Here is a 288358-nt window from a genome sequence, read left to right on the forward strand (position 1 = left end):
ATCTGGAGATATTGATAGTCAGAATCAGCAGAGGTATTCAGTGAGATGGCTCTTGTATGTGGTAGACAGATGACAGCTAAATTCGAGACATGGGGGGAGTGTAATGGATGTGTTGGCTGGATGGGGGGCTGTGCGGGACTCTGACTGCAGTGGGAGCCCAGAGGGAACTCAGCTTGTTGTCCCTGCTGCATGTGTCCCCACTGATAGTCATTGCACTGCTGGAACGTTGCCTACAGCCACCACCAGTAAACAACACATAAAGAGCTATGTTGACGTATGCCAGCTGGGTACTATAATCACCACCACTACAATTATGAAGGGTACACTTAGTTCAGTACATCTTGCAAACCAACCAGTAAATGTAGTCCATAGCGTATTATATGGTTCTGTTTTGTTTTGAACGTTAATAGGTTGAATAAGATGACCATAACAGCGCTCCTGCTGCCCAGAGTGCATACCCATATATATATTTTCATATATGTAGTTTTAAGTCCGACACTAGAGACAGAATATGTTATGCTCAGAGTGCCATTTTCATTTTTCATCTTTTGATCCGAGGGCACGGGGAGGACATAGCCCTCCTCCCGAGGTCCTTGCTAGACACTTCCCCAATTAGGAAAACGCCACCATCCAGGTATTCTGGTGGGCGTTAAAGTAATCTTCAGCTAAATAGCAGTTAACCACTCGTTGGATCGGGCGGAGTGGGAGATTTCGTCTCCACGACACTCCTTACAACCTTAGAGTGGTCTTGGCCCTATTCTGAACCTCTCTCCTTACTAGTTTACCACTTCTCTTTCCCCTGCTTTCCCCCCCTTTCCCTTTCTTCCCCTCTATATTTGTACTATATTCTCGCGAACATGGGGGTTCTCAAGATTGTCACCCTCAATACAAAGGGGCTTAATGTCCCAGAAAAACGGAGAATGCTTCTAAACGACATGAGACGCATGAAGGCTGATATAGTATTAATTCAAGAGACGCATTTCAGAGAAAACAAATTCCCAATATTAAAAAACAGGTACTACCCGACAGTATATCACTCCACCCATGTAGAAGCTAAATCCAGAGGAGTATCCATTCAGATATCCGCATCAGTACCATGGACGCTAGTAGACAAAAAGACAGACCCGGCGGGCAGGTTCCTTTTCCTGAAAGGCCTGATAGGTGGCGCCAAAGTGACCATCGCAAATTTTTACGTCCCTAATGTACACCAAGATACATTCATGAAAAAACACTTAAAAATACTACAGAATTTTTCTGAGGGCCAATTGATCGTAGGAGGGGATATCAATATTCCCTTGATACCGGCAGAAGACACATCGTCAGGCACATCCTCTATCACACGTGGCACTCGTAAGGAGATGCTTTCGGCCCTTCATGCAGCACAGCTGTTAGATACCTGGCGCCTGTTTCACCCTGGGGAACGAGATTACACCTTTTTCTCTCGCCCACACCAGGTATATTCACGTATTGATCTCTTTCTAGTGCCACACAACCAACTTCGAGCGGTTAAAGACACGGCCATTGGATCCATTACATGGTCTGACCACGCTCCAGTTACCATGCAATATGACCTTACTGACTTTTTCAAAGGACAAAGAAAACCATGGAGACTAAATGAAAGTCTTCTCCAAGACCCAGACATAGTAGCAGACATCACGAAAGAAATCTCACACTACTTCCACACCAACACTTTAGAAGACGGAGATGGTGGACTGATATGGGAAGCACACAAAGCGGTGATCCGTGGAGTGCTTATCAAGCATGGGGCAAGACTTAAAAAACAAAAGACAGCACAATTATCAACACTATTTGACAAACTCCATAAACTAGAGTATGCCCACAAAATGACACCGTCCAGACCCCTAGGTAGCGAATTAGACACGATACGTATGCAAATAACAGACCTGCTCCAGTACAAGGCTAAGGCGGCTCTTCAGATTTCCCGCAAAAAGATTTACGAATCTGGTAACAAGTGTGGAAGACTACTGGCCCAATCTCTAAAATCGCAGAACATGGCATCATACATCCCACACATTAACTCTCCCACGGGACAAAGAGCTGACTTACCTGAACAAATCACACAAGAATTTAGGTCGTATTACGAAAATCTATACAATCTAAACATGACACAACCTTCCCCAGAGAATATTGCAGAATATATAGCAGACTCCAAAATGCCCTCTTTAGCGACTGAGACGCGAGACCTACTAGACGAACCCATAACATTAACAGACATACAAATGGCAATAAAAAATACCAAGCAAGGAAAAGCCCCAGGCCCTGACGGTTTTACAATCCAATACTACAAGACGCTACTCCCAGCATTAGGACAACACTTGACCAACCTCTTCAACGACCTAGGTAAAGGGAGATTACTACATAACAACACGTTACAAGCCCAAATAACAGTAATTCATAAAGAAGATAAAGACCCCACCCAGTGCGGCAGCTACCGTCCAATTTCCTTACTGAATACGGACCTTAAACTATTCACAAAAATTTTGGCCACGAGATTACAACAACATATACCCAACTTGATTCACCTAGATCAAGTAGGCTTCGTTCCTACCAGAAAGGCGAGGGACAATAACTCTAAAGTCCTAAACTTACTCTACAACGCCACAATGACAGACACACCGATGGTCTTGCTCAGTACAGATGCCGAAAAGGCATTCGATCGGGTAAACTGGTCGTTTATGCTCACAACGCTAAGACACATTGGCCTAGGGGACACTATGCTAAATTGGATCTCGGCAATCTATACCGCACCGACTGCTAGAGTAAGGGTTAACGGCGTAATGTCAGACTCCTTCCAAATCTCGAATGAACTCAGCAAGGGTGCCCGCTTTCACCCCTCCTTTTTGCATTATCACTGGAACCATTCCTCTGCCACATCAGATTGAACCCGGACATTTCCGGTATTACCATAGCCAATACTCAGTATAAGATATCTGCATATGCAGACGACTTGATGTTCTCATTAACAAACCCGGTTATCTCTCTTCCAAACCTACTAAAAGAATTTTCCATATACGGGTCCCTGGCCTTCCTGAAAATTAACCTGGCTAAATCAGAAGCTATGGGGGTAGGTATTCCTCCATCGCTACTCACATCTCTCAAAGCCAGTTTTAAACTAAAATGGACAGACCAAGCTCTAAAATATCTGGGTACGTACATCCCCCAAACAGTGTCGAAACTATACGAATTTAATTTTCCGCCACTACTGACAAATATAAAAACACTGCTAAATACATGGCAATCGGGCCTACATTCCTGGTTGGGGCGCTGTAACATCCTGAAGATGTCCATATTACCAAAAATACTATATCTAATGCAGGCCATCCCAATACGTATGCCCACCGGATTTTTTAAACAAATACAAACAATATTTACTGACTTTGTCTGGGCTAAGAAATGACCCAGGCTGCCAAATAAGTTACTTGTCCTCCCCAAGTCATATGGGGGTTGGCACTACCCGATATACGCGCATATCACCAAGCGCTACACTTGGGAAGACTCATAGACTGGCGTAGACATAAAGAGACCAAATTATGGACCCAACTAGAGCAATCCCTCACCACAATTCCGCTGGGAGGTACTCCATGGTGTTATCAAAGCCTTCCAATTGAACTTAAACGACATCCTCTGATAGGCAACACTGCCCGAATCTGTGCTAAACTAATTTCTAATCCAAACATCTCATCTCGAAACTCGCCCCTCTATCCAATTATAGGACACCCTCTATTCACGCCAGGATTACAGGATAGAGTTTTCCAGAAATTGGGAGAAACAGGTATACATATGGCCTCCCATTTTAGTTCGGGAGGACGCTGGAGAACATACGAGGAGCTCTCTGACCCACTGGGGAGGTTCCGTCTAGACTTTATGCGAACACTCCAACTAGGCCACTTCCTACATTCCATCCCACCCCCCACAGACGTTGACCAAGGACTTACGACTCTAGAAGAACTTTGTACTGACACGGGCACCTTACCACATACACTCTCACTGATGTATAGTCTTCTGAATACACCCCCTACGGACTACATACCCCCGGGTTTAACCAAATGGGGAGAGGAGCTAGAATGCAGTTTCAACCACATGCAGAGACAACGCATATTACGTTTCACACACAAGTCGTCCATCTGTGCTAAAACCCAGGAAACAAATTATAAAATACTCCCCAGGTGGTACAGGACCCCGGTACAACTACATAAAATATTTCCTACTACGTCTGAGGTGTGCTGGCGTTGTCAAAAAGATAAAGGAACCCTGTTACACATATTTTGGTCATGTCCCAAGCTCTCCCGCTTTTGGAGGGTAATACACGAGACGATACAACTGTTCACCGACAAGACAATTACAAAAGACCCTGCATTCTTTCTACTGCACGCCACTGAAACTCCAGATAAGGTATACAAACGATCGGTCATACGACATCTGTTAGATGCAGCCAGAGCCTGCATACCCCTATGCTGGAAATCCACCACACCACCGTCCATTGACATGTGGCTGGGGAAGGTGGAAGACATAAGACAAATGGAAGACCTTATCCACACGGCACAACATAGGGAAGAAGCATTCTCTAAAACATGGCAATTATGGTCGATGTTTATATACTCAGCGGCAGGCCAATCTTTGAGAGGAGCAGCCGTCACCCGTTGAGGGTGCAGTTGTACATGCTGAGACACCAGGTTCCTACGAGCAGAATCATAGATCTCTAGGAACACAGACTGTTTGACCCTACATGTTCGCGAGATTCCCCCCTCCTCCCCTCCCCCCCCAGTCCCTCCATTCCTTCCCCTCTTTCTCCTCTGTGCTATACTATCTTATCTTTCTTTCCACTCAGTTTTCAACACCCCCTAATTCCTTCTACTTTAATAAATAAAGAAAATAGAGGACCGGCACAATGGGAGTTAGTACTAAAAGACGATATATAGTTACTAAGAATATACAGTATGACACGCTACAGTCCTATATGCATTAATGTATTGTTATGGAAATAACAAGTTAGTTGTTGATCTATTAATAAGAAATATGCAAGAATGTGTATCACGATACTGTACCTGACGTGTTATCTGATGCATGTATTTCTATGTACCTGTTGACCCATGGGGGTCGTGTTCTCCACATAAATAAACAATTTAACAAGAAGCATTTTTTGGAAAGCATAAAAATGCATTCAGGACGAATGTTTAGAGGCATTTGAAACACCAAATGCCTGTAACAGCTTGTAATTGCGTGTAAACGTGGTAACTTGCCCTCTAGCCATATTTCGTTTACAGGCGTTTTTAATTTTAACTATTTGGAAAATAAAACGCTTCTAAACTCAAACATGGCTAAACACGGCATGTAAAACGGACGTTTTTAAACGTCGGTTACTATCTGTCAAGTTAAATCATTCAGGAGAGGTTGTAAGACGTGTTGTAAGATGAATTTGTGAGAATAATAATAATTAAAGGATAAAAAATAACACAATAAAATAAAAAAAAATATATACAGTCATTTCAAATTAGGCTATGTGGTGGCTTAAAGGGGTTGTAAATGTTCATTTTTTTTTAAATAAAAATAACAAACGTGTTATATTTACCTGTTCTGTGCAAGGGTTTTGCACAGAGCAGCCAGCCTTGATTCTCCTCTTCTGGGGTGCCCCGCCGGGGCTCCTGGCTCCGCCCCTTCATCAGTCGGCCCCACGAAGAGCTGCTTTCCATGGAAACACCTGTGCGGGCGTGCTCCCAAGTCCCACTGCTGCGTCCATTACCACATACAGTGAGACTCGGCCCGCCCCCCGCTCCTGTGTCACTGGATTTGATTGACAGCAGCAGGAGCCAATGGAAGACAATGTTTCCACAATACTGAACTATGCAGTCATGTGGACCAGCAAGTATGAGCAGGAACACTGTAAATCATTCACAGCCTGCTTTGTGACTTTGCTGGCAGCAAGGAAAGATGCAGTACAGGGCACACCACTGGTGCTCTTTCAGCCACCCTGCATCCTTGTAGCTGGTGATGATGGTTCCAGAGCTGTCCCTTTAATCTACTCCTCCTCCTGAGTTCCCTCCTTTGCTGAGTCTTCCTGTGATCCATCAGTCCTTTTTAAACATTTGAGAGGCTCTGCAAAGGCAAAAAAATGCCACACAGATGCCACACAGTGTGCAGCTGGTATGTCAAGGGGACAGACACCACACTGGGGCAGACAGCATTTGATAAAGACATGTTTGAAGGTCATCGTTTCATAGTAGGTAAGGTTGAATAAAGACAATAGTCCATCCAGTTCAGTCTGTGTAGGTGTATGTGTCTCAATGTTGATAATCATTTCCAATATCCCTGTATGTTGTTTTCACTAAGATGCATGTCCAAGAGTATTTTAAAAATATCAATACTCCCCTCTGACACCACCAATTGTGGTTCCTTATCGCCCTGACAGTGAAAAACCTCCTACACAGCTTAAGGTTAAACTGCTTCTCCTCCAATCTCATTGTGTGGCCCTCTTATACTCCCTGAGCCTTAAAAGTTTTCTTCCTATGCTGGGATCATCACTGAAGTATTCGTATACCACTGTTATATCTCCACTCAAGCGTCTCTTCTCCAGGGAGAATAGATTTAGATGCTTGTAGTCATTCCTTGTAATTGAGGTCCTCCGGTCCGTTTATTAATTTAGTTGCCCTTCTCTGGACTCAAGCTCCAGCACATCCTTCCTTAGGACTTGTGACCATAACTGGATGGAATACTCTAGATGTGGCCAAACCAGAGTTTTATAAAGTGGCAGGATCACTTTACATTCTTCAACGTTAACCGCTTGCCGACCAGCCGCTGTCATTTTACTGCAGCAGGTCGGCACGATCCCGCGAACCGTCGTAGCTATATGGGATAGCAGGCATGTGCATGCGCCCGCTGCACAGCGGAGGTGCCGATGCTCGTGGCCGATGGTCATCATGACCGCCGGCCACGAGCAATGACGAGCACGAGAGACAGAACAGGGATGAGTGTGTGTAAACACACACTTCCCTGTTCTGTTCTGAGAGGAGTGACAGATTGTGTGTTCCTCTTAGCTAGGAACCACAATCCATCACTTCCTCTAGTCAGTCCCCTCCCCCTTCAGTTAGAAACACATTCTAGGGAACACAGTTAACCCCTTGATCGCCCCCTAGTGTTAACCCCTTCCCTGCCAGTGATATTTTTACAGTAATCAGTGCATTTTTATAGCACTGATCACTGTATAAATGCCAATGGTCCCAAAAATGTGTCAAAAGCGTCCGATGTGTCTGCCATAATGTCGCTGTCCCAGTAAAAATCGCAGATCGCTGCCATTACTAGTAAAAAAAAAAAATAATAAAAATGCTATAAATCTATCCCCTATTTTGTAGACGCTATAACTTTTGCGCAAACCAATCAATATATGCTTATTGCAAATTTTTTTTCCAAAGATATGTAGAAGAATATATATCGGCCTAAACTGAGGAAAAATGTGCTTTTTTAACCACTTCAATACAGGGCATTTATACACCCTTCCTTCCCAGACCAATTTTTAGCTTTCAGCGATCTCACACTTTGAATGCCAATTACTCAATCTTGCAACACTGTACCCAAACAAAATTTGTATCATTTTTTTAATACAAATAGAGCTTTCTTTTGGTGGTATTTATTCACCACTGGAATTTTTATTTTTTGCGATATAAGTGAAAAAAGAGCGAAAATTTTGAAAAAAAAAACACTTTTTTTTTAGTTTCTATGATAAAATTTAGCAAATAAGTCATTTTTGTTCATAAATTTGGGCCAAAATTTTTACTGCTACATCTCTTTGGTAAAAATAATCCAAATTAGTGGATATTATTTGGTGTCTGTGAAAGTTATAGAGTCTACAAGCTATGGTGCAAATCATTGAAAATTGATCACACCTAATTACACCTGATGCACGGACGGCCTTTCGCATTTCTTGAGGCTCTGAAATGTCAGGAAAGTACAAATACCCCCCAAATGACCCCTTTTTGAAAAGTAGACAGTCAAAAGTATTTAGTAAGAGGCATGGTGAGTTTTTTTAAGTAATTTTTCTCACAATTCTTGGGAAAATGAAGATTTTTTTTTCACAAAATTGTCATAATAACAAGTTATTTCTCACACACAACATATGCATACTTCCAATTACACCCCAAAATACATTCTGCTACTCCTCCCGAGTATGGCAATACCACATGTGTGGGAATTTTACACAGCCTGGCCACACATTTCCTAACAACCTATTACATTTGTGAAGGCCCTGGAGCACCAGGACAGTGGAATTAACCACAAAATGACCCCATTTTGGAAAGCAAACACCCCAACGTCTATTCTATGAGGCATAATGAGTCTTTTAAATGGTTAATTTTTTTCCACAAGTCTTCAGAAAATGTGGAAAGAAAATTAAAACATATTTTTTTTTTACACAAAGTTGTCAATTTATAAGATATTTCTAACACATAGCATGTAAATTACAAAAATTAAACCCCAAAACACATTCTGCTACTCCTCCTGAGTAAGACGATACCACATGTGTGAGACTTTTACACAGCCTGGCCACATACAGAGGCCCAACATTGAACTAGTACCTTCAGGCATTCTAGGAGCATAAATTACACATCTCATTTAATTCCTACCTATCACAATTTTGAATTTTCTTGAGCACCAGGACAGTGGAATTAACCGCAAAATTACCCCATTTTGGAAAGCAAACACTCCAACGTATATTCTATGAGGCATGGGCTGCAGATAGGTACTCGGGTACTCTGATGGGCTGCAGATAGGTACTCGGTTACTGTGATGGGCTGCAGATAAGTACTCGGGTACTCTGATGGGCTGGAGATAGGTACTCGGTTACTCTGATGGGCTGGTGACAAGTACTCGGGTACACCGATGGGCTGGTGACAGGTACTCAGGTACTCTGATGGCATGGTGACAGGTACCCGGGTATTCTGATGGCCTGGTGACAGGTACTCGGGTATTCTGATGGGCTACAGATAGGTACTCTGGTACTCTGATGGGCTGGTGACTGGTACTCGGGTAATCTGATGGGCTGTGACTGGTACTCAGTGACTCAGATGGGCTGTGACAGGTACTCAGATGGACTGTGACAGGTACTCAGATGAACTGTGACAGATACTCAGGCTGTGACAGGTGTTCAGGTACTTATGCACTCAGGTGAACTGTGACAGGTACTCGGGTACTCAGATGAACTGTGACAGGTACTCAGGTACTCGGGTACTCAAATGAACTGTGACAGGTACTCATATGGACTGTGACAGGTTCTCGGGTACTCAGATGAACTGTGACAGGTACTCAGGTACTCGGGTATTCAGATGGGCTGTGACAGGTACTCGAGTACTCAGATGGACTGTGACAGGTACTCAGGTACTCGGGTACTCAGATGAATTGTGACAGGTACTCAGATGGACTGTGACAGGTACTCAGGTACTCGGGTATTCGGATGAATTGTGACAGGCATGCTGGTACTCAGATGGACTGTGACAGGTACTCAGGTATTCGGGTACTCAGATGGGCTGTGACAGGTACTCAGGTACTCAGGTACTCGGGTACTCAGATGGACTGTGAAAAGTACTCAGGTACTCAGATGGGTTGTGACAGGTACTCAGGTACTCGGATACTCAGATGGACTGTGACAGGTACTCAGTTATTCTGGCACTCAGATGGACTGTGACAGGCACTTATGTACTCGGGTACGCAGATGGACTGTGACAGGTACTCAGGTACTCGGGTACTCAGATGGGCTGTGACAGGTACTCAGGTACTCGGATACTCAGATGGACTGTGACAGGTACTCAGGTACTTGGGCACTCAGATGGACTGTGACAGGTACTCAGGTACTCGGGTACTCAGATGGACTGTGACAGGTACTTGGGTACTTTGATGGCTGGTGACAGGTACTTTGATGGGTGATGACAAGTACTTTGATAGGTGATGACAGGTACTTTGATGGACTGTGACAGGTACTTTGATGGCTGATGACAAGTACTTTGATGGCTGGTGATGTAAGGTTCTCAACCTATTCCGCAGTCATTAGTAGTATTGCTTTGGTGACATAATTCCCTCAGGCGAATGGTACCAGTTATAATGGAATAAATGGATAGCAAGGTGTTTGTGTAACACCGTTTAATAAACAACATATTTAAAACAAAGCAACAATTGTTCTGCTTACATTTTAAGGGACTGTCAAGGGTCTCTAAGAAATAATATCAGGTAATTTGCATATAGTGCAAGACATTCCCGTATAGTACCTACTTGAATGGCCCCCAACCGTTGTGAAGATCTGAGTGCAATTGCAAGAGGCTCCATTGTTAAATCAAACAGGATGGGGGAGAGGGGACACCCCTGTCTAGTGCCTCTGCCAATGGTAAAAAATAAGGAGACAGAGAGGCTGTCAGGTACCTTTTCCAAGGCCAAGATGCTGACAGAGGCTTCCCTTGCGGCTAAGATCAGTATACCCCTTGAGGTGGTACAGGAGATAGAGGGCTCAAAGAAGCACGGGTTGCCAGCAGGTTGGAGAAGGCTTGAGCTGAGGATCACTTGGAGACTTGTTTATGAAGACAACAAGAAGTATCCCAGACACTCAGTAAAAGCCCGGATGAGGGTAGAACACAGGAGAGCAAATTGGAGGCTGTGGTGTAGTCAGCCAATGATCAGTCACAGGTAAGTGATAAGCAAAGTCCGTGAGCCAATCTGGGGATCAAACACTGGTAATCAGTCTGGTGCAAGTATAGCAAAGTCCGTGAGCCAAGCCAGGGGTCAAACACTGGTAATCAGGCAGGTGCAAGTTTAGCAAAGTCCGTGAGCCAAGCCGGGGGTCAAACACTAGAGACCTGAGCAGGTCAGGAGGCAAGCCAAGGTCACAACAGGAATCACTTGGCAGTATAACACAGGTTCAGGAACAGGGAAGAGCTGAAGACAGTGTATTTCCCTGGCATAAAGCCCATCTGATCAATGTTAACCAACGAGGGGCTAACCCTGGCCAGATGAGTCGCCAATACTTTAGTTAGAATTTTAAGGTCCATATGTAATAAAGCTATGGGACAATAGGAGGAACACATTGTGGGGTCCTTTACCAGGCTTTGGGGGAAGAATCATGTACTCCTCAAGTATGGAAGCTGGAAAATTCTGGTGTTCTAAGCAATAAGCCAGAAGCGTACTGATCCTGGGGGCCACCTGCTGCATATGTTTTATGAAATTCCGCTGGTAAGCCATCTGGTCCCTGAGCCTTATGTGGAGGGAAAGCAAATATGGCTGCTTCTATCTCCAATGGCGTAATCCGAGCAGCTAGGGAATCCCTGTCGGCGTCCATTAAGACCGGGATAGACAGACTCCCCAGCAACTCAACCAGAGCAGAGGGGTTATATTGAGGGATGGGTGCAAAAAGGGAAGAGTAATAAGTTATGAATTCAGTCAATATACTGGGAGTGTCTGTAACTAAGTCACCCCGTGTCCATCTAATAGCAGATATGCTCACTGGAAGCTTTTGGTCTGCCCCCCAGCATGGCAAGGAGCTTACCATTTTTATTGCCTTGAGCAAATAGAGACTCTGCCTTGTGCCCAGCTTCAGTGTGTGCCAGGCCATGGAAGTGCAAGAAAAGAAGACGCCGCTCCTCCAGTAGCGACGTGTAAGTAACCTCAGAAGGAGAATCAGCGTGTTCCTCCATGCACTTACATTCTCTGTCCTGTAAAGCAACAATCTCAGCATTATGCTCTTTTCTTGCCTTTTAATTGCCAATATACATTCTCCCCTGTCCACTGCCTTGAATGTATTCCATACCACCAGCAGCTCAGCTGAATCTGCATTAACTGCCCGATATGACTCAATATACTTTTGAATATGTGAGGACACCTGTTTCTCTTGCAAACAACCCGGAGATAGCCTCCATCCACCACTTTTGGCTCCAACTGACAAAGCCAGGGTAAGGGATAATGGTTGTGATCAGATAGACCCCCAGCCAAGTAATCCATCCCTTGCAGAAATGGCATCACAGAGACATTACCAAAGGCTAGATCTATCCTGGCGATGAGTGGTAGAAATATGGGAATAACTTTGAATAACAGAATATATTTGAATGCGAGCACAATTACTGTTTACAGCACAGTGAAGGGTCATAAAGACTGTTATTGTACAGTGAAAGAAAGACCAAAGAAACAATAAAAACATCACCATCACCAAAATCACCAAAGAAACAATACCTGTGTATATAAATAGGTATATAAATAAATACAGGCAGCTGCTGTTCATTACAATTGAGTGAAATGTGAAAAATGCACATAAAATGCAGACAGCGATTGCCCTAATTAAAGGTATCAAAAGTAAATAACCGTGACTACGCGAATAAGTATAACAAATAAATGTACATTTGCAAGAAATAGAGTACCAAGTATGTGGATGAATAATGAATATTATAAATAATACAAACATGAATCAAATAGTAAACCAATAAATATCTTTGCTTACTAAAGTGTGAAAGTGAAGAGTGAAAACTGTAAATATATAAGAGTAAATAATAATGTTAATTAAATAACCACTATTGAATTAGTGAAATATTAATAAATTAGTGAATAGTAATAAAGTCCAATATTTATGAAAGGCATAGGTCACAAAAGTCCAAAGACAAATTCCTATAACATCTGGTAGATAAGCTCCACATATGGATCATATAACGCATAGGGTATAGAATTCCACTTACCAGACGGTGTTGATCCTCCTTGCCTACAGCAGGAAGGATCATGCAGGACTGTGGGGTCTGCTCGACCACCTTGGGTTCTTTTAACAGGTCCTTCGGAATCCTCCACCCCAGGACAAGACGTGGCTCCAGACGGGATAACCAGCGGTGCAGGAAAAAAGGAATAAAAAGAGGATGATCTCCTCATCATGTAATACCGTAGTGCAACGTAACACGCAACACGTTATGCTATGTCGTGCTCTGGTGGAATGCACGCTGACTCTGCTGTGGGTCTCGCGGCTTACATCTCCTCCAGGCTGTGCCTTTGCAGTTGCTTGCAATAGGAGGACACTTTGTTTCAACTTATTTTTGGCACTGTTTTAGCCTTTGTATTTTATCAATAAATGTCCCTACAGTATTACGTGATGAGGAAATCATCCTCTTTTTATTCCTTTTTTCCTGTACCGCTGGTTATCCCATCTGGAGCCACGTTCTGTCCCGAGGTGGAGGACTCCGAAAGACCCGTTTAAAGAACCCAAGGTGGTCAGGCAGACCCCACAAGCCTGCATGATCCTTCCTGCTGTAGGGTAGGAGGATCAACACCATCTGGTGAGTGGACATCTATAACCTATCCGTTATATGATCCGGACGTTATAGAAATTTGTCTTTGGACTTTTGTGACCTATGCCTTTCATAAATATTGGAGTTTATTACTATTCACTAATTTATGAATTCACTAATTTAATAGTGGTTATTTATTTAACATTATTATTCACTCTTATATATTTACAGTTCTCACTCTTTACTTTCATGCTTTAGTAAGCAAGGATCTTTATTGGTTTACTATTTGATTCATGAATTTATTATTCATCCACATCCATGGTAATTACTCTAATTCTTGCAATTCACATTTATTTGTTATACTTATTCACGTAGTCACAGTTATTTACTTTTGATACCTTTAATTAGGGCAAGGGCTGTCTGCTCATTTATTTTATGTGCATTTTTCACACAGCATCTAATATGCCAGAAATTTTATAATCAATTTCACATTTACTGGACTTATTGACACTTAAGCACGTACTTTTTTTAAATAGTGTTTTGAACATTAATTTGTGTTAAGAATATATGATCTTTATATTTTACATTTCACTTTGCTTATAATATTATTACGCATGTGGGTATGAAGTATGTACAATTTGTGTATCAATTATTGTATAAAAATATTTTTGGGGGCACTTAGCAAAGTAAAATTGCAAAGTTAGCAAAGTTGTTTTTTGCCAATAACAGCACTTGACTTTACCATATACAAACATCCTTTGTGAATCACACTTAAAGGGGCAGCAGTTATTTACAGAACTACTATAGGCTGGTGCCTTCCTTATATAAAATTTCAAATTAAACCTCATTTGTCCAGTAGTTGCCCACCCCATTATTTTATTCAGGCCTTCCAGGAAAATTTCTATATCCTAATGTGAAATTATTGCCCTGCTTATTTTTGTGTAATTTGCAAAAACTGAGATTGAGCTATTTATACTAACCTCTTTATAACTTATGAATACTGTAACAAGCCCCTGCTCGCTCGGTTCCACTCTCTCGACACTCCTCTGTGGCTATTGAATCAGATTGCAACATCTGATGGTTCGGTCATCCGATGCTCCGGGAATTGAACTACAGCTATGTGCCATTCAAATCCAGTTGTGATAGCTCAAAACAAACACCGGGCAGGCTGTATGTAAGTTCAACCAGGAATCTCTTTTATTGAAAGGAATACAGGCTCTTTTATACAGTAAAAGAGGAGCTGCATACCTCCTGCTCATATTACTCTGAACATACACCTGTGACCAGAAACCTAATTAACATGGGCTAATTAACTAATCCCTTTAGACAGCCTAGATGACTCAGTCATGACCTTTAGGCCAGACTGGCTGTCTTGTAGCTCAGAAAATACAATCAACATTATCACAAATCAACACAGAACTCTTCTTCACACAATAGCAGAGTTAATTAACACAAACAACAATGGGGATCTAATGACTCTTTGATCCCATACTAGACTTATTTACAATAAACACATTCTAGCAGGCAACAGACAGACAGGTGGCTGGAATTGACATCAGCATCTCCTAACAGTATTTGTCCCAGCATTATGAATCAGCCACTATTTCTAATATGGCAAATCCAGGGTCCCCAGAGTCTGTGTCTCTTGGGGGGATATGGACCTGAATCCAAAGTAACACCACCTCAAGGGTCCTCAGGCATACAGCTTACGAAGAGCACCGTTCCCCCAAATGCCAGGGCCCACGATCGACCGGCAAGAGGCTAGCATTCAGTCCCCTCCAAAAGTCTCTCTCCCGGCTAGGTCTGTCACAAATACATTAAACAGAATTGGTCCCAAGACAGAGCCTTGGAGTACCACACTTACCACTCCAGACCAGTATGGGTACATATTATTTATTATCACCACCCTTTGGGCACGCCCTAGTAAGCAGTTTTCTATCCAAGAAAAAAACTCTATGGTCCATGCCTACAGACTTCAGTTTGTAGATTAAGCGTTTATGGGTAACTGTATCGAATGCTTTTGCAAAATCCAGATACACAACATCCACAGGCCTTCCCCTATCTAGATGACAGCTCACTTCCTCGTAAAATGTTAATAGATTGATCTGGCAGGATAAACCCATGCAGATTACTCCTAATGATACTGTTTTGATCAGAAAATTCTGAGATATAGTCTCTTATCATCCCCTCCAATAGTTTACATACTATTGATGTTAGTCTGACTGGCTTGTAGTTTCCAGGTATATGTCTCTGCCCTTTTTTGCATATTGGTATCACACAGGCTTTTCCCCAATCAGCTGTCAATATGCTGTCCATAAATATTAGAAATAATAGTCTGGCTATAACCTGACTGAGAGTATGTGCCCGGAATTTTTTTTTTTCAGAACTTCATTAAGGTAAGTTCAGTGAATGCAATCAAACACCTTCTCTGTGTCTAGTGCCAGAAGCAGAGTGGGTGATTTGGAGATCTTAGTATAATGGATAACATTGATAACCCTTCTTGTGGCATCTGAAGTCTGTCTGTGTCACATACCTACTACTAGATGAGCCCAATATGCAGAGGAAGGTCTCTCTTATGCCTCTGACTTGAGACCCCTGATAGAGCAGACAGGGGGTGCGGGAGTGCAGAGTAGCACGAGTGCCTGGCAGGATTACCAGCTGAGAAGCAGGTCTGGAGTTCCAGATGGCACTGTGGGAGAGAGGCAGCAGGATAGAAACAGTAGACTTGGCTGGAGACTGCAACAGGTTCGTGTCAGGGTGCCACACACTGGGATGAGGAGGCAGGCAGGCAGAGATGAGTTTCCAAGGGACTGGAACACAGGAAGGTCAGGTAATCCAGCTCATAAACAGACAGGTACTACTGGAACAGATGCAGAGGCAGGAGCGGAGTCACTGAACAAGCCAGGACAGTAACAACCGGGCAATGGAGGAACCAGAGGAGAAGGCAGATGCAAGGTCAAAGTCAAGACGGGGTCAGATGCAGGCGGATAGCAAGGGTAGTCAAAGGCAAGCTGGATAAACACAGGAACTGATGCAGAGTAGCAAGTATCACACAGGGAACGCTGTAGATCAGACAGCAAAGCTTCAGTGTGTAAGCCGAGTTTAAATAGCCCACCTGGCACCCGCAATCGCACACCAGCTTGCACAGAACTTTTGTTTCTGGCAAAACCTTCCAGACAGTCTGCCTTTGGTGAAGCCGGATTGATCCAGGTGTATCAAGGTAGGTAACATAACCACAAGTCTAAATGCTATAAGCATCGAGTATAACTTTAGATCGATATTCAGTAGTGAAAAGGGCCTAAAGTTTTGAGGGGTGTCAGGGTTTTTGACTGGTTTTAATAATGTAATAATTAGGGATGAGCACGATGTTCGAGTCGAACACTATATATATATATATATATATATATATATATATATATCCGTCCCCACTATATATATATATATATATATATATATATATATATATATATATATATATATATATATATATCACTATATATATATATATCACTATATATATATATATATATATATATATATATATATATATATAGTGGGGACGGAAAGTATTCAGACCCCCTTCAATTTTTCACTCTTTGTTATATTTCAGCCATTTGCTAAAATCATTTAAATTCATTTTTTTCCTCATTAATGTACACACAGCACCCCATATTGACAGAAAAACACAGAATTGTTGACATTTTTGCAGATTTATTAAAAAAGAAAAACCCTGCTCCAGGAGGATGCCCAGCATTTTGAAGGCTCCGATGATGGTACCCAGCTAGAGGAAGGCAGAAACATGAGCCCAGAGAGAGGGGATGCCCAAGAAGGACAGCAGCCAGTCATGTTACCCCAGCTGCAGCATACTGCCAGCTTTGCTCCAGTGATGAGGAGGGAGGGGATGATGAGGTCACTGACTCCACATGGGTGCCTGATAGGAGAGAGGAGGAGGAGGAGGCACAACACCAACGAGGCAGGATGCCCTCCAGGGGCCAGTTTAAGGGCAGCACACCAACTGCATCACACCGCAGAGCTCCGCATGTGCAGGGCGCTGCTGTCTCTGCACGTTATTCCAAAAGTTCTTTGGTGTGGGCCTTTTTTGAGATGAGTGCATCAGATCCCACCGCTGCTATTTGCAACATATGTCTCAAGCGTATCTTGCGTGGCCAAAACATCTCCCACTTGGGCACCACATGCTTGACCAGACATATGTTGACTTGCCATGCATTGGCAAGCGTACCTAAAATACCCACACTAAAGAACAAAGAGGACCTCTCCTTGCTCCTCATCAGCTGGGATCTCCAACCACACTATACCTTCAGTCCTCTCTGAGACCTGCACTGAGAGGAATGAAGGTGTAGAATTAGGTGTGTCACAGCCAAGTACTTGGGGGCAATCTGCTATCGGTACACTGATGTCAGATTGTACCAGGCAAATTTCCCTGCCCCAGCTGCTGCACCGCTGAAAGAAGTTCGCTCCCAGCCATCCACATGCCCAGCGGCTGAATGCTAGCTTGGCTAAATTGCTAGCACTTCAACTGCTGCTTTTTCAGTTTGTAGACTCTGCCCCCTTCCGTGAGTTTGTGGAATGTGCGGTTCCTCAGTGGCAGGTTCCCAAACGCCACTTTTTCTCACGGAAGGCGATTTAGGCTCTCTACCGGCTGACTCATGGTCCAGCAAGCATGTACAGAGACGTTACCTATCTTTCACCGTGCACTGGGTGACTCTTCTGGCAGCTGGGAAGTATGCAGGACAGGGTGCAGTAGTGTTGGAGGTTGTTCTGCCACCACGCCTCCAAAATACTACTAGTGGTGATTCTGCCACACCTCTCTCCTCCACCCCCTCCTCTTCTTCTTCCTCCATGGCCTCTTCCTGTGCTGATTTGTCTTCAGAACCGTAGGCGTTCAAGGGGCTATGCAAGCACGCAGGCGAGAAGATGCCATGCGGTGCTTGAGCTGGTGTGCTTGGGGGACAGGAGCCACACTGGGGCAGATATTCTGTCAGCTCTACAGGGGCAGGTTCAGAGGTGGTTGATGCCACGCCAGCTTAAGGCAGGTATGGTGGTTTGCGACAATGGCACCAACCTCCTCTCCGCCCTCTGACAGGGACAACTGACCCATGTGCCCTGTTTGGCTCACATCCTTAACTTGGTGGTGCAGCGGTTCTTGGACAGGTACCCAGGCTTACAGGATGTCCTGAGGCAGGCCAGGAAAGTCAGTGTGCATTTCTGCAGGTCATATAATGCCAATGCTCGGCTGGCTGACCTCCAAATGAAGTTTAACCTGCCCAAGAACCAGCTAATCTGTGACATGCCCACCAGGTGGAACTCAACGTTGGCCATGCTGCAGCAGCTGCACATGCAGCAGAGGGCCATCAATGAGTACCTGTGCGACTATGGCACCAGGACAGGGTCAGGGGAGCTTGGTTTTTTTCCCCACGCCAGTGGGCCATGATCAGGAATGCATGCACTGTCCTGTCACCATTTGAGGAGGCCATGAGGATGGTGAGCAGTGACAGTGCATGCATCAGTGACACTGTCCCCCTTGTCCACCTGTTGGAGCACACGCTGCATGGAATAATGGACAGGGCACTTGAGGCAGAACAGAGGGAGGAAGAGGAGGACTTCCTTAGCTCTCAAGGCCCCCTTTATCCAGACAGTGTTCCTGCGTGCCCACTGATCACACAGGAAGAGGACCAGGAGGAGGAGGAGGAAGAGGAGGATTGTGTCAGCATGGAGGTGGAGCCTGGCACTCAGCATCAGCAGCAGTCTTTAAGGGATCATTTACAGTCCCAAGAAGCCCATGGACTTGTACGTGGCTGGGAGGAGGTGACTGCGGATCATGTCCTCCTTAGTGACCCAGCGGACTCCAGACCGAATGCCTCAGCAAACCTACGCTGCATGGCCTCCCTTATCCTGCAAAGCCTGCGGAAGGATCCTCGTATTCATGGTATCAAGGAGAGGGATCAATACTGGCTGGCAACCCTCCTTGATCCATGTTACAAAGGTAAAGTTGCAGACCTTATCTTGCCGTCGCAGAGGGAGCAGAGGATGAAACATCTTTGAGAGGCCTTGCAGAAAGGTCTGTGCAACGCATTCCCAGAGACTGGAAGGTTACAAACTCCTGTTCCTGGACAACGTGTTGCTGAGGTTTCGGTCAGTCAAAGAAGGAGTGGTAGAGAAGGTGGCCATCTGACCGATGCGTGTTTTACATGGTGCAGGAATACCTAGGGGCAAGATCTGACTTGGACACCTTTCTCACCAAAAATCCTCTGGGTTACTGGGTCTTGAGCATGGATCACTGGCCAGAGCTTGCACAGTATGCAATTGAGCTACTGGCCTGTCCTGCATCCAGCATTCTTTCGGAATGCATATTCAGTGCTGCTGGAGGTTTGTAACTGATTACACCGACTCGGTCGATCGACTGACCTTCATAAAAATGAATCAGTCTTGGATCACCACCAGCTACCAAGCACCTGATGCTGATGTAACCGAATAATTTTTTTTGAAATGTCAGATCCCTTCAAGACTGCCTATGCTGATGCTGAGTGACTATTCTGTTATGCTGAGTGACTATCCTCTTCCTCCTCAATGATCATGCTGATTGCTTGTAAGAATATTTTTGGTTCTGGGCACTGCTACCAGTGGCTAAGGCCCAATTTTTCAGCCCCTGTTTAACAGGGGCGTGTAATTACAATTTTTGATGCAATATTTTGCAAGGAGGGTTCGTTGCTGCACTCAACTAGAGTATTTGTGAGGGGTTGCAGTGTTGTGGCACCAGCACCAGTGCCTAAGGCCCAATTTTTCAGCCCCTGTTTAACAGGGGCGTGTAATTACAATTTTTGATGCAATACTTTGCAGCAGGGCTTGTTCCTGCACTCCAACTAGAGTATCTGTGAGGGGTTGCAGTGTTGTGGCACCAGCACCAGTGCCTAAGGCCTAATTTTTCAGCCCCTGTTTAACAGGGGCGTGTAATTACAATTTTTGATGCAATACTTTGCAGCAGGGTTTATTCCTGCGCTCCAAATAGAGTATCTGTGAGGGGTTGCAGTGTTGTGGCACCAGCACCAGTGCCTAAGGCCTAATTTTTCAGCCCCAGTTCAACAGGTGCATGTAATTATAATTCTTGATCTAATATTTCACAGCAGGGCCCATTCCAGCTCCCACCAAGAATAACTGTGAGGACTTACAGTGTTGTGGCAACACCACCACCAAAGGCCCAATTTTTCTGCCCCTGTTCAACAGGTGCATGTAATTACAATTCTTGATCTAATATTTCACAGCAGGGCCCATTTCTGAGCCCACCAAGAGTAACTGTGAGGGCTTACAGTTTTATGGCGACACCAACACCTAAGGGCCCAATTTCTGTAAAGTATATAGGGCAGGTCCCTACTTTCAAACATCCAACTTACAAATGACTTCTACTTGCAAACGGAAGGAGACAACAGGAAGTGAAATGAAATCTACCCCTAGGAAGGGAAATTCTCTCCTGTAAGAGTTAATATGGGAAAAACGTGTCTCCTCTTCACTGATGCTTTATCACCAATCCTTGTTTCACTAAAAACCCCAAATTGTCAAAAAACATTTGTCATTGGGACAGAAAGTGAGGTGAAATCTTCAGAAGAGGTGCACAGACAGCAAAACAAATGTCACAGGGGTGATAACCCTTCCCTATGTTTTCCAAAAAGCTTAAAAATAGATTTTTTGGCTGGAGCTACACTTTAAAAATGTACCAGTTCAAAATTACAAACAGATTCTACTTAACAACAAACCTACAGTCCCTGTCTTGTTTGCACCGCCTGTATACTGCTGTTCAGAGGGCCTGGGGCCCCACGCCTTTCCTTTTTTCAATTTGGGTGCGGGGTTCCCCTTAATATCCATACAAGACTCAAAGGGCCTGGTAATGGACTGGGGGGAGTACTCATGCCGTTTGTTTCACTGATTTTCATCCATAATACCGGGACCGGACATTACATTAAAGCCGTAAGCAGTTTTAAATGACTTATTACTTTAAAAATGTCATTTTGTACAGGGACTGTTCTAAGCACGGGAAACACACGTCACTTTACAGGCATACTATAGACACCCCCCAGGTACGATATTTAAAGGAATATTTCACTTTTTTTCACTTTAAGCATCATTAAAATCACTGCTCCCGAAAAAACGGCCATTTTTAAAACTTTTTTTTTGCATTGATAAATGTCCCCTGGGGCAGAACCCGGGTCCCCAAACCCCCCCTATCCCTTTTTAGGACAATACCATGCAAATTAGCCTTTAAAATTAGCACTTTTGATTTCGAATTTTCGAGTCCCATAGACTTCAATGGGGTTCTAACTTTTGTGCAAATTTTCGGTCTGTTCACAGGTTCTGGTGCGAACCGAACTGGGGGGTGTTCGGCTCATCCCTACTTAGGACCATGTGGTATTTCAGTTTTCCTTTTTTAATAAGTCTGCAAAAAAGGCAACAATTCTGTGTTTTTCTGTCAATATGGGGTGCTGTGTGTACATTAATGAGGAAAAAAAATGAACTTAAATGATTTTAGCAAATGGCTGCAATATAACAAAGAGTGAAAAATTTAAAGGGGTCTGAATACTTTCCATCCCCACTATATATATATATATCTATATATATATATCTATATATATAGATATATATATATAGATATATATATATATATATATATAGTATATAGTATATATACTGTATTTTTACACACACAAAAGTAAAAAAAATAGGCATCAAAAAACACTTGTTTGTGTTTATTATTTACAGCAGATAATGTGATAATAAACTAAAGTGCTAGACAAAATGACAAAATGAAAAAAAATGCAAAAAAATAATAAAAATCTGTATATAAAGAAAAAAACATTTTTTTCAAACAAACTTTGCTTAAGAATATTGATGAGCAAAATTAGCAGTAAAATGGTAATTTACATTAGGGGTGAAATCAATTTAGCCCAAATCATCTCAAAATCATCATCAAGGGCGGGTTCCCACTGGTGCGATGCAGGAACTTTGCGATTCCAGTGGCGGTTCACGCATCGCATGTCTCCCAGTGGCAGTTCACACTGCCCTATGCGAACTGCTGTGAGTGTCAATTAAAAGGTAATGATATTCTCAAAATCGTTTGCATATGGCAGTGCGAACTGTAAATTCAGACAGGAATCGGATTGCATGGGTGTGAATATAATCACACCCACATGATACTGATCATGATATGATTTTTAAGAGGGCACAGTTACCTGGTGCTATTCAGCAAGCTAATGACTGCATGGTACAACATACAGGCATACCCCACTTTTAAGTACACAATGGGGTTTATTTACTAAAGCTGGAAACTGCAAAATCAGGCTCACTTCTGCATAGAAACCAATGAGCTTCTAAGCCCAGTTTGTTCAATTAAGCTTTGGTAATAAAACATGGAAGCTCATTGGTTTCTATGCAGAAGTGAGCCTGATTTTGCACTTTATAGCTTTAGTAAATAAACCCCATTTTGTACTGAAAAGTGGGGTATGCCTGTAATATGGACAATATCAGTCCAATCTGGCAAAATTTATCAGAGGTGCCCATTGTTACAGATGGTGGCCTGTTGTTACTGTCACAAAAAATGGTTCAGGTGCATAAGTCTGTCAATCCCTCTTCGCGTATAGTGGCGGAGTCATCATTTAAGGTCCCTATGCCGTGTGATATTTCACCTTTGGGCTTTCTTTTAGCCGATTCTGTTAAAGAAAAAATTTGGAGTGGTGAATTTATTGAGTTACTGTCATTATTGCCTGCTTCCAAAGAATTTTTAGCTAAATCTGATGAGAAGACAGAGGACCGCTCTGAGGAGGATAGGCGGAGGGCAGTTCCCAGAACTTTTCAGAATTGGCTGCAAGCTTTCTGCATTTATGCAGCTGTTCTGGGGGAACGTTTTCCTGAAAAATGTTCAGGCTTATTTCAGCATGTAGATATAATTGCTGAGGCTTTTCGCCATTTTGGTGCTACAGCATGGTTCACTTATGATGAAAATTTTCGACAAAAATTAGTGATTCACCCAGCCTTACAATGGGGCTGCAAGGATGTGGGCTTATGGTTGAACTTCATGCTACCGCAGAAACCGCAATTCACATCTAGAGCTGTGGCAAAGGTTTTTATTTCGCCTTTAATGAAGGGCAGTGTAAATTCTTCTCAAACTGCAGGTACAGGCATGAGTGTTCTTACTGCAATGGGACCCATCATGCTAGCAGGTGTTTTTGTAAGTCAGCAGCAACTTCCCTCCCATCTTTACCCCGGGATACAGATGGAAAAGGTCAGTGAGTTTGCCATAAATGCAACCATGGTTAGATCGCTACCCAGACTGCACTATGGTTCGGCTACTAATTGATGGTTTCAAGGAAGGTTTCTTGGTTCCCTCCTTTTCTGGGACAGGATGCGTTTTGGTTAAGAATTTATGTTCCGCTAGGATCCATCGTGAAATTGTAAAGGTTAAGATAGCTAAGGCAGTCAATGAAGGTCGAGTAGCTGGCCCCTTTTGCCACCCGCCATTTGCGAATTTACGACTCTCCCCTTTGGGCATTGTTCCCAAGAAGGAGCATGGTAGTTTCAGGCTCATCCACCATTTGTCCTATCCAACGGATGCTTCGCTTAATGATGACGTTTCAGACATAATAGCTCCTGTTTCATACTCCTCTTTTGATGAAGCACTCAGGCTTTTGAGACGTTTTGGGCAGGGAGCGTTGTTGGCGAAAGCAGACATCAAATATGCTTTTTGCCTGCTACCCGTGCATCCACAAGGCTTTAATTCCCTGGGTTTCCAGTTTCAGGACCAATTTTATTTTGACAAATGTATGCCCTCGGTTTCTCTTTATCGTGTTTTTATTTTGAAGCTTTCTCTACATTATTACATTGGTTCTTGTTGGAATGCTCCCCTGTGGGAGGTTTCCTGCATTATTTAGATGATTTCTTGTTTATAGGTCCGGTGGGCTCTCATTCATGTCTTGATTCACTGAACACATTTTTTCAGATTTGTGATTGCTTTGAAATCCCCATTGCCCATGAGAAGACAGTTTTTCCATCGCCCATTATTGAGTTTTTGGGGATTACTATTGACTCTTCCTTGATGGAGTTTAGATTGCCTAAGGAAAAATTGCACCGTATGAGATTGATGATTTCATTATTTCTATCTAAACGCAAGGTTTTGCTAAAAGAGGCACAATCCTTATTGGGTCTTTTTGCATTTGCAGCCAGAATCATCTCAGTAGCCAGGATTTTTTCTTGGCGTTTTGCTTTAGCTAAAAAAGGTTTGAAGAACCCATATTCTCATGTTTGCATCTCTGCAAGTGTAAAAGAAGACTTGAAAATTTGGGATTTTTTTCTTTGTAATTTCAATGGGTCCACTGTCTGGCAACAATCTTTTACGGATGATTTTCAGCTGAAATTCTTTACGGATGCTGCGGACTCTTCAGGTTTCGGTGCCTTTTTGGATGGCCATTGGTGTGCTTCTGAATGGCACTCCAGTTGGCTGCATCAGGATATTTTGCATAACATAGTCCTCCTTAAATTTTTTCTGGTGATAGTCTCAATTGTAATATGGAAAGAGCAGTTTATGAACCGTAGGGTCATAGTGCATACTGATAATAAAGGCATACTCTTTGCTATCAATATGCTATCATCCAGATCGGAGTTAGTCATTAAGCTTTTAAGTTTTTTAGTTTTGCACTGCATGTGTTTCAATATTTGGTTGAAAGCACGTCACATATCTGGTTTAGATAATGACATAGCTGACACTTTATCTCGTTCACAGTTCCGGAGATTCCGGGAATTGGCTCCATCAGCAGATCAGCATGGCATCCTGATTTGGGACTGATATCTACCCATCTACAGAATTCAGTAGTGCAGAAGACATGGCGGGAATATAAATTAAAGTAGCGCAGAAGACATGGCGGGAATAAACACCAAATGGTGTTCCTTTTGCTCTAGTATGCTCATTGATGTATTGGATGTGAATGCATACATCTCATTATCTTTCATGTCCCCTCTGATTCAGGCTCAGCTTAGTCCTGCTTCAGTTAGTAAAATTTTAGCTGGAGTTTCGTTTTTTCTAAAATTCTCTGGCAGGCCAGCTTTGACCTCCTTCATTCAGGTTTGTCAGATCCTCAAAGGATTTCCAAAATCCGCCCCTACAAAAGATGACAGGCAACCTATTTCGGTTAACTTATTGATCAATTTCATGTCGATATTAGAAGATGTTTGTTTTTCTCGTTTTGAACTCTTGCTCTTCAGGGCATCCTTTTCAGTTACCTTTTTTGGTGCTCTGAGAGTTGGAGAGTTTACAGCTTAAAACAAAGTATCTTCTTCTTTTCTTTTGTTCAATCATGTATCCCTGAAACCTGACTATTTACGCCTATTTCTTTGTAGGTCAAAGACTTTTGATTTGGGTAAGGGGCAGTGGGTATCTCTGGCTAAATCTCCCAATCCGATGGTATGCCCCTAATGCTGCCATTTACATTTCAGTCAGACCCTCCTTCGAAGGTCCCTTTTTTATCCACCAGGACTTGTCTCTGTTAACCACATACCAATTTTCCGCTGTGTTAGACTTCTGCCTTAGATGCCTTAACCTATCTGGTTTTAAATTCTCATCTCATTCCTTTAGGATTGGGGCCGCCACAACTGCCAATCTGTTGGGATTCCCTCCGGAAGGTCAAAAAAGGGTTGGTAGGTGGGCTAATAGTAGATATAAGATTTATGTTCCCCGAGTTATTAATGGTTTGATTTTCTAATTTCAGATCCATCTAATGGTACAATCTGGAAAGTAGGCCATTCCTACATTTTCTGGGCTGGTAAGCAGGCTGCATCCAGCATTTATTCAAGCAATTTAGGTCTGGATCTTAATGACTTTAAAGTTTTATGGTCCGGTATTCAGGGCCTAAGATGGCGTAATCTTAGAGGCCACTTAATTCATTTATCTTCCATTTGGCCCTCTCCTAAGGTTCTAGTGATTTAAGTGGGAACGACATTGGTAAAGTTAGAACTTGGGAACTGCTTTGCGAAATAAAGAAGGATATTTATGCCATTAAGCTTCTGTTTCCAGGCACTACCTTGGCCTTTTCCGAAATGGTTCCTCGACTCCTTTGGTCTCCTTTCGGGAACCTATTCTATGTTGATAAGATTAGGAGATGGCTAAATAGGACCATACATAATTTTCTTGTATCCTTGGGTGGTTTTTCATTTCGCCACTTTGAGATGGAAGGTTTTATACCTGGCTTATTTAGAGATTATTTAGTTCACCTGTCAGACATTGGCATAGATATATTCATTATGGGCCTGCAAAGCTTAATTGAGAGTTGCATGGTGTTGGGGGGACCTCAACCAGCAGCTTCCCTCCTGGCATCGGTCGGTGGGGAATAGTCGTCCAGCATTGGCTGGATGGACAACATATAAAATTTTGGGTTGTTGTATTATAGCCAAGATGGTTTCATATTTAGTTGAATTTTCATAATACATTAGCAGGTTACCCTTTGAACAACACCAGGGCAAGAAAAAATGTTGTTGCCAAAATCAATAAATTGTTGAAAGAGAAATTGTTGTTGGTCTCTTAATGTTTAATGACTCCTTTGTGCTAGCCCATGACAGGTCCATGCAATATGCAGGACCCACATGGGAGAGCCAAAGGGGAATGCTTGTGTTCATTATATTCTTACAGGATTACTACTGGTTACAGCAGCAGCTCCCCAGGGTAGCAACAGCAGCTGATTGGAGGAACTTGGTGGGCGGAAAAGCCCACGAATCAAGAGGAGATAAAAAGGGCCAGTCCGGCCGTTACCGTCAGACCATGCGTTACAGGACCGGGACTCCCACCCACCCTCCCCTTTTTGCTTGTAATTGTCGTGGTGTTGTTCAGTGGGGGAATAGTCGTCCAGCATTGGCTGGATGGACAACGTATAAAATTTTGGGTTGTTGTATTATAGCCAAGATGGCTTCATATTTAGTTGAATTTTCATAATACATTAGCAGGTTACCCCTTGAACAACACCAGGGCCAGGAAAAATGTTATTGTCAAAATCAATAAATTGTTGAAAGAGAAATTGTTGTTGGTCTCTTATTGTTTAATGACTCCTTTGTGCTAGCCCATGTGATGCAAATTCAGACATACTATCTGTATGATGATCGCATGTGATTTGCACTGCAGTGCGGTGCAAATCACATCCGATGTCGGACATCGTACCAGTGGGAACTGGCCCTTAAGGCCAGTTTATCTTTTATCTACTAGCTCTATAAGGCTTTATGCACACTAGGGCTGTTGTAAAGATTTTCTACTGGCACGAGAAAAGCAGCTTCAAACATGCGCCTAAGCCGTGTTTTTGCAAACGCATTTAGGTGTGCTTTGGCGCGTCAGGCTCTTGGACATTTGTTTATTTCATCAGCCAGAATATTAATTTATTCTGGCCATTGAAATGAAAAACCACTCCTCAATCACTAAACGTGTGTGGCGTTTATCGTTTGTATGAGTTCATACAAGCTTAGGCGTGTTTTGGTGTTTTTTTTCTGCTGAAACATTCCTCTCTTAAATGCACTTTTTTCTGCGTCTAATCCCCCCTGCCTCTAAACTTCTGTAAACACCTATGTGCATGGACATATAGACTAACATGGAGGGGCGTTTAGAGGCTGAAAAAAAAGTCCAGCTGGTGTTTTTAAGCTCGAGTGTGCATGGGGCCTAAATGTACAGCAAACATGTTTTAAAAAAAGAGGAGTATGGGAATCTGTTTTTTTCCCCCATCATACTTACCTAGGTAGATGCAGTATCGGTCCGACGCTGCATCTGTCCCCCGGCGTCTGCACTGAGAACCGAGCGATTGAACATCACTTGTGGCTCGATTCTCTTGGCTCCCCGAGCAGAGAGCAGCTGCCTGTCAATCAGCGGCTCTCTGCTCCCCCCCCCCGTGTTCATTGGAGCACTGAGCTGTGGAGGGGCTGGGATCGGCCATTTCATTGCCTCAGCGGGTTGCTGAGACGGCTATCAGTCCAGGCACCTGGCGGATCCATATTTCCCGAGTCAGAATGACGCAGTGCCTGGACTGATATTGGTGATGTCAGCAGAGAGCGGACTTCAGCTCTTTGCTGAAAACGGGTCACAGGAGTGCAAAACTAATTACACTCCTGTGACCCATAGGAGAAGCCCAGCCAAACGAGCTCAGGCTGAACTTCTCCTTTAATAAATTATGTCAGGAAACAGACAGAGCAAGTTTATAGCTGAAGAAATAAACCTATAACTATAATCAGACAAAAAAGTTAAAAATAGACAAATAAATAATATATACATAAAAAATAGGCCAGACTTGGATCACTTAGTCTTTTTTCTGCTGTCACTCTTATAAATAAATACATAATAAAAATAATAACAATAAGCACTGGAAACTTAAAGAAGAACTGCAGTCTGCTCACATAATTTGTAATAAAAACATCTTTGCCATTCTGAAGCTTCTCTCCAACCACTTTGCATATTATTTTATATATACTGTGATTCTGTACTTGCCAAATATTATGCAAAAAAATCTCCCTCCACTAATGCCCCGTACACACGGTCGGATTTTCCGATGGACAATGTCCGATCGGAGCGTGTTGTCGGAAATTCCGACCGTGTGTGGGCGCCATCGGACATTTTCCATCGGATTTTCCGACACACAAAGTTGGACAGCAGGAGATAAAATTTTCCGACAACAAAATCCGATCGCGTCAATTCCGACCGTGTGTGGCCTGTTCCAACGCACAAAGTGCCACGCATGCTCAGAAGAAATTCCGACATGGGACAGCTCGTTCTGGTAAACTTAGCGTTCGCAATGGATACAGCACTTTCGTCACGCTGCAATGTTAAAAATGGTTTAACCACTTGACGACCGCCTCACGCTGATGTACGTCGGCAAAGTGGCACGGACAGGCAAAATCACGTACATATACGTGATTTGCCTTCCGCGGGTGGGGGGTCCAATCGGACCCCCCCCCGGTGCCCGAGGCGGTCGTCTTTTGTCCAGCGGCGATCCGTGATGAGGGGGAGACCATCCGTTCGTGGCCCCCCCCTCGCGATCGCCGCCGGCCAATGAGAACACTCCTTTGCTGCTGTATGCTAAACAGCAGCAAAGGAAGTGATGTCATCTCCCCTCGGGTCGGTATTTTCCGTTCCGGCCCGAGGAGAGAAGACATCTATGTGAGTGCACAACACACACACACACAGTAGAACATGCCAGGCACACAAAACACCCCGATCCCCCCCCCGATCGCCCCCCAATCACCCCCCCCCCCCCTGTCACAAACTGACACCAGCAGTTTTTTTTTTTTTTTTTCTGATTACTGCATAGTGTCAGTTTGTGACAGTTACAGTGTTGGGACAGTGAGTATTACCCCCCTTTAGGTCTAGGGTACCCCCCTAACCCCCCCTAATAAAGTTTTAACCCCTTGATCACCCCCTGTCACCAGTGTCACTAAGCGATCATTTTTCTGATCGCTGTATTAGTGTCGCTGGTGACGCTAGTTAGTGAGGTAAATATTTAGGTTCGCCGTCAGCGTTTTATAGCGTCAGGGACCCCCATATACTACCTAATAAATGTTTTAACCCCTTGATTGCCCCCTAGTTAACCCTTTCACCACTGATCACCGTATAACCGTTACGGATGACGCTGGTTAGTTCGTTTATTTTTTATAGTGTCAGGGCACCCGCCGTTTATTACCGAATAAAGGTTTAGCCCCCTGATCGCCCGGCGGTGATATGCGTCGCCCCAGGCAGCGTCAGATTAGCGCCAGTACCGCTAACACCCACGCATGCAGCATACGCCTCCCTTAGTGGTATAGTATCTGATCGGATCAATATCTGATCCGATCAGATCTATACTAGCGTCCCCAGCAGTTTAGGGTTCCCAAAAACGCAGTGTTAGCGGGATCAGCCCAGATACCTGCTAGCACCTGCGTTTTGTGCCTCCGCCCAGCCCACCCAAGTGCAGTATCGATCGATCACTGTCACTTACAAAACACTAAACGCATAACTGCAGCGTTCGCAGAGTCAGGCCTGATCCCTGCGATCGCTAACAGTTTTTTTGGTAGCATTTTGGTGAACTGGCAAGCACCAGCCCCAGGCGTCAGGTTAGCGCCAGTACCGCTAACACCCACGCACGCAGCATACGCCTCCCTTAGTGGTATAGTATCTGAACGGATCAATATCTGATCCGATCAGATCTATACTAGCGTCCCCAGCAGTTTAGGGTTCCCAAAAACGCAGTGTTAGCGGAATCAGCCCAGATACCTGCTAGCACCTGCGTTTTGCCCCTCCGCCCGGCCCAGCCCAGCCCACCCAAGTGCAGTATCGATCGATCACTGACACACACTAAACGCATAACTGCAGCGTTCGCAGAGTCAGGCCTGATCCCTGCGATCGCTAACAGTTTTTTTTGTAGCGTTTTGGTGAACTGGCAAGCCCCAGCCCCAGGCAGCGTCAGATTAGCGCCAGTACCGCTAACACCCACGCACGCACCGTACACCTCCCTTAGTGGTATAGTATCTGATCGCATCAATATCTGATCCGATCAGATCTATACTAGCGTCACCAGCAGTTTAGGGTTCCCAAAAACGCAGTGTTAGCGGGATCAGCCCAGATACCTGCTAGCACCTGCGTTTTGCCCCTCCGCCCGGCCCGGCACAGCCCACCCAAGTGCAGTATCGATCGATCACTGACACTTACAAAACACTAAACGCATAACTGCAGCGTTCGCAGAGTCAGGCCTGATCCCTGCGATCGCTAACGTTTTTTGGTAGCGTTTTGGTGAACTGGCAAGCGCCAGCGGCCTAGTACACCCCGGTCGTAGTCAAACCAGCACTGCAGTAACACTTGGTGACGTGGCGAGTCCCATAAGTGCAGTTGAAGCTGGTGAGGTGGCAAGCACAAGTAGTGTCCCGCTGCCACCAAAAAGACAAACACAGGCCCATCGTGCCCATAGTGCCCTTCCTGCTGCATTCGCCAATCCTAATTGGGAACCCACCGCTTCTGCAGCGCCCGTACTTCCCCCATTCACATCCCCAACCAAATGCAGTCGGCTGCATGAGAGGCATTTTTATGTCCTCCCGAGTACCCCTACCCAACGAACCCCCAAAAAAGATGTTGTGTCTGCAGTAAGAGCGCGGATATAGGCGTGACACCCGCTATTATTGTCCCTCCTGTCCTGACAATCCTGGTCTTGCATTGGTGAATGTTTTGAACGCTACCATTCACTAGTTGAGTATTAGCGTAGGGTACAGCATTGCACAGACTAGGCACACTTTCACAGGGTCTCCCAAGATGCCATCGCATTTTGAGAGACCCGAACCTGGAACCGGTTACCGTTATAAAAGTTAGTTACAAAAAAAGTGTAAAAAAAAAAAAAATATGAAATAAAAAAAAATAGTTGTTGTTTTATTGTTCTCTCTCTCTCTATTCTCTCTCTCTATTGTTCTGCTCTTTTTTACTGTATTCTATTCTGCAATGTTTTATTGTTATTGTTATTGTTATTGTTATTATGTTTTATCATGTTTGTTTTTCAGGTGTGTAATTATTTACACTTTACTGTGCTTTATTGTTAACCATTGTTAACCATTTTTTTGTCTTCAGGTACGCCATTCACGACTTTGAGTGGTTATACCAGAATGATGCCTGCAGGTTTAGGTATCATCTTGGTATCATTCTTTTCAGCCAGCGGTTGGCTTTCATGTAAAAGCAATCCTAGCGGCTAATTAGCCTCTAGACTGCTTTTACAAGCCGTGGGAGGGAATGCCCCCCCCCCCACCGTCTTCCGTGTTTTTCTCTGGCTCTCCTGTCTCAACAGGGAACCTGAGAATGCAGCCGGTGATTCAGCCAGCTGACCATAGAGCTGATCAGAGACCAGAGTGGCTCCAAACATCTCTATGGCCTAAGAAACCGGAAGCTACGAGTATTTCATGACTTAGATTTCGCCGGATGTAAATAGCGCCATTGGGAAATTGGGGAAGCATTTTATCACACCGATCTTGGTGTGGTCAGATGCTTTGAGGGCAGAGGAGAGATCTAGGGTCTAATAGACCACAATTTTTTCAAAAAAGAGTACCTGTCACTACCTATTGCTATCATAGGGGATATTTACATTCCCCGAGATAACAATAAAAATGATTAAAAAAAAAAATATGAAAGGAACAGTTTAAAAGTAAGATTAAAAAAGCAAAAAAATAATAAAGAAAAAAAAAAAAAAACACCCCTGTCGCCCCCTGCTCTCGCGCTAAGGCGAACGCAAGCGGCGGTCTATCGTCAAACATAAACAGCAATTGCACCATGCATGTGAGGTATCACCGCGAAGGCCAGATCGAGTGCAGTAATTTTTCCAGTAGACCTCCTCTGTAAATCTAAAGTGGTAACCTGTAAAGGCTTTTGAAGGCTTTTAAACATGTATTTATTTTGTTGCCACTGCACGTTTGTGCGCAATTTTAAAGCATGTCATGTTTGGTATCCATGTACTCGGCCTAAGATCATCTTTTTTATTTCATCAAACATTTGGGCAATATAGCGTGTTTTAGTGCATTAAAATTAAAAAAAGTGTGTTTTTTCCCAAAAAAATGCGTTTGAAAAATCGCTGCGCAATTACTGTGTGAAAAAAAAAAATGAAACACCCACCATTTTAATCTGTAGGGCATTTGCTTTAAAAAAATATATAATGTTTGGGGGTTCAAAGCAATTTTTTTGCAAAAAAAAATAACTTTTTCATGTAAACAAAAAGTGTCAGAAAGGGCTTTGTCTTCAAGTGGTTAGAAGAGTGGGTGATGTGTGACATAAGCTTCTAAATGTTGTGCATAAAATGCCAGGACAGTTCAAAACCCCCCCAAATGACCCCATTTTGGAAAGTAGACACCCCAAGCTATTTGCTGAGAGGCATGTCGAGTCCATGGAATATTTTATATTGCGACACAAGTTGCGGGAAAGAGACAAATTTTTTTTTTTTTTTGCACAAAGTTGTCACTAAATGATATATTGCTCAAACATGCCATGGAAATATGTGAAATTACACCCCAAAATACATTCTGCTGCTTCTCCTGAGTACGGGGATACCACATGTGTGAGACTTTTTGGGAGCCTAGCCGCGTACGGGACCCCGAAAACCAAGCACTGCCTTCAGGCTTTCTAAGGGCGTGAATTTTTGATTTCACTCTTCACTGCCTATCACAGTTTCGGAGGCCATGGAATGCCCAGGTGGCACAAACCCCCCCCAAATGACCCCATTTTGGAAAGTAGACACCCCAAGCTATTTGCTGAGAGGTATAGTGAGTATTTTGCAGACCTCACTTTTTGTCACAAAGTTTTGAAAATTGAAAAAAGAAAAAAAAAAATGTTTTTTCTTGTCTTTCTTCATTTTCAAAAACAAATGAGAGCTGCAAAATACTCACCATGCCTTTCAGCAAATAGCTTGGGGTGTCTACTTTCCAAAATGGGGTCATTTGGGGGGGTTTTGTGCCACCTGGGCATTCCATGGCCTCCGAAACTGTGATAGGCAGTAAAGAGTGAAATCAAAAATTTTCACCCTTAGAAATCCTGGAGGCAGTGATTGGTTTTCGGGGTCCAGTACGCGGCTAGGCTCCCAAAAAGTCCCACACATGTGGTATCTCCATACTCAGGAGAAGCAGCTAAATGTATTTTGGGGTGCAATTCCACATATGCCCATGGCCTGTGTGAGCAATATATCATTTAGTGACAACTTTATGAAAAAAAAAAAAAAAAAAGTGTCACTTTCCCGCAACTTGTGTCAAAATATAAAATATTCCATGGACTCAATATGCCTCTCAGCAAATAGCTTGGGGTGTCTACTTTCCAAAATGGGGTCATTTTGGGGGGTTTTGTGCCACCTGGGCATTCCATGGCCTCCGAAACTGTGATAGGCAGTGAAGAGTGAAAGCAAAAATTTACACCCTTAGAAATCCTGAAGGCGAAGATTGGTTTTCGGGGCCCCGTACGCGGCTAGGCTCCCAAAAAGTCCCACACATGTGGTATCCCCATACTCAGGAGAAGCAGCTAAATGTATTTTGGGGTGCAATTCCACATAGGCCCATGGCCTGTGTGAGCAATATATCATTTAGTGACGACTTTTTGTAAATATTTTTTTTTTTGTCATTTTTCAATCACTTGGGACAAAAAAAATAAATATTCAATGGGTTCAACATGCCTCTCAGCAATTTCCTTGGGGTGTCTACTTTCCAAAATGGGGTCATTTGGGGGGGTTTTGTACTGCCCTGCCATTTTAGCACCTCAAGAAATGACATAGGCAGTCATAAACTAAAAGCTGTGTAAATTCCAGAAAATGTACCCTAGTTTGTAGACGCTATAACTTTTGCGCAAACCAATAAATATACGCTTATTGACATTTTTTTTACCAAAGACATGTGGCAGAATACATTTTGGCCTAAATGTATGACTAAAATTGAGTTTATTGGATTTTTTTTATAACAAAAAGTAGAAAATATCATTTTTTTTCAAAATTTTCGGTCTTTTTCCGTTTATAGCGCAAAAAATAAAAACCGCAGAGGTGATCAAATACCATCAAAAGAAAGCTCTATTTGTGGGAAGAAAAGGACGCAAATTTCGTTTGGGTACAGCATTGCATGACCGCGCAATTAGCAGTTAAAGCGACGCAGTGCCAAATTGGAAAAAGACCTCTGGTCCTTAGGCAGCATAATGGTCCGGGGCTCAAGTGGTTAATACAGCGCACTCTCTTCTTCTTGATAATGTGACAAGAATTAAGTCGTTTTGCTGCTCATATTCACACACACTTCTCACAAACTTTTATTTGTCTTTTTTTAGTGGGATTCCCTGAATATATTGTTATTAGTTGTCACATCTGACAGTTTTATATTTTTTAATTTTTTTTTATTTTGGATTTTAAGCCTTTTTTTTTCTTTAATGTTTGGATTTTTTCCAAGGCTGATCTTTGTTCAATGTTATTTTTATTTTTACTCCAGAATATTTTTGGGTGTGTTTTGTGTGTCAAGTTACCCCAACATCATTGATATCTTTTATTATTTAATCTCCAGGAGATTGTGTGGTGTTGGTGTCCCTTGTTCATTTCACATTGTATATTTGAAGTGTACCTGAATCCTCACAAACCAACTGTCATTTTTGAACTAAAACACAAAGGAGAGTATAATTCAAAACAAAAATCCTTTATTAAGGGATCAGAACCAAACAAAGAGGAAGGCAACACTGGATCAACAAGAGAAATTAGCGAAGCCTGGGACCCCCACAGCAGACATCAATTCTTCAACATCAAAATTGGTGGCCTAAGGAGTCCATATGTAAGGGAGGGCAGTCTGGTCCAGAATTCGCAGAGATCCAGATAGCAGCAGATGACATCTGTGTCCCCAGGCTGTGGTACCACAAGAGGCTGCATCTTTTGGCCGACCAGACTGAACCCAGGGCAATCACTGTCTGGTCTTCCTTCCACGCTTCATTCCGGGCTGTGGCTGTGCAGTTGGAGATGTGGCAGGAGGAGGAGTAGGACCTGGAGGAGGAGGAGGACTGGGAGGACCTGGAGGAGGACTGGGGGGACCTGGAGGAGAGGGAGGAGGAGGAGGAGGACCTGCAGGAGGAGGAGGAGGACCATCCCAAAGATGTGTGTGAGGTGTAATTTGGCCCCTCATACCTTTCTCCAGAGCCTCCGATATGAGGGCCTCACACAAGGCTTTTTGGCCCTCCTCCATCCTCTGCATTTTATAGGCTATGAAGGCAGCAATGTTCTCCTGCATGGTGTGTGGTGCTCCCAGGACCTCTGTAGCCCTCCAAAAAAATGCTATAGCAGCCTCCTCTAGGGTAGTCCTCCTACTGCCACTTTCTGTTTTCAGGGGGGGTGGAGGGACCTGCAGATCAGCCAGCCGGCTCGGCCCGGCCACCTCCTGGCTGAGACTTCCCTGTGTATGAAAAAGGGACATAGTTTTAGTTTTTGCATCATCAATCACAATCCTAAATTAGTACTCCCAACTAACATCTAGTTAACATCATTGATTGGACAAGCAGAAATATTTAGAGGAATGCTATACCTGGCTCAATCTGGGCTCCTCCACATGTGGCCTGGAAGGCCCAGGTTGGGCGTCAGAAGCCTCAGCCGGGGGGGAAGGAAGCGTGGAAGGAAGACTGGAGAGGGATGGCCTGGGTTCAGTCTGGCCTGCCAGAAAGTGCAGCCTGTCGTAGTACAACATCCTGGGGACATAGATGTCGTCTGCTGCTCCGGATCTCTGTGAATCCAGGACTTTCTTGCTCTCCCTTAGATATGTACTCCTCAGGCCACCAATTAATATCTTTAAATAGGTGATGTCTGCCGTGGGGGTCACCTGCTTCACAATTTCACACAATTGCTCCAGTGCTGCCTTCCTCTTTGCTTGGTTCTTGAAATGGGGGTGGGTAATCTCCCACAGACAGGGCAGCTCACTTAGCATATCTATGAATACTGACATGAAGTCATTGTCTTTCATTAAGATATCCATGTTCACTGCAAGACACAACACAAGACAAAGCCTAATGTCAGACAAAACTCTCCTAATCTTGTTACAATATAGGCCTCAATCTAGAAGCAGTATAGGCACAAGTTTGTCTCTTACCTTCGTTCTTACGATCGGCGCGTCCAATGCTCCTTCCTCCGCTCACAGATCGTACGTAATACGCACGCGTGTTACGCTTTATACACACTGCGCATGTGTGTAACTCCGCCCGCCCCTGACGTTCTTTCTAGTGTATTCCCCACCCCTTTTCGTTCGGCGCAGTGGGTGAAGAGCACATGGCGGAGTTACAGCAGGTGCGTGATAATTCTAGTAACGAGGAGGAGGAGGAGGAAAGGCCGGATCCAGGCACGTCCCGATCCAGAAGGAGACATTTTAAGGCCACAAATATGTCGTTTGGGGAGATGTTGGAGATGGTCGACATCATGAGGAAGTCCGACTATGACGGAAAATATGGGCCTTACCCCAACCCCAACATCAGAAAGGCCAAGATCATGGCGAAAGTGGTCAGGAGTCTTGAGAGGAATTTCGGGGTACGAAGATCAAAAGATCAGCTCAGGAAGCGGTGGTCGGACCTGAAGTTGAGAGAGCCAGAGCAGTACCGAAAGATCCGGAGAGTGCTGCAAAAAAAAAGTAGTTGTGCTGTGTTCCTATTCTTTCTGTCTTTATTACGTTCGTTCTGCTCCATATGCTTTTATTAATTGTAACGTTTAAAAAGGTCAACTTTAATGTTCATGGGCCCATTATTCGTTCGTATCAAACATTTTTCTTTCGGCCTCTAGAACACCATTGTTTAGGCCATATGCATTTTCACACATTTTTGGGGGCCTACTTGGATGCCAAATATTTGTTTGTGTAGATGGGTTTGTTACTAGAATGAAATGCAAACTAGATTGTGTGTAAAGAGAGGACACTGAGCAGCTGTTTTCACATCTGGACACTGGAGCACTAGTGTGGGACACAAGAACACCCTTTTTATTAGGGGGGCCACACAGGTGCTCCAGTGTATACTATAGGGGAGGCTACATCTGTGAAGCTTGTACTAAACAGGTAAAGTATTGCAGCTTGACAAAGGACACTAAAAAATATACATCTTGGAACTCGGCTAAAATAGACAATTGTACCCCACTTCCAAGCAATGTTTCCTATTTCTAGTTCTGCCTTCAAATATCTGTGTGCTAAGTATACCATTTTTGTTTTACATAGGGGAGAAAAGACTCAGACACCCCTCATCCCAGGAGACCAGAGACCCCCGCCTCTGGAAGAAGGGGAAATACTAACCCAAGAAGAAGAGCAGGAGGAAGAAGAAGACGTGGTGGAGATTGGCACCACAACAGGTGAGTGTCTGCGACCACAGGCTCAGGTAAAAGAGATGGATGGTGGCAGATTTTTGAGACCTGTTTTTTTTGTTCTTTATCTCTTTTTAGGTGATCGTGATCCAGAACGCTTTACATCTGAAAGTGCCCAGATACTGATCGGGGAGATCATGGGGTGTAATCTCCAATTGCAAAACATCCAGCAACAAATCAGTGATGTTATTAAAAAAAATAATAACATCATTGATGTTTTGGGGCGAATTTAAACCCCACAAAATCACCTGTTTTATCGTACGAAAATTTTTTCAATGTTTAGAAAAGCCAAATTTGGAGGATGCACACAGTGTGCCAACATGTGCTATCTGCCATCACGGGAGATCAATGGACGTGTTTTGGGGGTGCAACCCGTTCCTCAATTATAAAGTCGCATTGAGGAAGGGGTTGCTCCCCCAAAACACGTCCCTTGATCCCCCCTGATGGCAGATAGCACATGTTGACATTCGTAAATTGGTGTGCATCTTCCAAATTTGGCTTTTCCAGGGGTGATTTCCCCCCATCTGAACGCTATATCAAACACAGTTCCTAAATACTCATGTCTGATATAGCCTTCAGGTTTTACCATATGTGAACTTTGTAAGTTCAAGTTTTTTGGCTTTCTTGTTGGTTTTACACAGGCCTGTTTTATCTGAAATGGATATTTCGATTTTTGATAATGCTACTGCAAACATTGTTATACAACAAACATGTTGGTTTGTTTTAAAAACCATTGGGAAATGCACATGTGATTGTGCAGGTATAAAAAAGTGCCTTACTCAAGAATGTGTGGATTATTGTCTCAACACTACAACACTTTTGGGGTGATGTAATTGCTGTTTTATGCAAAAATGGGGGTTATTTCCTAAGGGCAAATCCACTTTGCACTACAAGTGCAGGTTCAGTGCAGTTGCAAGTGCACTTGTAGTGAAATGTGTTTTTGCATTTAGGAAGTACCAGCCAACACTGTTTTTTATAAGGTTACCCAATCACGACATTTTCTGCACTCAACACATTTCTGTCAGGGTCAGCTAAAACAAACACAATCAGTAAATGTCCACAAAGAATTTCTTTTGGTTTTTTTTTATTTGAAAAAGGTGTCACAGATTGTCTGGCATATTGATAGCCCCACTACCCGCAAAGAACTCCAGGTAGCGTAACCGGACATCACGGGCATTCAGGGAGGGCAAGCCAGGACGGCCACTTTCAAGCGCCGTCAGTGTTGATGGATTAGGGATTCCGGCCTCAGGCCCAACTGAGCCAGCATAGTTGGCTGAATGTTTTCTTAAAAAATTATGGAGAACACAGCAGGCAAGTATTATATGGTTCAGTTTATACTCCGCCATATGGATGGGTGTCAGAAAGAATCGGAACCGGCTGGCCAGGATTCCAAATGTGTTCTCCACCACTCTTCGGGCTCTGGCCAGCCGGTAATTAAAAACCCTCTGTTCCAGGGTGAGGGTCCTCATCGGGAATGGCCACATCAGGTGGTCCCCCAGCGCAAATGCTTCATCAGCAACGAACACAAATGGGAGACCTTCAACATTGTCCTCTGGAGGTGGCAAGTCCAAGCTGCCATTCTGGAGACGCCTGTAGAACTCCGTCTGGGCGATCACTCCACCATCGGACATCTGGCCATTCTTCCCCACGTCCACATACAAGAACTCGTAATTAGCCGACACCACTGCCAACATCACTATACTATTAAACCCTTTGTAATTATAATAGTACGACCCCGAGTTGGGTGGTGGGACGATGTGGACGTGTTTCCCATCAATTGCCCCTCCGCAGTTAGGAAAGTCCCACCGCTGGGCAAAGTGGGAGGCCACAGTCTGCCATTCCTGTGGCGTTGAAGGAAACTGTTGAGGAAAAAACAATAAACATTACTATTTTTTCAAAGATACATGGCAAGCAGATTATACACAAACATTATGGGGCAACCTCCAGATAGCATTTACTAAGGGGAATTTAACAAGGCCAAAGTATAAGGTACACCTATCATATTCCCCCTCCCCCCTCTCATGGGCCATTTCTAACATTATAGGGGGGGGAACTCTTGGACAGATAACCCTCTTCACTTCATTGAGAGATGAATGCCTAAATAATGGGTATTACTTGGAACAGCCCCTCCTTAGTTACACTATTGGCAGACCACTGGACAGGTAAGAAGTGTCATAATACAAAGATATAAATACACACTGTACACATTTGAGGACATTTGAACATTCTGCTATTACCTATCAAGATAATAATAGGATACCAAAACTTTAAACAGTACCATTGGAAAGTATACAGGCAGGCCCTTGCACTACATGCTTTGGGGAATTCATCCATACATCTGACCAGTAAAGAGGTGGGTATAGTGTGTATGGGTTTGGCAAAGTCAGCAGATAGATGATTGAGGCTAGAGAATTGGGAAATTTGGGGACACCACAAAAAAAAACCCTCTGGCACTCTGCCTGAATTTAAATAAAAAATAACATTTCCAAACATTTTAGGGGGTGTTTGGGGTAAAGCACTACTATGGAGCTGATAAAATACATTGTTAAGTGACTACATGAGGTGAATATAGGACAGGAAAGACCATGCCGGGGAGGTTATTGAAGGGCAAATATGTATGAAGGACATAAAATAATAATTACCTAAAAATCCAGCATGCATGAGAACAAAAGGGACATTCACAGCATATTACAATCATGGTAATTAGGGAATGAGGGAAGAAATACAATATATTATCAAACATTCAATACAATAAAATGTGATATAAAAGGATAAAAATCTTATCTTCATATACTCCTTCTGCAGGACCTGGATGATGGCAGAACAGGTCTCTGGGATAATGATCCCCAGAGCCTGGGAGGAGATGCCTGTCGAGAACTTGAGGACCTGCAGGCTTCTCCCTGTGGCCAAATACCGCAAGGTAGCGACCAACCTCTGCTCCGGAGTGATGGCTTGCCTCATGCAGGTATCCTGCCTGCTGATATAGGGGGTCAGCGAAGCCAACAAACGGTGAAACACGGGGTCCGTCATCCTGAGAAAGTTCCTGAAATCATCAGGATTATTCTCACGGATCTCACAGAGCAAAGGCATATGAGAGAACTGGTCACGCTGAAGCAACCAATTCTTGGTCCATGAACTCCTCCCCACCCTGCTCAAGGACTGGACTTGTGTCAAGGTCAGGACCCCAACACCAAGCCCCCGCACAGCACGAACTCTACGAGGAGTACGCATACGAAACATGGCTAGAAAACGGTCAGCTGCTCAGAACGAAGTAACAGAACGCACTGAAGAACAGCAAGGCCTGTGAAGAGCGACCTGAAAAACAGCAACGAGCGGGCAAGATCGCACAGAAAACTCTGATACGAACTGACTGCACGCACTGAAGAGCAGATACAAACCCACAAGCACAAACTGAACGGCAGAAAACGATCTGAAAGCCACAAGTCTGAAAAAGCGCGAATCGTCTCTCACCAAACTTTTACTAACACGAGATTAGCAAAAGGAGCCCAAAGGGTGCCGCGCTTGGTTCTGAACCGGCCTTTTCTAGTCTCGTCGTACGTGGTGTACGTCACCGCGTTCTTGGCGATCGGAAATTCCGACAACTTTGTGCGACCGTGTGTAGGCAAAACAAGTTTGTGCCAACATCCGTCGGAAAAAATCCTAGGATTTTGTTGTCGGAATGTCCAAACAAAGTCCGACCGTGTGTACGGGGCATAAGTCTGGCTGTATTCATGTTAAAGGGGTTGTAAAGGTTCAGGGTTTTAAAAAACAAAAAACAAACATGTCATACTTACCTCCACTGTGCAGTTTGTTTTGCACAGAGTGGCCCCGATCCTCCTCTTCTGGGGTCCCTAAGTGGCGCTCCTGGCTCCTCCTCTTCTCAAGTGTCCCGTCAGAGAAGCACTCTCCTTCGTGGACACTCATGCTGGCGCACTCCAGTGTCCTGCTTCTGCATCTATTGACACAGGAAGCAGGACTTGGCCCCGCCCCCCGGCTCCCGCGTCATTGGATTTGATTGACAGCAGCGGGAGCATTAAGAATGCATTAAGGTGAAAAAAAGAGGGTTTACAACCTCTTTAACTGTGGGCAGCTGAAGCTGCTGCCTGTTCACTTCCTGGATTTACACAGACACACACCTCCAGCTCGAAGCTCTCATTGACCCTCTTATGACTCAACCCCCCTCCCTTCCTGGCAAACTCTCATGAGAGTGAGATGTCATAAGCCTAGGCTAATGACCAAACAAGAAACGGGAAGTGGGCTGTAGAAGGTATTTCCTGGCAGAAAAAAAAATGTTTTACTATCCAAAGTTAAAACAACAAGAGCAGAAGATTTAATAGATGGGTAGATGAAAAAATTACTGAAATTGCGCTTTAACCCATATATAAGCTTTTGTAAACAGGTCAAATTGAACATTTAAAAAAAAATGTAAAATAAAATAAAACAAACAGTAATACGGGAAAGTAGAACTTTTATTGATAATCTGCTAGTATCATTGACTACCAGATTTGCGTCATTTTGAATCTTTATTAGCACTCTCAAGAATTTTTGACCAGGCATATACGTCATTGCTAGAAGCAATTGAAAGACTTTTCTTTGTGTCAAAATATTATTATTGCTTCCCGATATCAAAATAATTCAGGTTTGATTTGTTGCATGAGTTATTACTTTTATGATTACCTTTATCACTATACAGTAATTGGTGCCGAAGATCAGGTCAGCTTTCTTCATGTCTGCATATTTTCACGTACTGCACCACATCACACATCAAACCAGCATTGTGATGTGAATAGGGCACACAGGAGACAGTTATTTTCTTTATGCCCTTGCTTTGATTGGCATTGATCCAGTGTGGAAAAACACCATTCGCTGCAAATTTGTATAAGTGAGCCCTAAAGCCAGCACCTTTTTTGTGTTTGTATTGGGTTTAGGTTAGCAACCCTGTCTTTAACACTATTTATTGCATGGGATGTCCAAAGACAAGGTACAATAATACAAAGGAAATAACAGAGGCATCAATAGAAACCATAACAAACACTGGGGTTGATTTACTAAGACTAGAGAGTGCAAAGTCTGTAGCCAATCAGCTTTTAACTTTAGCTTCAATTAAGCTTTGACAAAAAAACCTGGAAGCTGATTAGTTTCTATGCAGAGCTACATCAGATTTTGCACTCTCAAGTTTTAGTAAATCCAGCCATACAAAACAAAATACTATAGTACTGACAAAGGTCAGAAAGTTCAGGCTATTGTCAAAAAAGAGTGAGGTGAAACTTCCTAAAGATTGCTCTCGATGGAAAAAGAAAGTATCAACCATTGGTGGTTATAAAATGAGCTGAATTATGCCACACATCCTAGAACTTATAATATTTACCAGGACAACCTCTATGTTTGTAAATTACCTTTTCATATGGGAGCATTTGATTGACCACATTAATCCACTAAGGCAGTAGTTCTCAACCTCAGTCCACAAGTACCCCCAACAGGTCATGTTTTGGGAATTTCTCTTAGATAAAATAGCTGTCCAAAATACCAAGCCATTGACTCTGATTTAAAGCTCCTGTGCAAGATAAAGGAAAACATGCAAATATGGCCTGTTGGGGGTACTTGACAGCTGAGGTTGAGAATCACTGCACTAAGAGGCCTGCATCCATTTAAGTGTGATATGCTTCTGCACTAAGAATAGAGTTTCTTTTAAAAGAATTCTGATGTATCTTGGCCAGAGATCTTCATCAACCAATTCTTACAGCCATAATTCAGGAGTAAATGGGATAGGCGTGCGCAATTCAATGACCCACCTCCAGTATTGAACTATGAATGGACAGATCCTCATCAAATGATTAAAGTCAGCTCCCGGTTGAGCACATTTAAAACAATTCAAAGTGGGGACATGGTCCATGGCGGGCAATCGAACCAGGGAAAGAAATGATTGGTGAATGATGTGTAGTTGAATTAATTTACTATTGTTTGCAGAGGAGACCATCAGATGCGAGGAGTAGGCCTCTTCCTAGTGCTCACCTGTCATATCTGGGCACATAGAACCTCATCTAAATTTACCTGATAATGGTGGGGCACATAGTTTGACTTTCAAATATGAGAGTAAAGTGCAGAGATTAACCCTATAGGTTCCTGCGATCTAAGCACACCAATCATGGGATAATTAGACAATTTAGGGTTTTATGGGCCTAATTGGGTCTGTAGAGCATGTCGAAGCTGCAAATAATTGTAAATGGATTTATGAGATAGTTCATATTGCCTAAGTAAGTTGTTAAAGGAGTAAAAATTTCCATTGTGGTATATATCTGACAGCGTAGTTAGGCATTTCTACTTCCAGAATCTAGGGGAGTAGGGGAGAGTAGAGTGGGGTTATTCCAAAGAGGTAGCTCCAATAGTGTGTCTGAAAAGTAGGCAAGTTTGTTAGCTTCCCTCTATACTGATCTGGCCAAGATGGGCAAGTTAACTTTAGGCGGGGGGGATAGGGGAAACTCCAAGCCCACAAGGAGCTTCTCTATTTGCAATTCAGAAATAAGATGGGCCTCCACCCCATCCAGTGGATCAGGCAAAACCCAAGTCCGGAGATATTTTAACTGTCCCACTAAGTAGTACAGATATACATCAGGTAAAGCCATACTTGCCTCATCTTTAGGCCATTGTAAGATTGTTGCATCTGACATTCAACCAAATAAATGTAGTGAACAGCGAATTCTGAAGTTTTGAAGAATGCCTTAGGGACAACTGCAGGAGAATGTGATAGTACATACAGACATTTCAGGAGGAGAATAATTTTAATTAAATTAATTCTGCCAGCTACGGACAGAGGGAGTTATGACCAAACAGCTCATTTCTGTTTTATATCACTCAAAAAAGGTGTATTATTGGCCTCAGATGGAGCCCCTGGTATAACAATCCCCAAGTATTTGAAGGAATACACACGTACACACAAACGGATTTTCCGACGGGAATTGTGTGACAGGCTGCTGGTGGAAAATCTGACCGTCTGTACGCACAATTGTTGGCCAACTTTCCGTGGACAAATGTTGGAAGGCAGGTTTATAAATTTTCCACGGACAATGGTTTGTTGTCGGATTTTCCGAGCGTGTGTGCACAAGTCCAAAGTACAAACACGCATGCTCGGAAGCAAGGACGAGCTGGAAGCGGTCGGTCTTGTAAAACTAGCGTTCGTAATGGAGAATTAACATTCATGACGCGCCAAATTATGAGATGACGAAATGCAATGCACATTCTCTTCTTCTTTAATGGGATAATAATGAAGCTGCTTTGCTAGTGATACTGACGGAGTTCTGCCAAACGTATTTAAAAAGGCCTTTTTTTTCTAGTGATATCAAGAATAATGTTTTTTTTTTTTTTTTTGGTCAAGTTACCACAACACCATTATCCCGTAGTTTTTTTATATCAAGGACACAACTATGTTGGTGTCCCTTGTTAATTTTACATCAAAATCAAATCACCCAGGGTTAGATATGCCTATTATGCCACAACCAAATTAAGCGCTTTTTTATTGATTTTATCAGTTTTTGTCTCCTGGCCTCTGTTATTGTCTATGGGCCATTAGACCTCTGCTATATCTGGTCTCTGGTGTGGTCCATGAGCCAGTGTGTCTTTTTTATTGTAAAGCTTTCATTAAAGTTTTTTGAAGGGGTTTTACGCTATGTGGAGTTTTTCCTTTTGATCTTTCCATCGGAGGAGCTATACGGTGAATGGAATACCTGAAGGTAGGGGACCGTTTGGTGGGGACCCTCACCCTCCAGCATCTCTACTAACAGATGAAGCAGCATTCCACTTATTGCCGTTCGTGTTATCACAAGCTCACCTTGACTCCGAAGCCGCTGGCCGACGAGTCCACCACTCTTGATAAGAGTATTTTATACTTATCTATATCCACAGTTTCAGCTTTACCACTTCGGTATACGTGAACCATCCTGGCTGTTCGGAGGGAGTTCAAGCGGCCAAGTATCTAGGTGTACCTCCATAGGTCCAATATTGGGACTCACATCTGATTTAAATCTAGTTTGTTTATGAACATTATTTATATCATTGCACTTTTATTGGGAGGAATTTTTTATAATTTCCATATTTTTTACACCAATATAACACATGTATTTATTTATATGATACTTGTTTGTAGCGGATATATACGTCTGCTGAAATCACGTTTTGTGTTCATTCACGGGATTCTAATTCAAACATCATTTTTTTTTTTTTCTCTCTTCCCCCTTATAGGGATCTTTTCTCTTTAGATAGTACATCTATTAATCCTTATTTAGATATCCCCTTCAGGGTATTGCATCAACCTTCTGTCTGGTTATACTTGATTGGATACAGTATGATATACATCCGATGTGACAGATTATAGGGGGTTTATTTAGGGATTTTACTATTTCTTTTCTATAGGATTTGAATAAAATTCTATTTGATTAAATACCTCATGGGGGAGTTTTTGACCCTCTGATTGATATTTCAGTGGGTCTGACCCAAATGAGGAACAAGTTCACTTTAGCGCCACACTGTATTTTTTATTTTTTGATTCACAATTTGTCTAGTTGTTGTGTTGGCAGCTTTTTACACATTTTTTTGGGACTGGCGCAATATTACCAATTTTAATTCCAAAAATTGTCCGGATCATTCTCCTAGAGCTCGCGGAGCAAAGGCATATGACATAATTGGTCACGATTAATAAAGCAACCAATTTTTGGTCCAAGAAATCCTCCTTAATATTAAGCACATTTACTTAATAATGGTCCCATTGTATGGGGCAAGGTGTCTCACCTGGTGAGACACCTTGTCCCATACAATGGGACCATTATTAAGTAAATGTGCTTAATATTAACCACGACTGTTCCAATGTAAACAACCTTACCAGCAATAACGCCCTACGCTTTTCCAATTTTGGAGTTTTTTTAAAAATATTTCAACGAACCATGTTATAAATGAATTGCTCTTTTCTACTATATCCCTGAAGAAGGACATAAAAACATTGTTTATTCCGAAACGCGTCAGTGGTGAGAAAAAGAGCCTTCGTATAATTCATGTTCATTATCAACAAAAAACTAATAATTTTGTAATATGCTCCGTTGAATGTATGATACAACATGTTTTTAACCTATACTTTGTTGAAATAAAAATTTGTTTACTCTTTATACTCTGTCATATATACTTGGTACCTAAATACTTGTGAGCAAGTGCCTTTAAAGTCCATTCAGGGGAAATCTCTTTTTTGTATTTGATTGTTATGATGGTCAGACAGCTTCACCGCTCATACAGCTATCGCTGTGTTTGTCGAACACTATGCGAAGACGTCTCCCATCACGGGATATCAATGTATGTATTTTAGGGGTGCAACCCCTTCCTCCAAAATAAAGTAGGTAAGAGGAAGAGGTTGCACCCCTGAAACACGTCCATTGAGCCCCCATGATATGAGCTAGCTAGCACTGGGGTTTATTTCCAAAAGGCAAATCCACTTTGCACTACAAGTGCAATGCAAGTGCAGAGTGGATTGGCCTTTCTGAAATAAGCCCGAGTGTGTCATCATGTGCTAGCTCCCATCATGGGGGATCAATGGATGTGTTTTGAGGTGCAACCCCTTCCTCTCACCTACTTTTGTTTGGAGGGAGGGGTTGCACCCCGAAATCGCGTACACTGATATGCCGTGATGGGAGATAGCACATGTTGACACACTGTGTGTTTTGGGGCTTGAGGAAATAACCTGTTTGTATCTACACACATTTTAGGCAGGAGATCATAAGGGACATTTGACAGTTATGCCTCTACATGTATGTGGCTTCAAATTTTGGCTTTTAGAGAGGTGAGATCACCCATCTGAGGAAGGCAACATCAACACAGTTTTGGGATACTAATATCTCATATGGCCTTCATTTAGCAAAGTCGAACTTTGTAAGTTCCTGAGTTGGTGATGTGTATGTTATGTTTTTAAACATGCCTGTTTAGCCCCAAAAAAGGCTAAATAATGTCAAACATACATATTGTACACCAGGATGTTGGTTTGTTCAAAACCTTTTATAACGCACATGTGAATGTGCTTGGAGTAAACTGTTTTATACTAAACAATGTGTGGCTTCTTCTTTCAATGCTCAATACCAGTGTATTTGTTAAGTTGTTGTAGTTACAGTGACAATGTGCTGTAAAATGTAGAAAACTCAGGCAATTTTAGGGACTCCAAGCAATTAATTAAAGGAGTTGAAAAGGATTAATATTTATATCATTAATGCATTACATACATTAACAACAATAACATTTTGTGTGTGTAGCAGACCCACAGTACAACATAATAGTTAGCTGAAGAAGAAATTGTTACCTTATGGAGCAAATAAGTTACGTTTGCAATATTGAAGGAAATGGCCAAAATTAAAAGGCAATTTGAGAACCCAGGAGACAGATAAGAAACACAAACAGTAATTCAAATTTAGTATAGTAAAGTACTGTAAAGTATAGTATAGAGTTTAGTATGAAAAAGACATTTTATTCAGCAAGATTTTGCTGTGAAGCCACTGCCCCTCTACCCACAAAGTACTCCAGATACTTTTGCCGGACATCTCTGGCAGTTTGGGAGGGCAACCCAGCATGGCCACTTTCAAGAGCCATCATCAGTGTTGATTCAGCTGGTCCGGACACAGCAAAGTTCACCTCACTTAAAATTGAGGCAAGGTAGCTGGCTGCATTCCTCCTTAAATAATTGTGCAGAATGCAGCAGCACAAGACCACATGATTAAGCTTATATTAGGCCAGGTTAATCTCTGTAAAAAAAAGCCTGAACCGACTCGACATGATTCCTAAAGCGTTCTCGACAACTCTTCGTGCACTAGACAGCCTATAATTGTAAATCCTCTGCTCTGGGGTCAGGTTCCTCATGGGAAACAGCCTCATGAGATGTTCCCCTAGAGCAAAGGCCTCATCTGCAACAAAAACGAAGTTGAGGCCCTCCACATTCTCCTCAGGAGGTGGCAAACGCAAGGTGCCATTTTGTAGCCGATGGTAGAATTCTGTCTAGGCTATCACTCCTCTGTCCAAGTTGCTGCCATTCTTCCCAACATCAAAGTAGAGAAATTCATAATTTGCTGACACCACCGCTAGCATGACTATATTGCAAAATCCCTTATAATTAAAATAATAAGAGCCCGAGTTGGGTGGTGGGACAATATGCACATGCTTCCCATCAATAGCCCCACCACAGTTGGGAAAATCCCACTGATGGTGGAATTAGGAAGCAACAGCCTGCCATTCCTGTGGGTTAGAAGGAAACTGTGAAGTCAAACAAGAAAAAAAATATTACTTTTGCACATAACATTGCAAACAGTTTATATACAAATATTCTTGGCCAACATAAATATAACATTTATTGAAATGAGTATTTAAAGATAAAAGTATGAGGTCAGCTTATCAGATTCCTCACCCCCTCTGGTTGCCCATTCGAAAATGTTTATGGTGGGGGGGGATGGGTAGATGTGTTGGACAGGTAACCCTCTCCACTTCCATAAGAGCTGAATGCATAAATAATGTGTGATACTTTGGCCAGCCCCTCCTTACTTACACTATTGGCAGCCTACTGGACAGGTAAGAAGGGTCATAATCCAAAAATATGGATACACACTGTCCAAATTTAAGCACATTTTTACATTCATAAATTAACTATTAAGATAATAGGAGACAAAAACTTTCAACAGTACCATTTGAAAGTATTCAGGCAGGCCCTTGCACTACATGCTTTGGTGAATTAATTCATAAATATGACCACAAAGGAGGTATAGTGTGTATGGGTTTGCCAAAGTCAGCAGATAGAGTATTGATATCAGTTGACTTAGCATTTGGGGGGTTCCAAATGAGTTTGTGCCCCCAAAAAATTACCTCTTGCACTCTGCCTGAATTTGAGGACAACAATAGAATGTGATATAAAGGACTAAAAACTTACCCGAATATAGTCCTTCTGCAGGACTTGTATGATGGCAGAACAGGTCTCTGGAATAATGATTCCCAGAGCCTGAGGGGAAATCCCAGTTGTAAACTTAAGGTCCTGGAGACTTCTCCCCATCGCAAAGTAGCGCAAGGTGGCAACGAGCCTTTGCTCGGGACTAATGGCTTGCCTCATGCATGTGTCCTACTTACTAACATAGGGGATAAGCAAAGCCAATAGACGGTCAAAGCAGGGGCCCACCTCCAGAGATAATTCCTGAAATCATCAGGATTATTCTCCTGGAGCTCCCGCAACAAAGACATATGACAGAATTGGTCACGATTAAACAACAAATTCTTGGTCCAAGAACTCCTCCTTCCCCTGTTCCTGAACTGGACTTGGGTCAAAGCAACAACTCCAAGCCCAATAATAGCATGATCTCTCCTACGAGAACGCCACATGGCTAGTAGACGAATGGCCGTTCAGAAACTGACAAGAACGCACTGAAAATCAGAAAGGACCTGACAAGCACGACAAGAAAATCAGCCACGTGAACTTCTAGTGAACTTCCTTTTTATCGGCTTGTATTATGTCTAGTTATGTTACTACGTTCTTAATTTTTGGCCAATATTTTTGTGGCCGTGTGTATGCAAGACAAGGTTGAGCCAACGCCCTTAGGACAAAATTCCATGGTTTTGTTGGCCAACAATCCGATCGTGTGAGCGAAGCATAATACGTCACTACATTCTTGTTTGTTGGCCAACAATTCCTTGCTTTTTGTATGCAAGACAAGTTCCTGGCCAACACCCTTTGGACAAAAGTCTGACGTTTGGTCTGCAGAAAATCCGATCGTGTGTACGAGGCTTAAAGGACATCAAACTTTTGTCCGAAGGGCGCGTGCCTGGATCTTGTCTTGCATACAATTGTCGGCCAACAAACACAAACGCAGTGACGTACTAGATGTACTATGTGGAATTTCAGCTCTTGATCGCCACCCTTTGGGCACCTTCTGCTAATGTTTGGTGAGCATTGATTCCGAGCCTGCATGTTTGTACTTTGGACTTTTGTGTGACGGACTTGTATACACACGATACAAAAATCTGACAACAGACCATTGTCCGCCGAAAATGCATTAGCCTGCTATCCAACATTTGTTGGCGGAAAGTTGGACAATTGTCTGATGGAGGAGCGTACTAACGGTCGGATTTTAGGCAAACAGTCTGTTATCACACAATTCCCCGCCGAAAATCAGATCGTGTGTATGAGGCTTAAGTTGGTGTTGGAGTTCAGGGCAGAGTTGTGGATGGCTTTGTATGTTGTTGATATTTCTGTGGTATGCAGGCAGTGTGCAGTTAAAAAAGGTATGTCAGGCCATACTTTTTTCCCAACATATATCTGCAGTGTGTGATCATCTAGGGCAATACTGTCTCTTACTGCTAGTCACAGGAGAATTGAACTGAGATTTGATTCTGTCACTACTGTACTGCTCACTGTTCTCCTTGCTGCAGGCTCTGACATGAGAAAGCAAAACCCTACCTCTTATATGATGACTGTCTCCAAATGGAGACTCAGGGGGAGATTCACTAAAACTGGAGCGGTCAGAATCTGGTGCAGCTGTGCATTGTAACCAATCAGCTTCTAACTTCAGCTTCTACAATTAAGCTTTGACAATAAAACCTGTAAGCTGATTGGTTTATTCAGAATCTGCACCAGATTTTGCCCGCTCCAGTTTTAGAAAATCTGCCCAACAGTGGTATGGTAAGTAAGTAGCGGTACAGGGAGCCCACAGACAATACTAGTGACTAGCCTTTTTCATTCTTCCTGTCTTTTCCTTGGGGAGAGCTTGTTGAGTTCAGGTCTTTTTAAGAGGCTTGAGAGTGTGTGTAACCTTTATTGATATCACATGATAATTCCAATTACCATTATCAGTTCCAAACATCACTAAACTTTGCTGACAACTGAAATGATAGCAATTTAAGCAGTGCAGGTAAAAGGTCTTCTGGCACCCTAGGTTAAGTTTCTAAAGTATTTAAAAAAAAAATAAAAAATGATGGTCAATTAAATGCTTTACTTAAAACAAACTTTTTTAATACATGAATAAAGGCTGAAAAACAGTTATTGTGATAATTAAATGGAAACAGTAATAATTGGAGTGACAGAAGATCAACATTTCTTAAAAATTGTAAACCAGGCCATACACGGTGCAAACTTCTTTCTTGCAACCACAGGTTGTAGGAAAGAAATTTACATGATTCCCCCATCAATACAGACAGTGCTGACAGCAGAATCCCTCCTGCTAAGCTATTGATCAACTTGGTACATTCAGCCAACCCAATAACTACGCTTTCCCTGCCAGTGTATTGTATATCCACTTCAGCCCCGGAAGGATTTACCCCCTTCCTGACCAGAGCACTTTTTCCAATTTGGCACTGCGTCGCTTTAACTGCTAATTGCGCGGTCATGCAATGCTGTACCCAAACAAAATTTGCGTCCTTTTCTTCCCACAAATAGAGCTTTCTTTTGATGGTATTTGATCACCTCTGCCGTTTTTATTTTTTGCGCTATACACGGAAAAAGACCGAAAATTTTGAAAAAAAATTATATTTTCTACTTTTTGTTCTAAAAAAAATCCAATAAACTCAATTTTAGTCATACATTTAGGCCAAAATGTATTTGGCCACATGTCTTTGGTAAAAAAAATGTCAATAAGTGTATATTTATTGGTTTGCGCAAAAGTTATAGCGCCTACAAACTAGGGTACATTTTCTGGAATTTACACAGCCTTTAATTTATGACTGCCTATGTCGTTTTTTGAGGTGCTAAAATGGCAGGGCAGTACAAAACCCCCCCAAATGACCCCATTTTGGAAAGTAAACACCCCAAGGAAATTGCTGAGAGGCATGTTGAGCCCATTGAATATTCATTTTTTTGTCCCAAGTGATTGAATAATGACAAAAAAAAAAAAAAAAATTACAAAAAGTTGTCACTAAATGATATATTGCTCACACAGGCCATGGGCATATGTGGAATTGCACCCCAAAATACATTTAGCTGCTTCTCCTGAGTATGGGGATACCACATGTGTGGGACTTTTTGGGAGCCTAGCCACATACGGGGCCCCGAAAACCAATCACTGCCTTCAGGATTTCTAAGGGCGTACATTTTTGATTTTACTCCTCACTACCTATCACAGTTTTGAAGGCCATAAAATGCCCAGATGGCACAAACCCCCCCCAAATGACCCCATTTTGGAAAGTAGACACCCCAAGCTATTTGCTGAGAGGCATGTTGAGTCCATGGAATATTTTATATTTTGACACAAGTTGCGGGAAAGTGACAATTTATTTATTTTTTTTTTTGCACAAAGTTGTCACTAAATGATATATTGCTCCCACAGGTCATGGGCATATGTGGAATTGCACCCCAAAATACATTCTGCTGCTTCTCTTGAGTATGGGGATACCACATGTGTGGGACTTTTTAGGAGCCTAGCCGCGTACGGGCCCCCGAAAACCAATCACCGCCTTCAGGATTTCTAAAGGTGTACATTTTTGATTTCACTCTTCACTGCCTATCACAGTTTCGGAGGTCATGGAATGCCCAGGTGGCACAAACCCCCCCAAATGACCCCATTTTGGAAAGTAGACACCCCAAGCTATTTGCTGAGAGGCATGGTGAGTATTTTGCAGCTCTCATTTGTTTTTGAAAATGAAGAAAAACAAAAAAAAAAATTTTTTTTTTCTTTTTTTAATTTTCAAAACTTTGTGACAAAAAGTGAGGTCTGCAAAATACTCACTATACCGCTCAGCAAATAGCTTTGGGTGTCTACTTTCCAAAATGGGGTCATTTGGGGGGGTTTTGTGCCACCTGGGCATTCCATGGCCTCCGAGACTGTGATAGGCAGTGAAGAGTGAAATCAAAAATTTATGCCCTTAGAAAGCCTGAAGGCGGTGCTTGGTTTTCGGGGTCCCATACGCGGCTAGGCTCCCAAAAAGTCTCACACATGTGGTATCCCCGTACTCAGGAGAAGCAGCAGAATGTATTTTGGGGTGTAATTTCACATATTCCCATGGCATGTTTGAGCAATATATCATTTAGTGACAACTTTGTGCAAAAAAAAAAAAAAAAATTTGTCTCTTTCCCGCAACTTGTGTCACAATATAAAATATTCCATGGACTCGACATGCCTCTCAGCAAATAGCTTGGGGTGTCTACTTTCCAAAATGGGGTCATTTGGGGGGGGGGTTTGAACTGTCCTGGCATTTTATGCACAACATTTAGAAGCTTATGTCACACATCACCCACTCTTCTAACCACTTGAAGACAAAGCCCTTTCTGACACTTTTTGATTACATGAAAAAATTACTTTGAACCCCCACACATTATATATTTTTTTAAAGCAAATGCCCTACAGGTTAAAATGGTGGGTGTTTCATTTTTTTTTTTCACACAGTATTTGCGCAGCGATTTTTCAAACGCATTTTTTGGGGAAAAAACACACTTTTTTACATTTTAATGCACTAAAACACACTATATTGCCCAAATGTTTGATGAAATAAAAAAGATGATCTTAGGCCGAGTACATGGATACCAAACATGACATGCTTTACAATTGCGCACAAACGTGCAGTGGCAACAAAATAAATACATTTTTAAAAGCCTTTAAAAGCCTTTACAGGTTACCACTTTAGATTTACAGAGGAGGTCTACTGCTAAAATTACTGCCCTCGATCTGACTGTCGCGGTGATACCTCACATGCATGGTGCAATTGCTGTTTACATTTGACGCCAGACCGACACTTGCGTTCGCCTTAGCGCGAGAGCAGGGGGGACAGGGGTGCTTTTTTTTTTTTTTTTTTTTTTTCTTTATTATTTTTTTGCTTTTTTATCTTATTTTAAAACTGTTCCTTTTATTTATTTTTTTTTAATCATTTTTATTGTTATCTCAGGGAATGTAAATATCCCCTATGATAGCAATAGGTAGTGACAGGTACTTTTTTTTGAAAAAATTGGGGTCTATTAGACCCTAGATTTCTCCTTTGCCCTCAAAGCATCTGACCACACCAAGATCGGTGTGATAAAATGCTTCCCCAATTTCCCAATGGCGCTATTTACATCCGGCGAAATCTAAGTCATAAAATGCTCGTAGCTTCCGGTTTCTTAGGCCATAGAGATGTTTGGAGCCACTCTGGTCTCTGATCAGCTCTATGGTCAGCTGGCTGAATCACCGGCTGCATTCTCAGGTTCCCTGTTGAGACAGGAGAGCCAGAGAAAAACACGGAAGACGGTGGGAGGGGGCATTCTCTCCCACTGCTTGTAAAAGCAGTCTAGAGGCTAATTAGCCGCTAGGATTGCTTTTACATGAAAGCCGACCGCTGGCTGAAAAGAATGATACCAAGATGATACCTAAACCTGCAAGCATCATTCTGGTATAACCACTCAAAGTCGTGAATGGTGTACCTGAAGACAAAAAAATGGTTAACAATAAAGCACAGTAAACGGTAAAGTATAAAAAATTGCATACCTGAAAAGCAAACATGATAAAACATAATAACAATAAAACATTGCAGAATAGAATACAGTAAAAAAGAGCAGAACAATAGAGAGAATAGAGAGAGAGAGAATAGAGAGAGAACAATAAAACGACAACTATTATTTTTTATTTTATATTTTTGTTTGTGTTTTTTTTTTTTTTTTTTTACACTTTTTTTGTAACTGTAACTTTTATAACTGTAACCGGTTCCAGGTTCGGGTCTCTCAAAATGCGATGGCATCTTGGGAGACCCTGTGAAAGTGTGTCCTAGTCTGTGCAATGCTGTACCCTACGCTAATACTCAACTAGTGAATGGTAGCGTTCAAAACATTCACCAATGCAAAGACCAGGATTGACAGGAGGGACAATAATAGCGGGTGTCACACCTATATCCGCGTTTGCTGCAGACACAACATCTTTTTGGGGGGGGTTCGTTGGGTAGGGGTACTCGGGAGGACATAAAAATGCCTCTTATGCAGCCGACTGCATTTGGTTGGGGATGTGAATGGGGGAAGTACGGGCGCTGCAGAAGTGGTGGGTTCCCAATTAGGATTGGCGAATGCAGCAGGAAGGGCATTATGGGCACGACGGGCCTGTGTTTGTCTTTTTGGTGGCAGCGGGACACTACTTGTGCTTGCCACCTCACCAGCTTGAACTGCACTTATGGGACTCGCCACGTCACCAAGTGTTACTGCAGTGCTGGTTTGACTACAACCGGGGTGTACTAGGCCGCTGGCGCTTGCCAGTTCACCAAAACGCTACCAAAAAAACTGTTAGCGATCGCAGGGATCAGGCCTGACTCTGCGAACGCTGCAGTTATGCGTTTAGTGTTTTGTAAGTGACAGTGATCGATCGATACTGCACTTGGGTGGGCTGGGCTGGGCCGGGCGGAGGGGCAAAACGCAGGTGCTAGCAGGTATCTGGGCTGATCTCACTAACACTGCGTTTTTGGGAACCCTAAACTGCTGGGGACGCCAGTATAGATCTGATCGGATCAGATATTGATCAGTTCAGATACTATACCACTAAGGGAGGTGTACGGTGCGTGCATGGGTGTTAGCGCGACCGGCGCTAACCTGACGCTGCCTGGGGCTGGTGCTTGCCAGTTCACCAAAACGCTACCAAAAAAACTGTTAGCGATCGCAGGGATCAGGCCTGACTCTGCGAACGCTGCAGTTATGCGTTTAGTGTTTTGTAAGTGACAGTGATCGATCGATACTGCACTTGGGTGGGCTCGGCTGGGCCGGGCGGAGGGGCAAAACGCTGGTGCTAGCAGGTATCTGGGCTGATCCCACTAACACTGCGTTTTTGGGAACCCTAAACTGCTGGGGACGCTAGTATAGATCTGAACGGATCAGATATTGATCCAATCAGATACTATACCACTAAGGGAGGTGTACGCTGCATGCGTGGGTGTTAGCGCGACCGGCGCTAACCTGACGCCTGGGGCTGGTGCTTGCCAGTTCACCAAAACGCTACCAAAAAAACTGTTAGCGATCGCAGGGATCAGGCCTGACTCTGCGAACGCTGCAGTTATGCGTTTAGTGTTTTGTAAGTGACAGTGATCGATCGATACTGCACTTGGGTGGGCTGGGCTGGGCCGGGCGGAGGGGCAAAACGCTGGTGCTAGCAGGTATCTGGGCTGATCCCGCTAACACTGCGTTTTTGGGAACCCTAAACTGCTGCGGAAGCTAGTATAGATCTGAACGGATCAGATATTGATGCGATCAGATACTATACCACTAAGGGAGGCGTATGCTGCGTGCGTGGGTGTTAGCGGTACTGGCGCTAATCTGACGCTGCCTGGGGCGACGCATATCACCGCCGGGCGATCAGGGGGCTAAACCTTTATTCGGTAATAAACAGCGGGTGCCCTGACACTATAAAAAATAAACGAACTAACCAGCGTCACCCATAACGATTATACGGTGATCAGTGGTGAAAGGGTTAACTAGGGGGCAATCAAGGGTTAAAACATTTATTAGATAGTATATGGGGGTCCCTGTCGCTATAAAACGCTGACGGCGAACCTAAATATTTACGTCCCTAACTATCGTCACCAGCGACACTAATACAGCGATCAGAAAAATGATCGCTTAGTGACACTGGTGACAGGGGGTGATCAAGGGGTTAAAACTTTATTAGGGGGGGTTAGGGGGGTATCCTAGACCTAAAGGGGGCCTAACACTCACTGCCCTAACACTGTAACTGTCACAAACTGACACCAATACAGTAATCAGAAAAAAAAAAAAAAACCTGCTTGGTGTCAGTTTGTGACGGGGGGGGTGATTGGGGGGGGATCGGGGGGCGATCGGGGGGGGGATCGGGGTGTTTTGTGTGCCTGGCATGTTCTACTGTGTGTGTAGTGTTGGTGCACTCACATACCTGTCTTCTCTCCTCGGGCCGGAACGGAAATTACCGAGCCGAGGAGAGATGACATCATTTCCTCTGCCTCTGTGTACAATACAGAGGCAGGGAAATGATCCCATTGGCTGGGAGCGATCGCGAGGGGGGGGCCACGAATGGATGGCCTCCCCCTCACCACCGATCACCGGGGGAGATTTGCCGACCGCCGCAGGCACCGGGGGGGTCCGATCGGACCCCCCAACCGCAGGCAGGCAAGGACGTACCTGTAAGTCCTTTTGCCTGCCCGTGCCGCTCTGTCGACGTACATCGTCGTGCGGCGGTCGGCAAGTGGATATAGTGATCAGTGAATTTTTATAGCACTGATCACTGTATAAATGTCACTGGTCCCAAAAAAGTGTCAAAAGTGTCTGATCTGTCCGCCGCAATGTCACAGTCCCGCTAAAAATTTCAGATCACTGCCATTACTAGTAAAAAAAAATCCATAAATCTATCCCCTATTTTGTATATGCGATAACTTTTGTGCAAACCAATCAATATACACTAATTGGGATTCTTTTTTACCAAAAATATGCAGAAGAATACATATTGGCCTAAACTAAGGAAAAAAAAACATTTTTTACATTTTTTTTGGATATCTATTATAGCAAAAAGTAAATAATATATTTTTTTCTTCAAAATTGTCGCTCTTTTTTTGTTTATAGTGCCAAAAAGATAAACTGCAGAGGTGATAAAATACCACCAAAAGAAAGCTCTATTTGTGGGGAAAAAAAAGGATATAAATTTTGTTTGGGTACAACGTCACACAACCACACAATTGTCATTGCGACACAGTGCCGTATCGCAAAAAAATGGCCTGGTTAGGAAGTGGGTATATCCTTCTGGGGCTGAAGTGGTTAACAGTTCGAATCTCGGCCAGTTCCTGCTGAACCTGCTGAGATTCGAACCGTGTATGGCTGGCCTAAGTATATATTCATAATTTTTTTTTAAATAGAGTAAAGTTGAGTTAGACCCTCTGTTTTGTTTATTTTTTGTGTGTGTCCCCATTTGGTAGATTCACCCTCTTGACATGGCTTGGTAACCATTATCACCAAGACAGAAACTAAAAGAAAATGCTAAATTTGTCACGAGAGCAGGTGGTAAGGGGGAAATCTTTCCAAGAGGTCACATGTTCCACTGGCAACTGTCCAAAATTATAATACCCTCCACTTTGGGGGAATATCCTCTCAATTCTTGCTGCATCTCCAGGACAGGAAGCAGAGAGATTTCTCCCCAGAAAAACAGAAACTGCAAAAAAGAATCTGACAGTTGGTTTTAACTTATCCATATTCTAACTCTAATGCCGCGTACACACGAGCGGACTTTTCGACGGACTGAACTACGAAGGACTTTTCGACGGAGTTCAGACGGAGTTCCAACGAAACGGACTTGCCTACACACGATCACACCAAAGTCCGACTGATTCTAACGTGATGACGTACGACCGGACTAGAATAAGGAAGTTTGTAGCCAGTATCCAATAGCTGCCCTAGCGTTGTTTTTGGTCCGTCAGACTAGCATACAGACAAACTGTTTTTTCGATAGGACTCGAGTCCGTCGGAAAGATTTGAAACATGTTCTATTTCTAAAGTCTGTCAGATTTTTCGACAGAAAAGGTTCGATGAAGCCCACACACGATCGAATTATCGGACGGATTCGTTCCATCGGACCTTTGCTGTCGAAAAGTCCGGTTGTGTGTACACAGCATTAAAGCTACATTTTTGGGGGATATTCATACATTTTAAATTCACAAGGTTTAAACATATATTGTTTATTATTTATACTAAATATTTATTTTAAATAAAAGCCTCTTGCACATGGTAGTAAAAAACACTGCAATTTTTTTCTGATTTAAAATGAGAGGCATTGTTGTCTGTGGAATCATGTACACAGCTGAGTAAAAGTCAGTCATATAGCATTGAGTACAGAGCAATAAGGCCCCTTGCATCAAATTTAGTTATGTTTACTCAGGAACTTGTGACACACCCGTGCAAGGGGCCTTAGGAAGGGTTAGAGCCTTTACCATTTTTTTTCCTCTTTATGTGTCCTAAAGACTGAATGGAAAGGGACTGATTGGAAAGGAACTGAATGGAAAGAAACTGAATGGAAAGGGACACTGAATGGAAAGGGAAAGCTAAAGTTTGAGTTGTCAACATGTGGGCAGGACCTGCTTGCTCACCAATGCCACGGTCATGTGACAGTCAACAATAATGCCCCGTACACACAGTCGGACTTTGTTCGGACATTCCGACAACAAAATCCTAGGATTTTTTCTGACGGATGTTGGCTCAAACTTGTCTTGCATACACACGGTCACACAAAGTTGTCGGAAAATCCGATCGTTCTAAACGCGGTGACGTAAAATACGTACGTCGGGACTATAAACGGGGCAGTGGCCAATAGCTTTCATCTCTTTATTTATTCTGAGTAGGGATGAGCCGAACACCCCCCGGTTCGGTTCGCACCAGAACCCGCGAACGGACCGAAAGTTTGCACGAACATTAGAACCCCATTGACGTCTATGGGACTCGAACGTTCGAAATCAAAAGTGCTCATTTTAAAGGCTAATTTGCATGGTATTGTCCTAAAAAGGGTTTGGGGACCCGGGTCCTACCCCAGGGGACATGTATCAATGCAAAAAAAACTTTTAAAAACGTCCGTTTTTTCGGGAGCAGTGATTTTAATGATGCTTAAAGTAAAAAAAAAAAAAGTGAAATATTCCTTTAAATATCGTACCTGGGGGGTGTCTATAGTATGCCTGTAAAGTGACGCGTGTTTCCCATGTTTAGAACAGTCCCTGCACCAAATGTCATTTTTAAAGGAAAAAATCTCATTTAAAACTGCTTGCGGGTTTAATGTCATGTCGGGTCATGGCAATATGGATGAAAATCAGTGAGACAAACGGCATGGGTACCCCCCAGTCCATTACCAGGCCCTTTGGGTCTTGTATGGATATTAAGGGAAACCCCGCACCCAAATTAAAATAAGGGAAGGTGTGGGGCCACCAGGCCCTATATACTCTGAACAGCAGTATACAGGCGGTGCAAACAAGACAGGGACTGTAGGTTTGTTGTTAAGTAGAATCTGTTTGTAATTTTGAACATTTTTAACGTGTTTAGCTCCAGCCAAAAAATCTTTTCTAAGCTTTTTGGAAAACATAGGGAAGGGTTATCACCCCTGTGACATTTGTTTTGCTGTCTTTCCTCCTCTTCAGAAGATTTCACCTCACTTTTTTGTCCCAATGAAAAATGTTTTTTGAAAATTTGGGTTTTTTTGTGGAACAAGGATTGGAAAGCATCAGTGGAAAGGAGAAATTGTTTTCCCATATTAACTCTTACAGGAGAGAATTTCCCTTCCTAGGGGTAGATTTCATCTCACTTCCTGTTGTCTCCTTCCGTTTGCAAGTAGGAGTCGTTTGTAAGTTAGATGTTTGAAAGTAGGGTCCTGCCCTATATACTCAGCAGAAATTTGGGCCTTAGGTGTTGCTGTGGCCACAACACTGTAAGCCCTCACAGGGCCCTGCTGTGAAATATTAGATCAAGAATTGTAATTACATGCCCCTGTTGAACAGGAGCTGAAAAATTAGGCCTTAGGCACTGGTGCTGGTGCCACAACACTGCAACCCCTCACAGACACTCTAGTTGGAACGCAGGAACAAGCCCTGCTGCAAAGTATTGCTTCAAAAATTGTAATTACACGCCCCTGTTAGACAGGGGCAGAAAAATTGGGCCTTAGGCACTGGTGCTGGTGCCACAACACTGCAACCCCTCACAGACACTCTAGTTGGAACGCAGGAACGAGCCCTGCTGCAAAGTATTGCATCAAAAATTGTAATTACACACCCCCGTTAGACAGGGGCAGAAAAATTGGGCCTTAGGCACTGGTGCTGGTGCCACAACACTGCAACCCCTCACAGACACTCTAGTTGGAATGCAGGAACGAGCCCTGCTGCAAAGTATTACATCAAAAATTGTAATTACACGCCCCTGTTAAACAGGGGCTGAAAAATTGTGCCTTAGGCACTGGTGGTGGCGCCCAGAACCAAAAATGTTCTTACAAGCTATCAGCGTGATGATTGAGGAGGAAGAGGATAATTACTCAGGGATAGTCACTCAGCATCAGCATAGGCAGTCTTTGAAGGGATCTGAGATTTCAAAAAAAATTATTCGGTTACATCAGCATCAGGTGCTTGGTAGCTGGTGGTGATCCAAGACTCATTCATTTTTATGAAGGTCAGTCGATCGACCGAGTCGGTGGACAGACGCACCCTGTGATCGGTTACCACGCCTCCAGCAGCACTGAATGTGCGTTCCGAAAGAACACTGGATGCAGGACAGGCCAGTAGCTCAATTGCATACTGTGCAAGCTCTGGCCAGTGATCCATCCTCAAGACCCAGTAACCCAGAGGATTTTCGGTGGGAAAGGTGTCCAAGTCTGATCTTGCCCCTAGGTATTCCTGCACCATGTAAAACAGACGCTGGCGATGGTTGCTGGAACCGATCATACCTTGGGGCTGCGGACCAAAAAATTGTCTGAACGCATCGGTCAGACGGCCACCTTCTCCACCGCTCCTTCTTTGACTGACCGAAGCCTCAGCAACACGTTGTCCAGAAACAGGAGTTTGTAACCTCCCAGTCTCTGGGAACGTGTTGCACAGACCTTTCTGCAAGGCCTCCCGAAGATGTTTCATCCTCTGCTCCCTCTGCGATGGCAAGATAAGGTCCGCAACCTTACCCTTGTAACGTGGATCAAGGAGGGTTGCCAGCCAGTATTGGTCCTTCTCCTTGATACCACGAATACGAGGATCCTTACGCAGGCTTTGCAGGATCAGGGAGGCCATGCAGCGTAGGTTTGCTGAGGCATTCGGTCCGGAGTCCTCTGGGTCACTAAGAACGACATGGTCCGCAGCCACCTCCTCCCAGCCACGTACAAGTCCATGTGTTTCTTGGGACTGATCCCTTAAAGACTGCTGCTGATGCTGAGTGCCAGGCTCCACCTCCATACTGACACAATCTTCCTCCTCCTCCTCCTCCTCTTCCTCCTCGTCCTCTTCCTGTGTGATCGGCGGGCACGCAGGAACACTGTCTGGATAAAGGGGGCCTTGAGAGCTAAGGAAGTCCTCCTCTTCCTGCCTCTGTTCTGCCTCAAGTGCCCTGTCCATTATTCCACGCAGCGTGTGCTCCAACAGGTGGACAAGGGGGACAGTGTCACTGATGCATACACTGTCACTGCTCACCATCCTCGTGGCCTCCTCGAATGGTGACAGGACAGTGCATGCATCCCTGATCATGGCCCACTGGCGTGGGGAAAAAAAACCAAGCTCCCCTGACCCTGTCCTGGTGCCATAGTCGCACAGGTACTCATTGATGGCCCTCTGCTGCGTGTGCAGCCGCTGCAGCATGGCCAACGTTGAGTTCCACCTGGTGGGCATGTCACAGATTAGGCGGTTCTTGGGCAGGTTAAACTCCTTTTGGAGGTCCGCCAGCCGAGCACTGGCATTATATGACCGGCGGAAATGCACACAGACTTTCCTGGCCTGCCTCAGGACATCCTGTAAGCCCGGGTACCTGCCCAAGAACCGCTGCACCACCAAGTTAAGGACGTGAGCCAAACAGGGCACATGGGTCATTTGTCCCTGTCGGAGGGCAGAGAGGAGGTTGGTGCCATTGTCGCAAACCACCATTCCTGCCTTAAGTTGGCGTGGCATCAACCACCTCTGAACCTGCCCCTGCAGAGCTGACAGAACCTCTGCCCCAGTGTGGCTCCTGTCCCCCAAGCACACCAGCTCAAGCACCGCATGGCATCTTTTGGCCTGCGTACTTGCGTAGCCCCTTGAACGCCTACGGAGCACCGCTGGTTCCGAGGAAGAGGCCATGGAGGAAGAAGAAGAGGAGGGGGTGGAGGAGAGAGGTGTATCACAATCAGCATTTTGGAGGCGTGGTGGCGGAACAACCTCCAACACTACTGCACCTTGTCCTGCATCCTTCCCAGCTGCCAGCAGAGTCACCCAATGCGCCGTGAAACTTAGGTAACGTCCCTGTCCATGCCTGCTGGACCATGAGTCAGCGGTAATATGCACCTTACCGCTGACCGCCCTGTCCAGCGAGACATGGACATTGCCTTCCACATGCCGGTAGAGAGCCGGAATCGCCTTCCGTGAGAAAAAGTGGCGTTTGGGTACCTGCCACTGAGGAACCTGATGTGGAAATGTGAGACCTATGATTTTTTTACCTTCAATGATAATCAACATTCATAAATGGACATGCAATATGACTTAAAGCAGTGTGTCAGGAAATTGCCTGGACATTCTGAGAACAGCTGACATATTAAACAGCTCTGGTTTAAGCTTTGTTTATAGTGTCAGTTTACCACCTGGTTTATAGATGTATTGTCCCTTGAAGGGAATCACTTGGGGGATGTGAGGCCGACTGGGAGTAGTATTGTTACCAAACTTGTTTCACTTAAATAGGGTTGGGCAGAGAGGGGTTTATGACATGTAAAGACCTCCAGTTGGCCAAGTGTTAGGTGCAACCCCCCACCCTTGAAAGAATGTGGCAATGCCTTAGCATATGGAAGGGGGGGGTTACAAATGTGTATATATTGCAACACAGATCACTGCCCAGGTCTCTCTCTTGTCCTGACGGTCTAGATGAAGGATGGTTACGTAAGACTTCTCTATACAATGTATCTCTATTATCTTCTGTCTCTTTTCTTTCCTGTAACCTTTTCTATTGTAGGATTTGGCCTTAATACCTTATTAATCTCTTGATAGCATGGGTATGACCATTATGGCAATATTTATTATCATTGGTAACATTGTTGTTTTTAAGGTTGTATCATTTATGTTATAGTTGCTAATCTCATATTACCACAAGTTTCTTTTCTGTACAATAGTAAGTTTAAATAAATTAGATTGTTACCCTTTTCGAACAGATATCATTCGTTCTTAATTTCATGGATTGATTCATATATAGATAAAAGGTTTTAATCACTTATGTATCATTAAATAAGTGAGGTATGTATAAAGGTAGCCATGTCAGATGGTGCCCCGTGTGAGGAAGTTTAATGTTGGGGGTGAACGCGATTTCTTGTATGGAAGACAGAGCTGGTTTTGTGTTTACCTATCTCCCATCTGAATACCCAGACTAAAAAAAAAAAACTCATCAGAACTTTCCTGTTTACCTTTTGTCTATGTTAATTCTTTGATGAGACTGATTTTGAATAAGGCATATGAGAAATAGAAATGGAAACTGTATATTGTGTATGATTATAGATGTGGGATTAGTTGCAACCTGCAATGTGTGGGTTTTGTAAGCAACTGCATGTTTGTGGCCATGCACGGGGGAGGGGCAGCCAGGCTCGCTGTCCCATGGTTGTTACATTAGGATATGTATGTGGAAAGGGCTACTCCCTGTGCACAATAGGAAGAGGGAGGCTTTCTTTTTGTTTTTGAGATGAAAAGACCATGCAAGCATTCACTGTGGGTGGGATGGTCTCAGGATCCCAGAAACGCTGTTTGTATTTCTGAGATGTTTTTTCTGTGAAAGCTGATGCCAGAAGAAGGATTGAACTTTCTTTGAGAAAAGTGGGTATGTTTGAGCTGTGTTATATTGTGGCGTTGTTGTTTCATTGTAAAGCAGGTGTTATTAAGTGTGCACTCTCAATTGTGCGGCGAGATTACATACTATTCAGTGGAACTGTTCCTAAACTGTGTTTCTATGGTTAAGTGTGCATTTACAAATGTGTAGTCAGTCTTTGTGGAGAAAGATTCTAATGAAATCTGATTTAGCAGGATCAACAATTGCATTTCACGTGTTGGTGTTTTAGTGTGCCCTTTTTCTCACTGGCCATTTTGTGGTCACCGTGAGACTGTGGCTCGATGTTGAGAGCCTGTATTTGAGGCCTGCCAGGGTCCCTAGTGATATGCAGAATGAAATGTTTGTAAGTGTTCATTTAGTTTCTCAAATGTGTAATTTTGTAGGGAGAAATTTTAGTTTTGGCGGGAAAATGCGCCATTTTGGTGTGGCCTGGCCTTCCTCTGCCATTTCCTTTTGTTGTTACCATGTGACTGTGCTGTGGTATGAGGGCCTGCCTGATGGCATACAAGTTGATAGTGTATAGTTTTGGGAGTGCCTGGCGAAGAGTTATGCAGGAAGATTGTGTATATTGCACTCTGTGTTCTGGATGGAGAGGTCATTGCTGGGAAGGAAGCACCTGGGTATTATTTGGGACATAGACTGGTTTGTTTCTGTGTCCTAAGGAATACCGATGTAACGTTAGTCAGGGAACTAGAGGGTTCTTTGAACCTAACCATAGGTAGTGGTGCATTGTATACCCTGGGCATGGTCTCTGAAATCCAGGCACAGGGATGGAGTTGTGTGGGCACGCTGTATTCTCCTCAGTGGATAGCCATAATTGTCCTTCCTGTCCTAGACTCCTTGCGTACCTTAACTAGTGGTCTGTGTCCTGCATGACAGGAAGACCAGTGCCCCATAAGGTGTGCTGCCTCTATAAAGAAACTTGTGTACCTGGTGGCAGGTGGTTTTCAATCCGGGTATTCTGACTATTTCCCATCCTTAGGAAAGAGAGGCTTAATGGAGACTGTCTTTGGAGCTGGAGGTGGGGCATTGGGTACCTTAAAGCACTATGGAGCTGGAGATATTCAGGATCACATTGGGGGGGTCTTGTGCTACATATCAGGGAAGGGGTTAGGAAAGCCAACTTGCTCTGTCCAGCATCACTTTGCAGGGACAGACAGGGGGGGGGGGGGAGGTAGTATCCAGGTTGCCTATGAGTCGTAATAGATTGGCGGATGACTCAGGTTCCAGGATCGTCAAAAATCTTACTTGCACTGTTCTCATCCCTAATGGCAGGGATGGAACATTGTGCAGATATCACGGTCAATCTGGGTACTATCCTATCAGGCTCTACCATGTTACACCCCCGAGTCCATCATGATCTGATGGTTTATGAGTCCGGACAACCTCAAATGATTGATACTGATGGGTGCTGGAGAAAGGAAGGGGTTGTGTTATGCCAAGGGAAACAGGATAGGATCATGAGACAACAATGCTGGCACAGGGAAGGGTCATGTCTCATGGATGCCGAGGAAATGTCCCAACCTTATATAAAATACTTGGGCCAAGGGTATTGGTGCTGGTATCAAACGTCCAGTGATGCCCTATATTCTGCCTACGGGTTGAACTGTACTCAGCGTGGTACGTTACCTCAGGGAGTGTACTGCACATCTTCCCCTGTCCTTGGAATAGATGTAGCAGGGACACAAGGGCGGACCCCTATTACCCCAGAGAAAAGGCTTGATATCAAACCTGATACCCCCATACATTTACAGAAACTTCCTCTGGGATTTGGGGCCGAGTTAAAAGCTTGGCTGATGGATTTTGGACAACAGGATGAAATATTAAATGTACTAAGAGATGCTGAAAAACAAGCCACCATACGACTCACCCATGATCAAAATATACTGATCCAAGTATCCCACGCTTTAGACGCAGACGCTAAGATTTCCTGGTGGGAAAGTTTATTTGGGTATAGTCCGAATGCTACAGCTTTCCTAAACATTTTGCTCCACCCTGTTGTTGTCCTAACCTGTGAAGCCTTATTGCTTTTCCTGATGCAGGTAATAATGTGCGTTACTATCAGGAGAATGAATGCCAAAGCTATGAGAATGTGCACTTCAAGGAGGTATCTTCTCTCAAGGAACAGAAAGGCCACTAACTCAGAAACAAATCTCTGAGGAAGCCATATCCAATCCAGACCAGTACAAAGAAGTTGCGCATTTAAGAGAGGACCCTAGAACTATATTTTTCTTGTTCCAGGGATAAGCCTCTTCAATTTTTAGTAATAAAGTGCAGTCAGGTTTACCTAAATTCCAAAAGTTTCAATCATTTTTTTTATTATTTTTATTTTTTATTTCTCTCCCTTTTGTTGTTAGTATCTGTGTACCTGACCTGCAAAAATACTGTTAATGGGAGAGGAGTTTTTTTTTTTGAAAAACATTTGTTTTGTTCTTTTGTTTTTATTTTTTTTATTATGTTTTTTTAACCAATGTATTCATTTTTTTTAAATACAGATTCAAGGCTCTTTAACAGTCTTGGTTGGAGCAGCGTTCAATCTGTAGTTTTTTCCGTTTTTTGTTCTTTTTTTCATTATTATTCCCACTATTTTTCCTATTCATTTTCATTACTCACCTCTCTTCTATTCCTTTTTTTTTTCTTTAATATTATGCTGTCTAAGTTTTTCCTTTGGTTTCTATCATCTATCTTCTCAAGATAATGTAACTAAGACATCAGTCATATCATTTTTCTTTAAAAAAAAGACTTTGCCTGTCCGCAAGTACCATATTTTAACTAAAGTATCCCTGGACATCCAGTTTTATGTCTTAATGTAATTCCACCTCCCCTAGTCTAACTACTGCCTTAACCTGAGCCCCATGAGCAGGTGTGGTGAACCCAGGGACCTGGCAATAACAGACAGTATTGACTATCCCTACCATCAAGGGCCATGGATGATACTGGCTGTTGCTCAGACTCTGTACCCTGTGGGGAACCCACTCTACTCGTCCACATTACACCCTTTAGGAGTATTTAGTCTTAATGGCCAACACTCTGCTCCTGTCCAGCATTTCTCCAATATCTGTACACTAACGTTCCCCTCTCTCTGTTTGTATTCATGCACGACTGTCTGGAGGCCCGCCCGACCCCACCTGAAGAAGCAGCGACCACCAAGTTATTTCTTGAGATAAATGTGTCACGAATAAGACTTTCCTGGACTTTCCTTCACCATGCTGAAAAGTGCTGTCTCGCGGTCCGATCCAATCGATGCAACCATTACATGGTCTTACAAAGATACAGGACTAGATATGCCAGGATCCCGCCATCAATGTTGGAGTTCCGCTCCTCCAAGGCAGAGGGGCGATGAAACATTGCAACACAGACACTCATGGTTTGGATGTGAAGTCTCCAAAGGACCAGGATTTCTTTGCTATCTTAAGCCTACCTTGAGGAGTTCTGGCGTGTTCAAGAAAAGAAGAGGAGGCCGCAGTGGTGGTGGGGAAGGGTCGGGGCTTCTGGGCGTTTGTGGGTGGGTACAGAATCATTAAAGGAGGACATAAGTTCAAGAATGAACTTCAGGGGGAACTGATGTGGAAATGTGAGACCTATGATTTTTTTACCTTCAATGATAATCAACATTCATAAATGGACATGCAATATGACTTAAAGCAGTGTGTCAGGAAATTGCCTGGACATTCTGAGAACAGCTGACATATTAAACAGCTCTGGTTTAAGCTTTGTTTATAGTGTCAGTTTACCACCTGGTTTATAGATGTATTGTCCCTTGAAGGGAATCACTTGGGGGATGTGAGGCCGACTGGGAGTAGTATTGTTACCAAACTTGTTTCACTTAAATAGGGTTGGGCAGAGAGGGGTTTATGACATGTAAAGACCTCCAGTTGGCCAAGTGTTAGGTGCAACCCCCCACCCTTGAAAGAATGTGGCAATGCCTTAGCATATGGAAGGGGGGGGGTTACAAATGTGTATATATTGCAACACAGATCACTGCCCAGGTCTCTCTCTTGTCCTGACGGTCTAGATGAAGGATGGTTACGTAAGACTTCTCTATACAATGTATCTCTATTATCTTCTGTCTCTTTTCTTTCCTGTAACCTTTTCTATTGTAGGATTTGGCCTTAATACCTTATTAATCTCTTGATAGCATGGGTATGACCATTATGGCAATATTTATTATCATTGGTAACATTGTTGTTTTTAAGGTTGTATCATTTATGTTATAGTTGCTAATCTCATATTACCACAAGTTTCTTTTCTGTACAATAGTAAGTTTAAATAAATTAGATTGTTACCCTTTTCGAACAGATATCATTCGTTCTTAATTTCATGGATTGATTCATATATAGATAAAAGGTTTTAATCACTTATGTATCATTAAATAAGTGAGGTATGTATAAAGGTAGCCATGTCAGACCGCACATTCCACAAACTCACGGAAGGGGGCAGAGTCTACCAACTGAAAAGGCAGCAGTTGAAGTGCTAGCAATTTTGCCAAGCTAGCATTCAACCGCTGGGCATGTGGATGGCTGGGAGCAAACTTCTTTCGGCGGTGCAGCAGCTGGGGCAGGGAAATTTGCCTGGTACAATCTGACGTCGGTGTACCAAAAGCAGATTGCCCACAAGTACTTGACTGTGACACACCTAATTCTACACCTTCATTCCTCTCACTGCAGGTCTCAGAGAGGACTGAAGGTCTAGTGGGGTTGGAAATCTCAGCTGATGAGGAGCAAGGAGAGATCCTCTTTGTTCTTTGGTGTGGGTCTTTTAGATACGCTTGCCAACGAACTGCATGGCAGGTCAACATATGTCTGGTCAAGCATGTGGTACCCAAGCGGGAGATGTTTTGGCCACGCGAGATACGCTTGAGACATATGTTGCAAATAGCAGCGGTGCGATCTGATGCACTCGTCTCAAAAAAGGCCCACACCAAAGAACTTTTTGAATAACGCGCAGAGACTGCAGCGCCCTGCACATGTGGAGCTTTGGGGTGTGATGCAGTCAATGTGCTGCCCTTAGGCTGGCCCCTGGAGGGCATCCTGCCTCGTTGGTGATGTGCCGCCGCCTCCTCCTCCTCCTCCTCCTCTCTCCTATCAGGCACCCACGTTGAGTCAGTGACCTCATCATCCCCTCCCTCCTCATCACTGGAGCAAACCTGGCAGTATGCTGCAGCAGGGGGAGCATGACTGCCAGATTGCTGTCCTTCTTGGGCACCCCCTCTGTCCATGCTCATGTTACTGCCTTCATCGAGCTCAGTATCGTCATCAGAGCCTTCCAAACGCTGGGCATCCTCCTGGAGCATGTACCCAACACTGTGGTCAAACAGTTCGAGGGAATCCTCATGAGGACATAGTGGAGCTAGGGAAGGAGTCACTGATGACATTGAGCTGAGGGAAGAGGCCGCTGCTTTGCCAGACAAAGCACCCTGGGCATGGGTGAGAGAGGATGAGGAGGATGAGGACGGCTTGGTCATCCACTCGACCAAGTCTTCCGCATGTTGCGGCTCAACACGGCCAGCTGCCGAAAAAAAGGCCAAGCGTGTCCCATGGCCACGTGCTGATGAGGATGCACCGTCTCCACGACCAGCACTAGACACAGAGCCTGCTTGCCCTCTCTTATTGGCTTGTGACTGTCTGCCTCTCCTTCTTGGCCTTCCAGACATACTAATGGCCTGTAGCTGCACTAAGCTGGGATAGAACACCTGTAATTTTCTTCAGGTAGCTTTATATACTGTAACCAGACAAGCCTGCATGTCAGTAGGAAGATAACAGGAACGGATCTAGCTGAACACTGTGAGCAGGACGCACTGTACTAAATGTAAATAGTCTAGCTGCCTGACCGTGGTACTAATAGGATCAAATAGAACACCTGTAATTTTCTTCAGGTAGCTTTATATACTGTAACCAGACAAGCCTGCCTGTCAGTAGGAAGATAACAGGAACGGATCTAGCTGTACACTGTGAGCAGGACGCACTGTACTAAATGTAAATAGTCTAGCTGCCTGACCGTGGTACTAATAGGATCAAATAGAACACCTGTAATTTTCTTCAGGTAGCTTTATATACTGTAACCAGACAAGCCTGCCTGTCAGTAGGAAGATAACAGGAACGGATCTAGCTGAACACTGTGAGCAGGACGCACTGCACTAAATGTAAATAGTCTAGAAGATAACAGGAACGGATCTAGCTGAACACTGTGAGCAGGACGCACTGCACTAAATGTAAATAGCAGGAACGGCTCTAGCTGAACACTGTGAGCAGGACGCACTGCACTAAATGTAAATAGCAGGAACGGATCTAGCTGAACACTGTGAGCAGGACGCACTGCACTAAATGTAAATAACAGGAACGGATCTAGCTGAACACTGTGAGCAGGACGCACTGCACTAAATGTAAATAGTCTAGAAGATAACAGGAACGGATCTATCTGAACACTGTGAGCAGGACGCACTGCACTAAATGTAAATAGCAGGAACGGATCTAGCTGAACACTGTGAGCAGGACGCACTGCACTAAATGTAAATAGCAGGAACGGATCTAGCTGAACACTGTGAGCAGGACGCACTGCACTAAATGTAAATAGCAGGAACGGATCTAGCTGAACACTGTGAGCAGGACGCACTGCACTAAATGTAAATAGTCTAGAAGATAACAGGAACGGATCTAGCTGAACACTGTGAGCAGGACGCACTGCACTAAATGTAAATAGCAGAAACGGCTCTAGCTGAACACTGTGAGCAGGACGCACTGCACTAAATGTAAATAGCAGGAACGGATCTAGCTGAACACTGTGAGCAGGATGCACTGCACTAAATGTAAATAACAGGAACGGATCTAGCTGAACACTGTGAGCAGGACGCACTGCACTAAATGTAAATAGTCTAGAAGATAACAGGAACGGATCTAGCTGAACACTGTGAGCAGGACACACTGCACTAAATGTAAATAGCAGGAACGGATCTAGCTGAACACTGTGAGCAGGACGCACTGCACTAAATGTAAATAGCAGGAACGGATCTAGCTGAACACTGTGAGCAGGACGCACTGCACTAAATGTAAATAGCAGGAACGGATCTAGCTGAACACTGTGAGCAGGACGCACTGCACTAAATGTAAATAGCAGGAACGGATCTAGCTGAACACTGTGAGCAGGACGCACTGCACTAAATGTAAATAGTCTAGAAGATAACAGGAACGGATCTAGCTGAACACTGTGAGCAGGACGCACTGCACTAAATGTAAATAGCAGGAACGGATCTAGCTGAACACTGTGAGCAGGACGCACTGCACTAAATGTAAATTGCAGGAACGGATCTAGCTGAACACTGTGAGCAGGACGCACTGCACTAAATGTAAATAGTCTAGAAGATAACAGGAACGGATCTAGCTGAACACTGTGAGCAGGACGCACTGCACTAAATGTAAATAGCAGGAACGGATCTAGCTGAACACTGTGAGCAGGACGCACTGCATTAAATGTAAATAGTCTAGATAGAAGATAACAGGAACGGATCTAGCTAAACTGAATACAATGTATATATATATATGCAACACCTGGGATGCATATATATACACAATACACTGTAAGTGCAGCTAACTGACTGACTGTTCTGCCTAATCTATCTAACTCAAATCAAATGACACTGTCTCTCTCTCTCTCTCTCTATCTCTCAGCACACCGGAACACACACTACACAGGGCCGCCGTGCAGGCGGCCTTATATAGTGTGGGGTGTGTACTAAATCCCCTGAGCCATAATTGGCCAAAGCCACCCTGGCTTTGGCCAATTACAGCTCTCTCTACTGACGGCGCTGTGATTGGCCAAGCATGCGGGTCATAGTGCATGCTTGGCCAATCATCAGCCAGCAATGCACTGCGATGCCGCAGTGAATTATGGGCTGTGACGCGCCACACGAATTTGTCGCGAACGGCCCATATCGTTCGCAATTCGACGAACGATCGAACAGCCGATGTTCGAGTCGAACATGGGTTCGACTCGAACACGAAGCTCATCCCTAATTCTGAGCATGCGTGGCACTTTGTCCGTCGGATTTGTGTACACACGATCAGAATTTCCGACAACGGATTTTGTTGTCGGAAAATTGTATCTCCTGCTCTCCAACTTTGTGTGTCGGAAAATCCGATGGAAAATGTCCGATGAAGCCCACAATTTCCGACAACACGCTCCGATCGGACATTTTCCACCGGAAAATCCGGCCGTGTGTACAGGGCATAAGATGTAACTCCGACTTAGAAGTGAGCCAAACACCTGATGCAGCTGTGTAACAACATGCAGATTCCTACTGTGAAACGCTCTGTCCCATATTGCTGCACTCCTTGTCTCCTAGAATGTAGCATTTAGGGGTCCCACTGTGCAGACCTCCTGCATGCATTTGATTGATCCTGAATTTTGGGAAACTTACTGCTAGGGAGGAAGCCAGAGCACTGATCCCCTCTTTACCAGAGGACCTGTCACCCATGCCTGGTACCACTCTTCATTGTCTGGCTGCTATTACATTCCCACCAGTCTATGGTTGCCCGTAGCAATTATAGACTTCCCGCCAACTCTTCTACTGAGTTAACCCTTCATGATGGCCTTCCACCCCTTCCTCTTCACCCCCATATGTGCTTACCGGCTCTGTTGTTCTAGATACACCATGTACCTCCATGCACCCCATTGAATAATTTCAGACCAGGCATGAAACAGCAAATCTAACCAACAACAGCCATCTCAATTACCTGTTTTTTTTATTAAGATATAGTGCATCCAGAAAGTATTCATAGCGTTTCACTTTTTCCACATTTTGTTATGTAACAGCCTTATTCCAAAATGGATAAAATTCATAATTGTCCTAAAATTTCTACAAACAATACCCCATGAAGATAACATGAAGGAAGTTTGTTTAAAATCTTTTGGAGATTTTTCAAAAATAAAAAACAAAGAAAACACATGTACATAAGTATTTACAGCCTTTGCTCAATACTTTGTTGAAGCACCTTTGGCACCAATTACAGCCTCAAGTCTTTTTCAGTTAGATGCTACAAGCTTGGCACACCTATTTTTAAGCAGTTTCTCCCATTCTTCTTTGCAGGACCTCCCAAGCTCCATCAGGTTGGATGAGGAGCATCGGTGCACAGCCATTTTCAGATCTCCACAGAGATGTTCAATCGCGTTCAAGTCTGGGCTCTGGCTGAGCAACTCAAAGACATTCACAGAGTTGTCCCGTTGCCACTCCTTTGTTATCTTGGCTGTGTGCTTAGGGTCGTTGCAAGATGAACCTTTGCCCCAGTCTGAACTCTGAAGCAGGTTTTCCTCAAAGATGTCTCTATACATTGCTGCATTCATCTTTCCCTCAATCCTGACTAGTCTCCCAGTACCTGCTGCTGAAAAACATCCTCACAGCATGATGCTGCCAACATCATGCTTCACTGTAGGGATTGTATTGGCCCGGTGATGAGAGGTGCTTGGTTTCTTCCAGACATGATGCTTGTCATTCAGATCAAAGAGTTCAATCCTTGTTTCATCAGACCAAAGAATTTTGTTTCTCATGGTCTGAGAGTCCTTCAGGTGCCTTTTGGCAAACTCCAGACGGGCTGTCATGTGCCTTTTACTGAGGAGTGGCTTCCGTCTGGCCACTCTACCACACAGGCCTGATTGGTGGAGTGCTGCAGAGATGGATGTTCTTCTGAAAGGTTCTCCTCTCTCTACAGAGAAATGCTGGCGCTCTGTCAGAGTGACCTTCGGGTTCTTGGTCACTTCCCTGACCAAAGCCCTTCTCCCCAGATCACTCAGTTTGGCCAGGTGGCCCGCTCTAAGAAGAGTCCTGGTGGTTCCAAAATTCTTCCATTTACGGATGATAGAGGTCGCTGTGCTCATTGGAACCTTCAATGCTGCAGACATTTTACTGTACCCTTCCCTAGATCTGTGCCTTGATACAATCCTGGGTTTGGCGGTACAGACAAAACCTTGGACTTCATGGCTTGGTTTATGCTCTGATATGCACTGTTAACTGTGGGACCTTATATAGACAGGTGTGTGCCTTTCCAAATCATGTCAAATCAACTGAATTTACCACAGGTGGACTCCAATCAAGTTGTGGAAACATCTCAAGGATGATCAGTAGAAACAGGATGCGCCTGAGCTAAATTTTGAGCGTCATGACAAAGGCTGTGAATACTTATATACATGTGATTTTTTGTTTTCAAACAAAGCTTTCAAACAAACTTCTTTCATGTTGTCATTATGGGGTATTGTTTGTAGAATTTTGAGGAAAATAATGAATTTAATCTATTTTGGAATAAGGCTGTAACATAGGGATGGGCTTTTGTAACATAGGGATGGGCTGTTAGTTTGACTCGAACATTGGCTGTTCGCACGAATAGCGAACGATTTGGAGTGTTCGCGGCAAATTCGAAGGCCGCGGAACACTCTTTAAAAGTCTATGGGAGAAATCAAAAGTGCTAATTTTAAAGGTTAATATGCAAGTTATTGTCATAAAAAGTGTTTGGGGACCCGGGGACATGTCTCAATGCAAAAAAAAGTTTTAAAAATGTCAGTTTTTTCGGAAGCAGTGATTTTAATAATGCTTAAAGTGAAACAATACAAGTGAAATATAATCAAATAAATTTTGTGCAATATTAATGACATGTAAATCAATGTGTATAAAATCAGTGAAAAAAACAAACAAAATAGTGATAATTAGGGTAGTGGTCAATGGGGCTACTGCTGCAAGGACCAAATGTCTCTGTATTGCAGCATATAGCTATGGCCACTATTCCTTTACTAATGTCTTCTTCTTTCCCCACTTCTTCTTCCATCCTCTTCTGGTCTTCTTTCGGTGTTCTTCTTCCTTATGTAAACGGGTGACCCCACCCCCCTCTGACAACACGGAGAAAGGCATAGGGAAGTCCCCGTGCGTCAGAGGGGGGCGGGGTCACCGGAGAGGCCCCGCCCTCCGTTATATAAGAGCTGGCACCTGAACAGAAGCATCACACAGCGGGAGACTCACATTGAGGTGGATCGGAGGATAAAGCGGTGAAGAAGAAGCCGGAGGAAGATGCAGGACGAGAAGATCGGTGGAAGAAGCGGAGGGAGATAGAGGAAGAAGCAGGGGAAGAACAAGATGGAGGAAGAAGAAGAACACCGAAGAAAGACCAAAAGAAGATGGAAGAAGAAGCGAGGAAAGAAGAAGAGATTAATAAAGGGATTGTCAAACACCGTCTATTGTCTTTTTTTTAACATTTTTGACACTTTTTTTGTGAAATGGTAGGGGTACATTTGTACCCCATTACCAATTCACACAGGGGGGTGGGATCTGGGGGTCCCCTTGTTAAAGGGGGCTTCCAGATTCTGATAAGCCCCCTGCCCGCAGACCCCCACAACCACTGGGCAAGGGTTGTGGGGATGAGGCCCTTCTCCCCATCAACATGGGGACAAGGTGCTTTGGAGGGCTACCCCAAAGCACCCTCCTAATGTTGAGGGCATGAGGCCTGGTACGGTTCAGGAGGGGCGGCGCTCTCTCATCCCCCCTCTTTTCCTGCGGCCTGCCAGGTTGCTTGCTCGGATAAGGGTCTGGTACGGATTTTGAGGGGGACCCCAAGCTTTTTTTTTTATTTTGGTGGGGGTTCCCCTTAATATCCATACCAGAGCCGAAGGGCCTGGTATGGGATTTGGGGGGACCCCCACGCATTTTTTTTTTAAATTTTGATTCGGGGTTCCCCTGTGGGGGAATCACATGCCGTTTTTATCAATGAACTTTTATGTGTATTGCCGGACCGACAATTCATTATAGCCGCGAGTAGTTTTAAATGACTTTTTTCCTTTAGAATTGTATTTTTGTGCATGGACTGTTGTAAACACGGGAAACATGCGCCACTTTACAGCCATACTATAGACACCCCCCAGGTATGAAATTTAAAGGAATATTTCACTTTTATTGTTTCACTTTAAGCATGATTAAAATCACTGCTCCCGAAAAAACGTCCCTTTTTAAAACTTTTTTTTGCATTGATACATGTCCCCTGGGGCAGGACCCAGGTCCCCAAACCCTTTTTAAGATGCATATAAGCCTTTAAAATTAGCACTTTTGATTTTTCATGTTCGTGTCCCATAGACTTTAACGGTGTTTGCGCGTTTGAACAAATTTTTTGCCTGTTCGCATGCGCATGTTCTGGTGCGAACCGAACGGGGGGGTGTTCCTACTGTACAATACTGTTCCCTACTGTAACATAACAAAATGTGGAAAAAGTGAAGTGCTGTGAATACTTTCTGGATGCACTGTATATTCCTTTGAATGTATAAATCCATGTTGGACCTGAGAAAGCGGTGAATCCGCAAAACGGATAGACCTCTTCTAAGGATATACATCAAGATTGTGATGAATTTCTTTGCAACAGTATTTTTATACATTTTCTACAATGTTATACTATATTTATTATATACTTATTTATATGTAGTATATACAGTATACATTTAAGTGGGTATGGTTGCTCTTTTTCCTTCTCTTTTTGTAATTTTCTTTTTTTTTTTCATACTTTTCTTTTTTTTGGTATTCGGACTACCATTGAAATCAAAACAAACATTTAGCCTTCTTACTTGTTATTTGTCTTAATGATCAGTATACACTACTAATACTATTATACTAGTATTGTAATCATGGCTAGCAGGAATAATGGTCATTAGTAATTATTTTTAGTGTAGTGGGCTGGTTGCTATATATATATATATATACATATATATATATATATATATATATATATATATATATATATATAAATGGCGGAGGAGAAGCCAGTGGTTCTTACAATTGAAGACATAGCACATTAATGATGACTTCAGGGGGACTTCAAGTTATTTTGCTTCTCCTTTTTGGAATGCATGCTGGTGGATTTAGCAGCATGTCCAGTTTGGGGATTTTGGTTTGCTGTATTATTGAAAGTGCAATACTTCTCTATTTATTTGGGGTTTAATCAACTTATTACACAGTGAGAGGCTCTTCCTTCTCTTTTTAATGGTCCTGCTGCACAAGTCTGCTTTGAAAGGATCATCGGAATACCTTTAACATCGGTGGAGGATTCAGCATATGGCATATCCAATATACAGGAGTTTACTTTGATCCAGCGTATGAAGTTTCCAGCATACACAAGCACAATTTGACTTTCTTGTTTTATACAAGGGGTCGCCATGGTCTGGTGAGTGTGGTGTGTGATTTTAAGGTGGAGTGAAACACGCACAATTTATATTTTGAGAACATACAATTTGGATAAAAAAGCACACAGGAGCACATTTATTATGTGGACTTATTAAAGGGTTTACTTCCTTTTTTTTCCCTGCAAAGTAAAAGCACTTACCTGCAAACAAAGCCCGCAATGTCCCCAAGGTCCCCACTGGTGGCCGCCTCCATCTTCACCCCTCTTTCTTCCGGGGCCATGGACTCCGGTTCTGTGACTGTGACGTCAATCCCGCACATGTACGCGGGAGCCCATGGTTACGGCACAGGCTCTTTAGAAACATCACAATCATGCCCTTTCTTCAATGCGCATACGCCAATGACATTGGCGCAAGCGTATATGGTAAATATCTCCTAAACCGTGCAGGTTTGGGAGTTATTTCCAGTACCTACAGGTAAGCCTTATTAGAAGCTTACCTGTAGGTAAAAGTGGTGTGTAAGGGTTTACAACCACCTTAAGTTATTGCTTTATTTTATGTTCAAAAGTTGCATATTTATTGTTGTGATACATGTTTTTTTTTTTTTTTGCAGCTCTGTGTTATTTATTGATTTCATTCAATGACAATATTATGACAGTTGACACTGCCAGTTGATGCTGGGACCACATCAAACGTTTGCTATGGTTTCCTATGATCTGTAGGTATACTCCTACCTAGCATGATGTCTCCCATTATCCCTTTGCTTCAGTTCTTAAGCAAAATCCTATGAGACTGGGAGAAAAGTCCTTTCTAAAACCTTAAGCTTTATTGAAGCCAATATTTGTTTTTTAATAACAATCTCAGTTTGAGAATGTTTTCCAGTCTTTACTGTACTTCACTACAAATGTCTGCAGTAAGTAGGGACAAAATAGTTATAAAATCTGTTCTACCTTTGCCTTGGCATTTATCATAGAAACCCATTAAATAATTAATCTAGGTATTTGTGTTAAGTAGCAGGGCCGTAGATAATTTTTGTTCTGGGGGGGGGTTCAGCAGCAGGTACTAAGTAAAAGTCTTTTTAAATAAAATAAATTGCGCCAAAATTATAAAGACTGGAAAAAGGAAAAACAATATGTGTTGCCCCTAGTAAGCAATCACATCCTTAATTGTATTTTATCAGGTCCATTAGAAAATCAAACCTGATTTCAGTTTTTCCTTCTTCTAGTTTTTTTGAACTCTGTTGGCTATTGTCCAGTATTAGAGTCCAAACTGAATGGTCGCACTTCTCGGTAAGGTTGCCTATTATGGTGCAAAGTGCACCATGTTGTGTCAGACAGAACACTCCCTGACTTTTTTAACTTTTACAGATTAAAATAAAAAGGAGGAATGCATTGCCTACCACAGCCTTGTATTAGCCAATCTTACTGGGCAGGTACAAAGGGCACCATCTTGTAGAAGTCAGCACACTCACTTTGTTAACATTAGCTTAATTTTCAATTAATCACAGAATAATAATAATAAAAAAAAAACAATCAACTGAAAAATTACCAGCCTTGAATACACTGACTTCTCTTTAGGATAGGTTGACATGTAAGCGGGTGCGAGAAGGTATGTAATTGCACACCTTCCTCCACTGACAGAGAAAAAACACACTACTGCTTAGGAGATATGTGGAGGTAAACTACAATGCGGGAAACCCTCAATCCACGCAAGTTTCATGCACCTCATTTAAATTGCGCCCCCCCCTTGCAATCTGCAGTGGGTGTCAGTCAGGGGTGGACTGATAGCTCATGGGGCCCCTGGGCAATAGGAGATTATGGGGCCCCCAGGCAATCATAGATTATGGGGCCACACAGTATACACACACACAGTATACAATCACACAGTATACACATACATGTACACACAGTATACACAGACAGATGTAAAAAAAACACAGATTTATACATACTGTCCCTGGTTTTACTGAGGCTGGCAACCCTGATGGGGCCCCCTAATGGCCCAGGGCCCTCGGGCACCGCCCGAGTCGCTCAATGGTCAGTCCGCCCCTGGTGTCAGTGCTATCTTAAGGACACCCCAAACAAAGGTCTTAAAAAAAACAGTGTGTTTGCCTGAAACAGATCACATTCACAAAAGGACTATTCGAACCAGTTGCAGTGCGGTTCCAAAATTGGTGCATGCATGACTTTGGTGCGATTTGATTCCATTCAAAATGAATGGGCCTTAATTGCAGCTCAATCAACACAGTAAGCCTGGTTTCACACTATAGTTTGCATGTAAATCGCACAGGAACTGCACCGCATTCTTGTACAATTCACATGCGATTCTGTGTGGTGTGATTTGAGCTCATTTTGAATGGGCTGAATCGCACCACGTCGCACCAAAGAAGTGCAGGCACCTTTTTTTAAAACCAACCATGCAATCTGGTTCAGACCAACACTGCGTTTGTGATCTTCTTTTGGGGAGTTGCTAACTTTGAATTGACACTTGCAGCAGATCAAAAACACAGTGTGATTGCATTGCGGTGCAGGAAACGCACAAGGATCACAGAATTTCCTGTACATCATATGTATGAACCAGGGGTAAAAAAGGGCCAAGACATGCCACTGAGGGCAGCAGAAAGTCCAGCCTGGCTCTGGCATTGGCAGACATGTTGTGGTGTCAACTCCTGAATCAGTAAGCCGGTGAGCACCACAACAAGCTTGCCAGTGTCAGGCTGGACTGTCAGTAACACAAGCAATAGAAAACTTAGCTTAGCCTCAGTCAACTGTCAGTAACACAAGCAATGCAAAATTTAGCCCAGCCAGCCTCAATCACTAACTTTGCCAGTTGCCACACAGAATCACAGACAATCTCTCACTGACTCACGATTATCTAGTATGAACAGCAGAATGCCAGCAGTAGCACAGCAGTCTGAGCAGTGGTCAGTCTGAGGACACTCTCTGAGACTCTCTGAGACTAGGCCAGAAGAGAAAGAGGGACATACCTAGACAGGACAGCAGCATCCATGTGGGGGGGGGGGGGGGGGCTGGCATCTACACAGCACTTTACAAGCACTCTGCACTCCAGGGCCCAGGCAAAGCTCCTCTCCCAAGCACAAGGTGGGAGTGGCACTGCAAGCCAATGGGAATACATGCTGTGCAGTGGGCAGGACTACACGCACCGCCGGCTCCCAATGTGCTGCCTGGTGATAGATCTGTCAGCTCTCAGCCCGAGCTCAATAGACCGGTCTGGCGGTGTACCACAACATGCCTGCGTGTATGCTTAATGATCTATTACACTTGCTGCAGTGGCAATATTACATTCTGTGTGCCACTGACTGCAGTGCTGCCTGTCGCTGGTGCCATGTGCGGCTGAAGAGCAGGGACACCATGCATTTCATTTAGGCCCTGGGGGGGTTTGAACACCCCTGACTCCCCCTTATCTACGCCCCTGTTAAGTAGGGCTATAAAACTTCTTGCTAAACAGTCCCATAAAGTATTAGATTGTGTAAGGGAAATGGGTCTATTACATAAAAGTTACACGCAAATTTAGCTCTCACCCCCATAAGGGATGCTGATTTTGTCCCAGGTCCTTTTCCCAAATATGTGCAAGAGCAGCCAGGCACACAGCACCATCCACTCTTCTGGCTTGATGAATAGTCTAGGGGCTGCCTTTTTAAAATCTATTGCTGAACAACCTAAGTAGGGTAAAGGGAGACATGGGATATTTCAGTACCCTGAACAGTAATAAGAAGACACTCTTCTCTCTGTATCTACTTTCTGCAAAAGTCCCTTCAGCAATAGCTCATGAAATGGACAGCATTGGGACACCATAAGCAATGTTCTGGGCCAGGCAAGCCTTAGTAACAGTGCACAATGGTTTAAACTCCAGCAACAGTCACTAGCATCATTCACTCAGGTCTGTACTGTACTGTAGTCAGTGTCGGCTGGGGCTCAAAATTTTCACTGTGTCCATCAAAGTCAGCCACTGTGCCCATCAATTGCTGCTACTGTTCCATCAAACACAGCCACTGTGCCATCAAACGCAGCCACTGTGCCCATCAATTGCAGCCATTGTGCCCATCAAATGCCGCCACTGTGCCCATCAATTGTCGCCATTGTGCCCATCAAACGCTGCCACTGTGCCCAACAAATGCTGCCACTGTGCCATCAAATGCTGCCACTGTGCCCATTGAATGCTGCCACTGTGCCCATCGAAAGCTGCCACTGTGCCATCAAATGCTGCCACTGTGCCCATCAATTGTCGCCATTGTGCCCATCAAATGCTGCCACTGTGCCCAACAAATGCTGCCACTGTGCCATCAAATGCTGCCACTGTGCTATCGAATGCTGCCACTGTGCCCTTTAAATGCTGCCACTTTGCCATCAAATGCTGCCACTAGGCCCATCAAATGCTGCCACTGTGCCCATCAAATGCTGCCACTGTGCCCATAAAATGCAGCCACTGTGCTCATCAAATTCTGCCACTGTGCCATCAAATGCTGCCACTGTGCCCATCTCATATTGCCACTGTGCCCATCGAAAGCTCCCACTGTGCCATCGAATTCTGCCACTGTTCCCATCAATTACTGCCACTGTGCCCATAAAATGCAGCCACAGTGCCCATCAAATGCTGCCACTGTGCCATCAAATGCTGCCACCGTGCCATGGAATTACGTGACTGTGAGCCCCCCGCCCACTCCCCGTCTGCCCGGCACTTACCTGTCTCGGTGGGGCAGCAGGTGACGGCGGCGAGCGGTGTCCTCCATGCGTCTCTTCCCGTAATCTCCTCTCGATAGGCATCCAATCACCGCGCCTGTCGTTACAGCCAATCAGGTGACAGGTAACAGACCCGAGCACCTGATTGGTGGAGAGGTGGTTCAGTGTTAGGAAAGCAAATATTCATTTGCCTATTAGAGCCTATGGCCTAAGTGCTTCAAAAACACCCCCCGCGGCTGTAATTCAGGCGCCCGAAAAGGGGCCGGGAGCCTGAATAGGAGGTGGCAGCAGCAGCCATGGATAGATTTATGCAATGCATGGATCTATCCATTGGTCATAGAGGGGGTGGCTGAAGAGAGGGGGAGGCACCTGTGTGCCCATATGGATGCACCACCACTGCTCACAGTGCCCCTGGGAACCTGGATGCCTCTCTCCAAGCTCAGCATTAATAAATATATAGGAAAGCATCTATATACTTGTTTAAACTTTTTTTTACATTTTGTCAATCTCTTTCTGGTTTACAGGCCAAGGTAAATTATGTCATGTATCCCAGGAGTCTTCAGGAGGGGAGGAGGGGCTTTCTTAGCTAAGCACACCCTCCTGTCTGCAGGCCTTAGCTAGGGGAAATGGATTCCAGGAAGTAAATGCCACATGAATCATATGCCCTTACTCAAGATGGCCATGACCATATTTAATTGAATATTAGGCATGAATTAAGTAGCTTTTTTTGGTTTGTGGTGATCAGATGCAGCGTAGTTTTGCTTTAAGTTGTTCCAGGTTTTCAATCTTAAAGTAAATGTAAACCCAATCACTAAAATCTCATATAAGATTTAATGTCATTTTAACAGTCATTTTAAATATTTATAAATACTGTATGTATGCAGCTTTCATTAACTGCTTGCCGCCCACCGGCTGTCATATGATGGCCAGGCGGCGTGGCTCTCGTTCTGGGCGGGCGTCATACGACATCCGTCCATTTAAACAGGGAATGCGTGCGATCGTGTGCGTGAATCCCTGTACCTTTGGTGGCGGCGTGTCATGGAGACACCGCTCACCACCGAGGTGGGGTGAACAGCCATTGGGCATGGCTGTTTACCACGTGATTGGCCGTAATGAAGTCACGGCCAATCACAAGTGGTACCACTCCACTTTGCACGGCGCGTGCGATCACGAGCACGCTGCGCATGCATGTCAGTGGCGGTGTGTTCCTGGGAACACTGCTCATCACCGATGCTGGTAAACAGCCATTGGCCAGTGGCTGTTTACCACGTGATCACTAAATGTCAACAAACCGTGGTAATGAGATGTTACCGGGTTCTCCTTCTCACACACGATCGGTTACCGCTTACAGTGTACACCAATCACACTGATTGCCCCCCAATAAAGAGCACCTGTCACCACCCATCAAAGTACCTGTCACATTTCATCTGAGTACCTGTCAGTCCATATGAGTACCTGTCACAATTCATCTGAGTACCCGAGTACCTGTCACAGTCCATCAGAGTACCCGAGTACCTGTTACAGTCCATCAGAGAACCCGAGTACCTGTTGCAGTCCATCAGAGTACCCGAGTACCTGTCACAGTTCATCTGAGTACCCGAGTACTTGTCACAGTTCATTTGAGTACCCGAGTACCTGAGTACCTGTCACAGTCCATATAAGTACCTGTCACAGTTCATATGAGTACCGAGTACCTGAGTACCTGTCACTGCCCTTCAGAGTACCCGAATACCAGTCACCAGCCCATCAGAGTACCCGAGTACCTATCTGTAGCCCATCAGAGTACCCAAGTACCTGTCACCAGGCCATCAGAGTACCCGAGTACCTGTCACCAGGCCATCAGAGTACCCGAGTACCTGTTACCAGCCCATCAAAGTAACTGAGTACCTGTCACCAGCCCATCAGAGTACCCGAGTACCTGTCTGCAGCTCATCAAGTTACCCAAGTACCTGTCTGCAGCCCATCAGAGTACCCGAGAACCTATTTGCACCCCATGACTCATAGAATATAGGTTGATACGTTGGGGTGTTTCCGTTCCAAAATGGGGTCATTTTGTGGGTAATTCCACTGGGCTGGTGCTCCAGGGCCTTTAAAAGTGTGATAGGTAGGAATGAAATAATTTATGCTCCTAGAACACCTGAAGGTACTACTTCAATGTTGGGCCTCTGTATGTGGCCAGGCTGTGTAAAAGTCTCACACATGTGGTATCGCCATACTCGAAAAGAGTAGCAGAATGTATTTTGGGGTGTAATTTGTGCTATATATATGCTATGTGTTAGAAACATCTTATGAATTGACAACTTTGTGTGAAAAAAATGCGTTTTCATTTTTTTCCCACATTTTCCAAAAACTTCTGGAAAAAAATGAACAGTTCAAAAGACTCATTATGCCTCAAAGATTATACGTTGGGGTGTTTCCTTTCCACAATCTGGTCATTTTGTGAGCAATTCCATTGTCCTGTTGCTCCAGGGCCTTCAAAAGTGTAATAGGTGGTTGAGAAATGAGATGTGTCATCTATGCTCGTAGAATGCCTGAAGGTGCTACTTCAGTGTTTGTCCTTTGTATGTGGCCAGGCTGTGTAAAAGTCTCACACATGTGATATCGCCATACTCGGGAAGAGTAGCAGAATGCATCTTGGGATGTAATTTGTTGTATGCATATGCTGTGTGTGAGAAATAACCTGATAATATGACAATTTTGTAAAAAAAAAAAAAAAATCTTCATTTTCAAAGAATTGTGGGAAAAAATTACTACTTAAAAAATCTCACCATGCTACTTACTTAATACCTTGGAATGTCTACTTTCTAAAAAGGGGTCATTTGGGAGGTATTTGTACTTTCCTGACTTGTTAGCGTCTCAAGAAATTAGCTTCACCTGAAGTACTGAAGGCCTGATGTGATCAATTTTCAGTGATTGGCACCATAGTTTGTAGACTCTACAGGCATACCCCACTTTTAAGTACACAATGGGATTTATTTACTAAAGCTGGAAAGTGCAAAATCAGGCTCACTTCTGCATAGAAACCAATGAGCTGCCAGGTTTTATTACCAAAGCTTAATTGAACAAGCTGGGGTTAGAAGCTCATTGGTTTCTATGGAGAAGTGAGCCTGATTTTGCACTTTCCAGCTTTAGTAAATAAACCCCATTGCGTACTTAAAAGTGGGGTATGCCTGTATAACTTTCACAAAGACCAAATAATATACACTAATTTGGGTTATTTTTGCCAAAGATATGTAGCAGTATAAAATTTGGCCAAAGTTTATGAAGAAAAATTACTAATTAGCAAAATTTTATGACAGAAACAAAGAAAAATGCATTTTATTTACAAAATTTACGGTCTTTTTTATTTATAGCACAAAAAATAAAAACCCACTAGTGATTAAATGACACCAAAAGAAAGCTCTATTTGTGTGAAAAAAGGATGCAAGTTTCATATGGGTACAGTGTTGCATGACTGAGTAATTATCATTCAAACTGTGAGAGCGCTGAAAGCTGAAAATTGGTCTGGGCAGGAAGGGGGTGTAAGTGCACTGTATTGACTTGGTTAAAAGTATCCATATGATCCTAACATAAAGGTCCTGATGAGCCTGTCACAAAGGTCTTTATGTAGGTGCTTCCTGTTGTGGGGTGACAGCTGTCCCCCAGTAGTACTCCTCTGTTGTTATCTTGCCACATGTGCCCCAGATGGAGTTTGTAAGTAGCCTTACTGATACACATTCTCAGGAATGGTTAACTGTTGGCACCATCATAGCCGTTATGTGTTGTCACTTTAGAGCAAGTGCATGCAGACAGGATAGGGGTAAAATAAGTATTGAAAAAAAAGCAATTGAGTTTTATACACAGTGCTTAGAAAACTAAGTGTTATCCAGTTAGAGTTTGGAAATACTTTAAGCTTTTTCCATTGTCATAGACCAGTGGTTCTCAACCTCGGTCCTCAAGTACCCCCAATGGGCCATGTTTTGGAAATTTATCTTAGATAAAATAACTGTCCAAAATACCAGGCCATCATTGACTCTCATTTAATGCACTTGTGTAAGATAAAGGAAAGCCTGCAAACATGACCTGTTGGGGGTACTTGAGGACTGAGGTTGAAGTATTGAATCCAGTGTGTCATTATAACAATCAAGCAACTGTTCATCATTTTCAGAAGAAAGTCAATAATGGCAATTGTCGTATTCCTCACTTAGGTTACTGTAAATGCTTCTCAAAAAATCCACTTATTAATGGGCAACTCTTCCATCTCTCTAGCCCTACTGATTGTCTCTAGCTAGAAAGCCATCAATGTAAACAGTTTCTACAATGATTGATGCTTGCAGTTATGGATAGTAAGATCTTTTTAATATATATTTTTTTATCTTTGTTGGATAACCTATCAAAAATGAAATAACCATTTCTAAACTTTTCAGTGTAAGGGCCACATTGTATATTTTACAATCATTAACAGAACAAAAATCAGTTTTATAAATAAATGAATGAAATGAATGAATATATTTTATTTGGATTATTTTTTGACCTGCGTCCTGTGTTCCTGTGTCATGCTGCACATGAGCCCCTTATTCTTTTCAAAAATTAAAAAAATGGCTATAGATTCTCTTTATTGACATTCCTATGTTTTGGAATGGGTTTCCTACATAAGTGCTGACATTTGTTAACATACATATGAATGACATTGGTATGAACTTGAAGTTCACATTACAGTTTAACAGGTTGTTATATTTCAAGAACTGTTGCTTGAATTATTTATTAAAAGCCAATGGCTTTTTAAGGTCAAAATTGTATAATATTCAAAAGTATATATTTTCTTCTTCTACAAAACCTTTTACCCTGTCACCTAGTTTTTTATAATGTACAGGGCATGGGAGGAAGAGTGCCCCATCATTGATATCTGTGGGAGGGATAGTTCTTCATCACTGGTATCAGTGGGGGGAATAGTGCTCCATCATTGGTGTCAGTGGGAGAATAGCTTCTCTTCTTGGGTGTCATTGGGAGAAATGATGTCCTATCATTGGTGTCATTTGGAGAAATAATGCCCTATCATTGATATCAGTGGGAGGAATAATGTCCCTACAGTTGCACAAACTGAATAGCTTCCACCACTCCAAAGCATCCCACAAAACGCCTCTGTTCCTTTGTCCTATGGCTCAGCCAAGTGTTGAAGCCCAAGAGCTTGTCTCCACTCCACACTGCTGTTGTCAGTGGAATAAATACTACCTCATTGTTGATGTTCGTGGGAGAAATAAGGTCCTATTGGGATCCATGAGTGGAATACCACCCGATCGTTGGTGTCATTAGGAGAAATAGCATTTCATATTAGTGGGAGGAATAGTGCCCTAAGGGCCAGATAAACGGAATCCAAAGGCCACATAGGGAGACCAGTTTGGAGACCACTAATACCAAAGGACATGGAGAAACAGTAAAGTGTTACAGTCTGGGGTTAGGCTTTGAGACCAGTGGCTGTAGCAGTAGAGAGTTTCACAGGTAGTCAGCTAGAAATGTGCAAGCAGGTCCCTCTAGCAAATGTCTTGAGTTCACCTTTAAATCGGAGAGCTGGATTTAGCTCATGTGTAGGTGAAAGTTTCCCACAAGAGCTTATAAAAATTCTCAAAACAACTCCAAAAACAGGCTGATATACAATAATCAAAAATCATATACAGTAGTATGAAAATATGTTTTGATTTTGTTTTGACCTTAACAGAGCTACCTGAATAGATGGATTCATATACAGTGAAATATTGCCTCCTATTATCAGATGAACCAAGATTAAGTCCATTTGTCTCCTCGTCTTCTAGAGTGATCTATCAATGCACTCACATGGCCCTCAAATGCAGCGGAGGCTGGTGCTCAAAATTTTTGGGGGGGCGCAAACAAACTGAAAAATACTTAAAAAAAAACATCAATTGCAGCCATTGTGTCCATCATATGCAGCCACTTGTGCCCATCAAATGCACCCACTTGTGTCCATCATATGCAGCCACTTGTGCCCATCATATGCAGCCACTTGTGCCCATCATATGCCACCACTTGTGCCCATCAAATGCAGCCACTTGTGCCCCATCTAATGCAGCCACTTGTGCCCGTCAAATGCAACCACTTGTATCCCATCTTATGCAGCCACTTGTGCCCCATCTTATGCAGCCACTTGTGCCCATCAAATGCTGCCACTTGTGTCCATCATATGCCACCACTGTGACGCCTGCCCACTGTTTGGCCGGCACTTGGCCCATCTTATTGGCGAGTCAGGCAGAGGGTGACGGCAGCAAGCTGTGGGACGGCTCCTGTGTCCTCCATGCTGCCCCCTCCTCTGTTGTTCTGTTCTGCTAGGAATCCAATCTGAGCACCTGTGCCTTCAGCCAATCAGGTAACGGGTATTAGACCCGCACTACCTGATTGGGGGAGAGCTGGTTCAGTGTTAGAAAAGCAAATATTCATTCTACCTTTTTTTGAAGCCTATTAGAGTCTATGGCTCAAATCAGGTGCTTCAAAAAACACCCCCACCATTGGAATTCAGGCGCCCAGCGTCCAAAAAGGGGCCGGACGCCTGAATAGGGGGTGGCACTGGCAGCCATGGATAGATTCATGCAATACATGAATCTATCCATTAGTCATATAGGGGGGTGGCGTGACAGAGGGGGCAGCGCCCGTGCACCATTAATGGACGGACCACCCTTGCTCAAATGCATCTAGGTGCCAGCCTCTACATGCAAGTTGCAGGGTGTTGATTCAGGTTGTTCAGCCCAAATTAATTAGTATCACATGCACAATTGGTGGCTTGAGGCCAATCCTTACCATCCTGGTAATTTCTATGCTCTTTATAGTTAACCCCTTCCTGCCTGGAGGACTCACAGTACATGTGCCCATGGTGGACATTGTACAGAAGGAGGTTTCAGCGACCACTCTGAGCCCATGCAAAATGAGGGCTCGTGCCACCCGATGTGTGCCATCTTACTGCCAGATGGAGAACTCCTTCTCTGCCGTCACCACCAACTCCAGTGCTGACCAGACTTGCACTAGTAAAACATAGAACTCACTTCACCGTCCATGTATTGACTGTGCTGAACATTTCACCCATTAGATTATCACACAAAAGCTACTTTTAAACTCTTTAACCTGAATACTTATGTGATTTAACAATCCAGATATTGACAGCAATATACTCCAAATTTGGAATTCTAGATCAATAGACAGGAACATGAGACAGCTTGTGGCTTTCAGCTAAAAGGAATGATGATCCTCTAGGTCCCTTGCTGTAATTCCTCCCATAGGGCTTCCAGTTTTTCTGGAGAGAAAAACAAGGGGGGAACCAACCTCTCACTCTTTCCTGTGCCCCTGCTTCAGCCTGGCTGTTCTTAAGTTCTTGTTGCCTTCTTGTGAGCTCTGAAGATGGGGAACTGACCCCAGCCCTTCCCCCAAAGCGGAGAACACAAACCCCGGAAGATGAACTTTACTCTCCCTCCAACATTCGGCCAGAAGCCTATAACCTTAGACTCCACCCACCTTAAATAGGGACTCCCACAATGCTCTTAAAAAAAGAAGAACAACCCTTAACAGAAACACCACTTGCCTACAAGACAACTAGTGCAAAACATATTAACATAACATTCTTGTACTTGAACTTCTGAACTTATTGATTAAATTACTGGTAAATTTCCCAGGAAGGGAATCCCTCTGTTCACAGAGACCCTGTCCTGGGTGAAGGCACTGCCAACTTTATTATCAATTCCACTTTTCCACTTAATGAAAGTTCTGGTTCTCTGTTTTGGGGGGGCATGTCCTAACCTCCTCAACAGAAGGCTAATAATAATAATAACAACAACAATATTCAGTATGATGTTTTACTTATTTTAAATATAACTTTTATAGTTTACACATGTTGACCAAGCTGTCAATCAAAGGGTACTTTTGGAACGAGCCCTAAAACCAGGGATAGCCAAAGTGTCCATGAGCGGTCCTTGCAGGGTCAGCGGCCGCCGTTTTCGGGTAGAGCTTTTTTGTACTTGAAGAGTCAGACCAGATGCAATGATGGCTCCTCTGTAGATCCAGCCAGGGCGGCACTGGTGCTGGTGCCAGCACTGCCCACTCTATTAAGGGGAGTCTGGATATGCGTAACATGACATGTTGGAGTGCAGCGCCCACCATGCAGTGTAAAATGCAGAAGGCGGCGCTTTTCAAATGCAGAGGGCAGTGCTTTTCAGGCAGCATGGGAGACCAGCACAGGAATGTCAAGGTGCTGGAGCTGGATGGATTTTGTGCCAGCCCAAGTCCAGAATAAGATGTTGGCTAAATATACAGTATATACGGTGCCTTGAAAAAGTATTCATACCCCTTGGAATTTTACACATTTTGTCATGTTACAATCAAATGGGATTATTGGGATTTTATGTGAAAGACCAACACATAGCAGCACATAATTGTGAAGTGGAAGGAAAATGATAAATGTTTTTCAATTTTTTTTTTTACAAATAAATATGTGATAAGTATGGCGTGAATTTGTATTCAGCCCCCTTTACTCTGATACCCCTAACTAAAACCTAGTGGAACCAATTGCCTTCAGAAGTCACCTAACTAGTAAATAGAGTGTGTGTGTAATTTAATCTCAGTATAAATACAGCTGTTCTGTGAAGCCCTCAGAGGTTTGTTAGAGAACCTTAGTGAACAAACAACATCATGAAGGCCAAGGAACAGACCAGACAGGTCAGCGATAAAGTTGTGGAGACGTTTAAAGCAGGGTTAGGTTATAAAAAAATATCCCAAGCTTTGAACATCTCACAGAGCACTGTTCAATCCATCATCTGAAAATGGAAAGAGTATGGCACAACTGCAAACCTACCAAGACATGGCCATCCACCTAAACTGATCGGCCTGGGCAAGGAGAGCATTAACCAGAGAAGCAGCCAAGAGGTCCATGGTAACTCTGGAGGAGCTGCAGAGATCCACAGCTCAGGTGGGAGAATCTGTCCACAGAACAACTATTAGTTGTGTACTCCACAAATCTGGCTTTTTGAAAGAGTGACAAGAAGAAAGTCATTGTTGAAAGAAAACCATAAAAAGTCACATTTGCAGTTTGCGAGAAGCCATGTGGAGGACACAGCAAACATGTGGAATAAGGTTCTCTGGTCAGATGAGACCAAAATTGAACTTTTTGACCTAAAAACAAAACGCTATGTGTGGAAGAAAACTAACACCGCACATCACCCTAAACACACCATCCCCACTGTGAAACATGGTGGTGGCAGCATCATGTTGTGGGGATGCTTTTCTTCAGCAGGGACAGGGAAGCTGGTCAGAGTTGATGGGAAGATGGATGGAGCCAAATACAGGGCAGTCTTAGAAGAAAACCTGTTTGTCTGCAAAATACTTGAGACTGGGGCAGAGGTTCGTCTTCCAGGAGGACAATAACCCTAAACATACAGTCAGAGCTACAATGGAATGGTTTAGATCAAAGCATATTCATGAGTTAGAATGGCCAAGTCAAAGCCCAGACCTAAATCCAAATGAGAATCTGGGTCAAGACTTGAAAATTGCTGTTCACAGACACTCTCCATCCAATCTGACAGAGCTTGAGCTATTTTGCAAAAAAGAATGGGCAAAAATTTCACTCTCTAGATGTGCAAAGCTGGTAGAGACATCCGCAGCTGTAATTGCAGCAAAAGGTGGTTCTACAAAGTATTGACTCAGGGGCTGAATACAAATACACGCCTCACTTTTCACATATTTATTTGTAAAAAATGTTGAAAACCATTTATCATTTTCCTTCCACTTCTCAATTATGCCCCACTTTTTACATTTTTGGTTGTAACATGACAAAATGTGGAAAATGTCAAGGGGTATGAATACTTTTTCAAGACACTGTATTCTTTTCAAGGAGAGTCTGGAGTACCTGGTGGTGCAGGAAAACCTGGCAGCACAGGGAATATTATATAGGTGAAAAGGTAAGTCTATTATATGATTTTTAGTTTCTGCATGTCATGGGCCTGACATCCCTAAAGATTTAACAAGTCAGAGATTAGACAAAGTGATGCATAGTTTTAAAATTGTGCTAACAGAAGAACTGGCTACTTGAGGTGTGTTCTTCATTTAACATGTACCTTGAAAACCATATACTCTGCTCATCTGGCTATGACCATCATGATGGTACAACGACCAATGACATATCAATTACTAACAATAAAGCTGTAATCGTCAATGAAAAACAATTAAAGTAATACTAAACACACGCTGTTTAATTTGCATTGTCCCTTCTATTTCTGTATGTGGATGATGGCACTACAATGGGGACCCTGGCCTGCTCTAAAGGGGTATCTATAGGGACCCTTCTCTAAGGGGGATGGGATCTCTGGGGACCCTTCTCTAGGGAGGATCTCTGGGGACCCTTCTCTAAGGGGGAGCACTGGGGACCCTGATCTAAGGGGAATCACTGGGGCACTGGGGCTCTGAGGATCACCAGAGGACCCTTATTTGCATATCTGCAAATATCTGCACGTGATGAAATAAATGAAGGTGTAAGAGTGTAAATATAAGAGGTGTAAATATAAAAGGTAAGATTTTTTTAAATCTTGTAAACATTTTATAACAGTATACCACAAGCAGTCTTTATATAAATGTTATTTTAAGCGTATTTGTACTTGAACTAGGCAGAGAGTAGACAGAGTGTTTTTTGATGGTTTAAATTTGAAATGTACCGTGGTGTACTTCACTATGGACTGTACTTTGGAAAATATCAGCCACAGCCTTGGTCCTTAGCTATCCCTGCCTAAAACATTGCAGGAGGGTTTATAAATGTCATCTTTTTTAATATATTTACATGCCGTATATATATATATATATATATATATATATATATATATATATATATATACTGTATATATTTTATGACAGTATGGTTCCCTGTCATTGTGTTTGACATCCAGGATTCTGAATAAGGGAGGTTGAAGGGCTTCAGGATGCTTATTTTATTTGGAGTACACTGTTTTCTCAGTTTACTCCCTGGTTGGTGGAATCCAGTTTGGTAGCTGCAGCCCAGAGATTTCGTAGTGATCTGCGTGGGATGAAATCTCGAGTCCTGGGACAAGGTTTTGGGAATAGCTGGCACACTCATTGTGCAGGCGTGTGAGGGTCATTTTGGAGAGTCAAGACCAGGATTCTGGGCTCCATCCTCCCAAGGAGTCCTGGTGTGCAAGGGAGAAGCCAGAGGGCTGCATGTGCAGTCTTTGATGGAACAGAGGGCTCAAGCCTGTGGGCTGGAGCACCAGTAAAGCTGTGGAAGTGAGCGCTAACTGAGGTACAGTGTTTGCATGTGAATACAGGGACCCTGTTACATGTTCAGGAAGACCGGGGCACAAAGCCTGAGCAGGTGCTGATAAAAAGAGCCAGGAGGCTGAACATACTTTGTGTTAATGGTGGAAAACCCCTGAGTGGGCAACTGTTTGTTTTGAAGGACTGTATTCTTTCAGTTTAATAAAAGTGTATATGTGGTGAAAAAGACTTTTAACGTAACAAAAAAAAAAAAGCAATATATTGAATGCATTCATACGCACCAACTGCATGCGGTTAGCAGAATACAATACATTTTGTGACAGTAGTCCTTTTAAAGTACATCACAAAAATCTAACAAAATCTTCAGATGGAATGTCAAAAGTTGCTTTAAATTTTTCCAATCCGTAGCTTACATTAAAAAAATTGGGGAGGAAGCACAAAGCGCCACTCTAAGTGCAGTAATTAAAACTATTTATTTGATCAAAGGATGCATTATACTCACAAGAGTATGTTTAAAACAGGCATGTAAGGAAGATTAGCCATCCAGGAGGGAGTCCATCAGGGGCAGAGCGTAGATGCCGTGGAGCGGGTTGCGCCAGTGGATACCGGTTTTTCCTGGTCCTCAGTCACACAAGATGCAGGCTGATGACTTCACTTCCGGTCGGACTGGATATCAGTTGCATGCAACGTGTTTGCGGAGCATGTGCTCCTTCTTCAGGCCTGATGGGGCCATTTTGGTTGAGGGCTTTTATGCTGTGTTGCCAGAGCTCCTGGGTCCTAGTGACCCTAATGGCTTATGATGGAAAAAAGAAACTTGGAATTGTACCTCATGCATGAGGGGGGGCGAGGGGGATATTGCTGAATATTGCTGCAGAAACAGGCATAGATGAAGATTGCTGGATATTGCTGCAGGACTATATATGTTTGAGCATGAGAAGCAACAAGAAAAATATGGAAGTGGACTTAACAAATGATATGAAAAAGATGGTATAAAAAATAATGATAATAATATTAAATTACAAGACTGTGCTTTTGGCAAAAATGGGACACTAAATGCGATATTAAGGAGTCCATGGATGTAAAAAGTAAATGGAAATGATAATGATGAAGAGAACTAAAAGAATTAATGAAAATGATAATGAAAACCAAAGATTAATACGAAAACAACAAACAAGATGATAATGAATCCCCTTCAGTCTTGATCCCCTTCAGTCCGGTTTTCGCCCTCAACACTCCACGGAAACTGCTCTCCTTAAACTCTCAAATGATCTACTAATGGCTAAAGCCAATGGACACTATTCTGTACTACTTCTCCTGGATCTCTCTGCTGCCTTTGACACAGTGGACCACCCCCTCCTCCTCAAAAAACTCCACTCCTTCGGTCTCCGTGACTGTACTCTTCACTGGTTCTCATCCTACCTATCCCACCGCTCCTTCAGTGTCATTTACAACTCTACTTCCTCCTCTCCTCTTCCTTTTTCCGTTGGGGTCCCCCAAGGTTCTGTTCTTGGACCTCTCCTTTTCTCAATCTACACCACCTCCTTGGGTCAGTTGATTGCCTCCCACGGCTTTAAATATCATCTCTACGTTGATGACACCCAAATCTATCTCTCCACCCCCCAGCTCTCTCCATCTGTCTCCTCACGCATTACCAACTTACTAGCAGACATATCAGCCTGGATGTCACATCACTTTCTCAAACTCAACCTATCCAAAACTGAGCTCATGATATTTCCTCCCTCAGGTGCCACTTCCCCTGATTTCCCTGTCAAGATCAACGGCTCAACCATCAACCCATCTCCCCACGCCAAGGTCCTAGGTGTAATCCTGGACTCTGAACTAACCTTTCGACCCCACATTCTATCACTATCCAAAGCTTGCCGCCTCAGTCTTTGCAACATCTCCAAGATACGCCCCTTCCTAACCAATGACACCACAAAGCTTCTAATCCACTCCCTGGTCATCTCCCGCCTCGATTACTGCAACTCCCTCCTCATTGGTTTACCTCTAAATAGGGTATGCCCACTTCAGTCCATCATGAACGCTGCTGCCAGGCTCATCCACCACACAAACCACTCAGCGTCTGCCACACCCCTCTGCCAATCTCTCCATTGGCTGCCACTCAGTCACCGAATTAAATTCAAGATACTAACTATAACTTACAAAGCCATCCACAACCTGGCCCCCAGCTACATCTCTAACCTAGTCACAAAATACCAACCTAATCAATCTCTTCACTCCTCCCAAGACCTCCTGCTCTCAAACTCCCTTGTCACCTCATCCCATGCTCGCCTTCAGGACTTCTCCAGAGCCTCCCCCATCCTCTGGAATGCTCTACCCCAATCCGTCCGATTTTCTCCTACTTTATCCACTTTCAGACGATCCCTGAAAACTCATCTCTTCAGAGAAGCCTATCTGGCCCCCACCTAACAACTGTACATTTATCTTCCTAATCAGCACATCACCCATAGTTATTACCTCTTGTATCTCTTGACCTTCCCTCTTAGATTGTAAGCTCTAAGGAGCAGGGCCCTCTGATTCCTACTGTATCAAACTGTATTGTATTTGTACTGTTTACCCTCAAGTTGTAAAGCGCTACGTAAACTGTTGCCGCTATATAAATACTGTATAATAATAATAATAATGAAGGAAAAATGAAAAATTAAAATGGAAATAATAATAATAATAATAATTATAATAAAAATGAAAATAAAAATGAACATAAAAATAAAGATTTACAAACTGAATGGTCCCAAGTATCTGAATTCTGTACCCAAAAGTGGATGTGAATGATTATCAAAGAACGTGAACAGAAACTTCTTGATCTAACACAACAACTAAGAACCCATGTATCCCACCTCAGCACACTATTATCACATCTGTCTACCGCATGGCTTAATACTCTAAAATTACACACCAAAAAAGATGAAGACTCATTAATCAAAACCAAATTGGGCAAAATGAGGAGAAACTTAGATGATTTTAATCTAGGAAGAGTATTCAATTGGAAGAGAGGAACCCATCAAACACATCCAAATCCCTCATCATACCCTTGTCCCCCACTCATACCCCTCATGGAGTGGACCCCTAGGCTTTTGGAACATGGTCTGGGCCCTGTTGGTAGACCAGCTTTTTCTGCTCATCGCCAAAGCTATGGCCAATAACACACACAGGCCCCCACATCATCCATCCGATGCTTGGCATCATCCTCTCACCCCAAAACCCCAACAAGACCATACTAAAAGAAATAAGAGCAACTCCCAGAGAGAATACCAAATCGACCAGTCACCCTCCTTCAAGTAACCCCTCTACCTAAACCTTGGGGGTTTCCCTCATGCCAAACACTCATGATTTTACACCCGTAGCCTGTGCTAGTTCAATCCCAGGTTCCATCACTATCAACAATGGCCTGGTTCCATCGGGTCCCGACCATGCAAACAGGCCAGTTCCACCTGTTATTCATCTCACTTCCACTACTCCCATTTCCGAACCCCAGTCCCATGTAGCCTCCTCTAGAGACAACACAGAAATGACACTGCACTCCATAATCACTACCTCTATCCCCAACTCCCTTACTTCCTCAGATCCTTTGGATTTTTTAGACCAGTCCCCCTCACATTCCCACAGTCATTCGATGGGAAAAAGAAAATTAGAAGACGAGGAAAGCAACAGGGAAGGCAAAGGCATAAGCCACAGTGCCAAGTCCCACAAACAGTAAAGATTTTCAATCTGTCATCCTACAATCTATCTCCCTCAGAAATTTCCATATTACAAAGAGACCATCCTCCTTACCCAATTAATTCACATTATTCAAGGACTTGCACAGCTTCATACGTAATCTCACCTTAAAACGCTACTACCATATCAAATCTCTTAAAGACACAGTATGCTCTATCTCTCCTATTCCTGATCCCATCTACAGTATGGAAGCCCTCAATCCAATGGATCTTATATACTGGAGGAACTGTATAACAATACTGATGTTGATGCTGAGAATGATGAGGATTTAGCCCTCTTCACACAACATCCCTTCGCATCCCCTCCTATCCAACACAAAACACAAAAAATCATTATTCAATCCATTACATGCCAAAGGACCATATCTTCAAACTTTCTATCAAGTCGTGTACTCAGACATACAAAGTTTATGCAAACAGACACATAGCAGTCATTCCAATGATCCCAATCTCACCCCCAACGAAAAAACAGCACTCACAGAACTAACCCACAATCACGATCTAGTCTTCAAAACAGCCAACAAGGGTGGCGGGATAGTTGTTCAAGATAGAAATGACTACTTGTCGGAAGTCTGTCGCCTGTTGTCGGACACAGCTACATACAAAAAACTCGGTTCTGATCCCTTACCAGGTTTCACTGCTAAATTAATCACACTGATCAATAAGGTGAAGGAAGATGGAACAATCAGCAAACAAGAATATGATTTTTTCAATAAGAATTTTTTCTCAACACCATATTTTTATCACATACCCAAAATTCATAAAAGCACAACAAACCCACTCGGCAGGCCCATAGTCGCAGCCATGGACAGTATAACCAGTCCTATTTCCCAATATATTGATCAGTTTTTACAGCCCCTAGCGCAAAATATCCCATCCTACATTCGGGATGGGGTCCATCTTCTCGAACAACTGGCACATTACACTTGGGAACCCACTTATATGTGGGCATCTCTTGATGTAAACTCATTATACACCTCAATACCACAGCCCATAGGCCTCAGAGCCACGGCTAGCTCCCTTTCTACAGATCCCCTACTCAACCCCAGACAGGCAGAATTAATTCTGGAGGCCACAGAATTCTGCCTGACTCATAACTATTTTGAATTTGATGGGGATTTCTTCCTACAGGTGATGGGCAGAGCTATGGGGGCCAATTTTGCCCCCAGCTATGCCAACCTCACTATGGGACTTGGAAGCCAATTACATCTGGCTCAACAATCCATATATCTCCCATATCATATTTTATGGGAGATATATTGATGACATTATTGTCATATGGGACAGCCCAGAGTCCCTATTCCTAGAATTCCTTCAACATTGCAACAATAACACATATAGTCTATCTTTTACCTCAGAACATGACCCCCAACAACTATCATTTTTGGATTTGACATTACACCATCATGAGGGCAAAATACTTTTTAGAAACTACACTAAGCCTACAGCTGGCAATTAATTCCTACATCACAAAATTTGCAGCCATGCCAGGTGGATCAATAATATTCCCAAGAGCCAGTCACCTTTACAGAAACTATACTAGGGAATAGGGATGAGCTTCGAGTTCGAGTCGAACTCATGTTTGACTCGAACATTGGCTGTTCGCAAGTTCGCCGAACAGCGAACAATTTGGGGTGTTCGCGGCAAATTCGAATGCCGCAGAACACCATTTAAAAGTCTATGGGAGAAATCAAAAGTGCTAATTTTAAAGGCTTATATGCAAGTTATTGTCATAAAAAGTGTTTGGGGACCCGGGTCCTGCCCCAGGGGACATGGATCAATGCAAAAAAAAGTTTTAAAAATGGCCATTTTTTCAGGAGCAGTGATTTTAATAATGCTTAAAGTCAAACAATAAAAGTGTAATATCCCTTTAAATTTCGTAGCTGGGGGGTGTCTATAGTATGCCTGTAAAGGGGCGCATGTTTCCCGTGTTTAGAACAGTCTGACAGCAAAATGACATTTCGAAGGAAAAATTCCATTTAAAACTACCCGCGGCTATTGCATTGCCGACAATACACATAGAAGTTCATTGATAAAAACGGCATGGGAATTCAACACAGGGAAACCCTGAACCAAAAAAAAAAAATGACGTGGGAGTCCCCCTAAATTCCATACCAGGCCCTTCAGGTCTGGTATGGATATTAAGGGGAACCCCGGCCAAAATTTAAAAAAAAAATGACATGGGGTTCCCCCTAAATTCCATACCAGACCCTTCAGGTCTGGTATGGATTTTTTTTTTTTTTTTATATAATCTTTATTATATATTATTTTCAAATATAACAAATAATAATACAGGGGGTACAAAGAGAAGAAAAAAAAGGGGGGGGGGATCTAATAAATCACAGTGTAGTACCATAAAAGTATATCAAACCATATATATTAAAAGGATGTGCTTTAAAGAGTAAAAGAACAAACGGTGAAAACTTTTACTAAAACCTTGACGTAAGTGTGTCATGAGATACTTATGATTTCTTCATCCTGCGTCCACCATCATAATAGAGGTGGAATCTATGATTGAAACCACCACTACATCTAAGCAGGTCAACAGTAACCATGTTAAGTAAACAACATCCTGTTAGTGTCCAAGAGTTAGACCCTAGCCGGAAAAAAAAAGGGGGGGGTGGGGAAGGGGGTAAAAAAGAGGGAGAAAATTGGGGAGGGAGGATGATGGGTATATCTAATAATCCCTGACATATCTGTCTAATGGCTAGCACAACTGTGTGAATTAAAAGTGCAATATCATTATCATTATGTAGATCTTGGGGGTAAATAAGTATGCCGTGGCTCTCATCCTTCAAAGTTGTTTAAGGGGCAACTCCAGCAATGTCTGATCTACAGGAAGCGGCCCCAGGGGAAGCCTGGAGGGGAGTCGCCGTATCCCTAGACTTATAATGTGTCCATGTCGCCCAGATTGCATAAAATTTATCAAACTTATCTTTACATTTTGCCATCCACTCCTCCGCTGCCATGACCGAGTCAATCAGGCCCATCCACTCAGTTCGTCTCGGAATACGGGTTGATTTCCAGTGAACAAGGATCAAACGCCGTGCAGCATTTAAGAGGTGTGGGAGTATCGACTTCCGGTACTGACTTAGTGGGGTGGATGGCACATGCAGCAAGAACTCCATGGGGGAGTCCGGTAAATCCACATCTAGGATAACCTTTATCTGGGCTCTAACGTCTAGCCAGAAGGGCCGGAGCCTCGGGCACTCCCACCAAATATGTAGGAAAGTGCCCCTAAGCCCGCAGCCCCTCCAACATGCAGCCGAAGATGTCGGATATATTTTCGCCAATTTCGTTGGTACCTTATACCATCGGGTTAATAGTTTGAAACAATTTTCCTGCGTTTTGGTATCTATTGAGCTTTTATGAGTGAGCCGATAAAGGTTATTCAATTGGACCTCAGTAAATGTGTGTCCCAGCTCTCTCTCCCATTCCCTAATGTATGTAGGTTTGTTCTGAGATTCCGCAGACTGCAGCATTGCATAAAGCAAGGAGATAGAGTGAGCAATGGGGCCCTCAGATTTACATAGTTTTTCGAAGGGGGTTAGTGATGAGGGGGGTCGCACAGGAAGAGGTAAACTCTTAATAAAATGCTGTAGTTGCCTATATCGCCATCCATCCATAGGAAAGCTACCAAACTGGGATCGGAGCCAGTCTAAGGACACCATACCTTGTTCATGAACAAACCGTCCACAGAGAACCTCCCCATCACCAGTCCAATTGCGGAGGTAGGAAAGGTGTTCCCCTGGAATGAACCAGGGAAAGCCTCCTAGCGGTGCAAGCGGGGACGTTGGCTGTGACAGGTGCTCCTTTGAGTTAATGGTATCCCACAATCTCAGTACATGTATAGTGATCAGGGAAACAAAGCTCGAAAGACCTCTGTTCTCACGCGGGAGCCAAGGGGCATGAGACAAGTTGCGTCCCGCCAGAAACTTCTCGAGAGGAACCCAAGCCTTTTTAGAGGTGTGGTGGTGCCAGTCGAGAACTCTCTGCAGGGCCACTGCCTCATAATATTTGCGGACAGAAGGCACTCCCAGTCCTCCCATATTTTTAGGGCGTTGTAGCGTACGGAGAGCTAAGCGGGGTACATGACCCTGCCAAATAAATTTGACAAATAGGCTGTTGAAGGTCGAGAAAAGAGATCTGGGCAAAGCAATAGGTATCATCTGGAGAAAAAACAGAATTCGTGGCAGTACATTCATCTTCAGTATGCTGACCCGCCCCATCCACGAAAAGGAAGTACGATCTCACCTAGTTAAGTCAGCTTTGATAGTTGTGAGTAATGGTGCAAAATTGCATGAGTAAAGTTGTGTTATATCAGCTGGGAGGTGAATCCCCAGGTATTTTAAGGAAGAGCAGCAGCACGTGAAGGAGAAGGAGGCCTGTAGTTGGGAGCGCATTGCTTGAGGAACACTGAGGGGGAGAATCTCGGACTTGCTATAATTAATTTTGAAATTTGATAAAGAACAGAATCTGTTTAATTCAGACATGATGTTAGGTAGGGAGATCAGTGGGTCTGTAACATAGAAAAGAACGTCGTCTGCGTAAGCCGATAGTTTATGCTCTGTCGTTTCCACCGTGAGCCCCTTTATATTAGGGTTTGCTCTGATTATGTTGAGTAGTGGTTCTAGAGTGAGGGCAAAAATCAAGGGGGACAAGGGGCACCCCTGCCGTGTACCGTTTCAAATAGGAAAGGGGTTGGAAAGCGTTCCATTTACTTTAACCCGCGCTTCGGGGGAACTGTATAATGACCCTATCCATTGGAGCATATTATTTCCCAAGCCCAATCGAGAGAGCACCGCCTGCAGATAGGCCCAGTCCACCCTGTCGAAGGCCTTCTCAGCGTCCGTGGATAAGAGAAGACAGGGTGCACTGGGCCGACGCAGGTTCGCCCAGTGTATCAACTGTATGGCTCGATTGGAATTGTCCCTAGCCTCCCTACCTGTTATAAAACCCGTTTGATCTGTATGAATCACCGACGGGAGGATAGGTTTGAGGCGATTAGCCAACACTTTTGCGAAAATCTTGATATCAGTGTTCAGTAATGAAATCGGCCTATAGCTGCTAGGGGTGGAGGGATCCTTGCCCTCCTTCGGAAGGACGGTGATGTGCGCCATCAACGCATCCCTCGGGAGGGTGGTGCCCGAAGCTAACGCATTGAAATATGTGCACATTCGGGCAGCCAGGAGGTGAGAAAATTTGCGATAGTACGCATTAGTTAGTCCATCAGGACCAGGGCTCTTCCCATGCGGAAGATCCTTAATGATTGCTTCTATTTCCTCCACCGCTATAGGCCTATCAAGCTGAGCACTAATTTGTTGCGAAATTTGTGGTGTGAGTGCCTCCTCCAAGTATTGCGCAATACAGTCTGCCTTCTGAGAGGGCGTATGTCCTGCAAGTGTGGCTGGGAGTTGATAAAGTTGGGCATAATAATCGCAAAAGGCATCTGCAATTTTAGAGGATAGTACAGTTTGGGATCCCGAGGGCGTTTGAATTTTATGGACATGTCCGGATGTGCGTTGCCGTTTCAGGGCCCTGGCCAGTAGTTTGCCACACTTATTACCAAACTCATAGAATTTATGTGAGACGTATCGGAGTCTATCACGGGTTCGTTTTTCTAGTAGGTCTGAGAGCTGTGCCCTGAGGGCTGTTAATTTCTCGTATAAAAGAGGGGTCAATTGTCGTTTGTGTTTGAGTTCTACTGTACGCAATTGTGTCAGCAAGGATTGGAGTTCCCCACAGCCTTTTTGAGCCTAGCTCCTTGGGCAATAAATTCACCTCTTATCACAGCTTTATGTCCCTCCCAAACATATGCTACCCCAGTTTCTCCTGTCGCGTTTTCTTTGAAATACAGAGAGATAGCATCTGTCACCTGAGCTAACGCTACTGCATCATCTAATAGGTTTTCGTTCAGGCGCCAAGTCCATTGGCGAGCCTCTGAAGACAAAGGTGCCAGGGAGATGGAAATGGGTGCATGAACGGAAATCGTCATAGATCCGATTGACGAGCCAGAGAGTGATTCCAAAAGGCGTTGATCTACCAGTAGAAGGTCTATCCGCGTGTACACTTTATGTGTAGCGGAATAGTAGCTGAAATCTTTTCCAGTAGGATGTGTCACTCTCCAGCAGTCGATCAGATGACTAGCGTGTAAGGTTTTACGGAAGCGCTTAAGAAACGCAAATGAGTGTGTAGAGTGGCCTGAAGAGGTATCTAACTGCGGGTCGGGGCACACATTGAAGTCCCCTCCCACAATGAGACGCCCCTCGCGAAATTCGAAGAGGGAATCCAGGACCCTCTCCAAAAAATCTAGCTGCCTAGAATTGGGAGCGTACAGCGCCACAATTGTAAATTTTTGATTGTATATAGTGCCTTTCAGAAAAACAAATCTGCCTTCAGGATCTGCGCGGTGGTCAGTGGTGATGAAGGGGCAATTTTTATGGATCGCCACCGCGACCCCACCTTATTTAGATTTGGGTGAATTGCTGAGGAACCATTGATTGTATATGTGTGTGGGGAGGCGAGGGACTGAGTCAGCTCTGAAATGAGTTTCCTGTAATAATAAGATATGTGCACCAGATCTCTTTGTCTCAAGCCACAACTTACTGCGTTTGGATGGAGAACTCAGGCCCCGTACGTTGTATGACACGATTTTCAGATCAGCCATTGCTGGTTATCCATAGGGTCCCCCAGAGGGCGCGAAGAGAGCGAGGAGAGAGCCACGGCATACGACCCAGCAAATCTAAAGTGCTGATAAGAAAAGCAAATGAGTATAACCCATGCAATAGATAGACAACCCTTCCATAGACATCATCATAAAACATTGAGGAGAAAAACCATAAAAAAAGAGGGGGGGAAAGCATTGGGAGAAAAATTAGGAACATCAAGAAAACAAAAAATGTAATACCCTGTGGGTATTTAGTAACCTCTAGGTGCAACGGTGCCGAGATCGCCCGCCGGCCTAGTGGCACCACAAAATGCGGGCGATCACTGCGTCGTGCATTTCCTTCTACAAGGAATGTAACTCTCATGAGTTTACCTATGGGGGGAAAGTGGAGAGTCACTAAACAGGAGCCCCAACTGAGGGGACCCGCTCCTCTATGTGAGCACCTCTGAGAGTCAGGTGCATGTGAGAATTATCTGCAACAGCAAAAATTGAACTAGCAGAATTTAGAACCAAAACACGGACATAACGCCAGTCCTGTGGGTGGAAAGTTGAAGCCTCCAAAGTCGTTTCTCCACCTCAACGTACAGCTGGGGAAGAAGGAGGGTCTTGCTCCGTTGCGGCAGCTTGTCCATTCCGGGGTTTGTTGCGTCGTCTGCGGCGGGCTTGCTGCCAAGGTTCCTGATGGGCTGGTAGTGGAACTTCAGAGGAAATGCGCCAATCAGGTATGTCCACAGGGGGGAGACCAAGGCGTGAGAGGAAATGAGGAAGATCTGACTTGTTCCGCAAAGTGATTTGTTGGCCATCTTTTGTGACGGAAAGGCTGAAGGGGAATCCCCAGCGGTATACCAAGTGTGCTTCCTGCAGGACTGCCAGCAGAGGCTTCAAGGCCCTGCGCTGCATCAGCGTGCGTCTGGATAAGTCCGGAAATAAGGACACTTGTGCTCCATCAAAATCCACATGGCGCATACCTCTAACATGAAACATGATGCGCTCCTTCACAGTATACTTATGCAGTTTACAGATAATGTCTCGTGGTTTATCAGGGTCTTCTGAGGGAGGTCTAAGGGCCCTGTGCGCACGATCGATCTCTATATGGTCGGGAGCTTCTCTCCCCAGAATTTGGGTGAACAGCCCCTGAAGTGAGGGGATTATGTCCCTAGGGCCTGTGGCTTCTGGCAGACCTCTAATGCGAATATTGACCCTGCGACTTCTATTCTCCACATCATCAAGTTGATCGAGCAAAGAGTCAATCCGTTGATCCTGCATTTTACTGTGTGCTTGAAAAGCCTGTAGGGAAGGGTTAATGTCCTCCACTGTCGCCTCTAGGGCCTCCACCCTGCCTCCTATGTGGGCAGTGTCAGCTTGTAAATCCTCAATGTCCTTTCTAAAGGCCTTCTCCATGCGGGCCATGAATCCTTCAATGTCTGCCCAGGTAGGAAGGGCAAGGATATGGGACCTGAGGTCGCCGTCATCTTGGGCTACGTGCGGGCCTCTGAGTCCTGGGGCTATGTGTTGGGAGAGTCCAGAGCTGGGGGAGGGAGAGGCGGCAGATCGGGCCGGGAAAGCGTGCAGAGGGGTATGGTCACGGCTCTTCCCCGTATCCCTCCTACCCGGGCTACTGAACGGGCTTCCTCTGGATTCTGGAGAGGATGGGAGAAGGGGGGATGTCGGTGGATGGCGCGGCGACATGGCTGGGGATGCCGTGTGTGCGGCCTGTGAAGACTCACCCTGCGCCATCTTGGATTCTGCTCCCGACCGTCTTCCCCCGTAAAAAAAGGCCTCAAGAGAGCTGGAACGGAGCCGTGGGGTTCTCCGGGGCTGCGGGGATGGCTTCCTCCGTGTCGGCATCTCACAGAGCCGGCGTCTGGGTCAATTTGTGCTGCTGCAAGGAGCGAAGTATGGAGCTGGTCAGACGGAGCTCAGCTCATACACGTCCGCTCTGTTCCATGTCTCGGCCACGCCCCGTCTGGTATGGATTTTAAGGGGAACCCCACGCCAAAAAAAAAATGGCGTGGGGTCCCCCCAAAAATCCATACCAGACCCTTATCCGAGCACGCAACCTGGCAGGCCGCAGGAAAAGAGGGGGGGACGAGAGTGCGCCCCCCCTCCTGAACCGTACCAGGCCACATGCCCTCAACATTGGGAGGGTGCTTTGGGGTAGCCCCCCAAAACACCTTGTCCCCATGTTGATGAGGACAAGGGCCTCATCCCCACAACCCTGGCCGGTGGTTGTGGGGGTCTGCGGGCGGGGGGCTTATCGGAATCTGGAAGCCCCCTTTAACAAGGGAACCCCCAGATCCCGCCCCCCCCTGTGTGAAATGGTAAGGGGGTACTTACCCCTACCATTTCACTAAAAAACTGTCAAAAATGTTAAAAATGACAAGAGACAGTTTTTGACAATTCCATTATTTAAATGCTTCTTCTTTCTTCTATCTTCCTTCATCTTCTTCTGGTTCTTCTGGCTCTTCTGGTTCAACCTCCGGCGTTCTCGTCCAGCATCTCCTCCGCGGCGTCTTCTATCTTCTTCTCCTCGGGCCGCTCCGCACCCATGGCATGGGGGGAGGCTCCCGCTCTTCTCTTCATCTTCTTCTTCATCCTCTTCTCTTCTTCCTTCTTCTCTTCTTCTCGTCTTCATTTTCTTCTCCAGGCCGCTCCGCATCCATGCTGGCATGGAGGGAGGCTCCCGCTGTGTGACGGCATCTCCTCATCTGACGGTTCTTAAATAACGGGGGGCGGGGCCACCCGGTGACCCCGCCCCCTCTGAAGCATGGGACATGACGGGACTTCCCTGTGGCATTCCCCCTGACGTCACAGGGAAGTCCCGTCAAGTCACCGTGCGTCAGAGGGGGGCGGGGTCACCGGGTGGCCCCGCCCCCCATTATTTAAGAACCGTCAGACGAGGAGACTCCGTCACACAGCGGGAGCCTCCCTCCATGCCAGCATGGGTGCGGAGCGGCCCGAGGAGAAGAAGATAGAAGATGCCACGGAGGGGATGCTGGATGAGAACGCCTGAGGAAGAACCAGAAGAGCCAGAAGAACCAGAAGAAGAAGAAGATTAAGGAAGATAGAAGAAAGAAGAAGCATTTAAATAAAGGAATTGTCAAAAACTGTCTCTTGTCATTTTTAACATTTTTGACAGTTTTTTAGTGAAATTGTAGGGGTAAGTACCCCCTTACCATTTCACACAGGGGGGGCCGGGATCTGGGGTCCCCTTGTTAAAGGGGGCTTCCAGATTCCGATAAGCCCCCGCCCGCAGACCCCCACAACCACCGGCCACCCTCCCAATGTTGAGGGCATGTGGCCTGGTACGGTTCAGGAGGGGGGGCGCACTCTCGTCCCCCCCTCTTTTCCTGCGGCCTGCCAGGTTGCGTGCTCGGATAAGGGTCTGGTATGGATTTTTGGGGGGACCCCACGCCGTTTTTTTTTTTTTTTTTTGGTGCGGGGTTCCCCTTAAAATCCATACCAGACCTGAAGGGTCTGGTATGGAATTTAGGGGGAACCCCACGTCATTTTTTAAAAAATTTTGGCCGGGGTTCCCATGCCATTTTTATCAATGAACTTCTATGTGTATTGTCGGCAATGCAATAGCCGCGGGTAGTTTTAAATGGAATTTTTCCTTCGAAATGTCATTTTGCTGTCAGACTGTTCTAAACACGGGAAACATGCGCCCCTTTACAGGCATACTATAGACACCCCCCAGCTACGAAATTTAAAGGGATATTACACTTTTATTGTTTGACTTTAAGCATTATTAAAATCACTGCTCCTGAAAAAACGGCCGTTTTTAAAACTTTTTTTTGCATTGATCCATGTCCCCTGGGGCAGGACCCGGGTCCCCAAACACTTTTTATGACAATAACTTGCATATAAGCCTTTAAAATTAGCACTTTTGATTATTCATGTTCGTGTCCCATAGACTTTAACGGTGTTCACGTGTTCGAGCGAACTTTTTTCCTGTTCGCATGTTCTGGTGCGAACCGAACAGGGGGGTGTTCGGCTCATCCCTACTAGGGAAACAAATTATATGAAGCAAGGATCCCAGCTAAAACAAAAATGTATAGAAAAAGCTTGCCCACCCCCACTTGTGGAGGAAGCTTTCAACTTCTACTTGTCCGAACAGTCTGTACAGTCCAAAGATCCCAATCAGCACTCAGGCCAACCAGTTAGGTTTGTTACTCAATTTCACACCAAACACAAGGAAATGGAACAAATATTGAGTAAACATTGGTCCATCTTGATCCATTGATCCACAGTTGAAACCCACCATCCCATCTAAACCCAAATTCTCATATAGGAAAGCTAGGAACATTAAAAATCTCATAGCTCCCAGCAAATACAAATCCCAGCCTTTGTCTGCTACACAAGCCCTGTGCCTTATTCCGCTGGTCGGCATGTACCAGTCCCGAAAGGCACTGTGCTTGACTTGTAACCACATGAATCATAGCCTAAAAGAATTGAGTACTAAAGGAAAAACTTACCAAATTTCCAATTTAATTAACTGCTCTACAGAGTTTGTTGTTTACTGTCTCATCTACCCATGTGGCCTTCACTACGTTGGAAGGATCATACGCACACTTAGGAAGAGGCTCGGAGAACATCGCCATTTTGTAGAAGGAGGAGATGACAAGCACAATGTACCCTGACATTTTCTAAAACACCATGGCACATCCTCCATGGGCCTCCGGGTGTGAGTCATAGAGTCCATTCCTGGTACGTTCCCACTGGCCGAGCACTTCAAGCATCTCTGCCAGAGGGAAACGTACTGGATATACACTCTGGACTCCCTCACGCCCGGGGGCCTCAATGAGGAAATAGAGGACAATAATCTGATGTGATAAGCCCCTTCAGTCTAATGTCCCTGTTCTCTCCCCCCCTACACATTCCCCCCCCCCTTATTCTCACCTTTCCCTTCCCCCCTTCCCCCCTCTTTCTTCCTTTTTCCCACCCCCTCCTTTTCCTTTCTCCCCTCACCCACTTTCTCTTCCTACCCTTCCCTCCCCTTCCTCCTCCCCTCTTTTTCCTCAGTTGTATATATCCTGAAAGACAATATTCATTGATAGGAAAAGTATGGTTATATTAGAAATGGTTCCAATTGTTTTTATTCTCAACATTCATTTTTTTTTTCATAATTCTTTCCTCTCCAGGGCCCATTTCTTTTTAACCTCGCTTCCTAGTCCATATATCCTATCTTGGACCCTTAAGGTCTTCCACAATCAAAGTAAGTACCAGATATAATTAGATATAGTAAAATTATAGTCATATTATCCTATCAATTTACAGATACCAATGTGTTGAGACCCACCCCTAATAAGTGTAAGAACAGCGATTTTTTGTTAGTTTCATCATTCATTTTATTATTAATTTTATTACTATTTCTATTTTTATTTTCATTTTCATATTTTTAGTAATTTTATTTTTATTTTTATTTTCATTGTTATTTTTATTTACATTATTATTATTATTTCAATTTTTCATTTTTCATTTATTATCATCTTGTTTGTTGTTTTCATATTAATCTTTAGTTTTCATTATCATTTTCATTCATTTATTAGTTCTCTTCATCATTATCATTTCCATTTTCTCTTTCATCCATGGTCTCCTTACTATCGCATTTAGTGTCCCATTTTTGCCAAAAGCACCGTCTTATAATTTCATATTATTTTCACTATTTTTATACCATTTGATCGTTTTTTTCATATCATTCGTTTGTTAAGTCCACTTCCATAATTTTCTTGTTGTTTCTCATGCTCAAGCATATATAGTCCTGTAGCAATATCCAGCAATCTTCATATTTGCCTGTTTCTGCAGCAATATTCAGCAATATTTATCTATGCCTGTTTTCTGCTTCATGTTATTATGCTATTATGCTATGGCTGTGTGTGTGTTTTTTTCCTCCAAATATCCCCCTCCCCCCCTTCCCTCATGCATGAGGTACAATTCCAAGTTCCTTTTTTCCATCATAAGCTGTTTGGGTCACTAGGACTCAAGAGCTCTGGCAACACAGCATAAAAGCCCTCAATCAAAATGGCACCCTTCAGGCCTGAAGAAGGAGTGCATGCTCCGCAAATGCGTCGCCTGCAACTGATATCCCGTCCGACCGGAACTGAAGTCATCAGCCTGCATCTCGTGTGACTGAGGACCAGGAAACGCCGGTCTCCACCAGCGCAACCTGCTCCATGGCATCCACACTCTGCCCCTGATGGACTCCCTCCTGGATGGCTAATCTTCCTGACATGCCTAATTTAAACATTTTTTCTTGTGAGTATAATTCATCCTTTGCTCAAATAAATCGTTTTAATTAGTGCACTTAGAGTGGTGCTTTGTGCTTCCTCCCCAGCTTCCACAGAGTATTGCTTCTAATCTCCACTGGGCTGCCTTCAAGTGCTTTATCACAGACTTTATGGACTGCACATAGTCACTTATCTTGCAAATGCTTGTTTCCCTTTTTTACCAAGATGTGTAATAGATAGGTGGATCCTCACCAAGGCTGTTGCAAGCGCCAACTTCTCTCCTTACTACATTATAAAAATACCTGCTGATCCAGTCATGGAGGTCCTATTTTAGGCACTTTCTGTCGAGGGGATGGCAATGTTCTATTTCTGTGCTTCTACATTGTCACCTTGTTGCATGCCCTTCTGCTGGAGACTGATAGGGGTCATGCTGTTGCTCAAAAGAAAGAGAAGCCCGGAGCATGACAAAAAGAATAGAGGAGGGCTTACATGACCGAGGGAACAGGGGTCAGAGGACAAGGATGGTACAGCACTAAGGATTGGAGAAAGGTAAAGGTAGGAGGGGCTGGTGGTAACTGATATAGGAGTTGGCCGCTCCCCAGCATGCAGTGGAAGCGTGGAGGAGAGAGCTTAGAGAGCATGCAGGTCGGTCGTTGACACCTTGCTGGCCCAGCTGCGAGCAGAAGCAGAGTCCCGAGGTGAGGAATGGCTGCAAGAGAGGCTGGCATCGGTGATGAGTGTTGTGTCACCGGGAACCAGCACGAATGGGCGGGAGTCCGCATGACCTAGGCGGTCTTAGCCGCCAGAGCGCTACTCCTAGGACCCATCCCCCAGGGCCCATCATATGGAGTCCCATACGAGCCCACTTCAGGGCCCCCTGCAAAGCACTCAGCCAGGCCTGTGGCGGGGGTCCTGGGAGGAATCCCGCTCAAGGACGGAGCTCGGCGGGAGGGGCCTCCAAGAACACCAGAGCCCACGATCGGACTGCCACTCGTCGAGAACAGGAACGTTTGGACTCCGCACCTGTCTGTGAGTCAGCAGGGGCGGGGCTTTGGCAAGGGAATGGCACAGCCATGGCCGCTGGGACTTCCCAGGCTGCAGCCGGCGGCCTGCATGGTCAAGAGAGACAGCTGCTGGAGAAACACATGATGGTCGAGCACTCGGAGGGTGAGCTGTCTCTGTCAGATGAGGAGGAGGAGCCCAGTAGACGCCTGGCAGCGGTGGAGGCGGGATCTTCGGCTATTGGGACCCTTCATAGGCAGCCTGGTAAGTCAGATTTTCATGCCGTATGTAATGCTAGATCTGATGAGGATGTTGGGGTGGTGGCAGGCAGTGGGCCCGGTGGTGATGGGGATGCTCCCGGACATGGGATGCGCTTCCTAGGAAACTGAACCCGGGCGCATTGGTCCAAGACCATGCCCCCGCGGATGGGGATTTAAGGGGGTTCTTAGCAGGCTTAAAAGAATTGGTCCAGCGGTTTGAGCCAGGGTCGAGCAAACAGGACAACCCGGTGGTGACCTGGGTAGCACCCGGGGAAGTGGGGGATGGGGCCGTCATGGCCTATAATGGGGAGGTAGGTCAGGCTGCGGCTGGTAAGGCGGCAGCAGGAGGCAAGGCTGCGACAAGTGGTGAGGCAGCTAAAAAACAGGATGTTGTCAGAATGGCGGATTCAGCAAAATGCGAAGGCTATGTCGGCTTTGAGGGCCCGCTGGGGGCTCACTTGAACCCAGAGGTGAGGGAGAAGATTTGGAAAGGTGAGTATGTGGAGATATTTTCATTGCTGCCGCTAGAGAAATTCAACCTTGATAGGGTGAAGCCTGAGGAACACAAGAGGGAGGATGAGGAGAAGTGGCGCTACAGACTAATTCCGCAGACTTTCAATAACTGGCTGCAAGCGTTCGTCATTATGGTGAGTGTGATTAGCGAGAAGAACCCTGAACATTGTTCAGCGCTCTTTTGTTATTTGGACAAAAGAGCGCTTTTGTTATTTCCCCGTGTCTACGGGGAACCTGCATGGTTACGATACAACAAGCATTTCCATCAGAAGAGGGCTATCCGCCCGGAGCTGAGGTGGGATCACAAGGACATTAGCCTATGGATGCGGCTTATGACATCGGTGAGGAGCACAAGTCAGTTTTTTCTAGGGGGGGGGGGGGTGGCTCATACACCCCCGGACAATCAGCCACAAAGAAAAAGGGGTCTGTTGGCAATTCAACGAGGGCTCATGCAAGTTTGGGGGCTCTTTTTGGTACAAACGTGAATGCTCCGGCTGTGGTGGTACCCATTATTTGTCCCATTGCTTCAAACAAGGAAAGGGACGTGCCAGTGAGTCTGTTGGAAAAAGGGATGATTCTGGTGAAGGTAGAAAGGATGCAGCCTTTCCTTGATAGGACCCGGATAGGGGGGCAGCGCGGTTGTTAGGCTTGGGGTTCTCGGAGGGTTTTCGCATCCCTTCGACATTGGCCAAAGCACCGCCGGTGTCTAGGAACTTGCGATCAGCTTTGCAACATGAGGAGGTGGTTTCGGAAAAGCTAAAGAAGGAAGTTGCGTGATAATGCCATCGATTCAGAGGTGTACACGGTATCGTACACTTAATTAGATGTGGCTGTTTTCTGGGTGAGGCGATATGGGCAGGGGCGCTGATGGCCAAATCTGATATTGAGTCGGCTTTCAGACTGCTTCCCGTTCACTCGGATAATTTTTGCCTGTTAGGTTGTCAGTGGCAGGATGAATTCTATGTTGATCGTTGCTTGCCAATTGGTTGTTCTATTTCGTGTGCGTTATTTGAGAAGTTCAGCTCCTTTTTGAAGTGAGTGGTTCGAGATGTGGCAGGGATAAACTCCATCATACATTACTTGGATGACTTCCTGTGTGTGGGCCCGGCCTTTTCTGAAATCTGAGCGGTGCTCCTGGCTACGTTAAAACATGTTTCCACCCGCTTTGGCATGCCATTGGCCCCCAGTAAAAACAGAGGGGCCTAGGACCATGATTAGCTTTCTGGGCATAGTTTTAGATTCTGAAGCCATGGAGTGTCGCCTGCCAGAGGATAATCTAGTGGCGCTCAAGTAGGAGATTTGTGGGCTCTTGGGATTGTTTTGGATTCAGAACAAAAGTTCCGATATTATTATATCTACCCCCGATCAGATTGTTGAATACAAAAGCATGCATGCTTCAAGTAAGCTCACACTGAGACAGACACGAGTTCAGCGGAAAAGTTACGTCTGTTTAATATTTCCGCTTCTCAAGATTTTTATACATTTTCGTTAAAGTTCTGAGATACGTCAGATAGACTGGCACATACAAACCACAAATATATAAAAATACATATAGTGCAAATATGTGACAAAGTTTGGCTTTTAGCTGATGCACATTTGAGGAAGTAAATTTTATTCTTGCAGTCAGTCCAGTTCCTAAGCAAGCTTTGAGCTTTGCAGAATATCTGAAAATGTCTTAAGGCTTAATAAGCATAGAAGCTGAGTTTATATATGTTAGGTATATAAAGCAGGTATTGGAATAGACAGTTTACAATGCGTGACAAATTCTTGTGCCCGGTGCCTATTTAAAGCAAGCAGCATGAGCCATTAGTTGCTGGATGATCTTCAGCTGCCCCTGTTCTTGATATTATTTGATTTCCTGTTCCCGACCCAGCTTGACCTGGCTTGTCTGCATTCCTGGCTTGTCTGCATTCCTGGCTTTGACAACTAGGGAATGATTGGAGGTTACAATGGAAAAACAGCTTTGGAGGTTTCAGCACTAGAAGTGTGCGGGTCATTAAAAGGTCTTGCATTTCCCATACCAGGAGTTGAACCCGGGCTGTCTGGGTGAAAACCAGGAATCCTAACCACTATACCATATGGGAAAACTTTCTGTGTTTATTTGGGAAAAATAGAGAAAACTAAATTGAAAAAAAATAATGCCGCCTCCATCATCTTCCAAGTATGGTGGCCAGCAGTGTCACACATATTCCTGTCCTGTTAAGCCTCGTTAGCGCAGCAGGTAGCGTGTCAGTCTCATAATCTAAAGGTCATGAGTTCCATCCTTACACGGGACACTGATCTCTACACTTTTTGTGAGTCTTGGGGTCCTTAATCCATGAAAACCATTATTCTTCATCCCTTACGTTTTGCAAGAAGCCATATGGATGGAAAAGTGACCGTCAGCTCAAGCTTTCAATGCTCTTTTGCCCTCCTCCATATTCCACCCAGCTGAAATCTTTAACTCTGCAACTAACAGACCTTGCAAGATACAATGTCTACTCACCCTGGAAAAACAGAGGCATTTTCCATCTATGTGACATGCTTCCCTTTGTTTCATCACACAGAAAGAAAAAAGCAAAGAGGAATTCAAAAGGGCTTTTAATAAGGTGTGAAAAAAAAGGATAATGTCTGTGTGAGAGAATGGTTCATAGAAGATTGGCACATAGAAATTTGCCAATGCAAATGTGCAGAAGAGCAAGAACGGCCAGGAGAATTCATGTGCACATGTGCGCATGTGCATACGCCAAAGTGCACACAATGCGTGACAAATTCTGGTGCCCAGTGGCCTATTTAAAACAACCAGCATGAGCCATTAGTTTCTGGATGATCTTCAGCTGCCCCTGTTCCTGATATTATTTGATTTCCTGTTCCCGACCCAGCTTGACCTGTCTTGTCTGCATTCCTGGCTTTGAAAACTAGGGAATGATTAGAGGTTACAATGAAAAAACAGCTTTGGAGGTTTAAGCACTAGGAGTGTGCGGATCATTAAAAGGTATTGCATTTCCCATACCGGAAGTTGAACCCAGGCCACCTGGGTGAAAACCAGGAATCCTAACCGCTAAACCAAATGGGAAAACTTTCTGCATTTGTTTGGGTGCTTTAGCTTTAGGTGCACACTGTGAAGAGGACGCACTACACTCACTTGTAAATACTACAGCTGCCTGCGGTACTGTACTAAAAGGATCAGAAGAACACCACCAATTTTCTTCAGGTAGCTTTAGGTGCACACTGTGCAGAGGATGCACTACACTAACTGTAAATACTGTAGCTAATAGGACTAATAGGATCAGAAGAACACCAGCAATTTTCTTCAGGTAGCTGTAAATACTGTAAAAACACCTGCCTGCCTATGAGTAGTAGGAAGAGAATAACAGGAACGGATCTAGCTAAACTGAATACAGTGTATATATATATATATATATATATATATATATATATATATACACCTACGCTGTATATATATATATATATATATATATATATATATATATATATATATATATATACACAATACACTATAAGTGCAGCTAACTGACTCGCCTGCCTGCTCTATCTAACTTAAATCAAATGACAATGTCTCTCTGTCTATCTATCTCTCTCTCAACGCCGGAACACACTACACAGGGCCGCCATGCAGGCGGCCTTATATAGTGTGGGGCGTGTACTAAACCCCCTGAGCCATAATTGGCCAAAGCCACCTTGGCTTTGGCCAATTACGGCTCTCTGTACAGACGGCGCTGTGATTGGCCAAACATGCGGGTCATAGTGCTTGCTTGGCCAATCATCAGCCAGCAATGCACTGCAATGCCGCAGTGAATTATGGGCTGTGAACGGCCCATATCATTCATAATTCGGCGAATGGCCGAACACACGATAATCAAGTCGAACATGGGTTTGACTCGAACACGAAGCTCATCCCTAATAATCAGTTAATACATCAGATTGGAGCTGCAACTGTTGTGGGAAATGCAACCCAGTCTGGGGGCTGAACCAAACAAAATCTCATAAGGTGACAGACCATGGTTTCCTCTAACACTGAATAGGGCAATGGGTAGGCTGTCTGGCCAACTCATTCCCATTTCCTGAGACATTTTTAGCATTCTAGACTTTATTGTGACGTTCAATCTTTCCACCTTCCCACTGCTCTGAGGATGGTATGGGGTGTGGAAAGCTAGTGTGACCCCTAAAGCTGCCCATATTTCCTTGGTCACTGAGGCCGTGAAAGCTGGCCCCTAATCGCTCTCTATGACCACTGCACACTATTTCTGTTAAAAGTCTTTAAGCTGTGATTTTTGCTGTCATGTTGGTGACGGGATAGGCCCACGTGGCAGACACGGTCTCTTGTTTCATTCCATGATTCCTTCAACTTCTGTGGCTCCTTTTTTGATCCACACTACTTTTTCTTCTTTGTCAGCTGCCTCCTGTTGCTCCTTGAGGTGAATCCAGTTCACAGGAGGGTTTTGTAGAATCATGGTGGTTTGTACAGTCCTTCAGGGGGTGTCTATTGGGTCATCCAGGATAGGTGCATTCACTCTGCTGACCCCTTCTCGCATCCCATCTGCAGCTTGTTTCGCAGCGGTATCTGCCAGGTGATTGCCTCATGCTTCTTGGGAAACCAGCTTGCCATGCGTCTTTACCTTAAGTATAGCCACTTGTGCGGGGAGGAGTAGGGCGTCCATTAAGTCCTTGATAGCTGCACTGTGTTTTACAGGTGTTCCTGCTGCTGTCAGGAACCCTCTGGTTTTCCGGATGATCCCAAAATTTCCTTCTGCCATTTTGCATGCCATAGTTAGTGCCTGGAGTTCTGCTTCCTGGGCAGACATGGAGGAAGGTAATGCCTGCATACCTGGAACCATCAACAAAAATTGTCAAGTCAGAATTCTCAAGGGCTGTTTCACTGACTGTCGGTAAGTGTGTTATTTCCATCTTCATCACTTCGAAGCAGTCATGAGCGGTGAGATGAGGATCATTCTCCAAAGAGGTTCCCCCCCCGAGAAGAGGAAGCAGAGTGGATGGGTTAAGGGTATCACATTGGAGGACGGTGATGCTATCGGGGAGAAGCAAGGCACACTGGAGTCTGAGGTGTCTTGCTGTGGACAGGTGTTTGGGCTGTCCTTGGTTCAGTATGGCAATTATGTCATGAGGGGCATTGGGCGGCAAAGACGGCTCTGAGGCAGGAGGGTTCCCCCCTGGCCACTGAGTCTAGTTGACAGGAGTAATACCCAATGGGTGTGAGTCTGCTACCATGGGCCTGAGCCAAAACTCCAGTGGCATGTCCTTGTCTCTCTGAGACAAACAGTTTGAAAGTCTTTTCATAGTCTGGAAGGATCTCCTTCAGTCCTTCAAAATTGTCCACAGCTTCTGGAGAAAGCGAGAAAGGGTCAGATTTCAGGGCATCATAAAGGGGTTGCAACAAAAGGGAGGCTTCTGGGACTGGGATCCAAGAACGGCAGTAGGAGATTAATCCTAGAAAGGCGTGAAGGGGCTTTTGACCTTGAGGCAAAGGGATGGCCTTGATTGCAGCAACTTTTTCTTAAGTGAGATGTCAGGTGCCTTGGGAGATGCAGTGGCCTAGGAAAATCACCTTCTCTCTGGACTTTTTGCTTTAAGGCCTTGTATCCTTGCTCAGCTGGGTAGTGGAGGAGGCTATCAGAGAAGATTGAAGCATCACTAAGGGTATCTGCACAAAGCAGGAGGTCATCTACATTAGGGATGAGCTTCGAGTTCGAATCGAATCCATGTTCGACTCGAACATAAAATGTTCAACCGTTCGTTGAATTTCGAACGTTATGGGCCGTTCTAGAAAAATTTGAGTGGCGTGTTACAGCCCATGATTCACTGAGGCACCGCAGTGCATTGCTGGCTGATGATTGGCCAAGAATGCACTATGACCAGCATGCTTGGCCAATCACAGCGCCGTTTGTACAGAGAGCCGTAATTGGCCAAAGTCGCCTGCACGTCGGACCTGTGTAGTGTGTTCCGGCGTTGAGAGAGAGATAGAGAGAGAGATAGTGTCATTTGATTAAGAGTAGGAAAGCGAGTCAGTTAGCTGCACTCACAGTGTATTGTATATATATATATGCATCCTAGGTGTTGTATATATATATATATATATATATATATATATATATATATATATATATATATATATATATATATACACTGTATTCAGTTTAGTTAGATCCGTTCCTGTTTTTCTCTTCCTACTGACAGGCAGGCAGGTGTTTTTACAGTATTTACAGCTACCTGAAGAAAATTGCTGGTGTTCTTCTGATCCTATTAGTCCTATTAGCTACAGTATTTACAGTTAGTGTAGTGCGTCCTCTGCACAGTGTGCACCTAAAGTTACCTGAAGAAAATTGGTGGTGTTCTTCTGATCCTATTAGTACCGCAGGCAGCTGCAGTATTTACAGTTAGAGTAGTGTGTCCTCTGCACAGTGTGCACCCAAAGCTACCTGAAGAAATGTGGTGGTGTTCTTCTGATCCTATTAGTACCGCAGGCAGTTGCAGCATTTACAGTTAGTGTAGTGCGTCCTGTGCACAGTGTGCACCTAAAGCTACCTGAAGAAAATTGGTGTTGTTCTTCTGATCCTATTAGTACCGCAGGCAGCTGTAGTATTTACAGTTAGTGTACTGCGCCCTCTGCACAGTGTGCACCTAAAGCTACCTGAAGACAATTGCTGTTGTTCTGATCCTATCAATACTACAGGCAGGCAGCTACAGTATTTACAGTTAGTGTACTGTGTACTCTGCACAGTGTGCACCTAAAGCTACCTGAAGAAAATTGGTGGTGTTCTTCTGATCCTATTAGTACCACAAGCAGCTACAGTATTTACAGTTAGTGTACTGCGCCCTCTGCACAGTGTGCACCTAAAGCTACTTGAAGACAATTGCTGTTGTTCTGATCCTATTAATACCACTGACAGGCAGCTACAGTATTTACAGTTAGTGTACTGTGTCCTCTGCACAGTGTGCACCTAAAGCTACCCGAAGAAAATTGGTGGTGTTCTTCTGATCCTATTAGTACCACAGGCAGGCAGCTGTAGTATTTACAGTTAGTGTACTGCGTCTTCTGCACAGTGTGCACATAAAGCTACCTGAAGACAATTGCTGTTGCTCTGATCCTATTAATACCACAGGCAGGCAGCTACAGTATTTACAGTTAGTGTACTGTGTCCTCTGCACAGTGTGCACCTAAAGCTACCTGAATACAATTGGTGGTGTTCTTCTGATCCTATTTGTACCACAGGCAGCTACAGTATTTACAGTTAGTGTACTGCATCCTCTGCACAGTGTGCACCTAAAGCTACCTGAAGACAATTGCTGTTGTTCTGATTCTATTAATACCACAGTCAGGCAGCTGCAGTATTTACAGTTAGTGTACTGTGTCCTCTGCACAGTGTGCACCTAAAGCTACCTGAAGACAATTGCTGTTGTTCTGATCCTATTAATACCACAGACAGGCAGCTACAGTATTTACAGTTAGTGTACTGTGTTCTCTGCACAGTGTGTACCTAAAGCTACCTGAAGAAAATTGGTTTTGTTCTTCTGATCCTATTAGTACCACAGGCAAGCAGCTGCAGTATTTACAGTTAGTGTACTGCGTCCTCTGCACAGTGTGCACCTAAAGCTATTTAAAGACAATTGCTGTTGTTCTGATCCTATTAATACCACTGACAGGCAGCTACAGTATTTACAGTTAGTGTACTGTGTACTCTGCACAATGTGCACCTAAAGCTACCTGAAGAAAATTGGTGGTGTTCTTCTGATAATATCAGTACCACAGGTAGGCAGCTACAGTAGATACAGTTAGTGTACTGTGTCATCTGCACAGTGTGCACCTAAAGCTACCTGAAGAAAATTGGTCCTGTTCTTCTGATCCTATTAGTACCACAGGCAGGCAGCTTCACTATTTACGGTTAGTGTACTGCGTTCTTTGCATAGTGTGCACCTAAAGCTACCTGAAGACAATTGCTGTTGTTCTGATACTATTAATACCACAGTCAGGCAGCTACAGTATTTACATTTATTGTACGGTGTCCTCTGCACAGTGTGCACCTAAAGCTACCTGAAGAAAATTGGTGGAGTTCTTCTGATCATATTAGTACCACAGGCAGGCAGCTTCAATATTTACAGTTAGTGTACTGCGTCCTCTGCACAGTGCGAAACCTGAAGCTTCCTGAAGACAATTGCTGTTGTTCTGATCTTTATAATACCACAGGCAGGAAGCTACAGTATTTACAGTTAGCGTACTGTGTACTCTGCACAATGTGCACCTAGAGCTACTTGAAGAAAATTGGTGGTGTTCTTCTGATCCTATTAGTACCACAGGCAGGCAGTTTCCATATTTACAGTTAGTGTACTGTGTCCTCTGCACAGTGTGCACCTAAAGCTACCTGAAGAATATTGGTGGTGTACTTCTAAAACTATTAGTACCACAGGCAGGCAGCTACAGTATTTACAGTTAGTGTACTGCATCCTCTGCACAGTGTACACCTAAAGCTATCTGAAGACAATTGCTGTTGTTTCGATCCCATTAATACCACAGGCAGGCAGCTACAGTATTTACAGTTAGTGTGCTGTGTCCTCTGCACAGTGTGCACCTAAAGCTACCTGAAGAATATTGGTGGTGTACTTCTAAAACTATTAGTACCACAGGCAGGCAGCTACAGTATTTACAGTTAGTGTACTGCATCCTCTGCACAGTGTACACCTAAAGCTATCTGAAGACAATTGCTGTTGTTTCGATCCCATTAATACCACAGGCAGGCAGCTACAGTATTTACAGTTAGTGTGCTGTGTCCTCTGCACAGTGTGCACCTAAAGCTACCTGAAGAAAATTGGTGGTGTTCTTTTGATCATATTAGTACCACAGGCAGGCAGCTGCAGTATTTAGATTTAGTGTACTGCGTCCTCTGCACAGTGTGCACCTAAAGCTACCTGAAGACAATTGCTGTTGTTCTGATCCTATTAATACCACAGACAGGCAGCTACATTATTTACAGTTAGTGTACTGTGTCCTCTGCACAGTGTGCACCTAAAGCTAACTGAAGAAAATTGGTGGTGTTCTTTTGATCATATTAGTACCACAGGCAGGCAGCTGCAGTATTTACAGTTAGTGTACTGCGTCCTCTGCACAGTGTGCACTTAAAGCTACCTGAAGAAAATTGGTGGTGTTCCTCTGATCATCTTAGTACCACAGGCAGGCAGCTGCAGTATTTACAGTTATGCCCCGTACACACGGTCATTGTCCGATCGGAGCGTGTTGTCGGAAATTCCGACCGTGTGTGGGCTCCATCGGACATTTTCCATCGGATTTTCCGACATACAAAGTTGGACAGCAGGATATAAAATTTTCCGACAACAAAATCCGATCGCGTCAATTCCGACCGTGTGTGGCCTGTTCCGACGCACAAAGTGCCACGCATGCTCAGAAGAAATTCCGACACGGGACAGCTCGTTCTGGTAAACTTAGCGTTCGCAATGTATACAGCACTTTCGTCACGCTGCAATGTTCAAAATGGTTTAATACAGCGCACTCTCTTCTTCTTTATAATGTGACAAGAATTAAGTTGTTTTGATGCTCATATTCACACACACTTCTCACAAACTTCTTTCGTTACTATTTATCGGGATTCCCTCATTATATTTTGATTTCTCACATCTGACAACATAATTTTATTTTTTTTTTGTTACTTTAATGTAGAATCTTTTTTTGTGTTTCTCTTTTTTAATTTTTTTTTTTTTGGTGATTTTGATTTGTACTCCCGAAAATGTTTGTGTGTTTTTTGTGACAAGTTCCCACAACACCATTGATATGTTGTTCTATTTAATCTGTAGGAGATTGTTTGGTGTTGTTGTCCCTTGTTAATTTCACATTGTACTTTAGAAATGTACCTGAATCGTCACCAACAAACTGTCCTTTTTGGATGAAAACACACACAGGAGAGTAGAATTTACCTAAAAAATTTTATTAAGGGCTCACAACTATAAACAAAGAGGGAGGCAACGCTGGAGAAACTGCAGAAGTGGGTGAAGCCTTGGACCCCCAGGGCAGCCATCAATTATTTAAAAGCAAAATTGGTGGCCTGAGGAGTCCTTATCTAAGGGAGGGCAGTCTGGTCCAGAAGTCCCAGAGATCCGGAAAGCAGCAGATGACATCTGTGTCCCCAGGCTGTGGTCATACGAGAGACTGCATCTTCTGTCAGACCAGACTGAACCCAGGGCAATCACTCTCAGGTCTTCCTTCCATGCTTCCTTCCAGCCTTTGGCTGTGGTGGTGGAGTTGTGGCAGCAGGAGGAGGAGGAGGATCGTCGATCTCAATGACATCCGTCTTGTGTGTCAGTTCCCCACTCTCCCCCTTACGTAGGACTTTATAAATCAGGTCCTCAGAGATCTTGCGTTGGCCCTCCTGCATGCCCAGCAATTTGGTGGCAGCCATGCAGGCAAAGGCATCTTCAGGACTGGGGAAGGCTCTGAGGGACGCAGAAGGCTCCTGGATCAGCCTGTATGCTGAATCCTGCACAGGACTGGGAGTGGCCTTCCTGGCCCTTTTGTATGGAAGGCGGAGGGGAGGAACCTGAGACTCAGTCAGGCTGCGACTTGTCCCAGGCTTCTCTTGGCTGACACTTAGCCCCGCCTCCTCCTGGCTGACACTAATAGTCCCCGCCTCCTCCTGACTGCCACATTCCACAGCCTCCTCCTGGCTGAGGTCTTCCTGTGTATGAAAAAGGGACATAGTTTTATTTTTTTTTACATCAATCACACACAATTTTCACCTCCTGACTGCTGCAAATTCAATGTTAACAAATATAACAGACTATCCTTCTGAGCCCAGCATTTTGCATTCTTGTCCCAATTTTTGGTTCCCACTACTGTCTATTGATATGTAAAACACTTTTTTTAATCAGGAATTAATGATCAATAATAACATCTAGTAAACATCATTTATTTATTGCCCAGAAATCTGTAGAAGAATGCTATACCTGACTCCAGCTGGGCTCCTCCACTTCTTCCTGGCTGGAAGGCCCAGGTTGGACATCGGAAGCCTCAGCTGGGATGGAAGGAAGAGTGGAAGGAAGAGTAGAGAGGGATTCCCTGACTTCAGTGTGGTCTGACAGAAATCGCAGTCTCTCGTAGTACCACAGCCTGGGGACATAAATGTCATCTGCTGCAGCTCCTGACCTCTGGGAATCTGTGACCTTCTTGCGCTCCCTAAGATAAGTGCTCCTCAGGCCACCAATTTTGGCTTTTAAATAAGGGATGGTTGCTGTGGGGACCACCGGCTTCACCAACTCCAGCAGTTTCTCCAGTGCTGCCTGCCTCTTCTGTTTGTGATTATAGTGGGGGTGTCTCACCTGCCACAGACAGGGCAGCTCCCTGTACTTGTCTATGAACAGGGGCAGGAAATTGTGGTCATTGAACCCATCCATTTTCTCTGCAAGACACAACACAAGACAAACCCTAATGTCAGGCCAAACTCCCCTAATCTTGTTACAATATAGGCTTCCATTTCGAAGCAGTATAGGCCCAAGTTTAGATCCTACCTTTGTTAGCACGATCGGCGTCTCCGATGCTCCTTCCTCCGCTCACAGATCGTACGTAAGACGCGCGCGTTACGATTTATACACACTGCGCATGCGTATAACTCCGTCCGCCCCTGACATTCTTTCTATTCTATTCCCCGCCCCTTTTCGTTCGGCGCAGTGGAGGAAGATCACATGGCGGAGAGACAGCAGGATCCTGATAATTGGAGCAACGAGGAGGAGGAGGAGGAGGAAAGGCCGGAGCCTGAAACGTCCCAATCCAGAAGGAGATTAAAGGACTCAAATATGTCCTTTGGGGAGATGTTGGAAATGGTGGACATCCTGAAGAAGGCCGACTATGATGGAAAGTATGGGCCTTACCCCAACCCCAATGTCCAAAAGGCCAAGATCATGGCGAAAGTGGTCAGAAGTCTGCACCGGAAATTCAGGGTACGACGATCGAAAGATCAGCTCAGGAAGCGGTGGTCGGACCTGAAATTACGAGAACATGAGCAGTACAGAAAGATCCGGAGAGTGCTGCAAAAAAGTAAGTAGTTGTGCCGTGTTCCTATTGTTCTTGTGTTTATTACGTTCGTGCTGCTCCATGTGCTTTTAGGAACTGTTGTACAGTTTAAAATGGCAACTTTCATGTTCATGGGCACATTATTCGTTCGGATCACACATTTTTATTTCGGACTATAAAATACCATTGTTTAGGCCATATGCATTTGGCCACCATTTTGAGGCCCTATACTTGTCTTCAAAGAATTGGGTTGTGTAGATGGCTTGGTTACTAGAATGAAATGCAAACTAGATTCTGTGTAAGGAGAGGACACTGAGCAGCTGTTTTCACATCTTGACACTGGAGCACTAGTGTGGGACCCCAGAACACCATTTTTATTAGGGGGGCCACACAGGTGCTCCAGTGTATACTATGGGGGGGCTACATCTGTGAAGATTGTACCAAATAGGTAAAGTATTGCAGCTTGACAAAGGACACTAAAAAAGCTACATCTTGGAACTCTGCTAAAATAGATTATTGTACCCCACTTCCAAGCAATGTTTCATCTTTCTAGTTCTGCCATCAAATATCTGTGTGCTAATTATACCATTTTTGCTTTACATAGGGGAGAAAAGACTCGGAGGACACCCCTCATCCGAGGAGACCAGAGCCCCCCCCCTCTGGAAGAAGGGGAAATCCACCCAACACAAGATGAGCAGGAGGAAGAAGACGTGGTGGAACTAGTCACCACAACAGGTGAGTGTCTGCGACCACAGGCTCAGATAAGAGATGGATGGCGGCATTTTTTTTTCGACTTAATTTATTTTGGGGTTCCTCTCTTTTTAGGTGATCGTGAGGTTGTGGATGAAGATCCTTTCACATCAGAAAGTGCCCAGATCGTGATCGGGGAGATCATGGGGTGTAATTTACAATTGGAAAACATCAAGCAAAACATCAATGATGTTATTCCAAAATATAAAAACATCATTGATGTTTTGGGGCGAGTTTAAAGCCCCTCCAAATCACTTTCTTCTTTTGTCTGCTACAATGTGCGAAATGTTTTTGTGATTTTTCCCAAAGCCAAATTTGGAGGATGCACACAATGTGTCAACATGTGCTATCTGCCATCACGGGAGATCAATGGATGCGTTTTGGGGGTGCAACCCCTTCCTTAATTATAAAGTCGCGTTGAGGAAGGGCTTTCTCCCCCAAAACACGTCCCTTGATCCCCCGTGATGGCAGGTCGCACATGTTGACATTGTGAAATTTGTGTGCATCTTCCAAATTTGGCTTTTCCAGGGGTGATTTCCCCCCATCTGAACGCAATATCAAACACAGTTCCTAAATACTCATGTCTAATATTGCCTTCAAGTTCTACCAAATGTGAACTTTGTAAGATCAAGATTTGTGTCTTTCTTGTGGGTTTTACACAGGCCTGTTTTATATAAAATGCACATTTTGATTTTGGATAATGACACCACAAAAATTGTTATACAACAAACATGTCGGTTTGTCAGAAAAACCTTTGGTAAATGCACATGTGATTGTGCAGGTATTAAAAAGATTGCTCATCAAGAATGTGTGGATTATTGTCTCAACGTTACAACACTTTTGGGGTGATGTAATTGTTGTTTTATGAGAAAATGGGGGTAATTTCCTAAGGGCAAATCCACTTTGCACTACAAGTGCAGTTTCAGTGCAGTTGCAAGTGCACTTGTAGTGAAAAATGTCTTTGCATTTAGTAAATAACAGCCAACAGTGCTTTGTATAAGGTTACACAATCACGACATTTTCTGCACTCCACACAATTCTGTCAGGGTCAGCTAAAACAAACACAAGCAGTAAATGTCCACAAAGAAGAGCCTGGGGGGAGATGCCTGTCGAGAACTTGAGGTCCTGCAGGCTTCTCCCTGTGGCCAAATACCGCAGGGTAGCGACCAGCCTCTGCTCTGGAGTGATGGCTTGCCTCATGCAGGTATCTTGCCTGCTGATATAGGTGGTCAGCGAAGCCAACAAACGGTGAAACACGGGGTCCGTCATCCTGAGAAAGTTCCTGAAATCATCAGGATTATTCTCACGGATCTCACAGGGCAAAGGCATATGACAGAACTGGTCACGCTGAAGCAACCAATTCTTGGTCCATGAACTCCTCCCCACCCTGTTCATGGACTGGACTTGTGTCAAGGTCAGGACCCCAACACCAAGCCCCCGCACAGCACGAACTGTACGAGGAGTACGTATACGAAACATGGCTAGAAAACGGTCGGCTGCTCAGAACGAAGTAACAGAACGCACTGAAGAACAGCAAGGCCTGTGAAGAGCGACCTGAAAAACAGCAACGAGCAGGCAAGATCACACAGAAAACTCTGATACGAACTGAGCACAAACTGAACGGCAGAAAACGATCTGAAAGCCACGAGTCTGAAAAAGCGCGAATCGTCTCTCACCAAACTTTTACTAACACGAGATTAGCAAAAGGAGCCCAAAGGGTGCCGCGCTTGGTTCTGAACCGGCCTTTTCTAGTCTCGTCATACGTGGTGTACGTGACCGCGTGGTTGTCGATCAGAAATTCCGACAACTTTGTGTGACCGTGTGTAGGCAAAACAAGTTTGAGCCAACATCCATCGAAAAAAATCCTAGGATTTTGTTGTCGGAATTTCCGAACAAAGTCCGACCGTGTGTACGGGGCATTAGTGTACTGCGTCCTCTGCACAGTGTGCACCTAAAGCTACCTGAAGACAATTGCTGTTGTTCTGATCCTATTAATACCACAGACAGGCAGCTACAGTATTTACAGTTAGTGTACTGTGTCCTCTGCCCAGTGTGCACCTAAAGCTACCTGATGAAAATTGGTGGTGTTCTTCTGTTCCTATTGGTACCACAGGCAGGCAGCTATAGTATTTACAGTTAGTGTACTGCATCCTCTGCACAGTGTTCACCTAAAGTGACCTGAAGACAATTGCTGTTGTTTTGATCCCATTAATACCACAGGAAGGCAGCTACAGCATTTACAGTTAGTGTACTGTGTCCTCTGCACAGTGTGCACCTAAAGCTACCTGAAGAAAATTGGTGGTGTTCTTTTGATCATATTAGTACCACAGGCAGGCAGCTTCAGTATTTACAGTTAGTGTACTGCGTCCTCTGCACAGTGCGCACCTAAAGCTACCTGGAGACAATTGCTGTTGTTCTGATCCTATTAATACCACAGACAGGCAGCTACAGTATTTACAGTTAGTGTACTGTGTCCTCTGCACAGTGTGCACCTAAAGCTACCTGAAGAAAATTGGTGGTGTTCTTCTGTTCCTATTAGTACCACAGGAAGGCAGCTACAGTATTAACAGTTACTGTACTGTGTCCTCTGCACAGTGTGCACCTAAAGCTACATGAAGAAAATTGGTGGTGTTCTTCTGATCCTATTAGTACCACAGGCAGGCAGCTGTAGTATTTACAGTTAGTGTACTGCGTCCTCTGCACAGTGTGCACGTAAAGGTACCTGAAGACAATTGCTGTTGTTCTGATCCTATTAACACCACAGGCAGGCAGCTACAGTATTTACAGTTAGTGTACTGTGTCCTCTGCACAGTGTGCACCTAAAGCTACCTAAATACAATTGGTGGTGTTCTTCTGATCCTCTAAGTAACATAGGCAGCTACAGTATTTACAGTTAGTGTACTGCGTCCTCTGCACAGTGTGCACCTAAAGCTACCTAAAGACAATTCCTGTTGTTCTGATCCTATAAATACCACAGTCAGGCGCCTGCAGTATTTACAGTTAGTGTACTGTGTCCTCTGCACAGTGTGCACCTAAAGCTACCTAAAGACAATTGCTGTTGTTCTGATCCTATTAATACCACAGACAGGCAGCTACAGTATTTACAGTTAGTGTACTGTGTCCTCTGCACAGTGTGTACATAAAGCTACCTTAAGAAAATTGGTGTTGTTCTTCTGATCCTATTAGTACCACAGGCAAGCAGCTGCAGTATTTACAGTTGGTGTACTGCGTCCTCTGCACAGTGTGCACCTAAAGCTACTTGAAGACAATTGCTGTTGTTCTGATCCTATTAATACCACTGACAGGCAGCTACAGTATTTACAGTTAGTGTACTGTGTACTCTGCACAATGTGCACCTAAAGCTACCTGAAGAAAATTGGTGGTATTCTTCTGATAATATCAGTACCACAGGTAGGCAGCTACAGTAGATACAGTTAGTGTACTGTGTCCTCTGCACAGTGTGCACCTAAAGCTACCTGAAGAAAATTGGTCCTGTTCTTCTGATCCTATTAGTACCACAGGCAGGCAGCTTCACTATTTACGGTTAGTGTACTGCGTTCTTTGCATAGTGTGCACCTAAAGCTACCTGAAGACAATTGCTGTTGTTCTGATACTATTAATAACACAGTCAGGCAGCTACAGTATTTACATTTATTGTATGGTGTCCTCTGCACAGTGTGCACCTAAAGCTACCTGAAGTAAATTGGTGGAGTTCTTCTGATCATATTAGTACCACAGGCAGTCAGCTTCAATATTTACAGTTAGTGTACTGCGTCCTCTGCACAGTGCGAAACCTGAAGCTTCCTGAAGACAATTGCTGTTGTTCTGATCTTATTAATACCACAGGCAGGAAGCTACAGTATTTACAGTTAGCGTACTGTGTACTCTGCACAATGTGCACCTAGAGCTACTTGAAGAAAATGGGTGGTGTTCTTCTGATCCTATTAGTAGCACAGGCAGGCAGCTACAGTATTTACAGTTAGTGTACTGTGTCCTCTGCACAGTGTGCACCTAAAGCTACTTGAAGACAATTGCTGTTGTTCTGATCCTATTAATACCACTGACAGGCAGCTACAGTATTTACAGTTAGTGTACTGTGTACTCTGCACAATGTGCACCTAAAGCTACCTGAAGAAAATTGGTGATGTTCTTCTGATAATATCAGTACCACAGGTAGGCAGCTACAGTAGATACAGTTAGTGTACTGTGTCCTCTGCACAGTGTGCACCTAAAGCTACCTGAAGAAAATTGGTCCTGTTCTTCTGATCCTATTAGTACCACAGGCAGGCAGCTTCACTATTTACGGTTAGTGTACTGCGTTCTTTGCATAGTGTGCACCTAAAGCTACCTGAAGACAATTGCTGTTGTTCTGATACTATTAATACCACAGTCAGGCAGCTACAGTATTTACATTTATTGTACGGTGTCCTCTGCACAGTGTGCACCTAAAGCTACCTGAAGTAAATTGGTGGAGTTCTTCTGATCATATTAGTACCACAGGCAGGCAGCTTCAATATTTACAGTTAGTGTACTGCGTCCTCTGCACAGTGCAAAACCTGAAGCTTCCTGAAGACAATTGCTGTTGTTCTGATCTTATTAATACCACAGGCAGGAAGCTACAGTATTTACAGTTAGCGTACTGTGTACTCTGCACAATGTGCACCTAGAGCTACTTGAAGAAAATTGGTGGTGTTCTTCTGATCCTATTAGTACCACAGGCAGGCAGCTACAGTATTTACAGTTAGTGTACTGTGTCCTCTGCACAGTGTGCACCTAAAGCTACCTGAAGAATATTGGTGGTGTACTTCTAAAACTATTGGTACCACAGGCAGGCAGCTACAGTATTTACAGTTAGTGTACTGCATCCTCTGTACAGTGTACACCTAAAGCTATCTGAAGACAATTGCTGTTGTTCCGATCCCATTAATACCACAGGCAGGCAGCTACAGTATTTACAGTTAGTGTACTGTGTCCTCTGCACAGTGTGCACCTAAAGCTACCTGAAGAAAATTGGTGGTGTTCTTTTGATCATATTAGTACCACAGGCAGGCAGCTGCAGTATTTACAGTTAGTGTACTGCGTCCTCTGCACAGTGTGCACCTAAAGCTACCTTAAACAAATTGGTGGTGTTCTTTTGATCATATTATTACCACAGGCAGACAGCTGCAGTATTTACAGTTAGTGTACTGCGTCCTCTGCACAGTGTGCACCTAAAGCTACCTTAAACAAATTGGTGGTGTTCTTTTGATCATATTAGTACCACAGGCAGGCAGCTACAGTATTTACAGTTAGTGTACTGTGTCCTCTGCACAGTGTGCACCTAAAGCTACCTGAAGAAAATTGGTGGTGTTCCTCTGATCATCTTAGTACCACAGGCAGGCAGCTGCAGTATTTACAGTTAGTGTACTGCGTCCTCTGCACAGTGTGCACCTAAAGCTACCTGAAGACAATTGCTGTTGTTCTGATCCTATTAATACTACAGACAGGCAGCTACAGTATTTACAGTTAGTGTACTGTGTCCTCTGCCCAGTGTGCACCTAAAGCTACCTGATGAAAATTGGTGGTGTTCTTCTGTTCCTATTGGTACCACAGGCAGGCAGCTACAGTATTTACAGTTAGTGTACTGCGTCCTCTGCACAGTGTGCACCTAAAGCTACCTGAAGACAATTGCTGTTGTTTTGATCCCATTAATACCACAGGAAGGCAGCTACAGTATTTACAGTTAGTGTACTGTGTCCTCTGCACAGTGTGCACCTAAAGCTACCTGAAGAAAATTGGTGGTGTTCCTCTGATCATATTAGTACCACAGGCAGGCAGCTTCAGTATTTACAGTTAGTGTACTGCGTCCTCTGCACAGTGCGCACCTAAAGCTAACTGAAGACAATTGCTGTTGTTCTGATCCTATTAATACCACAGACAGGCAGCTACAGTATTTACAGTTAGTGTACTGTGTCCTCTGCACAGTGTGCACCTAAAGCTACCTGAAGAAAATTGGTGGTGTTCTTCTGTTCCTATTAGTACCACAGGAAGGCAGCTACAGTATTAACAGTTACTGTACTGTGTCCTCTGCACAGCGTGCACCTAAAGCTACATGAAGAAAATTGGTGGTGTTCTTCTGATCCTATTAGTACCACAGGCAGGCAGCTGTAGTATTTACAGTTAGCGTACTGCGTCCTCTGCACAGTGTGCACGTAAAGGTACATGAAGACAATTGCTGTTGTTCTGATCCTATTAATACCACAGGCAGGCAGCTACAGTATTTACAGTTAGTGTACTGTGTCCTCTGCACAGTGTGCACCTAAAGCAGTGGTTCTCAACTCCAGTCCTCAGGACCCACCAACAGGCCAGGTTTGCAAGATAGCTGAAATACATCACAGGTGATATCATTTGCTGCTCAGTGATTGCAGTATTCTAGTCTGCAACTCCCCAAGGTAATACTTAAAATCTGGCCTGTTGGTGGGTCCCGAGGACTGGAGTTGAGAACCACTGACCTAAAGCTACCTAAATACAATTGGTGGTGTTCTTCTGATCCTCTAAGTAACATAGGCAGCTACAGTATTTACAGTTAGTGTACTGCGTCCTCTGCACAGTGTGCACCTAAAGCTACCTGAAGACAATTCCTGTTGTTCTGATCCTATAAATACCACAGTCAGGCGGCTGCAGTATTTACAGTTAGTGTACTGTGTCCTCTGCACAGTGTGCACCTAAAGCTACTTGAAGACAATTGCTGTTGTTCTGATCCTATTAATACCACAGGCAGGCAGCTACAGTATTTACAGTTAATGTACTGTGTCCTCTGCACAATGTGCACCTAAAGCTACCTGAAGAAAATTGGTGGTGTTCTTCTGATCCTATTAGTACCACAGGCAGGCATCTACAGTATTTACAGTTAGTGTACTGTGTCCTCTGCACAGTGCGAAACCTAAAGCTACCCAAAGACAATTGCTGTTGTTCTGATCTTATTAATACCACAGGCAGGAAGATACAGTATTTACAGTTAGCGTACTGTGTACTCTGCACAATGTGCACCTAAAGCTACCTGAAGAAAATTGGTGGTGTTCTTCTGATAATATCAGTACCACAGGGAGGCAGCTACAGTAGTTACAGTTATGCCCCGTACACACGGTCGGATTTTCCGATGGAAAATGTCCGATCGGAGCGTGTTGTCGGAAATTCCGACCGTGTGTGGGCTCCATCGGACATTTTCCATCGGATTTTCCGACACACAAAGTTGGAGAGCAGGAGATAAAATTTTCCGACAACAAAATCCGTTGTCGGAAATTCCGATCGTGTGTACACAAATCCGACGGACAAAGTGCCACGCATGCTCAGAATAAATAAAGAGATGAAAGCTATTGGCCACTGCCCCGTTTATAGTCCCGACGTACATGTTTTACGTCACCGCGTTTAAAACGATCGGATTTTCCGACAACTTTGTGTGACCGTGTGTATGCAAGACAAGTTTGGGCCAACATCCGTCGGAAAAAATCCTAGGATTTTGTTGTCGGAATGTCCGAACAAAGTCCGACCGTGTGTACGGGGCATTAGTGTACTGTGTCCTCTGCACAGTGTGCACCTAAAGCTACCTGAAGAAAATTGGTCCTGTTCTTCTGATCCTATTAGTACCACAGGCAGGCAGCTTCACTATTTACGGTTAGTGTACTGCGTTCTTTGCACAGTGTGCACCTAAAGCTACCTGAAGACAATTGCTGTTGTTCTAATCCTATTAATACGACAGTCAGGCAGCTACAGTATTTACACTTATGCCCTGTACACACGGTCGGACATTGCTCGGACATTCCGACAACAAAATCCTAGGATTTTTTCCGACGGATGTTGGCTCAAACTTGTTTTGCGTACACACGGTCGCACAAAGTTGTCGGAATTTCCGATCGCCAAGAACGCGGTGACGTCAAGCACGTACGACGAGACTAGAAAAGGCCAGTTCAGAACCAAGCGCGGCACCCTTTGGGCTCCTTTTGCTAATCTCGCGTTAGTAAAAGTTTGGTGAGAGACGATTCGCGCTTTTTCAGACTCGTGGTTTTCAGATCGTTTTTTGCCGTTCAGTTTGTGCTTGTGGGTTTGTATCTGCTTTTCAGTGCGTGCAAGCAAGTTCCGCGTGACTTAATCCTTGTATTCTTGTTTGTTCGTTACTGTTTTTCAGGTCGCTCTTCACAGGCCTTGCTGTTCTTCAGTGCGTTCTGTTACTTCGTTCTGAGCAGCCGACCGTTTTCTAGCCATGTTGCGTATGCGTACACCTCGTAGAGTTCGTGCTGTGCGGGGGCTTGGTGTTGGGGTCCTGACCTTGACACAAGTCCAGTCCATGAACAGGGTGGGGAGGAGTTCATGGACCAAGAATTGGTTGCTTCAGCGTGACCAGTCCTTTGCTCCGTGAGATCCATGAGAATAATCCTGATGATTTCAGGAACTTTCTCAGGATGACGGACCCCATGTTTCACCGTCTGTTGGCTTCGCTGACCCCTTATATTAGCAGGCAGGATACCTGCATGAGGCAAGCCATCACCACGGAGCAGAGGTTGGTCGCTACCTTGCGGTATTTGGCGACAGGGAGAAGTCTGCAGGACTTGAAGTTCTCGACAGGCATCTCCCCCCAGGCTCTGGGTACCATCATCCCAGAGACCTGTTCTGCCATCATATAGGTCCTGCAGAAGGAGTATATGAAGGTAAGATTTTTATCCTTTAATATCACATTTTATTGTATTTAATGTTTGCTAATATATTGTATTTCTTTCCTCATTCCCTAATTACCATGATTGGAATATGCTGTGAATGTCCCCTTTGTCCTCATGCATTCTGGAATTTTTATGTAATTAATTTTTTAGGTCCTTCATACAGATTGTCCTTCACTAACCTCCCCAGCATGCCCAGCATGCTCTACGGGCCCTATATTCACCGCATGTAGTCACTTAACAATGTATTTTATCAGCTCCATAGTAGTGCTTTACCCCAAACACCCCCTAAAATGTTTGTAAATGTTATTTGAGCTTTAAATTCAGGCAGAGTGGCAGAGGCTTTTTTTGTGTGGTGTCCCCAAATCATTTTTAGTAACCCTCCCTCCCTGACTGCTAAGTCAGCTGCTCCCAATTCTCTATCCTCAATCATCTATCTGCTGACTTTGACAAACCCATACACACTATACCCATCTCTTTTGTGGTCAGATTTAGGGATGAATTCCCCAAAGCATGTAGTGCAAGGGCCTGCCTGTATACTTTCAAATGGTACTGTTTAAAGTTTTTGTATCCTATTATTATCTTGACAGGTAATAGCAGAATGTCCAAATGTCCTCAAATGTGTACAGTGTGTATTTATATCTTTGTATTATGACACTTCTTAGCTGTCCAGTGGGCTGCCAATAGTGTAACTAAGGAGGGGCTGTTCAAAGTAATACCCTGTATTTAGGCATTCATCTCTCAATGAAGTGAAGAGGGTTACCTGTCCAAGATCCCCCCCTATAATGTTAGAAATGGCCCATGAGAGGGGGGGGGGGATATGATAGGTGTACCTTATACTTTGGCGTTGTTAAATTCCCCTTACTAAATGCTATCTGGAGGTTGGCCAAGAATGTTTGTGTCTAATCTGCTTGCCATGTTTATGTGCAAAAATACTATTTTTTTTATTTTTTCCTCAACAGTTTCCTTCCACGCCACAGGAATGGCAGACTGTGGCCTCCCACTTTGCCCAGAGGTGGGACTTTCCTAACTGCGGAGGGGCTATTGATGGGAAATACGTCCACATCATCCCACCACCCAACTCGGGGTCGTACTATTTCAACTATAAGGGGTTCAATAGTATAGTGATGTTGGCGGTGGTGTCGGCTAATTACGACTTCTTGTATGTGGACGTGGGGAAGAATGGCCGGATGTCCGATGGTGGAGTCAATCCCCAGACGGAGTTCTACAGGCGTCTCCAGAATGACAGCTTGGACTTGCCAGCTCCAGAGGACAATGTGGAAGGACTCCCATTTGTGTTCGTTGCTGATGAAGCTTTTGCGCTGGGGGACCATCTTATGCGGCCATTCCCTATGAGGACCCTCACCCCGGAACAGAGGGTTTTTAATTACCGGCTGGCCAGAGCCCGAAGAGTGGTGGAGAACACATTTGAAATCCTGGCCAGCCGGTTCCGCTTATTTCTGACACCTATCCATATGGCGGAGTATAAACTTAATCATTTCATCATGGCGTGCTGTATTCTCCATAACTTTTTAAGGAAACATTCGGCCAACTATGCTGGCTCTGTTGGGCCTGAGGCCGGAGTGATACCTGAAACAACACTGACGGCACTTGAAAGAGCCGTCCTGGCTTTCCCTCCCTGAGTGCCCGTGATGTCCGGTTACGATACCTGGAGTTCTTTGCGGGTAGGGGGGCCATCAATATGCCAGCAAATATGTGAAGCCTTTTTCAAATAAAAAAGCAAAAAAAAGAAAATATTTGTGGATATTTACTGCTTGTGTTTGTTTTAGCTGACCCTGACAGAAATGTGTTGAGTCCAGAAAATGGCGTGATTGTGTAACCTTATACAAAGCACTGTTGGGTGTTATTTACTAAATGCAAAGACACTTTTCACTACAAGTGCAGTTGCAACTGCACTGAAACTGCACTTGTAGTGCCAAGAGGATTTGCCCTTAGGAAATAACCCCCATTTTCACAGAAAAAAACAATTACATCACCACCAAAGTGTTTTAGCGTTGACACAATAATCCACACATTCTTGATTAACACACTTTTTAATACCTGCACAATCACATGTGCATTTACCAAAGGTTTTTCTAACAAACCAACATGTTTGTTGTATAACAATTTTTGAGTATTTAGGAACTGTGTTTGATATTGCGTTCAGATGGGGTGAAGTCACCCCAGGAAAAGCCAAATTTGGAAGATGCACACCAATTTACGAATGTCAACATGTGCTAGCTGCCATCACGGGGGATCAAGGAACGTGTTTTGGGGGAGAAACCCCTTCCTCTCAGCTACTTTATTATTGAGGAAGGGTTTGCACCCCCAAAACGCCTCCATTGATCTCCCGTGATGGCAAATAGCACATGTTGACACACTGTGTGTATCCTCCAAATTTGACTTTTGGAAAAATCACAAAAACATTTTTCACATTGTAGCACACCAAAAAACAAAGGGATTTGGAGGGGCTTTAAACTCGTCCCAAAACATCAATGATGTTTTTATTTTTTTGAATAACGTCATTGATGTTTTTCTTGAGGTTTTCCAATTGTAAATTACACCCCATGATCTCCCCGATCAGGATCTGGGCACTTTCGGATGTGAAAGGATCTGGATCCACAACCTCACGATCACCTAAAAAGAGAGGAACCCACAAAAAAAATAGGTATCAAAAATATGCCGCCATACATCTCTTACCTGAGCCTGTGGTCGCAGACACTCACCTGTTGTGGTGACTAGTTCCACCATGTCTTCTTCCTCCTGCTCAGCTTGTGTTGGGGGGATTTCCCCTTCTTCCAGAGGGGGGTGGGCTCTGGTCTCCTCGGATGAGGGGTGTCCTCCGAGTCTTTTCTCCCCTATGTAAAACAAAATGGTATAATTAGCACACAGATATTTGATGGCAGAACTATAAATAGGAAACATTGCTTGGAAGTGGGGTACAATTGTCAATTTTAGCAGAGTTCAAAAATGTAGCATTTTCAGTGTCCTTTGTCAAGCTTCAATACTTTACCTGTTTGGTACAAGCTTCACAGTAGGGATGAGCCGAACACCCCCCTGTTCGGTTTGCACCAGAACATGCGAACAGGAAAAAAGTTTGCTCAAACACGTGAACACCGTTAAAGTCTATGGGACACGAACATGAATAATCAAAAGTGATAATTTTAAAGTCTTATATGCAAGTTATTGTCATAAAAAGTGTTTGGGGACCCGGGTCCTGCCCCAGGGGACATGGATCAATGCAAAAAAAAGTTTTAAAAACGGCCGTTTTTTCAGGAGCAGTGATTTTAATAATGCTTAAAGTCAAACAATAAAAGTGTAATATCCCTTTATATTTCATACCTGGGGGGTGTCTATAGTATGCCTGTAAAGGGGCGCATGTTTCCCGTGTTTAGAACAGTCTGACAGCAAAATTACATTTCGAAGGAAAAATTCCATTTAAAACTACCCGCGGCTATTGCATTGCCGACAATACACATAGAAGTTCATGGATAAAAACGGCATGGGAATTCAACACAGGGAAACCCCGAACCAAAATTAAAAAAACAAAATGATGTGGGAGTCCCCCTAAATTCCATACCAGGCCCTTCAGGTCTGGTATGGATATTAAGGGGAACCCCGGCCAAAATTTTAAAAAAAATGACATGGGGTTCCCCCTAAATTCCATACCAGACCCTTCAGGTCTGGTATGGATTTTAAGGGGAACCCCGCACCAAAAAAAAAAAAAAAACGGCATGGGGCCCCCCCAAAAATCCATACCAGACCCTTATCCGAGCACGCAACCTGGCAGGCCGCAGGAAAAGAGGGGGGGACGAGAGTGCGGCCCTCCCCCTCCTGAACCGTACCAGGCCACATGCCCTCAACATTGGGAGGGTGCTTTGGGGTAGCCCCCCAAAACACCTTGTCCCCATGTTGATGAGGACAAGGGCCTCATCCCCACAACCCTGGCCGGTGGTTGTGGGGGTCTGTGGGCGGGGGGCTTATCGGAATCTGGAAGCCCCCTTTAACAAGGGGACCCCCAGATCCTGCCCCCCCCTGTGTGAAATGGTAAGGGGGTACTTACCCCTACCATTTCACTAAAAAACTGTCAAAAATGTTAAAAATGACAAGAGACAGTTTTTGACAATTCCTTTATTTAAATGCTTCTTCTTTCTTCTATCTTCCTTAATCTTCTTCTTCTTCTGGTTCTTCTGGCTCTTCTGGTTCTTCCTCCAGCGTTCTCATCCAGCATCTCCTCTGCGGCGTCTTCTATCTTCTTCTCCTCGGGCCACTCCGCACCCATGGCATGGGGGGAGGCTCCCGCTCTTCTCTTCATCTTCTTCTTCATCCTCTTCTCTTCTTCCTTCTTCTCTTCTTCATTTTCTTCTCCGGGCCGCTCCGCACCCATGCTGGCATGGAGGGAGACTCCCGCTGTGTGACGGAGTCTCCTCGTCTGACGGTTCTTAAATAATGGGGGTGGGGCCACCCGGTGACCCCGCCCCCCTCTGACGCGCGGTGACTTGACGGGACTTCCCTGTGACGTCAGGGGGAATGCCACAGGGAAGTCCCGTCATGTCCTGTGCGTCAGAGGGGCGGGGCCCCCCGTTATTTAAGAACCGTCAGACGAGGAGACACCGTCACACAGCGGGAGCCTCCCTCCATGCCAGCATGGATGCAGAGCGGCCCGGAGAAGAAAATGAAGAAGAGAAGAAGGAAGAAGAGAAGAGGATGAAGAAGAAGATGAAGAGAAGAGCAGGAGCCTCCCCCCATGCCATGGGTGCGGAGCGGCCCGAGGAGAAGAAGATAGAAGACGCCGCAGAGGAGATGCTGGACGAGAACGCCGGAGGAAGAGCCAGTAGAGCCAGAAGAACCAGAAGAAGATGAAGGAAGATAGAAGAAAGAAGAAGCATTTAAATAAAGGAATTGTCAAAAACTGTCTCTTGTCATTTTTAACATTTTTGACAGTTTTTTAGTGAAATGGTAGGGGTAAGTACCCCCTTACCATTTCACACGGGGGGGCGGGATCTGGGGGTTCCCTTGTTAAAGGGGGCTTCCAGATTCCGATAAGCCCCCCGCCCACAGACCCCCACAACCACCGGCCAGGGTTGTGGGGATGAGGCCCTTGTCCTCATCAACATGGGGACAAGGTGTTTTGGGGGGCTACCCCAAAGCACCCTCCCAATGTTGAGGGCATGTGGCCTGGTATGGTTCAGGAGGGGGGGCACTCTCGTACCCCCTTCTTTTCCTGCGGCCTGCCAGGTTGCGTGCTCGGATAAGGGTCTGGTATGGATTCTTGGGGGGACCCCACGCCGTTTTTTTTTTTTTTTTTTTGGCGCGGGGTTCCCCTTAAAATCCATACCAGACCTGAAGGGCCTGGTATGGAATTTAGGGGGACTCCCAGATCATTTTTTTTTTTTTATTTTGGTTCGGGGTTTCTCTGTGTTGAATTCCCATGCCGTTTTTATCAATGAACTTCTATGTGTATTGTCGGCAATGCAAAAGCCGCGAGTAGTTTTAAATGGAATTTTTCCTTCGAAATGTCATTTTGCTGTCAGACTGTTCTAAACGTGGGAAACATGCGCCCCTTTACAGGCATACTATAGACACCCCCCAGGTACGAAATTTAAAGGGATATTACACTTTTACTGTTTGACTTTAAGCATTATTAAAATCACTCCTTCTGATAAAACGGCCGTTTTTAAAACTTTTTTTTGCATTGATCCATGTCCCCTGGGGCAGGACCCGGGTCCCCAAACACTTTTTATGACAATAACTTGCATATAAGCCTTTAAAATTAGCACTTTTGATTTCTCCCATAGACTTTTAAAGGGTGTTCTGCGGCATTCGAATTTGCCGCGAACACCCCAAATTGTTCGCTGTTCGGCGAACTTGCGAACAGCCAATGTTCGAGTCGAACATTAGTTCGACTCGAACTCGAAGCTCATCCCTACTTCACAGATGTAGCCCCCCCTATAGTATACACTGGAGCACCTGTGTGGCCCCCTAATAAAAATGGTGTTCTTTTGTCCCACACTAGTGCTCCAGTGTCCAGATGTGAAAACAGCTGCTCAGTGTCCTCTCCTTAAACAGAATCTAGTTTGCATTTCATTCTAGTAACAAAGCCATCTACACAACCAAATTAGTTTCAGACAAGTATAGGGCGTAAAAATGGTGGCCAAATGCATATGGCCTAAACAATGGTGTTTTATAGGCCGAAAGAAAAATGTTTGATACGAACGAATAATGTGCCCATGAACCAGAAAGTTGCCATTTTAAAATGTACACTTGTAATAAAAGCACATGGAGCAGCACGAACGTAATAAACACAAAAAGAATAGGAACACAGCACAACTACTTACTTTTTTTGCAGCACTCTCCGGATCTTTCTGTACTGCTCATGTTCTCGTAATTTGAGGTCCGACCACCGCTTCCTGAGCTGATCTTTCAATCGATGTACCCCAAATTTCTGGTGCAGACTCTTGACCACTTTCGCAATGATCTTGGCCTTTCTGACATTGGGGTTGGGGTAAGGTCCATACTTCCCATCATAGTCGGCCCTCTTCAGGATGTCCACCATCTCCAACATCTCCCCAAAGGACATATTTGAGGCCTTAAATCTACTCCTTCTGGATTGGGACGTTTCCGGATCCGGCCTTTCCTCCTCCTCCTCCTCGTTGCTACAATTAGCACGATCCTGCTATGTCTCCGCCATGTGCTCTTCCCCCACTGCGCTGATCGAAAAAGGGCGGGGAATAGAATAGAAAGAACGTCAGCGGCGGGCGGAGTTACACGCATGCGCAGTGTGTATAAAGTGTACCACACGTGCGTATTACGTACGATCTGTGAGCGGAGGAAGGAGCATCGGAGGCGCCGATCGTGATAACGAAGGTAAGATCTAAACTTGCGCCTATACTGCTTCGAAATGGAAGTCTATATTTTAACAAGATTAGTGGAGTTTGGCCTGAACTTAGGGTTTGTCTTGTGTTGTGTCTTGCAGAGAAAATGGATGGGTTCAATGACCACAATTTCCTCCCCCTGTTCATTGACAAATACAGGGAGCTGCCCTGTCTGTGGCAGGTGAGACATCCCCCTTACAATAATAAACAAAAGAGGCAGGCAGCGCTGGAGAAACTGCTGGAGTTGGTGAAGCCGGTGGTCCCCACACCAACCATCCCCTATTTAAAAACCAAAATTGGTGGCCTGAGGAGCACTTATCTTAGGGAGCGCAAGAAGGTCACAGATTCCCAGAGGTCCGGAGCTGCAGCAGATGACGTTTATGTCCCCAGGCTGTGGTACTATGAGAGACTGCGATTTCTGTCAGACCACACTGAAGTCAGGGAATCCCTCTCTACTCTTCCTTCCACGCTTCCTTCCACCCCAGCTGAGGCTTCCAATGTCCAACCTGGGCCTTCCAGCCAGGAAGAAGTGGAGGAGCCCAGCTGGAGTCAGGTATAGCATTGTTCTACTGATTTCTGGTCAATAAAGAAATTATGTTTACTATAGATGTTATTAATCACTAATTGCTGATTGAAAAAAAGTGTTTTACATATTAATAGACAGTAGTGGGCACCCAAAATTGGTACAAAAGAAACAAAAATGCTGGACTCAGAATGATAGTCTGTTATATTTGTTAACATTCAATTTGCAACAGTCAGGAGGTGACAATTGTGTGTGATTGATGAAGAAAATACTAAAACTATGTCCCTTTTTCATACACAGGAAGACCTCAGCCAGGAGGAGGCTGTGGAATGTGGCAGCCAGGAGGAGACGGGGATTAGTTGCAGCCAGGAGGAGCCTAGGTGTTAGCCAAGAGAAGCCTGGGACAAGTCGAAGCCTGACTGAATCTCAGGTTCCTCCCCTCCGCCTTCCATATAAAAGAGCCAGGAAAACAACTCCCATGCAGGATTCAGCGTTCAGGCTAATTCAGGAGGCTTCGGCGTCCCTACGAGCCTTATCCACTCCTAAAGAGGCCTTTGCCTGCATGGCTGCCACCAAACTGAAGTGCATGCAGGAGAGTCAATGCCTCCTGTGTGAGCAAGTGCTTTATAAAGTACTAACTAAGGGGGTAAGTGGGGAACTAACACCCAACACCGACGTGGTTGAGTTGGACCATCCTCCTCCTCCTCCTGCTGCCACAACTCCACCACCACAGCCACAGCGTGGAAGGAAGCGTGGAAAGAAGACCAGAGAGTGATTGCCCTGGGTTCAGTCTGGTCTGACAGAAGCTGCAGTCTCTCGTATGACCACAGCCTGGGGACACAGATGTCATCTGCTGCTTTCCGGATCTCTGGGACCTCTGGACCAGACTGCACTCCCTTAGATAAGGACTCCTCAGGCCACCAATTTTGCTTTAAAATAATTGATGTCTGCCCTGGGGGTCCAAGGCTTCGCCAATTTCTGCAGTTTCTCCAGCGTTGCCTCCCTCTTTGTTTAGTTGTGAGCCCTTAATAAAAGTTTTTTGTTGTGAAATTCTACTCTCCTGTGTGTGTTTTCATCCAAAAAAGACAGTTTGTTGGTGAGGATTCAGGTACATTTCTAACATAAAATGTGAAATTAACAAGGGACAACAACACCAAACAATCTCCTACAGATTAAATATAACAACATATCAAAAAACACAATTCAAAAATTTTAGGGAGTACAAATAAAAAATCCTAAAAAAAAAAAAACCCTTCCAAAAAATACAAACACAAAAAAAATCATCTACATTAAACCCAAAAAAAAAAAATAAACACCAAAATAATGTGGTCAGATGTGAGAAATCAAAATATATTGACTGAATCACAATAAATAGTAACAAAATAAGTTTGTGAGAAATGTGTGTGAATATGAGCAGCAAAACTACTTAATTCTTGTCACATTATAAAGAAGAGAGTGCGCTGTATTAAACCATTTTTAACATTGCAGCGTGACGAAAGTGCTGTATCCATTGCGAATGCTAAGTTTACCAGACCAAGCTGTTCCATGTCGGAATTTCTTCTGAGCATGCGTGGCACTTTGTGCGTCGGAACAGGCCACACACGGTCGGAATTGACGCGATCGGATTTTGTTGTCGGAAAATTTTATCTCCTGCTCTCCAACTTTGTGTATCATATTTTCCGATGGAAAATGTCCGATGGAGCCCACACACGGTCGGAATTTCCGACAACACGCTCCGATCGGACATTTTCCATCGGAAAATCCGACCGTGTGTACGGGGCATTACAGGAGAGAATTTCCCTTCCTAGGGGTAAATTTCATCTCACTTCCTGTTGTCTCCTTCCATTTGCAAGTAGGAGTCATTTATAAGTTGGATGTTTGAAAGTAGGGGCCTGCCCTATATACTCTGCAAATATTGGGGCCTTAGGTGTTGGTGTTGCCATAACACTGTAAGCCCTCGCAGTTACTCTTGGTGGGAGCACAGGAACGGGCCCTGCTGTGAAATATTAGATCAAGAATTGTAATTACATGCCATTGTTGAACAGTGGTAGAAAAATTGGGCCTTTGGTGGTGGTGCTGGTGCCACAACACTGTAAGTCCTCACAGTTACTCCTGGTGGGTGCTGGAACGGGCCCTGCTGTGAAATATTATATCAAGAATTGTAATTACATGCACCTGTTGAACAGGGGCAGAAAAATTGGGCCTTTGGTGGTGGTGGTGGTGGGGATGTTGCCACAACACTGTAATCCTTCACAGTTACTCTTGGTGGGCGCAGGAATGGGCCCTGCTGTGAAATATTAGATCAAGAATTGTAATTACATGTCCCTGTTGAACAGGGGCAGAAAAATTGGGCCTTAGGCACTGGTGCCACAACACTTCAACCCCTCACAGATGCTGAAGTTGGAGCGCAGGAATGAGCCCTGCTGCAAAGTATTGCATCAAAAATTGTAATTATACGCCCCTGTTAAACAGGAGCTGAAAAATTGGGCCCTGGGCACTGGTGCTGGTGCCACAACACTGCAACCCCTCACAGATACTCTAGTTGGAGCGCAGGAATGAGCAGGGGCGTGTAATTAGAATTTTTGATGCAATACTTTGCAGCAGGGCTCATTCCTGCGCTCCAACTAGAGTATCTGTGAGAGGTTGCAGTGTTGTGGCACCAGCACCATTGCCTAAGGCCCAATATTTCAGCCCCTGTTTAACAGGGACATGTAATTACAATTCTTGATCTAATATTTCACAGCAGGGCCCGTTTCTGCACCCACCAAGAGTAACTGTGAGGACTTATAGTGTTGTGGCACCAGCACCACCACCACCAAAGGCCCAATTTTTCTGCCCTTGTTCAACAGGTGCATGTAATTACAATTATTGATCTAATATTTCACAGCAGGGCCCATTCCAGCGCCCACCAGAGTAACTGTAAGGACTTACAGTGTTGTGGCAACACCCCCACCACCACCAAAGGCCAATTTTTCTGCCCCTGTTCAACAGGTGCATGTAATTACAATTCTTGATCTAATATTTCACAGCAGGGCCTGTTCCTGTGCCCACCAAGAGTAACTGTGAGGGCTTACAGTGTTGTGGCAACACCAACACCTAAGACCCCAATTTCTGCAGAGTATATAGGGCAGGCCCCTACTTTCAAACATCCAACTTACAAACGACTCCTACTTGCAAACGGAAGGAGACAACACTGTCACTCCTCACTATCCTAGTGGCCTCCTCAAATGGTGACAGGACAGTGCATGCATCCCTGATCATAGCCCACTGGCGTGGGGAAAAAAAAACAAGGTCCCCTGACCCTTTCCTGGTGCCATAGTCGCATAGATACTCATTGATGGCCCTCTGCTGCGTGTGCAGCCGCTGCAGTAAGGCCAACGTTGAGTTCCACCTGGTGGGCATGTCACAGATTAGGTGGTTCTTGGGTAGGTTAAATTCCTTTTGGAGGTCAGCCAGCCGAGCACTGGCATTATATGAGCTGCAGAAATGCACACAGACTTTCCTGGCCTGGCTCAGGACAGGAAAGTAAGCCCGGGTACCTGCCCAAGAACCGCTGCACCACCAAGTTAAGGACATGAGCCAAACAAGGCACATGGGTCAGTTGTCCCTGTCGGAGGGCAGAGAGGAGGTTGGTGCCATTGTCGCAAACCACCATACCTGCCTTAAGCTGGCGTGGCGTCAACCACCTATGAACCTGCCCCTGCAGAGCTGACAGAATCTCTGCCCCAGTGTGGCTCCTGTCCCCCAAGCCTACCAGCTCAAGCACCGCATGGCATCTTTTTGCCTGCATGCTTGCATAGCCCCTTGAATGCCTACGGAGCACCGCTGGTTCCAAGGACAAAACAGCACAGGAAGAGGACATGGAGGAAGAAGAAGAGGAAGGGGTGGAGGAGAAAGAAGTGGCAGAATCACCACTAGTAGAATTTTGGAGGCGTGGTGGTGGAACTACCTCCAAGACTACTGCACCTTGTCCTGTATCCTTCCCAGCTGCCAGATCGGGGGACTCCTCAGGAGGACATGGTGGGGCTAGGGAAGGAGTGGCTGATGCCATTAAGCAGAGGGAAGAGGCCACATCGCAGCTGCTTTGCCAGACAAAGTACCCTGAGCCTGGGTGAAAGAGGATGAGGAGGATGAGGATGGCTTGGTCATCCACTCAACCAAGTCTTCCGCATATTGCGGCTCAACACGGCCAGCTGCCGAAAAAAAGGGCAAGCGTGCTGATGAGGATGCACCGTCTCCCATGACCAGCACTGTTGCCTCTAGACACAGAGCCTGCTTGCCCTCTTTTATTGGCTTGTGACTGTCTGCCTATCCTTGTTGGCCTTCCAGATATACTAATGGCCTGCAGTGAGATGTAGGTGCTCAAAGCTGGGATATATATATATATATATATATATATATATATATATATATATATATATATACTGATACTGCAGCTAGCAGAATCAACTGCCTGCCTGTGGTACTAATAGGATCAGAAGAACACCACCAATTTTCTTCAGGTAGCTTTAGGTGCATATTGTGCAGAGGACACAGTACACTAACTGTAAATACTGTAGCTGCCTGCCTGTTGTATTAATAGGAGCAGAACAACAGCAATTGTCTTCAGGTAGCTTTAGGTGCACACTGTGCAGAGGACACAGTACACTAACTGTAAATACTGCAGCTGCATGCCTGTGGTACTAATAGGTTTAGAAGAACACCACCAATTTTCTTCAGGTAGCTTTAGGTGCACACTGTGCAGAGGACACAGTACACTAACTGTAAATACTGCAGCTGCCTGTCTGTGGTACTAATAGGATCAGAAGAACACCACAAATTTTCTTCAGGTAGCTTTAGGTGCAAACTGTGCAGAGGACACAGTACACTAACTGTAAATACTGTAGCTGCCTGCCTGTGGTATTAATAGGAGCAGAACAACAGCAATTGTCTTCAGGTAGCTTTAAGTGCACACTGTGCAGAGGACACAGTACACTAACTGTAAATACTGTAGCTGCCTGCCTGTGGTATTAATAGGATCAGAACAACAGCAATTGTCTTCAAGTAGCTTTAGGTGCACACTGTGCAGAGGACACAGTACACTAACTGTAAATACTGCAGCTGCCTGCCTGTGGTACTAATAGGATCAGAAGAACACCACCAATTTTCTTCAGGTAGCTTTAGGTGCACACTGTGCAGAGGACACAGTACACTAACTGTAAATACTGTAGCTGCCTGCCTGTGGTATTAATAGGAGCAGAACAACAGCAATTGTCTTCAGGTAGCTTTAGGTGCACACTGTGCAGAGGACGCACTACACTAACTTGTAAATACTGCAGCTGCCTGCGGTACTAATAGGGTCAGAAGAACACCGCCAATTTTCTTCAGGTAGCTTTAGGTGCACACTGTGCAGAGGACGCACTACACTAACTTGTAAATACTGCAGCTGCCTGCAGTACTAATAGGATCAGAAGAACACCACCAATTTTCTTTAGGTAGCTTTAGATGCACACTGTGCAGAGGACACAGTACACTAACTGTAAATACTGTAGCTGCCTGCCTGTGGTATTAATAGAATCAGAACAACAGCACTTGTCTTCAGGTCGCTTTAGGTGCACACTGTGCAGAGGACGCAGTACACTAACTGTAAATACTGTAGCTGCCTGCCTGTGGTATTAATAGGATCAGAACAACAGCAATTGTCTTCAGGTAGCTTTAGGTGCACACTGTGCAGAGCACGCACTACACTTACTGTAAATACTGCAGCTGCCAGCCTGTGGTACTAATAGGATCAGAAGAACACCACCAATTTTCTTCAGGTAGCTTTAGGTGCACACTGTGCAGAGCACGCACTACACTAACTTGTAAATATTACAGCTGCCTGCAGTACTAATAGGATCAGAAGAACACCACCAATTTTCTTCAAGTAGCTTTAGGTGCAGACTGTGCAGAGAACGCACTACACTAACTTTTAAATACTGCAGCTGCCTGCGATACTAATAGGATCAGAAGAACACCACCAATTTTCTTCAGGTAGCTTTAGGTGCATACTGTGCAGAGGACGCACTACACTAACTTGTAAATACTGCAGCTGCCTGCGGTACTAATAGGATCAGAAGAACACCACCAATTTTCTTCAGGTAGCTTTAGTTGCACACTTTGCAGAGGACACACTACACTAACTTGTAAATACTGCAGCTGCCTGCGGTACTAATAGGATCAGAAAAACACCACCAATTTTCTTCAGTTAGCTTTAGGTGCACACTGTGCAGAGGACACACTACACTAACTTGTAAATACTGCAGCTGCCTGCAGTACTAATAGGATCAGAAGAACACCACCAATTTTCTTCAGGTAGCTTTAGGTGCACACTGTGCAGAGGACGCACTAAACTAACTGTAAATACTATAGCTAATAGGAGTAATAGGATCAGATGAACAACAGCAATTTTCTTCAGGTAGCTGTAAATACTGTAAAAACACCTGCCTGCCTGTCAGTAGGAAGAGAATAACAAGAACGGATCTAGCTAAACTGAATATAGTGTGTGTATATATATCTATATATATATATTTATATACACAACACCTAGGATGCATATATATACACAATACACTGTAAGTGCAGCTAACTGACTCGCCTGCCTACTCTATCTAACTTAAATCAAATGACACCGTTTCTCTCTCTATCTTTCTCTCAACGATGGAACACACTACACAGGTCCGACGTGCAGGCGGCCTTATATAGTGTGGGGCGTGTACTAAACCCCCTGAGCCATAACTGGCCAAAGCCACCCTGGCTTTGGCCAATTACGGCTCTCTGTACAGACAGCGCTGTGATTGGCCAAGCATGCGGGTCAAACATGCGATCTTCGAGTCGAACATCGGTTTGACTCGAACTCAAAGCTCATCCCTATTCAGGAATATGAAGGTCCGGTTTCACAGGGACAATTTGGGGGTGGTCCAAATCATCAACAGGGTCTTGGCACTGTCCCCTCCCGTGGTTTGGATGCTACAACACTTGGTGTTGCGCTGTCTACAAATGAATGTTTTGATTTATGCTGTACACTGTCACAGATCAGCTGCAGAGCTCGTCTGTGTCTTACTGCTTTAGGTCGGCTGGCACCTGTTCTTCCACTAGCTTGTGTTCAGCTCTGCTGCACTCTGCAGCTATGGATGTCGCCGGCCTCACCTGTTGCTTAATATATAATTCCTTCCTGCTACTTCCTGTCCAGCCCCTCATGTGCTTCTCTATTTAAATCCCTCTCAGACCACTTTCTGGTTGCTTGAGCAACCCTTGTTTCTGAGCTTCCTGCTTGTAACCTGCTTTAACCTGACCTCTCGTTAACTGTTCTCTTGTGTACCGACTCGGCTTGTTCTGAATATGTTGTCTGCAGCCTGCCCTGACCTTGGCTCGCTATCCGGCTCTCCTTGCTTCATCCATCCTTGTCTGACAGAGTCTTCTGGTACTTCCCCATGGAGCAGGGTGAACCCGGGGGTCGTGACCTGGGGTCAGCACGCAGCTAAGCCCAAACCCTCGTGAGGGGGTCCCTGGCAGAATACCGGCTGGCCCTTAGACTCCACGCCCTGGGGGATCCTGTGTCACCTGCTCGCCTGTGGGCTCACTGTAAGTAGTACCGTGACATACACCTTCCGGGAGTAGAGAATGTCATTGCTGATGCATTGTCTCGCTTTCAGTGGGACAAGTTCTGGAAGTTGGCGCCGGCGGCGGAGCAGCACGTGGTTCCTTGTCTTGTGGGGCAGTGGAGGATTGCCTTTGGATCATCTCTGGATGGATCAGGCGATCAGTGAGTGCAGCGACATGGGCGGCTTATAACAGGGTATGGCGAGAATGGTTGTCCTTTTTACAACAGGTCGAGGGGCAGTAGGAGGGACAGGACCTGCAGTTGATGGTACTGTATTTTGTCTTGCGCAATATGAAGGAAGGGGTATCAGTGTCGGGGTTGGAGAAGAAATTGGCTGGGTTGGCATTCTGGTTCAAGTTGCAGGTTTGTCAGGACTTCACAAAAGATTTTTAGATACGACAAGCGATGAAGGGTTTTAGGCGCTCACAGAAACGCAGGGACTCCAGGCACCCTGTCTCGTTTGAGCTGCTGGGGAGGGTTTTGGAACAGTTGGTTGTTATATGTTCATTGGAGTATGAGGTTTTGTTGTTCAAAACAGCGTTCTCCTTGGCATTTTTTGGGGTGTTTAATATAGGCGAGCTAGTCAGCCCTTCCAAGAAGGTAACAGGGGGGCTATTGGCCACAGAGGTTACCTGTGGGTGCGATAGGTTGTCACTGATGTTGCAAAGATCAAAAACAGATCAGTTGGGCAAGGAGAGGAAGGTCCAGCTTTTTTCGATGCCAGGCTCGCCCCTATGCCTGGTGGATTTGGTGAGGAGATTCCTCGCAGTTCGGTTAGACGTGGGAGGGCCCCTTTTAGTGCATGTGGAAGGCACGCCTTTAACCAGATTTCAATTTGTTTCCGTGTTCTGAAAATGCCTAATGGCATTGGGTTTAGGGCACACAGAATTTTCCTCTCATTTGTTTTGCATTGCGTTACTAAGGCGGGTTGGACGATGCAGCGGTAAAATGCATTGGGCGGTGGGAGTCGAGGTGGTTCCAGTTGTATGTTCATCCCCACCTGATGTAAGAGTGATGGGGGTTGGAACTTGGGAGAATAATCCAGCTGGGTAATGAGTGTCATGTTGCACCTTGGTTGTTGTGTTGGTTGTTTTTGTTTTCTTCTCTTTCAGATGGAACTCAGGGCCTGGTCTGGATATTGGGCCACTCATATGTTTTTTTGGGGGTAAAAAGAGCAGACGTTAGGTCTGAGGGAGACAGTTAGGCATTACTAGTCAGGAAGTCTGTATACGGTGGTTGGGGGTTCCAGGTATGCTATGGAGCAGGACAGTCCCAGAAGTGCATCATTTTGCATGTTTGGATAGGCCGCCTGATGTGTTAGTGTTACATGTCGGCGGCAATGACTTCGGTTTAAGGTCCATGTTGGACATTGTGCGGGATATTAAGTTAGATTTCCTGCGGCTCTGCATGGCCTTCCAGGGATGCTTATTGTCTGGTCCGACATCATTGCCAGGACTACATGGCGATTGGCTAGGTCAGTGGAGAGGGTTAACAAGGCCCGAAAGAAGGTGAACAGGTATGTGGGCAAGTTTGTGGTTAGGAATGGTGGGTTGGTGATCCGGCACTTGGAATTGGAAGTGGACACCTGGCGTTATCTCAGGGGAGATGGGGTCCACCTCAATGCGGTGTGTATTGATATGTGGGCTTTAGGCCTTCAGGAGGGAATACAGAGAGTGTTGAGGGTGTGGGGGGGCACACAAGGGTAAGGTTTTCCCCTTGAGTGCTGTGGCGGGTGTTGGTCTTTGCGGGTGATGGAAGAACAACTTGGATAAGGAAGAGTTCAGGACCCATTGGTGGTATGGGTCCTGCTGGTTAATTACAGTTACAGTTACCATTACAGTTAATGGTGGTTTAGCTGGAATGTGGTTAAAGGGGTGCACTGCGGTCAGTGGTGTTGTCTCCAAGCTAGTTTTGTCAGCTGGAGGCCTAATTTTGGTATGGGTACCGCAGTGCATCATTATTATTATTAACATAATATGTTAATTATGGGTTCCTGCAAAGACCAACGCAAGTATTAACTGATGGGTGGTGGTTGAACAGATGTTTATACATTTATGTTAATTTCAAGTGAGTTGTTAAATAAAGAGGATGCTACGGCCAATATTTACTCCAACTTGGTGTGGTCTCCATTAATGGGGAGATAAGGGGGTAGTGGAGTATGGGTTTGTCCAGCAGGTATGGGTAAGTATGATCATCGGTTATACAATGGTCAAGAGAAGCCCGGAGCATGACAAAAAGAATAGAGGAGGGCTTACATGACCGAGGAAACAGGGGTCAGAGGACAAGGATGGTACAGCACTCAGGATTGGAGAAAGGTAAAGGGAGGAGGGGCTGGAGGTAACTGATATAGGAGTTAGCCCCTCCCCAGCGTGCAGTGGAAACTTGGAGGAGAGAGCTTCACACCCACCCTCCCTGTTATTATGATTATTGTTTGTCTCTCTTTGCATAATTTTTTCTTCCACAGAGTAATGCCCCGTACACACGGTCAGATTTTCCGACGGAAAATGTGTGTAGGCTCCATCACACATTTTCCATCGGATTTTCCGACACACAAAGTTTGAGAGCAGGCTATAATATTTTCCGGCAACAAAATCCGTTGTCGGAATTTCCGATCGTGTGTATGCAAATCCGACACACAAAGTGCCACGCATGCTCAGAATAAATAAAGAGATGAAAGCTATTGGCTACTGCCCCATTTATAGTCCCGACGTATGTGTTTTACGTCACCGCGTTCAGAATGATCGGATTTTCTGACAACTTTGTGTGACCGTGTGTATGCAAGACAAGTTTGAGCCAACATCCGTCAGAAAAAAATCCATGGATTTTGTTGCCAGAATGTCCGATCAATGTCCGACCGTGTGTACAGGGCATTACTGTTGTCAAGGATGTTGTGGCAGTGGCGGGTGTTGGTCTTTGCGGGTGATGGAAGAATAACTTGTATAAGGAAGAGTTTGGGACCCATCGGTGGTATTCCAGTTAACGGTGGTTTACCTGAAATGTGGTTAAACGGGTGCACTGCGGTCAGTGGTGTTGTTTCTGAGCTAGTTTGTCAGCTGGAGGCCAAATTTTGGTATGGGTACCGCAGTGCATCATTATTATTATTAACATAATATGTTAATTATGGGTTCCTGCAAAGACCAACACAAGTATTAACTGATGGGTGGTAGCTGAACAGATGTTTATACATTTATGTTAATTTTAAGTGAGTTGTTAAATAAAGAGGCTGCTTCGGCCACTATTTACTCCAACTTTACTCCAGCAGGTATGGGTAATTATGATCATCTGTTATACAATGGTCATGTCCCACAGAAAGCCCCCCTGACCAATGACATGCAGCTGAAGCTGGAGCACTGAAGCACATGTAGGCAGGAACACCTTGAAAGAGGGGCTGGAGAAAATCCGCAGAATTGAGATGTAAAAAAAAAGTGAGAAAATTATTTTTCTAAAATAAAAACATTTTCATAGCAATTCTTTAGAATACATGTTAGTGTGTTAGCAAATCAAATGTCTTCCATTTAGGGTTTAATGCTATTTGCTTCATTGTGTTGTGTTTTTAATGTTTTGTCATTTTGTCCCTTCTGTATCTTTATGAAGCACAGAACAGACACGCTCGACTCTCCTGAACACCTTTGTACCTCTAGGTTTGGTGTGCCAGGTTTTCCTTTATTATCGTACAATCAGGAAGTTAAAGCATGCAACAGTGACAAAAGAGAAAGGTATATAAGGAGGGATTTCTAGCCTCAGTCTCCTTCTTTCTTATTTTCTCCTTACTACAATCTCATATATGAGAAGTAATTTTATCATTGGATTTGATTATAGAGCAGACACAACCATGAAGCTTTTAGTGATGACTGTGTTACTACTTGTTGCAATTATGGGTAAGTAAAGCCCTTCTAATTACTGCCTTTTTATCCTCTTTTGTAGCTGGAGGTATGTCTTGCTTTTCTGTTTGAAGACCCTTTTTTTTTTTTTCTTCTTAATTCAAATAAGATACAGAAGCTTTGACAATATAGAATTTAATCTTTTCATGTTCTTTAACCACAAGCTGTCCGAGGCAGTTTTGAAATGTTTTACACACATCTAAAAATCAGCATTTTTTGCTAGACAATTACTTAGAACCTCCAAACATGATATATTTTATGAAAGCAGAGGCCCGGAGAATAAAGTGGAGGCTGTTGCAATTTTTTGTCACACGACATTTGCCCAGCTGTGTATCAATCGCAAATTTTCAGGAAAAAATACACTTACGGTACCCTGAAAAAAGTATTCATACCCCTTGAAATTTTCCACATTTTGTGATGTTACAACCAAAAGCGTAAATCTATTTTATTGGGATTGTATATGATAGACCAACACAAAGTGGCACATAATTAGGAAGTGGAAGGAAAATTATAAATGTTTTTTTTATTTTTTTTTTTACAAATAAATATGTGATAAGTGTGGCGTGAATTTGTATTCAGCCCACTTTACTCTGATACCCCTAACTAAAATCTAGGGGAACCAATTGCCTTCAGAAGTCACCTAATTAGTAAAAAGAGTCCACCTGTGTGTAATTTATTCTCAGTATAAATACAGCTGTTCTGTGAAATCTTCAAAGGTTTATTAGAGAACCTTAGTGAACAAACAGCATCATGAAGGCCAAGGAACACCAGACAGGTCAGGGATAAAGTTAAGGAGAAGTTTAAAGCAGGGTTAGGTTGTAAAAAAATATCCCAAGCTTTGAACATCTCACGGTGCTCTGTTCAATCCATCATCCAAAAATGGAAAGAGTATGGCAAACTGCAAACCTACCAAGACATGGCTACCTAAACTAACAGGCTGGGCAAGGAGAACATTAATCAGAGAAGCAGCCAAGAGGCCCATGGTAATAGGACAACTATTAGTCGTGCACTCCACAAATCTGGCCTTTATAGAAGAGTGGCAAGAAGACAGTCATTGTTTAAAGAAAGCCAGAAGAAGTCCAGTTTGCAAAAAGCCATGTGGGGGACACAGCAAACATGTCAAGGAAGGTGCTCTGGTCAGATGAGACCAAAATTTAACTTTTTGACCTAAAAGCAAAATGCTGTGTGGAGAAAAACTAACACTGCACATCACCCTGAACACACCATCCCCACCGTGAAACATGGTGATGACAGCATCATACTGTGGGAATGCTTTTCTTCAGTGGGGACAGGGAAGCTGGTCAGAGTTGATGGGGAGATAGATGGAGACAAATATAGGGCAATCTTAGAAGAAAACCTGTTAGAGTCTGCAAAAGACATGAGATTGGGGCGGAGGTTCACCTTCCAACAGGACAACGGCCCTAAACATACAGCCAGAGCTACAATGGAATGGTTTAAATCAAAGCATATTCATGTGTTAGAATGGTCAAAGTCCAGACCTAAATCCAATTGAGAATCTGTGGCAAGACTTGAAAATTGCTGTTCACAGACGCTCTCCATCCAATCTGACAGAGCTTGAGCTATTTTGCAAAGAAAAATGGGCGTAAATTTCACTCACTAGATGTGCAAAGCTGGTAGAGGCATCCACAAAAAGACTTGAAGTTGTAATTGCAGCGAAAGGTGGTTCTACAAAGTATAGACTCGGGGGGCTGAATACAAATGCACACCACACTTTTCAGACATTTATTTGTAAAACGGTTTGAAAACCATTTATCATTTTCCTTCCACTTCACAATTAATGTGCCACTTTGTGTTGGTCTATCTCATAAAATCCCAATAAAATACATTGACGTTTTTGGTTGTAACATGACAAAATGTGGAAAATGTCAAGGGGTATGGATACTTTTTCAAAGCACTGTAAATGTATTTTAGTGTATAGAAACACAATATAATACCCAATTTTTGGTAAAAAATATAAAATATGATGTTGGGTTGAATAAATGAATGCCAACCATGTCAATATTTAAAATTGCGTATACCTGTGAAATAGCAACAAACAACAGTACCTAAAATTATCCATAGGCGACACTTGAAAAGATTGTACAGGTTATCAGTTCAGAATTAATTGGTTTTAAAATTTTTGCTCCAAGTCTTGTGTGCATGGCGATACTTAATATGTGTGATGCAAACAGCATTTTTGTGCTTGCATGCACCCAGGGTACATGGTTGTGCTCATATATGCATGTACGTGGGGATGACCGGCTTTTTCAAAATGTTTGCAGTGCTCTGCAATTTATTTTTTTAATCTTTAATTTTTTTCAACATTTTCTTTTTTTTTTATATTGAATTTAATCTTAACTTCATTGCTATGACAAAGGGGCTGATCAGCTCCTTATGCGATAGCATAGTCCAGGTGACAGGTTCTCTTTTTAAGAAGTCTGGCATTCGCGGCAATTCCTCATGGGTGGTGCTTTGAAAGTTTATGCTATCATATACTTTCAAAAAAAAAAAAAATATATATATATATATATATATATATATATATATATATATATATATATATATATATATATATACACACACACACACATTTTCACTTTTTTTACAATTTTTTATATTGTATTGTACAATACAATATACACAATTTTCATATTCACCTTTATTTGCAAATAATTTCATTATGATCTAAACCAGAAACATAATTTTAGTGTCATTATAAATAAGGCAAACCAGTGAATAAAATGTGAACTTTTTTTAACACAGTAATGCTAATTGCTTTTAAACCGAACATATTTCTAACTAGAAAAAAAATTGTTTTTGCAATGTTATATTTTTTGATTACATAGAAAATATAAAACGAAGTGACTTAGCACCACACCACTACTTCAGTGTACTTAAATACTCACAGATGTGTGCAGGGGTATCACTGTTTTCTTTTGGTTATAGAAAGTATCAATAAATATATGTTCAAGAAAATATTGCTGAAAAAAGCCTTATCTATCTGGAAAAAATAGTAGTTTGGTTTCATAAAAAAAAAAAAAATGAATAATAAAGTGAAAGCCTTTGAAAAGATATGGGACCCATGGATACAACATATCTCAGGTGGAGCATATAGAACTAAAAATCTTGACCCCACGGGATGGATAATAGTCTAGATGAGAAATAATTTACATGAGTTGTTCATAGCCCTCTGCTTATATTCCTTCTTCTATTTGGGCGATCTAGGCCCACCTTATTTCTTCTTTTTTTTTGTGTTATGTTACTGCATTATCATTTTTGGTAGCAATTGCTTTTCTCAAAGGCTACAGTATATATTGGGTCAGAGTCAGACATTGTGCCAGGTTTTGAGGGTGTTTTTATAGCATACAGCTTTAAAAGAGTATACTGTATGTGTATGCCGAAGAATTAAGATAACGAAAACTCAATGATGGCTCCCATGTGCATGCACAGGAATGACATCATTGCTGCCCTGTCATTAAAACGACCGGAGATCAAGAGTCCAATGCAGGCAAAGACCGGGTCAAAGATAGGAGTGTCAGCAACGGTGACAGCATGCCGCTGGAGGGCTTTGTTTTAAAGAAAAGTCTGCCATAAGGTGCTAGTATGCACTGCATACTAGCACCTTACAGGGGCGCACTGACCATTGAGCCACTCGGGCACTGTCTGAGGGCCCTGGGCCACTAGGGGGCCCCATCAGGGTTGCCAACCTCAGTAAAACCAGGGACAGTATGTATAAATCTGTGTTTTTTTTACATCTGTCTGTGTATACTGTATGTACATGTATGTGTATACTGTGTGATTGTATACTGTGTGTGTGTATACTGTGTGGCCCCATAATCTCCTATTGCCCGGGGGCCCCATGACAGTCCGCCCCTGGCACCTTATGACATAATTCTGCAGGGGGCCTAACTTTTTAAAAACATGGTAGGCTTTACGACCACTTTCATTGAAACTCTATATATCCCCATAGAAATAGAGAATGGAAACAGGGATATGGATCACTTCCATAATACATATAGCTAGTGTATGAATGCCATTTGTAAATAACTGTTTTTTTTAATACAGGAAATTAAAAAAATTGTCATATTAGTATCAAATATTGCACATGAATATTTACAAAACTTTTTTTTGTAGAAACGTTATATTTTTGTCTTGAACATAATATATAAACATGAAAACATAAACCAATTTGGAAATTCACCAAACCAAATTCTTTATAACCAAATGCATGATAACCTTTCAGCTTTAGTCAGCAGGGTTACAGGCAGGGTCAGAACCACATGTTTGCTGACTACATTGGGCCAAGGGCCAATGCAGACACTCTTGAGAGATGTGAAAACACTGCGGACTACTGGGCTATACCACTGGTTGGAGTATGCTCAGTATGCACTGGAGCCACTGTGCTGTCTGAAATGGCCTATTACACAGCAGGGGGTTTTGTTATGCAGCAGTTAATACACCTGACAGTACAGTGCCTTGAAAAAGTATTCACACCCCTTGAAATTGTACACATTTTGTCATGTTAAACCCCAAAACGTAAATTTTTTTTTTTTTTTTCAGGTTTTTCAAAGATTTTTTATTTGTCTTTTCAACAAATTACAACTGACCAAATATGATTGTAATGGAGAAAAGACAATGTCAGATACACGTTCAAACAATGTCCAGCCCTTTCCGGTGGTGGATGACAATAATGTTACACCTTGCACAAGAGTATCGATAGGTAACTTGGGTGAGCAGGGCTATGGAGATCTGGAAAGGAAAATACCCCCGTTCCCTTGGACACCCCAACTGGGAACATACAGTGTCATGGGGAGTGGGGTAAAGCAGCAAGCTGCTCAATGTTCCTTTCAATCAAGGGTTTGACGCATGAGTTGTAGCTCCACCTCATGTTAAGACAAGTAAAGAGTGTTTTAGGATCATCCACTGCCCTATTGGGGCTAGGAGAGTAGGATTTAAGGCAGGTCTCGGTAATCTGAATGAAACTTAACCTATAACCTCTCAAATTCTCCATAACTGTTGAAGTGGGAATGAGAACTGTGGTCCAAGAGGGAGGGAAGAGTAAGTGTGAGAGAGAATAGAGGTAACGAGAGAGAAAGAAGAGATCAGAGTAGTGGTAATCGATTGTGCAGATCCAGAAACTTATATAGATACCCTTAAAGTGATTTTTTCATGTACTTGGCCCATGGTTCCCAAGTCAACTCAAACTTCGCTTAAGTATTTAAAAGCTTACTGACCATCTTCTCCTGAGCCATGATCCAGGAGACTTTCCTCTTAGCGCTAGTGAAGGATACATAGAGTGGTTTTCACGCCTTGGCTATAGTTATTTTAACACCTGTAAGGATGAAGAGGATCAGATGCTGTGGACTTTTAATGGCAGCTGAGATTGGGAAGTTGAGTAGAGCAAAGTGTGGGGATTTTGGGATGGGGAGGTCTGATATCTTCCGGAGCATGTTGAAAACCTTATTCCATAAACCTCTTATTTTGGGACAATCCCACCTAGCACATTGGATAGGTAGATGGATAAAGCTTTGATAGTCTCTCAGGGACCAAGTACCATATCATCAAGACTTTGAGGTTAGCTTCAGCCAATGCAACATTTATGATACCCTTGGTAGCCCTGAGTGATTTTTTTTGCCATGTCTCAAGATTCCATTCTCAATCTAGATCCTTTTCCCAGGCCAGCATGTAAGGGGTCTTGGTGTGGTTTAATGAGAGAGATCTGTAAATCACTGAAATCCCTCCCTTCTGATACATGGCTTGACCGCACCACAGTTCATAGGGCGCGAGACTCGGTGGGTTAGGTTTGGTGTACTATATTTTATGTAGGAAGTGTGAGATTTGAGAGGACCGAAATTGATCGGTGGTAGGCATGTCTAATTTGCTCACACAATAGCCGGATGGTAGAAAAAAGTGACCGTTTCTGTATAGGCCCTTGTCCAGCCACCATTTGAATGCATGAATCTCCATTCCGGGCAGAAACTGTGTGTTCCTAAAGATATGTGCCAGTGGTCTAATGTTGGAAACTAGTTGCGTGTGATTTCTAAGGGTGTCCCAAAGAGCGAAGAAGTGGGAGAGGGTCGGAGCATAGATTGGGGGTCTGAGTTTAGGAGAACACCATAGCAAGTAATCTAGGGTGAAACGTGGAGCCGCCTGCCTCTCTATACCTACCCATCTTGGGAGTCCTGAGCGTAAGTAAATTCCAGATAGTTGAGCTAATTGGGATGCCTGGTAATGCCAGTAGAGGTTAGGCAATCCTAAGCCGCCTTGAGTGCGGGGGCAAAAGAGCACTGTGACCCCTGGATCCCCAGATAAATTTGACGATTCATGCCTGTAGGCATCTAAGGTGTTCTCTAGGTATTGGGATAAGGAGAGACCTAAATAAATATAAGATTTGAGAAAGTAGGGTCATCTTAATTGAACTGATCTGCCCTAGCCAAGAAAGGTCTAGGGGGCCCATTGAGTAATTTCCGATTCTAATTTCTTGAACAGGGGAGGATAGTAAAGGACTTGTCCCAAGCTGTCTCTTGTCTTTTTTACCATTTGGACACATTTTTTGGGAAATGGTAGGGATACGATTGGGTACCCCGTTACCAATTCACAGAGGGGGGGAGGCCGGGATCTGGGGGTCCCCTTTGTTAAAGGTGGCTTCCAGATTCCGATAAGCCCCCCGCCCGCATACCCCCACAACCACCGGGCAAGGGTTGTGGGGATGAGGCCCTTGTCCCCATCAATGCCACTTTGCAGGCATACTATAGACACCCCCCAGGCACAATATTTAAAGGAATATTTCATTTTTACAGTTTCACTTTTAGCATTAAAAAAATCACTGCTCCCGAAAAAACGGCAGTTTTAAAAAAAAAACTTTTGCATTGATACATGTCCCCTGGGGCAGGACGCAGGTCCCCAAACACTTTTTATGACAATAACTTGCATATAAGCCTTTAAAATTAGCACTTTTGATTTTTCATGTTCGTGTCCCATAGACTTTAATGGTGTTCGTGTGTTCTGCCGAATTTTTTGCATGTTCGCATGTTCTGCTGCAAACTGAACAGGAGGTTGTTCGGCTCATCCCTAGTATAGAGAATGAGATGAAGACAGAAAACATAGACAGTTAGTATAAAGCAGAGGTTATGAACTGTGGGTTAGCGTTGGTGAAGTAGGTGTTGTTTGGAAAGTCATTGTCACAAATCTTGACTAAAAGGTGGAATAAGAAAATAAGCTGTTGCTTTTTCTTTAAAGCTATTCAAGTGTCCATTCTGCCTGCGTGATCCATACAATCTCTGCGACGTGGTGGGGACAATCCTGGGCTTCCCTGGCCTTCACCTGTCCTGTTTAGTTGGGCTAAAGGTGATCTGTGAGGATGGTCCCTGTGTCTTTGGGCTCTGGGTGTACTGTCTTTAGTAACTTCTATCCATGTGTCTTTGAGTGAAAAAGAATTGTACCATTCAGGGACCTCTATGATAGGGATGTTTAGTGACTCGCAAAAAGCATGGAGATCATCTGGTGTGCGTAGTAGGGCTGTATGGCCTCTCCATGTAGCTGAAAGGAAAAATGGAAATTTCCATCTGTATGGAATGCCTCTGGTACGCAGTACATCTAGCAGTGGGCACAATGCTCTGCGTTGCTGCAATGTTATATTGGAAAGGTTCTGGTACAGTTTAATTTAATTACCGTTGAAGATCACACGGTTTGTCTCCCTGGTTTTTTTCAGTATAGCCTCTTTTAGAGGAAAGTTAACCAAACAGCATATTAAATCCCTGGGGGGGATCATTGTCTCATCCTCTTTGTCTGAGAGGCCTGTGGATTCTCTCATACTCAATGGGAGAATCTGGTGGTCTGTCAAGTAAATCAGTAAAGATGGCTGAGGCCATATGTTCTAGAGGATTTTGATCAGTAGGTTCTCGATTTCGAAGACCTCGATAATCAGTAGATTATCGAGGTCCTCTATGTGCCTGTGAAGTTCTATTATGTGTGACAGGTGCATGTCTGAGTTTTTTTGTACTTGCCTGATGGCGTCTGCATGGCATGCTGAGGCCTGTTCCACTGACCCCATCCTAGTTGCAATAGACTGTATGTCTGCCTTGAGGTCTGTGATCGCTGCAGCTAGCGTGGATTTATTGTCCAAGGCAACCATCTGCAGGTCAGAGAGGCTGAGGTTCTGTGCAGGCTGCTTCTGACTGTGTGCTGCTTCAGACTGGGCTCCAGAACATTCAGGCGGAGTGTGGTGCTGCTCTGAGCCTGAGACTGTGATGCCTTCCCCTGCTGAGACCTTAAACATCGCCGGAATGTTACCTGGCGGCTGCGAGCTCGGCTCTTTCGAGCTGCAGGTGGCAGAGGAGCTTCAGTCTCCTTTTCCCATAGCGGAGATGTGGTGTTTTTATCCCTTTAGCTTGTTTTAAGTGCTCCAGTGTGCGTGAGAGCACGAGTTAAGCGGCCATCTTAGAACGGCTCAAGACCATGCCCCTACATTGTTTACCTCTTATTCTGATGACAACTGTAACATTTTGGGTTCCCTGTAATTTTTTGTCCCACTGAATGTGGTCACCAGGGCAAATAGAGAAGATGAATCTCCCCAGTGAGGACACAGAGAATAATAAAAACCTGAGCACATTGTTCACACTTGTGATAAGTACCAACCAGAGCAAAGTAACTGGTTTTATGGATCGCCCACTACCGCTGCTACTTACTTTCTTTTCACTCTCTCACTGTCCTTTCTGGTTGCAATAAAGAAGAACTTCATTAGAATGGTTGGGTACTACTGAACAACTAGCAGCTATTGAAACAGTAACCAATTTAGCCAGGAGATGGTACAAGATAGCATGCAAAGTATAGTAGTCAGGAGTATGTAACATAAAGCATAATGTATTGAGTGCAGTGGTAAGGAGTACTTAACTTGATTACATTGCTGATCAGTGGAAGAAAAACATCCCCAAAGTTGTCATTGTCAGGGAGTGCTAGCCTAATAACAGAAGTGGGTATAACAGGGTGCACCCCAGAGCTCAGGTATCAGTGTTGGTATACAGGGTGCCAGTCTTCCCTCCCACTCACACGTTTTCCCCTAGAGCCAGCGCAACATTCAGGATAATAGAATGAAATAGACCCAGCCCCTTGCCACACACAAGGAGAGGGTGATAGAACCCTGGTCAATAGGACTGAGTCTGAGCTGGCAGGTGGCCAAAGTGCTTGACAGAGGGGGAAGCCCCGGAGCAGTTGTGTAATTCCACTGTAAGTTCTGGATGATGGAACAAGCCTTCCAGCACTCGGGTTCGGGAGTTGGGACACAGCTCAGCTTTGCTCAAATCCTGAAACAGTACCACAGGACCAGAGACAGTTGGGTAGTTTGCTGCTCCCATATGACAGCACATGATTTGCTGCTTAGGAAGCCAAGGCTGCATTATGGGAGGAAAGGAGGAAGTTACATACTCCCCTATATATGGAAATGCCAGGTATTTCATGGAGCTTCAGAAGGTAAACAGGGTGACTGGTAGGGTAAGCATACACAGCATTGGGTCAGGCTATTCAGCAAACCCATTACTTTATCCTTAACTGAAAAAATCAAATGTGCTTTATTTACCTAAGAAGCTTATTGATAGGAAGTCTAAACGATCAACCACGATAGTAATACCATCTTTGAAAGGAAACCACAACTATCAAACAACAAGTTAAGAGTACCTATCCATCTCAAGGGTGTACTCCCTATATATTACTCCTATACTAACTGAAAGGTTATTCCAGATTGGTAACGAGTTAACGGTACCCATCTATTTGAGGGATTTATTCCTCCCATTTTACCAATCTATACTAACCTCTGCCGGCCCTCTCCGTTACACATGTTCAGACACACACACACAAACACACACACACACACAGATCACTGTGGGAGAAATATCATATTGAAGTCAAGCCACTTACACAGAATAATAATAACTCAATTTATTTCCTGGTTCAGTATCTTAACTATAGTATATTATCAGGATATAACCGGGCAATGTTTACAACATTAAACCAATTTGACATGTGCAAATTCCGAATTCGTTTTTCGACGAAATTCAACAAATTCTTTAATTCGGAGATACTCTAATTAACGAAAACACGTTTAAAAATTTTTTCCGAAATTCAAAAATCGAAAATTCGACAAATTTGAAGATTCGGAAATATAGAAATCTGAAAATCGAAAATTTGAAAATTCAAAAATCCAAAAATAAGAACGGAAATCAAAAAAATTAAAAAGAACAAAAATCCAGAATAAGAATGAAAATCCAAAAATTTGAAAACCCGAAAATGTAAAAATCTGAACTAAAAATGAACTAACTATTAATAACGATTAAATTATAGGTATTGGAATTTCCTTTCAAATTTGCCTGTTAGTGGAGGTAATGAATCCAAATTTATCCAAAGTTACAAATTATCCGAAATAACGAATGCCGCATCTAAACGAATGGAACGTAACAAATTAATAATAAATAATAATAACATTAGAAATCCGGCCTTTTATCCGGCATGGATCTACCCAAATTCTTTTAAAGCTTGGACAACATCAGGCATTCAGACGCTAAATGACTTCATAGCATCTAAATCATTCCTTTCATTCCCATCGCTTAGAGAAAAATATGATCTACCAAACTCTGAGATATTTAGATATCTCCAAATCAAAAATTTCTATACACCATTCCTAAAGGGGGATACACCATTATCCCAATTATCCATTTTTGAATCAATCTGTACAAAAGATCCATTTGCTAAAGGTACAATTTCATCACTTTATAATCAATTCTATGGAGTAGCAAATCTTAATAGACCCTCTTACGTTCAGAGGTGGGAGGAGGACCTGGGACGAACTTTAGAAGACACGGACTGGTCTAATATATGGCTCACATCTAAGTCATCTTCACCCAACATCTTGGCACTGGAGACAAATTATAAAGTCCTAACTCGCTGGTACCTTGTACCCGCTAGAGTGGCAAAATATTCACCTAATACCTCAACTCTTTGTTTTCGAGGATGCCCAGAAAAAGGCACATATTTACACATATGGTGGACGTGCCCAGTAATCCAAACCTTCTGGAAGGAAGTCTTCGTGATTGCATCTAAAATATTTAAAAAAATAATACAACCAGATCCATATTTAACTTTACTTAATCTAAAACCGGAATGGTTAACACTCTCTCAATTCAAACTTATGATCCAACTAATAACGGCTGCAAAACAAACAGTGGCCAAGGCATGGAAATCTCCTACATTGGTACTAGCAGAAACAATTCACAGAATGAATAATACAATGTCCCATGCTAAGATGGTAGCCATCGATCAAAATCAAATTCCAAAATTTGAAAAACTTTGGCATCCTTGGATAAAACAACAGTTCCTGTCAAATTTCAATGACTCTGTCCTGTTGCCATGGTAACAGATTAAATGACTTACAGAGACACCCATTCTAAGGCTTCAAAGAGAACTAAAAAGAATAATAAACTGACGAGCGGGACAACCTTGTGGACCATACCTCTACCTTTCAACCCTTTTTCTTCTTTCTCTTTCCTTTTCTCCACCTTACGATTAAAGCTCATTATCAGAATTTATTTGACCTATATACACTCTACTTGTAAACAATATGTATAGTAGGTATAAATCATTTAAATACCTACAAAAGTAACTAAGGAAATGATATATATCTTTAATTTAGGTTTATGTGAACCCAATGTTTAATATTTGAAATTATCTGATATTTACCTATATAAACCCTACTGTAAAACAATGAGCTTACTTTATAGATCCTTGTAAACTTACTTTATGTATCTTTATGTATCTTTATAACATTGTATACTCAATAAACTTCTTTTGACAAGGAATAATAATAACATTAATAATAACAATAATAATAAAAACTTTAATAAAAACTTTCTATTATTATTATTTATTTTTATTAATTCATTACAGGACATTTGTTTAGATGCTGCATTAGTTATTTTGGATAATTTGTAACTTCGGTAACATTTGTATTCGCATTTACATTCACTAACAGCAAAATTTGAAAGGAAATTACAATACCTATAATTTTATAGTTAGTTATTATTAGTTACCGTATTTATCGGCGTATAACACGCACATTCATTTTAAGAGGGAAGTTTCAGGAAAAAAAATTTAATTTTAAATAAGGAACTTTGAAGCAAAATAAGGGTCAGTGCCCATCTGCAGCCTCACCATTGCCATCAATGCAGCCTGATCAATGCCCATCTGCAGCCTCACAAGTGCCATCAATGCAGTCTCATTAGTCCACATCAATGCAGCCTCGCCATTGCCATCAATGCAGCAGCCTCGCCATTGCCATCAATGCAGCAGCCTTACCACTGCCATCAATGCAGCAGCCTCGTCATTGCCATCAGTGCAGCCTGATCGATGCCCATCTGCAGCCTAGAGGGGACAGGGAGGGGGGCGGGACGAGCGCAGAAAGATTGCATACAGATACAGTGAGAATCTCCTATGATAGACAGAACAGTGGTCCAATGGTGGCCCAGGAGATGGGACTTCCTATTACAGAGGCCGCCAAGTAAACAGGAGATTCAAACTGTATGTATTCTGACGGCTCTCGTCACGCTCCCCTCCCTGTCCCCTCCGAGGCAGCTAAAATTGAAGTATTGGCGTATAACACGCACACGCTATTTGCACCCGATTTTCATGGTGAAAAGGTGAGTGTTATACGCCAATAAATACAGTAGTTATTATTTCGGATTTTCAAATTTTCGTTATTATTTTCAGATCTTCATTCTTTCGAATTTTTGAATTTTCCTTCTTATTTTGGGATTTTCGGATTTTCAAATTTTTGGATTTTCGAATTTCCGAATTTTGGGATTTTCGAGTTTCCGAATTTCCGAATTTTCACATTTTGAATTTCTGAATTTTCAAATTTCCGAATTTCCGATTCTTCAAATTTTCAAATTTCTGAATTTTCAAATTTCCGAATTTCCGATTCTTCAAATTTTCAAATTTACGAATTTTCAAATTTACAAATTTATTCGAAATAACGAATTTCAATCATAACAAATGACCCGAAAAACAAAAAAAAAAATTATGACACAAAAAAGAACACATTTTTTGGCAGTGCACATGTCTATACCCAATAGATGTCTAAACCCAATAGACAAATGTCCACTCATTACTTGTCGTCATTAGAGACAAACTCACTTTCATAGAATTGTTTATGGACATACAGTATGTTTGTCACCTTTAATAACACCCATTAGTAAGTAATACACATCTTCTTAAAGTATATATGTATTTTTGTACAATCTTAGGCTCCATGCACACTGCCTTAAAAAACACTGTTTCTACAAGAGTTTTCTGTTCTGCCTGTAGAAGCAGCTCAATGTTATCCTATGTGTCCATGCACATTAGGATGATTACAGGCGAATTTTGAGCTAGACGTTTCAAGGCAGGAAAAAAAAAACTCTTCTGGTTTGCATTTCTGATTGGAGCTTTCTGGCAGAAAAAAATGCAAAACTCTCCTAAACTTGTCTAAACTTTGCATAAAAAATGCTCTATATGTGTGTTTTTTACTGCCAAGAGAACAGACATTTTTTTAAGCCCAGTGTGCATGGAGCCTTAAAGTGTTTGTTACTCTGAAAAAAAAAAAACAGAGCCTGTTCCCTTAAAGTGCTTGTGCTGTGTAATTTGGCCCCTTCTGTTACCTAAAAAAAAGAAAAACCTGGCTGATCCTGCCTGGCTACACCCTCCCCCCTGTAAATTGACCACGGTTTATCGTGGCTGCTGAGCCCTGAGATAGTGGTCATTTTACATGCCTTTGTCATCAGCAGCTCTTCTGTCCTCCCCTGCCCCCTCACCTGCCTGTCTGCTCTGTGTCAGTGCCCACCCCCTCCTGCTGCTATCATAACTGCAATAAAAACCTCCCATCCCCTCTATACCATAACGTTATGTGCCCCTGTGTCTGTTTTATATAAGAAGCTGCCGATCTGTACCTATATCAGTGCGTTTCCTGGTGCACACGTGACTCCTCGGCTCTCTCCCCCCCCCTTCCCCCCAGCTTATGTTAGCTGGAGTACTTGGCCCCGCCCGCTATAGCTGTCAGCCGGACAGAGAAAAGAGCCATGGAGTCACGTGAGCGCCGGGAGATGCTCTGATATAGGTACAGATCGGCAGCTTTTTATATAAAACAGACACAGGGGCATATAACATTATGTTACGGAGGGGATGGGAGGTTTTTATACTGTTGGCTTAACAACCATATTAAAGTTGATTAACCCTAGACACACTATCAGCATATTTGTGATTACATTCTGTAAACATATTCTGGGCGTATTGCCAGACTGTCTACGATTATCTTTCTAGTTCCCTCTTTCAGTATCACCTTCTCTATGATAACAGTGTTGCCACATATGAGACTGTTCAGCTAAAAGCAAATGTTAAAGGGGGTGTAAACCTTCGTGTTTTTTCACCTAATGCATCCTATGCATTAAGGTGAAAAAACACCTGACAGTGACCGGCCCCCCCACCCCCCAGTTTTACTTACCTGAGCCCTAGAACTTGACCCGGCGGGGACGCGCTGTCTCTCTGCCCGGGGTTCTCAGCTCTTGATTGGATAGATTGATAGCAGCACAGCCATTGGCTCCCGCTGCTGTCAATCAAATCCAATGACATGGGCGCCGGGGGGGCGGGGCCGAGTAATACATTCAGCGGCTATGGTAGACTCGGGAGCGCGCCCATAAGGTAACCCCCTCGGGAGAGCACTTCTCCTAGGGGGTTATCTGATGTGGGGAGGAGCCGCAAGAGCCGCCGGGGGACCCCAGAGGAGGACGATTGGGGCCACTCTGTGCAAAACAAGCTGCACAGTGGAGGTAAGTATGATAAAAAAACAACCCTTGCCATCACTTTAAGGAATCACTCTAAGTTAAGTCACAGTAAAGCACCAAGTAAGGCCAATATTATGGGGGGCCTTTATGGGGGGCCTTTAAAAGACCCTTACAATCTCTTTATTTAATCAATAAAGGAAAGTGGCTCCAGCTTTCCGATGTGCCAACTTAAGTATCATAAAATGTATTGGTTAAACATAAACCACACTGACTTGATTATTTTCCTGCATTTTTTTTAAGTTTGTGTAGAGATTTTAAGCACACTAAAATTTTCAATGAAAGTATGTACTACTTAACGATAAAACAAATGACAATCATATATATGGTTAATTTATCGTGAAACTCAAAACTCATATTGATATCAATAAAATTAGCCTTATCTGGGACATTATATTCTTATCCGTGAGTTATTTTGAGATATGATATTATCATTACAATAGTGTGGATGAGGTCCCCAATGTGGATAATATCACTATTATATGTGAAATGTCGTGAAATGTTCTTCCATTTCATGGGATATTTGTGAATGTTTTTTGACTTATCAACACATTTTTGAGGTAATACATACTGACCCTTAAAGGACATCTGGGTAAATATTCCATCATTATTTCCCTCTCACTTCTGACCATTAAATCATAAGTCTTACGACAATACATATGTTTGATAAAATGACTCTTATTATGATCCAGTCTTTCATATGTTATGATGCACTGTAGCTACCTAAATTGGAAAGTATTTGAACACTTTGCATTTTTTTCTTGATTCCATTAGGGCCCAGGATGCCTCTGTTCTACTTTATTCTAAAATGATTCCGAGTCCATCAGAATAATGGAATGAATTCAGATCACCATGATTTGACCTCTTTCCAGTTACAGAATAGTTTCACTCTGTTAATGATTCATGGTGCTTTGTTTTCAGTTCTGTAGACTGAGACAATGAGAGTAGCTGATATTATGATGAGAATGCAAAACGTTTTGTTTCTTGTTGGGCTAGGAATACAGTGGGGCATAGAATTTGGATTTCCACAATGATAAAACCAGTTGGTTTGCGTCTGCTAATGCCTGGCAAACAGAAGACTTGTAATTGTCTTTCCTTTAACTGCTTCCAGACCGCCCACAGTACATTCACTGCGGGTGGGTGGCACGGGCAGGCTGGATGATGTACCTGTACGTCACCCAGCCTGTTCCAGGTTAGGGGCATGCAGCACGCCGCTACTGTGTCCACAGGGGATTACAATTACCGGGTACCGGGTATCATGTGATCGCTGTGATTGGTCATAGCGATCACATGATAACAATGTAAACAAGCTGTCATGAATGGTAGACATGTGCACATTGAAATATTTCGTTTCGGAATTTCGTTTTAAAAATAAATTTATTTAGTTACTCCCGAAATTAGTTTTTATTGATTTAGTTTCTTTAAAAAGTGCATTCGTCCGAAAATCCGAAATAATTAAGGTCGAATCTGTCATTGAAGGCTCATGGTGCCTGTCGAATGTTCTAACAAGATTCGACGGAGCAGCTAAACTGTACAACGTCACAATTGTACATTTCCGGTCGAATGTTCCGCCTACAAGCTATAGTAGAATTCTAATGTATGAAACTAGTAATAATTATATTTATTAATTATTATTACTAATCAACCAACATTAGAATTCTTCTTTAGCCTATGGGCGGAGCATTTGACCATAAATGTAGTGCTTCGTCGAATCTTCATGTCAATACTTTTCTCTCTATGTCAAATCTTTTCTCTCTATGTCGAATCTTTTCTCTCTATGTCGAATAATCTTGGACTAATAGAGTTAGGTGAGGCACATTCAACCTTTTTTGCTATTGTCTCTATAATGTCAAATCTTTTCTCTCTATGTCGAATTTTTTCTCTCTATGTAGAATAATCTTGGACTAATAGAGCTAAGGTTAGGCACATTCGACCACAGGTTCGAAGCACACAGATCGCTATTGTCGGCGTCATGTCGAATCTCCTATCTATATCGAACTGTTGTCACAACGAAAATAAAGCATTTGTTTATGTCGGATCTTTCGGTTTTTGGATTCTGCACGTACGTTATTGTTTGTTAAAATGATAACGAAAATACACGAAATTCGGACGAAAATGCATTCAGACGAAAACAAATGCACATGTCTAATGAATGAATTTCAATTCATAAACAGCTTGCTTATGGTTGTGATCTGTGTTTGGCCCAAAGCTGTTGCATGGTACCTGGCTGCAGCTATAGCCGTAGTCAATCACATAAGCAACAATAAGCAAGCTGTTCAAGAATGTTAACCAATTCATGACAGCTACTAATATTGCTTAACCACTTCCCGCCCGGCCTATAGCAGAATGACAGCCGGGAAGTGGCTCAGTTATCCTGACTGGGCCTCATATGACGTCCAGCGGGATAAGCCGCGATCGCATGCCTGCCAGGGCCTGCAGCATGGCGATCGGTGGTGTGTCACTCTGACACACCGCATCTCCTAATGTGGTATAGAGCCTCCGGAAACCAGGAAGTACCTGTAATCGGCTTTCCTCGGTTCGCGCTGACAGGGAAAGCCGATCGACGGCTCTCCTGTCAGAGTGGGGGTGTGATAATCAGCACATTGATTATCAGCGCAGCCCTCATCAGGGGTGCCCATGACAATGCCAATCAGTGCCCACCCCAACCCCAATGAGTGCCCACCCAAATCGCCAATCATTACCCATCAAAGTGCCAATTAGTGCCCATCAAAGTGCCAATCAGTGCCCTTCACAGATGACAATCAGTGCCCATTAGTAATGCCTGTCAGTACCTCATCAGTGCTGCCTATCAGTGCCATCTATTAGTGCTCATTAGTGCCGCCTATCAGTGCCCATCAGTGCCGCCTATCAGTGTCCATCAGTGCCGCCTATCAGTGCTGCATATAGTGCCGCCTATTAGTGCCCATCAATTCTACATAACAGTTCCTCCTCATCAGTGCTCATCAGTGCCACCTCATTAGTGCCCATCAGTGCAGCCTCATCAGTGCCTGTCAGTGAAGGAGAAAACACATTTTTATAACATAAACAAAGAAAACTTTTTTTTTTTCAAAAATTTCGGTCTTTTTTAGTTTGTTTAGCAAAAAATAAAAATCCCAGTGGTGATCAAATACCACGGAAAGAAAAAAAAAAAAAAGAAAGCTCTATTTGTGGGAAGAAAATGATAAAAATGTAGTTTGAGTACAGTGTTGTATGACCGCGTAATTTTCATTCAAAGTGTGACAACGCTGAAAGCTGAAACTTGTCCTGGGCAGGAAGGGGGTAAAGTGCTCTATATTGAAGTGGTTAAACAGTTATGATCACTTTATAAACAATAACATTGTAACAAAAGTAAATATCCCTGATCCCCCCCCCTCCCCAGAGCAGAACAGTGTCACTATGGATGAAAAAAAATAGTTAAAAAAAAAAGAAGAAAAAAATAAATGTTTAAAAAAATGAACAAAAATGCATTTATTTATCTATTTTACATATTGTTATCAGTCAGTATCCCTGGTCACCGCCACAGTAGTTACATGATGATGCTGTGCTGCACTAGTAATAATATGTAAAAAAAAAAAAAAAAAAAATTGTGAAAAAAAAAAAAAATTTAGTTTTGTAATTTTCCCCAAAAAAGTGACATAAAATTACAACTTCAAAATACTCACCATACCTCGTACTAAATGCCTTAGACTATCTACTTTCTATAAAGGGTACATTTGGGGGATTTGAACTGTCCTGGCCATTAGAATTAATCATTTTTCAAATATATATATATAAATATGTATATATATATATATATATATATATATATATATATATATATATATATATATATATATATATATATATATATATATAAATACCATAGTTTGTAGACACTTTGACTTTCACACAAACCAATTATTTTAAACAAATTAATTAATATAATTTCACATTAATATAATTTCACACAAACCAATTAATATACATTTATTTGGATTTTTATCAAAGACATTTAGCGGAATACATTTTAGCCTAAATGTTTGACAACATTTGATTTTATTGGATATATTTTTTTTTTTTTGTGTCACAAAAAATAAACAACGCCGTGGTGATCAAATACCACCAAAAGAAATCTCTATTTGTGTGAAAAAAAAGCAATACAAATTTAATTTGCGTACATTGTCGCATGACAGCGTACTTGCCATTTAAAGTAGCACAGCGCTGAATAGCAAAAAGTGCCCTGGGTAAAACCTTCCAGAGGTCAAGTGGTTAGGAATGTTCAAATAAGGTCCAATTTAGTAGGATTGGACTATTAATCTAACTGATTGTTCACTAGAGGGTGAGGGTTATCTTGGTTTGCGTTGAGGGCAAATATGCTTCTTGAAAATGAATTCCTCGGGGTATTTGAGTTCTGAGTTAGGCTGGGTTCACACATATGTAAATTGGATGGGGGTCTCTCCACATCCAATTTGCATGGCAGGCCAGTGTGATTGGCTCTCAATGGAGCCGGCCCACGGACGGCCGTGGTCCAGGTTGAAAAAGTGTCCGGTATGGCTCTGGTTCCGTTGCAAATTCAGGCTAAAATTCGGGCATTAATCGCACCTGAACCGATGAATGGACACGCACCGGACCCCATATGTGTGAACCCGGCCTTAGACTGTGGATCCAGTTGATATTAATATCATTGATAATTTTGTAGGAGAAGTACCCTGAGAATATTCAGTCTTAATGTTTAGGAATTCCATTACTGTTTGATTCATTTTATGTTGAAATATTTTTCAGGGGCAGAGTCCCAGCCATTTTGATAATCTTCATTAATCTTGATTTCATTTCTCTAGGAAACAACACTGCCTCTATAGAAAATGACTCTACTTTATCAATTACAGGTACTACAACAACTGCTTCTAGTACAGCATCTATAAATACTACAACTGCCTCTACTACAACACTTACGACTACGAGCTCTACGACAACCACCTCTACTACAGCACCCACGAGTACAAGTGCTAAAACAGCTGCCTCTACTACAGTATCTACAGATACAAGCACTACAACGACTGCCTCTACTACAGCACCTATGACTACGAGCTCTACGACAACCACCTCTACTACAGCACCCACGAGTACAAGTGCTAAAACAGCTGCCTCTACTACAGTGTCTACGGATGCAAGCACTACAATGACTGCCTCTACTAAAGCACCTATGAGTACAAGGTCTACGACAACCATCTCTACTACAGCACCCACGAGTACAAGTGCTAAAACAGCTGCCTCTACTAAAGTACCTACGGATGCAAGCACTACAACAACTGCCTCTACTAAAGCACCTATGAGTACAAGCTGTACGACAACCACTTCTACTACAGCACCCACGAGTACAAGTGCTAAAACAGCTGTCACTACTACAGTATCTATGGATACAAGCACTACAATGACTGCCTCTACTACAGCACCTATGAATACGAGCTCTATGACAACCACTTCTACTACAGCACCCACAAGTACAAGTGCTAAAACAGCTCCCTCTACTACAGTACCTACAGGTATAAGCACTATATCAACTGCCTCTACTACAGCACCTACAGGTACAAGCACTACACCGACTGCCTCTACAACAGTACCTTTGAATACAAGCACTACAACCACAACCTCTACTACAGCACCTACGAGTACAAGTGCTAAAACAACTGTCTCTACTACAGCATCTAAAAGCACAAGTACTATATCAACTGCCTCTACTACAGCACCTATGAGTACAAGCACTACAATGACTGCCTCTACTACAACACCTACGAGTACAAGCGCTACAAACACTCCCTTAAGTACAGCACCTTCGAGTACAAACACTACCACAACCGCCTCTACTATAACACATTTGAGTACAAGTGCTACAACAACCGCCTCTAGTACAGAACCTATGAGTAAAAGTGCTACAACAACTGTCTCTACTACAGCAAGTACAAGCACTATATCAGCTGCCTCTACTACAGCACCTACAGGTACAAGCGCTACAACAACTGCCTCTACTACAGAACCTATGAGTACAAGCACCACAACAACCTCCTCTTCTACAGCATCCATGAGTACAAGTACTATATCAACTGCCTCTACTACAGCATCTACGGGTACAAATACTACAACATCTGCCTCTTCCACAGCACCTACGGGTACAAGCACTACAATAACCACCTCTAGTACAGAATCCATGAGTAGAAGTGCTAAAACAACTGCTTCTACTACAGCACCTACATTTACAAGCACTACAATGACTGCCTCTTCTACAGAACCTATGAGTACAAGCACTACAGCAACCACCTCTTCTGCAGCATCCATGAGTACAAGTGCTAAAAAAACTGCCTCTACTACAATACCTACAAGTAAAAATGATATAACATCTGCCTCTACTACAGCATCTACAAGCACCAACAATACATCAACTGCCTCTACTATAGCACCTAAAAGCACTACAGCGACTGCCTCTAATACCACACTCATGGGTACAAGCACTACAATAACCACCTCTACTACAGCATCTACAAGTACTAGTGCTATATCAACTGCCTCTACTACAGCACCTACAGGTACAAGCACTACAATGACTGCCTCTACTACAGAACCTATGAGCACAAGCGCTATATCAACTGCCTCTACTACAGCACCTATGGGTACAAGCACTACAATGACTACCTCTACTACAGCATCCATGAGTACAAGTGCTAAAACAACTGCCTCCACTACAGCATCTACAAGTAGAAGCACTACAATGACTGCCTCTAATACAGCACCTACGGGTAGAAGCACTACAAAGACTGCCTCTAATACAGCACCTATGGGTACAAGCACTACAATAACCACCTCTAGTACAGCATCCATGAGTACAAGTGCTAAAACAACTGCCTCTACTACAGCATCTACAAATATCAGCGCTATATCAACTGCCTCTACTACAGCACCTACAGGTACAAGTACTACAATGGCTGCTTCTACCACAGAACCTACGAGTACAAGCACTACAACAACCACCTATTCTGCATCCATGAGTACAACTGCTAAAACAACTGCCTCTACTACAACACCTACAAGTACAAGTGCTATATCAACTGCATCTACTACAGAAGCTACGGGTACAAGCACTACAACAACCACCTCTACTATAGCATCCATGAGTACAAGTGTTATATCAACTGCCTCTACTACAGCACCTGCAGGTACAAGCACTACCGCAACTGCCTCTACTACAGCACCTATGAGTACAAGCACTACAACAACCACCTCTACTATAGGAATCATGAGTACAAGCGCTACAACAACTGCCTCTACTACAGCACCTATAAGTACAAGCGCTATATCAACTGCCTCTACTACAGCAACTACAGGTACAAGCACTAGAATGACTGCCTCTACTAAGCCACCTACGAGTACAAGCACTACAACAAGCACCTCTTCTACAGCATCCAAAAATACAAGTGCTAAAACGACTTCCTCTACTACAGTAGCTACGGGTACAAGTGCTATATCAACTGCCTCTACTACAGCACCTACGGGTACAAGTGCTATATCAACTGCCTCTACTACAGCCCCTACAGGTACAAGCAATACAACGACTGCCTCTACTACAGCACCTATGAGTACAAGCACTCCAAACACTGCCTCTAGTACAGCACCTCAGAGTATAAGCGCAACATCAACCACCTCTGGTACAGCATCTTCAGGTACAAGCACCACATCAACTGCCTCTGCTACAGCACCTACAGGTACAAATGCTACAACTGCCTCTAGTACAGAACCTACAAGTACAAGAGCTGCAACAACTTCTGCTACAACAGCAACTATGAGTACAAGTGCAACAACAACTGCTTCTACTACAGCACTTACGAGAACAATTGTTACATCAACTGCCTCTAAAACAGCAGCTATTAGTACAAGCACTACAACCTCTACTACTATGGCTATGAGTACCAGCGCTACAACAACTGCCTCTACTACAGCACCTACAGTTACAAACGCAGCCACCACAAGTAACATTGAAACAACACCATGTGAGTTATGTCTAAGTATTGAAGTATTCATTGAAAATAATCTAACTGGGGCCCCATGTGTTATCAGTCAGTAAGAATATCTTGATTTACAGTGTGGTTGATTTACTAAAACTGGTGCACACACAATCTGGTGCAGCCGTGCATAGTAAGTTACTAACCAATCAGCTTCTAACTTCAGCTTGTTCAGTTAAGCTTTGACAATAAAACCTGGAAGCTGATTGGTTACTATGCACAACTGCACCAGATTCTGTGTGCACCAGTTTTAGTAAATCTCTCCCACAATGTAGTATAGAGCTACTAGACTGTTGACTGTTCTGTAGAAGCTTTATGTGTATCTGTTGCCAACATTTCAAATAGCACAATCAATACAACTTAAATGGTTCTAATGCGGCCTATGTGCTCAGGCTTGTGGGGAAACAGGACTGGCTTGTTGACGGTCAGTCTATTTCCCTAAAATTCTGAAATCACAGGCCCAGGCAGTGATGCAACAGGCATCAATATGAATTATCAACTTTAGGCTTAAAGTTAGAGTTCCTCCTTAGTGAGTATAACTACTTAAGCTGCGTACACACGAGCTGAATGTCCGACAGAAAAAGTCTGACTGAGTCTTTTCATGGTCTATTCTGATTGTGTGTATGCCTCATCGGACTTTTTTTTTCGAAAATTCTGATGGACCTAGAAATATTTCCGACGGAACCAATTCCTATCGGGAAAACCGCTCGTCTGTATGCTGTTCCGAAGGACCAAAAATGATGCATGCTCTGAAGCAAGTACAAGACGGAAGCTATTGGCTACTGGCTATTGAACTTCCTTTTTCTAGTCCCGTTTTACGTGTTGTATGTCACCTCGTTCTCAACAGTCTGACTTTGGCGTGACCGTGTGTATGCAGGACCGGAAGAGTGGAGTTCCGTTGGAGAAACCTTCTGAGTTTATTCCGATGACAAAACCGGTCATGTGTATGCGGCATAAGTCACTGCTAAATGAAGAAGAAACAGGAAAGTCCTTGCAATGGAAATGTCTGGTATCTTCAACTAGTTTTGCATAGGTGCACTTGGTGTCCTGTTTGGCAGCATGAGCAAAGTGTATTTCAAGGTATCCTGGCAGGCAGGGGTGATGTACAGTATGCTGGCAGTATCCCGGTAAGCAAGATGGATACTTTGACTGCTCAGCAGGGTGCAGGTTCTACAGGTATAGGCACAGATAAAGCAACGTTGTCTGCATGCAGTGTCTTTAAGGTGGGCAAATGCCTGCTCACCAATCCTGCGACCAAGGCCCAAAGGAGATGTCCTGGCAGGCAGGTTCTTCAGGTGGCCTGATTGGCTACCTCACAAACTGGAATGCCTCATGCCTTCAGGGATGCCTGGAGATGCACCCGGGGTCCTTTCCCTGGTGGGGTGTCTGTCACGGACCTTGGAGCTGTGGCAAAAACAGTCACAACAACTCAGGATGGCGGCACCTCTTCCCCTGTGTCTGGTCTCTCTCCTCGCCTTGTGGTGTCTCCTTGCTCCCAGGCAGCCTGTTGGTGTCCCAGTCCTCCTCTCCCCTGTGTGCAGGCTGGGGTGTGTAGTCTTGCCACCTTAAAGTCACAATAGGGCCGCCTGTGTTGGGGACTACATGTCCCAAGATGCCCTGCAGCTGCTGAAGTTTTGGCTAATTGGCTCTCCTTCTTCTGCCAATGAGGAAGCAGGGGAGGGAGCAGGGTGGGCGGCTACACTGTCTGAAGCGATGAAAGGGAGGGGGGAGGAATTCCCCTGCAGCTGCTGACAGGCCCGCTCTCACTCCCAGGGAGCCTGTCTGTGTAAATACCGGCAATGGCGGTGCAAGGTGCGGGGCCGCTGGGCCGCAGGTGGCAGAGAGGTACCCATTACATCTGCAATCCCTGATGAGACTGCTGAGACGACTAACTGTAGAAGAGAGTTCCACAGCTTTACCACTCTAACAGTAAAGGACCCTTACCGGTCAGCGGTAAGGTGCATATTACCGCTGACTCATGGTCCAGCAGGCATGGACAGGGACGATACCTAAGTTTCACCGCGCATTGGGTGACTCTGCTGGCAGCTAGGAAGGATACAGGACAAGGTGCAGTAGTGTTGGAGGTTGTTCCACCACCACGCCTCCAAAATGCCAATACTAATGATTGTGACACACCTCTCTCCTCCACCCCCTCCTCTTCTTCTTCCTCCATGGCCTCTTCCTGTGCTTTGTCCTCGGAACCAATGGTGCTCTGTACCCGTTCATGGGGCTACGCAAGTATGCAGGCCACAAGATGCCATGCGGTGCTTGAGCTGGTGTGCTTGGGGGACAGGAGCCACACTGGGGCAGAGGTTCTGTCAGCTCTGCAGGGGCAGGTTCAGAGGTGGTTGATGCCACGCCAACTTAAGGCAGGAATGGTGGTTTGCGACAATGGCACCAAGCTCCTCTCTGCCCTCCGACAGGGACAAATGACCCATGTGCCCTGTTTGCCTCATGTCCTTAACTTGGTGGGCAGTGGTTCTTGGGCAGATACCCGGGCTTACAGGATGTCCTGAGGCAGGCCAGGAAAGTATGGGTGCGTTTCCGCTGGTCATATAATGCCAGTGCTCGGCTGGCAGACCTCCAAAAGGAGTTTAACCTGCCCAAGAACCGCCTAATCTGTGACATGCCCACCAAGTGGAACTCAACGTTGGCCATGCTGCAGCGGCTGCACACGCAGCAGAGGGCCATCAATGAGTACCTGTGCGACTATGGCACCAGGACAGGGTCAGGGGAGCTTGTTTTTTTTTTCCCACGCCAGTGGCCCATGATCAGGGATGCATGCACTGTCCTGTCACCATTTGAGGAGGCCAAGAGGATGGTGAGCAGTGACAGTGCATGCATCAGTGACACTGTCCCCCTTGTCCACCTGTTGGAGCACACGCTGCGTGGAATAATGGACAGGGCACTTGAGGCAGAACAGAGGCAGGAAGAGGAGGACTTCCTTAGCTCTCAAGGCCCCCTTTATCCAGACAGTGTTCCTGCGTGCCCGCCGATCACACCGGAAGAGGATGAGGAGGAGGAGGAGGATTGTGTCAGTATGGAGGTGGAGCCTGGCATTCAGCATCAGCAGCAGTCTTTATGGGATCAGTCCCAAAAAACACATGGACTTGTACGTGGCTGGGAGGAGGTGGCTGCAGACCATGTCGTCCTTAGTGACCCAGAGGACTCCGGACCGAATGTCTCAGCAAACCTACGCTGCATGGCCTCCCTGATCCTGCAAAGCCTGCGTAAGGATCCTCATATTCGTGGTATCAAGGAGAAGGACCAATACTGGCTGGCAACCCTCCTTGATCCACATTACAAGGGTAAGGTTGCGGACCTCATCTTGCCATTGCAGAGGGAGCAGAGGATGAAACATCTTCGGGAGGCCTTGCAGAAAGGTCTGTGCAACACATTCCCAGAGACTGGGAGGTTACAAACTCCTGTTTCTGGACAACGTGTTGCTGAGGCTTCGGTCAGTCAATGAAGGAGCGGTGGAGAAGGTGGCCGTCTGACCGTTGCGTTCAGACAATTTTTTAGTCCACAGCCCAAAGGTATGATCGGTTCCAGCAACCATCGCCAGCGTCTGTTTTACATGGTGCAGGAATACCTAGGGGCAAGATATGACTTGGACACCTTTCCCACCGAAAATCCTCTGGGTTACTGGGTCTTGAGGATGGATCACTGGCCAGAGCTTGTACAGTATGCAATTGAGCTACTGGCCTGTCCTGCATCCAGCGTTCTTTCGGAATGCACATTCAGTGCTTTTGGAAGCTTTGTAACTGATCACAGGGTGCATCTGTCCACCGACTCGGTCGATCGACTGACCTTCATAAAAATGAATCAGTCTTGGATCACCACCAGCTACCAAGCACCTGATGCTGATGTAACCGAATAATTTTTTTTGAAATCTCAGATCCCTTCAAAGACTGCCTATGCTGATGCTGAGTGACTATCCTGAGTAATTATCCTCTTCCTCCTCAATGATCACGTCAATAGCTTGTAAGAACATTTTTGGTTCTGGGCGCCGCCACCAGTGACTTAGGCCCAATTTTTCAGCCCCTGTTGGGTGTGTAATTACAATTTTTGATGCAATACTTTGCAGCAGGGCTCATTCTGCGTTCCAACTAGAGTATCTGTGAGGGGTTGCAGTGTTGTGGCACCAGCACCAGTGCCTAAGGCCCAATTTTTCTGCCCCTGTTTAACCGGGGCGTGTAATTACAATTTTTGATGCAATACTTTGCAGCAGGGCTCATTCCTGCGTTCCAACTAGAGTATCTGTGAGGGGTTGCAGTGTTGTGGCACCAGCACGAGTGCCTAAGGCCCAATTTTTCAGCCCCTGTTTAACAGAGGCGTGTAATTACAATTTTTGATGCAATACTTTGCAGCAGGGCTCGTTTCTGCGTTACAACTAGAGTATCTGTGAGGGGTTGCAGTGTTGTGGCACCAGCACCAGTGCCTAAGGCCCAATTTTTCAGTCCCTGTTTAACAGGGGCATGTAATTACAATTTTTGATGCAATACTTTGCAGCAGGGCTCATTCCTGCATTCCAACTAGAGTATCTGTGAGAGGTTGCAGTGTTGTGGCACCAGCACAAGTGCCTAAGGCCCAATTTTTCAGCCCCTGTTCAACAGGGGCATGTAATTACAATTCTTGATCTAATATTTCACAGCAGGGCCTGTTTCTGCGCCCACCAAAAGAGAGTGAGGACTTACAGTGTTGTGGCACCAGCACCACCACCACCAAAGGCCCAATTTTTCAGCCCCTGTTTAACAGGGGCGTGTAATTACAATTTTTGATGCAATACTTTGCAGCAGGGCTCGTTCCTGCGTTCCAACTAGAGTATCTGTGAGGGGTTGCAGTGTTGTGGCACCAGCACCAGTGCCTAAGGCCCAATTTTTCAGCCCCTGTTCAACAGGGGCATGTAATTACAATTCTTGATCTAATATTTCACAGCAGGGCCCTGTGAGGGCTTACAGTGTTGTGGCCACAACAACACCTAAGGCCCAAATTTCTGCTGAGTATATAGGGCAGGCCCCTACTTTCAAACATCCAACTTACAAACGACTCCTACTTGCAAACGGAAGGAGACAACAGGAAGTGAGATGAAATCTACCCCAGTAAGGGAAATTCTCTCCTGTAAGAGTTAATATGGGAAAAACATTTCTCCTTTCCACTGATGCTTTATCACCAATCCTTGTTTTACAAAAAAAAACAAATTTTCAAAAAACATTTGCCATTGGGACAAAAAGTGAGGTGAAATCTTCTGAAGAGGAGCACAGGCAGCAAAACAAATGTCACAGGGGTGATAACCCTTCCCTATGTTTTCCAAAAAGCTTAAAATAGATTTTTTGGCTGGAGCTAAACACGTTAAAAATGTACCAGTTCAAAATTACAAACAGATTCTACTTAACAACAAACCTACAATCCCTGTCTTGTTTGTACCGCCTGTATACTGCTGTTCAGAGTACAGAGCCTGTATACTGCTGTTTCCTTTTTTAATTTGGGTGCAGGGTTCCCCTTAATATCCATGCAAGACCCAAAGGGCCCGGTAATGGACTGGGGGGTACCCATGCCATTTGTCTCACTGATTTTCATCCATATTGCCAGGACCCGACATTACATTAAAGCTGCAAGCAGTTTTAAATGACTTTTTTTCCTTTAAAAATGACATTTTGTGCAGGGACTGTTCTAAGCACGGGAAACACGCGCCACTTTACAGGCATACTATAGACACACCCCAGGTACGATATTTAAAGGAATATTTCACTTGTTTTCTTTTTACTTCAAGCATCATTAAAATCACTGCTCCCGAAAAAACGGACGTTTTTAAAAGTTTTTTTTGCATTGATACATGTCACCTGGGGCAGGACCCGGGTCCCCAAAACCTTTTTAGGACAATACCATGCAAATTAGCCTTTAAAATGACCACTTTTGATTTTGAACGTTCGAGTCCCATAGACGTCAATGGGGTTCTAACGTTCGTGCAAATTTTCGGTCCGTTCGCAGGTTCTGGTGCGAACCGAACTGGGGGGGGTGTTCGGCTCATCCCTATTTATAACCAAAAAATGGCCAACAGCTATTTAGAATGTAAAAGAGTGAACCATGTCAACCAATGGCAATACTAACTATGTTTAGTCAGTTCCAGGCCTACAGTGCTCACACAGCACTCTCCAGATCTGACATCACGTTTCTCTGCTACAGTTAAAGGAAGAAAGCTTGGTCAAGGGCCTTCCCAGCCAATAATTGGATTGAGAGCTTTCTCTTCCTATCAAAATGCACCATGTGTACTGTACAACGTAAAAAAGCCTGTTTGGCTTACAGAGCTACTTTTTCTCTTGACCGGCAACCCTTAAACCACAATAACGGCAAATACATATGTTTGGTTGCTTTTAACTAAGCCTGTATTTTTTCTTCTGTTCCTCTAGCATGCCAAAATGGAGGTACCTATGTTGAAGGCAAATGTGTTTGTTTAGAAAATTTTCAAGGAGAACTTTGTGAATTTGTAAAAAACATTATAGCTGTTGGTAAGTGTGAAAAAAACTGTTTATTATGTAACATATATCCTGCTTTGAAGTTAAGTTTTAGTCATGTAAACAGTTACTTTGAGCAGTTGAAGTCCCCATCAACTTGGCCATCAGCATTTAGTAGCAAACCCTTTCAGGCAAATTCCAACTTTCTTCCATTTCAGGGTCTTTACGAGATTGGTGCTACCTCATTCTATTCCCCTTTTTCCTAAACCTTGTCCCCTCAATGTGATAAACAGCTTCACTGGCCAATAGAGAGGCACAGGGATTATCTCTTACTGCAATACTTTTCGGATCTCCAGTGCTGTCCCCTGCAAAAAGTTCTCTTGGCTATTAGATGGTGTTGCTCTGTGCAGCTTTATCCTTTTAGCCTAGGTTGACAAAGACCCTCCCATTGAATATTCATCATCAGACTACTCTGGACTCACAGAGGAGTCATGCCTCATTCCACCCTCCTTTGCCTCACCATTGGCCTCTCAAAGTGATGAGAGGCTTTGCTGGTCAATAGTGAGACATAGGGACCAGCTGTTACTGCAATACGTATCCTATCCCCAAGTGCTTTCCTCTACAGAAAACTATCTCTGCCACTGGATAAAACTGATCTCTTCAGCTTTTTCCTGTCAGCCCAGGGTGCCAAAGACCCTTCCCCTTGGGGTGCATCATCAGGCCACCCAAGACACACACGAGAGTACTTCCTCATTCCACTCCATCTTTGCCTCACCCTTGGCCTCTCAATATAAAGAGCAGCTTAACTAACCAACAAAAGCCGACTCTCGTTGCAATACTTATCCTATCTCTGGTGCTCTTCCCTACAGAAAATTTTCTCTGCCACTATATCGTGCCACTGTCCACAGCATTCTCCTGTAAGCTTTGGGTGTCAAAGACCCTCCCCCTGGGGGCTCATCATTACACTGACCTTGACTCACAAGAGAGTATTGCCTCAGTCATTTCTCGTTTGCCTCACCATTAGCCCCTCAATGTGATGAACAGCTTCACTGGTCAATGGGAAGGCCCTGAACCAGTTCTCATTGAAATGCTTATCCTTTTTTGCAGTGTCCTCTGCAGAAAGTTCTCTTGACCACTAAATGGTGTTGCTGTCGTCAGTTTTCTTCTGTTAGCCCAGGGTGTCAAAGACTCTCCCCCTGGGGGCTCATCATCAGGCTACTTTGGACTTACAGGAGAGTGCTGAAAAGATTGGCACCACTCATTGCAAAATTCAGGACCTACCCACTGCCTGCTTTCCTACCTGCTGAGGACAGAGGAAGTGGACCCATGACCTTATGGGACCAGACAGAATGCACCTGCATAGAGAAGGAAAGTGCAAAGATTTAAAGTATAAAGGTGAAAAGGGGCCCCAAGAAAGCTGAAACAAACTAATGACGTGTGGACATGCCTGGAGGGTTTCCTATCTGACACTCCTGGAAGTGTCAATTTTGTATGAGGGCTGCTGCCCTAAACACCTAGCGTACTGTAGATCTATTTCTGTGACTACAGTTAGGCTTTAAAGGTTTGAAAATTTCTCAGTAATGTAATGGTGGCCATACACATAACGATCTGGTTAAATGTGATCAGCCATATGAGTTATGGAAAGCCATCAAGAATAATCATTGTATATACAGTATGTTTATTTCCTGTGATCATCAGCTCCAAGTAGATAGATCCATATGATCGCTAAGTGTGTGGCACCTTGAACATTATTTTTGATTTTCTGATCATATTTTTCTTTTGGACAATAAATCAATCAACAGTGCAATTGTATATAAAATTGATCTGTAAATGGCCTTTTTTAAGACAGTTGTATAGTTTAAGGGAGGCTGGCAGAAGCAAGAGCAGGGAAAGCAGGTTCTTACTGATTGGTAGAAGTCATTGTGAGTGCTGGAAAAGTGTCTGTTCTTTTTAACCAATAGTTCTTCCTTATCTTTAAACAAAACCATAATTAATATCATTGTAGAGAAAACCACCACTGCTGTTTTGAATGTAAACCTGACCTTCACCAAGATGAATTTTACTGCAAACCTGACAAATAACGAAACCGATGAATATAAAGCATTTGAAGAAACGTTCAAAAAAGATGTAAGTGGATTGCAGCGTGTACTTAAAGAGGACCTATCATTATTACAAATCACATTGCACTTGAATAGGGAGGGTGCACATAAGCATGATCAAACATCATTGAGCTTTTAACCACTTCAGCCCCACTAGAATTTACCCCCTTCCTGACCAGAGCACTTTTTTGCGATTCGGCACTGCGTTGATTTAACTGACAATTGCGCGGTCGTGCAACGTTTTACTCAAACAAAATTGATGTTCTTTATTTCCCACAAATAGAGCTTTCTTTTGGCGGTATTTGATCGCCTCTGCGGTTTTTATTTTTTGCGCTATAAACAAAAAAAGAGTGTCAATTTAAAAAAAAAACACATTATTTTTTTTACTTTTTGCTATAATAAATATCCCCCAAAAATATATAAAAAAAAAACAATTTTTTTTCCTCAGTTTAGGCTAATATGTGTTCTTCTACATATTTTTGGTAAAAAAAAAAAAAAAATCGCAATAAGCGTATATTGATTGGTTTGTGCAAAGATTATAGCGTCTACAAAATAGGGGATAGATTTATAGCATTTTTATCATTATTTTTTTTTTTACTAGTAATGGCGGCGATCTGTGATTTTTATCATGATTTAGACATTATGGACGGATACATCGGACAATTTTGACACATTTTTGGAACCATTGGCATTAATAGAGCAATCAGTGCGATCAAAAATCCATTGATTACTGTAAAAATGTCACTGGCAGTGAAGGGGTTAACACTAGGGGGCAGTGAAGGTGTTAACAATAGGGGGCGGTGAACGGTTAACTATGTTCCCTGGGAGGTGATTCTAACTGAAGGGGGAGGGACGAACTACAGGAAGTGACGGATCGTGGTTTCTAGCTAATAGGAACACACAATCTGTCACTCCTGTCAGAACAGAACAGGGAAGTGTTTACACACACTCGTCCCTGTTCTATGTCTCCTGGTCACCATCACTTGTGGGCGACGGTCATCGCGACCGTTGGCCACGAGCACTGGCACCCCCGCTGTGCAGTGGGCGTGCGCCTTCTATCCGAGCCCACGTACAGTTACATGGTTTCGTGCAGGGGAGCCAACCTGCCACAGTAAAACTGCGGCGGCTGGTCCGGAAGCGGTTAAAGTATATATACCCCCCCCAAAAAAAAAATAGAAATATATTTTATTGTAGCTTACTAGTCCTTTGTCATGGTGGCCACATTTTTTTTTTAAGCTATGTTCCTGTTTTCTACCTGATGATCCCGTAATGCAGTTGTCATCAACTCCTGTCCTCAGGGCCCACTAACGGGCCAGGTTTGCAAGATAACTGAAATACATCACAGGTGATATCATTTGCTGCTCAGTGATTGCAGTATTCTAGTCTGCATCTCCCCAAGGTAATACATAAAACCTGGCCTGTTAGTGGGCCCTGAGGACAGGGTTGATGACCACTACCATAACACACTCCCTGTCCTAAAGTGACAACGCTCACTCACCATACTGTATCAGGACAACGGAAAAAGGACAGGATTACAGACACCTGCCTCTCTTCTCTTTTCCATAACATAAAGAGATGGGGTTCTGTAGTCCTAAACAGAGCTGGGAGCAATAGTAAGCACAAGCAAATTACTCACTAAATTACTGGAATAATTACCTAGTAATTTTTTGCACTTATCAAACATATATAACAAAACACTTTTAAAATGAATGTAAAAATTGGCTTTTTATTATTATTAAAATAACAAACATGTTATAATTACCTTCTGTGTAATGATTTTGCACAGAACAGCTCCAATCCTCCTCTTCTCGAGTCCCCAGCTGGTGCTCTGGGCTCCACCTACCCGCCCGCCAAGTGCCCCCCATAGAAAGCCACATCAATTTCTCTCCACAAGGATTTATTCCCCGAATTATGAATGGCGAGTTTGCTCTCCAAATGCTATTAGCATAAAGTTAATGGCGGAGTGTGTGTGAAAAACTTGGTTGAGTTTTTGCTTTTGTCTGCTAAGTAGTATTGGAGTCCGGACTCTGTTTTTTAAACGTATGATTAATTTTTGTGATGGGTGGTGGAAACTATTATGAGCGTTTTGGATACTGTTTATGTATTAAGTCAAACTAGTAGTATTACCTGTAGTACCTACTTTTCTCTTTGGGAGTCTTCCCATCTTTTATTTGTACAGTTCCTTTTTTGTACTGTAATCTACACAGATTCGGTAGTATAGTGGATTATACAAATAACTGTCTCCTTCCCATAGGGGATGTCCTTTGGATAGTCACCGGTTCATGGTTCATTTTTCATTTGCTATGGAGTATGGAGGCATTCATGCATGCTCACTTCTGAGCCCTGCTCTGTGTATCCATAAGACAAACAGAGCGGGGCTCAGTCCCTCCCTCTGCTCCTCGTCACTGGCTCTGATTGACAGCAGCGGGAGTGTATCTGAGCCAATGAGGAGCAAGAGAGCTGAGAGAGCCTCGGCTCTTGTGCACATTGCTGGATCGAGATCGGGCTCCGGTATGTATTTAGAAGGGGCTACGGGGGAAACTGCATGCATAAGGTTTTGTTTTTTTGTTTTTTCTAATAATATATATTGAGAATTTTCACATATAACACAAGGCAAAAAGACCATTCAAAAGAAAAAAAAAAAAAAAGGAAATTCAGAGCATACATAATATGCTGTACTAGATTTATATACAACATGTGCATATCACCATTGGAGAAACAAAAAAAAAAAAGAAAAGTATAAACTTGTAAAGAATGTATCATCATGGGGATATGTTCCTTACTCCAAGGGTTCACTCGTGCCCAGTATGGCCTGGAAAGAATCCAAACTATATTAGAAATGTAGATGAAAGTAGAAAAAAAAATCACCAAAGTTATAGCAGATAAACAATAGTCAGCAGGTTCATTCACTCCCATGGGCGCATAGTGCTATGTAAAAATCTTCATCATAGCGCACTAAAAATGTGAGGGATGAGACCCATTGGGAAGAATGGGATGAACATAAGAGACATTCATTGTTGGATTCACATACACTTTAATGCCCTGTACACACGGTCGGACTTTGTTCGGACATTCCGACAACAAAATCCTAGGATTTTTTCTGACGGATGTTGGCTCAAACTTGTGTTGCATACACACGGTCACACAAAGTTGTCAGAAAATCCGATCGTTCTGAACGCGGTGACGTAAAACACGTACGTCGGGACTATAAATGGGGCAGTGGCCAATAGCTTTCATCTCTTTATTTATTCTGAGCATGCGTGGCACTTTGTCCGTCGGATTTGTGTACACACGATCGGAATTTCTAACAACGGATTTTGTTGTCGGAAAATTTTATAGCAAGCTCTCAAACTTTGTGTGTCGGAAAATCCGATGGAAAATGTGTGATGGAGCCTACACACGGTCGGAATTTCCGACAACAAGGTCCTATCACACATTTTCCATCGGAAAATCCGACCGTGTGTATGGGGCATTAAGTATACAATTACCTCTTTTTTTTTGCCTTGAATCAAAACACAGCTCAGAAAAGTCATGTCATTTACAGCTTAGCAAATGTTATTGTGGTTTCTGGCTACCATGTGTCTGACAGAAAGGTTGGTGAAAGTCTTTATAATATAATATAATATAATATAATATAATATAATATAATATAATTTAATATAATATTATATTATATTTTATCATATTATTGTTATTTTAGAATGAGAAAATAAGCTTATCCGCAAGTACATTTGTAATTACAAACTAAGCTTCTAAGACTCCATACACACTATACAACTTTTGTTGTCTGATTTCCTTTAGATTTACCAAAACCATGTAGTGTAAGGGCCTGCCTGATTGAATACAAATTGAAACTCTTAAGGTCTGACCTCATATTATATGGTTTTGGTAAATCTAAAGGGAAAAATCTACGGAAAATTGTGTAGTGTGTATCCAGCACTTTAGTTGTGTATCCTGCCTAATCTCCATTCATACACTATATACGGCCACTGTGTAAGCAGCAGCCTTATATAGTGTGGGGCGTGGACTTAACCCCTGACCCCTGCCTTTGGCCAATCATGGTGCTCACAGCAGATCGCGCTTTGATTGGCCAAAGCATGCAGGCCAGGTGCATGCTTTGGCCAATCAGCAGCCGTCAATGCACTGCGATTTCGCAGGGCATTATGGGGCGCTCCACGGCGCTCTAATTTGCAGCAAACGCCCCATATGTTCGTTTGTTCTGCAAACAAATGAACAGCGGATGTTCGAGTCGAACTTACGCTAGACTCGAACATCCAGACCATCCCTAAGGCTGGATTCACACCTATGCATTTTTAGTGCTTTTTGCATTTTGCAGATTTGCACTACAGAACGTGTTCCATAGGAAACCATGTTAACCACTTCAGCCCCGGAAGGATTTACCCCCTTCCTGACCAGAGCACTTTTTACAATTTGGCACTGCGTCGCTTTAACTGCTAATTGCGCGGTCATGCAATGCTGTAACCAAACGAAATTTGCGTCCTTTTCTTCCCACAAATAGAGCTTTCTTTTGATGGTATTTGATCACCTCTGCCGTTTTTATTTTTTGCGCTATACACGGAAAAAGACCGAAAATTTTGAAAAAAAATGATATTTTCTACTTTTTGTTCTAAAAAAAATCCAATAAACTCAATTTTAGTCATACATTTAGGCCAAAATGTATTTGGCCACATGTCTTTGGTAAAAAAAATGTCAATAAGTGTATATTTATTGGTTTGCGCAAAAGTTATAGCGCCTACAAACTAGGGTACATTTTCTGGAATTTACACAGTCTTTAATTTATGACTGCCTATGTCATTTCTTGAGGTGCTAAAATGACAGGGCAGTACAAAACCCCCACAAATGACCCCATTTTGGAAAGTAGACACCCCAAGGAAATTGCTGAGAGGCATGTTGAGCCCATTGAATATTCATTTTTTTTGTCCCAAGTGATTGAATAATGAAAAAAAAAAAAAAAAAAAATTACAAAAAGTTGTCACTAAATGATATATTGCTCACACAGGCCATGGGCCTATGTGGAATTGCACCCCAAAATACATTTAGCTGCTTCTCCTGAGTATGGGGATACCACATGTGTGGGACTTTTTGGGAGCCTAGCCGCATACGGGGCCCCGAAAACCAATCACTGCCTTCAGGATTTCTAAGGGCGTACATTTTTGATTTTACTCCTCACTACCTATCACAGTTTTGAAGGCCATAAAATGCCCAGATGGCACAAACCCCCCCCAAATGACCCCATTTTGGAAAGTAGACACCCCAAGCTATTTGCTGAGAGGCATGTTGAGTCCATGGAATATTTTATATTTTGACACAAGTTGCGGGAAAGTGACAATTTATTTATTTATTTTTTTTTTTTTTGCACAAAGTTGTCACTAAATGATATATTGCTCACACAGGTCATGGGCATATGTGGAATTGCACCCCAAAATACATTCTGCTGCTTCTCTTGAGTACGGGGATACCACATGTGTGGGACTTTTTAGGAGCCTAGCCGCGTACGGGACCCCGAAAACCAATCACCGCCTTCAGGATTTCTAAGGGTGTACATTTTTGATTTCACTCTTCACTGCCTATCACAGTTTCGGAGGCCATGGAATGCCCAGGTAGCACAAAACCCCCCCAAATGACCCCATTTTGGAAAGTAGACACCCCAAGCTATTTGCTGAGAGGCATGGTGAGTATTTTGCAGCTCTCATTTGTTTTTGAAAATGAAGAAAGACAAAAAAAAAAATTTTTTTTTTCTTTTTTTAATTTTCAAAACTTTGTGACAAAAAGTGAGGTCTGCAAAATACTCACTATACCTCTCAGCAAATAGCTTGGGGTGTCTACTTTCCAAAATGGGGTCATTTGGGGGGGGGTTTGTGCCACCTGGGCATTCCATGGCCTCCGAGACTGTGATAGGCAGTGAAGAGTGAAATCAAAAATTTACGCCCTTAGAAAGCCTGAAGGCGGTGCTTGGTTTTCGGGGTCCCGTACGTGGCTAGGCTCCCAAAAAGTCTCACACATGTGGTATCCCCGTACTCAGGAGAAGCAACAGAATGTATTTTGGGGTGTAATTTCACATATTCCCATGGCATGTTTGAGCAATATATCATTTAGTGACAACTTTGTGCAAAAAAAAAAAAAAATAATAATAATTTGTCTCTTTCCCGCAACTTGTGTCACAATATAAAATATTCCATGGACTCGACATGCCTCTCAGCAAATAGCTTGGGGTGTCTACTTTCCAAAATGGGGTCATTTGGGGGGGGTTGAACTGTCCTGGCATTTTATGCACAACATTTAGAAGCTTATGTCACACATCACCCACTCTTCTAACCACTTGAAGACAAAGCCCTTTCTGACACTTTTTGATTACATGAAAAAATTATTTTTTTTTGCAAGAAAATTACTTTGAACCCCCACACATTATATATTTTTTTAAAGCAAATGCCCTACAGATTAAAATGGTGGGTGTTTAATTTTTTTTTTTCACACAGTATTTGCGCAGCGATTTTTCAAACGCATTTTTTGGGGAAAAAACACACTTTTTTACATTTTAATGCACTAAAACACACTATATTGCCCAAATGTTTGATGAAATAAAAAAGATGATCTTAGGCCGAGTACATGGATACCAAACATGACATGCTTTACAACTGCGCACAAACGTGCAGTGACAACAAAATAAATACATTTTTAAAAGCCTTTAAAAGCCTTTACAGGTTACCACTTTAGATTTACAGAGGAGGTCTACTGCTAAAATTACTGCCCTCGATCTGACCGTCGCGGTGATACCTCACATGCATGGTGCAATTGCTGTTTACATTTGACGCCAGACCGACGCTTGCGTTCGCCTTAGCGCGAGAGCAGGGGGGACAGGGGTGCTTTTTTTTTTTTTTTTTTTTTTTCTTTATTATTTTTTTGCTTTTTTATCTTATTTTAAAACTGTTCCTTTCATTTTTTTTTTTTTTTTAATCATTTTTATTGTTATCTCAGGGAATGTAAATATCCCCTATGATAGCAATAGGTAGTGACAGGTACTCTTTTTTGAAAAAATTGGGGTCTATTAGACCCTAGATTTCTCCTCTGCCCTCAAAGCATCTGACCACACCAAGATCGGTGTGATAAAATGCTTCCCCAATTTCCCAATGGCGCTATTTACATCCGGCGAAATCTAAGTCATAAAATGCTCGTAGCTTCCGGTTTCTTAGGCCATAGAGATGTTTGGAGCCACTCTGGTCTCTGATCAGGTCTATGGTCAGCTGGCTGAATCACCGGCTGCATTCTCAGGTTCCCTGTTGAGACAGGAGAGCCAGAGAAAAACACGGAAGACGGTGGGGGGGGGGGGCATTCTCTCCCACTGCTTGTAAAAGCAGTCTAGAGGCTAATTAGCCGCTAGGATTGCTTCTACATGAAAGCCGACCGCTGGCTGAAAAGTATGATACCAAGATGATACCTAAACCTGCAAGCATCATTCTGGTATAACCACTCAAAGTCGTGAATGCTGTACTCAGACAAAAATATGGTTAACAATAAAGCACAGTAAACGGTAAAGTATAAAAAATTGCAGACCTGAAAAGCAAACATGATAAAACATAATAACAATAAAACATTGCAGAATAGAATACAGTAAAAAAGAGCAGAACAATAGAGAGAATAGAGAGAGAGAGAATAGAGAGAGAACAATAAAACGACAACTATTATTTTTTATTTTATATTTTTGTTTGTGTTTTTTTTTTTTTTTTTTTTACACTTTTTTTGTAACTGTAACTTTTATAACTGTAACCGGTTCCAGGTTCGGGTCTCTCAAAATGCGATGGCATCTTGGGAGACCCTGTGAAAGTGTGTCCTAGTCTGTGCAATGCTGTACCCTACGCTAATACTCAGCTAGTGAATGGTAGCGTTCAAAACATTCACCAATGCAAAGACCAGGATTGTCAGGACAGGAGGGACAATAATAGTGGGTGTCACGCCTATATCCGCGCTTGCTGCAGACACAACATCTTTTTGGGGGGGGTTCGTTGGGTAGGGGTACTCGGGAGGACATAAAAATGCCTCTCATGCAGCCGACTGCATTTGGTTGGGGATGTGAATGGGGGAAGTACGGGCGCTGCAGAAGTGGTGGGTTCCCAATTAGGATTGGCGAATGCAGCAGGAAGGGCATTATGGGCATGACGGGCCTGTGTTTGTCTTCTTGGTGGCAGCGGGACACTATTTGTGCTTGCCACCTCACCAGCTTGAACTGCACTTATGGGACTCGCCACGTCACCAAGTGTTACTGCAGTGCTGGTTTGACTACGACCGGGGTGTACTAGGCCGCTGGCGCTTGCCAGTTCACCAAAACGCTACCAAAAAAACTGTTAACGATCGCAGGGATCAGGCCTGACTCTGCGAACGCTGCAGTTATGCATTCAGTGTTTTGTAAGTGACAGTGATCGATCGATACTGCACTTGGGTGGGCTGGGCTGGGCCGGGCAGAGGGGCAAAACGCAGGTGCTAGCAGGTATCTGGGCTGATCCCGCTAACACTGCGTTTTTGGGAACCCTAAACTGCTGGGGACGCCAGTATAGATCTGATCGGATCAGATATTGATCAGTTCAGATACTATACCACTAAGGGAGGTGTACAGTGCGTGCGTGGGTGTTAGCGCTACTGGCACTAACCTGACGCTGCCTGGGGCTGGTGCTTGCCAGTTCACCAAAATGCTACAAAAAAAACTGTTAGCGATCGCAGGGATCAGGCCTGACTCTGCGAACGCTGCAGTTATGCGTTTAGTGTTTTGTAAGTGACAGTGATCGATCGATACTGCACTTGGGTGGGCTGGGCTGGGCCGGGCGGAGGGGTAAAACGCAGTTGCTAGCAGGTATCTGGGTTGATCCCGCTAACACTGCGTTTTTGGGAACCCTAAACTGCTGGGGACGCTAGTATAGATCTGATCGGATCAGATATTGATGCGTTCAGATACTATACCACTAAGGGAGGTGTACGGTGCGTGCGTGGGTGTTAGCGGTACTGGCACTAACCTGACGCTGCCTGGGGCTGGTGCTTGCCATTTCACCAAAATGCTACCAAAAAAACTGTTAGCGATCGCAGGGATCAGGCCTGACTCTGCGAACGCTGCAGTTATGCGTTTAGTGTTTTGAAAGTGACAGTGATCGATCGATACTGCACTTGGGTGGGCTGGGCCGAGCTGGGCGGAGGGGCAAAACGCAGGTGCTAGCAGGTATCTGGGCTGATCCCGCTAACACTGTGTTTTTGGGAACCCTAAACTGCTGGGGACGCCAGTATAGATCTGATCGGATCAGATATTGATGCGATCAGATACTATACCACTAAGGGAGGCGTATGCTGCGTGCGTGGGTGTTAGCGGTACTGGCGCTAATCTGACGCTGCCTGGGGCGACGCATATCACCGCCGGGCGATCAGGGGGCTAAATCTTTATTCGGTAATAAACAGCGGGTGCCCTGACACTATAAAAAATAAACAAACTAACCAGCGTCACCCGTAACGGTTATACAGTGATCAGTGGTGAAAGGGTTAACTAGGGGGCAATCAAGGGGTTAAAACATTTATTAGATAGTATATGGGGGTCCCTGTCGCTATAAAACTCTGACGGCGAACCTAAATATTTACGTCCCTAACTAGCATCACCAGCGACACTAATACAGCGATCAGAAAAATGATCGCTTAGCGACACTGGTGACAGGGGGTGATCAAGGGGTTAAAACTTTATTAGGGGGGGTTAGGGGGGTACCCTAGACCTACAGGGGGCCTAACACTCACTGCCCTGACACTGTAACTGTCACAAACTGACACCAATACAGTAATCAGAAAAAAAAAAAAAAAAAAACTGCTGGTGTCAGTTTGTGACGGGGGGGGGGCGGTGATTGGGGGGGGATCGGGGGGCGATCGGGGGGGGGATCGGGGTGTTTAGTGTGCCTGGCATGTTCTACTGTGTGTGTAGTGTTGGTGCACTTACATTGCAGTCTTCTCTCCTCGGCCCGGAACAGAAAATACCGAGCCGAGGAGAGATGACATCATTTCCTCTGCCTCTGTGTACAATACAGAGGCAGGGAAATGATCCCATTGGCTGAGAGCGATCGCGAGGGGGGGGCCACGAATGGATGGCCTCCCCCTCACCTCCGATCGCCGGGGGAGATTTGCCGACCGCCGCAGGCACCGGGGGGGGTCCGATCGGACCCCCCACCCGCGGGCAGGCAAGGACGTACATATACGTCCTTTTGCCTGCCCGTGCCGCTCTGTCGACGTATATAGTCGTGCGGCGGTCGGCAAGTGGTTAAATGGACTGTAGTGCAAATCTGCAAAATGCAAAAAGCACTAAAAATGCATAGGTGTAAATCCAGCCTAACAGTGACCGTAATGGTCCGTGCTTTTAGTGTATTGGTCTGTATACCATACACTACTATGCACAGCCCAGGAGTGAGTATCCATCATAATGTTCACAATGCCATGCGCCCATCTGTAAGTGCAACCACGTGACCATGTTGACCACTGAGAAGTGCTTCTTTCTTATAGGACATGTAGACCAGTGGTTCTCAACTCCTATCCTCAAGACCCACCAACAGGACAGGTTTGCAAGATAACTGAAATACATCACAGGTGATATCATTTGCTGCTCAGTTATTGCAATATTATAGTTGGCATCTCCCCAAGGTAATACATAAAACCTGGTCTGTTAGTGGGCCCTGAAGACAGGAGTTGAGAACCACTGTGTTAGAGGAAGATGAAGCGTTTCTCTCTCATTGGTCAGCACAACCCTGTGGCTGCACCGACCAATGAATGTTTGCCATTATGAACATTATGATAGATACTCACTCCAAAGCTGTGTACTGCAGTGCACATCGCCAGCACAGGGAATCACAGCCACTATGTGCAGAGTGGTCCAGAGGGGCAGCCAGGATATTTGGAGTTAGTTCACCTTTGCATTTTTCTTGATCTTACCCTTAAGGCCGGGTTCACACTTTTGCAAATAGGATGCGGCTTACACTGCATCCAATTCGCAGAACATTTGCAAACATGTAATTTTCAATGGGTATGGTTCACATATGTGCGTTGCATCCGCATTTTGCATTGCACAAACATTGTGTGCGTTTTCTAGGCAGTGCAGTGTGAATTGCAGGCACATAATCTTCAATGGGAATGCATCTGATTCGCAGATGTGTTCCGTTCTGAACAGGACTGTTCTCCCTCTCCTCCTACACCTCCCGTCCTCTCTCAGGTCAGCTGATCCGTAGCTACAATGGAGATGAACCGCTGAGTGAATCATTTTTATCTTTACACAGAAAACGAAGCTGCAATTCGCACTGGACTAGTGTGAACACAGCCTTAAAGATCCCATTTAGGGTCATTATTTTCTATGTTAAACTTACAAGATGTTGGTACCTCCCCAGAGGTGCAAATTCCCTTCCCAGATGCAAAACGTTGTTTTCTATATTAGAGATGTTAATCCTACGTGACTGTTTGCTTTTCTTTTTCTTATTCAATAGATGAAAGATGTCTATAGGAATGTTACTGGGTTTAAAGAAGTTGAAATACTGTCCATAAGGTATGAAGAGATTTTGAAGCCATTTTTTGGAGGAATCAGGAATTTTGTAACTTTTTAATGATAATTCCACAAATATACTGTATACGGTATGTGTGAAAAAATAAAAAATAAATCCTGATCCGTAAAATGTTTATGTCCCCAACAGGCAAGGAAGCATTATTGTGGCTCATAGGCTTATTATGGAATTAGACTATAAGCCAGATGAGAATATAGATCAAATATTCAACCAAGCACGTGAAGAGGTAGTAAAAAATCTCGAAGAAATGAGGAAAAACAACTGTGTAGATGAAAACAGTAAGTACAACACAGCTGCTAGCACTAGACCACTAGACCAATAGACTTGCTTGATTTCTATTTTAGGCTTTATGTGTATGGAAGCATTTACCCCTGCAACATAAAAAGATTGGATATTATTGGTTCCTGGGATGTTTTGGAGCTGTGTAGAGAAGCATGTGCACGGATGCAATGTCCCAAATGCAGCTAGTGTCAATTCAAGCTGTGCAAACCGTGGGGGGCAGCTGGGACGGTTGCCCCGGTGCAACATTTAGAGGGGAGCAGAAATTAGTCCCATGCTGTCCCGACTCCCGAGTGTGGGACTCATCTCACCGGTGCCAGGGAGGCTGATCCTGACATCTGGCTGACGTTCGCAGCTCCACGTGCCCGAGCCCGCCAGGAAGCTGACACTAAGCAGCGCTAATCACGGGCAGTGGGACATTTCCCAATCTGTGCAGCTGCAGATTGGGAAATGTCTCACTGCTGTGATTAGTCCTGCGCAGTGTGAGCTTCCTGGCGGGCTCGGGCACGTGGAGCTGCGAACACGTCCGAGCCCATCCTTAGTCATTATTGGAAAAGTCACGCAAGTAAGACATTGAGCAGCGGTAGGACACCGTGCTAGAGCTCTGGGGAAGAACATACATACATGATCTGTACAATGAGCAAGCAATCTGTAAGATAAACCCAGTTAACCAAGCGAGCACACAAGAAGAAATATGCATTCGCGCATTCATGAGTATGCGTGCGCGCACACACGTGCACACGCTGCTGCCAAATGGCCCATTTAAACCAAACAACGACATGAACACATTGCTGAGTGGTCTTTCAGCTTGTTCCTGTTTCCCTGTGCCCTGATCTGCTTCCTGCCTACCTGTGTTTGACCCAGTTTGATCTAAACCCTCCTCTGGACCTCTGCCTGTCTACCTGTGACCTCAGCCTGTGTTTTACTCTGCTCTTGTCTCATGCTCCTGTACCTTGCTGCACAATTGTGTACCGACTCCGGCTTGTATCCTTAACCTGCTTTAGTCTCACGTTCCTGTACCTGCATTGCCGGGTTGTTGATGACCCCTTGGCTTATGTTACGGCTACGCTCCTGCCTATTGATCCAGCATCACGGAGTTCCAGTTTCTGGTGTCTGTCTGGTGATCTACGGCCATCGGTTTCCCTGTCAAGCCTAAGCTGGTACCACCTGCTATAAAGGCCCCGTGCCACTCTGTGTCCTCCACCCCCTGTCAGCTCTATCAGGGGTATTGGACAGGAGGTGCAAGAGAAACCCCCTCTACAGCTCGATCTCCACCAGGTACGTGACACAATCTCAGGATGCAAAGAGCAGCTGAAAGGATCAGCAAGATATAAAGACAGATCGTAGGGTGACAGCACAGCTTACCATGATGTGACATTCAGAAGATCGCTGCCAGAGGATGAGAAATCATTTGGTGAAGATCAGGTCGCTCTCTCCAACTCGGTAACCACACCCCCTAAAACGTCACAGTCCCAGCATGCCCAGGGACTGTGACATCATAAGGGGGCGGGGTCTCCACCTATATAAGTCACAACGGAGCCCTCAGAGACCAGTCCAGCCGGAGAGAGCGTCGTGTCAACATCTGGGGAAGTGAAGAGAAGACAAGAAGCCCAGAAGTCCGGACCTCCGCTGGCAAGAGAGCTACCTGAAGACAGCGGAGGAGCCAGCCGAAGAACTGGAACACCGGGAGAAGAGGCCGGAGAGAGCGGAGAAGAACCAACCGGACGCCGGGAGAAGATGAACCGGAGGGACCCCCGAAGCCGGAAGAAGACCCCCGAAGCCGGAGGAAGATCCCCCCGGAGCTGTTTAATAAATTATTTTAAAAACCTGTGTAGTGTGTTTAATTATTGACACTTTTTCCCTAGGTGAATGGGTAGGGGTACCATTTACCCCATACTCATTCACATAGGGTGGGGGGGCCGGGATCTAGGGGCCCCTCTTATTATAATGGGCTCCCGGATTCCGATAAGCCCCCCGCCCGCAGACCCCGACAACCAACGGCCAGGGTTGTCAGGAAGAGGCTCTTGTCCTCATCAACATGGGGACAAGGTGCTTTGTGGTGGGGGGGCACCGCAGGGCGCCCCCTCCCCCAAAGCACCCCCCATGTTGAGGGCATGCGGCCTGGTACAGTTCAGGAGGGGGGGGCGCTCGCTCGTCCCCACCCCCTTTCCTGACCGGCCGGCCTACGTGCTCGGATCGGGGTCTAGTATGGATTTGGGGGGGACCCCCACGCCGGTTTTTCGGCGTAGGGGGTTCCCCTTTAAGTTCCATACCAGACCTAAGGGCCTGGGATGCCTGCGACGGGGCCCGCAAGGTTTCAATCTCGCCGATAAAAGCGGCAAGATTGACTTCCTTTTCTAGTCCAGTCGTACCCGAGTCACATTCAAAATGAACGGACTTGTCCGTGTGTGGGAAAGTCCGTTCATTCTGAAAGTCCGGCGGAAGTCTGTCGGGAAGACCGGATTCCGGAAAGTCCGGTCGTGTGTAGGCAAGTCCGGCCGTTCAGAAAGTCCGGCGGTAGTCCGCCGGAAGTCTGGCGGCAAGTACGTCGGACCTAGCTTTCCAGAAAGTCCGACCGTGTGTACGCGGCATTACAGTTGAATCAATTCCACCTGACTCTGTAACAATCGGGAGTATATGAAAATAATATACTGCTGCCGACATATACCATATACCATCCATCAGTGGAAAGAATTGAACCTTATTTGTCAGATAGTTGCCCATCCAGGTCAGAGTTTAAATCACAGACATCCTAAAGGGAATGCACTCAGTTACTTACCTATATGTCATCTGCAAACCCAGAAGTTATACTTTTTATACCAAACTTTACATCATAATCTTATGTTTTCCCCCCCCTATAGACAACCTGTGTGTTGCAGAAGATTACGCAGTGATTGGAACACCACCAAAATCTCTTGAAGGTAGGTGAAATGTGATTTTTCAGTGACTTGTCATAGGATGATACGGTAGGAAGTCAAAGCCACATTGTATCTCTTGTCTCATCAGAGCAATGCAAGCAAACAGTTGCAGAAGGTTTTCAAGAGTTTTTCGATCCGATTTTTGAATCTGGGAATCCTATCTGCGTGTCTCGCTGCGAAAACAAATCTCCTTTTTATGTGGACTGTCATAAAGGAACCTGTCAGATCGAGAAGATGACGGGGCCCCGCTGCTTGTGAGTAGTCTTTGATCGAATTCATTATTTCATGCATTTAGAGGTACATACAGTAGATTTATATTACCTCTCTGTATTAGCACCGCAGATTCAAGGCTTGTGTATGTCACTTGTTATTCGGCATTCATTCACTAATGAACTACTGGAGCAGCTCAAGCTACACTTGCAAAGCCTGTATTCATGTAGCTTTAATGGTGTACTAAGATGAATCCCTGCTCATCCACCTACCTTAGGGCTTGTTTACAAGTGTGGTGTCCTGAAGAGCGATCTGCTGTTGATCGCTTTTTGTAGGGCATTTTACAGGCGCTGAGGAGGCATTATTTCGCCTACGCACTGCCTGTTTTAACCCCTCAAAGCCCGCACCATAACCAAGGGCATTGCACACAACTGCAGGGTGGTTGCTGCTTGACCCCATTCACTTGAGTGGGTTATGTTCAGTGGGCGGTACTGTCCACCAAACGAGACAGGGAGGATAATGTTTGCCATGGCACACAATGTATCCTGGCCGTAGCATGTGTATATTCCCTTTTGACTTCCTTTGCATTTTAGGTAGGGCAGTTGGGGGGAGGGGGAGTAAAAACACCTCCATTTTTCAACCCCCAACCACAAGTGTAAGCTAAGCTCAAAAGACACGTCTTAAAGCATGCACTGAGCCCCATAGCTCAAGGCACATATCAGTGGGCAATTCATTGTGGTACAGCAGCCCCAAGGGCCATCCCACATCAGTAATCCTGATGCTCCCAGCAACTTTTTATTCTCTTTGTGGGGCCTGTTCTTGTGTTGTGTCAGTCTTAGGAGGACTGCTTTACTATCTATGGATCTGGGGGGGACCTGAGGAAGGAAGGGCTGCTGAAGTTCTCTAAGGGAAAGGAAAGCTAAGGGGCTCTTGGGGGGTTTTGAGGAGTAGGGGGAAGGTCTAGGGTTGAGTTGTCACACCACCCTCTATATACTCACCTAATTTAGTCCTTCTTCTCAGTGAGCAGCCTGCCATAAATGAAGGCAGCTTCTCATTCTTCCTGTTTCTAGTCATATGATATAACATGACAAGGGGAGACAGGAAGAAAGTCAGTGTGCCTTCACTGCCCATTGCTGCCACACTGAGATGGAGAAGAGTTCTTAGCAGGCAGCTGCTCTCATCTGCCCAATGCAGGCTTCTGTTGGAGACAGGAGTAAGCAGAACCCTCCCTCCAGCGACTATTGAGGCACCTGATCAAGTGAGAAGCAGGAAAATGGAGTGGTTGAGGCTCACAATGCACCCTCTCTCTACGTGTCAATACCTGCTTCAGGGGCACTTTCCCCTTCTGCCATCCCCCCATCCATTGTCCTGGCCCTGTCAGCAAGTAACCAGCAATAAAGTCACTAAAAAGAGTATGCTCCTTTGGCATTGTTCCCTTGTGGACACAAAACTCTGCAGAACCTAGTTCATCAGGAAAGGGGCATCTACCCAGAGGTTGTGACACCGCAGAAGACAATGAGTGCTCTCTTATCCAGATCATTGACTACAGGATTTTCATTTATGATGCGAAAAATTCCCCAGCACTCGATCCAGCTAGTCAATACAACCAACCAAATTATGAACTGTTTCCATCATTTAGATTAAAAAAGAGGATTGTGTTGCTATTTAATGCCCATACAGGCTTCTTACAGCCTACCACACTTGGAATGTGATAAATATCTTAATCTTTTGGAACCTCTTCACTTTGCTACTATTTCCTAATGGGTACAGTACCTGCTAGTAGACAAGACTGCTGACCACTTGTGACATTCCTAAGCTTGAACAGTGATCCCCTAAACCAGGGGTAGGCAACCTTGGCCCTCCAGCTGTTTTAAAACTAAAAGTCCCATGAGACATTGCAAGACCCTGACAATCACAAGCATGACTCCTAGAGGCAGAGGCACGATGCGATTTGTAGTTTCACCACAGCTGGAGGGTCAAGGTTGCCTACCTCTGCCCTAAACGGTCATTTCATTCCTTGAACAATGCCATGGGGTGCACCAGCGGTATGCAAAGAGGTAGATTGGCACTTGATGGATATTGTGAAATTAATACTTTAATGAAGCAACTTTAAATACAGCACACTTATGCTGTGTGTTTTGGAATTGAAACAGTCCTTTCTCAAGCTTTATACATGGACTTACCATACTTCATTGCAAAATGCAAAACCTTGACTGGCACATATTAAATAATATGTAAAATCTACATTAGGACAACTACTTGCAGCCCAACTGTGATACAATGTAAATTCTCCCTTGCAGTGGGGCTAGAAGAGAATAAAAATACTTTTACCTACCTAACATTCTGCTGTCTCAGCAGATGGCGCTCTCCCATGCTCACCAGTGGACTATCCCTTTTAGTACTCACATCCAATACAGGTCTTTGTTCCCTGCGTTGTTCTTGATGACATTATTCCCTTACTCACTGGAGCATGGGCGGGGGGACGCTGCAGCGATTGGTTGATTAGCACAGAAGAGTGGAGGATCGAATAAGTAAGTCTACTGTTCTATACTCCCTAAATCAGCAGTTAACCTTTGCAGTGCAGGCCAAGCCTCACAGCAAGGGAAAATTTTCAAGTTTCCTGGAGGTGGAGTGTTAGACATTAATAAAGTGAGTATGTTCACCAATGAGGTTAACAGTCTTGTTACATCTTTTTTTTTTTCAGTTGCCCAGCATTGGACAAGTATATGTACACAAATTCAGACTGTACGGGCCAAATTCTTAAGGATGCCTTATATGGCGGCGTGGGAGCAGCCATTGGTGTCTTGGTCGTCATCATTTGCACTGTACTATTCCTCCTGTACAGATCTAAAAAGTCAAAGAATGACAGGTGAGACCATAAGCAAAATACAGTACATCTACTCTGTGGTTCTTCCTGCAAACAAAATCTGTATAAACAGCATGTGTCCCCATATAAAAATAACATCTAACTTCAGAAATTTTTAGATTTGGATAGAGTGGGGTGAAATTAAAATCTAAGTAGGGTACCCATTTCTATCTGTGAACCCAATGGGAAGATTTGTTTTTTTATTACTCCTAGTCCATGTGGCACCCATGCAAAAACAGGGGCATAGACATCTCTGGAACAGGAATGCATGGATGGCAAAAAACAAAACCCTTCCTCACTATTTGGAATGAGTTTGGAGTTTGTCTGAAATTTGGGTTTAATGTGGCTTAGAGAAGCTTAAATGCAGATCAGAAGGAGATCAACTGCAGGCCAAATGGACCTATCAATGAATTATGAATGATCTCACTAGTGTCTCAAGCTGACGTCAAACTGATGTCATTGACACAAGCCCACAGCCGGCTGACAGAGGCCCTAGTTAAGAATTCCTTTAGCAGGAGATGTTTGGTATCTTAAGGACCTTCAAAGGGGTTACAATAGTTGGCTATGGGTATCTACTGTATATTCTTGATAAGGATGTGCTAGGCCAAAAAAAGGGAAAATATCTCTAAAAGGAACACAGAAAGTAAGGTTCAAGCCTTTCCCAATAACTGGAGGGCCCATTCTAAGTTACATGTTCTGTTGCAGTAAATGCAGACACACAAAATGTATACACACATGCATTTTGGTGGGCTACTATGCATTTTGTTTTGAGTTTTACTACACAATGATTGGTGCTGCAACACTGCACATAGAGGAGGTGTTTTGCCATGTGTTTTAACACGCCTAATTCCCGTTCTTTAGCACTCGTTATGTTAACTACAACTCTATACAAATTAAGTATCATTATTATGTCACAAACTATAGGCAGCCTGGAGCATCAATCATTTTTAGGCATATCTAAATCCAAATCCAAAAATGTAATACATTTCAGCTAAACAGTCTTTAGATGTGGTGACTGCATATGTTTTCATTTTTCCTTTCAAAATGTCTTTATTAAAGTTTGTAAAAGTTACAGTCACAAACAACACACCTGCAAGGCTTTAACCAATACACATAGAAAATGATATTGGAAACACTCATGCCACGTACACACGGGCGGACAATCCGACCGTGTGTGGGCTGCATTGGACTTCCGACGGACGTTTTCAGTCGGAAATCCGACGGACTTTAGATTTGAAACTTGCTTCAAACCTTTACGTCGTAACTCCACCGGACTCAGTTCCTGACAGAAAGCCCGTTCGTCTGTATGCTGGTCCGACGGACCAGATACGACGCAAGGGCAGGGTACTACATCTCGCGCTCGCTGCAATATTAGACGACGATGTCCCTTAGGTCTGGTATGGATTTTAAGGGGAACCCCCTACGCTAAAAAAATGGCGTGGGGTCCCCCCAAAATCCATACCAGACCCCTATCCGAGCACGCAGCCCGGCCGGTCAGGAAAGGGGGTAGGGACGAGCGAGCGCCCCCCCCTCCTGAACCGTACCAGGGCTGCATGCCCTCAACATGGGGGGGTGGGTGCTTTGGGGGAGGGGGCCGCCGATGTTGATGAGGACAAGGGCCTCTTCCCGACAACCCTGGTCGTTGGTTGTCGGGGTCTGCGGGCAGGGGGCTTATTGGAATCCGGGAGCCCCCTTTAATAAGGGGCCCCCCAGATCCCGGCCGAGAAGAACTGGATGGCGGGAGAAGAGGCCGAAGAGACCCCTGAAGTCGGAAGAAGACCCCCGAAGTCGGAAGAAGACCCCCGGAGCTGTCTAATAAATTACTTTAAGAACCTGTGTAGTGTGTTTTTTTATTGACACTTTTTCCCTAGGTGAATGGGTAGGGGTACGATGTATCCCATACTCATTCACATAGAGTGGGGGCTGGGATCTGGGGGCCCCCTTATTAAAGGAGGCTCTCAGATTCCAATAAGCCCCCGCCTGCAGACCCTGACAACCAACGGCCAGGGTTGTCGGGAAGAGGCCCTTGTCCTCGTCAACATGGGGACAAGGTGCTTTGGGGTGGGGGGCCGCAGGGCTCCCCCCTCCCCCAAAGCACCCACCCCCCCATGATGAGGGCATGCGGCCTGGTACGGTTCAGGAGGGGGGCGCTTGCTTGTCCCCACCCCCTTTCCTGACCGGCCGGGCTGCATGCTCAGATAAGGGTCTGGTATGGATTTTGGGGGGACCCCCACGCTGTTTTTTCAGCGTAGGGGGTTCCCCTTAAAATCCATACCAGACCTAAGGGCCTGGTATGCCCCACGACGGGGCTTGCAAGGTGTCAATCTCGCTGATAAAAGCGTCAAGATTGACTTCCTTTTCTAGTCCCGTCGTACCCGAGTCACGTTCAAAATTAATGGACTTGTCCATGTGTGGGCAAGTCCGTTCATTCGGAAAGTCCGCCGTAACTCCGTCGAAAGTCCGTCGGGAAGACCGGCGGACCTAGTCTGCCGGAAAGTCCAGTCATGTGTAGGCAAGTCCGTCCGTTCAGAAAGTCCGTTGGAAGTCCGCCGGAAGTGCGTCGGGAAGCCCATCCGACCTAGTTATGTCGGAAAGTCCGGTCGTGTGTACGCTGCATCACTGTAATTTCTGAAGATGGTACTAAGATCAAGCAAGTAAAAAGTAGGGAACAAATCAAAAAGCAACACAGTCAAAATGTTTTGTATATAGATGGATAGAAAATATAGCATTAAATAGGTAAGGACTCGTCATACCAGTCGGTCCACGGCATCCAAGATGCACCAGCTACTTGGTATTTGCCAGTAGAGGAAGCAAATAGTATTTCATAGGTGGCATGTGTTTGGGTTACATGGATCACTTCTCTTATGTAGCGTACACACGAGTGGACTTTTCGGCCAGACTGGTCCGATGGACCGAATCCAACGGACAATCCGACCTTGTGTGGGCTGCATCGGACTTCCGACGGACCGTTTCGGTCGGAAATCCGACGGACTTTAGATTTGAAACTTGCTTCAAATCTTCCCGCCAGAACTCCTCCGGACTCAGTTCCTATCGGAAAGCCTGTTCATCTGTATGCTGGTCCGATGGACCAAATATGACGCAAGGGCCGCTACAACACCTGCCGGGTACGATTCGGGGGGGCTCTCGCTCGTCCCCACCCCCTTTCCTGACCGGCCGGGCTGCGTGCTCCGATAAGGGTCTGGTATGGATTTTGGGGGGACCCCCACGCCATCTTTTCGGCGTAGGGGGTTCCCCATAAAATCCATACCAGACCTAAGGGCCTGGTATACCTTGTGACGGGGCCCACAAGGTGTCAATCTCGCTGACAAAAGCGGCGAGATTGACTTCCTTTTCTAGTCCCGTCGTACCCGAGTCACGTTCAAAATGAACGGACTTGTCCTTGTGTGGGCAAGTCCATTCATTCGGAAAGTCCGCTATAACTCCAGAAGATTGGCGAACCTAGTCTGCCGGAAAGTCTGGTCGTGTGTAGGCAAGTCTGTCCATTCAGAAAGTCCGCCGGAAGTCCGTCGGGAAGACCGTCTGACCTAGTCTGCCGGAAAGTCCGGTCGTGTGTACGCTGCATTAGAATTGGGTTCTACACGACAATGTTTTCGCCTACAAACCTCTTCAAACAGAAGAATCCATTTTTTTTCAGTTTTGGTGGTCTGATTTTCTATCATACCTCTGTAGTCAAGCACCCATTCTCTTTGGACTGGTTTATGTGGTGTGTTTGGGGGTGGACCTGTCTACATCTCTCCGATGGGTACACAGACAAGTTTCTGTTGGGGTCTTTTTTCTTTTTGTTTTAAGGACACCCGCTCTCTCCATTTTTTCTTATGTCACAGAACGCAGAAGTGGAAACTCCCGAATGGTGTTTCAACCTTCAATTAACCCTGGCAAGGATTATAACCCATCCCTGTTCCATCTAAACCTGGTTTAAGCTATAAGTAAAGATTTGTGTAAAAGCTGGATTTTTCAAATGTAAGGCCCATTTATTTATAGCCAAATTTACTATTTTTTGTATAGATTATAAAGTCATCCTACTATTCATTTGCATTAAAAAAAATCACAAAATTGGTTCTTTTTAATCATCTTTAAATCCTTTTGCTATTAGGGAGGCAATCCTGAATGAGGCTGGCAAGTGGTTTGAAGAAGACAAAAATGATGAATGGACTAACAACATTAACATAGATGATCGAAATCAAGAATGGCAAGGTATGTGGAATACCCTCAACTTCTTCTGTGGAGGCATAGGAACAGGAGCGGCATTGGTCATATTGTGATCCCCTACTTCCACTTCTTGAAATTTGAGACCTGGAATTGTAGTTACCTAGTCTGGCTGCACACATTTAAGAACAATATATTCTCTTTATAAATATCTTGGATGTCTCTAAAAGCACTTATATCACAGGTGGAATGACATGATTGTGATAAGTTGTATATGTATAAACTTGCTGGGGTATGCATGTTGTGCTGTCCTTAATTAAAAGTGCAAAGGAGAGTGTAGGCAGGTGGCCTACTGTATGTTTAGTTAGCTTTGGTTGCTCAAGGTAGGGGGAAGGGGTTAACGTTTTGCTGCCTTCCCTGAGTGTGTTCACAGGCTGTTTCTGGAGTCCATCTTCCCTCCCATGTGTTATAAAAGGGAAGAGGTCTGGATCCTAAGGGGCTCAGTGCTTAAGAGAGGATGGGACAAGTGTGAAGGTTTGCTGGGACCTGTGGTCCACTACAGGATGCCGATCCATCGGCGCACCCCAAGAACATGGACATCTCCATTCAAGTCTTCCCAAGTATGGACTGTTCCCAAAACTATGTCACCTATGCAGACAACCTGGAGGGCAGCCACAATTAGGTGTAGTTAGGTTAAGGATGGTATTTCATGTTATACAATTCTACAGAACTTTCAGAAAAGTTGTTTCCACTGCATTGAGCCTGGTCTGAAGATATTCAAGGGGTGCATGTTGGGTACAAAAGATAAACCATTAACAAAGCGGAGAAGAAGCAGTAGTGGCCATGGATAACCGCAAGGAAAAAACAGCTACAGCAACCAGTCATTTGTGTGCTATCTGGTTAGATGACAGCAGTGGTGGCTAGTGCTCAATATTTTGGGGGGGGTCGGCAAACTAATGCCACCCCCCAGGGGAGACATTTGGGAATGAGGCAATACATCCACCCCCCACAGGAGATAGTCAGGAAGATGGCAGTACATTCACCCCCTATGAGAGACAAATGTGCAGGTGGCTATTTCCAAACACCCCTCCCCCCCCCCGTGGGAGACGGACAATCAGAGGACTCCTTACCTTAGGAGCCAGATGACAAGGGAAAAGCCGGGGCCAATCTGTAGACATGTAAGGCTTTGTACCGCTCGGGATCTGGGTGCTTCTCCTCCCGGCCGAACAGAAAGTGAGTCCTAAAATACCCTGGCCAATCGGGTCTCAGGACCCGCTTCCTGATTGGCCGAGAGGAGAATCAGGAAGACAATAGAGAATATTATTTTGCTATTATCCCACAACTGGGTGGGCTCCGGTTGCATTGCTATGCTCCCCAAACACACCATTTTTTGAAGCCGATTAATCATGTGCTTCTAAAAAAAACCCCATTGGAACCCATGTGTCCGGTGGATGGGCGGCCATTGGATGACAGGTCTTTCAGTAGTGAGGGGTTGGTGTTCTGGTTCCCTCCCTAGCTGTCCATCTCCTCCGGTCACTGGAAGCAGACTAGCGTTACGGAGATCCAAGGACCGATCACTAGGTATGGGAAGGAAAGAGTTAAATGAGGACATGCATGAGACCCACACTATATGTCCAGTGGGGTTTAATTCTGTTACTGGGAGTGAGATAGCGTAGGTACGCTGGACTGGTGGAGTGGGTAATAGCTCTGCTTGTCCCTCCAAATGCAACCCAGACAACAGTTACAAGTGTGTAATTACTTGGGACAAAACAGCTTATGGAGGAACTCTGTACATTATTACTACACACAAGTGGTTCATCTCTAAGTCTGGGAATGGCTTAATTTTTGATTCTTCACATGGCCGGAGTCTCCACCTGGTCCCTGGCATTGGTGAGCATACCTTCAGGCTAGGTGTTACCCTACCTACATGGATGCAGTCAGGTCCTGTCCACAGGGTCATTGTCTGTAAAGATGCATCTTTTTCTTGTTATCAGGAGAGTACTTCTGTCAGGTTATTTTCTTTCCTTTCTGTGTCTTGTCAGGGAGATTTCCATTTAATTTTTGTCCCAAAAGACACAGCAGGAAGTAAAACACATCCTCTCTAAAACAATGGATGGTTCCCTCTTACTCAGTATCCACCAGAACATTTTCCATATCAGACGTTTTCCTTCACCTCCTGTTGATGTGAAAAGTCCAAAATGTTGGACTTCCCATCATTTTCCATCCTGGAGACAATGGTCACCACGAAAATGTAGAGTGTGAATCTCTACAGAGGGGACACAACAATAAAAAAACAGGCAGGAGCTCTAATTTCCACATTTTATCCAAAATGAAATATTAAAAAGTTTTGGCCCTGCATATACTTAACTCTCATCTCTACATAAGAATAAACTTTAAAATAATTTACTTATATTTTTCCTATAAACAAATGTAAATTTTGACTTTGAATCCCAAGGGACAGGAAATTTTAACTAATTCTAGGGCAACTGGTAAATGAGGATTTACTAATTTCTTCTTTGTACCTTGTTTTTAAACAGGCTATTCCAGAAGGAACTTTAGACCAGCCTTGGGAAACATCAACACACAAATTGAGGTATGAAGACAACTCTTATCGCTTTTTTTGTCTGATTCAAAATAAATCTTTATAAAGATTTGGCTTGTTGTTTCACCACCACCTCATTAAAAAAATGCACTTTTGTCACATATTTAAAATATCCAAGTAGGCAAGAAAATATGCAGTCAAAACTCTTGACATGTTTCTCTTATTTATACTGTATGTATATCTACAAAAACATTAAAGCCTAAGTGCAGCTCAAAACCGCAAACGGAAATATAAGAACATAATAAATAAAATTGACTGTCAGTAGGATGTGTCCTTTGTAGACACGTGCGGTTTGTTTCATTCCGAATCAACATTTACGTGGACACATTTTTCGTTATTTGGTGATTTGATTGTATCTGAATTTCCAAATTACAACAACAAATTTAAACAATTCCGAACTAACGAAACAAAATTTCATCCAAAATTCCAATCGTATTGAATTTGAATCAAATCAATGAAATCAAATTAGAAAACAAGTTTTAAAACTATCGACGCTCCCCGCTGATACCACCACCTGTGGAAGGGAATTCCACACCCTTGCTGCTCTTACAGTAAAGAACCCTCTACATAGTTTAAAGTTAAACCTCTTTTCTTCTAATTTTAATGAGTGGCCAAAGTTTTATCCCTATTGTGGGGTCACCAGTATGGTATTTGTACATTGAAATCATATCCCCTTTCAAGCGTCTCTTCTCCAGAGAGAATAAGTTCAGTGCTCGCAACCTTTCCTCATAACTAACATCCTCCAGACCCTTTATTAGCTTTGTTGCCCTTCTTTGTTCTCGCTCCATTTCCAGTACATCCTTCCTGAGGACTGGTGCCCAGAACTGGACAGCATACTCTAGGTGCGGCCAGACCAGAGTCTTGTAGAGTGGGAGAATTATCGTTTTATCTCTAGAGTTGATCCCCTCTTTAATGCATGCCAATATTCTGTTTGCTTTGTTAGCAGCAGCTTGGCATTGCATGCCATTGCTGAGCCTATCATCTACTAGGACTCCCAGGTCCTTTTCCATCCTAGATTCCCCCAGAGGTTCCCCAGTGTATAGATTGCATTCATATTTTTGCTACCCAAATGCATTATTTTACATTTTTCTACATTAAACCTCATTTGCCATGTAGTTGCCCACCCCATTCATTTGTTCAGGTCTTTTTGCAAGGTTTCCACATCCTGCGGATAAGTTATTGCCCTGCTTAGCTTAGTATCATCCGCAAATACAGAGATTGAACTGTTTACTCCATTCTACAGGTCGTTTATGAACAAATTAAATAGGATTGGTCCCAGCACAGAACCCTGGGGGACCCCACTACCCACCCCCGACCATTCCGAGTACTCCCCATTTATCACCACCCTCTGAATTCGCCCTTGTAGCCAGTTTGAAATACATGTACTCACCCTATGGTCCATGCCAATGGACTTTATTTTGTACAGGGGAACTGTGTCAAATGCTTTTGCAAAATCCAGGTACACCACATCTACGGGCCTTCCTTTATCTAGATGGAAACTTACCTCCTCATAGAAGGTTAATAGATTGGTTTAGCAAGAACGATTCTTCATGAATCCATGCTGATTACTGCTAATGATACCGTTCTCATTACTAAAATCATGTATATAGTCCCTTATCATCCCCTCCAAGAGCTACATACTATTGATGTTAGGCTAACTGGTCTGTAATTCCCAGGGATGTATTTTGGGCTCTTTTTTTTTTTTTTTCCAAATAAAGCTTTATTAAGTTAAATCCATACAGAAAAGTAGTACATAAAAGCAGGGTTTGAGATAAAATGACAATAGTGTTATACAGAGGGAACAGTCCAGAGTGTACAACGTTGTATTTTAACAAGTATTCAAATCTACGACTGTGGATTTGTTGAAAAACACATTACATCTGGTGTGTGGATAAATGGGATTACAGAGTAGTGTGGGCAGAAAATATAAAGAACATATAGTAAAGCAGGTAAAACATTTTTTAAACATGTTGATTTTTGAGGGCGAAAAAGATTAAAAAGGGAGAGAGGAGTAAAAACCGTATTATAATAGATTGCCTATGATAGCCTTAGTATATGAGTCTGAGATTTTTGTTGGATTGTGTTTGGAATAATCGTTAATTACTATGTCTGTGTGAGAGTGTGAAATTGATCCTGGTGCGTGGTGTCCATAAGTCGGGTAATGTCTGTAGATAGAGATATAATCATAGCATACAACCATGGATATCTAACATAGCAAAGTTTCGATTAAATGGTGGTCAAAATATAGTGAGAAATACAAAGGGAAGGTAGGGGAAAGTTATTTCCCGTCCCTGGCTCAGCCATGGGTCTAACGGGAAATATCTTTACAGAAGGACCAAGTCCCAGGAAGAAAAGCATAATAGAGCTTTTGAAGTGAATTCTGTATGCGTAATGATATAGTTACCTCCTGAATTTTGTTTCATGCACGACTATAGGGAGGACTATAGACAGTTGGGATGGGATGTATGATGTGTCTTATGGTGTGCTGGAGGAGGGTTCCTGATTGATTAATTGGGTATATTCAGATGTTGTGCGGAAATGTAGCCAACAGGCCCAAGTGTTCCTGTATTTAGTATAGGAATCCTGTGCTTGATGTACAAGTTCCCCCATTTCAGCTATTTTGTTTACTCTTTTGAACCAGTCTGCGATTGTGGGTGGGTTGGGAGATCTCCAGAGAACTGGGATACAGAGTTTGGCAGCATTGATTAGATGTAGTGCTAGGGATTTGTGATAAGATTTCATCGGTAGGGAGGAGTGGTGTAAGAGGGCTTGTGCTGGAGAGAATTCTAGCTGAAGTGTAGTGATTTGGGAGGAGAGGTGAAAAACTTTAGTCCAGAAGGCAGAAATCGCAGGGCAGTCCCACCATATGTGAAGGAGTGATCCGTTTTTGTCATTACATCTCCAACAATTAGATGGGATCTCTGGATTAATGGTGTGTAACTTGAGAGGCGTTTTGTACCATCTGGAGAAAAGCTTGTATCCGTTTTCTTGAGTTGTTACATTAATGGAGCCTTTGTGTATGTTAGAGTATATCTTTTCCCATTCCTTATCAGAGAGGTGGATGGAAAGATCTTTTTCCCATTTTGCACTAGCTATATTTGTTTTAGGAGTATGCTCGAGAAAGAGGTTCAAGTATATGGTGGATATCAGGTGTCTTTGGGGTTCAGTGGCAGAGCAAAGGGATTCAAAGTGTGATTGGTTTCTTGAGTATGCAGCCCTAGTTTGGGGATCAAGAAGAAAATGTCTGAGTTGCATATAAGACCAGAAAGGGATCTGGTGATTCGTTTCTTGGGAGTTCAATGAGGACAGCGGTTTAATATTCCCCTTAGCGAAGAAATCTCCCGCTGTCATCCTTGTCTGGGATCCTATGTGATGAAGGAACGAATCATCATTGCCTGGTGGAAAGTCTGGGTTATGTTTGATTGGCGTGAGAGGGCCTGGAGAGGAGGAAATGTGCAAATGTTTACATGTCTTTTTAAAGGAATTCAGTGTCGTATCGATAAGGGGATGTTGTTTGCAATGTGGAGAGATGTGGCGAGGGTGAATCCAGGGTAGGTTATGGATCGGGATTTGTGAGAAGGCTTGTTCAATTGCGATCCACGCTTTAGTTTTAGGGTGAACATTCCAGTCCACTATTCGAGAGAGTTGACAGGCCCAATAGTATTTTCGAAGATCCGGTAGGCCTAATCCACCTTTCATTTTGGGTACGGTCATTCTGTTGAAACTCATTCTAGGTCGCTTATCGTTCCAGATGAATTTCATACAGGATTTGCGGTACGCATTAAAAAAAGTTTGTGGTAGAGACACTGGGATTGTTTGGAGCAGGTATAGAAATTTTGGCATTATAGTCATTTTTATAATGGAGACTCTGCCAAACCATGAGAACAAACCCGTTGACCAAGTGTTGAGGTCTTTTTGAATATTTTGGATAATGGGAGTATAGTTTTTGCTGTATAAGTCCGATAGCGAGGTGGGAATGTAGACCCCAAGGTATTTAATGGCGCTCGGTTTCCATATGAAAGGGAAATTAGTTTGACATTGTTTCACTATATCTGGTGGTAGAGTGATATTTAGGGCCTCTGATTTAGGGAAGTTAATTTTAAGATATGTGAGATTTTCAAAGAGAGTAAGATCTTTGAGGAGATTGGGTAGCGTAATGTGTGGCTCTTTCAGGAATAGTAGGATGTCATCCGCAAATGCCGCTAATTTGTAGGTAGATTTTGCGATGGTTATTCCTTTAACGTTTGGATTGTTTTTTAGATGCGTTAGACATGGTTCCAGTGCCAAGACAAAAATAAGCGGAGAGAGTGGGCATCCTTGTCTTGTACCGTTAGATATGGAGAAGGCATTCGACAGGTGTCCATTTATCCGGACTTTGGCAGTTGGGGTGGAGTATAGAGCAAGAATAAATTGTAGCATGCGATCTCGTATGCCAATGTGTGTTAGGACCTCTTTTAGGTAGTCCCAGGCTACCCTGTCGAATGCCTTCTCCGCATCAAGGGAGAGAAGGAATCCCGGTTGTTTCTTTGAAGTCAGCCAATTGTGAATACTGATTGCCTTTAGGGTGTTGTCCCTTGCCTCTCTACCTGGGACAAAACCAACTTGGTCCAAGGAGATGAGGCCAGGGAGAAGGGGTAAAAGTCTATTAGCCAAAATTTTTGCATATATTTTCAGGTCAACATTTAGTAGAGATATTGGTCTGTAGTTGTGAACTAAATTTGGATCTTTATCAGGTTTTGGAATAACCACTATGTGAGCTGTGAGAAGATCTCTGGGAGGGGGGTTCTCGGATGAAAGGGAGTTGAAAGCATTTAAGAAGTGAGGATAAAGCGTAGCTATGAATTCCTTATAGTATCCTGCTGTTAGGCCATCTGGACCTGGACTTTTGCCTGTTTTGAGTTGTTTGAGCACAGTCTCTAGTTCGTCCTTAGAGATGGGACGTTCTAGATGCGAAGCTTCTGCATCAGAAATGGGTTTGGGACCATGTTGGGCTAGGAACTCTTTAATCAAGTGTGTTCTACGATCATTGTTTATCGTGGGTTGATGAGGATTGATATTATAGAGCTGCGAGAAATAATTCACAAATTGGTCTGCTATCAGTGTATTAGACGTTACTTTAGAACCCGAAGGGTCATTAATGGAATGAAGTGTTGTAGATGATCGTTTTGCACGGAGGGCTCTGGCTAGAATTTTACCGGATTTGTTGCCATGTTCGTAGAATATTTTTTGTGATAATATGTATTTGCGTTTTATTTGTTTATGTAACACTTCTTTCAACTCTGTCCTCACCTGAGTAAGTTCCTCAAGCGTGGAGAGCGCTCGAGTTTTCTTATGTATTTTTTCTAAATTCTGTATGCATTTGGAAAGGATAGAAATATGCGCTTGTCTTTCTCGTCTTCTCTTGGAAGCGATAGCTATTAATTTTCCCCGTATGGTGCATTTGTGGGCTTCCCATTTTATCATTGGGGATATGTCCAAGGAGTCGTTATCCTGGAAATAAAGTTTTAGATTGTCGTGTATAGTAGACACAATTGAAATGTCTGTCAGCAGTGAGGGATCAAGACGCCATATTTGTGAGCGAGTATGTTTGGATGGAAATTCCAAGGACATGGTTATCGGGTGGTGATCTGATATGTACATTGGTTCGATGGAGGTGTGCTTGAGCATGGGGAGATCGTTTTGTGAAATAAAGAAATAGTCAAGTCTGGAGTAGCTGCCATGTGGGTTGGAGAAAAAAGTGTAATCTTTAGTTGAGGGGTTTAAAGTACGCCATGCGTCATGTAATGTCAATTCTTGAAAACATTGTTTAATTGCTCGTAACGCTGAGAAGGGTAATTTGGATGCACCCGAAGATGTATCCTGTATTGGGTTTAAGGGAACATTAAAATCTCCTCCAGTTAATAGTATACCCTCTTGAAACGATGCGAGCAATTGCAGTGTGTGTCGGAAGAACGGGACTTGTTTAATGTTGGGGGCGTATATGTTTGCTAAGGTTAAAGGTTTACCGAAAAGTGAACCTTTGACAAAAAGAAATCTTCCATCTTCATCCGCTAGAGTGTCTTTGATTATGAGTGGACACTGTTTTGAGATAAGGATAGAAACTCCTTTTGTTTTTGATTGTTTGTTGGTAGCATGAAAAGCTGTTGGATAACGTAAGTCGGAGAATTTGGGGATAGAGTCCGTTTTGAAATGCGTTTCTTGGATGTATATAATGTCTGCCTTGAGTTTATGCATAGAAAGGAGAACTTGTGTACGTTTCTCAGGGACATTTAGTCCCCGTGCGTTGAGCGAGACTAGTTTAGTAGTGGCTTTGTGGTGAGATATTGGTGTAGAATTGTGTGAGACCGGTGTCATTCTGTAATTTGGGAGGTGTTGTGTGTTAGACTGGAGTGGTGTTTACTGAAGATAGTCCGCGGTGCAGGTGTATGTGTGGCAGAAAAAGAACAGTAGTTGGACTTGTGCCTTATGCTCTTATGTGTGGAAGGTGTGCTCTAGGAGAGTGATGAGATTCTATTCAGGATGAAAGTAGATTGTTCAGGAGTAGAGAGTGATGTGAGGGATATTGGGTATGCGGGGGAGAGGAAACTGTGAAGACCACTGTGTAGTGTTGTTAGGGGTTATAGGTAGTGGAAAGTAATCCGGGGACTAGCGATGCCTGCTCGCTAGGCTATGTACGAGTATACACTCGTGATATATGGTACCGGAATGGGTCAGTGGTGGTTTAAAGGAGGGTTGAGTGAAGAAATCAGGTAATCAATTGAAACCACTGTTTGGGAAGGTGACCAACCGGTAACGTAGAGAAAAGTAAAACCTGTCAATAAGGGACAAGAGCCGCTGACATATGGGATAGATGTAGGAAGAAGGCATGGACTGCAGACGGTCCATGTGTGAAATGGTTGCATTTAGATTGCTGTGAATGCCGCCTATTAACTTTCTCAGTGGATTTGGAGAAACAGCATGGGTCAGATTTGCGAAAAGCAGATAAAGAATTAGGTGTATGGTCAGATGAAACATTAAGTTAATGACATATTTTGTGAGATCGTTCCCCTGGTGATCGTTAAGTGAGAGGAAAGAATGAGAAAAAAAAAAAAAGACAGAAAAATAAAAGAAATAAAAGAAATAAACATCCCCATGAGTAGCACATAAAATAAACATCTGGTGAGGCGCAGATATTCATAGCGCAAAAGTCTATGTAATAATTCAGTTAAACAGTCAGCCAGAAAACTTGAACAGTTAGCAGAGCAGAGTATTCAACATAGGTAGAAAGTATTATCTCTTAAGATAGATAAACCGTGCCTGAACTAATTAATAATTAACTACCCCTGAAGGCTATGAAGAAGCTTGTCAAAATAATTAATAAAACAAAGTATCTATGTAGATCGTTATGTTATTTAGGAGCATATCACAGTGGATAGGAGGGGGTGATTATATGAGGAAGATCAGTGTCTGTGAAACTCCCTTAGAGTGCCTTTATCTGAGAAGCCTGTCAGTTCCGCGTTTGGCATGTAGACAGCTGTCTAGTCAGGGAAAGGCAATCATAAGGATAAGTTCTATATAATCATACAGGGTAGTGAGTGCGCTAATCTTTGCGTAATTCATGACAGATAAGGTGATGTTAGGACTACTAAGGAGATGAATCATGTGTCACAACCATCTCGGGCTGGGATGACACAGGCATCCTCCTATGGGAGGAGCGTGTGTGGAGGCAGGGGAGAGAGGTCTGCAGTGTGTCACCATGGTAACAAGTCAGGTCTCTAACCTTGTGAGAGCCAATGAGTGATTGCATGAGTCATGTTGGGGGAGAACTTGTTACCTCAGACCTTGGCTCCTCTCATGAATTCGCGCCGAAAGACAGCAACCAATAGAGCGATGAACAGCTGGTTGTCATGGCAATAAGATTGTGTGGTAGTTCTAGTAGTCACCTAATGTAGTTGCTATCTAAGAGGAACAGAGAGTTAATACAGGATTAAAATAGGGGTGTCAATGAACATTACTAGCAGCCTGTTGTGTGTAAGAGAAGGGCACATTTGCAGTTATAATTATGAATCCGTGCAATCGGAGCGGGATGAAACCCTGTTAAACTGTCAGTGTACCGATCAGCTAGAGGAGGGAGAGATAAAGTAGATTGGAGATCTCTGATGACACTATACCTCACTAGATTGGAAAATACAGTCACATAAGAATTTAATTATAATAGAGCTCTAATGAAGGGTGGAACTGCTAGTGTAGGGCTGTATTGGAGAGTAAGGTGTGACAGAACAAACCATGCAGGCAAAGCGCTGCTTTGATAGTCAGCGTTAAGGGGGATATAGATATGCCTGTGTGTAAGAACTATGATCTACATAAACTAAACTTAACATATTGAAATACTTTAGGAACATATTACCAGCCGGGGTATGAACTTTCAATATTCTAAAAATGGCACATGAACAGTCAGAGGAAATCTTTCAGTCTATGTTGCAGATGCCATCTGTGTTCACCAATCTCTTCTAGCTCTTCTGGAGCGTGGAGGTTTCGTCGGGCTGTAGATGGAAGGAGACTGCGGGTCGGGTTGATGAATTCTCGGTTCCGATGGCGAACGGTGTCTTCTGTAGCTTGTGTGTTGGGTCTCCATTGCTTCACTCATGGAAGGTGCTTTAGATGCTGTAGGGGTACGAAATTCCGCGTACCAATCTGGTACCTCCATGAGAGGGATTCCGAGCGTGTCACAGAAGGAATGTAGATCCTCAGGGACTCTGAGGAGAGCTGAGCGTCCTTGTACTGTTGCCGCCAAACCAAAAGGGAACTTCCAGCGGTAAATTATACCTTTAGCCCGGAGTACTGTCAGAAGGGGTTGCAGTTCCCTTCTGCGCTGCAAGGTTATGTTTGATAAATCCTGGAATAGACGAAGTTCTGTGCCGTTATGTAGTAAAGGGGTCAGGGAACGTGCAGCCCTCAGAATGTCTTCCTTCAAACGGTAGTCAATAATGCAGCATACCACATCCCTAGGCGGGTCAGAGTCCTTTCCCTTCGGTCTCAGGGCACGGTGGATTCTTTCCATCGCAATAGGAACCTCTCTGGGTCTGCCGAGTATGTTATTAAAGATATGGATAACTTCACTTTGAAGATGATCCGCATCCACGGTTTCAGGCAAACCTCTCAGCCTGAGGTTATGGCGTCTGCCGCGATTGTCTAAATCTTCCAAGTGGCGATTGACATCTCTTAATTGCCGTGTATGTGTGTCAATCGCCAGATTCTGGTGACGGATCTTGGATGAATGAAGGGCAGTCGTTTGTTCCACCGCCTGAACTCTGCCTGTAATAGCTTGGATTTCAATTTTTAAATCTGAGATTGCTGCTGTCAGGGTGTCCTTAATGTCCTCAGCTACGGATCTGAGATCGCTCAGGCTCGGATGCTGATGAGGAGTGAGGAGAATTCCCCTGTCATTGAGTTCAGCGTGAGATGGAGAGGCAGCAGCATTAGAGTGAGGAGGATGCTGATGCTGGCTCCGTGAGGTGGGAGCCGGCGCCGAAGTTCCCATCTGTGCCCGGAACATCTCCGGGATGTTCTGACTGGATCTTGCCGGTATTTCACGGGGAGAATGGGACCGGGAGGTCGACGAAGTTCTAGAGGATGTACCCATCGCTTTTCGGGTGTTTGGGAGGCCGTTGACCGTCTTTAAAATTCAGATTTCTATCCCTGTCAGCGGAGCTCTGAAGTTAAGCAGCCATTCTCTACGAGGTCAAGCCACGCCCCCTGGGCTCTTTTTAAATATTGGTGCTACATTGGATTTTCTCCAATCAGCTGGTACCATTCCAGTCAGTAGATTGTCAATAAAAATTAGCAACAATGGTCTGGCAATTACTTGACTGAGTTCCCTAAGTACCCTCGGGTGTAAGCCATCTGGTCCTGGTGATTTATTAATGTTAAGTTTCCCAAGTCTAATTTTAATTCTGTCCACTGTTAACCATGGAGGTGCTTCCTGTGATGTGTCATGAGGATAAACACTGCAGTTTTGGTTACTGAAGCCCCCCAATTCCTTTGTGAAGACTGAGGAGAAGAATAAATTCAATACCTTCATATCCCCATCTTTTGTAACGCGATGACCTACCTCATTCTTTATGGGGCTAATATGGTCTGTCCTCCCTTTTTTACTGTTTACATACTTAACCACTTACCGACCGGCCACTGTATATATACGTCATTACTTTGAAGATGGATATCTCGGTAACGGCAGCAGCTGCTGCCACAACCGAGGTATCCATCTTTATGGCCTGCGGTTCTGTACACGATAATAGTGGTCTCTGCGGCGGGTTCACCGCGAGATCACCGTTATCGGCGGCGGGAGAGGTGCCACCCCCCTCCCGCCGCTCTCCCGCGCCCTCTGCCGCTTACCGGAGCCGTTGGTAGCGGCGGAGGCGATCGGGTCCTCAGTATGGAGACGAGTGAGGCTAAAATGGCCCCCACCCATCTCCATACCATAGGACGGCGGAAGCGACGTCATTACGTCAGCTCCACCCATTTGTCTTAAAGGCACAATTTTTTTGTGTCATTTTTTCAAACGACTTTTTTTTTTTGCATTAAAGTCTAAATATGAGATCTGAGGACTTTTTGACCCCAGATCTCATATTTAAGAGGACCTGTCATGCTTTTTTCTATTACAAGGGATGTTTACATTCCTTGTAATAGGAATAAAAGTGATCCAATTTTTTTTTAAAACAGTGAAAAAATAAATAAAATAAAGTAAAATAAATAAGAAAAAAATTTTTTTTAAAGCGCCCTGTCCCGACAAGCTCGCGCGCAGAAGCGAACGCATACATGAGTAGCGCCCGCATATGAAAACGGTGGTCAAACCACACATGTGAGAACAAAAAAAGTGCGCTTATAAGACCGCTGCGCAAATACGGTGCAAAAAAAAGTATTGCAATGACCGCCATTTTATTCTCTAGGGTGTTAGAAAAAAATATATAATGTTTGGGGGTTCTAAGTAATTTTCTTGCAAAAAAAACCTGTTTTAAACACCTAAAATCCAAAACGAGGCTGGTCTTTAATTTCTTGGGATTTGTTTTGCTTTCCTCCGCTATGTGTCTTTCGTGTTCTATCTTATAAAGTCTAAATGCTGATGATGATCCCTCAACCTTGTATTTTTTGAAGGCCTGCTCCTTTGCTTTTATATGCATTTTTACATTGGAGTTAAGCCATCCGGGACTTTTGTCCACTATTTTAAATTTATTACCCAATGGTATGCATTGGCTAATGCCCTTATTTAATATGCTCTTAAAGCAAACCCATCTTTCCTCTGTGTTGCTAAGATTTGATCCCAGTTTATGCCTTCTAGCAAGGTTCGTAGTTTAGGGAAGTCGGCTCTTTTGAAATTCAGTGTCCTTATGTTTCCTTTACTTGTGATTTATACTGAAGCCAATTGACCTGTGATCGCTGTTTCCTAAATTGCCCTGTATTTCCACATCCGTGATTAGGTCTGTATTGTTGGTAATCAGTATATCCAGTAATACCTAATTTCTAGTTGGTGTGTCTTCTGAACCATGAAATTGTCCTGCAAGACATTTAGTCATAATAATTAAAATCCCCCATTATAACACTTCCCATCCTTGCTGCTAATCCAAAATGGTGATAGGAGATCCATCTCCCCCTCCTCCCTCAGGTTAGGGGGCTTATAGCATACTCCCAGTATTATTTTCCCCTTAGCTTCGTCCCTTTGGAGCTCTACCCATAAGGATTCTACCCTCCCCTAGCTCCCCTAGTGATGTAATCTCTCTCATTTTCACTTGTACATTATTCTTGATATATAGGCATATCCCTCCCCCTTTTTTACCCTCTCTATCCCTGCGATAAAGGGTATACCCTTGAATGGTTGCCAGCCAATCATGAGAGCTGTTGAACCAGGTCTCTGAAATTCCCACAAAATCCAAATCCTCCTCGTACAACAGTATCTCTAGCTCACCCATCTTGTTCGCCATCCTCCTGGCATTGGTGAACATGCCACATAATTTAAACCGGTTGCATACAACCCTCTTATTGGGTGTTTCGAGATTGCAACTAGGACTTGTTACTATACTTACCTTGGGTTTATGTGCTTTAGTCAACCTACCACTAATGCCCCCAATAATACCCTCTGGAATATGTTCCACGCTGACTATCTCTACCACTGAGCCCTCCCCCCATCGCCTAGTTTAAAAGCCCCTCTAACTTTTTGGCCATCTTTATTCCCAGCTGATCTGCACCCTTCTCATTTAGGTGCAGCCTGTCCCTTCTTTAGTACTGGTGATAGACTAAGAAGTCGGCCCAGTCCTCCAGGAACCCAATTCCCTCCTTGCTACACCAGCTCCTCAGCCACTTGTTTACTTCCCTAATCTCCCTCTGCCTTTCTGGTGCGGCTCGATGTACAGGTAGTATTCCTTAGATTACTACTTGGAGTTCCTTTTCCTCAATATAGCTTCCAAGTCCCTAAAATCGTTCTTTAGGACACTTCATCTGCCAACGTGCACCATGACAGCCGGGTATTCCCCAGCCCCTCCCGGTAATCTGTCCACCAGATCCGTGATGTGCCGAACCCGAGCGCCCAGTAGACAACATACAGTTTGCTGCTTCAGGTCTTTGTCACAGATTGGCCTCTCTGTCCTTCTAAGAATTGAGTCCCCTGCCACCAGAATCTGTCTTTCCTTTCCCTTCGCTTCTCCCCCACTCTCACTGGAGGAGTTCTTTCCCTGGCAGCTAGGGGAGTCCCTCAGCTCCAGCAGTGCTGGTCCCTGACTGGTTTCACCAATGTCACTCAATGGAGCGTAATTATTGGGATGCTCCAGCCCTGGATCGGCTTCTCTGGCACTTCCCCCTCTACCCTTCCTGACTGTCACCCATCTACTCTTTTCTAGTGCCTGCACCTCTTTGTCTCCACCCGCCTCTGTGCTGTCCCCTGCCGGCACCTGCCAGGTATGTTCCCAGCTCTCCTTTAGTATGGAGGGTCTTCTCAGTGCTGACAGTTGCTTCCCCAGGATCAGAACCTGGGCTTCCAGGAAAACAATGTGCTTACATTTTGCACAGCAGTATTCACCCTCGATTGGATGATCAAGGAATGCATACATGCCGCAAGATGTACAAAGAGTCGCCTCTCCACACCAGCCGGGTATCGTACCTACTAATTTAATGAGGATTGGGGATTATACCCTGTCCAAATTAACTAACAACTAGCTTCCTGACACTAATGCTCAACAAGACAATACACAGGTACTCAACAATACAATACATAGGTACTCGCAGACCAACGTGCACTCACAGACCCATGTGCACTCACAGACCCATGTGCACTCACAGACCCACGTGCACTCGCAGACCAACGTGCACTTGCAGACCCATGTGCACTCGCAGACCAATGTGCACTTGCAGACCAACATGCACTCGCGGACCACGTGCACACAAGTACACACAATACACAAGTATACACACAATACACAATAGTATAGAACAGAATACAATAGAATCATCTATCCATCGTACAAAATTCAAATTTTGAATAGATTACATTCAAATTCAAATAGAATAGATTATAATAGAAACAGAAAAGAATAGAATAGAACAATAACAAGAATATAACTGTCTTCCAAAATTTGAATAGAATTAATCTGAATTAGAATAGAATAGACTAGAATAGAATATAACCGTCTTCTGAAATTCAAATTTCGAACAGAATAAATAGAAAAGAATGAAATAGAATAGAAAATAAAAGAATACAATATAAAAGAATAGAACAGAAAATAATAGAATAGAAAAAACAATAGAATAGAATTAAATAGAAATAACATAACTGTCTTCCAAAATTCGAATTTCGAATAGAATTAATTTGAATCTGGATAAAATAGATTAACCTCCTCTACATTGGCTATCTGGGATAGGTTCAGTAAACAATATGGCTTAGCTCCTTTCCCTTCTCCCCTCTCCCTTTTCAGGGTTTCCCCTGGTACAATCCTGGGAAACATATGGCATTTCTTAGACAATGGGGAGATTATGCTGAGATTAGATGCTTCCAGTTTCTAAATGGCTCAAAGTTTAAATCTCTGTTAGAATTTTGAAAAGACTGGGGTATTACCCCTTTAGATAGCAGGAGGCACTTCTAACTGTGGAGCTTCTTCAGAATACTAAGGTGTGGAGTATGACCCAAAGATTCTCTTACACCCTTATGCCCCGTACACACGGTCGGATTTTCCGATGGACAATGTCCGATCGGAGCGTGTTGTCGGAAATTCCGACCGTGTGTGGGCGCCATCGGACATTTTCCATCGGATTTTACGACACACAAAGTTGGACAGCAGGAGATAAAATTTTCCGACAACAAAATCCGATCGCGTCAATTCCGACCGTGTGTGGCCTGTTCCGACGCACAAAGTGCCACGCATGCTCAGAAGAAATTCCGACACGGGACAGCTCGTTCTGGTAAACTTAGCGTACGCAATGGATACAGCACTTTCGTCACGCTGCAATGTTCAAAATGGTTTAATACAGCGCACTCTCTTCTTCTTTATAATGTGACAAGAATTAAGTAGTTTTGCTGCTCGTATTCACACACACTTCTCACAAACTTTTATTTGTGTTTTTTTAGTGGGATTCCCTGAATATATTGTTATTAGTTGTCACATCTGACATTTTGATATTTTTTAATTTTTTTTTATTTTGGATTTTAAGCCTTTTTTTTTCTTTAATGTTTGGATTTTTTCCAAGGCTGATCTTTGTTCAATGTTATTTTTATTTTTACTCCAGAATATTTTTGGGTGTGTTTTGTGTGTCAAGTTACCCCAACACCATTGATATCTTTTATTATTTAATCTCCAGGAGATTGTTTGTTGTTGGTGTCCCTTGTTCATTTCACATTGTATATTTGAAATGTACCTGAATCCTCACAAACAAACTGTCCTTTTTGAAGTAAAACACATAGGAGAGTATAATTCAAAACAAAAATCCTTTATTAAGGGATCAGAACCAAACAAAGAGGAAGGCAACACTGGATCAACAAGAAAAATTAGCGAAGCCTGGGACCCCCACGGCAGACATCAATTCTTCAACATCAAAATTGGTGGCCTGAGGAGTCCATATGTAAGGGAGGGCAGTCTGGTCCGGGATTCACAGAGACTTGGATAGCAGCAGATGACATGTGTGTCCGCAGGCTGTGGTACCACAAGAGGCTGCATTTTTTTGCCCAACAGACTGGATCCAGGGTCCTCACTGTCTGGTCTTCCTTTCACGCTTCATTCCCGGCTGTGGCTGTGCAGTTGGAGATGTGGCAGGAGGAGGAGTAGGACCTGGAGGAGGAGTAGGACCTGCAGGAGGAGGAGGAGGACCATCCCAAAGCTGTGTGTGAGGTGTAATTTGGCCCCTCATACCTTTCTCCAGAGCCTCCGATATGAGGGCCTCACACATGGCTTTTTGGCCCTCCTCCATCCTCTGCATTTTATATGCAATGAAGGCAGCAATGTTCTCCTGCCTGGTGTGTGGTGCTCCCAGGACCTCTGTAGCCCTCCAAAAGAATGCTATAGCAGCCTCCTCTAGGGCACTCCTCCTACTGCCACTTTCTGTTATCAGGGGGGGTGGAGGGACCTTGATATCAGCCAGCCGGCTCGGCCCGGCCACCTCCTGGCTGAGACTTCCCTGTGTATGAAAAAGGGACATAGTTTTAGTTTTTGCATCATCAATCACAATCCTTAATTAGTACTCCCAACTAACATATAGTTCACATCATTGATTGGACAAGCAGAAATATTTAGAGGAATGCTATACCTGGCTCAATCTGGGCTCCTCCACATGTGGCCTGGAAGGCCCAGGTTGGGCGTCAGAAGCCTCAGCGGGGGGGGGAGGAAGCGTGGAAGGAAGACTGGAGAGGGATGGCCTGGGTTCAGTCTGGCCTGCCAGAAAGTGCAGCCTGTCATAGTACAACATCCTGGGGACATAGGATCTCTGCGAATCCAGGACTTTATTGCGCTCCCTCAGATATGTGCTCCTCAGGCCACCAATGAAAATCTTTAAATAAGTGATGTCTGCCGTGGGGATCACCTGCTTCACAATTTCACACAATTGCTCCAGTGCTGCCTTCCTCTTTGCTTGGTTCTTGTAATGGGGGTGTTTAATCTCCCACAGACAGGGCAGCTCCCTTAGCATCTCTATGAATACTGAAAGGAAGTCATTATCTTTCATTAAGATATCCATGTTCACTGCAAGACACAACACAAGACAAAGCCTAATGTCAGACAAAACTCTCCTAATCTTGTTACAATATAGGCCTCAATCTAGAAGCAGTATAGGCACAAGTTTGTCTCTTACCTTCGTTCTTACGATCGTCACGTCCAATGCTCCTTCCTCCGCTCACAGATCAAACGTAATACGCATGCGTGTTATGCTTTATACACACTGCGCATGCGTGTAACTCCGCCCGCCCCTGACGTTCTTTCTAGTGTATTCCCCGCCCCTTTTCGTTCGGCGCAGTGGGGGAAGAGCATGATGGCGGACATACAGCAGGTGCGGGCTAATTGTAGCAACGAGGAGGAGGAGGAGGAAAGGGTGGATCCAGGCACGTCCCGAACCAGAAGGAGATGTTTTAGGGCCACAAATATGTCGTTTGGGGAGATGTTGGAGATGGTCGACATCATGAGGAAGTCCGACTATGACGGAAAATATGGGCCTTACCCCAACCCGAACATCCGAAAGGCCAAGATCATGGCGAAAGTGGTCAGGAGTCTAGAGCGGAATTTCGGGGTACGAAGGTCTAAAGATCAGCTCAGGAAGCGGTGGTCGGACCTGAAGTTGAGAGAGCCAGAGCAGTACCGAAAGATCCAGAGAGTGCTGCAAAAAAGTAAGTAGTTGTGCTGTGTTCCTATTCTTTCTGTCTTTATTACGTTTGTTCTGCTCCATATGCTATTATTAGTTGTAACGTTTAAAAAGGTCAACTTTAATGTTCATGGGCACATTATTCGTTCGTATCAAACATTTTTCTTTCGGCCTCTAGAACACCATTGTTTAGGCCATATGCATTTTCACACATTTTTGGGGGCCTACTTGGATGCCAAATATTTGTTTGTGTAGATGGGTTTGTTACTAGAATGAAATGCAAACTAGATTGTGTGTAAGGAGAGGACACTGAGCAGCTGTTTTCACATCTGGACACTGGAGCACTAGTGTGGGACACAAGAACACCATTTTTATTAGGGGGGCCACACAGGTGCTCCAGTGTATACTATAGGGGGGTCTCCATCTGTGAAGCTTGTACCAAACAGGTAAAGTATTGCAGCTTGACAAAGGGCAATAAAAAATATACATCTTGGAACTCTGCTAAAATAGACAATTGTACCCCACTTCCGAGCAATGTTTCCTATTTCTAGTTCTGCCATCAAATATCTGTGTGCTAATTATACCATTTTTGTTTTACATAGGGGAGAAAAGACTCGGACACCCCTCATCCCAGGAGACCAGAGACCCCCCCCCTCTGGAAGAAGGGGAAATACCAACACAAGAAGAAGAACAGGAGGAAGAAGAAGACGTGGTGGAGATTGGCACCACAACAGGTGAGTGTCTGCGACCACAGGCTCAGGTAAAAGAGATGGATGGTGGCAGATTTTTGAGACCTTTTTTTTTGTTCTTTATCTCTTTTTAGGTGATCGTGATCCAGAGCGCTTTACATCTGAAAGTGCCCAGATACTGATCGGGGAGATCATGGGGTGTAATCTCCAATTGCAAAACATCCATCAACAAATCAGTGATGTTATTAAAAAAAATAATAACATCATTGATGTTTTGGGGCGAACTTAAACCCCACAAAATCACCTGTTTTATTGTAACAAAATTTTTTCAATGTTTAGAAAAGCCAAATTTGGGGGATGCACACAGTGTGCCAACATGTGCTATCTGCCATCACGGGAGATCAATGGATGCATTTTGGGGGTGCAACCCCTTCCTCAATTATAAAGTAGCGTTGAGGAAGGGCTTGCTCCCCCAAAACACGTCCCTTGATCCCCCCTGATGGCAGATAGCACATGTTGACATTCGTAAATTGGTGTGCATCTTCCAAATTTGGCTTTTCCAGGGGTGATTTCCCCCCATCTGAACGCTATATCAAACACAGTTCCTAAATACTCATGTTTGATATAGCCTTCAGGTTTTACCATATGTGAACTTTGTAAGTTCAAGTTTTTTGGCTTTCTTGTTGGTTTTACACAGGCCTGTTTTATCTGAAATGGATATTTCAATTTTTGATAATGCTACTGCAAACATTGTTATACAACAAACATGTTGGTTTGTTTTAAAAACCTTTGGGAAATGCACATGTGATTGTGCAGGTATAAAAAAGTGCCTTACTCAAGAATGTGTGGATTATTGTCTCAACACTACAACACTTTTGGGGTGATGTAATTGCTGTTTTATGCAAAAATGGGGGTTATTTCCTAAGGGCAAATCCTCTTTGCACTACAAGTGCAGGTTCAGTGCAGTTGCAAGTGCACTTGTAGTGAAATGTGTTTTTGCATTTAGGAAGTACCAGCCAACACTGTTCTTTATAAGGTTACCCAATCACGACATTTTCTGCACTCAAAACATTTCTGTTAGGGTCAGCTAAAACAAACACAAGCAGTAAATGTCCACAAAGAATTTCTTTTGGTTGTTTTTTATTTGAAAAAGGTGTCACAGATTGTCTGGCATATTGATAGCCCCCCTACCCACAAAGAACTCCAGGTAGCGTAACCGGACATCACGGGCATTCAGGGAGGGCAAGCCAGAACGGCCACTTTCAAGCGCCGTCAGTGTTGATGGATTAGGGATTCCGGCCTCAGGCCCAACTGAGCCAGCATAGTTGGCTGAATGTTTTCTTAAAAAATTATGGAGAACACAGCAGGCAAGTATTATATGGTTCAGTTTATACTCCGCCATATGGATGGGTGTCAGAAATAATCGGAACCGGCTGGCCAGGATTCCAAATGTGTTCTCCAGTACTCTTCGGGCTCTGGCCAGCCGGTAATTAAAAACCCTCTGTTCCGGGGTGAGGGTCCTCATCGGGAATGGCCGCATCAGGTGGTCCCCCAGCGCAAATGCTTCATCAGCAACAAACACAAATGGGAGACCTTCAACAGTGTCCTCTGGAGGTGGCAAGTCCAAGCTGACATTCTGGAGACGCCTGTAGAACTCCGTCTGGGCGATCACTCCACCATCGGACATCCGGCCATTCTTCCCCACGTCCACATACAAGAACTCGTAATTAGCTGACACCACCGCCAACATCACTATACTATTAAAACCCTTGTAATTATAATAGTACGACCCCGAGTTGGGTGGTGGGACGATGTGGACGTGTTTCCCATCAATTGCCCCTCCGCAGTTAGGAAAGTCCCACCGCTGGGCAAAGTGGGAGGCCACAGTCTGCCATTCCTGTGGCGTTGAAGGAAACTGTTGAGGAAAAAAAAATAAACATTACTATTTTTTCACAGAAACATGGCAAGCAGATTAGACACAAACATTATGGGGCAACCTCCAGATAGCATTTACTAAGGGGAATTTAACAACAACAAAGTATAAGGTACACCTATCATATTCCCCCTTCCCCCTCTCTCATGGGCCATTTCTAACATTATAGGGGGGGGGAACTCTTGGACAGGTAACCCTCTTCACTTCATTGAGAGATGAATGCCTAAATACAGGGTATTACTTGGAACAGCCCCTCCTTAGTTACACTATTGGCAGCCCACTGGACAGGTAAGAAGTGTCATAATACAAAGACATAAATACACACTGTACACATTTGAGGACATTTGAACATTCTGCTATTACCTATCAAGATAATAATACGATACAAAAACTTTAAACAGTACCATTGGAAAGTATACAGGCAGGCCCTTGCACTACATGCTTTGGGGAATTCATCCATAAATCTGACCAGTAAAGAGATGGGTATAGTGTGTATGGGTTTGGCAAAGTCAGCAGATAGATGATTGAGGATAGAGAATTGGGATCAGCTGACTTAGCAGTTGGGGGGGGGGGTTAAAAAAAATTTGGGGACACCACAAAAAAAAGCCTCTGGCACTCTGCCTGAATTTAAATCAAAAATAACATTTCCAAACATTTTAGGGGGTGTTTGGGGTAAAGCACTACTATGGAGCTGATAAAATACATTGTTAAGTGACTACATGAGGTGAATATAGGCCAGGAAAGACCATGCTGGGGAGGTTAGTGAAGGGCAAATATGTATGAAGGACATAAAATAATAATTACCTAAAAATCCAGCATGCATGAGAACAAAGGGGACATTCACAGCATATTACAATCATGGTAATTAGGGAATGAGGGAAGAAATACAATATATTATCAAACATTCAATACAATAAAATGTGATATAAAAGGATAAAAATCTTACCTTCATATACTCCTTCTGCAGGACCTGGATGATGGCAGAACAGGTCTCTGGGATAATGATCCCCAGAGCCTGGGGGGAGATGCCTGTTGAGAACTTCAAGTCCTGCAGACTTCTCCCTGTGGCCAAATACCGCAAGGTAGCGACCAACCTCTGCTCCGGAGTGATGGCTTGCCTCATGCAGGTATCCTGCCTGCTAATATAGGGGGTCAGCGAAGCCAACAAACGGTGAAACACGGGGTCCGTCATCCTGAGAAAGTTCCTGAAATCATCAGGATTATTCTCACGGATCTCACGGAGCAAAGGCATATGACAGAACTGGTCACGCTGAAGCAACCAATTCTTGGTCCATGAACTCCTCCCCACCCTGTTCATGGACTGGACTTGTGTCAAGGTCAGGACCCCAACACCAAGCCCCCGCACAGCACGAACTGTACGAGGAGTACGCATACGAAACATGGCTAGAAAACGGTCGGCTGCTCAGAACGAAGTAACAGAACGCACTGAAGAACAGCAAGGCCTGTGAAGAGCGACCTGAAAAACAGCAACGAGCGGGCAAGATCGCACAGAAAACTCCGATACGAACTGACTGCACGCACTGAAGAGCAGATACAAACCCACAAGCACAAACTGAACGGCAGAAAACGATCTGAAAGCCACGAGTCTGAAAAAGCGCGAATCGTCTCTCACCAAACTTTTACTAACACAAGATTAGCAAAAGGAGCCCAAAGGGTGCCACGCTTGGTTCTGAACCGGCCTTTTCTAGTCTCGTCGTACGTGGTGTACGTCACCGCGTTCTTGGCGATCGGAAATTCCGACAACTTTGTGCGACCGTGTGTACGCAAAACAAGTTTGAGCCAACATCCGTCGGAAAAAATCCTAGGATTTTGTTGTCGGAATGTCCGAACAAAGTCCGATCGTGTGTACGGGGCATTAGACGTACAAAAGGCAGAGGAGTGGAGGTGTCAATGAATCAACAGTTTTACAACATTTGGACTATGAATAGACCATAAACAATTGCTAATTTGATCATTTCAAGTGTAAAGCAACATATTTGAATCCCATACAGCCTATCTTTGATCTTTTAATCTTTTCTATTTAATTACCTTGTTGTTAATGTTCTGGAGCTCTTTATTGCACTATATGGGGTCCAAGTTGTTTCCAGGTTTATGCTCCTAGGTTGGCCTCCTATGCCCTTCATAACCCCGGTACCAACCGTATTATGACTGTCTTAGATGTTATCAGCCCAAATTGACAAGAGTGTGTGTTATATTTGGGATTCAGGGAATATAAACACCTTCTGGTTTCATGTATCTGGTTACCTATCTCTGCCATAGGTCTTAATTGTCTTGCTGTTGTTGGTTATTTTTTTTGTTTTTTGTTTTAAAAAATTGTTTAAATAAAGATTTTTTTAAAAACAAAATGGAAAGTAAACAAACAGAAGAGAAATACAAATCAAATCAATATTTGGTATGACCACCCTTTGCCTTCAGAATGGCATCAATTCTTCTAGGTACACTTGCACACAGTTTTTGAAGGAACTCGGCAGGTAGGTTGTTCCAAACATCCACACAACCACGCATCTGCTGTGGATGTAGGCTGCCTCAAATCCTTCTGTATCTTCATGTAATCCCAGACAGACTTAATGAGGCTCTGTGGGGGCCAAACCATAGTTTCAAGGACTGCTTGTTCTTCTTTATGCTGAAGATAGTTCTTAATGACATTGGCTGTATGTTTGGGGTTGTTGTCCTGCTGCAGAATAAATTTGAGGCCAATCACACTCCTCCCTGATGGTATGGCATGATGGATCTGCCTACATTTCTCAGTATTGAGGACACCACTGATCCCAGCAAATTCTCCAACTCCATTTACAGAAATGCAGTCCCAAACTTGCAAGGAACCTCCACCATGCTTCACTGTTGCCTGCAGACACATTATTGTACCACTCTCCAGCCCTTCAGTGAACAAACCGCCTCCTGCTTCAGACAAATATTTCAAATTTTGACTCATCAGTCCAGAGCACCTACTGACATTTTTCTGTACCTCAGTTACTATGTTTTCATGCATAGTTCAGTCACTTAGCCTTGTTTCCATGTAAGAGGTATGGCCTTTTGGTGGCAATTCTTCCATGAAGACCACTTATGGCCAGACTTCTCTGGACGTTAGATGAGTGTACCTGAGTCCTACTAGTTTCTGCCAGTTCTTTGCTGATGGCACTGCTGGACATATTCCGATGTTGAAGGGAAGTAAGCATGATGTGTCTTTCATGTGTCTTTCATCTGCTGCATTAAGTTTCCTTGGCCGAACACTGCATCTATGATTCACAACTTTGCCCAATCAGTGGCACCCCCAACACTGAGAAAAACAGGTAGACCTTCGTTTGGTCCCTTTGCTGGCAATCTCTTGCTGTAAGAACTATCTTAAAAGTAAAGAAGAACAAGGAGTCCTGGAAGTGATCGTTTGGCCCCCACAAAGCCCTGATTTCAACATCATAGGGTCTATCTCGGATTACATTAACAGACAGAACGATTTGAGTCAGCCTACATCCACGGAAGATCTGTGGTTAGTTCTCTAATGCCGCATACACACGGTCGGACTTTTCGTCTACAAAAGTCCAACGGACGCTGACGGACTAAAGCTGGCTGGTAATCCGATCGTGTGTGGGCTTCTCCGGACTTTCACTGGACTTTTTCAGCCTCAAATCCGACGGACTTTAGATTTGAAACATGCTTCAAATCTTTCCGACGGACTCGAGTCCGGTCGAAAAATCCGCTCGTCTGTATGCTAGTCTGACGGACAAAAACCCACGCTAGGGCAGCTATTGGCTACTGGCTATCAACTTCCTTATTTTAGTCCGGTGTACGTCATCACGTAAGAATTCGACGGACTTTTGTGTGATCGTGTGTAGGCAAGTCTGTTCGTTAGAAAGTCCGCCGCAAGTCCGTCGAAAGTCCGTTGAAAGTCTGTCGGACAGGCTGTCGGACTTTTGTAGCTGAAAAGTCCGACCATGTGTACGCCCCATTAGACATTTGTAACAACCTATGTGCCGAATTCCTTCAAAAACGGTGTGCACAAATGCCTATGCCTAAAGATTACTTCAATTCCCCATAACATTAATTTTAACCTATATTTTCTAAAAGCAGAGACCCTGTAGAATAAAATGGGGGCAGTTACAATTTTTTTATGTCACACAATGATTTTAGTCAAAAATGCGTTGGAATTTTTTTTTTACCAAAAACATGTAGCAGAATACATATTGGCCTAAATTGACGAAGAAATTAGAATTTTATAAATTTTTTTATTGGATATGTTTTTTAGCAGAACGTAAGAAGTAGGGTTGTCCCGATACCACTTTTTAAAGACCGAGTACAAGTACCGATACTTTTTTCAAGTACTCGCCGATAACGATTACCAATACTTTTTTTTTTTAATGTCATGTGACTGGTTTTTTTTTTGTTTTTTTTTGTTTTTTTTTTTTACAAATTTTTTTTTTTTTTTTTTTACAATGCTTTCTTTTTTTTCTTTTTTTTTGGGGGGGTGGGGGGTGGACGATGTCTGTGTGTTTTTTATTTCAATTTTTATTATTTTTTACAATAATTTTTTTTTTGTATTATTTATTGCAATACTTTGTGTGTTTTTTTTTAATCAGCCCTGTTGGGGGACTTTGGTGAGATATCAGGGATCTTTACAGCAGTGGCGTAGCGTAGGTTGTCAGCACCCGGGGCAAGGCAAGTAATTTGCGCCCCCCCAACCTGCGGACTTTTAGCTATCCCTGAGTCCCTTCAAATACAATAGTACTGACCTACCTGATTCCTATACTGACCACTACACTACATTGTCCACTACACTGACCACTATATTACACTGACCACTATACTGACCACAATACTATACTGACCACTACACTGACCACCATACTACACTACACTACACTGTCCACTATACTACACTACACTTGACCACCATACTACACTGTCCACTATACTGACCACCATACTACACTGACCACTATACTACACTGTCCACTATACTACATTATACTGACCATCATACTACACTGTCCACCATACTACACTGACCACCATACTACATTACACTGTCCACTATACTACACTACACTTGACCACCATACTACACTGTCCACTATACTACACTATACTGACCACCATACTACACTGTCCACTATACTGACCACCATACTACACTGTCCACTATACTGACCACCATACTACACTGTCCACCATACTACACTATACTGACCACTATACTACACTGTCCACCATACTACACTGACCACTACACTACACTGACCACCACACTACACTATACTGTCCACCATACTACACTGTCCACCATACTACACTGTCCACTACACTAACCACTACACTGACCACTATACTACACTGTCCACTATACTACACTGTCCACTATACTACACTGTCCACCATACTACACTACACTGACCACTATACTACACTGACCACCATACTATACTGTCCACTACACTAACCACTACACTGTCCACTATACTACACTATACTGACCACCATACTACACTGTCCACTATACTACACTATACTGACCACCATACTACACTGACCACTACACTAACCACTACACTACACTGACCACCATACTACACTGTCCACTACACTGTCCACCATACTACACTGTCCACCATACTACACTACACTACACTGACCACCATACTACACTGTCCACTATACTACACTGACCACTATACTACACTGACCACCATACTACACTGTCCACTATACTACACTGTCCACTACACTAACCACTACACTGTCCACTATACTAACCACTATACTACACTGACCACCATACTACACTGTCCACTATACTACACTGACCACCATACTACACTGACCACCATACTACACTGACCACCATACTACACTGACCACTACACTACACTATACTGACCACCATACTACACTGTCCACTACACTACACTGTCCACTACACTACACTGACCTCCATACTAAACTACACTATACTGACCACTATGCTAACCACTATACTATACTACACTAACCACTATACTCAGGCCCAGATTAAGAGCATCATGGGCCTGGTGCTAAGGATGTTGGTGGGCCTTTTTATGAAAATAAATAAAATGAAAACGCAAACAATTTTTTGTGAAATTTAAATTAAAGAGAGAGAGGGGGGAGAGAGAGAGAGGGGGGAGGGAGAGAGAGAGAGAGAGAGAGAGAGAGAGAGAGAGAGAGAGAGAAAAAGGGGAATAGAGAGAGGGTGAAAGAGAGAGAGGGTGGTAGGGGGTGAAGGGGGTGAGAGAGAGAACAGGGTGAAAGAGAGGGGATGAGAGAGAGAGGGGGGTGGGAGTGAGTGGGTGAGTCTGTGGGGGGCACAGCATAGTACATTACACAGGAGGGGGGGTTATAGCACAGTACATCACATGGTTGGCACAACACATTACATGGTGGATACATGGATACAGCACATTTAATGGCGGGCACAGCACATTACATGGTGGGTACAGCGCATTACATGGTGGGCACTGCATGGCACAGCACATGACGTGGTGGGCACAGCGCATTACATGGTGGGCACTGAATGGCACATAACATTACATGGTGGGCACAACACATTACATGGTGGGCACTGCATGGCATAGCACGTTTCATGGTGGGAAATGCAACTGCACATTACATGTTAGGAACTGCACATGACATGGTGGGCACTGCAAGGCACATCATGACATAGTGGGCACTGCACATCACATGAAGGGCAATGCAATGCACAGCACATGACATTGTTCAGCACAGCGCATTACATGGTGGGCACTGCAACGTACAGCAAATGACATACTGGACACAGCACATTACATGGGGGGCACTGCAAGGCACATGACATGGTGGGCACAGCACATTACATAGTGGGCACAGCACATTACATAGTGGGCACAGCACATTACATAGGGGCACTGCAATGCACATGACAGGACATGGTGGGCACAGCACATTACATGGGGGGCACTGCAAGGCACATGACATGGTGGGCACAGCACATTACATAGTGGGCACAGCACATTACATAGTGGGCACAGCACATTACATAGGGGCACTGCAATGCACATGACAGGACATGGTGGGCACAGCACATTACATGGGGGGCACTGCAATGCACATGACATGGTGGGCACAGCACATTACATAGGGACACTGCAATGCACATGACAGGACATGGTGGGCACAGCACATTACATGGGGGGCACTGCAAGGCACATGACATGACATGGTGGGCACAGCACATTACATGGGGGCACTGCAATGCACATGACATGGTGGGCACAGCACATTACATGGGGGGCACTGCAAGGCACATGACATGACATGGTGGGCACAGCACATTACATGGGGGCACTGCAAGGCACATGACATGGTGGGCACAGCACATTACATGGGGGGCACTGCAATGCACATGACAGGACATGGTGGGCACAGAACATTACATGGGGGACACTGCAAGACACATGACATGGTGGGCACTGGGCACAAGAGAGCACATTACATGGGGGAAGCAGCAGTCTGTCCCCTAGCACAATAATTACACAACATCCCCCTAACAAATGTACTGACCTTATCATAACAGCATGGGAGATGTCCTTCCTCCCGGGCTCCTGCTGGATAGGACATCAGCGCCCCTCCCCCGGACACCTCCATACTATACTACACTACATTGTCCTGCCTACAGTCTCTCTCTCTCGCCCCCCTCCCTCCCCCTCCCAGTAACATGACTCTCACACACTTACCTTCTTATCCTGGCTGCATCGATCCGGATAAGGAGGAGAACACAGCGGTGGCTCACTTTCTTCTCTCCCCTGCGCTCTGCTTGCTGCCATGTTCAGTATCCAGCGCCCTGTGATTGGGTGTATGGGGGTCATGTGCGGAGGCGGGGCGCCTCACATGACCCCCATACACCCAATCACAGGGCGCCGGACACTTAACATGGCGGCCGGAGCCCGGGGACACAAAATTAGAAATTAGGAGGAGGCAGCCAGTGACACACACTGGCGCCCCCCTAAATATCGCGCCCGGGGCCACGGCACCCCCTGCACCCCCCACGCTACGCCACTGCTTTACAGACCCCTGGTATCTCCTCCTCGAGACAGAGAAAGAGACCGAGGATAGAGATTTCCCAGTCCCTTTCCTCTGCAGCCTCAGCTCCACTGAAAATGAATCGAGAGAAGACAGTGGCTCCTCTCCATTCATAAACTGAGACATGGTAATCACAGGCGGTTACAATGTTTCAGTTATGTGAATGGACAGAGTCAGTGATCGCTGACTCTGTTCAAACAGAAAATGAAGGAGGAGGACATGGAGAGGGACAGAGGGAGCAAAATATTATAGCGCACACATGCAAAAAAGACATTTACTTCCAGCAGAGGTAAATGGATAGTGTAGGACCCACTGATCTGGGGTACTTTGACGCAGTAAGTGGGCTTAGCACCATATAGCAATATGGTGTGACCAAATCCCCATATTTTTTGATAATAATATTTTTTAAAACTGTCTAGGTGTTTTAAACTAGCCCTGCTGGAGGTAAATGTCTTTTTTGCATGTGTGCGCTGTAATATTTTGCTCTTCTGTATGGTCTTATGGCTGCACCAGCTTTAATGCATCTTTTAGGGTGTGCCCCCCAAATATCTTGTTTGTTTAGCAGAACGGAGGAAAACTGGAGGGGGACAGCAGCAGAACAGAGGAAGAATGGAGGGGGACAGCAGAACAGAGGGGGCATGGAGGAAGAACGGAGGGGGACAGCAGAACGGAGGGGGCATGGAGGAAGAACGGAGGGGGACAGCAGAACGGAGGGGGCATGGAGGAAGAACGGAGGGGGACAGCAGAACGGAGGGGGCATGGAGGAAGAATGGAGGGGGACAGCAGAACGGAGGGGGCATGGAGAAAGAACGGAGGGGGACAGCAGAACAGAGGAGGCATGGAGGAAGAACGGAGGGGGACAGCAGAACAGAGGAGGCATGGAGGAAGAACGGAGGGGAACAGCAGAACGGAGGGGGCATGGAGGAAGAATGGAGGGGGACAGCAGAACGGAGGGGGCATGGAAGAAGAACGGAGGGGGACAGCAGAAAGGAGGGGGCATGGAGGAAGAATGGAGGGGGACAGCAGAACGGAGGGGGCATGGAGGAAGAACGGAGGGGGACAGCAGAACGGAGGGGGCATGGAGGAAGAATGGAGGGGGACAGCAGAACGGAGGGGGCATGGAGGAAGAACGGGGGGGGACAGCAGAACGGAGGGGGCATGGAGGAAGAACGGAGGGGGACAGCAGAACTGAGGGGGCATGGAGGAAGAACAGAGGGGGACAGCAGAACGGAGGGGGCATGGAGGAGGATGCAGTGACAGTCAGCGGTGATCGTGTGTGGGAGAGTTACAAGCACCGATCACCGCTGTATAGATTTCACTAAAGCAGCTGAAAGCCGCTGGGGGAGAAGCTTGTAACTCCCCCACGCACCGACCTTATTATGATAACATAGTTCAGATGACGGATTCTCTTTAAGAAGACCTCAGGAGTCTATTAGACCCTTCATGTCAACTGTGGATGCCGTTGAAGCTGATTGAGCATAAACTGCTTCTTCCCCAGATAGTGAGTGTGGTTTAACAGCACTGAACCTAGAAGTAGCTTAGAACTGACCTTTTCAAGGTTCATATTACTGGGAGAGATCAGTCCAGGACACATGGAAGGGGAAGTCAGGCATGTGGTCAGGAAAAGGGAGGCCACATTCTCCTACATGTAAAAGTTATCAGACAGCTTTAAAGCCTGAATTACTTCTACTAGGAAGCCGGCAACTCACCATAAAAATATAAACAAACATTGGTTAAATGCTGGCATTGCCACTAGCATAAAAGTTATGTCGGCAGCAGTCATCTAATGGGGGATCTTCTTTTGTATTTATCACGCTGATTACTGGGTGAACCTCTCTACTGCTACAGCGACTGTGCCATCACACTGTATGCACTATAAGGTACCTACACTTCAGCACCATTGTTACCCTAGTCTCTTTATAGCATCCTCGCAAGTACATGGGTCAGGGTTGACTAAAAACAGTAGACATTCCAAAAGGCTAACTAAGCACGTATCAATTAGGGTTGGCAACCATTGTATTTTACCCTAAGTTTAATAAAAAAAACAGCAGACCCTTTGCAATCCCTAGGGATGATAATGTCTAACAATGCCCAGGGAGGTAAAAGATGTGATCTTTACCTAAGATTTAGGTCAAATGTAGAAACACCGGAACTGTCTTATTTTTATTTTCAGCAATATTTTTTTTTTCCACACAAAAAATGTAATTTGGTAATGCTTACAGGTCTACTTTAATTTTCACCTGTTAATTCCTTTGTAATTTTTTTTCTGTATAGGTGAAGATCAAAAGACCAGAGATTTACCCATCCCTATATTACAGCTCCTGTTGAAGTGGTCCTAGCATGTGCAATGGGAATGTAAAGTTGTTTTGTGTGTGTATATATACTGTATGCTTGTGTATTTTGTTTTAGTACATTTCCCAGTCTCCTCTAACCTCCTGTTTTCTTTTTTAAAATGGTTTGTTGTTTACAGAGCTCAGTAGCTCAAGCTTACATTTGCATACACAAGTGAATCCATTTCCTCCCTATCACATCTGAGCAGCCCATGTGACTATAGAGTCACACATGTGGGCGTATACACAGTGGTAAATGACAGCCCACTCCCTATCTCCTCCTCCATGCCTACTAACCAGCTAAACGCAATGGGGGTGGGATATTACATATAGATTGATGGAGGCTTCACCTTCCACACAGCCTGTGACTGGCAGAAATCCGCCCACACCATGTTATGGCCAAAAATAATAAAGATTTCAAATATATATTTGTAGGACAAATTAAAACAGTTTATTGATATTAATAATTTATTCTTACTCTGTATCCCAAAGGCTGTTTTTTTTTTTAACATGTGACCAGCAGCAGGGGACTAAAAGCTCCTCCTGCTAATGTTTCCCTGCAGACAGGCTGGGAGAGAGCTGGGCAATGTGACAGCTGTATATCAATTAGGAAAAGTTACTTAGATATTTTTTACATTAAAATATTTAAAGTGCCATCATCCATATACAGAAATAGAAGGGGCAATGTAAACTAGACCGTGTGTATTTAGTATCACCTTAACTGTAGTAAATTACAATGTAAGTACTTGGAGACAGGGAGCTTCCTCTTGTCTCCCATAATGCTCCTCTCAGCTTCCTCTTGTCTCCCATAATGCTCCTCTCAGACCTGGGCACAGTTATTTTACTGGAGCCTAATGCATACCTAAACGTAAGTACAAAAATGTATTATATTGCAACCCAATATTCCTTTGATTTAGTGGCTGCATTTGTTTTCTTTTATTCATTTTTTTCCCCTTTTTCACCTGGTGATCCTGCCAGTAACACACTTCCTGTCCTAGCATGACAACGCTCACTTTCTGTATTTTGTCTATGGATGAGCAATGTTGTCATCCTAGGCCGCTCTCCTAATTTACATTTTAAACACCTCCCATGCTCCTCATCTCCATTACATAGGGGAGTGCTTTGTATTCCACAGAAGAAAAATGAGAAGGCTGGCGACATTGTTTAAAATAAAATTTTAGTGCACAGGAAGTTACAAGGACACTGGAATTCTGGCAGGATGAACTAGAAATTTTCTGTATTTGATATGTATTCTTTAAACGCTTCAGCCCCGGACCATTTGGCTGGCCAAAGACCAGAGCAATTTTTGCGATTCGGCACTGCGTCACTTTAACTGACAATTGCGTGGTTGTGTGACATGGCTCCCAAACAAAATCGACGTCCTTTTTTCCCCACAAATAGAGCTTTCTTTTGGTGGTATTTGATCACCTCTGCGGTTTTTATTTTTTGCGCTATAAACAAAAAAAAGAGCGACAGTTTTGAAAAAAACACATTATTTTTTACTTTTTGATATAATAAATATCCCCAAAAAATATATAAAAAAAAACATTTTTTTTCCTTAGTTTAGGCCAATACGTATTCTTCTACATATTTTTGGTAAAAAAAAAATGCAATAAGCCTTTAATGATTGCTTTGCGCAAAAGTTATAGCATCTACAAAATAGGGAATAGATTTATGGCATTTTTATTAATATTTTTTTTTTCTACTAGTAATTGCGGCGATTGGCAATTTTTATCATGACTGCGAAATTATGGCGGACACGTCGGACAATTTTGACATATTTTTGGGACCATTGGCATTAATACAGCGATCAGTGCGATTAAAGATGCATTGATTACTGTAAAAATTTCACTGGCAGTGAAGGGGTTAACACTAGGGGGCAGTGAAGGGGTTAATGTGTGTCCTAGTTTGTGTTCTAACTGAAAGGGGGAGGGGACCGTGCAGGGAAACTAACAGATCGTCTGTTCATACTCTGTATGAACAGACGATCTGTAAGTTCTCCCCTTAGAGAACCGGAAACTGTGTGTTTACACACACAGCTCCCGGTTCTCCGTGTGCCCCGAGCGATCGCGGGAGCCCGCCTTGGGGGGCGAGCGGGGAGGCGCGCGTACATAACATCGTTTTGCCCAGCCGTGCCATTCTGCCGCAGTACAACGGTGGCGGCTGGTCGGCATGTGGTTAACTACTTGCCGACTGCCCAACGTACATGTGCTGCGGCAGGTCGGCTCTATTGAGTGGAATCTCGTACCTGTACATCATATCGTGCAATAGCCACTAGGGGGGGGGCGCGTGCGCTGATTGGACAGAGAGGGGGCCAATCAGCGGGTCCGGCCACCCGCGTTCCTTCCTGAGAGGGGGAGAATGGCGATCTGCCTATGTAAACAAGGCAGATCGCCGTTCTGACAGGAGACAACATGGAGATCTTGGAGAACTTCCTAAGCAGGAACACAGATCTCTGTCTTCACCCAGTCAGAGCAACCCCCAAACAGTTAGCAAAAACCTCTTAGGGAAACATTTAACCCTTTGATCGTCCCTGCTGTTAACCCCTTCCCAGTCCGTGTCATTAGTACATTGAAAGTGCATATTTTTTAGCACTGATCACTGTATTAGTATCACTGGTTCCCAAAAAGAGTCCCGCTAAAAATCACTGATTGCCGCCATTACTAGTAAAAATAAATAAAAAATAAAAATGGCATAAAAATATCCCATGGTTTGTAGACACGATAACTTTTGGGCAAACCAATCAATATATGCTTATTGGGATTTTTTTTACCAAAAATATGTAGTAGAATACACATTGGCCTAAATTGATTAAAAAAAAAAATAGATTTTTTACATTTTTTTTAGGATGTGTTTTAAACTTTACTGTTAAAAAAAGTCTATACTGTATATATGTGAGATGTACATACAAAGCTTCAATTTACAATGATGACTTGGCTTAAACATTGAAACTCTCCATTATATTATCTTTATACATGGATTTAAAATGTAGTTGCTGTTTTAACAAATGTATAAATGAGTAACCTATTATTTTAAGCTTAAATAAATAAAAAACCTTGCGAGCCACATACGGGTTAATGCCTTATAAAAATAAAATCAATCATAGGCCAACATCAGCAGCAAACACTAAATCACGTTCCATAATCGTGTAAGTGAAATATAAAGACAAAAATGTGTCACATTTTTGTCTTTATATTATTTTAAGCTTATTTATGATAAAAAATATTTTTTGTACAAAATGTGTTATTGGTTATATTATTGAATCTTTTAGTTTTTTTGTGGTAAAGGATTACTCCACTTTCACAAAATTATATAACATATAACTACCACTCAATCCATTTTGTAGTGCAATGTTTAATAAAGATCACCTTCACATTTCAATCTGCAGACAGTTAAGATTCTCTGAGGCCGGGTTCACATATGTGCGGCCGCAGGTTTGGGTCCGGTGCGTGTCTGTTCACCGGTTTAGGTACAAATCAGATCTGAATTAGCACCTGAACCAGACCCAAACACGCACAGGATCCTTTTTCAATCCGGACCACGGGCACCCCAGACATGTGTGAACCGTCTCCATTGAGAGCCAGTCACAGTCACCTGTCATGCGAATTGGATGAGGGGAAACCCGCATCCATCTCGCATATACACAATATTACCAAAAGTATTGGGACACCTGCCTTTACATGCACATTTACTTTAATGGCATCCCAGTCTTAGTCCGTAGGGTTCAATATTGAGTTGGTCCACCCTTTGCAGCTATAACAGCTTCAACTCTTCTGGGAAGGCTGTCCACAAGGTTTAGGAGTGTGTCTATGGGAATGTTTGACCATTCTTCCAGAAGCGCATTTGTGAGGTCAGGCACTGATGTTAGACGAGAAGGTCTGGCTCACAGTCTCCGCTCTAATTCATCCCAAAGGTGTTTTATCACGTTGAGGTCAGGACTCTGTGCAGGCCAGTCAAGTTCCTCCACCCCAAACTCACTCATCCATGTCTTTATGGACCTTGCTTTGTACACTGGTCCAAATCATTTGGTGGGGGAGGGGGGGTTATGGTGTGGTGTTGTTATTTAGAGGTTGGGCTTGGCCCCTTAGTTCCAACGAAGGGAACTCTTAAGGCGTCAGCATACCAAGACATTTTGGACAATTTCATGCTCCCAACTTTGTGGGAACAGTTTGGGGATGGAGTTGAATTAGAGTGGAGACTGCAAGCCAGGTCTTCTCGTCCACATCAGTACCTGACCTCACAAATGCTCTTCTGGAAGAATGGTCAAACATTCCCATAGACACACTCCTAAACCTTGTGGACAGCCTTCCCAGAAGAGTTGAAGCTGTTATAGCTGCAAAGGGTGGGCCAACTCAATATTGAACCCCACGGACTAAGACTAGGATGTCATTAAAGTTCATATGCATGTAAAGGTAGGCGTCACAATACTTTTGGTAATATAGAGTATGTGAACCCAGCGTAAAACTCAAAGACTTTTAAGTTCCATGTCCTTGCTATGCTAACAAAACTATGGGAATTATGAACAATATTGGCATATTTATGTAGCACTGCCCCCTTGGGGACTGCTTGGATTTATCTGCTCATCTGCACCACCATGACCCTGGGAACATTCCAATCCACCTGACACTCTTGGTTCAGACATCTTTTTACCACCTTAAAGTAATAAATCAAACCACTCAATAAATTTATATTCTATTAACGTTTACTGGACAACTCAAGGAAGATCTTTGTTACACAAAGGAGGTAATAGATCAACTGAACTTTGGAGAACAGTCCTAGTTCAGTAGAGGAGTTCCTCCACAATAATATAAGTTAAGACAATTTGGAAATAACAGTATATTATATACACGCAAGTACAATGGAGTACTGCTTGAACATGACCTGAAAGGATAAGTGAGAGTTAAGCATTAATTCTGGCAAGACTTTTAAAGGGGAAACCCAGGCCGGCCTATTCAACTTTTAATCCTAATGAGAGATCAATTAAACAAAAATGCTATGAGAGCCCTTTAAGTAGTAATGACAGTAATGTCCCATTTGCAGGCCTGGTGGTCTTCGCCAGCAGTCGGAGTTTGTTAATTTAATCAAATAAGGTGCAGCAACAAGGCAATGGTATTTCTTGGAAAGGTTGATGCGACAGGTGTATATGTACAGTGTTCAAATAGCAATGCAGTAAAGTGTTTCCCCAGGGTAAAGCTGTCTGTGCACAGTGTCCCAGTGAAGATACAAAGAAAGGTTTGCAAAGGTGAGCAATTGCCCTCTCACCAACGACCAAGTCGATTCAATGCCTTTCCGAACAACGATTCCCGAAGAGGCGTCCTTGCAGCGGTTCCACACGCGGCGATCATCCGATACAAAGCGCGGGTTGTCAGACTATTCGGGTGGTGCAAGCAGTGATGACCCTTGATAAAATCATGTGACATGTGATGCAACGCATCGGGAGGAGCCAGTGACAACACCTGATGTGCTTATAACAAGCACACTGGATGTGTCAGAAGGAAAGGAGATCGCTCTGATTGTTCTATAGCGCGGCTTACCTTGCCATTACATGTGAGTGGATACATTTGTGCTCTCTATGCTGTTTCATGCTGATCATTGCGCAATGATACATTTCTTTCATTTTATGAATGAAACATCTTAAAACCAGAGGATTAAAGTGGTGGAGTGGTAGTAGGCAGTAGTGCGCGACCCAGGTTGTGCAACCCACTGAGATTGGACTAATACATCCAGGAATTGGTTTGGCTTTCTATACATACACCTTGGATGCTACATTGACTCTGGCTATATCCATCATGGTGTAGGTGAATGCACCATGCCTTATCTCAGCTGATTAATTAGGAGCGTTCATTGAAAGTTTGTTTAATATGCCCATTGAGTTTATTCATTATATATCACTCATTATTCACCTTTATTCATTTATGTATGTTTTTTTCACTGTTCACAGACATTAGGAAATTAATTTTTAGCTCACTGTTATTTATATTATTAAGCAGTGATGGGCCCTTCTCGGCCGAGTTCGAATGTCGTACACCGCGTGGTAGGCCGCAGCCTCACCCTCCCTTAACAGAGAGGTTCGTCATACACCAGGCCCAGCAAGAATAGAGCGCGGGGCGCATCTCTGGTCTCTTTTATCCCTCTTCCCAGCATTCTCTTTGATGGTAGCAAAGATCCCTGGGATATGTAGTCTGGGTACATAGTCATATGGAGCAATTGCCATTCTGAGGAACTACTAATGGCAGCTGGTGCTCAAAATTTTTGGGGGGCGCAAACAAACTGAAAAATTCAGAAAAAAAAAAAAACATCAATTGCAGCCTCACTGTACCATCAATCGCAGCCACTGTGCCATCAATTGCTGCCACTGTACCATCAAACGCAGCCACTGTGCCATCAAACGCAGCCACTATGCCATCAATTGCCACCACTGTACCATCAAACGCAGCCACTGTACCATCAAACGCAGCCACTGTGCCATCAAACGCAGCCACTGTGCCATCAAATGCAGCCACTGTACCATCAAACGCAGCCACTGTGCCATCAAACGCAGCCACTATGCCATCAAACGCAGCCACTGTGTCCATCAATTGCCGCCACTGTACCATCAAACGCAACCACTGTGCCCATCAATTGTAGCTACTGTGCCATCAAACGCAGCCACTGTGACCATCAAACACAGCCACTGTGTCATATCAAATGCTGCCACTGTGCCATCAAACGCAGCTACTGTGCCCATCAATTGTCGCCACTGTGCCATCAAACGCAGCCACTGTGCCATCAAACGCAGCCACTGTGCCCATCAATTGTAGCCACTGTGCCATCAAACGCAGCCACTGTGATCATCAAAGGCAGCCACTGTGCCATATCAAATGCTGCCACTGTGCCATCAAATGCTGCCACTGTGACCCATCAAATACAGCTACTGTGCCCATCTTATACAGCCACTGTGCCCATCTTGTGCAGCCACTATGCCCCATCGAATGCAGCCTCTGTGCCCATCATATGCAGCCACTGTGCCCATCAAATGCCGCCACTGTGCCCATCAAATGCAGCCTCATTGTATTCCATCAAATGCAGCCTCACTGTGCCCCATCAAATGCTCAGACTGTGCCCCATCAAACGCAGCCACTGTGCCATATCAAATGCTGCTAGTGTGCCCCCCACCCGCAGTCTGTGCTTACCGTCATCTCGGTGGAGGTGGGACAGCTCCTCGACGTCTTCTCCCGTCCTCTCTTCCCATCCTCTGCTATGATTGGACGCCTAATAGGCGTCCAATCACAGCGCCTGTCAATTCAGCCAATCAGGTGATGGGTAACAGATCCGAGCACCTGATTGGCGGAGAGTCGGTTTAGTGTTAGGAAAGCGAATATTCATTCCCTTTTCTAACACAGCTGAGTGACCTGCGAGCGCCCAGCATGGCGCTCGCAGGTCAGCTTTTTTAACGCCTTTTTAACGCTCTAATCAGGTGCTTCAAAACCACCCCCCCTCCGCTGTAATTCAGGCGCCCTGCACCCGAAAAAGGACCGGGTGCCTGAATAGGGGTGGCAGTGGTGGCCATAGATAGATTCATGCACTACATGAATCTATCTATTAGTGCTAGAGGGGTGGCTTATGTATGCCCCGCCACAGATATCCCACAATACCCTTGGTTTGGCTTACAGATATGATGTCAGTTAGTGACGCTGGGCACTAGATGGAGAATACATTACATAGAAATGACGGTGAATCGCTATGCTTTCCAATTGTAGTCCACATTGCTACATCTATGAATCAGGGAAAGTGATTTTCACCAAACATTCACTGCTGACGGATCAATCACTATCATTTAAAACACATGCACCTGGAAAATTCACATGCAGTAAATGTTTAGCAAATGTAAGATTCACAGCTTCATAAATACGCCTCTACAGTATGTCTGTGCGGAACAAGCCCAGAAGTACGATTTTCTGCTTACATGATTGGCTCACTGCTCTTTCCCCAGCAGTTTTATTAGTTGTGGTGGCTGCATTCGTTTTCTTTTCTTTGGCCTTTTTCCCTTCTGTTTTCACCTGGTGATCTGGCCAGTAACACACCTCCTGTATTAGTAAGACACAACTCTGGAGGAATGAGAACAGGATTCACAGCAGACCACAGCATTGTCAGTCTGGGAGGAGGGTAGTGTTAAATGTATTAGCAGATTTAGATACACTAACAAATCAAAGCCAAACTCCAGCTTACACTTTATAATCAGTTACAGGAAACCGTCTTTTCGCTTTTGGGATAAACGTTTTGCATGAATAAATAAAGGTTGACCATTGTAAGCACAGCTGTCATTGTTAAGTGGTTTGTCTCATCCATGTAAACTGATACATTCTGCTGGAGAGTTTGTGCTTTTGAAAAACAGACTTGCTCCTGAATTGTAATGGTTACTGGGGCATGGTCTGACCAAGTAATTGCATGTATCTTCACTTCTAATGCCCTGTACACACGGTCGGACATTGATCGGACATTCCGACAACAAAATCCATGTATTTTTTTCGACGGACGTTGGCTCAAACTTGTCTTGCATACACACGGTCACACAAAGTTGTCGGAAAATCTGATCGTTCTGAACGCGGTGACGTAAAACACGTACGTCAGGACTGTAAATGGGGCAGTAGCCAATAGCTTTCGTCTCCTAATTTATTCTGAGCATGCGTGGCACTTTGTGCATCGGATTTGTGTACACACGATCGGAATTTCCGACAACGGATTTTGTTGTCGGAAATTTTATATCCTGCTCTCACACTTTGTGTGTCGGAAAATCCGATGGGAAATGTGTGATGGAGCCCACACACGGTCGGAATTTCCGACAACAAGGTCCTATCACACATTTTTCGTCGGAAAATCCGACCGTGTGTACGGGGCATAAGGGTCGGTTCACACTGGGGCGACTTGGGATCCGACTTGTACGCCCTCAAGTCGCCCCAAGTCGCCCCAAGTCGCTTTGCATTTAGGTTAACATGGTAGGCAATGGGAGCGTCTTAATTGACACTACTGAAGTCGCTCCGACTTCAGAAAAGACTCCTGTACTACTTCTATCCGACTTGTAGGCGACTTGTACCCATTCAACTCAATGTAAGTCGCCTGCAAGTCGGATCTCTCTGTAAAGTCAAGCGACTTTGCAGAGAAAACCCCTCCCTCCCCCCCTCCCTCCCAGAGAGGTGATTGGCCACAGGCGAAGTCGCCTGTCATGGAGGCGACTTCAAGTCGCCTCGTAATTTGCCGAAGTCGCGCTGAAGTCGCGCTAAAGTCGCGCTGAAGCCGCGTTGAAGTCGCGGTACAAAGTCGCGCTAAAGTCGTGTTGCCCATGTGTGAACCGACCCTAAGGCTCCTTGTAAAAGGGTGAGGTCAGATAAAATTAAGTCAATCCTTGAGTAGGAATTATGAGGAGCTGAGAAGTATGTATAATCTCTTTCTGAAGAGTTAGCACATCTCCATGTATCATACAAGTTGGCCTCTGCAAGAAAATTTTATCTCGTACCCATGTACACTCTGCAAAAAGGAACAAATCCAAAGTGTTGTCTACAACATAGTTAAAATTACCACATATGAGTAAAGATCCTTTTCTGTGTTTATCTATTTTTTGGTGAAGACCAACCACTTCAGCCCCGGAAGGATTTACCCCCTTCCTGACCAGAGCACTTTTTGGCGATACTGCAGTGCGCGGCTTTAACTGACAATTGCGCGGTCGTGTGATGTTGTACCCAAACAAAATTTACATCCTTTTTTCCCCACAAATAGAGCTTTCTTTTGGTGGTATTTGATCACCTCTGCGGTTTTTATTTTTTGCGCTATAAACAAAAAAATACCAACAATTTTGAAAAAAACGCATTATTTTTTACTTTTTGCTATAATAAATATCCCCAAAAAATATATAATTTTTTTTTTTTTCCTCAGTTTAGGCCGATACGTATTCTTCTACATATTTTTGGTAAAAAAAATTGCAATAAGCTTTTATTAATTGGTTTGCGCAAAAGTTATAGCGTCTACAAAATAGGGGAAAGTTTTATGGTATTTTTATTAATAATTTTTTTTTTTTTACTAGTAATGGCGGCGATCAGCGATTTTTATCCTGACTGCGACATTATGGCGGACACATCGGACAATTTTGACACATTTTTGGGATCATTGGCATTAATACAGCGATCAATGCTAAAAAAAATGCATTGATTACTGTAAAAATGTCTCTGGCAGTGAAGGGGTTAACTGCTAGGTGGCACTGTAGGGGTTAAATGTGTCCTAGGGAGTGATTCTAACTGTGGGGGGGAGGGGCTATGTGTGACACTACACTGATCTCCGCTCCCGATCACAGGGAGCGATGATCAGTGACAGTGTCATTAGGCAGAACGGGGAGATGCTTGTTTACATTAGCATCTCCCCCTTCTTCCTCACCGTGAGACGATCGCGGGTATCCCCGCGATCACGGTCACGGAGCTCCCGGCGGGCGCACCCGCGGGCACATGTGCCTGCAAGCCGCCTCTCAAAGGGCAACGTACAGGTATGTTAATCTGCCTGTACATGCCCTTCTGCCGCAGTATATCTGCGGGAAGCTGTTAAGAAAGATGCTTGGCCTGAATTAGGGGCGTACAGATTGACTAAAGTCTACAGCAGGTTGTTCAGGTTGCAGACTAAAATGATGTATCTTCCTCTGGAGTCAGTAATAGTTGCATGGAGTTTGAATGCCACAGATTTGTTAATTGCAATCATTGTTCCCCTTTTTTTAAGTTGGAGGCACAAGCTTGGAAAATATGAGGACATGATTTGTCGGTGCATTTGGGCTGTTTGACCTTGGAGAAATGGGTCTCCTGGATACAATGAATGTCTCCTTTGAGTTTGTTTGCCTCTTGCCACATAATCCTCCTTTTAAATGGGCTGTTTAGGCCATGCGCATTAAGAGAAATTACTTTAATTTTTGGTATGAGTCAGTGCTAAATATTGCTCAGTACATTGGAAAAGAAAGTGCAGTTCCCTGCTTTTACCTGAAGATGGCGGCAAAGGATAAAAGATGAATTTCTGGAAACTGAAGATCCTGTACAGGTCTGACCGTCGTGAAGCTGTAGGTATTTTCCACTGGAGAATTTCATTATAACTTGCCGGCATAGGTGTACGCAGCCCCGTGACGGGACAAGGCTATCCAGTGCCCAGGGCAAAGATGCCCAACTGCGCCCCCCCTTCCCTTAGAGTTAGGGTCAGGGTGCCCACATCCCTGCAATAAAACCATTGTGCCCAGGGCAGCCGTCCCTCCTGCCCACCCCTTGTCCCGGCCCTGGCGCAGCCTATTACATTAGGGTGTGCACCCCAAAGTGCAAACACACGGAAGCATAGTAAACTATGTTTACTATGCTTCAGTTTGTGAATGAACACAGTGAGTGAGTGTGTCATTTAGAAAAGGAAGGGGCCAGTAAATTACATATTGACTAGCCCCTTTCCCCGTTCTCCATTTTGAAACATCCCCTGGGGGGGGGGGCCCAGGCAGTAGAGGGAGTCGGCACCACACAGAGTGATTAGGGTGTGCCCCGGCACACCTTGCACACCCCCTGCGCACACCTATGCTTGCCGGTACATATAAAACATAAAAAAATAACGGTAGAGAAACAAGAAAACATATAAAAAAGGTGAAACTTATCGCCATGTGCGAAAACTTTCGCTCCAGCACAGTGAAGGGGACTGTGCTCCCTGAAATCCAGTCTGGTTAGGTTAATGAAGGGCGTGAGGTATTCTCATATGAATACACCCTTTGGTATCGCCCTGGTTTAACTTTTTGCCACTCAGAGGAAATCTTGTGAGTGGGAGAAGCAATGGGGGCTGTTTCGTCATCTGGGATAAGCTTCCATTGTCCTGCCAGTTTCAGACCATTTTCCCAATTTGTAATAGCATAAGTCCTGTTTTCTCTTGTTATGATGAGTTTTGTTGGAAAACCCCAGGTGTCGGGTAATTTATGGTTTTGAAATAGCTTCGTCAGTGTCGGCCAGGTTTCTGCGTGCCTGCATGGTGTGTTGCGAGATGTCAGAGTACACGGAAATAGGGGTCAGGTAGAGGCAAATTATTTCTGGTTTATCTCACCAGTTCTTCTTTTACATGAAAGAAGTGAATGCGTCCAATCACTGTCCAAATCCTGCCGCCTCAACCCCCGCAACATCTCCAAAATACGCCCCTTTCTAACCAATGACACAACAAAGCTCTTAATTCACTCGCTGGTCATCTCTCGCCTCGCCTACTGCAACTTCCTTCTCATTGGCTTACCTCTACATAGTCTATCACCTCTTCAATCCATAATGAATGCTGCTGCCAGACTCATCCACCTTACCAATCGCTCTGTCTCTGCTACCCCTCTCGGTCAATCCCTCCACTGGCTTCTGGTCGGCCTAAGAACTAAATTCAAAATACTAACAACTACATACAAAGCCATCCACAATTTAGCCCCCAACTACATCACTAGCCTAGTCTCTAAATGCCAACCTACTCATTCTCTTCGCTCCTCTCAAGACCTCCTGCTCTCTAGCTACCTCATCACCTCCTCCCATGCTCGCCTCCAAGACTTTTCCAAAGCCTCTCCAATCCTATGGAATGCCTTACCCCAATCTGTCCGCTTATCTCCTACTCTATTAGCTTTTAGACAATCCCTGAAAACCCTTCTCTTCAGAGAAGCCTACCCTACCCACACCTAACGACTGTTTTTTAATTTTCTCCATCAGCTCATCCCCCACAGTTATTACCTTTTGTTTCCACTTGACCCTCCCTTCTAGATTGTAAGCTCTAACGAGCAGGGCCCTCTGATCCCTCCTGTATTGATTTGTATTGTAAGTGTACTGTCTGTCCTCATGTTGTAAAGCGCTGCACAAACTGTAAGAGCTACATAAATCCTGTTAATTATTATTATTATTATTATTATTAATGCGTGCTATGACATCTCGTGGCACCCTGTCTGGCAAGTGCTTGGGTTTAGGTAAGCGGTGTGCACGATCTACAATCACCTCCCCTTCTGGTGTATCCGGCAGCAGTGCAGAAATGAATTGCTGGACATATTTCCTTAAGTCTGCTGGTGAAATAGATTCAGCTACCCCTCTCAATTTCACATTATTTCTCCTTGAGCGGTCTTCTAAGTCCTCCATTTTGCTTTTAACCGCCTCTATCTCTTCCTCCGCACCATTATAAGCATCTACAAGCTCATTATGGGCCGCAGCAAATTCTCCCATTTCATCCTCAGTGTGAGAGACTCTGTACCCTATAGCAGTAACCTCAGCTTTCAGCTGAGTTGTGCATTTCATTAAGTCTCTGTGTAATGAGCCCCTTAAGGTCACCAGCATATCTTTCATCATAGTGTCAGTTAGTGGCTGATCCAGGGTGGGAAAGTCATGCATCTGTTCTATAAACTCTTTGGTGCTGTCCTGTGATGTGTCATGTCCCCCCAGCTCACCCGGATATTTATGCTCCGCTGACCATTTTTGGGATGCTTTCTGTGGGCTCTGCACAGGGGATGCTCCAGGGGAGGATCTGCTGCTGTGCCCTGGGGATGATGCCTGGTACTAGCGATCGTTCCTGGAGGTGTCTCCACCGCCTCGGCCGCGCCGCTGCTCGTAGGCCTCAGCGCCATTTTGGGGCCTGCTCAGGTCCACCATGCCAAAGAAGTCTGTCAGCCCCTCATGCCATTTGTTTGACACTTTTTTACACAGTTTTTTTTTTATCATTGAGCTATCATTGACTTTAGTAGGGTTCAGATTATATACCTGAACTTTAGTCATGTTTGCCAAACCCTGCTTGAACTGAACCAAGGTGTGTTTGACTCATCACTGGAGCCAGTCAGTTAATGTGCAAACAAGATCTATGCTGATTTGAAGAGAAATCAGAGTGGCTAAGAGGGGAACTGATCACCATGCTGCTTCTCCTTTCGCTGTCCAGTCCCAAGCTGGTGGCGGGTCCAAGATGACCTCAGAGGAAGTGGATTCAAGAATGCTGACCATCAGACTGAGGACATCTAGTGTCAGAAAAAAGTACTGAATAGATATATACATTTTTAATCAATGTCATTATTTTAGCTTCAGTACTACTTGCATTTTTTAATTAGATGAAAAGTTAAAAAATTATAATAATATTTTTTGTCATCACTATTATCAGCCTTTTGGACCATTACTTCATACCACTGCCGTAGATATTTATGATGCCATTACCATAGCAATATATATGGTAAATATGCTTTCTTCCTTCCTGTGCATCTTCATTGGTGTAATATGGCTGTTGTACTATATACAAGGTAAAATAAAAAAATCGAAAAATATAGGGAATTATTATTTTTCCTTTTTCCTTATTATTATTCCTTTTGCAACCTGTGATGCTGAAGTGATTGAACCTAACAAGGAAACAAAACGATAAGAACCTTTATTTTCTTATCTCCCCTGTTACTCAGCTTGCTCATTTCATGGAAATAACCTGATGTTCCTTAAGTGCTCTATGCACAATGCAGAACAATGACTAAGAGGTCAAAAAGTTTTTCATTCAGTGCAGTCAGTCCAATAAACTATATTGTATTAACTTGCAAAGAAACTGAACTTTAGCTTTTTTTATAACCCCTACACAAAAGCACAATATAATCTGCAAATTTTCAGTCAGATATAAAAGATGAGATTGTGTTGCGTTAATAAATAGCAAATACAATCAGGTCCATAAATATTGGGACATCAACACAATTCTAATCTTTTTGGCTCTTTACACCACCACAATGAATTTGAAATAAAACTAACAAGATGTGCTTTAACTGCAGACTTTCAGCTTTAATTTGAGGGTATTTACATCCAAATCAGGTGAATGGTGTAGGAATTACAACAGTTTGTATATGTGCCTCCCACTTTTTAAGGGACCAAAAGTAATGGGACAGATTAACAATCATCCATCAAACTTTCACTTTTTAATACTTGGTTGCAAATCCTTTGCAGTCAATTACAGCCTGAAGTCTGGAACGCATAGACATCACCAGACGCTGGGTTTCATCCCTGGTGATGCTCTGCCAGGCCTCTACTGCAACTGTCTTCAGTTCCTGCTTGTTCTTGGAGCATTTTCCCTTCAGTTTTGTCTTCAGCAAGTGAAATGCATGCTCAATCGGATTCAGGTCAGGTGATTGACTTGGCCATTGCATAACATTCCACTTCTTTCCCTTAAAAAACTCTTTGGTTGCTTTTGCAGTATGCTTCGGGTCATTGTCCATCTGCACTGTGAAGCGCCGTTCAATGAGTTCTGAAGCATTTTTCTGAATATGAGCAGATAATATTGCCCAAAACACTTCAGAATTCAGCCTGCTGCTTTTGTCAGCAGTCACATCATCAATAAATACAAGAGAACCAGTTCCATTGACAGCCATACATGCCCACGCCATGACACTACCACCACCATGCTTCACTGATGAGGTGGTATGCTTTGGATCATGAGCAGTTCCTTTCCTTCTCCATACTCTTTTCTTCCCATCACTCTGGTATAAGTTGATCTTGGTCTCATCTGTCCATAGGATGTTGTTCCAGAACTGTGAAGGCTTTTTTAGATGTTGTTTGGCAAACTCTAATCTGGCCTTCCTGTTTTTGAGGCTCACCAATGGTTTACATCTTGTGATGAACCCTCTGTATTCACTCTGGTGAAGTCTTCTCTTGATTGTTGACTTTGACACACATACACCTACCTCCTGGAGAGTGTTCTTGATCTGGCCAACTGTTGTGAAGGGTGTTTTCTTCACCAGGGAAAGAATTCTTCGGTCATCCACCACAGTTGTTTTCCGTGGTCTTTTGGGTCTTTTGGTGTTGCTTAGCTCACCAGTGCGTTACTTCTTTTTAAGGATGTTCCAAACAGTTGATTTGGCCGCACCTAATGTTTTTGCGATCTCTCTGATGGGTTTGTTTTGTTTTTTCAGCCTAATGATGGCTTGCTTCACTGATAGTGACAGCTCTTTGGATCTCATTTTGAGAGTTGACAGCAACAGATTCCAAATGCAAATAGCACACTTGAAATTAACTCTGGACCTTTTATCTGCTCCTTGTAAATGGGATAATGAGGGAATAACAAAAAAGTCTGCAGTTAAAGCACATCTTGTTCATTTCATTTCAAATCCATTGTGGTGGTGTATAGAGCCAAAAAGATTAGAATTGTGTCGGTGTCCCAATATGTATGGACCTGACTGTATTTGCTATTTATTAACGCAACACAATCACATCTTTTATATCTGACTGAAAATTTGCAGATTATATTGTGCTTTTGTGTAGGGGTTATAAAAAAAGCTAAAGTTGAGTTTCTTTGCAAGTTAATACAATATAGTTTATTGAACTGACTGCACTGAAAGACACATAGACACACAGAAAAAGACTGCAGTTGTTGTTTTTGTTTGGTTTTTTTTTTGTTTGTTTTTTTTTGTTTTTTGTTTTGTTAACTTTTTTGTCTGGGTATAGAGCTATATACATGTTTGCCCCAAGCATGTTTGAATCCCCTTAGTGATGACTGTCTCACTACCTCTGCTGGGAGTTTATTCCAAGCATCAACTACTCTTTCAGTGAAATAATTCTTTCTAAAATTAGTTTTGAAATTTCAACATTTAGTAATTTTCAGCAGTTAGCTTGAGGTCATGCTCCTGTGTTCTTGATTTTGGTTCCGTATTGAAAATCCTGCCCTCCTGAAGCTTATTCACCTCCTTGATGTATTTAAAGGTTTCAATCATGTCTCCCCTTCCCCTTCTTTCCTCCAGACTGTACATATTAAGTTCCTGCAGCCAGTCAGTGAGCGGTAATGATACACTGTAACCTTTGGCAACCAATCACAATTGCTGCCTGATCTGATTCAGGAAACTGATTTTGAGTCTAGCTGCTATTTATTGTATGTCTCATAGCAGGTAGAGAGCGAAAATTGCATGGGGTGGGGGCAAGAAAGGGTCCAGGGTTCAATCAATATTAACCACTTGCCGCCCGCAAAATAGCAAAATGACAGCGGCAAAGTGGTTTCAATATCCTAACCGGACGTCATATGACGTGATCAGGATATTGAGCCGCTGTGCGCCCCCAGGGGCACGAATCGCGGCGATCGTTGTTGCGGTGTGTCAGTCTGACACACTGCAACTCCGATCTAGGTAAAGAGTCTCTGACAGAGACTCTTTACCACGTGATCAGCCGTGTCCAATCAAAGCTGATCACGATGTAAATAGGAAGAGCCGGTGATCGGTTTTCCTCACTCGCGTCTGACAGACGCGAGTAGAGGAGAGCCGATCGGCTGCTCTCCTGACAGGGGGGTCTGTGCTGATTGTTTATCAGCACAGCCCCCCCTCGGATCCCGCCCAGGACCACCAGGGAAGCCACCCAGGACCACCAGGATGGCCACCACACTGGACCACCAGGTATGCCCCCTAGACCCCCAGGAAAATACCAATATGTGCCCAGGCAGCTGCCAATCTGTGCCCAGGCAACTGGCAATCAGTGCCCACTCCAATGCCTACCCCTGCCAGTGCCACCAGGGATGTCTATCAGTGCCTCATATCAGTGCCGTGTATCAGTGCCCATCAGTGCCACGTATCAGTGCCCATCAGTACCCAGCAGTGCCCCCTATTAGTGCCTAGCAGTGCCGCCCATCAGTGCCCATCAGTGCTGTCTATCAGTGCCCATCAGTGCCAACCAGTGCCATCCATGAGTGCCCATCAGTGCCGCCTATCAATGCCCATCAGTGCTGCATATCAGTGCCACCCTACCAGTGCCCATCAGTGCCGCCTACCAGTGCCTATTGTCAGTGCCCGTTAGTGCCCGCTCATTGGTGCCACCTCATTGGTGCTGCCGTATCAGTGCCTGTCAGTGCCGCCTTATCAGTGCCCATCAGTGAAAGAGAAAACTTACTTATTTACAATTTTTTTTAACAGAAACAAAAGCAAAACTTTTATTTTTTTCAAAATTTTCGGTCTTTTTTTATTTGTTTAGCAAAAAATAAAAACCGCAGAGGTGATCAAATACCACCAAAAGAAAGCTCTATTTGTGGGAACAAAATGATAAAAATTTAGTTTGGGTACAGTGATGGATGACCGCACAATTGTCATTCAAACTGCGACAGCGCTGAAAGCTGAAAATTGGTCTGGGCAGGAAGGTGTATTAGTGACCTGTATTGAAATGGTTAAAGACGGCCCTGATCCTTTGTAACCATCATATGTTACAGAGTAAGTGAGAAAAACAAATGTCTTAAGATGGTGCATGCACTTATTGTAAAATAAATAGTGATATTATCCTGTTATGATATAGATAGAGAAAAAGAAAAATGAAATACAGAAAAGAAAAGAAAATAATGAGTTAATAGATAAAAGAAAAGAACCGAGCTATCCCTCGTCAAATGGTTCTAAAATATGGTTATGAATTAACCTCTACTGATTGATACAGATAGTGAACTTCGTTCAGTTACTGGAATTTGTACAAAGAGTTATGCCGTGTACACATGACCGGAAATTCGGCCAGCAAAAAAATCTACTGATTGATACAGATAGTGAACTTCGTTCAGTTACTGGAATCTGTACAAAGAGTTATGCCGTGTACACATGATCGGAAATTCGGCCAGCAAAAAAATCTACTGATTGATACAGATAGTGAACTTCGTTCAGTTACTGGAATTTGTACAAAGAGTTATGCCGTGTACACATGACCGGAAATTCGGCCAGCAAAAAAATCTACTGATTGATACAGATAGTGAACTTCGTTCAGTTACTGGAATCTGTACAAAGAGTTATGCCGTGTACACATGATCAGAAATTCGGCCAGCAAAAGACCAATGAGAGCTTTTGGTCGGAAAATGCGACCGTGTGTACGCTCCATCGGACTTTTGCTGGCCGAATTCCAGCCAGCAAAAGATTGAGAACATGTTCTCAATTTTTCGGTCGTTTCTATTTGAAAATGCGATCGTCTGTAACAATTCCGACGCGCAAAATTCCTACGCATGCTCGGAAACAATTCGTTGCATGCTCGGAAGCATTGAACTTCATTTTCTTGGCTCGTCGTAGTGTTGTATGTCATCGTGTTCTTGACGGTCGTAAGTTGAGCGAACTTTTGTGTGACCGTGTGTATGCAAGCCAAGCTTGAGCAGAATCCCGTCGGAAAAGCCATCATATCTTTTTCCGACCAAAATCCCGATCGTGTGTACGCGGCAATAGAGTTAGGATTTCTACCTGCCATGTAGCTTATTTTATTATATTTTTTCCTGACAATTTGCATTTAAGTTGATCCAATATCAGTTGACATACAAATTTGCAACTCTCATCTTTTTATTCTACAGGGGCTCTGCTTTCAGAAAATATACTGTATATTGTTCTGGGGAGTTTAACTAATTTTATTGCCAAAAATGAAGACTTTTACATCTGTGCAAAAATTTGCCCCAGTGCCAGACTGGTTAAGGACATAGTGATTAGTGCAAATTATTTATGCTGGTGTTAAGTAGTTGCAGAGAGGTCTGTCTAAAATATAATATGCGAGCGAGGATCTGACAGTTTTCCTGCCTTCCGTATAGCAGCTTTCTCCTTAATATGAAAAAAGTGGATTCTGGCTAATATGTCTCTCGCGGTGGAGGCAGGAATGGATTTGGCTTTTTGTATTCTGTGAGCTCCATCTATAACTAAATCTTTAATGTTTTCCATAGGGAATAGTGTCCTCAATAGTTATTGAAGATAAGGGATAATCTCTGGTGTAGATATGTTTTCTAGATTTCCCCTGAATTGTAGATGATTTCATCTTGACCTATCCTCAAGATTTGTAATTTTACTTTTTAGTCACTAGATGTCATGTTCCTGAAAGTAATCCACTAAATCAGTGGTTCTTAACTTTTCTAGTGCCGTGATCCCTTGACAAAATTTCATTGTGGGGACCCCTAACAGTATAATTATCTTCGTAGCGTGGGTTGTCAGCACCCAAGGCCAGACAAATAATTTGCGCCCTTAACCCACAGACATTTAGCACTCCCTGAGTCCCTTCCACTCGTACAGTATTAAAACCACTTATGGTACATTTTAGGATGTAACACTCTTTCTCTTTGTTCTCCTTTCTTTTCCTTTTATCTCTCTCTATCCTAATTTTATTTTCCCCCCATCCCTCTCTCTAGCCTTCTTTCTTGTTCTTTCTCTCATTCTTTCTCTCCCTTTTTCTTTGTTCCTCCCTCTCTTTTCCTCTCCCTTCCATATATTCTCTATTTTTATTCCTTCCCTTACTCCTTGATGGGGGGGGGGGATAAGTGGCAGTGCTGGGGGGAGTTGGGATGAGTGGCAATGCTGGGGGGGTGCCACTTATGTGCTCTTGAACAAGGTCATCTGCTGATCTGAGAACCGTAGTGGGGACTTTTAATGGCAACTATAATCACAGGGAGCGTTACTCACTGTGTCTCCGACCTTGTGGTGTCTCGTAGCAGTGAGGCCCCTTTCACACTTATACGACTTGTCCCACGATTTTGTACTGCAAAATCGTATGACAAATCATTTTCCATGATTTTCAATGACTACCATTCATATTGGCAGGACTTTAAGTCGTGCCGACTTGAAAGTAGTCCCTGCACTATTTTGGTCCAACTTCTATGCGAGTTGTACTCCATAGACCTCAATGTTAAACCCTGAAGTAGCATGCAAATCGTGCCTGAATAATATAGACACGATTTCAGTACGACTTTGTAAGCACAAGCCTGGCTCGCTGAGAGCGACAGGCAGTGCTGACAGATGTCTGATATGAATCCTGAGGGGGAACGCCGCGTCAAGTTTTAAATGAAAAAAACGGCGTGGGTTCCCCCCCAGGGGCATACCAGGCCCTTAGGTCTGGTATGGATCTAAGGGGAACCCACCTACGCCGAAAAATCGGCGTGGGGTCCCCCCCAAAATCCATACCAGACCCTTATCCGAGCATGCAGCCCGGCCGGTCAGGAATGGAGGTGGGGACGAGCAAGCGCCCCCCCCTCCTGGACCGTACCAGGCCGCATGCCCTCAACATGGGGGTTGGGTGCTTTGGGGCATGGGGGGCACCCTGCGGGCCCCCACCACCCCATAGCACCTTGTCCCCATGTTGATGAGGACAAGGGCCTCTTCCCGACAACCCTGGCCATTGGTTGTCGGGGTCTGCGGGCGGGGGGCTTATCGGAATCCGTGAGCCCCCTTTAATAAGGGTGCCCCCAGATTCCGGCCCCCCACCCTATGTGAATGAGTATGGGGTACATGGTACCCCTACCCATTCACCTAGGGAAAAAAGTGTCAATAAAAAACACAGTACACAGGTTTTTAAAGTTTTTTTTTAGGCAGCTCCGGGGTCTTCTTCCGACTTCGGGGGTCCTCTTCCGACTTCGGGGGTCTCTACGGCGTCTCCTCCCGGTGTCCTGATCTTCTGCCGGCTCCTCCGCTATCTTCTGCAGCTCAATTGCTAGCGGTGGTTCGGACTTCTGCCTTCTTCTTTTCTTCCAGAGATGTTGACACGACTCTCTCTCCAGCTGGAATGGTCTCTAAACGCTCCGCAATGGACTTATATAGGCGGTGACCCCGCCCCCTTATGAGGTCACTGTCCCGGGGCATGCTGGGACTGTGCCATCATAAGGGGGCGTGGTCATCACCCGGTGACCACGCCTCCTAAAACGTCACAGTCCCAGCATGCCCAGGGACTGTGACGGCATAAGGGGGCGGGGTCACCGCCTATATAAGTCCGTTGCGGAGCGCTCAGAGACCATTGCAGCTGGAGAGAGCGTTGTGTCAACATCTCTGGAAGAGAAGAGGGAAGAAGACGATCTAGAAGTCCGGACCACCGCTGGCAAAAGAGCGGCAGAAGATAGCGGTGGAGCCGGCAGAAGATGCGGACACTGGGAGAAGATGCTGGAGAGACCCCCGAAGTCGGAAGAGGACCCCCAAAGTCGGAAGAAGACCTCGGAGCTGCCTAATAAATTACTTTAAAAACCTGTGTACTGTGATTTTTGTTGACACTTTTTTGCCTAGGTGAATGGGTAAGGGTACCATGTACCCCATACTCATTCACATAGGGTGGGGGGCCGGGATCTGGGGACCCCCTTATTAAAGGGGGCTCCCGGATTCCGATAAGCCCCCCGCCCGCAGACCCCGACAACCAACGGCCAGGGTTGTCGGGAAGAGGCCCTTGTCCTCATCGACATGGGGACAAGGTGCTTTGGGGTGGTGAGGGCCTGCAGGGCGCCCCCCCATGCCCCAAAGCACCCCCCCATGTTGAGGGCATGCGGCCTGGTACGGTCCAGGAGGGGGGGGGGCGCTCGCTCGTCCCCACCCCCATTCCTGACCGGCCGGGCTGCATGCTCGGATAAGGGTCTGGTATGGATTTTGGGGGGACCCCCACGCCGATTTTTCGGCGTAGGGGGTTCTCCTTACAATCCATATCAGACCTAAGGGCCTGGTATGCCCCTGGGGGGGAACCCACGCCAGTTTTTTTATTTAAAACTTGGCGTGGAGTTCCCCCTTATGATTCATACCAACTACTGTATGTTTTCATTTGTTAATGCCAAAAATGTGGCAAAGTCGTACAAAGTAGTACTGCTCCCAAATCGCAGTAAAATCGCGGCAAATCGCGGCCACGAAATTGCGGTAAAATCGCACGACTTTGAAGTCGTATAAGTGTGAAAGGGGCCTGACACCTATGCTGAAATCAGGAGATCATTGTGAAAAGGTCCTGGACCGGGGGCACAAGGGAGAGCAAAGAGAGGATAGTGGAAGACTGAACCACTCAGAGGCTCCAGGGAGGACAACTGGTCACAGCCAGGAGGGCTGGTGAGTAAGGCACAGTCAGGAGGAATGGGGAGGCATGCCTGAGAGGACTGGGAGCTTGCAGTCAAAGATGGGTGCAGAACCAGAAGAGTGAACTGTGGAAAGGGCAGTGGAAGAAGGCAGCTGCAGCCAGGAGGGCTGGCAGGGCCTGAAGTGAGCTAACTGGGCTCAGTAGCCCTAGTTAGGACAGCTAGCACAAGGTCTTTCTACCATTTTGCTCTGCTACACCACAGGGCCCGCGGTCCTTGCCTGCAAAGGGCGGTTACTAAGGCCTGGCTGAGCAAGTGTTAGGCCTAACCAACATTATGGGTTAGCTGATCCTGGGTAACTGATCCTGGGAACCAAGTGACATGCTGGAGGTGGCTAAGTGTAATGGTCTGCAGCAAGTTAAGTGCTGGAGGAGTGAGGAGTGATGAGCTTCAAGCAAGAGTGTGCAGGAGGAAGTTGAAGGAGTATGTACAGGGAGTGGGCATCCCATATCTCCCATTCCCATCCAAATTATATCCCTCAATAAAACAAAAAAAACAAAGTTGACTGACCGTTTCAAATTTGGTGTGCCTGCGAGTAAATGTGGGTCTGGGCAGGGTGACAGACATACCACAATTCTAGCAGCCCCTGCGGGGGTACCGATACTCTGAATTGCTTCAAAAGGACAGTTCATGTGCTCATTTCAACATATGATGTGCTAAATTTTCTTATATCTTCCACCCCCATGTGTAAGGGATAGTTTTATGTAAAAAGTGCTTATAAAAGCCTCCACGGGTGATAAGATGGCAGTTCATCTTACGTTTAGACCCTTGTATTACCAGCAGGTCTAAACACGCAGTTCCCTAATAGGGACTACACCAGGTGTAAACTCTGCTCGCTTTCATGAACTCTTCCTCTAACATGATCTCAATCAGTAGTATGTAAAAATAGAAGGGAAATAGCTAGTGCTCTTTGTATAGTCCTTATTAAAAGCAGATAAAACAAAGGTAAAGAACTCACATAGATGGCACTCCACCGTGCCGGTATATTAGGCAGAGAAATCGTCCCAGCATGCTTCAAATAAATAGCAGTGGCTGCGGGATAACATCCGAGAGTCTGGCTCCTGGTTCCCCAAACATGTTGCGTCCTGGGTATGGACTTTGTCGACCCACTGACAATGTCCATACCCAGGACGCAACACGTTTGGGGAACCAGGAGCCAGACCCTCGGATGTTATCTGCGGCCACTGCTAATTATTTGAAGCACGCTGGGCCGATTTCTCTGCCTAATATACCAGCACAGTGATGAACACCCTAATCACCCCATGCAGTGGTGATTCCCCCTGTTTCCTGGCACCCCTTGTCTCCCCCCTGCAGTGCTGCCAGCCTCCCTCCTCTCCCCTCCTGCCAGCTGCTGTGGGGGATGTTTCAGGATGGAGAGCGGGAGAAGGGGCCAGTAAATATTTTATTTACTGGCCCCTTCCTTTTTAAAATTAACATGGTGAGTGATCTGTACCGATCACACCTGCATTCATTCTTAACTGAAGCATAGTAAACTATGGAAAAGGTGGTGAAGATCTGCTTTAAGATCAGTGACAGCGGAACCACAGAGACCGGTCACTGGGGCAACATCAAACTTTTGCTATGGCGCCCCATGATATGTTGTTTTATCCCTGCCTAGCATGATGTCTCAAACTATCCCTTTTCTTCAGTTCTTCAAAGCAAAACCCTGTGAGACACTCCAGGCTGACCCATTTTCCCCTGGAATCATTTTTTTCCCGGGGATTTATCATCCTTCTTTTTTGCTTTTTTCCTGTCCACAGTACCCTTATTTCAATGCCTTAGGCAATCCATATTTGGCAATTTCTGGACATGAACCTCTGGCATCCATTTGGGGCAGGCCTTTAATGGCCATGATCAGACATGTGCAGGATGAAAAAATTCGTTTAGTTTAGTTTCGTTTCGATTTGTTATTTAACTAAATTCGTTTAGTTAAATTCGTTGCATTCATTACATTCGTTTTCGGAATTTGTTTCGTTTCGTATTCGAATTCGAAAAAATTCGACCGCATTCGAAAAAATTCGACCGTATTCGAAAAAAAACTATCAAATTCGAAAAAATTCTAACACATTCGAAAAAAGCTGTCAAATTCGAAAAAATTCTACCACATTCGAAAAAACTATCAAATTCGAAAAAATTCTACCACATTCGAAAAAACTATCAAATTCGAAAAAATTCTACCACATTCGAAAAAAACTGTCAAATTCGAAAAAATTCTACCACATTCAAAAAAACCTATCAAATTTGAAAAAATTCTACCACATTCGAAAAAAACTGTCAAATTCGAAAAAATTCTACCACATTCGAAAAAAACTATCAAATTCAAAAAAAATTTTACTACATACGAAAAAAATATCAAATTCGAAAAAATTCTACCACATTCGAAAAAAAACTGTCAAATTCGAAAAATTTCTACCACATTCGAAAAAACTATACAATTCGAAAAAATTCTACCGCATTCGAAAAAAACAATAACTGAATTTGAAAAAGTAAACTATATATAACCATTTTGCGAAATTTGAAATTCGTATAGAATGAAATCGAATTCCAATAGAAAAGATTAGGATAGAATAGAAAGTATAAAAGAATAGCATAGAAAAACAATAGAACAGAATAGAAAAAAATATAATATATTGTATTCTAATCTTTTCTATTTGAATTCAAATTCATTCTGTACCAAATTCCAATTTTGGAAGATGGTTAAATATATATATTATATTTTTTTTCTATTCTGTTCCATTGTTTTTCTATGCTATTCTTTTCTATTCTATTCTAAACTTTTCTATTCGAATTAATTCTATGCGAAATTCGAATTTCTGAAGATGGCTTCTAAAATTAGAATTTCATATAGAATGAATTCGAATTTGAATAGAAAAGATTAGAATAGAAAATAATAGAAATAGAATAGACTAGAAAAACAATAGAACAGAAGAGAATAAAATATAATATATATATATTATATTTTTTTCTATTTTGTTTCATTGTTTTTCTATGCTATTCTTTTTTATTCTATTCTAAACTTTTCTATTTGAATTTGAATTCATTCTATATGAAATTCGAATTTCGGAAGATGGCTTCTGAAATTCGAATTTCGTATAGAATGAATTTGAATTTGAATAGAAAAGAATAGACTAGAAAAACAATAGAACAGAACAGAATAAAATATAATATATATATATATTATATCTTATTCTATTCTGTTCTATTGTTTTTCTAGTCTATTCTTTCTACTGTATTTTAATCTTTTCTATTCAAATTCATTTTATACGAAATTCGAATTTTGGAAGATGGTTTTATATATATATATATATATATATATATATATATATATATATATATATATATATATATATATATATATATATATATATATACTATTTTTTCTATTCTGTTCTATTGTTTTTCTATTATTTTCTATTATATTCTGATCTTTTCTATTTGAATTCAAATTCATTCTATACAAAATTCGAATTTCGGAAAATAGTTATATAGAAATAGAATGAAATCAAATTCTAATAGAAAAGAATAGAATAGAAAAACAATAGAACAGTAGAACAGAATAGAAAGAAATATTTTATATATATATATATATATATATATATATATATATATGTATGTATGTATATATATATATATATATATATATATATATATATACCGTATTTATCGGCGTATAACACGCACCCCAATTTAGGAGGGAATTTTAAGGGAAAAAAAACTTTTAGGAGGGAAGTTGAAGGGAAAAAAACTTACATTTAAATGCCCATCATTGCAGCCTTGTCAGTGCAGCCATGTCAGTGCAGCCTTGTCAGTGCAGCCATGTCAGTGCAGCCTTGTCAGTGCAGCCTTGTCAGTGCAGCCATGTCAGTGCAGCCTTGTCAGTGCAGCCTTGTCAGTGCAGCCATGTCAGTGCAGCCTTCCCCAGTGCAGCCTTCCCCAGTGCAGCCTTCCCCAGTGCAACCTTGTCAGTGCAGCCTTCCCCAGTGCAGCCTTCCCCAGTGCAGCCTTGTCAGTGCAGCCTTGTCAGTGCAGCCTTCCCCAGTGCAGCCTTTCCCAGTGCAGCCTTTCCCAGTGCAGCTTTTCCCAGTGCAGCCTTGTCAGTGCAGCCTTCCCCAATGCAGCCTTGCCCCAGTGCAGCCTTCGATCCCCTGTCCCTGCTTCCTGGGCTTCAAAATCGCCGACCGCGATTTGAAAATGGCGCCGCCGGCGCCGAAATACACAGAGCCGGTCCTCGGCTCTTTCCGGCGGCTCTCGTTCACTTTCGGCTCCACTCGTAGTCCCGAGCGGAGCTATCCGAGTAGGTTCGGATAGCTCCGCTCGGGACTACGAGTGGAGCCGAAATTAAACGAGAGCCGCCGGAGAGAGCCGAGGACCGGCTCTGTGTATTTCGGCGCCGGCGGCGCCATTTTCAAATCGCGGTCGGCGATTTTGAAATTTTGACAGCTCGGAATCGCAGGGTATCAGCGTATAACACGCACCTGTGACTTTCCCCTGATTTTAAGGGGAAAAAAGTGCGTGTTATACGCCGATAAATACGGTATATATATATATGTATATATATATATATATATAAATTAAAAAATTGGAATTTGGTACAGAATGAATTTGAATAGAAAAGATTAGAATAGAATATTTTATATTTTTTTCTATTCTGTTCTGTTGTTTTTCTATGCTATTCTTTTATATTATTCAAATTTCGTATAGAATGATTTCGCATTCAAATAGAAAAGATTAGAATAAAATAGAAAAGAATAGAAAAGAATAGAAAAACAATAGACCAGCATAGAAAAAAATAAAATAAAATAAAATAAATAAATATATATATATATATATATATATATATTTATATATATATACCGTATTTATCGGCGTATAACAAGCACTTTTTTCCCCTTAAAATCAGGGGAAAATAACGGGTGCGTGTTATTGCGATCCTGAGCTCGGCTCTTCTCGGCCACTTTCGGCTTCACTCGAGCGCCGCCCGAACCTAGCCGAGTGTACTCGGCTAGGTTCGGATAGCTCTGCTCACAGCCACGCCCATCCCGGATGGGACTACGAGTGGAGCCAAAAGTGAACGAGAGCCGCCGAGAAGAGCCTGAGGACAGGCTCTGTGTATTTTGGCTCTGGCGGCACCATTTTCAAATCGCGGTCGGCGATTTTGAAGCTCAGATCGCAGGGGATCACAGGATTTTGCGAGCTGCAAGGCTGCACTGGGGCAAGGCTGCACTGGGATAAGGCTGCAATGGACACTGGGGAAGGCTGCACTGACAAGGCTGCACTGACAAGGCTGCACTGGGGCAAGGCTGCACTGAGAAGGCTGCAATGATGGGCATTTAAATGTAAGTTTTTTCCCTTAAACTTCCCTCCTAAAAGTTTTTTTTTCCTTAAAATTCCCTCCTAAACTTGGGGTGCGTGTTATACGCCGATAAATACGGTAATTTTTTTTGTTTTATTCTCTTCTATTGTTTTTTTATGCTTTTCTTTTCTATTATTTTATATTCTATAATAGTCTTTTCAATTCAAATTCATTCTATACGAAATTCGAATTTCGGTACATGGCTTCTGAAGTTTGAATTTCGTATAGAATGAATTTGAATTTGAATAGAAAAGATAGAAAACAGAATAGAAGAAAATATAATATATATATTATATTTTCTTCTATTCTGTTCTATTGTTTTTCTAGTCTATTCTTTTCTATTCTTTTCTATTCTATTCTAATCTTTTATATATATATATATATATATATATATATATATATATATATATATATATATATATATATATATATATATATATATATATATATATATATATATAAAATATACACATATATATATATATATATATATATATATATATATATATATATATATATATAAAACCATCTTCCGAAATTTGAATTTCTTTTAAAATGAATTCGATTTTGAATAGGAAAGATTAGAATAGAGTAGAAGAGAAAAGACTAGAAAAAACAATAGAACAGAATAGAATAAATTATATATATTATATTTTATTCTGTTCTGTTCTATTGTTTGTCTAGTCTATTATTTTCTATTCTAATCTTTTCTATTCAAATTCGAATTCATTCTATACGAAATTCCACTTTCAGAAGCCATCTTCCGAAATTCGAATTTCGTATAGAATGAATTTAAATTCAAATAGAAAAGTTTAGAATAGAATAGAAAAGAATAGCATAGAAAAACAATGAAACAGAATAGAAAATTATAATATATATATATATATATATATATATATATATATATATATATATATATATAACATCTTCCAAAATTCGAATTTCATATAGACCAAAATCAAATTTGAATATAAAAGATTAGAATAGAATAGAAAATAATAGAAAAGAATAGACTAGAAAAACAATAGAACAGAATAGAAGAAAATATATTATATATATTATATTTTCTTCTATTCTGTTTTCTATCTTTTCTATTCAAATTCGAATTCATTCTATACGAAATTCAAACTTCAGAAGCCATGTACCGAAATTCGAATTTCGTATAGAATGAATTTGAATTGAAAAGACTATTATAGAATATATAATATATATATATATATATATATATATATATATATATATATATATATATATATATATATATATATATATATAATTTTTTGTTTTTATTATTCTCTTCTATTGTTTTTTTATGCTTTTCTTTTCTATTATTTTATATTTTATAATAGTCTTTTCAATTCAAATTCAAATTCATTCTATACGAAATTCAAACTTCAGAAGCCAGCCATGTACCGAAATTCGAATTTCGTATAGAATGAATTTGAATTGAAAAGACTATTATAAAATATAAAATAATAGAAAAGAAAAGCATAAAAAAAAATAGAAGAGAATAATAAAAAAAAAAAAAAAATTATATATATATATATATATATATATATATATATATTTATATATGTATATATTTAAATATATATATATATATATATATATATATATGTATTCTATTGCTTTATTATTTTATATTCTATCTTATTGTTTTTTTTAGAAAAACGTTTTCTATTTTTTTCGAATTCGATTATGTTTTCGAATTCGATTTGAATATGTTTTCGAATATGTTTTCGAATTCGATTCGAATATGTTTTCGAATATGTTTTCGAATTCGATTCGAATATGTTTTCGAATTCGATTCGAATATGTTTTTGGAATTCGTTCGTTTTTTTTCGGATTAAATTCTTTACTTTTGTAATTCAGAAATTCGGATGCATCCGAATTTCCGAATAATGAAAAATTTGTCCGAATTTCGATTCGGAACGAAACGAAATGCACATGCCTAGCCATGATAGGACATCCATGCTTTCTGGAGGAATGCCTTTGCTAAATATGCACATTTTTTGTAAGCATATGCTCAATGATCGATTAGATGCACATTTATAGGTATGAATTTGTATCAATGTTTTACTAATATAACCTGTTTTTTCAGAAGTGGTATTATTCCCTGAAGAAGATTCATAACAATAATTTTCAAATGCGTTGAATATCCCTCTCTGCAGCATTCTTTGCTAGAAACCACTATTTTAAAGGAACAGCAAGTAGATTGGGATTGCCATTTCATGGTCCAAACACCCAATGTGCAATGTTTGCAAATTTTATTCATATAATGCGCAATGTTGACAATGCTTTTCTTATAATGTTTTGTATCATCAATATGAGAGCTTTTAATACAATATTTCTACAATAAATTACGTTTCCTATATGCAAAGTTTTCTATATGTATATATTTTTTATTGCCCATAAAATCACACCTTTTGAAGTTTTTTCATATATTATCAAGGGATGGTGGCAATTTACATGTGTGGTCCTGTGAATCACTTATATAACCCTGTGAGATTGGGAGAAAAATAATTTTCTAAAACCTCAAGCTTTCTTGAAGCCGGTAGTTGTTTTTCAAATAACAGCCTCAGTTTGAGAATTCTTTACTTCACTACAAAAGTCTACAGTAATAGAGACAAAACTCTGTTATAATCTGTTCTACCTCTGGCTTGGAATTTATCACAGTTTATTAAACCAACAAATAATAAATCCAGGTCTAAGTGCTAAGTTGCGCTATAAAACTTCTTGGTAAATGGTCTGATAAAGTGTTGACTTGCGTAAGGAATATCACTCTATTACGTAAGAGTGGTATGCAAATTTTCATGACTAAAGGAATGAACAAGATAACACGATAATATAATATATAAGTGCATGTAAAGATAAACTAGCAAAAAATGCGAATGAATAACTGCAACTGAGGCTTCATATTAAAAGAAAAATCCTTTCATGGTTTCAATTTATTTAAATACTTAAAGGTCTGTTAAAGAGAGTCAGCTAAGAATGGGCATTTGTAAGAATCTGCACCTTAACTCTTGAGCTGTTCCAGGTTTTTAGTCCTAAAGTAAATGTAAACCCAATCACTAAAATCTCATATAAGCTTTAATGTAATTTCAAAAGTAATTTTTAATCCTTATAAATATGCAGCTTTCATTAAAAGTATCCTTATAATCCTGCCATGAAGGTTCTGGTGATCCTGTCGTGAAGGTCCTGATGATACTGTGGTGAAGGTCCTGGTGATCCTGCCATGTAGGCCCTTATTATTTACGTGCTTCCTGTTGTGGGGTGACAGCTGTCTTCCACTTCTATACTGTCATCTTGCCACATGTGCCCCAGATGGGGTCTACAAGCAGCCTTATGGATACACATTCCCAGGCACGGTTGACTGTTGGCACATCAGAGCTGTTATGTGCTGCCACCCTAGAGCAAGTGCATGAAGACAGGATGCAAAAAAATGTGAAATAAGTATTAAAAAGGCAATTGTTTATTATACCATGTGCTTAGAAAACTAAATGTTATCCAGTTAGAGTTTGTAAATACTTTGAGCTTTTCCATTGTCATGGGCTGTATACCTACTTTGTCCCATTGGGTAAAGCACTGAAGCCAGTAGGGGAGATTTCTTAAAACTGGAGAGTGCAAAATCTGGTGCAGCTCTGCATAGAAATCAGCTTCCAGGTTTTGATGACAAAGCTTAATTGAACAAGCTGAAGTTAGAAGCTGATTAGCTACCATATAGAGCTGCACCAGATTCTAAGTGATCCAGTTTTAGTAAATCTCTCTGGTGTCATTACAACAATCGTGGCTATTGTTCAGCATTTTCAAATGGTCAGTAATGACAATTGTCATGTTTCTCAGGTAGCTTACTGTATATGTTTCTCATAAAATCCACATATCAGTGGGCAACTCTTCCCTCTCTTTAGACCAACTAATCGTGTCTATTTAGAAATCCATCAATGAAAACAGTTTCTTTAATGATTGAAGCGTGCAGTCACAGATAATTATTTTCTAAAGATCTTTTTATACTTTTTTATCTTTGTTGGATAATCCACTAAAAATAAAATAACCATTTCTGTTTGGGGTCTTTCACACCGGGCAGATTCCACCAGGAGTCTGCATGCTCTGTGTGGAATCAGTCCACTAAACCCAGCTGAGCTGGCAGATGGCTGGTCCATGTTCACTCCGCTTATGCATAGCAGACACAGATGTAGCCTATTCTCCTCTATGGGCTGTCGGATGTAAACAGACCACCTGTCTGTTTATGTCCAACTGCCATCTGATCCGATCCACTAGACAGTTGGGAAATGAATCACATCTGTCTGTTTTTAGTGGATTAGATTGGATGTCCATAGAGGTTAATATAGGATCTGATCAGGTCCGCCTGTCAGTTTTTCAGTTGGACCTAACAGACCCTCCATTATCTTCCACTCCCAGATTGGAGTGGAAGTCCCCCCCCCCCCACCTGCAACCTTATTGTACACGTCACAGGTCTCAGGAAGCTGTGGGACCATTCACAAAACACAGGGCGGCCTGCATTTTACAGTGGGAAGCCGGCTGTGAAAGAAGTCAAGTAAATAAATATGTCGGCTCTGGGGACTTAAAGACCAGCAAAGAACCAGCCTGGGTGAGCATGGGGCTGGATTCTTAGACAGCTAAATGTCCTTATTTTTCCTAGTATTTGTAGCTGCTGACTTTAAATTTGTTTTGTTAAGACTGAAGATCCTCTTTAAACCACTTCAATACCAGACACTTTCACCCCCTTCCCGTCCAGGATAGGTTTTAAGTGCTGTCACTGTGTCACATTTTTAATGACAATTACTCAGTCATGCAACACTGTACCAAAATTTAATTTTGTCTATAACAGGGGTCTCCAAACTTTCTAAACAAAGAGCCGGTTTACTGATCCTCAGAAATCAGGGGGAGCACACTGGCCCTGGGAGTAGAAAATGCACCAGTATTAGTGGGACTAAAAAATGGAAAAGGCATGATAGTCAGTGAGAGTAAAAAAAATGAAATAGCATCTATGGTCAGTAGGAGGAGGATTAGTGCCCTATCATTGGTGTCAGTGGGAGAAATAGTGCCCCTTTATTGGTATCAGTGGGAGGAAGAGTGCCCCATCACTGGTATCAGTGGGGGGTGGGAATAGCACCTCATTGTTAATGTCATTGGGAGAAATATTGTCCTATCATTAATGTCAGTTGGAGGAATAATGCCCTATCATTTATATCAGTGGGAGGAATAATGCCTATACAGATGAACTGAATAGCTGCCACCATTCCAAATCATACTGAAAGCTCCTCAGTTTCTCCATCCTATGGCTCAGCTAGGTACTGAAACCCAAGAGCTTTCCTCCACCCCACACGGTACTTATACCAGGGGGTACAGCCTCTAGCAGGAGTTTTCTTGGGTGTGTTACTTGTTCTGTTTGCTTGCTTATTAAATTCACTGGATTCTTTAACACCATTGGAGTTCAGCCTGATTCCCCTAGCAATAATGCCCCATCAATGTTGTAAGTGGAATGAATAGCACCTCATCTTTGGTGTCAGTGGGAGTAATGGTGTCCTATTGGTATCAGTGGGAGGAATACCACCCCATTGCTGGTGTTATTTGGAAGGATAGTGCCTAATATAATTGGGATGAATAGTGCCCTAAGGGCCAAATAAAGAAAACCCATGGGCCACATATGGAGAGTGGAGACCATGGAGAAAAAGTAAGGTGTGTGTCACAGTCTGAGGATAAGGTTTGGAGACCAATGGCTGTAGCAGAAGAGAGGTTCACAGGTAGTCAGCTAGAAATGTACAAGCAGATCCCCCAAGCAGATGATGCAGGCTTATCTGAGAAGCAGGGTCTAAGCACTAACCAGTAATCACCAGAGCTCCTGATGCCCGTGATGGGTTTTGCTGAATGTTAGTACCAGGCTGCAGTCCTCAGGATCGCCCCACTAGAAGTAGAGCAAGCCAGGGTCCAATAGCAGATACAGCAAGCAGGGATTAAGCAGAGGTATAGTCAGTAAACAAGCCAAAGGTCAGTAACAAGTAGGAGCTGGATGGGATCTAAAAAAAGCATAGCCAATGAACAAACCAAGGTTCAGTAAGGACTGGTAGATAAGGATAGTAGCAGGTATGCAATGAACAAGATATTGGCTGGAGAGAGCACCATAATCTGGAAAACAGGAAATGCAGGAAATGCAGAGGCATGGGTTGAATCAGGAAGTTCATGGGAGGAGCAAAGGGTTCAAGGTTTGAGAGAAACAAGACAAAAGGGTAATGTTGTCCAAGGAATCAGACAGGGAACTGTCCAGCACCCCTGGTGGCACAGTGAGAAGAGCCACAGGTAGACACTGGTTGCAGGTTCAGACCCAAGTCCTGAAATAAGGTCAACAAGGATTTTGAAAATGCATTCAAGGCCATTAAAGCCAAGAGTGAGTAGTTCATCAAATTTTTGTTACAACTGAAGGAGGAGGAAGATTATATAAATAACTCGCTCCAAAGGGTTCCGCTTTAAATCCGAGAGCCGAGTTTAGCTCATGTGACTGTAGGCGAAAGTTTCCCACAAGAGCTAATAAAAATTCTAAAAATAGCTCTATAAGCAGGCTGATTTACAATGAACATAAATCATATGCAGTATTATGAATATATGTTCTGCTTTTGTTTTGATCTTAACAGAACTGCCTAAATAGAAGGATTCATATACATATTGAAACATGGCCTCTTATTATTAGATGAATTAAGATTAATGCCCCGTACACACGATCGGACTTTGTTCGGACATTCCGACAACAAAATCCTAGGATTCTTTCCGACGGATGTTGGCTCAAACTTGTCTTGCATACACACGGTCACACAAAGTTGTCAGAAAATCCGATTGTTCTAAACGCGCTGACGTAAAACACGTACGTCGGGACTATAAACGGGGCAGTGGCCAATAGCTTTCATCTCTTTATTTATTCTGAGCATGCGTGGCACTTTGTCTGTCGGATTTGTGTACACACGATCGGAATTTCCGACAACGGATTTTGTTGTCGGAAAATTTTATATCCTGCTCTCAAACTTTGTGTGTCGGAAAATCCGATGGAAAATGTGTGATGGAGCCCACACACGGTCGGAATTTCCGACAACAAGGTCCTATCACACATTTTCCGTCGGAAAATCCGACCGTGTGTACGGGGCATAAGTCTGATTGTTTCCTTGTCTTCTAGATTAATCTATAAATGAGCTTTGTCCATTAACACCTCACCCATTAGATTATCACACAGAGGCTTCTTATAAACTCTCTTTGTCCTTTCAGTCCCTTGTTGTAATTCTTTTTTACTTTCTACTTTAATATTTTTGACACTTTTTTTTGTGAAATGGTAGGGGTACAATGTACCCGTTACCAAATCGCATAGGGGAGAGGCTGGGATCTGGGTGTCCTCTTGTTAACGATGGGGACAAGATGCTTTGGGGGGCTACTTCAAAGCATCCTCCCCATGTTAAGGGCATGTGGCCTGGTACTGTTCAGGAGGGGGGGCGCTCTCTCCTCCCCCCCTCTTTTCCTGCAGCCTGCCAGGTTGCATGCTCAGATAAGGGTCTGGTATGGGTTTTGGGGGACCCCTACACCTTTTTTTTTTTTTTTACATTTTAGGGCAGGGGTCCCCTTAAAATCCATACCAGACAGGTCTGGTATGGATTTTGGGGGGACCCCTACGCCATTTCATTTTTTTTTTAATTTGGTGCAGGGTTCCCCTTAATATCCATACCAGACCTGAAGTGCCTGGTATGGATTTTGGGGGGACCCCCACGCAATTTTTAACAACATTTTTGGTTCAGGGTTCCCCTTAATATTCATACCAGACCCAAAGGGCCTGGTAATGGACTGGGGGGGGGACCCATGCTATTTTTTTCATTGAGTTTTACCTATATTGCCGAGACCCGACAATTCATTACAGCTGCAATCAGTTTTAAATGACTTTTTTTCCTTTAGAAATGTCATTTTGCTGTGGAACTGTTCTAAACACGGGAAAACTGCACCACTTTGCGGGCATACTATAGACACCCCCCAGGCACTATATTTAACCACTTATATACAGGGCATTTTCACCCCCTTCCTGCCCAAGCCAATTTTCAGCTTTCAGCGCTGTCACACTTTGAATAACAATTACGCGGTTATACAACACTGTACCCAAATGAAATTTTTATAATTTTTTCCCCACTAAGAGCTTTCTTTTGGTGGTATTTTATCACCCCTGCGGTTTTTATTTCTTGCGCTATAAATAAAACAAGAGTGACAAGTTTGAAAAAAACACAATATTTTTTACTTTTTGCTATAATAAATATCCCAATTTTTTTTTTAAACAAATTTTTTCCTCAGTTTAGGCCGATACGTATTTTTCTACATATTTTTGGTAAAAAATATCCCAATAAGCATATATTTATTGGTTTGCGCAAAAGTTATAGCGTCTACAAAATAAGGGGATAGATTTATAGCATTTTTATTATTATTATTTTTTACTAGTAATGGCGGCGATCTGTGATTTTTATCGTGACTGCGATATTGCGGCGGACACATTGGACAATTTTGACACATTTTTGGGACCATTCACATTTATACAGGGATCCGTGCTATAAAAATGCATTGATTACTGTATAAATGTGACTGGCAATTAAGGGGTTAACCAGGAGGGGGCGCTGTAGGGGTTAAATGTGTTCTTAAGGAGTGATTCTAACTGTGGGGGGAGGGGACTCACAAGGGGCACACAAGGAACACAAGGAACACACCATCAGTCTCCTCCCATCTGACAGGACGTGGATCTGTGTATTTACACACACAGATCCACGGTCCTGCTCGGTTTGCGGGCAATCGCGGGTGCCTGGTGGACATAGCGGCCGCCGGGCACGCGCACCGGGACCCGAGTGACGCGGCGGGCTCACGCGCCCCCTAGGGATCCTGGAAGGCAGCGCTGTCATATGACGGCGGCCCAGGATAACAGCTGCACCGTCCCGCCGTCATATGACGGTGGGCGGGCAGCAAGTGGTTAAAGGAATATTTCATTTTTATTGTTTCACTTTAAGCATTATTAAAATCACTGCTCCCGAAAAAACGTCAGTTTTTAAAACTTTTCTTTTGCATTGATACATGTCCCCTGGGGCAGGACCCAGGTCCCCAAACACTTTTTATGACAATAACTTGCATATAAGCCTTTAAAATTAGCACTTTTGATTTTTCATGTTCGTGTCCCATAGACTTTAATGGTGTTCGTCTAAATTTTTTGCCTTTTCGCAAGTTCTGGTGCGAACCGAACTGGGGGTGTTCGGCTCATCCTTAATTACTGCTAATGATATGATTTTCTTCAGCAACATCTTGGACATGGTCCCTTATCAACCCCTCAAATAGTTTACAAACTACGGATGTTAGACTGACAGGCCTATAGTTTTCAGCAATATACATTGTCTTGAAAATATTCATAGCCCTTAAAATTTTACACATTTTGTCATGTTACAACCAAAAACGTAAATGTATTTTATTGGGATTTTATGCGATAGACCAACACAAATGGCAAATAATTGTGAAGTGGAAGGAAAATGATAAATGGCTTTCAACATTTTTTACAAATAAATATCTGAAAGGTATGGCATGCATTTGTATTCACAGCCCCCTTTACCCTGATACCCCTAACTAAAACCTAGTGGAACCAATTGCCTTCAGAAGTCACCTAATTTATAAATAGAGTCCACCTGTGTTTAATTTAATCTCAGTATAAATACAGCTGTTCTGTGAAGCCCTCAGAGGTTTGTTACAGAACCTTAGTGAACAAACAACATCATGAAGCTCACGGAACACACTAGACAGGTCAAGGATAAAGTTGTGGTGAAGTTTAAAGCAGGGTTAGGTTATAAAAAATATCCCAAGCTTTGAACATCTCACGGAGCACTGTTCAATCCATCATCCGAAAATGGAAAGAGTATGGCACAACTGCAAACCTACCACGACATGGCCGTCCACCTAAACTGACAGGCCAGACAAGGAGAGCATATATCAGAGAAGCAGCCAAGAGGCCCATGGTAATTCTGGAGAAGCTCCAGATATGCACAGCTCAGGTGGGAGAATCTGTCCACAGGACAACTATTAGTCGTGCACTCCACAAATCTGGCCTTTATGGAAGAATGGCAAGAAGAAAGCCATTGTTGAAAGAAAGCCATAAGAAGACCCATTTACAGTTTGCGAGAAGCCATGTGGGGGACACAGCAATCATATGGAAGAAGGTGCTCGGGTCAGATGAGATCAAAATTTAACTTTTTGGCCTAAAAGCAAAACGCTATGTGTGACGGAAAAATAATGCCGCGTACACACGAGCGGAATGTCCATCAGAAAAAGTCCGATGGAGCTTTTCATTGTATTTTACGATCTTGTGTATGCCCGGACTTTTTCTGTCGAAAATTCTGACGGACTTAGATAGAGAACATGTTTTAAATTTTTCAGACGGAACTAATTACTATCAGTAAAACCGCTCCTCTGTATGCTGTTCCGACAGACCAAAAAGACGCATGCTCTGAAGCAAGTACGAGACGGAAGCTATTGGCTACTGGCTCTTGAACTTTCATTCTCTAGTCCCGTCATACGTGGTGTACGTCACATCCTTCTGGACGGTCGGAATTTGGTGTGATCGTGTGTATGCAAGACAGCTTGAGCGGAATTCTGTCGGAACTCCATCGGAAAAACCGTCAGAGTTTATTCCAACGGCAAAACCGGTCGTGTGCACAGGGCATAAAACCGCACATCACCCTAAATACACCATCCCCACCGTGAAACATGGTGGTGGCAGCATCATGTTGTGGGGATGCTTTTCTTCAGCAGGGACAGGGAAGCTGGTCAGAGTTGATGGGAAGATGGATGGAGCCAAATACAGGGCAATCTTAGACGAAAACCTGTTAGAGTCTGCAAAAGACTTGAGACTGGGGCTGAAGTTTCACTTCCAACAGGACAACAACCATAAATATAGCCAGAGCTATAATGGAATGGTTTAGATCAAAACATATTCTTGTGCTAGAATGGCCCAGACCTAAATACAATTGAGAATCTGTGGCAAGACTTGAAAATTGCTGTTCACAGACGCTCTCCATCCAATCTGACAGAGCTTGAGCTATTTTGCTATTTTGCAAAGAAGAATGGGCAAAGTATTGACTCGGGGGGCTGAATACAAATGCACGCCACACTTTTCACATATTTATTTGTTAAAAATTTTTGGAAACCATTAATCATTTTTCATCGTTTTTGGCTGTAACATGACAAAATGTGGAAAATTTCAAGGGGTATGGATACTTTTTCAAGGGACTGTATCTCTGCCCTTTTTTGAATATTGGTACCACGTGGGCTTTCCGCCAATCAGCTAGTACCATTACTGTCGGTATGCTGTCCATAAAGATTAGGAATAGTGGTCTGGCTATAACCTAACTGAGTTCTTTAAGAAATCTCAGGTGTAAGCCATCTTGTCCTGTTGATTTATTTATGTTAAGCTTCTTTAATCTGTTCTGGACTCCGACCTCTGTTAACCACAAGGGTAAATCCTGTGACGTGTTAATAACAATACAGTCGTGGTTGTTATAACCCTCCTTTTCCTGTGTGAAGACTGAGGAGAAGAAAGCATTTAGTACAGCTGCCTTCTCCTTGTCATCTGCAACCATCTTCCCTTCCTCGTCCTTAACCACTTCACCCCCGGAAGGATTTATCCCCTTCCTGACCAGAGCACTTTTTACAATTTGGCACTACGTCGCTTTAACTGCTAATTGCGCGGTCATGCAATGCTGTACCCAAATGAAATTTGAGTCCTTTTCTTCCCACAAATAGAGCTTTCTTTTGATGGTATTTGATCACCTCTGCCGTTTTTATTTTTTGCGCTATACACGGAAAAAGACCGAAAATTTAGAAAAAAAATGATATTTTCTACTTTTTGTTATAAAAAAAATCCAATAAACTCAATTTTAGTCATACATTTAGGCCAAAATGTATTCGGCCACATGTCTTTGGTAAAAAAAATGTCAATAAGTGTATATTTATTGGTTTGTGCAAAAGTTATAGCGCCTACAAACTAGGGTACATTTTCTGGAATTTACACAGCCTTTAATTTATGACTGCCTATGTCATTTCTTGAGGTGCTAAAATGGCAGGGCAGTACAAAACCCCCACAAATGACCCAATTTTGGAAAGTAGATACCCCAAGGAAATTGCTGAGAGGCATGTTGAGCCCATTGAATATTCATTTTTTTTGTCCCAAGTGATTGAATAGTGACAAAAAAAAAAAAATTACAAAAAGTTGTCACTGTAATGGAAATTTGTAAGTTCTGTATATAATTGTATTGTATTTTGTATGTATTGCACACTGCCCTCACTGTGCACACAGCACTAATAATGTTTTCAGTACATGTTTACATTCTTTCGAGTCCTGATTAGAATAAGCCTGCCTATGTAACGCCCCTTGTTACCATAAGGGTACAATTGTAATATTAATGTGATACCTACGTAATCATGTGCATAAAAACCTTCAATTGCGTCATAATAAAGCAGAACAGTAATTTGGAAAGATGCTGAGCGTATCTTTTGTGTCTGTTCCCTACTGCAGTAGTTATTATTCATTTGGAACCACTAATCAATATGAAGATAGGAGTTGCCTATCATCAATTTAACCGAGTCAGCATGGCGAACTTTGCCTTAGGAGGGGATTCCAGGTGACCCTGAGTATCCGAAACGAGGAGCTTGAGACGATCCGGGAATTTCTGATAATCAGCCGGCTGAGGTAAGCCTTTTGCTTACATTTGAGTTATCAGACTTCCTTGATCGGTAAGGCATTTTCGGGACAAAGGGTACCTATTTTACTCCCCTTAATCGAACTGTATTGATTGGTGGTTATATGTTATGTTGTCCCTGTCTATTGTCCATTGGAGTGCTATAGATAAGAAAGGGAAGAAGATAAAGTAGTCTAGAGGCAAGAGGGTATAGGCTCATGTAGAGAAGAGAGAAGACTGGCCAGTCATTATGGGCATTGAATTAAGTAAGGGAATGAAGGGTAAGAGACCCTCAAACATGCCCAGCGCAAGAGGAGCTCTACATATGAACCAAAGGTGTGGTTCCGCCTATACTGAGCCCCTAGATAAATGGTTAAAGTAGACAGGGATCCACAATGGGTAACTGGGTTACCAAGGTCCACAGGGACTAAGAATCATGCAGAGTAAACAGCTAGAGGAACAGCTATCTATGTGAGCAGGATGGATCAAGGGTGACATTAACACAGACAGAAAGGGACATTTTTCATGTTAAGTTGTGGGATGAATTTGGGGTCAGGCACTACCACTATTAGAATCAGAAACAGAGAAATGAGAATTAAAACAGAATACTTTATATGTTGTCAGAGAGGGAAGATGGGATGAGCACTCTGGCTGCCCGTCTGATCATAGAAGCTAGATATAAAGGATATCTGAACAAAATAAGGAATGCAGAATTTAAGGCAGGGAAATATTAAAGAGTTAAAAGAAAGTGAAAGAGATATATTTGTGTATGTGTGAATGCTGGGAGCTTTAGTTCTATTGCTTGTGTGTGTCATGTACGCAGATGTGACCCCCTCCTTTGTGCTCTCATGAATGAATGTGGCTGGGATGAGAGGTCAGTGATAAGCTGGAAGGACACCATGCCAATTTCAGTTTTTTAGACAAAACATTTATAACAAAATGTGCCGGGTTAACGAATCTAATGGTAAACAATGTGATCACAATTATTTTGAATCTGTTTTCCAGACATGGTAAAATGAAGGTTACATTTAACCGTGTATTACACAAATTGAATATCCTTTGATAGTGGATTTAAAAAGGGAAATTAAGTAAAATTAAGTAATAATGAGTATTCATTTCTAATATGAGTTGAACAATTTTATTAATAATATAGATATATTGAAACTGGTTTAGACAACCTTTGGTTGGAAATGAAATCCAGGTTATTGGGGAAATTTGTATGAATGAGATTAGTTTAGATTAAGATAACAACTTTGTAATTTTACATTTATACAATAAACCCTTATTGAGAGGAAAAAAAGATTAAGATGAGGTTGTTATTTTGAATAAAGCTGCCATAATATTTAACAAAGCCAAGATGGATGGAATACATAAGAAGTTCTTCTACAAAAATGAAATTTTAAGGTTTCTGATAATAACTTGATGTGCGGTCCATGATGTGAGAGTAATAATAAATAAAATTTAAATATAACAGACCCATCACATCAAATCCACACACCCTTTTAGGATAGATGCCACCTGCAGCCAGTTGTTTTATAGTTTTTGATGCTTTCTGGTCCATCATACAGATTGGTCCTTTTGTTTTTATTTATTTTTATTTTTGAAATCCAAAGCAGAATGTGTGGATTTGTGAAATGATGTGCCCCTTTTCCTTGTAAGTGCCGTGGTATAAAAGCAAGAATATTTTGGATTTATGGGCATCTCTGCATGACCGCAGAGTATTGTTATCATTTATTATAATATTGCCAGGAAGAAGTTGTCTTTTGAAACATGAAACTGGAGTTCTTACACAAACAGCATGATAGAAAACAAGCCATTGTAATATATTTATGCAAGCTGGACCCAGTAATGAAGGGTTCACCCCGATATATCAGAGCTGTAGCTTTTATGCAAAGGTGCTATTAGACAAAGTTAGATATTGTTTTGGTCAAACGTTTAATTTTTAATGGTCCGACATTCTGCGCAGCAAATATACAGATAACTAAATGTTTGTCTAATGAAAGGTTTAAAATATGAGTTTGCTTATGTACAAATCTAATGCCCCGTACACACGGTCGGACTTTGTTCGGACATTCCGACAACAAAATCCTAATATTTTTTCCGACGGATGTTGGCTCAAACTTGTTTTGCCTACACACGGTCGCACAAAGTTGTCGGAATTTCCGATCGCCAAGAATGCGGTGACGTACACAACGTACGACGAGACTAGAAAAGGCCGGTTCAGAACCAAGCGCGGCACCCTTTGGGCTCCTTTTTGCTAATCTCGTGTTAGTAAAAGTTTGGTGAGAGACGATTCGCGCTTTTTCAGACTCGTGGCTTTCAGATCGTTTTCTGACGTTCAGTTTGTGCTTGTGGGTTTGTATCTGCTCTTCAGTGCGTGCAGTCAGTTCGTATCGGAGTTTTCTGTGTGATCTTGCCTGCTCGTTGCTGTTTTTCAGGTCGCTCTTCACAGGCCTTGCTGTTCTTCAGTGCGTTCTGTTACTTCGTTCTGAGCAGCCGACCGTTTTCTATCCATGTTACGTATGCGTACTCCTCGTAGAGTTCGTGCTGTGCGGGGGCTTGGTGTTGGGGTCCTGACCTTGACACAAGTCCAGTCCATGAACAGGGTGGGGAGGAGTTCATGGACCAAGAATTGGTTGCTTCAGCGTGACCAGTTCTGTCATATGCCTTTGCTCCGTGAGATCCGTGAGAATAATCCTGATGATTTCAGGAACTTTCTCAGGATGACGGACCCCGTGTTTCACCGTTTGTTGGCTTCGCTGACCCCCTATATTAGCAGGCAGGATACCTGCATGAGGCAAGCCATCACTCTGGAGCAGAGGTTGGTCGCTACCTTGCGGTATTTGGCCACAGGGAGAAGTCTGCAGGACTTGAAGTTCTCGACAGGCATCTCCCCCCAGGCTCTGGGGATCATTATCCCAGAGACCTGTTCTGCCATCATCCAGGTCCTGCAGAAGGAGTATATGAAGGTAAGATTTTTATCCTTTAATATCACATTTTATTGTATTTAATGTTTGCTAATATATTGTATTTCTTTCCTCATTCCCTAATTACCATGATTGTAATATGCTGTGAATGCCCCCTTTGTTTTCATGCATGCTGGATTTTTATATAATTATTATTTTATGCCCTTCATACATATTTGCCCTTCACTAACCTCTCCAGCATGGTGTCTCCTGGCCTATATTCACCTCATGTAGTCACTTAACAATGTATTTTATCTGCTCCATAGTAGTGCTTTACCCCAAACACCCCCTAAAATGTTTGGAAATGTTATTTTTGATTTAAATTCAGGCAGAGGGCCAGAGGCTTTTTTTGTGGTGTCCCCAAATTTTTTGTAACCCTCCCTCCCCCAACTGCTAAGTCAGCTGATCCCAATTCTCTATCCTCAATCATCTATCTGCTGACTTTGCCAAACCCATACACACTATACCCACCTCTTTAGTGCTCAGATTTATGGATGAATTCCCCAAAGCATGTAGTGCAAGGGCCTGCCTATATACTTTCCAATGGTACTGTTTAAAGTTCTTGTATCCTATTATGATCTTGATAGGTAATAGCAGAATGTCCAAATGTGCTCAAATGTGTACAGTGTGTATTTATATCTTTGTATTATGACACTTCTTACCTGTCCAGTGGGCTGCCAATAGTGTAACTAAGGAGGGGCTTTTCCAAGTAATACCCTGTATTTAGGCATTCATCTCTCAATGAAGTGAAGAGGGTAACCTGTCCAAGAGTTCCCCCCCCCCTATAATGTTAGAAATGGCCCATGAAAGGGGGGGGGAGGGGGAATATGATAGGTGTACCTTATACTTTGTTGTTGTAAAATTCCCCTTAATAAATGCTATCTGGAGGTTGACCCATAATGTTTGTGTCTAATCTGCTTGCCATGTTTCTGTGCAAAAATACTATTTTTTTTATTTTTTCCTCAACAGTTTCCTTCCACGCCACAGGAATGGCAGACTGTGGCCTCCCACTTTGCCCAGCGGTGGGACTTTCCTAACTGCGGAGGGGCAATTGATGGGAAACACATCCACATCGTCCCACCACCCAACTCGGGGTCGTACTATTATAATTACAAGGGGTTTAATAGTATAGTGATGTTGGCGGTGATGTCGGCTAATTACGACTTCTTGTATGTGGACGTGGGGAAGAATGGCCGAATGTCCGATGGTGGAGTGATCGCCCAGACGGAGTTCTACAGGCATCTCCAGAATGGCAGCTTGGACTTGCCACCTCCAGAGGACAATGTTGAAGGTCTCCCATTTGTGTTAGTTGCTGATGAAGCGTTTGCGCTGGGGGACCACCTGATGCGGCCATTCCCGATGAGGACCCTCACCCCAGAACAGGGTTTTTAATTACCGGCTGGCCAGAGCCCGAAGAGTGGTGGAGAACACATTTGGAATCCTGGCCAGCCGGTTCCGACTATTTCTGACACCCATCCATATGGCGGAGTATAAACTGAACCATATTATACTGGCGTGCTGTGTTCTCCATAATTTTTTAAGAAAACATTCAGCCAACTATGCTGGCTCAGTTGGGCCTGAGGCCGGAATACCAAATACATCAACAATGACGGCGCTTGAAAGCGGCCGTCCTGGCTTGCCCTCCCTGAGTGCCCGTGATGTCCGGTTACGATACCTGGAGTTCTTTGCGGGTAGGGGGGCTATCAATATGCCAGACAATCTGTGACACTTTTTTCAAATAAAAAACAACCAAAAGCAATTCTTGGTGGACATTTACTGCTTGTGTTTGTTTGAGCTGACCCTGACAGAAATGTGTTGAGTGCAGAAAATGTCGTGATTGGGTAACCTTATAAAGAATAGTGTTGGCTGGTACTTCCTAAATGCAAAAACACATTTCACTACAAGTGCACTTGCAACTGCACTGAACCTGCACTTGTAGTGCAAAGTGTATTTGCCCTTAGGAAATAACCCCCATTTTTGCATAAAACAGCTATTACATCACCCCAAAAGTGTTGTAGTGTTGAGACAATAATCCACACATTCTTGAGTAAGGCACTTTTTTATACCTGCACAATCACATGTGCATTTACCAAAGGTTTTTAAAACAAAACAACATGTTTGTTGTATAACAATTTTTGGGGGGGGGCATTATCAAAAATCGAAATATCCATTTCAGATAAAACAGGCCTGTGTAAAACCAACAAGAAAGCCAAAAAACTTGAACTTACAAAGTTCACATTAGGTAAAACCTGAAGGCTATATCAGACATCAGTATTTAGGAACTGGGTTTGATATAGCGTTCAGATGGGGGGAAATCACCCCTGGAAAAGCCAAATTTGGAAGATGCACACCAATTTACGAATGTCAACATGTGCTATCTGCCATCAGGAGGGATCAAGGGACGTGTTTTGGGGGAGCAAGCCCTTCCTCAACGCTACTTTATAATTGAGTAAGGGGTTGCACCCCCAAAACGCATCCATTGATCTCCCGTGATGGCAGATAGCACATGTTGGCACACTGTGTGCATCCTCCAAATTTGGCTTTTCTAAACATTGTAAAAATTTTAGTAAGATAAAACAGGTGATTTTGTGGGGTTTAAATTCGCCCCAAAACATCAATGATGTTATTATTTTTTTTAATAACATCACTGATTTGTTGCTGGATGTTTTGCAATTGGAGATTACACCCCATGATCTCCCCGATCAGTATCTGGGCACTTTCAGATGTAAAGCGTTCTGGATCCCGATCACCTAAAAAGAGATAAAGAACAAAAAAAACAGGTCTCAAAAATCTGCCAACATCCATCTCTTTTACCTGAGCCTGTGGTTGCAGACACTCACCTGTTGTGGTGCCAATCTCCACCACATCTTCTTCTTCCTCCTGCTCAGCTTCTTGGGTTGGTATTTCCCCTTCTTCCAGAGGGGGGGTCTCTGGTCTCCTGGGATGAGGGGTGTCCTCCGAGTCTTTTCTCCCCTATGTAAAACAAAAATGGTATAATTAGCACACAGATATTTGATGACAGAACTAGAAATAGGAAACATTGCTTGGAAGTGGGGTACAATTGTCTATTTTAGCCGAGTTCCAAGATGTATATTTTTTATTGCCCTTTGTCAAGCTGCAATACTTTACCTGTTTGGTAAAAGCTTCACAGATGTAGCCCCCCTATAGTATACACTGGAGCACCTGTGTGCCCCCCCTAATAAAAATGGTGTTCTTGTGTCCCACACTAGTGCTCCAGTGTCCAGATGTGAAAACAGCTGCTCAGTGTCCTCTCCTTACACACAATCTATTTGGCATTTCATTCTAGTAACAAACCCATCTACACAAACAAATATTTGGCATCCAAGTAGGCCCAAAAAAATGTGGGAAAATGCATATGGCCTAAACAATAGTGTTCTAGAGGCCGAAAGAAAAATGTTTGATACGAACGAATAATGGGCCCATGAACATTAAAGTTGACCTTTTTAAACGTTACAATTACTAAAAGCATATGGAGCAGAACGAACGGAATAAAGACAGAAAGAATATGAACACAGCACAACTACTTACTTTTTTGCAGCACTCTCCGGATCTTTCGGTACTGCTCTGGCTCTCTCAACTTCAGGTCCGACCACCGCTTCCTGAGCTGATCTTTAGACCTTCGTACCCCGAAATTCTTCTCCAGACTCCGGACCACTTTACCAATGATTTTGGCCTTTCTGATGTTGGGGTTGGGGTAAGGCCCATATTTTCCGTCATAGTCGGACTTCTTCATGATGTCTACCATCTCCAACATCTCCCCAAACGACATATTTGTGGCCTTAAAACGTCTCCTTCTGGATCGGGACGTGCCTGGATCCGGGCTTTCCTCCTCCTCGTTGTTAGAATTATCACGCACCTGTTGTAACTCCGCCATCATGCTCTTCCCCCACTGCGCCGAACGAAAAGGGGTGGGGAATAGACTAGAAAGAACGTCAGGGGCGGGCGGAGTTACACGCATGCGCAGTGTGTATAAAGCGTAACACGCGTGCGTATTACGTACGATCTGTGAGCGGAGGAAGGAGCATTGGACGCGCCGATCGTAAGAACGAAGGTAAGAGACAAACTTGGGCCTATACTGCTTCTAGATTGAGGCCTATATTGTAACAAGATTAGGAGAGTTTGGTCTGACATTAGGCTTTGTCTTGTGTTGTGTCTTGCAGTGAACATGGATATCTTAATGAGAGATACTGACTTCATGTCACTATTCATTGATATGCTAAGTGAGCTGCCCTATCTGTGGGAGATTACCCACCCCCATTTCAAGAACCAAGCAAAGAGGAAGGCAGCACTGGAGCAATTGTGTGAAATTGTGAAGCAGGTGATCCCCACGGCAGACATCACTTATTTAAAGATTTTCATTGGTGGCCTGAGGAGCACATATCTAAGGGAGCGCAAGAAAGTCCTGGATTCACAGAGATCCGGAGCAGCAGATGACATCTATGTCCCCAGGATGTTGTACTACGACAGGCTGCATTTTCTGGCAGGCCAGACTGAACCCAGGCCATCCCTCTCCAGTCTTCCTTCCACGCTTCCTTCCCCCCCGGCTGAGGCTTCTGACGCCCAACCTGGGCCTTCCAGGCCATATGTGGAGGAGCCCAGATTGAGCCAGGTATAGCATTCCTCTAAATATTTCTGCTTGTCCAATCAGTGATGTTACCTAGATGTTAGTTGGGAGTACTAATTTAGGATTGTGATTGATGATGCAAAAACTAAAACCATGTCCCTTTTTCATACACAGGGAAGTCTCAGCCAGGAGGTGGCCGGGCCGAGCCGGCTGGCTGATATCAAGGTCCCTCCACCCCCCCCTGAAAACAGAAAGTGGCAGTAGGACGAGTGCCCTAGAGGAGGCGGCTATCAGATTCTTTTGGAGGGCTACAGAGGTCCTGGGAGCACCCCACACCAGGCAGGAGAACATTGCTGCATTCATAGCATATAAAATGCAGAGGATGGAGGAGGGCCAAAAAGCCATGTGTCAGGCCCTCATATCAGAGGCTCTGGAGAAAGGTGTGAGGGGCCAAATTACACCTCACACACAGCTTTGGGATGGTCCTCCTCCTCCTCCTGCAGGTCCTCCTCCTCCTCCTCCCTCTCCTCCTGGTCCTCCCAGTCCTCCTCCAGGTCCTCCCAGTCCTCCTCCTCCTCCTCCTCCTCCAGGTCCTACT

General features: G+C 43.7%; 1 protein-coding gene across 1 annotated transcript; it reads left to right on the plus strand.

Annotated features, from left to right (window-relative positions):
* Positions 1-112939: 112939 nt before the first annotated feature.
* On the plus strand, positions 112940-240857 carry LOC141134081 (uncharacterized). Its single transcript, XM_073623668.1, has 15 exons — positions 112940-113188; positions 153139-153260; positions 153364-153422; positions 153469-153474; positions 173101-176301; positions 182724-182822; positions 184774-184895; positions 196375-196433; positions 196579-196727; positions 199590-199649; positions 199735-199900; positions 202561-202725; positions 206837-206937; positions 209427-209482; positions 239279-240857. Exons 1-15 carry the CDS (start codon positions 112940-112942, stop codon positions 239330-239332), a joined length of 4668 nt encoding a protein of 1555 aa, XP_073479769.1. The 3' UTR covers positions 239333-240857.
* Positions 240858-288358: the final 47501 nt, after the last annotated feature.

This window comes from Aquarana catesbeiana, linkage group LG03 (assembly GCF_042186555.1).
Source record: "Aquarana catesbeiana isolate 2022-GZ linkage group LG03, ASM4218655v1, whole genome shotgun sequence".
NCBI lineage: Eukaryota > Metazoa > Chordata > Amphibia > Anura > Ranidae > Aquarana > Aquarana catesbeiana.

Coding starts and splice junctions, on each gene's coding strand:
- LOC141134081 (XM_073623668.1), top strand. CDS start 112,940: ATGGCGGATTCAGCAAAATGCGAAGGCTATGTCGGCTTTGAGGGCCCG. Junction 196,434..196,578: donor GTTGAAATACTGTCCATAAG/GTATGAAGAGAT, acceptor TGTCCCCAACAG/GCAAGGAAGCATTATTGTGG. Junction 199,901..202,560: donor ATGACGGGGCCCCGCTGCTT/GTGAGTAGTCTT, acceptor TTTTTTTTTCAG/TTGCCCAGCATTGGACAAGT.